This window comes from Equus caballus, chromosome 10 (genome assembly GCF_041296265.1).
Source record: "Equus caballus isolate H_3958 breed thoroughbred chromosome 10, TB-T2T, whole genome shotgun sequence".
Taxonomy (NCBI): Eukaryota; Metazoa; Chordata; class Mammalia; order Perissodactyla; family Equidae; genus Equus; species Equus caballus.
The window spans coordinates 85021233-85235776 of NC_091693.1; the positions used below are offsets into that span (position 1 = coordinate 85021233).

At 39.3% G+C, this 214544-nt stretch overlaps 3 protein-coding genes and 1 pseudogene across 23 annotated transcripts; 2 read left to right on the forward strand and 2 right to left on the reverse strand.

The window, feature by feature from the left end:
- Positions 1-9108: 9108 nt before the first annotated feature.
- LOC106782507 (small ribosomal subunit protein uS2 pseudogene) lies at positions 9109-10065 on the reverse strand (annotated as a pseudogene).
- Positions 10066-71614: 61549 nt separating this feature from the next.
- ARG1 (arginase 1) lies at positions 71615-84100 on the forward strand. Of its 6 annotated transcripts, none has more exons than XM_001503285.4 (9): positions 71615-71720; positions 71994-72194; positions 75694-75766; positions 78159-78333; positions 80184-80343; positions 81568-81662; positions 82803-82907; positions 83118-83254; positions 83496-84100. In XM_001503285.4, exons 2-9 carry the CDS (start codon positions 72060-72062, stop codon positions 83660-83662), a joined length of 1047 nt encoding a protein of 348 aa, XP_001503335.2. In that variant the 5' UTR covers positions 71615-71720; positions 71994-72059; the 3' UTR covers positions 83663-84100. The 6 variants fall into 6 exon arrangements, with proteins under 6 accessions (XP_001503335.2, XP_070079971.1, XP_070079970.1 ...); XM_070223870.1 differs by having other exon boundaries at positions 71625-71720; positions 78159-78240; XM_070223869.1 differs by having other exon boundaries at positions 71627-71720; positions 71997-72194.
- Positions 84101-85771: 1671 nt separating this feature from the next.
- On the reverse strand, positions 85772-125213 carry MED23 (mediator complex subunit 23). 10 transcript variants are annotated; one of them, XM_005596930.4, is made up of 30 exons: positions 124890-125213; positions 124497-124528; positions 124250-124337; positions 122017-122141; positions 120801-120912; positions 119083-119181; positions 118139-118240; positions 117633-117702; positions 116226-116338; positions 115136-115231; positions 114577-114594; positions 109434-109634; positions 107242-107385; positions 106002-106147; positions 104794-105039; positions 103161-103303; positions 101958-102132; positions 101136-101299; positions 98345-98469; positions 97104-97309; positions 96834-97014; positions 95640-95810; positions 94990-95206; positions 93061-93297; positions 91932-92097; positions 91295-91367; positions 90105-90319; positions 89327-89447; positions 88503-88634; positions 85772-86897 (listed from the first exon to the last, which is right to left on the reverse strand). In XM_005596930.4, exons 1-30 carry the CDS (start codon positions 124935-124937, stop codon positions 86730-86732), a joined length of 4134 nt encoding a protein of 1377 aa, XP_005596987.1. In that variant the 5' UTR covers positions 124938-125213; the 3' UTR covers positions 85772-86729. The 10 variants fall into 10 exon arrangements, with proteins under 10 accessions (XP_005596987.1, XP_001504341.4, XP_070079958.1 ...); XM_001504291.7 differs by lacking the exon at positions 114577-114594; XM_070223857.1 differs by lacking the exon at positions 124250-124337 and having other exon boundaries at positions 124890-125090.
- A 4-nt stretch (positions 125214-125217) lies between these two features.
- Positions 125218-213193, forward strand: ENPP3 (ectonucleotide pyrophosphatase/phosphodiesterase 3). Of its 7 annotated transcripts, XM_070223864.1 has the most exons (26): positions 125288-125482; positions 135676-135915; positions 144565-144640; positions 149271-149393; positions 151097-151222; positions 154296-154356; positions 157409-157506; positions 164096-164175; positions 166242-166361; positions 166905-167014; positions 168276-168341; positions 169077-169149; positions 173947-174055; positions 176498-176626; positions 176989-177020; positions 180094-180221; positions 185759-185825; positions 187965-188052; positions 189364-189542; positions 191743-191794; positions 192880-193034; positions 197684-197819; positions 200076-200153; positions 200761-200893; positions 206841-206997; positions 212927-213193. In XM_070223864.1, the coding sequence occupies exons 7-26, from the start codon at positions 157440-157442 to the stop codon at positions 213095-213097; spliced, it is 2130 nt and encodes a 709-aa protein (XP_070079965.1). In that variant the 5' UTR covers positions 125288-125482; positions 135676-135915; positions 144565-144640; positions 149271-149393; positions 151097-151222; positions 154296-154356; positions 157409-157439; the 3' UTR covers positions 213098-213193. The 7 variants fall into 7 exon arrangements, with proteins under 7 accessions (XP_070079968.1, XP_070079967.1, XP_070079965.1 ...); XM_070223867.1 differs by lacking the exon at positions 154296-154356 and having other exon boundaries at positions 125218-125482; XM_070223863.1 differs by lacking the exon at positions 144565-144640 and having other exon boundaries at positions 125350-125482.
- The last annotated feature ends 1351 nt before the right edge of the window (positions 213194-214544 follow it).

Here is a 214544-nt window from a genome sequence, read left to right on the forward strand (position 1 = left end):
ACCTGTCTATTGTGGACATTTGGTCATCTAAGATACGCACGTCTTCTTATTTCCACTCTATATGAAAGTAAGATATTAACTCAAATTCTTAGAAAAGGGATCACCTTCCCAGAAAATATGTGCATTTTACCAGGGTTCTTTATCCAAACACATTAATACCTGTATCTCCTATACTCTGTAAAGTTGATGAGGGTGGATGTTTCTGGTACGGGACTTGCCTAATGTTTCTCAAAGCGCACAGCAGGATGGCTGCCCACTCTGTCTTTACATAAAGTCCGTCCTGAAAGCTTGGCAGAATGAAAGTTCAGCACTGTGTGCAAACTCTGATGGTCAAGCAGTAGGTGGTATCCCAGCTCACACGAGAACAAAAGGGTCATGCAAAGTTCCCGAACGGAGTTCATGTCAAACTTTCCTTATGCAGGACGGGGGACCATCATCGCCTGTTGCCAGTGAGACCAGTGTCCCACCAGACTCCTCACAGATGACGTTTCCATGAGCTTCCTTAAGTCACCATCAAGTAGTGTTGGGTAAGTGTCACCATTTGGTGACTAGTGCTGCGAACCGTCTAACCTGGAAGGTGTTCACAAGCTTCTTGAGCACATTAGACCTAACGAAACCCACCTCCTAATAGTCTGCTTTTCCTCAAGAGCCCGAACTCACAAAAAAGAAAATCAAAATCTCACTCCAACTTCCCCCTCTTTTATTTAATTACCATGTTTAGCTAATGTTTAATTACCATGTAATAATATTTTCCATTGTAAATATCTAACATTTTAGATTAAGTGATTTTAATTTTAAATTAAATTAAATCTTTGAGGGCCAGTCTGGTGATCTACTTTCCATGCATAACCGCTTCAATGGAGAAATGTGTTCATAGTTCCAAACTATTGAGTTATTATTAGACTTGGACTTTTGGTTTGCAATCTCCTGATAATTTGGAAGAAAAAAAATATATATACACACGTATATATCACCAGATACATATTTTACTTCGATATCAGCATGCAAAATGTGTCATTTTTTTCCACCCTTTAAATAAAATGCAAGATTTTCGAGATCTCCATCTTGCTGTAACAGCGGGAAACTCAATCTCACTCATGATTAGATCCCCTCTCGCCAGTCCCAGCATGGTTATTCAAAGGTCCAAGAGTCTCATCCAGGCAGGTCTTACGTGAAGGGCCCTCTGGTCTTCAGTCTTCATGGTCACTGCAGATGGTGGTGGCAGCACAGAGGAGGCAGATGGGTCTGCTGGTCTCATTAGCGAAGGGGCAGAGAGATCTTTGCTGAGCATCGAGTCCCCTTCCCAGGCTCTAGCTTGTCTAGGGGCACCAGATAGGTATTCCTTCCCCAGGGCTCCTGCCATCTGCTCTCTCTCTGTCCTCCCACTGCCCAGTGCCACCTGCCCAGGTGGGGAGGGGCCCTGCTCCTCCTTCAGGCCCCCGTCTGCTGTCGGAGCAAGCTGTTTCAGTTCAGGCCACTCTGCACCCCACCCCAACCCCATAGCTCTCCATTCCTCACCCACAGCCCCCATAAGGCAGAGATTTTAAAAATCTTTTGAGGCGAGCCGGGTGGTGCAGTGGTCAAGTGCCCACGTCCTGCTTTGGCGGCCCGGGGTTCGCCGGCCTGGATCCCGGGTGCAGACATGGCACTGTGTGGCAAGCCATGCTGTGTTAGGCGTCCCACGTGTAGGGTAGAGGAGGATGGGCAAGAATGTTGGCTCAGGGCTAATCTTCCTTGGGAAAAAAAAAAATCTCTTAATGCTGCACTGGGAGTAAAGGCAGTCACAAATCTTCTGGATTTGAGTCCTTGCTTGTCACCAAGCTTGGGGCTGTGGGGAAAGAATGCTCCTCATTCTTTCTGATTCTTCTGTAGGCAAACAAATGAAATAGAAAGCAAGCAAAAGTAGCAAAAAACAAAAAAAAAACAAAAAGCCCCACAAAATTAATATCTTAAGAAACTGCCCTTCGATGCATGCATACTTGTGATTGAACTCTGACTTTCTTAATCTTGTAAGGTGCTTTCCATAGCTGAGCAGTTAAATGTCATACTTCATGAAATTGTCATCGAGTCTTTGCAAAGGCTGATAGAAGATACTGTTTGCGTTGCATTTTGTGTGACTCTAAAGAGATCGATCATTCTAGTTTTTTAAATTGCACTTATTCCAGAAAGGTTCCCACCTTTGTGTAACATACACGCTCAACCCCAAAACATTTAAAAATAGTTGTTGAGATGAGAGGCACGGTTTACCGGCAGGGTGCAGCTGCTCCCGCGTGATGCTTGCTGAAGAAAGGGGGGAGACTCAGCCCTGAGTTAGCTTCTTCCTTGCTCCCCTCTCCGTGCGAGCCTCTCTCTAGAGTCAGTAGCAGAGTCAGAAAGAGTTACACACCCATGAGGCACAAATCTATTATTTATCATCCTCCAAAGAGAATCATTTCAGAAGAAAGATATAAGGTTGGGTAATACTTGTAAGAATTGAGTGGATTTTTTGAAAAGGTCTTTTTTCTTTGAAAACCAGCTTCCTTCAGTTTTCTTGGAAAAATTTGAAAACCCTGCAAAGCCGATGACGATAAATACAGCCCTTGGCCGGCTTTCCCTGTGTTGGAGGTGCTGATGTAGTTTCCTTTCTTTAGTTATTTCAGGGAATTGAGCTCATTTAAATTTCACCATTAAAAAAAAAAATTCCACCCCCAAACAGTGCTGTTCCGTGTTGGTTGAATAATTCACGAACGGGCAGATGGAAATGCACAGAGAGCCACAAGCTCAGTGTCCCTTCATATTTGCACCCTCTGTTAAATCTGCCCTATTCGCTCCACAGCGGTTAAAGCAGCACATGGGATGAAGCAACAAAATCAACTTCCCCACTAAAATTCCACATTTATGAGGGTTTATTAAAAGCCCTCCTGGCTAAGCAATGTGTCTCCAGAATCGTAGAGAACAGGACAGAGTAACTAGAACCCAGGCATTGTACTACACAATAAGCAGCCTTCCAAAGAATTATTCTCCCGGTTCTGAGTTTCTCTATTCCTTAAAAAATTTTTTTGGGGAAAAATGCAGTTATTGTTTTACCCATTCAAAGCACAAACAGAAAAGTAGAACTAAAGCCACCGCCGTGTTTTCCTGCGACTCTCAGCCCAGGCCTCCTGCCGGGCAGCAGTGGGGGCCGAGTGACTCAGGGAATTAAGCATCCGGCTCGCCACCCGGGACCTCCATCGAATTTTCAGTGACCTTGTGAAAATTGCTTCAAGCGTCTGTGCCTCTGCTTTTAAAAGGTGAGGAGAATAATATCAGCCTCTTACCAAGGGAGTAGGGTGCAAAGCAAATGACTGTAATTGAAAATGCATTGCTAGTGGTTTGTGATGAGCTGTGTTCAACCCTACCCGGCGCAGGATGACTAGAAGGTGAGTGATGACAAGGAGCCTGCTGTGTTTCTAGAGCTGCAGTTCAGCCAGGTGGCAGCTGGAAGTCATTTGAAGGCTTTGCCAAGGTAGGAGGGCATGAATAACTCGTTTTAGTCCTAAAGAAATGAAACATTAACACCTGCATAATCAGGCATTTCAATAAGAATAAAGAAATATGTCTACTTCTAGGTTAGCCTGAGACCCTAGAGGCCTCAGAAGTCATTCAGCTCACCACTACCCAGGCCTCGTAGTATAGGATCCACATTCCCAAGTGGGGCCATTTCCCATGGAAGACTCTCTCCATCTCCTGGTGAATGTGTTAGGCGGCAGTTATTCCTGATCATGAGCTGAATTCTGATTCCCTGCAACGTCTCTCTATTGGCTCTGGTCCTACTATCTGAAGCAATAGAACCAGTCTATTCCTTCTTCCACGTGACAGGCTTTCAAATTATTGAAGTCAGAACTCCCACTTTTCTGTCTTTAGCTAAAATATTTCCTATTGCATTGCTTATATGGAATAGTGCCCATAGCTTCTCATCATCATTGCCATCTTCATTATTGTTTCTCTTAAAATGTATTTTTCAAAACAGGTCACTACCTCAGGAGGTGGGTCTAACAGTTCAAAGCATAGTGAGGCCTCTTGTGCTTAAATTTTCATCACAAATATTTATCGGGTGTCCTCTGTGTGTTTGGTACTATGGATATAGTGATGAACAAAACAGACATAATTCCTTTCCTCATGAAGCTCACGTTTGGGATGGTAGAGGTGAAAGAAGGAGACCCCATCTCCCAAAAGAAAGTTACAAAAAAGTCAACAAAGTAATTCCAAGTCTTGAGATGTGTTGTGGTGGAAATGGCTGATTGATACTTGGCATCCATTCCCATCTCCTTCCAGTTTGTCTTCCTTCGCTGTGTAGCCTGAAAAGCCAACACTACACTTTCCAGACTGCTTTGTAGGTAGGATTCCGGATGAGAATTCAGTTCTCAAATAAATGCAACCCAGCTAGGCCCTTGTTAAGGAGTTTTATTCTAAACGCAATGAAAAGCCATTGAAGGATTTTAAGCACTGTTCCAACATTTATAGCTTTAATAGTTTTAAATATCCGATAAGGCTGATCTCCCCTTACTTCTTTTTATTTTTGAAAATTTTAAGCTTTTTTTGCTCAGTTATTCTTCTAGATGAAGTTTAGAATAATTTTTTCAATTTAAAAAATTCTACTGTGGATGATTGCATGCGGTTAAGCTTAAAAATTAATTTGAGAACACACAATTTAATTTTTTCATCCTCAACATATTATATCTATCCACTTAAATTTTCTCTCTCTCAGTAAATTGAATAGTAGACTAAACATACTAAATATTGCTACAATAGGGAGTTATTGGAGTACTGTGAGAGCTTCTAATAGTGGAAGCTAAGCCATACTCAGGATTACAGGCAAGTCTTTCCAAAAGTGACATTGCAGTCGAGTCTTAGAGAATGAATAAGAGTTCACTGGGCAGAGAGAGAGAGGGGAGGGAGGAGAGTTCCAGACAATTTGATCAAATTATTGAAAGGTCCAGAGGCAAAAGAGAGTCTGAGACGGTGCTTCAAGGCACTGGAAAAGTTTGATATGGCTAGCACATAAAGTCCAAAAGGAGATGGGGACAAAAATTGACTAATCTAGGTAAGCAATGACCAAAATATGAAGAGCTGTGTAAGCTGTATTTCGGTATTTAGATGTGTATTTGGAGTTTAGATGGAAGAACCAACTTGATGTGGCAATAGAAGGGCAGGGATGGTATGGAAAGGAAGCTGTCAAGGAGAATGCCCAGGTTTCTGGCTTGGGAACTGGGAAAATAGCAGTGCCTTTTACAGAGATAAGGAGAACAAGAGATGGTTCATATCTGGGAGGGAAAGATCATAAATGCACTTTTGTGTCTGTTGAATTTGAGGTGCCTGGGGACACCCAAGTGGAAATGTCCAGCAGACATTTGAATCATAACCAAAGAAGATGAAAACCACAGAGGAGTGGTGCAGGTGGAGAGACTGATTTTTGAATCATCGTGGTAACTGAAGTCATGGAAGTGGACAACATCAGCCAAGGACGGTGTCAGGATCAAGTACAAGAAAAACCACACGTAACTTCTGCTTTGAAGCCCAAGGATGACGTCAGTGAAGTTAGAAGTCCCATTACACTGGTGTCTCTGCTGCACTCATGTAAACCTTCTGGTCTGTTTCACACAAACTCTAGCGAGACCATCTGGCTGCAAGTGGCAGATACTCAACTCAAACTAGTTTAGGGAAAAACAAAAGGAGCATGGGCTCAAAGAACCAGGAGATCCAAGTTAGATTTCAGACACAACTGCATCCAGGGTGCTCCAAGGCTTATTTCTGATTTGCAACCTTCTCTAAGGAAGCTCCTTCTACAAGGTAGACAAGATGAGCCCCAGCCAACCCAGCTCACAGCCTCAAAGCTTAGCACTATCAGTGGAAAGAATACTGCTTTTTCCAAGTGTACGTACATTAATCCTAGAGAAGACATCGATTGGCCCTGCCTAGGACTTATGACCAACCATAATTCAATTGCAGTGGCCAGGATAATGGAAACCCAGATCGGCAGCTCTCAGAAAACTTAAAATTCTTGAGATCCACTCTAGACCTGAATCAGAATATCTAAGGAAGAATCCCAGGTGTTAATACTTTTTACAAGCTGCTAGAGTGACTCTTATTGAAGGGGTTCACAGATCGTGTTTTGAGAAACACTGCAAGCTCCCCAACTGGCTGGGACAGGATGTTGCCTGAGAAGACCTCAGGTCTGCACCCTGTCAGTCTCGGTGAAGCTGGAAAACGTTCAGGCTTTTGAGTGGACTTGGGCTCAAATCTGGTGTGGATCACTTTATTAAACGTATGACCATGCAATTCATTTAACTCTCCTGACATTTAGTTTCTTCCTCTCAGTACACAGGGAAAATAGTTACCTAGAATGGCTCTGCAAGGTTAAACAAAACATCTGTGAGGTCTGACTGCCAGTCGCTCTCCCCACTGCTCAGGCCCCTCCGGTCCAGGACTAGCATCTAGGCCTTCCGCTGCTCTGGGGATGGGTCCTGCCTCCTGTATCATCTGCCATTCGTTGCCTAAGGCTCTTCCCAATGTTCAGTCCTTCCATAGCCATTCAGGTCCCTGCCTCTGCATTTCCAGGATGCTAAATTCTGCCCTCCCACCTAGACCATCACTGTCATTCTGCCCCACCTTTTACCTGTCATACCTTCTACCTGCCCCCACCTCCCCTCCTCACCCAGCCTGCTCACTGATCTCCACATTCCATACTTCTGACCCGGCTCTAGGCCTGGAATATATTTTCATGTGCAAAGTGGTAGCATTGTCTTCAGATGAAAGCTAATCTTGGCTTTTAGAGAGTGCTAGATTGCAAAAGAAATAGCAATTATCACTCTTTTTCAGGAGAAAACATCTCATTTAAAGGACTTGATAATAGTCAGACTCATGAGACTCTTCCTTGAAGAGCTGCACTTAGAGAAAAACAGACAAGAACCCACAAATGCCATGTTGCATTCTCCATATATTTGGTCCTTCACCATTTTTAATTTTTTTTTTTTTTTTTTTTTAGTGAGGAAGATTGGCCCTGACCTAACATCTGTTGCCAATGTTCCTCTTTTTGCTTGAGGAAGATTTTCACTGAACTAACATCTGGGTCAATCTTCCTCTATTTTGTAGGTGAGTTGCCACCACAGCATGGCTTGATGAGTGGTGTAGGCCCATGCCTGGGATCTGAACTCACAAACCCAGGCTGCTGAAGTGGAGCATGCTGAACCTAACCATTAGGCCACTGGGCCAGCCCCTTTCATTGTTTTTTAATATTCCTTTTTTCCAGCTGCCATCTTAGGAGAGAGAAAAGCAAAGAGGACACAGAAAATTAACCTTAATTGAAAAAGAAAATGACTCTACTTATGAAAGCCCTGATGGGATCGACATAGCACATATTAGAAATGGGACAATGAATGAATTGATGTCAGAACTCCATGAACTTACACCAACAGACAGTGTTTCACCAGGTGAATAGGCAGGCTATCAGACTGCTACAAAATATGTACTGAAAAGAGGTTTGTACAATTGCATTTCTGTGAAGATGCTGTGAAAGCCCAGCCTTTTCAGCTTCAAGCTTTCTTGGATGTTAATGCACTGAGTTGTGTTTTGCATATTCTGCCCTTCTCTGTGGTTGTTGGGTTGGTGCCAGAAAATGTTAGTGGAGCTTTCACTCACATCATCCAATGACCTTTATTCTAAACTTTATTCCTTACATTTAAGAGGCATTTTTCTTCTAAGGAACTCAAAGGGGCAAGATACTATTTTGGTATTATCTTGTCCTATATTATCCTATTTTTTTCCTCCCCATATTTTCTTTGTTGAAATGCTCATAAGCCTGGCCCTCCTCACCTCCAGAGAGGAGGGGGCAGGATGGACTTGGAAATCCTGGCTTTTCCTGTCCAAATCCAAAGCCCTGGAGGGAGGGGAAAATTTGTGGGCCCACGGAAAGTGACCTAAACAAGCATAGTGGGGAAAGGATTCCACAAGGTGAGAAATATTCCCCAGGGCTCAGGGCTGTGGAGAAAGAGATGGGAGAGCTCATGCTCTGCTTTCTGGCAGTGCTATCAGAGGGGCAGCAAGACCTCTGAGGTCTTAGACGCCAAGAGTAGGAGGGGCTAAGAGCAAGACCATGGAGGCCAAGGCTTTGTGGGTTCTCCAACCAGTGTCATAAACCCAATGTGTCCAGGTTCCTGGTGGGCCGCATAAATGGGCTGGTGCAAAACTCTGGAGTATGTGCCCTGCCCAAAGGCTGTGAGGGCAAGACAAAGGTGACCTATTGTTCTTGACAAGTTTTGGCCCATGGTCCAGGGGCCACATTTCATGGGACAATGGCTGTCTTAGTAGCATCTAGTGTGGGCAGATTACTAAGGTCCAGGGTGTACCCAATGCCTTGGTGCACATCAGCTCCCAAATATTGTCTTTAACTCAGAGGGGAACGGGAGGGGTAAAATCTTGAAATGACCCTGGTTAACTACTCATAGAAGTTTTAGGGTGAGGCTTAAAATAGAGATTAAGCTGAGTTATAGAGATTTTCACAAGTTTCTTATACACCTGACTTTGTGGGCTGATACTCCTGTCATCAGAGAGGGGTCTAGGATAGTTTTGGCTTCACCAGTGTGAATCTTGATGCTACTAATAACCAGCTGTGTGATCCTAGGAAAGTTGTTTTGCATTTCAAGCCTCAGTTTCTTCATCCGTTAAAGGGGACCAGTAGTAATATCTCTAGAAAGGTTGCTGTGTTAAATGAGACAATATCGGTCAAGGACCTGGAATGATGCTTGACTCCTAAGAAGCAGGCACTCACATTGTAACTCTTGGTACCAATGATGCTGATACCTTGTGCTCTTTGCCTCATAGAGAATTTGGTGAAATGATAATTGATGAACTTTCCTTGGATCAACATGGAGGATGTCAGTATGTTGATTCTCTTGTTTCTTAAGATGTGTTTCCCATCTGACCTCTCTCACCCTCATATAAAGAAATTCCTAGAGTCTCCGCTATGGGTCCTCCAGACATCTTCAGACTCACTTCAGTCTTAGGTTTAACACAGCTTAGGACCAAGCTAGGATGTTTACTATAAAATCCAATGAGTTTGTGTTTTAATCTATATGCTAGAAGAAATCTGATGTTTTTCTTCTTTTAGAAACTGTTCATTTTCTTTCAAGCTTATTTCCATTTTCTGTTTAAGTGTCTGTGGAAGAACAGCTTAAGCCCATTCCGTGGTTGTTCCCATGCATTCAGTGGCCTGAGCAGCGGGAACTGCACACCAGTCTCCAGTGGCGGCTGAGCACTCCAGTCTGCAGCAGGGAACTGCTGAATAGGCACAGAGGACACCTGCACGCCTTCAGACCAGTCTGCAACCTTGAGCTGAAAAGCAGTAAATCTGGGAGCTGGAGCAGTCCATTGACGCTGAAATTCCTCCTTGGTGAAGGCCTTTGTCAGCAGTGGTCTGCTCTTCTATTTCAATCTCTTCAGGATTCTGCAGAAGCAGAGATCAGGCAAGACCTCCCATGGGTCGCCATCACAAAGGCTGGTGCCACACCCGTGCAGAACTTCCTGGGCCAGCATCCACCACATCAGAGCTAGTGAGTGAGCTCCCTTATTGTTGGACAGGATGGCCATGTCCACATAGCACAGGGGAGAGTCTGTGTTACACACAGTGATGGCAGGCAGGTTAACATAAGGGCCTCTGAGTGAGGCTGGTGGTCAGCTGTGGGATCAGTAACCACTGGAAGCTTTGGCTCCTGGAAGGCTGCCAGGATCCGGTTAGTGAAGGTTCCAGCAGTGAAGCAGCCAGCAATAGGAGTGGCTCCAGTGGCAGCAGCAACCTTTAGCACAGCCTGCTGGCCAGTATTCCTGGAGGATATGACACTGACATCCGCCGGCTTTTCAATGGGCATAATGGCATGAGAAGCTTCTCCCAGGTTCTCTTGACATTTATGAGGTAATGCCATCATTTTTCCTTTTGTAGATGTATTGTTCCATTTGGAAGTCAAGGTTGGTGCCACCTAAGTGGGTACCTGCTGCAAGGAATTTAAGGACATCCTCCTCCTTCATTTTCAGGACATCAAGGGCTCTGGACATCGTGAAAGCTTCCCTTTAAGTTACAATAGGAACCCAGAACAATGCCGTGTGGAGCCGGCTCGGGGTAGCTCAGAAAGGCCAGAAATTTTCATCGAAACTTGATGAAGGCACTTCTACGAGGGGCTAAGTTGCTGTGGTCCGCATGTATGGGCTTTTGGAACTCTAATTTGATTCAAGGCCAGAAGTTAGATATTCACAGAAGTGGAAGAATAGATGCGCCTTATGCTAAAACTTTAGATACCATTTCTTTCAGCTGGATTCTGAGTCATTGCAACTCCTTACTCCTGAAATTTTGTGTTTAGTTTTCTACTCAAACCCTTCCCCTTGGTGGAGAACATCACAACTCACAGCTCTTCAGCTGGACCTGTAGTTTTGCCTGGCAATTCTGGATTTCCCCAGTTATCTTCCTCTTTTCCATTATCTCTGACTATTCAAACCACCCATCCTGAGGCATCCTCTCTCCCTCTCAATAGATGATCTTATTTGGTACTTGCTCTAGATTATTCTTCCCTCTGGCCTCCTGGGAAGCCACCCTTCATGGCTTAGCCCCTGCATCTTCAGCTTCTCCCTTTACTGGCTTCTCTTCATTATTTAAGTGTGCTTACAGAGTTCCTTTATTAATAAACAAGCAAAGAAGAAAAAATGAAACCGTTGCTCAATCTCAGGTCGCCCTACAGCCATCTTGCTATCCCTTCCTTTCCCCTCAGGATCAAGCATTTTGAAAGCATTGTGTCTGCATCTCTCCCCACGTCCTCACCTCTCCATCCTTCCTCTGTTCACCAGGGTCCGGTGTATGCCCCTTGCCTTTCCACAGAAATTGCTCCTTCTTGACAAATCCAATGGCAAGTTTGGAGTCCTCACCTCCATCCGGCGGCACCTTTGACACTACTGCCTCTTGCTTGTCCTCCTCCCTGACTGGCAGCTCCTTCTAAATCTTCTCTGAGCACTTTTCTCTGTTTGCCCAGCCTTTATACATCTACGTTCTTTGAGGTTCTGCCTGAGGCCTCTTCTCTCACTCTTCATTCTCTCCCTGAGTGAAGCATCTAATCCTGTGCCTTCAATTACCGTCTTAAAAATATGTCTAATATTGTAATTGGAATCATTCTTATCTTTCCACCTTCTCAACTCACATATCCGGCCTCCAACTCTTTTCAAATCTTCACCTCAGCATCTTTTAAATCATTGCCATTGCCCCAAACCAACTTCAGACTCCCGTCCTTTCTCATTACGAATTTTGAGGTAGACTTCTGGCTGGGCTTACTGCCTCTCGTCTTGGTTCCCTCTAACCAACATCATAGCCGGAGAGATCTTTCTAAAACAGAGGCCAGCAAACTTTTTCTGTAATGGGCCAGGTAGTTTATTATTTGAGGCCTTGCAAGCCCTACGGTCTCTGTTGCAGCTATTCAATTCTGCCACAGTAGCGTGAAATCAGCCACAGACAATGCGTAAATAAATGGGCATGGATGCGACTCAATAAAATGAGTTACAAAATAGGCCGCGGACCAGATTTGGCCTATGAACCATGATTTGCTGATTCCCGTTTTAAAACATGAACATAGTCTTCCCATCGCCTTTAGAATAAATTATAAATTCTTGAAAGCAGCTTATAAACCAAGCCAGACCTCCTACCATCCACCTCCACTGCTAACTCAGCTCCAGCCCCTGAGAGACTTGCATCATTGCGTTGCGTTTTGATCCACAGCTGATTAAGTAGGTCTATTTGGGGTTGATATTCTAAACAACAGAAGCTTGAGAAGCGTGAAGTGATAGAGGTTTGAGTTACAGCTCTATCCTTACCAGGACTATGATCTCAAGCAAGCCTCAATTTCTTCATTTATTAAAATACATGGGGTTAATTATATTATCTGAGGATAATACTATTTTCTGCCTCTTCCATGATTCATTTGCTTAAAAGTGAATGGCATAGTGAAGACAAAAATCTCTCATGAACTGTAAGGTGTTGTGTAAATATCTGTGTTGCCTACACAGGCTGGGCCAGTCTGCCCTCTGCCCTTCCATCAGACCCTCTCAGCAGGTCCTCTCTCTGCTCTCGCTCTCTACAGCCATCTGGTTTTTGGCAGTGCAGGTCAGTTGCAGCTCAGCAGAGCCCCAGAGGAAGAATTCACACCACCTGTGCCCTCCTCAGATCAGCTCGTGCATTCCTTTGCCAGAGCAGTCCACTCCCACTTCCCTGCCCAGCCCCAAATCTGGTGACGGGAGACCTGGCCCCAGGCCCAGCCCCATAGCTGGAGCAATTAATCACTCCCACGAGGGCTAATTAGAAGTGACCTCTATGTCTGTGTGTGGGGAGAGGTGGTGATAGACAGGGAAGAATTAGGCTACTCACTGTATCTGGCCTCTTTCCCTCACTGTTCCAGAAGGGAACATTGCATTTCCAAATGGAGGAATTGTGGACTGAGCAGATGTAGTAAGTAAAAGCAAGTCAAACTGACGTGGATTTATGGATCACCTATTCCTTTTGTGAGCCTGGAATGATTTCCATCGATTTGCAGCACCAGCATGCAGTCCCTACTTAAACGTTAAACAGGACCTTTTATTTTTATATTTGCCTTTTTTTTAAGCTGCTTTATACCTTCTAACTTTGGTTGTCTTATTATTTAAAGATTCTCTGACTCATTCAGGCTTCTTAACTCACCTATTGAAATTTTCTGACAGGCGTCAGAAGCACAGGGAACTAACCTTCCATATTCTTTAAAGTTTCGATGAAGCAGCAGCTCTCACATCTGGGTGCTGGATCGGTCACACAGGAGCAGCAGAGGAAGAGAGCACAGCTGTCTTTTATTTGCCGCCTGGAACTAGATTAAATTACTTTTTCATGATAGAGAACTAGAAAATGCACTGCTTTATACTTTATAGAAGATTCACTCTTTGGATTACAGAATTACTAAGAGCATCATGACAGGCATTTACATAAATAAAGTTCATTTACTGTGAGTGGTGCCTTTTGCCAAAAATCTGTTGTGTATATATATATATATAAATTGCATATTGTAACATTTTCACAAGAAAGGAAGTTCTGCAGGGGTTTCTGTAATTGATTTTCCTTTCAAATTTCGTTAGAAATCTATTTCATTGTCTTAATCATTCTTTTTCCCTGTTTTAAAAAATTCTGTTTAAATTAATAATTGATTAACTATACGAAAGCTTCTAGATCCTGCATTATGGCAACTACTGTATATATCCCAAATATTATGTTAAATATTAAACTGTAAAACATAAGGCACCCCAATCTAGTATTAGATTACCTGGGCATCTTGGAAAAATGCTATGGTCCCTTTACGTTTCCAAATGGATACACAGAGGCTTCATTATTAAGCAGATATAACAATTATAAACATATACAGAACCGGCAATAGAGGCCCAAAAACATTTGAAGCAAAAATGGACATAATTAAAGGGAGAAATAGACTGTTCCACAGTAATAGTTGGATACTTCCATACTCTACTATCTATGGTGGACAGGATAACTAACCAGAAGATCAATAAGGGAATTGAGGATTTGAACCACACTGTAAACAAGCTAGTCCTAAGAGACGTATACAAAACACTCCACCCCAAACCAGCAGAATGCACGTTTTTCTCAAGTGCTCATGGAACATTCTCTGGGATAGATCATATGCTACAATACAAAACAAGTCTCAATAAATTTTTAAAGTTTGAAATCATCTAAGGCGTCTTTTCCGACCACAGTGAAATAAAACTAGATATCAATAACAGAAGGAAAACTGGAAAATTCACAAATGTGAGGAAATAAGACAATATACTCTTAAACAACACAATTTAACCCATCACAAGAAGGATTATTGTTTTGTTTTTTCTCAACCCCAGTTAGATAGCAAACTGGAGAATGACTCTAATGGACCATCTGGAAGGTGCTGCCTGTGGGCCAGTCAACTGCCGCCAAGGTAGTGGATTGGGGTAAGAAGATGCTCTAGGGCAGACAGTGGTGTCTGGGTGATTTCCCAGGAGCAGGAAGGGGATCTGGTCAGACACATTCCAGGTCCATCACATTGATGGTGGTATGTAGAAAGTCAAAAGAATTCTAAGGAAACTAATAATTTGAGGCTCACATGGAGAAAAGAGGCTGATGAGATAAGGTGTCAGCTACTGTTCTGCTGGGTGAGGGGAAGCTTTGAACCCGGTTGCCTGGGCAACCGAGTCTCTGCCTCTGGATGTAGCAGTGGTCAGTGAACCTGTGAGTGGGTGTCTTTGGCTTTCTAAGCCACAGAGAATAGAAGCATATCCAAATGTATCATTAGAACGATACGGCCTGAAGTAAACAAGGAGAGCTGAGGTACAGAAGGAAATGGGTTGAAGAACCTAGGAAAGATATAAGGACAGAAGCATAGCTTAGATAAATACACAGATTGGGCTGTCACCCACAAGAGTGTAGGTGCACATTACTAGAAGAATCTGGGAAGGGTGCGCTAGGTCCGATAGTGAAACCTAATGATTTTAAGAATATCTTTATCTCCTTATTCTTATTCTTTCATGTGTATTTCATTTCTTTCCTTTTTTATCTCTGCAGGTGGAATGGAAAACACTTCTGCATTCTGGGAGCAAGCGTTTCTATTGTTACTGTCAATTAAAGGAGAAGACCTGGTCTAGGTAACAGGTCCTGTTCTCACTTCAGAGAGTCTCCTGAGCGTTGGTTGCAGTGTTCCTCATGTAAAGGTGCCCATCCACTTTTCTGGATGCAGTGGAGTGGCAGAGAAAGCACCATGAGCAGCTCGGAGCACGGACGGGTCATGGGTTTTCAAGGCAGAGTTATCTTTTGTGCAGAAGCTGCTGAGCTCGTCTCTGTTGCTGACAGTTCACAGACTCTTCTTCACCCTTGCTCAGGAAGAATTTCCTTTCCTTCTTGCCTCTGGCAGTGACCAGCCATACTTCTTAGACAGCTCAGTTAAATCCCCAGGAGAGAAAGAATAAGAATAGCTCTTAGCAAATGTATGGCAGGAGGAAATTCTTTTGTAAGGCATTTAAATTAGGAAATATATTGGCTTTAAACAATGTTCATCCCATTTTGGGAACTTAGTAAAATGTCTTCAAATATTTTAAATTCATTTGGTACACAAACTATGTGACTTAACTAAAAGAAACCTTTCCAAGTAATATCTAAAAATATTAAAAAATCTAGCAAAATATTTGAGAAACTTGAATTCCCTTAAATGTGCTCAAACTGTTCATAAACTTAATAAGATTTCATTGTGAAATTACAAGTCTAAATTAATTACTCAATTATACATTTTAAATTAGAATTACAAGGCTGATCTGTTACTCTAATTGACCAAATTCTTATGAACATCATAAGTACATAAAATATTAAAAATGCCCAGATTCATTAAAACAAATAGTAATACTGTGGTTTTTATTACTTAGGCATTTCTATTTTTAATTCTAAATCTTTAGAGTTGAAAGATGTTTAACCATCAAGGAAATAATTATGCCATTTCAAGCAATTTTGTAGCATATCTTCTTTGCTAGTTGAAATTCCGTAAGAGTGGAGAACTTCAGCTGGAACAATGATTGGATTCTTGTTGAGGACATTGATGGGACAGGTTTTTGATCTATTATATTATGACCCTCCATGTAGGGTGGTCTGATGGCTCTCATGGTCCATATTCCTGTGTTTAGGTTATATAAGGCCCAATTCTTTCTTCTACTCACAGAATATGAGACCCCCATTCAGCAGCTATATGAATTTTTTATTCTCTTATGTCTCTCTGTTCTTTCAGGGGGTGCAGGCAGAGGGGTCTTGTTCCATGTTGCTACATAGCAAACTACTCCAAAACTTACTGGCTTAAAACTTTTTTTAATTGCATCTCACAGTTTTGCGGGTCAGGAATTTGGGCAAGAATCAGCTAGTCCATTCCTCCAGCTAGTTCATTCTCCAGTTCCACCAAGTGACTTCCATTAACACCATGTAGAAGAGAAGGATCACCCAGCTGAACCCCAAATGGTCACTCCTATGGCTCATACTTTGGGGGAATGGCCGGAAGGCTGGGCTTAGCTGGGACTGTCATCCAGAATGCCTACATATGGTCTCTCTGGCAATGTGACCTCAGGGTAGTCAGACTTCTTACATGACCTCCCAGCACTAAGAGCAAGTGTTCCTGTAGCAAGGTGGAAGCTGTGTGGCCTTTTGTGATCTAACCTCGGAAGTCACATAGGGTTCACTGCCACTTGATTGGTCAAAGAATCACAAGCCCCGTCTATATTCAAGAGGAGGGGATAAAGACCCCTCGTTTCAACGGCTGGAGTGTCAACGAATATGTGACCTTGTTTTAAAACTGCCATAAAGCTCTTAAGATATTTAAAAATCTTTTCCATTTAACTCAAAAGTTCTTTGAATTTGATATGCATTCTTCTCATAGACTCCCTGTATTTTACAAACACCTAACTCTTAGAGATATTAAAACAACCTCTCATTAAATTCTAGGTATATTGCATGACATGGTCTGATAATCTGGTCATGACTTTGAAAGGTTGTTCTACTTGATAACAGACCTTGAAAGGTCATTCTACTTGATGAAATCATTTGTAAGAAAATCTCTGTATTTTATTCACTGAGCCATGGATGCTATCTCTTGAAATGTACTCAGAAGGTGAAAAGTCCTGATTTTACATTAATAATTTCTTGAATTTTCTTAATTGATAAACGAAAAGTGTTTTACGTTCTCATATACTCAATTCAACAGATATAAAATGAGTATCTTCTTTAGTGAAGTGTGTATTAAAGGAAAGTTTGAATTGTATCAGGTATTGATGGTTAGGATGTCATTCAAGTTGAATGGGACAAGACGAGCAATCAAGGAAGAAATCACTCAACATGCTTGAGGATGAGTCTGCTAAGAAAAGAAGCAAGTCTGCAACTTCACTTGGTCAGGCTCAGGGTCCGAGCCCCTTTTGTGTATTTCTACCTGGCTGGCTCCGATAGGGATCTTAATCTTGACTCTACTTTTTGGGTGATTTTGCCCATTGCCTCTCTTTGAAACAAGAATTGTTAGATGTCGAATAAATGTTTGTTGACTAAATAAATGAATGACCAATTTTAAAATAATTTGAATGTAATAAATCAGCTCTTTGCACTAAAATCAAGCTGCTCACTATTTTTCAGAGATCAGGAGGCATCTTAGGTCCTCTAGGTGTGCCTGTGGTCATCATTCTAAATAATGTTATCATTGTTTTTCCCAGTCAACTTTATTTTGCTTTTCTGAGTATTTTGATTCCAGATAAAGAGCCGCATACTGGGTTTCTCTCCACCTGGATTTTCTATCTAAATAAGGTAATAGAAAATCAGGACTCCGAGAATTCAGGGTGAGCTCAGTGATAACGCAGACCGTCAGCAGCTCTTGTCAGTGGCTACTGCAGTCAAATAGAAACAAAATATCCTCAGGAATAAAGTCTCATTTGCTTCCAGCAAAATGCACTGAAGAGAGTACGATGTTTGAAGTGTGCTAAAGGCAAGATAATGTTACAAAATCACCACTGCCTAAATTCACCTGGTTTTGATCTCACTCAGTTGTGACCTACAATGTGGGTGTGGAGAGAGATTTGCTTGATCTACCCCTGATTTGTATAAAGTTTCGGGATCACTCTACCTTTTACATTTCATTGGCGGGTTCTGCCTCCACATTAACCTCCTCTTTCCCCTCCAAATACTGCGTTCTCTTTGCTTTGTCTTACATGCCTCATGCAGCTACCTACTATAGTTAAGGGGGCCCAAGAGGAAAAGCTCTACCCATGATTTAGGATGATGATTTTCAGTTCTCAAATGCCCTCTAAATACAGAATCTACTTGCCTGCAAAATGTTTAGAATGGGGTGAGCTCTGGCAGGTTTCTTGCTTTGAGGAATCCAAAGGGAGTGCTGATCAGAGGGGAGGAGAGAAATGTGGAATGAGTCTCATAGTTCTGAACATTGGCAGGCTGAGCTGTGCCATGTGGGAAACAACTCAAGGGGCTTGGCGTCGAGCGGTGGATGTGACTGCCCCTCCTGCTATTGCAGCTAAGTGACTGGAGTACCAATGTTTCACTCTCATTTAAAAACAAAAAGCTTCCTGGTAGGAGGGCCTCTAGCTATTTTTGATTTATTATCTAATTTTCAGACACTAGAAATTAACAGCAATGAGAAGTGAAAATGGACAGAGAATAGCAGGAACTCTACAGTGATGATTCATTCATATGAATAAACAGGATCATTTTCAGCAATAAGACAAACTAGGTGTGGCCATTTGAGAAATTTTGAGGTCTCTACTATCTTCTGTTTCCTAGAATTTCATCATTGTACATTGCATACTGATGAAATTCTACAAACACCCGATCATGAACATTAGCTTTTTTTCCAAGCTGGTTTGTAGGACTTTAGTAAGCAGTTTTTGGATGAAAAAAGATTTTTTTCCCCTTGAGAAATTAAGTTTGAGAAAAGAGGATTGCTGATCTAGTGAGCCCAAAATTGTAAAAAAAAAAAATTAGTAAAGTAAGTTTGCATGTGCAGAGAATCTAATGCTGATTTGGCTTCCTTTTCTACTGAATATGAATTTGTCTGATTCAGTTAATTTTGCCATGTGTTTTTTACTTAGGTAATATAGCAATAAATTTTTTTAAAATTTAAGTTTATTTCATTATGTTGCATTAGCTAAACTTGCTGCTTTACCATGCTGTACTAGCTAAAATTGGTTATATTAATGATCACAGTCTTATTTCTGATTTTAGTGAAAATGGATTTAGTGTGTTTTTATTTAAATTTTATTTAAATTGATGTTTCCTTTGGTTTGGGGTAGTGGATTGGATAACTGTTCCCAGTTCTTCCCTCAACCAGTTACCCCTCCCCACTATGTCCTGGTAGGTAGAGTGTCTTTCTCTGCCCATTTGTCGTTGGGCTTGGCCATGTGACCTGATTTGCCCATCAGAATATGAACGTACATGACTCAAGAGAAGTCTTCACAAGTGTTCCGTTGATCTGCCCCACGTAGCTGGTACCTCCTGGTAAAGGTCTGAGAATGAAGATACTTGTAAGGAAAAAAAAAATCTGGACCTCAAGACTGGAGTTCAGGTTGGCATCGCAAAGCCCAGCCTCAATCAGCCAAAATGCTGCACCGTGCAGACCCATGAGGATGCAAATAAATGTCCACTGTTGTAAGCCACTGAATTCTGAGTGTGTCTATTCTGTGGCAAAAATGGACTAACACAGACATTGGTGCTCGAAGTGAGTTGTTGCCTTTACAATAACCTAAAATATGTGGTATTGTCTTTGGGACTAGGAGGCAGGTGGTATGGAAACCAGTATAGGAAATGGAAAACTTGAAATCTGTGTTATATACTGGGAAAACAATTGGCTAAACTATTATCTGCTATACCCTGAAAGGCAGAAAATGTACCTAATAAACTTGTGGAATTGGAAAGATATTTTGAATGGTGTCAAGATGGTGGTGTAGGCGAACTCTGAACTCACCTCCTCCCACAGGCACAAGAAATTTACAACTATCCTTGGAACAATTACCCCTCAGAGAGAAGTGAAAACTGGTTAAAAAGAACCCCTGCAACAAGGAATAGTGCTGACTGAGGGGGAAGAGGCAGAAATTCCTTTCTGTAGACAAAAAGTCACCTCTATAAGCTGTGGCACTTCAGAGCCAGCCGGGAGCAACCCTAAGGTATGAAGCCTTCCCTGGAGGAGCGGGGCATTCAGCCGGGGAGGGTTACCACTATAAGCAACTTTTGGGCTCAGCAAAACCGAGATAAACGTCATAATATCTGGTTTTATGGGGAATACCCCAGAAAAGCTATCAAACATAAGGGGAAAAAAGCCTGCTCTTAAAGGGCCCATACACAAATTCACTCATTTTGGAAAGCAACCTAAAAGCACCATAAAGAAAGGTACACAGTCCTTTGGTGAAAATGACTGTGCACCTTTTCACTGAGCATCACTGAGATGCTCCCAGAGCCTATCAAGAGAAGTGAGACCTCTCCAGGGACTGAGACATTGGCAGCAGCCATTATTGTGACTTAGTACAAGTGTGCTGACACAGATGCTGGCAGATGTCATTGGAGTTCTTCCCCAGGCCTGTTAGCCTAGAGTCTTCTCCACCCCCTAGAGCACTGATTTAATCTTTCTCAGCTAAGGCAGGCAGCCTGCCCTAGGGACTGGCCCCACCCAACAGTAAGCCCTCAGGCAACCTGTGGGCCATCATAGATGGGGTGCCTGGAACCTCTGCAACCAGGCAAGTGGGCCGCCCTCTATGTGGCAGGGCATGCATGAAGAGCAGGTGGAGTATGTGGAGCCTCTGCAGTGGGGTGACTGGGTCCACTTCCGTGGGTTGGGGTGCATGCACAGGGCAGGACTATGTTGATGGGCTATGTGGCCCTGTGGGAATGGGGCTTGTCAGCTGCATTAGATTTGTGCTTCTCAAACAGCCACATAGGGGATTGACCTCATCTTCCAAAGCCTGAAAAATTTGGGTGCCTGTATGCCTGGGGCCAGCATCAATCTCTCAGCTGCTATCCCGAGAGAGCTAACAAGAGCCTTGCAAGCTGGAGGCCTACAGCAGTTATAAGTCCATCAGCCTAGCAACCAGCCACGCTGGGGACCTACTCACTTAACAGAAAAACTGCAACAGGAATGTGCTATCAGACTTTGCAACCAACTGTGTTGGGGCTCTCCAAACAAAATAAAGTGACTGAAGGGTCCACAGCAGCCACATGCAGCTGAGCATTACAACCAGCCAGCCAGGGCTACAGCCTAACCTCCCTGGGCACCTGCAGCAAGTGAAACCCTGCCACAAAAGAAGGACACATATAGCCTATATGGGGGACACTCCTGGAAGATTTGGAACTGGTGATGAGAGGGAAGCACACTCCTGGGCCTCATAAGGCATCTCTTACATAACGCCAATGCCACCTCTCCAAGATCTGGAGACATAGATGACCTACCTAGTACATGGATATAAGCACAAAGAGGCAAAATGAGAAGACAAAGAAATACATTCCAAGTAAGGGAACAGGACAAAAACCCCATAAACAGAACTAAACAAAACAGAAATAAACAATCTACCTAAGAAAGAGTTCAAACAAAAAAGTGAAAAGGGTGCTCACTGATCTTGGGAGAAGAGTAGATGAACTCAGTGAAAACTTCAACGAAGAATTTGAAAATACAAAAAAGAAACAATCAGGAATGAAGAATACAATAATGGTAGTGAAAAATTCACTAGAGGGACTAAAAAGTGGAGTAGATGATACAGAAGAATGGGTCAGTGAGCTGGTTGAAAGACTAAGGGAAATCGCCCAAGCTCAATAGATAAAAGAAAAAAGAATTAAAAAGAATGAAGACAGTCTAAGGGACCTCTGGGACAACATCAAATACACTAACATCCAAGTTATAGGTGTCCCAGAAGGAGAAGAGAAAAACAAAGGGGCAGAGAATCTATTTGAAGAAATAATAGCCAAAAACTTTCCTAATCTGAGGAAGGAAACAGACATCTAGGTATAGGAAGCACAGAGAGTACCAAACAAGATAAACCCAAAGAGGCCCACACCAAGACAGATTGTAATTAAAATGTCCAACATTAAAGATAAATAGAGAATCCTAAAAGCTGCAAGAGAAGGGGAACAAGTTATGTACAAAGGGAACCCCATAAGAAGAAGAAGTCAGCTGACTTCTCAGCAGAGACCTTCCATGCTAGAAGGGAGTGGCACAATATATTTATAGTACTGAAAGGAAAAAACTTCTAGCCAAGAATACTCTACATGGCAAGTTATTATTTAGAATGGAAGGAGAGATAAAGAGTTTCCCAGATAAGCAAAAACTAAAGGAGTTTATTGTCAAGAAACTAGCCTTACAAGAAATGCTAAAGGGACTTATTTAAGTGGGAAAGAGAAGACCACAAAGTAGAATAAGAAAATTATTTTTTTTTAAAGCAATAAAATCACTGGTAAAATCACAGCACTAAAGGACAAAAGTACTAAAATTATAAATTTCCATGACAAGAGGGTAATGGATACACACACCCAAAAAAAGAGTTTAGATGTGATATCAAAAACATAAAATATGGGAGGAGGGGTGTAAAAGAGTAGAGGTTTTAGCGAGAAATCAAACTAAAGAGACCATCAACTTAATGTAGATTGCTATGTATGTAGGTTATTATATGTGAACCTCATGGTAACCAGAAACCTATAATAAATTCACAAAAATTAAGAGAAAGGAACTCAAACATGATATTAAGGAAAGCCATCAAACCACAAGAGAAGAGAGCAGGAGAAGAAGAAAGGAACAGAGAAGAACTACCAAAACATCCAGAAAAAAAGTAACAAAATGACAATAAGTACATACTTATCAATAGCTACTTTAAATGTCAAGGGACTAAATGCTCCAAGCAAAAGCCATAGGGTGGCTGATTGGATAAAAAAACAAGACCCATATATATGCTGCATACAAGAGACATGCTTCAGACCTAAAGACACTCACAAACTGAAAGTGAAGGGGTGGAAAAAGATACTTCATGCAAATGGCAATGAAAATAAAACTGTGGTAGCAAAACTTACATAAGACAAAATAGACTTTAAAAACAGTAACAAGAGACAAAGAGGGGAGCTACATAATGATAAAGGGAACAACCCAACAAGAGGATATAATGTTTGTAAATATCTATGCACCCAATATAGGAGTACCCAAATATATAAAGCAATTATGAGTAGACATAAAAGGATAAATAGACAATAAAACAATAACAGTAGGAGACTTTAACACTCCAATGGATAGATCTTTTACACCAATGGATAGATCATCCAAATAGAAGAGCAATAAGGAAATGACACATCAGACCAGGTGGATTTAGTGGATATATACAGAACATTCCACCCCAAAACCCCAGAATACACATTCTTTTCCAATGCACAAGGAACATTATCGAGGATAGATCACATATTAAGCCACAAAATAGTCTCAATAAGTTTAGGATTGAAACAATAACAATCATCTTTTCTGACCACAATGGTATGAAACTAGAAATCAACTACAGGAAGAAATTCAGAAAAGCCACAAATATGTGCAGATTAAACACAATGCTACTGAACAAGATTGGATCAATGAAGAAATCAAAGGAGAAAACAAAAAATACCTGGAGACAGATGAAAATGAAAATACGATATGCCAAAATATGGGATATAGCAAAAGTGGTCCTAAGAAAGAAATTTATAGAAATACAGGCCTACCACAGCAAACAAGAAAAATTTCAAATAAATGATCTAACAGTGTACATAAAGGAACTGGAAAAAGAAGAACAAGCAAATTCCAAAGTCAGTAGAAGGCTAGAAATAAAAATCAGAGCAGAAATAAATGAAGTAGAGACTCAAAAAAAAAAAAAAAGAAAAAAATCAATGAAACTAACAGGTGGTCCTTTGAAAAGCTAAATAAAATTGGCAAGACTTTAGCTAGACTCACCAAGAAAAAACAAGAGAAGGCTCAAATAAATAAATCAGAAATGATAGAGGAGAAATTACAACAGACCCCTCAGAAATACAAAAGATTATAAGAGAATACTACAAAAAGCTATATGCCAACAAATTGGATAATCTAGAAGTAACGGATAATATCTTAGAATCATACAACCTTCCAAAACTGAATCAAGAAGAAATAGAGAATTTGAATAGACTAATCAGCAGTAAGGAGATCAAAACAGTAACGAAAAACATCCCGAAAAGTAAAAGTCCAGGACCAGAGGGCTTCCCTGATGAATTCTACCAAACATCCAAAGAAGACTTAATACCTATCCTTCTGAAACTCTTTCAAAAAATTGAAGAGGATGGGAAGCTTCCTAACTCATTCTATGAAGCCAGCATTACCCTGATACCAATACCAGACAAGGACAACATGAAAAAAGAAAATTACAGGCCAATATCACTGATGAACATTGATGCAAAAATCCCCTACAAAATACTAGCAAATCGAATACAATAATCCATTAAAAAGATCATACACCATGATCAAGTGAGATTTGTTCCAGGGATACAGTGATGGCTCAACAACCACAAATCAATCAATGTGATATGTCACATTAACAAAATGAAGAATAAAAGTCACATGAATAACCAAAGGAATCCTGAGAAAACAAAACTGGAGGTATCACACTCCCTGATTTCAAAATATACTACAAAGCTATGGTAACCAGAACAGCATGGTCCCGGCACAAAAACAGACACATAGATCAATGGAACAGCATCAAGAGCCCAGAAATAAACCCACACATCTATGGATAGCTAATTTTTGACAAGGGAGCCAAGAACATACAATGAAGAAAGGAAAGTCTCTTCAATAAATGGTGTTGTAAAAACTGGATAGCCACATGCAAAAGAATGAAAGTAGACCATTATCTTTCACCATACACAAAAATTAACCCAAAGTGGATTAAAGACTTATGGTAAGACATGAAACTATAAAACTCGTAGAAGAAAATATAGGCAGTACACTCATTTACGTTGGTCTTAGAAGGATATTTTTGAATACCATATCTACTCAGACAAGGGAAACAGAAGGAAAAAAAATGACTCTTCATCAGACTAAAGAGCTTCTGCAAGGCAAAGGAAATCAGAAACAAAACGAAAAGACAACCCACCAACTGGGAGAAAATATTTCCAAATGATATTTCCAACAAGGGGTTAATTTCCAAAATATATAAAGAACTTATACAACTCAACAACAAGAAAACAAACAACTTGATCAAAGAATGGAGAGAGGATATGAACAGACATATTCCCAAAGAAGATATATAGATAGCCAACAAGCCTATGAAAAGACGTGCAACATCACTAATCATTAGTGAAATGCAAATCAAAACTAAAATGAAATATCACCTTACACCTGTCAGAATGGCTATAATTACCAAGACAGAAAACAACAAATGTTGGAGAGGTTGTGGAGAAAAGGGAACCTTCATACACTGCTGGTGGTAATGCAAACTAGTGCAGCCACTATGAAAAACAATATGGAGATTTTTCTCAAAAAATTAAAAGTAGATGTCCCTTACAACCCAGCTATTCTACTACTGGTATTTATCCAAAGCACTTGAAATCAACAATTCAAAAAGACTTGTGCCCCTATATGTTCATTGCAGCATTATTCACAGTAGCCAAGATGGGGAAGCAAGCCAAGTGCCCATCAACTGATTAATGGATAAAGAAGATGAGGTATATATATACATAGTAAGGACAAAATAGTCCCATTTACAACAACATGGATGGACTCTGAGGGTATGATGTTAAGTGAAATAAGCCAGAGAAAGATGAACACTGCATGATTTCACTCATATGTGGAGGATAAACAAACACATGGACAAAAAGAACAGATTAGTGATTACCAGAGGGGAAGAGGGTTGGGCGGGGTGGCGAAAGGGGTAAAGGGGCACATATATATGGTGACTAATAAATAATAATGTACACCTGCAGTTTCACAATATTATAAACTATTATGACCTCAATAAAATAACAATAATAATAAAAGTTTTAAATAATTAAAAACCCCCTCTTTTTAGAAGGTATATTATAGTGGTTGCCAGGACATCCTCATCTGACTGACCAATTGTGTCTGTAATAAATGTCCACCACATTAGTGTCTGAATGGCATCAATGAGAAATCCTGTCACTCACAGTCAGCTCTCCTTGATTTTCTAGTGGGGAGATCTTTTTAATCTTAATCTTACCATAGAAATATCCTACCTTGACAACTGAAAATTAACTTTTCCATCCATATATTTTTTCTTTGGCTTTTTGACAGAGTAGTATACTTTCCCCAATTGATTCTCAAAAGAACTAACTGCCACGTACTGAAGGAAAGCAGAGGAAGATTGAATAGTGACAAGAGAAAGAGGAGGTTCAGATCATCATCACTTACAAAATATTTCTCCTACTGAAGGGCATACAGGTCCTTTATGAATTTTTTCTCTTCTAGGCTATGCTTTGTTTGATGCTGTAATGTATTTGTGTTGCCGTCTCCTCATTCACACATACATACATCTAGAAAAGTCATTCCAAACTAAAAACAGAGAAAAAACCAGCATCATATGAGAGACACATGTGACAATATAAAATGGTCTAATGTACAAATAATTAAACCTCCCAATGGAGTGGAGAATGTGGCGGAACAAATATTTTAAAATATAATGAGTGAGAACTTATAAAAATTGATGAAAGACATAAACCTACATATCCAAGAAGTTTAGCTAATCTCAAGCAGTTTAAATACAAAGAACCGCATTTAAGCAAAACATAGTCAAACTACTGAAAACCAAACACAAGCCTCAATAACAAAAGCTGAGAGAATTTGGAGCCAGCAAAAGTAGACAACCTGAGATGCTAATGGCCGTTCTTCAAATTGAAGGAAAATAATCACAGGTGGAAACATTGGTCTTTGGGAAGGAATTAAAAGCAAAGGAAAGAGAACTATGTGGGTAAATAAAGAAATACTATTTTTATTAATTGTTTTTTTTTGGTGAGGAAGATTGGCCCTGAGTTAACATCTATTGCCAATCTTCCTCTTTTTGCTTGAGGAAGATTGTCACTGAGCCAACATGTGTGCCATTCTTCCTCTATTTTGCATGTGGGATACTGCCACAGCAAGGCTTGATGAGTGGTATGTAGGTCTGCACCCAGGGTCTGAACCCGTGAGCTCTGGGTCATCAAAATAGAGACTACAAACTTAACCACTATGCCACTCAGATGGCCCCTATTAAAATTCTGAAGATGCTGTTTACCACCTAAAGCAAAAATAAGCAACATACTGTGGGATTTACAATATATGTACAAGTAAAATATGTGACAATAATAACACAAAGGGCTAGATGGTAGATAATGGAAAAATACTCTTGTAAGTTTCTTACATCATTTGTAAAGTGGTAGAATATGAACTCGAGGTAGACAGAAATGTTAGGGATACATATTTTAATCTGTAGAGCAGTGCTATCTGATAGAATTTTCTGGAATGGTGGAAATGTTCTATAATCTGCACTCTCAAATATGGTAGCCACTAATCACATGTGGCTATTGAGCACTTGAAATGTGGCCAGTGCAACTGAGAAACTGAATTTTTAATTTTATTTAATTTTAATTAATTTCAATTTAAATAGTAACGTATGGCTAGTGGCTACCATATTGAACAGAACAACTCTAGAGTAACCACTAAGAAAATACAAAAAGGTACAGCTAAGAAGCCAATAAAGGATATAAAAAGAACAATAAAAATAACTGGTTAATCCAAAAGAAGAGAAGAAAGAAGGAACAATGGAACAAAGAATAGGTGGAATAAACAGAAAACAAATGCAAGATGGTAGACTAACGCCCAACATATTAAGATTTATGTTAAATCTAAATGGACCAAAATCTCCAATTAAAGGATAGATTACTGATTTTTTAATGGAATTTATTAAAAAAGAACCAACCATATTCTGTTTACATGAGACACACGTTTTCTTTTTAACTAATTTCAAACACAGAGAAGTTGTATGAGTATACAAAGAACTCCTTTACTCAGAATCACCAATGTTTTACATTTCGGCACATTTGCTTTCTCTCTGATTCTTCTGAACTATTCAAGAGTAGGCTTCCTATATCATGTCCTATTACCCTTGACACTTCAGAGTGTATTTTCCAAGAACAAGGTTATTTTCTTACATAACCTCAGTATAGTTATCAACATTAATACATTTGCACTTAACATACAGCTGATATTCCAATGTTACTAATTGTACCAATAATGTCCTTTATAGAAATTTCCCCAGTGTAGGATCTAGTCCAGCATTACATATTGTGTCTAGTAGTCATGTTTCTTCAGACTTTTATAATTTGAAACAGTTCCTCATCCTTTCTTTTCTCTTTGATGGCATTTTGAAAGAATACAGGCCAATTATTTTATAGCATTTCCTTCAATTTGTTTTTTTCTGATGTGTCATTATTAAATTCAGGTTACGCATTTTTGGTAAAATACTACATCAATGACGTTGTGATCTTCTCTGCATATCACATCTGGAGGGACATGATGCCTGTTTTCCCTTATTAGTAATGTTAATTTGGAAAATTTGGATAACATGGAAAAGTTACCATTTTTCCTTTTTGTGATTAATAAAGAACTTCTTGGGAAATTGCTTAGATAATGTAAATATTATTTTCCTTATCAAATTGTCCCCCTATTATGTGAAATACTACCATTGGTAATTTTAATAACTATTACTGATGAATCTTGCTTGAATCCATTTTTAATATGGAGTTTTTAAAACTCCATCATTTTTTCTATATTTATCAGTTGGCATTCTAATATAAGGAAGAACCCATACATACAGCTTCTTTTCTTTTTCTTTCCTTCCTTCCTTCTTTATTTCTTTCATTCTTTCTTTCTTCCTTTCCTCCTTTCTTTCTTTCCTTTTTTTTCTCTCTCTCTTGCTTTCTTTCATTCTTATTCGTATGGACTCTGGGGTTCTTATTTTATTAACTGAATTATAACTCATTACGTCCTTACCTTTTCTGATGTTCAAACTGCCCCAGATTTGGCTAGTGGGAGACCCTTAAAGCTGGTTCCTGCATCCTTTTGGCATGCCCCAATTTTATTTTAAGGGCTTCCTTAGTTTCTGGTACAACAAAATATTCCAGGCTCATTTTTTTTTTGATCTTCTCTTTTCCGTCATGAGCTCAATCGTTCTCTAAGGGATGTCTGCTTCCTTTTAATGAGGAAAAAATTTAGAAACCAATATCTGGGCAAACAGAAACATTAATAATAAGAACACAGATACAATAAAAGAAAAAAGTGAAAAGGTTATGCCATCCAGATACTAATCATTAAAAAGCTGGCATAGTTATATTAATATCAGATAAAATAGATTTCAAGATAAAGGGCATCCCTAGAGCTAAGGTAGGATACATCATAATAATAAATGAGCCAATTCATGAGAAACACACAACAATCCTAATTATGCATGCATCTAATAATGTTACTAGAAAAGCAAAGAAACAAAAAAAAATTAAGCAGGAATAAAGAAGAAATTGAGAGATTTGCAGTCATCAGTGTTCTTCGTCACACATCTCTCAGTAATTAATAGGACAGGTAGGCAAAAATCACTGAGAATATAGAAGTTTTGAACAATGTTAAACAAATTAACTTAATTGCTGTTATAGAACACTACAACAAATGACTATAGAATACACACTCTTTTCAAGTTCACAAGGTACATATATCAATGCAGATCATATGTAGGGTCATAAAGGGGGATTAAAATTTTAAAAATATGTTTCCTGACCATAATAAAATAACCTGTAAATCAATAAGAAAAAGAAAATAGAAAAAATCTCTGAACAATCTCTTGTTTTTAAATAACTAAAGGATCAAAAACAAAATAATAATGGAATTTAGAAAATTTTTTGACCAAGTAATAATGAAAGTATACCATGTGAAATTTTGTGAGATGTAGCTAAAACAGTGCTTCAAGGGAAATTTATAGTTATAAATATATATAAATTAGAAAAAGGAAGAGTTAATACCAATCATTCACTCTTCCTTTTCCAGAATCTAGAAAAGGAAGCGTAAATTAAACCTAAAGAGAGTAGAAGAACTGAAATAGTAAAAAAGAAATTAATAAAGGAGATCTATAAGATGAAAAACAATAAAAAACCAACAAGGTCAAAGTTGGCTTTTTGAAAAGACAGATCAAAAAATAAGAGAAAACCCACAAATTACCAACATAAGGATGGAAAAAAGGGACACCATTACATAACCTACAGATATTAACACAATAAATATGGAATATTAAATGAACAACTTTATGGTAATATATTTAACAACTTAGATAAAATGGATAAATTTCTTGAAAAAAGCAAAGTACCAAAACTGACACAAGAATATGTAGAAAATCTGAAGAGTTGGACATTGTCTTTAAAAAGTGAATGTGCAACTGAAAACCTTCACACCAAGAAAAATCTAGGCTCAGATTCTCCTTTGGAGAATTTCACCAAACATTTATGGAAGAGATAATCTCAATCCTATACAAATACAGAAAATAGAGAAAGAGAATACTTCATAAAGCATTGATTTATGAAGTCAGCATAACTCTATGACTAAAACCTGAAGAAGATATTATTAGAAAAAGACATTAAATCTTTATCTCTCATAAACAAAGATGGAAAAAATCCCTAAAGTAAATAGTAGCAAATGGAATCCATGGATGTGTAAAAAGAGTATTATATCATTACCTAGTGGCAGCATTTCAAGGTTGGTTTAACTTTAGAAAATGCACCAGTGTAATTCACTACATTAACAAAATAAAGGGTATATGATCATCTCTGTAGAAGGGGAAAAAACTTTGATAAAACTCAACAGTTTTCATGGTAAAAAACAAACAAACAAACAAACAAAAAAACAACCTCTCAGCAATAGGAAGAGAAGGAAACTTTCTCAAGCTGATAAAAGATATCTACCAAAAAGAAATCTTTGCAGCTCATATATGCTGGATGCCTTTCTCCTAAGATCAAAAAGAGGACAAGGCTGTCCACTCTCACTACTTCTGTTTAACAATGTAATAAAAGTTCTAGCTCATGTAATTAGAAAAATAAGTTACAAAGATTGGAAAGGTACATGTAGAACCATCATTTGCAGATAACATGATTATATAAGTAGAAAAGCCAAAAGAATCTATACACTACTAGGACTAATCAGTGAATTTAGCAGTCATCTAATACAAGATTAATATTTTAAAATGTCAATAGCATTTCCATATACATGCAACGAAAACATTGAATACTTAAATTTAAAGAAACAATCCATTTACAATACCTTAGAAACAGTTGATACCCAGAAGTAAATTTAACAAAAGAAAATTCTTCTACACTGAAAACTACAAGAGAAAACTATAAGAAAACTACTGATGAGAAAAATTAAAGAAGATCTAAATAAATGAAAAGCTATACCATGCTCATGGATCAGACTCAATATTGTTAAGCTGTTAATTACAATACCAGACGAAATACCAGCCGTCTTTTTTTATTGAGGTCATAATAGTTTATAACAGTGAAATTTCAGTTGTACATTATTATTTGTCAGTCATCATATATATGTGCCCCTTTACCCTTTATGCACATCCCCCACCCCCCTTCTCCTCTGGTAACTACTAATCTGTTCTCTTTGTTCACGTATTTGTTTATCTTCCACATATGAGTGAAATCATAGGGTGGTTTTGTCTTTCAGTATTTTGAATATATGATTCCACTCTCTCCTAGCCTGTAAGGTTTCTGCTGAGAAATCTGCTGAAAGCCTGACAGGGGTGTCTTTGTAGGTTATTTTCTTCTGCCTTGCTGCCCTTAATATTTTTTCTTTGTCATTTACTTTTGCCAGTTTTACTAATATATGCCTTGGAGAAGGTATTCTTATGTTGATACAACAGGAGGTCTATTTGCTTATTTTACCTGTAATTCCAGCTCCTTCCCAAGGTTTGGGAAGTTCTCAGCTATTATTTCTTTGAACAAGTTCTCTGCTCCTCTCTCTCTCTTTTCTCCCTCTTGAATATCTATAATCTTCATGTTGCATTTCCTAATTGAGTTGGATATGTCTCAGGGAATTTCCTCATTTCTTTTTAGTCTTAGTTCTCTCTCCTCCTCCATCTGAAATATTTCTATATTTCTATCCTCTAAATGGCTAATTCTGTCCTCCCTAATGTCAGCTCTGTTTTTTTAAGGATTCTAGATTGTTTTTTATCTCATTCATTGTATGCTTCATATCCAGTATTTCTGTGTGGTTTTTTTTAGTGTTTCAATCTCTTTTGTGAAGAATTCCCTCTTCTCATTAATTTTATTCCTGAGTGCATTGAACTGTCTTTCTGAATTTTCTTGTAACTCATTGAGGTTCTTTAGGTTGTACGTTTCTGTGACTTTAGAACTGGTTTCTGGACATTTGTTATTTTCCTTCTGGTCTGGTGTGTTAACATATTTCTTCATGCTGTTTGATGGGGTGGACCTTTGCTGGTGCATAGCAGTAGTCTGGTGGCAGATTCCACCTGCCACCACCGAGGGGGCAGGAGCTGTGTTTTCTGAGCATGCTGCATCCACTGGCAGTCATGCCCATCTGTTGGAAGCTGTGCCAACAGGGCCCATCTTTGTTTGCCTGCTGGTCACTGCTGCATCACTCATGCAGGCCCAGGTGCTCTGGTGCAGAACCCCTGCCCTGGCTGACTGACCAATCTGGTGCACCAGGCAGGATTGGGGGAGGGGGTGCTTTCTTTCCCACCTGTGCTCCTGCTCTGCACTCACTGGTGGCCTGCTTGGGCTGCTCAGCTTGGTGGGGGCTCCCTTGTAGTCACTGAGCTGCCTTGGTGTGGAGTGTTCCCACAGGCTAGGAAGCAACTCCGAGAGTGAAAGTGTTCCCATGGAGGGCTGTCTTTTCCCCCATCTCCTCTCAGAGTTGTGCTGGCTGCTGCCTGAGATCCTGTAACCTGGATCACTGCTGCTGGGGATGGGGAGGAGATCTGCTCACCTCCTTCCACTGCTTCTGGGAGACCCAGTATCCCTACTTTCAGATGTATGGCTACGTGGTACTCTTAGATGTCTATTGTGCTGTGTGGATGTCCTCTGTTGGTTAATGAACATCCTTTTCATTGTATCTTAGTGGGGAGAGCTTAAGGGAATAGCTAACTCTGCCATGATGCTGACGTCACTCCTAAAAAGAGTTTTCAACTATTTTTCTCCCAAACTTTGCTTCTTAGATAGCTATTCAGTAATACTAATAATAACAAAAACAATAGTAATGCTAGGAAAGAGGAGAAGGTGAAGAGAAAGGGTCAAACATTTATTGGGCTTTTATTCAGTGCAAGACACTGCACAAAATCTTTCTGAATTAGATTTTCTTATTATTCCCATTGGATTGAGAAGGAAACATGTACAGTGAAGGTATGTTACTCGACCAATGCAGAAAGCTTCTATCCAGTTACCTCCCCAGTGAGTGGCAGTAATGATTTTGGGGGTATTGACTTTGGACCAAGTGGTAAATCTAGGAAACTATTATAGCCCTGATATTTTTTTTGCCTCCTATTATATCTGTGGAAAAAGTACCAGGAAAGAAACTTTCAGACTCCTGAAGAAAAGAGACTCTACACTCCCTTAGTGTGCTCAGTGTTGGGCACCTGATTCTTAAACTAGCATTTCTTTCTGGAATTTGACTTAGAATTCTTTATTCTGGGATATTCTTGCTCAAGGATTACCAATAGGGTGTTTTATATTTTTTGCTGAAACACAAGTAAAAATGACAAACTCTCAGTTGAGACTGGCAGAATTTGACCATTATGGCTCTGCTATTTCCACTGCCTGGACTGCAGGCTATATTGGCTCAGTGGTGACTCACCCAATCTTTGCCCTCCCCCATCCACCAAATGTCACTTCCACAGCTCTCCCTTATGACTGGGATATGGCACATTGTCCTTAGGCCCGTCTCTTCCCTGCATTCTAACTTACTTCATACAGTGTAGAACTGATTGTCCCTTAATAACCTTAGCTTTTGTTTTGTGGATTCATGGCAAGAACTGTGAAGGGTCTGAGACCTTACTCTGTGCTAACAAGTTATCACGCATGACAGCAGAAGACATGAGACTCCTGGGTCAGAAAAACAAAATATTATCACTCACAGCAAAAGCAGTAGACAAATCTTCATGTTCATTTGCATGTTTCCCATGACATCCAAGTCCCTCAGGGGCAATGCAAAGAGCCCACGATGGATGCCTGGAGACACAATGAGTTGCATTACAGGAGAGGATCACTGACCTTGGAAAGCTGCCACTTTTATAGTAGGCCCATTCTTTGTCTATTGGAGACGTACCTCATACTCCAGGGGGCTGGCCAAGTGGTTGAATGGTTAAAATTCCATGTGCTCTGCTTCGGTACCCTGGGGTCATGGGTTCAGATCCAGGGTGCAGACCTACCCCATTCATCAGCCATGCTGTGGAGGCATCCCATGTACAAAGTACAGGAAGATTGTCACAGATGTTAGCTCAGGGTAAGTCTTCCTCAACCCCCACCCCCCTCCAAAAAAAAAGAAAAAATTATACTCAATTATTAAAATGTTTTAAATTTCATCAATAAAATAATTTCTCTTTTTCTGTAAGTTCCCATGTAATATCCTCAATTTTATCTCCTGGCCTGCAAATCCTAAACTATCTGGCTCTTGCTAAAAAAACTTTGCTGGCTCCTGGTCTAGGTAACTGAGAGAAAGTTTATAAGGAGTCCTGCTTATTTGCCATTTTTATAGCTGCTAATTTCACAGCTAAGCTTAGAAGAAATGTGTGACTAAGCAAATTAATTCAGGTGTCTGCAGATTCTTTTTTAAATATAATTTTTGAGTAGGTAAACATGTACATTAATTCAAATTGGAATTTAAAAGGCTCCTTATCAGTCTTTCTCCACTAGTCAGGTTGATCTTTGAGTCTAACCATTGGCAAAGCTGAGGTTTATCACTTAAAAACACCTTTGCTTTATAATCAGTCTGATAATAAAAGAGGCTAGCATGCTTGACTCAGAGGGATAGAATACTGTTTATTTAAACTGTCTTTTTGTGTCATTTCCTCTTCTTTCTGGTAAGCCAGCTTGTCTGGATTTTTTTTATTTAGTGCATAGTACAAATGTCAAACTAGGTAAAGTGGATGTTTCAGTTATGTATTGATACTTAATAAACTACCCCAAAATTTAGTGGCTTAAAGCTTCATTATTTCCACTATTCTGTCGTTGACCAGGCAGTTGTCCATCATTCTGAGGTATCAGCCGGATGCAGAAATGTCTGGAAGGGCCAAAATGGCTTCACTCACATTGCTGGCAGTTGGTGCTGCCTGCTGGCAGGGAGCTCAGTTGGGGTTGTTGGCTGGGGGCCTTGATTCTTCTCTGAGTCTCTTCAACAGCTGCTTGGGCTTTTTACTGCATGGAAGCTGGGCTCTGAGAAAGAGCATCCCAAATGCAGTCTAAGAAGTACACACCACCATTGAATTCCATTGACCAAAATATGTCAGAGGAGTGTTCCTCCATCATGCAAAATGTTAACATATTGGGAAGCTGAGTGAAGGGTGCACAGGAACCCAGGATCTCATGTCTGCAACTGTTCTATAAATTAAAATTATTTTAAAATAAAAAGTTTACAAAAGTGTAGCTTTCAAGGTCAGCCCATATTTGCCCATATTTAAGGGGAGGGGAAACAGATTCCACCTTTTGCTGGGGGAATGACAAGGTTATATTAGAAGAGAGCACATGGGATGGGAGCAGCTGTTGCAGCAACCTAGTGGGCTTCTAAACTCTGTTCAGGAAGTCTTAGTCATGGCATGATTTGGAGTGTATGCATGTGAGTGTGTGTGTGTCTGATTTCTAATCCTTTCCCCTCTGAACTTGACAATCTTACTCTTTCACTTTTGAACCAGAAGTACTTCTGTGTTAATATTGCCTCCACTCTCCTTTGGATCACATTTCCTGAGCACGATCTGGAAAAAAATATGGTCTGTGATGTGCTTAACACTGAGACTGAGCAACAGACATAGAAATCCATCACTGGCAAACTGTGCACGAGTTAATGTAGAGAGAGTTTTTTCCTGAAAGACCTGGTTCTCTAGGCTACAACCTCAAGAATCTCGATGAACTGCCAACCATCAGTGTTTGCTTTGTGCGCTAAGAAATCATGAAACACCCTTAGATTTCAAAGCTTGGCTGCGATAATTTGCAAGTCATTTGTAAACACCTCAGCATTTCTTTACAACTCCATTTGAGGGTCTGCTTTGGCCTTTCCTGAAGTTCCAAATTCCACTTTCTGCTCCTCTAGCCTTCCTTCAGACCCCTGCACGGGAATAGAGGACTTACGAGGGAAGAGGAAGAAACCCGGGATTATTCGGCATGAAAATTCCCCCCCAAATTTCATTGTTTAAGAAAGCACCATATTCACAAATGAAGTTGACCTATGTTTTACTTGTTGTGCTGTCTGTATCAGCTCTGGCATTAGAGATATGCTAGTTTTCTGAAATGAACTGGAAAGGTTTCATCTTTGAATGTTCAGCAATAATTGAAATAACCCAGCAGCCATCTGTTCTTGGGGCAGGGCACATTTTTCAGACGTAGATCTTTAATAAGTTTTGCATTTTTTTCAGTGATTATTGGTCTATTCAGATTTTTTATTTATTCTTGAGTCAATTTTCAAATTTTATTTTTCTAGAAAATGAGCAATTTCATCTAGATCTTCAAATTTATTGGCAAAAAGCTACACGATACTTCATTACGATCTCCCAAATGTATTCTACCTGTGGTTTCACTGTCTTTCTCCTCAATGAAGTTGTATATTTTTGTCTTATCTCTTTTCTTTGATTGATCTTAGTTACCTTGTTTTCTTTTTTATTGTCTTTTTGGAAGAAAAAACTCTGATTTTATTAATTAATTCTACTTCTCTGTTTGTTTTCTGATTCATCAACTTTGTTAATTTCTTTGGTGGTGTGAGTACTCTCACTTTACTGAGAAGGTCCGGGAACTGAGACACCTGGGTGGTAAATTTTCAACCTGGATATCGAAGTTGCCCACTGATGCGGGCCACATGATGGAGAGGAGAGCTGTTAGATGTGGTAGGGGTTTCTGAAGGGTCGGTGGACGAAGTTGAGAAAGGTAGGGACCACTTTTGGTTCTTATGAGTGATATCCGAAGATAGCCCTTTCGAGTGATTTCCCTGCAGTACAATGAATAATTTAAAGATGTTCAGAATAAGTAGAGCATAAAGGACAGAAAGCAATAAAATGAGCACATTTAACCGTGCTTACCTGGATCTACCCTCCTCTTGCTGCTGTCAAATTGCTCTAAAGCAATTAAGAGTTTCATGACTTCGAGGAAAAAAATTACTTAGAAGGTTATATTTCGAAATTCAAGTTTATGAAATCCCTTGTTATTCAGTGATACTCATTCTTCCCTCCACAGCTGAGTACTTCCCACACCATGAGGTGGAATCTCGTCTTTCTCAAAATCAGCGCAGATTCCTGATGAGCAGAAAGAGATGTTTACACCGCTGGGAAAGCGAATGATCCTCCTGCCATTTTCATAACTTAGGGAGAATAGATGAGATGGAGTTAGGAATGTAGGGTTCTGTCTTAGGTTTCAACAATGAAGAGACTATTATAGACAGGTAATTCCTTGGCTTCAGATTCCTCTGGGATCACAATATCTGTCTTACCAACTTTAATGCAGAGCAAATAAAACTTTTCCCGATGGTTCATGCAAACTGAATAATGATGCATTTATATGTACTGCTGTTGGCCACGTCCAACAATTTTAATTACATCCACCATCTTTAATTCCCTGGCCCCAAGCACATGGATATACCACAAACCTCTCCAACTGAAATTGTTGAAATCATTCTTCCATCCTATTATTGTCTTCTCATGAGACTTGGAGCCTCCTCAGCCGCCCCTGTTTTGCCTGCTCTGAACTCAACCATCTTTGAGTTTTTGGCCACCCCTCACTTTCCCCTTACAACCAACCAACCATCAGCAATTCTACCTTCAATGCCTCTTTCATTCACCTGTGCTGATCTAGATCAGACCCTCTCTTGCTCTCAGGACAAAGGAACTGGGAGTCATCGAGCACCTGTCACGTGCTGGATACTGTGGCAGACGTTGGCTGCCTCCTGTTGCGTATTCTCCCCTTTCTTTTAGTAAGAAAATCCTGATTTTAGACTGGGCACGCAACTGCTCATCTAAAAGGAAGTCTCAGAAGAGGATGTGCAGCTTCTTTCTAGCCTTTCTTTGTCCAGCTGCCTAAAGGAGGGATCAGTAAAGTACAGCCTGCGAGCAAGAAGGAAGGGTTTTTATGTATTTTAATGATCGGAAAAAATTAAATGAATAATATTTCATGAAATGTGAAAATTACGTGAAATTCAAACTTGTGGCCATAAATTAAGTTGTACTGGAGCACAGCCACACCCACACTCATCTGTTTACATCCTGCCTGTGGCTGCTTTCAAGTGACCACGGCACATTGAATGGTCTCAAAAAAGACTGTGTATACAACCAGCAGAGCTGAAAATATTTACTATCTGGCCTTTTAGAGAAAAATTTGCCAACACCTCATCTAGACCATGAACGAGTCTAGAAGTCCAAGATCAAGGTGTCAGCACATGGAACCCTAATCTTCGATTTCCAGCTTCCAGAACTGTGAGCAATAAATTTCTGTTGTTTATAAGCCCCTCAGTCTGCAGCCCAAGTGGACCAAGACACCCCGCTTACCAGTACCATTAAGTCAGTCTATGTTAGTGGCAAATCCTAGCTATTTAGTCCCAAACCTAGACCGTGCCTGGCACACAGGGGCTCATCAAATGCTTTATGGTTCCATTGGAGTGCATAGTGCGCAGCCTCAAATTTAAATCCTTGGCTACTTCACTACGTTATCATCATCCTAGACGCTGGTTGTTAGGACCTCTGAATAAGAAAAGAATAACTGAATATTCCTTCAAATAATCTCCTTTTATACACTGACACTGTCTTTGTGCATAACAACCCCACATACTGTCACCATGACAACACACTGTCCTGAGTCCCATTCAGACCATCAGACATACTTTATAAATAGAATAGTCAGTTTCATTCCACCCAATTTTGCCTTAACTTTTTTTGTAAGAAAACCAGAAAGAACAACCATCATATTAAGTCTTTGCTTTAAAACTCAGGACATGGTGCTTTCCTGAGGTTTTTATTTAACAGTTCACATAGTCATGGGAGATCTGGCATGAGTATTTAACATTTAGAAATCATTTTGTTCCGTAACAAATAGCAGAGAACCTTCCATCTGGTAGGTGTAAAATTAGTTGCCGGAAACACAAAGAAAAGCAAAACCCCTTTCCTTCCCTCGGGACACTAACAGTACAGCACCTGCTCTATTCACGTGTACGATGCGCGAATCTCTAAGTTCAAAATGAGAGATCACACGTCAGAGTGTTACCTTCATTTCCTCTAACACAAGCGAAGCCAGTTATCAATGTCCTCTGTCGTTTGCAGTTTGCTCCAGATTTTACTCAGAGTCTCAGGTCATCATAACACTGAGGGGTTTATAACTTGTCAAAGGACAAGACGGCCACATTCGGAAAAAAAGAGACAACGCATTAACTCCAATTAGTGGGTTGTCTTCCTGTTATATTTTAAAATACTTTTTTAAAGAAGCATTTTTCTTTACCTCGGGCAATATAATGTGTTCCAAGAAAGTTTTCAGAGAATACAAAAATTCTACCTTATTTAATAATATTTTATATTCAGTCTTAACGATCATCTTTCAGATTTTCCTGGGGATAGAAAGGGTGTGCAGAATTGACTGGGATTGGTAATAATAAGAATGATGATAACAGTTGTTACTGAGAAGTCAGTATGTGTTAGGCATGGCGATCTGCCTGTTTACATTCATTACTTCAGTTAACCCTTACCGTAATCTAGTGAAGTATGTACTATCATCAACTCCATTTTAAAGATGAGAAATCTGAGGCTTAAAGAGATTAAGGAACTTGTTCAGCTCCTACATGGTGGAGGTGAAGTGGAGGAAATTCTGGATCTTATTGGTACTCATCTGCATGAGTAAAAGGTCCATTTTTCTCAAAGTAACTGTTACATGGAGCATTTGTAGCAGAATTTTTAGTACCGGTGAATATTTTATTAAGTGAAGACATTTCTAGTCCTTCGCCATATATCTTGAGTTAGTAACTTATCTCTTGTTGTGAGTAAAACCTACTTCCTGTCACTCTATAAAACCAAAATAATCTCCAGCCAGACTTTGGAACCCAGAGCACTGCCCCTGAGGTCGCTGTGACGTGGATGTTTCTATTGGGATCTTCCTCTTCTCCGGAGCCCTGTTCTGCATCCCTGACTCACAGCGCACGCATGTCTCTAGGTGGCAATGATGCAAGGGGCCTCGGTGAATAAGCCCATTAGCAGTCAGCACTGCTGTGGGTGGAAGAGAAAACGACTCAGCTTGGGGGAAAGTCAAAGTGCACACTGTTCACAGAAGCAACAGGAGGAATCGAGTGTTAACTGGAAAGGCACAGTTCTCATTCCTTAGAGACCTCACACTGTAAAAAGCTCATTATAATATTTCCTTCTCATCTTTCCATGACTGAGAAGTATTTCTTAATGTTGAAACAGAAGGAAAAAACATTGAAACTAAAACCTGAAAGTTAGTGGAAAGAATAATGTTTTACCCAGAGGCCTGTAAATGGGCCAAGAAGAAAAATTAGAGTCAAAAAAAGAGAGAAAAAGCAGAGCTCTTCAGGACTTCAGAGCTAATGGGTAAACCTCCAAAGTGCCCACCACTTGAAAGCAACTTATATGAACACTCAGCAGTCGGAGACTTCACCAGACAGGAGCCTAATTACTCAAATCTATGATGACTGTGGAAGAAGGAGGTTGCTCTGCAAGATTCTCGTCTTCCAGGAGTGATTCAAATATGGTCACGTATACACCAAGACACATAGCTGGACAGCCTCGACCAGAGTTTCTCAACCGCAGCACCAGTGACATTTGGAGTCAGGTTATGGAGGCTGTCTTGTACCTTGTGGGATGTTTAGCAGCATCCTTGACCTCTGCCCATGAGATGCCAGAAGCATACCCCCGTCCCTCAGTCATGACAATCAAAAATGTCTCCAAACATTGCCAAGAGTCCCGTGTGAGGCATAATCACCCCTAGTTGAGAACCAATGGCTTCGATATTTCTTTTTCAAGCTCCTATAATGTCTGGTGACCCAAGTGACCTTTCAGGAGACCTAGCTGCACAGTGTCAGCCCAGGGGTAAGGACTTTCACATGCCTTCAGATGGCTTCAAATCCCAACTTGTTCACTTGCCAGCTGTGTGGCCTTGGTCAAATTACAAAATTGAGCAAAAATAATACTGACTCTGATTCCATGGAACTTACAGCCTAGCAATGAGATGGATATTAATCAAACAACTGCTCATGTGAGTGTATAATAACCCAGTCGGATGAGTGCTGTGAAGTGAAGTACTTGGCAATAGTGCGTGCATAGGTCCTGTGGTTGGAGAAAGAATCAGACATTCTGAAACATCAGTGTGGTTGAACCCAGAAAACAAGTTTACCATAGGCCAGACACTCTGCTAAGCACTTTCCTTGTAGGATGGCATGGAGTGGGTACATGTGGCATGACATGGGTACGTTAATACCTTTATCTATCAGGTAAGGATCTGTGATGTTGTCACTTAGCCAATGTCACATGATTTGAGAGTGAGGAAGCTGAGGTTCAAGACCAGATCTGTTGACTTCAGAGCCCATGTTCTTTCACCATTCAATTATACCACCTCTTCATTACTGCCATCTTTTAGTTTTTTTGTTTGATTAATTGATTTTTAATAATGAAACACTTCAGATACATCACAAAGATGTAGAGAATAATAGAATAAATGTCCATATATCCATCATCCAGCATGAGAAATCCAATGTTACCAATGTAATTGGAGCCCTCTGTTAGCTACTCTCTGCTCCTCATCCCCACCCCAAAACCATGTTCCCCATAGGTAACTACCATCTTGAATCTGCTCTGTATCTTTCCCATGTATATTTTATACCTTTATTACATATATACGTAGTTAGCCTAAAAGAAATGAATAAGCTTTTAAGCTTCATAAAATGATATCAAATTATATACGTCCTTCAATTTGCTTTTATACTTTCTTTTGAAGTTTATCCGTTTTCTTTTGAGGAGCATCCACGCTGACACATGAAGCTCTAGTTTATTCATTTTCATTGCTCTATAGTGTTAAGTGTATAAATATACCACAATTTATTTATTTATTCCCCAATTGCTGAACTGGATTATTTATTTATATTTTTTGGTGAGGAAGATTGTCACTGAGCTAACATCTGTGCCAATCTTCCTCTATTTTGTATGTGGGTCACTGCCATAGCATGGCTTGATGAGTGGGGTGTAGGGCCATGCCCGGGATCCAAATCTGCAAACCCCGGGCCACCAAAGCAGAGTATGCGAACTTAACCACTATGCCACTAGGCTGGCCCCTGACTGGATTGTTTTAAAGTTTTTTTTCACTGTTATAAACAATGCTGCAATAATATTCTTGTACATATCCTCTTGTGCACAATTCTGGGAGTTTCTCTGAAGACTAGAAATTGCTGGGTTGAAGAGTATAAGCATCTTCACTTTTATTAGACATTGTCAAGTTGATCTTCAAAGTGAAACCAATTTGGAAATGCTCAGCAAGTAACAGAGAGCTCTCCTTGCTCCATACTGTCTCCAAACTCAGTACTCTGTCAGTTACGTATTATTATGTATCTCTCAGTTTGTAGCCTGTCATTTTGCTTTATTTATTGTGTCTGTTGATATGCAATAGTCAAATCTAATGTAATCAAATCTACCAATCCTTTTATTCATGGTTTGTGCTTTCTGTGTCTTGTTTGATGAAACCGTAGAAATGAATGATTTATAAAAGCTCTTTACATATTTTGAAAAGTGATGGTTTGTTAGCTATACATCATGGTTTCCTTTTAATGTCCTCTTCGTGTCTTTTGTTATCAGTTTGTGCTTTTTCTTATTGATTTGTCAGTTATACACATTGCAAATTTTCCCCTCCAGTTTGTAGCCTATGTTTTCACTTCGTTTAGTCTTTTGTCAAGCAGATGTCACTAATTTTGATGCTGACAAATTTATCATCCTTTCCTTTACGGTATGTACATTTTGCATCTTGGTTAAGAAAACCCTTATTACACAAAGACACTTTCTTATTAAATGTTTAAAGTTTTATTTTTAAATGCAGCTCTTTGATTCACCTAGAGATGATATCTGTATATGGCGTGATGTAAGGATCCAATTTCATGTTTTTCCATGTGGATAACCAATTGTCCTAGCACTCCTGAACCCGACTGATCACTATTGCCACCTCTGCCACAGAACCAATAACCAAATATGTACGGATCTGCTTCTGAGCTCTCTCTTCTCTTCCATTTGTCCTTTCTTGTCATATTGTCTTAATTATTATAGTTTTGTAATAGTTGATATCTGGTAAGGTATGTCTTGATCTTATCCAGCACTGTTTTTGGTATTTTTCACCCTTCGTTTCTCCATGTAGATTTTAGGGTGAACTTTCAAGTTCTACCAAATTTTGCTGGCATTTTTATTGGGATTATATTGAAGTTATAACCTGAGAGAAGCATTATATTTTGATTACCTAAACATAAACTTCTCTCTACTTATTTAGGTCTTCTTTAATATCCTTCAGCAAAGTTTATGATTTTCTTCACAAGACATGCACATATTTTATTGTTTATTTCTAAGTTCCATACATTTTAAAATTACATTTTCTCTCTGTTGCAGACATATAACAATGCAATTGAATTTTGTATATTGTTCTTATATCCAACAATCTTGCTGAACTCTGTGCCTAGATCTCATAAGTTTCATATAGGTTTTCTTTGGTTTTCTATGCAGAAAACCATAATGCCTGTACTCATACTGTTAATACTCATATTTATCATATGAGAGTCCATGATGTTGTCGCTTAGCCAAAGTCACATCTATTCATTGTTCTGATTTAAATATTTGGATTCATCATTATTATCTTGGGTGGTGTCAAAACTGTTTTTTCTAGACAGGCAGCCCTGATGGCCTAGTGGTTAAAGTTCCATGAGCTCTGTTTCCGTGGCTCGAGTTTGGCTCCTTGGCGTCGAACGGCTCCACTTGTCTGTCAGTAACCATGCTGCAGCAGAGGCTCACGTGGAAGAACCAGAAGAACTTACAACTTTACGCAACTGTGTACTGGGGCTTTGTGGGGTTGGGTGGCGGGAGAGAGGAAGAAAGAGGAGAAGAAGATTGGCAACAGATGTTTGGCTCAGGGCTAATCTTCCCCTGCAAAAACCAACCAAACAAACAAACTTGTTTGTTTTCTGTTGTCATTGATTTGGACTACTTACAGTGTCCAAATCAGAGTTAAATTGGCAATGTATATAAAGAGCCCAGCACAATGCTTTGAAGCATTATAAAGGCTCTAAAATATTTGCTTTGTTTAAAAGGAAGAAAGAAGGGGGATTAGAAAGGAGTTTCAGGAGCAGAAATTTGAGCCATTTTAATAATTTTCAAGCTCACTGTGCCCTGCAAACCCAATATTACCTCTGATCTGTGATATTATAATGGAAATTATGGAGCAGAAGTCAGATCTGTAAGGCCAAGATATGGGAAATTATTTAACATATCAAAAGGAACCCATATTTACTCTAGTTTTCCTCTTGGGCATGCTGACAATATTTCTCAATTGGGAATGTCTTCTGTAGCTTTCTCAAAGGTCACAGACTGACATAATGGGCCCAGTAGAGGTCAAGCAGGCACTGAGGAATTGTTCAATAGTCATCTCAGGGAGAGAATTGTAGCGATTCTCATTGGATGATGTTCCTGCTTATAGGGTATTTTGAATTATCCTAGGATAAAAAGAAATTTCAGGCAAATTTTAAAATTTGAGGTACTAGAGGCTATAGCTTTCCAGCTCTTTTTCAGAGGTTAAACAAATAACTCTGGAAAAAAAGGATAATTGAAAACATTAACCCACTGGCCAATCTCTTCCTCAGTGTTTGAACTTCTGTATTTAATCTACATAGGTATGACGTAGAGTCCTGTTTAGAGAAAGAGGTAATATGATAATACTGAACTTGGTTACTTGCAAAAATATTCAAGAGCCATAGTTTCAAAATAGGCAGACCTAAAAACAGTCACATTTTGAATCGCTGCGTATTCCATCTTCCTCAGCAGTAATGTTAGAAGAACACTGATGTGTGTTTAACAAAGTATATAGAAGCACTGATAATTATGTGAAAATAAACCAAATGGAAAGCAAAGAATGTAGAGATTCTCTGGATTGGCTCATTTAAAATCTTCCCCAACACCATTCCGTTGTGCTGCCTGTGCTGTAAAACTAACTACATTCTCCTAAAGAGAGCTCCAGGTGTAACTCAGGTTCCGCCCTTCAGAGAGGCTCTCATTCATAACTGAGGTGTGGAGAGGGAAAGGCAGCCTTTGGAGCATCCATTTTGCCAGTAGAGATCGTGGCAGAGGCGGCATGTGTGTGTCGGCAGCTGTAGCAGTGGCTTTCTGATCTGACAGCTTCCTATCGCGGAAGAGGCAGCAGCTCCTGGAGGCTCAGTCCGTTTCTGCAGTCACTCCAACAGTTCTGTGATCTGCCTCTATCCCATAAAAAGATCTCCAGCTTACACTAGTGGAGTGGATTCTATTGCCTACCGCTAAATACCCTACCTAAGGCAGTTCATGCTAGTCGACCATTTCACTCTCAGTGGAGCTGAAATTAACCACGATGGGAAAAGACTCTGACCTTTGAAACACACCTTGAAGCATGTTGGATTCACTTGGTCTGCACCAGACACTATGCACAGTGCTTGGAGTGTAGCCCCAAGGCACTCCCCATGTGAATGTGTAAACATGGGGGTGGGCAGTGCGGTGGCCAGGGAGGGGGCAAAGAGAGGTTGAAATAAAAACAAGCGAATATTAAACAGGGTTGTAAGAGAAAGATATAAAGCTTGCCATTCTTTGAAGCCTGACACCTTTTGAAATTAGGGAATTTAGGAAGGGAGAAAGGAGGAGAGAGGAGAGAAGAAGGAAAAAAGAGAAAAAAAGAAAGGAAAAGGGAAGACTATCTGACACTTTATAAATATTATTTGCCCTTCACAATGTATAAACATTATCTTATTTAAAAGGTCATCATATACCAAATATGTGGAGAATATTGATCCCATATTAGAGGTGAGAAAACCAAGCCTCAGAGTCTGGGATTTAGGCCCACATCCATCTATCCCCAGACCCCACACTGTTTTAAACTTAGTGTAGTGTAATGGGGTGGGGAGAGACTTAGGAACATTTCCCGTTATCTCTTCACAATTGTTAGTTGAATACCCAGTCTGTAGAATGAGATTTAGAAATGTGAGCACTTTTTTCCCTTGGAGTCTAATTAGAGCTGCCTGATTTTTTCCTCTATGTAAATTCAAATCTTTATACTTTGCACATTTACTGGGCAAATTTTAAATGAGGATATGAATGTTTCCGGCTATTTCTGCCCTCTCCTGAAAATTTTGCTGATTTGACCCGATAGTTGCTATAAATAACTCTTGTGGCGTAGGGAAGTGTAAAGTTAGGAGGAAGAAGCTGTCAGAATGAACCATGCTTTCAGGACAACACATAATTCCCTTATAGATTCAAATAAGCAACCGTGTAAGTGAATAAGATTTTTAAGGATGGGCTGCATCACCAATGGAGTGTGCTAATTTATTTTGACAACTGCTTCTAATTACTTAATATAACAATTACATGGGTAAGAAAAATGCTGGATGATATGCGACCTCATTGCTACTTCAGATCAAGAGAGAGCTGTGTGCATATATTTGCCAGGCACCTGTGTATGTGTGTCTGTGTGAGTGTGTGTGTGCGTGTGTGTGTGTTGGGAGGATTCAAAGAAACTTTTGGAGTCTCAGCTATAAAGAGAGATTAAATTCCATGTGGAATATGAAAGACTCTTCAAGTAGTAAATATTGCCAATTCTCAGCTCTGCAAAATCAATGGCTAAAATTTATTTTAGGTTAAATTATATACTAAAGCTAACTTAGATGTCAGGCTTTTTGTGGGGCATCCTATTACATGTTAATATAGCGCCCTCTTGTGTACTGTAATAAGTTTTAACAAGAAAGTTTAGGAGGCAGTATTTATATCCTATGTTTTGATTTCTAATTTCTAATGAAATACAGTCATTGAATCGTAGTATTATTTTATCTTCTTTGTATATCCAAAGGCATACATAACAACAATATATAGAAAGAAGCTAGACTGAAGTTTGCAGGTTTCAGGTTGTGCCTGTGACTGCAGAGAACAAAAAACCCTTTTATAAATCAAGACATTTCTTAAGAAAATCAGATTTACTCTCAGGAGGCAAAGAAAAAATAACTTTGTAAAACAGGACAATTAGTTCTCATAGGTTCTTGGAATTTTAGGGCCAGAAGAAAATGTGGAGATCTCCTGAGGGACAGGATGTGGTTGGGGCTTGCTTTTCCTGTGTCATTGTTGCCGTCACCGAGTACGGTTGGCACAGGCTGAAGGGCTTTATATGGAGCATGGTTTTTTGAAAAATGTCTCTTTTTAAAAAAATTGTGGTAAAAAGCACATAACATAAAATGTACCATCTGAACCATTTTTAAGTGTACAGTGGTGTTAACTATAGGCACACAGTTTTGCAACAGATCTCCAGAACTTTCTCATCTTGCAAAACTGAAACCCTGTACCCACTGAAAAACAATTCCCCCTTCCCCCTTCCTGACAATTTTTTCCTTTTCAGGAAATCTCACGTGAGCTTCGATACCTGAAGAGGTGGAAACAGCGCTGCTCTCATCAAGGGCAGTGGAGGTGGCGCCCTGTCCACTGGCCATCCTCCAGGTCACTGCTCTGGAGTGTGTTGTCTCTGAATCCCGAGGCTTCTCAGGACCGTAGTGTGATACCCCAATGACAGACTTTGCTCCTCCCCACTGTTAAGCGTTGAATTGGACCCTTTCCTCCTGAAATTCAAATGTTGAAGTCCCAACCCCTAGTACCTCAGAATGTGACCTTATTTGGAGATAGGATCTTTCCAGAGATAATCAAGATAAAATAAGGTCACTAGAGGGGGCTTGAATCCAACATGACTGGTGTCCTTTTAAAGAGGGGAAATTTGTGAAGATGAAGGCATAAATTGAGGTGTTGCTTCTGCAAATTAGGGAACACCAAAGATTGCTGGTAAGCCACCGGAAGCTAGGGGAGAGGCCAGGAACAGATTCTCTCTCACAGCCCTCAGAAAGAACCAACCCTGCCGACACCTTCCTCATTAATTCTAGCCTCCAGAGCTACGAAAGAATAAATTTCTGTTGTTTAAGCCCACTAGTTTATTACCCTAGCAAACTGATGCTCCCAGATTTTTCTGTCCGTGGCACTGTGGGCGGTTACTGCTGCCTGGGGTAGCACAGCCAACGCAGACTCAGGGTTTAGGCTGAGCAATTACAAATCCTCAGAGATATGACAACTTTGTAATATAATGCAATGAAATATTCTATTATAGAAAGTAATTCACTCAGTGGAAATGTGTTTTCTAATTGCCTGCAAAGGGGAGCAGAACATGCCAGCCCAAAATATGCTTTTCTTTGGCAAAAAGATTATCTTGAGCTGGTTATTTTAAAGAAACAACACACACAGGAGAAGCTCTGAAAACCGAGTAGAAGTTACCCTTTTGTAAGAGACATTGATATTTACAAGGGAAATCTTCATTTGCAAGGGTGTCTCCCTCTCCATACCTGCAGGAACGGGATGACAAATCTCTAGAAACCCTTATCAGTGGGGCAGGCAAGGACTTAAATTGACATAACTCCACGCTTTGCCTGAGAACCTCCCATAACTGGACAATTATTTTTCCTTCTCTACTCCCAGAAGATGTCTGGGCATTTATTTTTGTGTGGGATTGTTTTAAAGTAATTTCCTGGACATCAAGACATTCCACCCTGTCCATTAGTTGCATCTTTAAAAAATGAAAGCATTTTCCTACACGGGTTTCCCCCACTACCTGAAAGCAGAGCGTTCCTATGAAAACTTTATTGTAAGCTGAAATGGCATGAAGCGAAGGAGTAATTACCTCAGAACGTGTCTTGTTAACAGATGCACAAAATAAATCAGGGTAGAGCACAGATGCTCATAGACGGTTCACCGTGGTGGCGGCGGATGCTGAGGTGCTGAGATGCTGAGCGCAGCGCCCGGGGAGTCCGCCTCTGTTGGGCTCACGCGCGTGGCCAGACCAACAGGAATGCTGCTTTCACTCTTCGCGTTTTTACATAAAAGCCAAAATCCTCTTCGGATTTCTTTCAGTTAGCGAAAACAAGTACTAATGTAGGTCTTTTGTAAAAGCGAAGTGGCTTAAAGCGAACTTTCGAAAAGCGGGGGTTACTTGTATAGCTAAAATAAACTTTTCTCACTTAAAAACATTGTTTTAAAATCTTTAATATTATCTAATAATCAGTCCATATTTAAATGTCCCTGAAATCATATATAACTCCAAAACGTGATCCAGCCTGAGACCACGCAGTGTATGGGATTGCTAGTTCTTCTGCTCCCTTTTAATCTGGCAAGGCACATTTTAATGACACTGTCTTGCTCAAGAAAATGGCTCACAATGAAGAAAATACTCCAAATTCTGGACTTATCTGATCGTTTCCTTGTGGCCATTTACCTTTTCCCTGTAAAATGGAAATTAGATATAAAGGCTCAGTGAGATTTAAACTTTTTGGCTACATATTGCATCTCATCGAGGGCTCTCCATATCTAGTTGTCCACCAGCGGGATGCTGAGAGAGACCACTGGGATGGGGTAACCTCTTCCCTCCATGGCAACCAGGACCAATCTCTGTGGTGTGAGTGTGGCCCCATTCAGGTGTCCATTTCTCCATCAATCATTCTTCCAAGGGGGTCATCACCAGTTCCCTGCCTGAATCAATGATTGGATTAAGTGTTGCAAAATGATTATTTCCTACATATATCATTTCTTATATGTTGACTGGGGGCATTCCTCATCAACTGTGGATATCTGATTACCCTTGTAGAGGAGGAAAACAATTTTCCCTCTACCCTTCTAGATTTTTGGCTGAGACCCCCCTGTAATCAAAAGACAGATTAACAGAAGAAAAACAAACAGACGTTTAATAGCATGTATACCTCCTGTATGCATGGGAGACAATCCAGGAAAACTGAGTAACTTTCCAAAATAGTCCAAGTCATCACCTTAAATACCATCTCCAGCTAAAGACAGAGGAAGATGGGGCTGGGGGTGGGGGGCAGCTATGGGAGGTTATCAGGCAAAGCACAGGAAACAAGGGTGTGGTTGTTATGTCGATTTAGATCCTTGCCTTCTCCATTAATAAGAGTTTCCAGATAATTAGTCATCTTCCTCTTCCTGGTGCAGGAATCGACAGCAGAGTAACAGATGTTTGCCCTGCCATGTGGACAAGTCTTTCTGTTATAAAAAGTGATCTCTGGTAATAGCTCCCTTCCTGGCACAGGTCCCCTGTCTAAATTCTTTGAGGCAGTTAAGGGAGAGGCAAAAAAACTTTTCTTGAGTCTGCAGGGTCTTAACTGCATTCAGCTCAAAATAATCCATATGCCAAACTGGCACATTCTAGGGTGAGGGACTTCTGCTCCATCTTACATATCAGGAGCAGTATTGGGAGAACTCACTAATGTTTATGCCAAAACACAGAGCTGAGAAGAACGGAGGAGGTCATAAGGAGGGGTTTGGATTTTCTCTCACTCCTGAAGGCTGAGTGGGTCAGTGGACCAGGGGTCAGTGGACCAGGAGACACCTTGGGGTGATGCAGCGGGACAGGAGAGAGCTTTGCAGATCTGGCTGCCCAAGAGCTGAGGGGCACAGCAGGAGCAGCTGAGAAGGGACTAAAGGAGCAATTACCATAAGCAGCAAGTGTCCGCAAAGAGTTGACCACGTGACAGACCCTTGCCTCTCCCGATACCGCAGTCCTTGTCATGAATCACTCAGCCTACCGCCTGGAATATGGGAGCTAGGCAATAACGTTCCTCCTGTTGTTCTCACCATTATTATGAAGAGGCAGGGGTGCTCCCCGGTCACTGCTGGGATCAAGTACTTGCCCAATTACTAGAGGCCGCTGAAAAGTGGGACCAGCTGACTCCCAAGAGCACAACAATGCACAGCAGTCCCCTGGGCAGTCTCAGACCTCCTGGGAGGGTCAGAGTTGGGAATGAAGTGGAATTGGATTCTGGGAGGCAGGGAACCCTACACCTCGCTGGTGCCTCTGACAGTCTCTGACATTGAAGGAGCCACAGCTGGGTCACACAGATTCGGGAAGAGGAAGCAGGAAGAGGGGTCTGAGGGGCCTGGGCTGCAGAGAGGAGACATGGACATCCAGACGTGGTCGAACCCCCAGAGACAGATCTGGTTAAATGCAATGTGATCTGGGCAAGACCAGGAAAGTAACTTCCTCCTCCTTCTCTTGTGCTCCTCCCAGTGGAGGGGACCTTGGATACTTTCCAAGACTCCTCCCTTTATGCCTAATGTGAGTGAAACTGGGACCCCTCTCCCTGGTTTAACAGTGAATCTTGCAAGCAAGGTACATAGGCTAAAGTCGGTACAATAAAATCCACGCTGTACTTGAAGCAGCTGTGCAGGCCTCCTAAGCCTGTGCCAAAATGACCTTGCAACCCCACACCTCATGACTGAAGATGCCAGCTGGACAGACACACAACAGGAAGAGATAAAGGGGCCTCACTCCCACATTTTCCAGCACATTTCTTAGAGACTGAGGGGAACAGTAACAACCTTGGTCCTTGCCTCCCTCCACACATGGATGACACCAACCCTCCAAGCCTTGTTTGATGAATAACTGAAAAGGTCTTGTTCTTGATATCCTCGAAGTATACGAATGCTAGCTGTGTATGCCCTTTCCTGCACAGACACTGCTTTGTTAAAAGGGATATGAACTGTGCTCAGATCTGTAGACCTGGGACCAGTTCCTCAGAGCACTCTGTTGGACTGGGATTCGAATTGCTCACTTTGATTATCAAATAAACTTCTTTAATTAACCTTTACCCAGACTCTATTTCGGTCGACACTGGCCCTCCCCTTAGGCTGGAGCCCCTCGAAGGAGAGGACCTTCCAATGGGTTCCATGGGCCTCGTTCCCTTTGTTTTGCATCTCTTGATTCCTACTCCCACTCTGTAAGGCTCAGGCTGTCTTTTTTTTTAAAGATTTTATTTTTTTCCTTTTTCTTCCCAAAGCCCCCTGGTACATAGTTGTATATTCTTCGTTGTGGGTCCTTCTAGTTGTGGCATGCGGGACGCTGCCTCAGCGTGGTTTGATGAGCAGTGCCATGCCCGCGCCCAGGATTCGAACTGACGAAACACTGGGCCGCCAGCAGCGGAGTGCGCGAACTTAACCACTCGGCCATGGGGCCAGCCCCCTCAGGCTGCTTTTTATGGGTAACATACAAATCTATAAACAGAAATATGTGGGGATTTATACTCTCTCCTCCGTAATAAGCTGTTGGCTCCTTTGAGACAAGGAACCCATTTTCTGCAAGATACCTTATATTATCTATTATGCAAACGGGAGAATTTGCGAATGTTACTGATTGACATCTGTTCTCTACAGTTCTGATGGGAATGCTCGCAGGTCTGTTCTCAGCGTCACAGGTGAAAATATCAAATAGCACTAGATGTTCCAAACATGTTTGTTTTTCTTTCCCAAGAGGACTTCCTTGCACTTCCCTAAGTCATTTCACCAGGTGGCTCACCAAACTGTAACCTCGTCCAATAAATTTGTCGGGCAAATACGTCATAGACGCTGAAGCTAGTAACGTCGAGGACAAACCAGGATTTCTGGCTTCACTTGTTGGCTCCAAGCATCTGGAGAACTTGCTCATATTTTCTTAACTTTGTTCTACATTTAATTTTATTAAAAATTTTGTAATGATCAGCAAATTAATGAGATTTAATAAGACAATGTATGTAAAACGCTTAACACAGCCCTGACACCAAGCTTGCTCTCCCAATGTGAGCTCATTTTATTGCCCGCTCTTTGGAGAAATCATCTTATTCATCATTGTCTCACAGAACCATATGATACACTATGTAAGGAAGCAATGTCTAAATTGTTGAACTTTGCTTGGTATTTTTTTGCTTGATACATTTTCAGAGTCTGCCCCTTCCTATTTTCCCTGCATTTTCTACTTTCTAAAGTGGTCGTAGATACCAGCACAGGAAGACCTCCATGAAAAGAAAATGCCTTCTCTGTGCATTATTCATGGCCTCCATGACCCAGAAAGGGCTGGCCTAGTTTTCTATTTCCACAGGGACATTTTGCACAGCCGCATTCTGTGTGATTGTTAGCAGTCATGGCAGGTAGTATTTTATTCAGCCCAATCTGGACGTCCACACAACCCCAAACCAGGATAAGAAAACTGGAGCCCCTCTTGGGAAATTGATTTGCGAGAAATTTCCTGTCTGTTTGGGTGGTATGTCCACTCTGAGATGGGTCTCTAAGGACCCTGTGATGGGATTCAAGTCAGTAAAATGTAGAGGGGACATGTTCCTGTATGGAACGTGCTTCTCCTCTACCCAAGGAGGTGGAGTTTTAAATGAAGACTGACAATGCCAATGTCTGCCTAGTCCAGTGGTCCTCAGATTTTCATCTGCATCGAAATCACTTGGGGAAGTTTGAGAAAAGTCAGAATCCAGGGCCTCTCCACTCCCACCCTCTGCTTATACACAGATTCTAATTCACTAGGTCAGGGAGGGGGTTCTGGGAATCTGCCTTTTTAACTAGTGCCCCAGGTGACTTGTTGGCAGACGATGCACAGGCCACCATTTTAGAAATGCTGGTAGAGTCCATTCACGGTCTTTCATTCAACGAGCATTTACTGTATGCACAGGGTAAAACTGGGCAGCATGAACAAAAATTGTGCATGCGGTGTATCAGAAAGAATATACAAAACACTGACGAAATACAATTTGCAAAGCCTGTTCACGTCTGTTGTTTCCTCTCCATGTCAACTACGTGAGAGAGGCAGAGAAGTGATTGGTATTTCCATTTCACACAAAAAAGGGAGAATTTAAGTAATCATCCCAAGTTTCTAGGGCTGCTAGATGACAGACATGGATCAGAGCCAGGACTTTTGAGTGCTAGGGCTGGAGAGAGGAAAACCATGACGATAGGTACCCTCACCCCCAGAAAGACAAGGGCATAAAGCTGTACTTACACGGATGTTCATTGCCATGTGTATTGCAGGGGAAAATTAGAAACAACCTAAATGTTCATAAATAGGGACTTGGTTAAAAAAAAGCAAACAAGGGGCTGGCCCCGTGGCCGAGTGGTTAAGTTCGCGCGCTCCGCTGCAGGTGGCCCAGTGTTTCGTCAGTTCGAATCCTGGGTGCGGGCATGGCACTGCTCATCAAACCACGCTGAGGCAGCGTCCCGCATGCCACAACTAGAAGGTCCTACAACGAAGAATATACAACTATGTACTGGGGGGCTTTGGGGAGAAAAAGGAAAAAATAAAATCTTTACAAAAAAAAAGCAAACGAGTATTAGGTATCCATACAGCAGAATATTCTGCAGTCTTTCAAAAGGAAAAGGTATATCTTTGTTTACATAGAAAAATGTTTATGATGCAATGTAAAGTTTTAAAAGAAATCACCAAACTCTAGGTAGAGAATGTTCCCTTTTGTGGAAAAAATTGTGCATGAATTTAAGTCTGAAAGGCCGTTACCTTCCACACATCTATACAGAGAGAGAGAGAGGGAGAAAGAGAGTGAGCTGTCAGAGGCGCAGATTCCCGCTGTATTTCTCGGCATCCTGGTGAACAGTTGCTGTTGCATGAACACTAATCCATAGAGCTTTCCTCGGACCCTCTGTGGAACAGAGCGCTCAGGAGTCAATTTCTGTAAAGTAAGTTGTATATGAATTTGAGAAGTATTTGGCATAGAAAGAAATAACCTCATTCGAGGTGATGGCCATTGGCCAGGAGCTCCTCTCCCGAGAACCACTACACTGTTCTTAATTGTAATTATAATACTATTCTATTTCATATGAGGTAACAGTGTAACATTAATGTATGTATCCAACACAGTAATATAGTGAAGGTTTTAGTTTATAAGAGCCAAACATTACAAAAAATAAAATCTAAAATTTTAAAAATAATAGTAATTGTTACACAGTTGTTGGAGGGGAGTGCATTTAGCAAGAAGATTTTCTCTTGGAGAAGGTGAATCTTGGAGCCTTGAAAGACAAGAATTGGCTGGGAGGAAGGAAAAAATAAAACACATATCCAAAAGTAATCAAAAAAATTTTCCAACTCACAGCTACAGAGTACTGTGAGACATTTTATTAAAAATTTCTTGTAGGCTTTTTCAGAATTGAGTAATGTGTATTATCAATATAATTCCACTTTCAACCAATCATTGTTTGCCTCTCCTCAGCAGGATCTAGAGGGACAAAGATGGCAAGACAAGGTCCCTGTCCTGGAGAGGCAATAGTCTTACCCTCTATTTTTCAATCTGCAATAAATTCTACTCAAAGTGAAACAGGCATAGATGCATTCCTCAAATGATGGGCAAAAAGGCTCTTAGATGCAGAGGCTAGTGTCTTTAGTGGCTGGTTTACTATTTTTAACAAGATGAAATGTTTTTTGTACTTGTCAATACTGAAATTTATTTTTTGAGAAAACAAAATATTACTTTTTTTCCTTCACTCTAATCATGAAGACAAAAACCTAAAGAAAAACAACATTTAATTCCCATGAGAGTGACTTATGATATTTCTAGGTCAAGGGCTGCCCTCTGCCCCTTAAGAATCTGATGAAAGTGAGGACTTGTCCTCTGAATGCACATATGCACGTACTCACGAAATACTGCAGACAATTTCAGGAGGTCAAGGACCACCAAGCCCATCCATGGACACCAGTTAATCAACTCTGTTCTAGACGTTTGTTCTTTTCAAATGCGAATGTGACACTATTTATTCAGCAAATATTTTTAGAGCACCTGCACAGTACTACGCAGAAGCCCTGTTGGGAGTCGGGTAGCCACCTGTGTTTTAACAAGCCCTCAAGGTGATTCTGATGCATGCTATAGTTTGAAATCCACTGGCCTAAACCAAAATATGCCATACTTGGGTCCTGCCTCCCAAGAGGTTCTGATTTATTTGGTCTGGTACGGGAGTCCAATCGTTGGTGTTTTTAAAACCTCTCCAGGAAATTCTTAGATGCAGGTGTAGTAGAGACTCGTTGATTTAAACACTGGAAATGTGCTTTCTGGCTCCTGATAAACATTTATAGTCCCCAGAGAAGAAAATCTGTTGTCCACACCTATGTATCCACAGCTCCCAGTACACACTGTGGCATGAGGCTCAGAGCTTGAAAGGTGTCCAGCAGGACCAGACAGCCCTGCTTCAATCAGGAGGGCTCTTTGGAGGCTGTGTTCCTCCAAATGTCCCTCTGCGCCCCAACTAATTTACTGTTCAAGAGCAGAAGCCCCAAATCCTGCTTCCTAGTTAATTACTAAATAGTAATTTCTCTTTTAGAATTGGTTTAATGGAAAAGATAACATGCAATCTCTGAGTGGTCTACAAGAAACTAGAGGAGGGTAAATCCATCCTTGGGGTGAAGGCATGACACTTACAATTGCTGTCCTTAGTGACAAATAGATCAATTTTTGTTACTGATCAGCTGCTCTGCTAACAGCTTCTGTTTAAACATCTGTTTCACAACTAATGTAGAAATCTTTGCTTTGGAGAGTTTGCAGGCTTTCGATTCACATGAGACACAATTTTTGCAAGTCATTCCCCTCTGGAATATCTGCATGGAGTCACTAAAGCCAGGTAAAAGACACTGCCTTGACCAGTAGAGTGATTTTTATTAAATAATGCAATATATATACATATGTATATATATAGGCACACATATGTTATTAAAAAATAATAATAGACCTCATTTTATTGAGCATTTATTATAAATGGGTTCTGTATTGGATATATTGCATACATTAGTTCATATATTCTTCACAAGAATTATTCAAAGCTATTATTATCCCCATTTGATGTTGTTCAAGGTCAAATACTCAGAATTTAAACTCAGATCTTTCTGATTCCAGAATCTATGGACTTGTCACCATATTGCACTATCTTCCATCCTATTTGGACACCTAGCATTCTACTATTTATGTCTGCTTCATAAATTAGTATGGGGAAGACTCATACGATAGAACTCAAACTCCTCTTGCAATTGAACATTGAAAGTGTTTGAGAAAGTAGGAGCGCCATGCTCACCATCTGCCTGTTCTAGCTGCCTCTGTTTTAAGCTGGTAAGATACTCTCTCTCAATATTGGATTTATTTTGGCAGCTGTACGAGAGCCTGTAGAATGGATTAACTCATTCACACAATCATCTATTACTGTATTGAAGTAACAGCAAAATACTGCTCTAAGAACTATCTGCTTACTTTGGTAAGTTGAAGAAAAGCTAACCATGTTGTTTAAGCAAGAAACTATCCACTTAGGGCCTGACGAATGTGATATGCTTTTATACAAGTGAGAATAAACAGAATTTGCCAAATCTTCACTTGGCTCAGTTGTATGATCCTGACACGACAATGGCCTTTGGGAAGAGCGAATTTTAGGTAAAATAGAATTTGGCATGCACTTGCTATTACATCACGATTCTTCCAAGTATTAAAAATTATAATGATTTATTCTGTTTATAGCAAAATAGTCATACTGTGTTCCCTCAGTATAAGCAAAGTCTTTCTTTTAAAGTTTCCCCCTCGGTCCATCTATTCTCTTAGAAGCCAGAAGGACCACTTTACAAGCCCCTGAGGAAGACCTTAGAAGTCCTTTGGCCCCACAGGGTTGTGACTTATCCAGGTTCACACGTGGTAAACAACAATGATACAGTTCTGCTTCCTATCCATAAGCCTACTTTACCTCCTTATGTTGCAAATTTGTCTTCTGAACGATACTTTTTAATCTTAAGCTTTACCATGTTAAATTATAGGGGTGCATTTCATCATAAGAAAAATAGAAAATAAGGAAGTGACCAGCTTAGGGGAAAGGAAAAGCTTCAAGCAAAAATGATAAAAATAACTTAGGTCCACACTGCTGGTTTCTCGCCTCAATCACGATCTCTAAATGCTCATGCCTTGTGAGGCCTAGAAGTGCCAAATATTTAAGAGAGAGATGATGTTATGCTTGTTAGAAATACTGCTTTCTCCATTCACAAATGAATGTTGATTAATAAATTATATAATAATATCAAGGAAACTTTTCAGAAAATTAAGAGTTTTTAATCCACAAAATATTTATCCAGTCAGGAATCAAAGTTTTTGGTGTAGGTAAAAAGGAAGATGCCTGAATTCAACATTTATTATATCAAATGCCACTGCCATTCATTTACATATTGTTTACGGGAAATCAGATGTTGAAATAACTTTTAAAGTGTAATACAGTGTTTTTAACAGTAGTGAAGAATGAAGCAATCTAAATATTCATCACTCAAATTAATTATGGTACAATCATTTGATAGAATATTGATTCTGTAGGAGCATTAGAAGCATTCTTCAAGGAATTTTTAATAACATAGGAAATGTTCAGAAAATAATTCTCAGAGAAAAAAGCAAGACATAAAATTTCTCTCAATGAACAAAATATGTAAATACATAAAATATTAGAAAGTAACAGCAGAATATCAGCAACATTTATATAAGGGGAGGTAGGATTGTGGGTAATGTTCATTTTCTTCTTTATTTTTTCAATATTTTACAATGGGCACTTATCCGTCTTTTAATAAGAAAAAATATTATTTTGGTCTATCAGCAGGAAGAAAAACAAAAGTTACAAGGAATCTGACAAATCACCCAATGAATAACTAAGAGTTGCCTAATCCAATGCCCAGTCTCATTAGAGATATTCTCATTTGGATGTAAAACTTTTTTGAAAGTATATCTGTTTTGTAGAAAACCACAGGCTACTAACATCTTCCTTGGGAGTTTGGTCTTATAAGATATTGGTTTGTATATCCGTTGTTTTCATGCCTGGTATAAAGTATTTTCTCAATAAATATGTGTTGAATGAACGAATGAGTGAATGAATAGGAAATGATTCCTCAGGTTGTAACTAGTGAAGAGGTCACCCTTTGCCCACTTTCCTTTATCATTGCAATCTTGAATTTTTTTTAATCAACCAGCAAGTACGTCTGTGAGTATTTGTCCTATAAATATTTTAATCATAATTTTCTCTAAGCCTTCTCTAGGAGGATTAGGTTTAATATGCTTACAACAGCAATATGAATTTAACTAATACTAAAACCCTTAATGAGGGTGTGACTTTCCCCTGTCAATACGGGAAAGAAAGCATCAGACCTTGAACTTACATACAATTGTCTGAAAGCCTTGAAAACAGTAGAGGCTCCTTCCAATAGCACAAGACTTCCTGGGTGTTCACTTGTACTAGAGTTTGGCAACCAAATCCACTGGCATCACACAGTAAATACCACTCGTTGTCCTGCTTCCAAGTGTCTTGTTGCTAAAAATTTTGAAACTCTAGAAGTACTATGCTCAGAAGCTAGACTTCAATAGAAATGGAAATTAATTGGTATTCCTAAATCTGGGAAAAGAAGAGTAACTAGATCTACCCAATCGAGGAACCACTTGCCCTTAACAAAAGTTGTATTTTTACACTCTTGGGCTTTGTGGCTGTTCCTCAAGTCTATTTACCACTGACTCCACAAACAATTTAGGACCTCTTTTTCAACAGTTTAGCCTATGGCATTTCAAGAAAAAGGAGTATGTCGAAACATTTTAAATTTGCTATTTAATTACTCATTTACTTTTTCCCCATGCTTTGAGACTATGAAGAATTTGAGGGTGCTTTTAGGTAACACATAAAATATAGTAATAAAAAGTAAACTAAAAATTAGGATCAGATAAAATGAAAGTGAAGTACACACACACACATACACACACACATGCTCACTCTCAAGGATTACTGTCCTACATAATTCGCTACAGGTGGGACACAAATTTGGCTTTGAGCCTCCTGGAAAACATAGCCCCAAAGAAAAGTCAGTTGCAGAGTCTTCTTTGTCCAAAAGAAGAAAACTTAAGGGTTTCTCAGGCCAACCAAAGATTTTATAGCACTCAGTTCTGAAAGAAGTTACTCAGAGGACTATGTGTAGGGACCACTTGAAGATAAGGCACACGACGCCCTCGATAATATCCCCACAGCAGATAGAGGTAGAGATTTCATAAGGCTGCTTCTTGTTGTGTCTTTCCAACAAGATCAATTTCATGATGCTAAAGAGCAAACCAGGGAGATCAGTCTGCGGTGAGCAAAAACAGTGCCCAAGGACGTCACTTTCTTACATTTTGGTTCAAATGCTGAACAAAGCCTCCATTAAAAAAATCAGAATGGATGGATTGCTTCACCTGAGATCATTCATCTTCAATAGACGTAGGTCTAAAGTGTCATTGATTGAAGGAGGTTCCAGCCAAATACTTTAAGATCAACCAAATATATAGCCAGTGCTGAGATTCTTTAATAAAATCAAAGGCTAACCCAATCCATCTTGATGAGCCGTTCTACCTTGGCTGACAAAGGTACCCGCACAGAAAGTTAGTTTTGTTCAAACAACAACTTAGGGACTACTTTTGGACCAAATTGTCTTAAAATGCATTTTAAGAGTGTCAACTTGTAACATTTGATGTTTGGATAAGGTAAACCTATACCCAAACGAGACGAAACATTTTTAAGCTATTCAGCGAAATAATAACATCCGGATTAAAAGTAAGTCTGCTCAAGGTTAGCTTCACCAGCCCCAATGAGGCCTTGGGCCCGCTACCCACTCTCTCTGTTTGTATTTCCACTTGGAAAAGTGGGACTATGTGACCAAAGATCAAATGATATAAACAACTTGAAAGTGCATTGTACATTATAAAATGCCAAACCAATGCCTAAGATTATTATCACATCTGTGAAAGTTTTGTAAATGAACATTAGAACTTTATTTAGACTGAAGGTTCTGATTATAACCCTAATAATTTCCCCCGAAAATTCTTTACCCATTCAATTTAACAAGTATTTATCTGAGTACCTATCTAATGCTTTTGGTGGGACAAAATGATAACACGGCCCCTTAACACAGAGGGGCTAGAATGCAATTTCTAGAACATGTTATTAAATGATGCAATGAGTGCTCCTGACAATAACTTGCTGTGTAAGTTGAGAGCTGCTGGATCTGAGAGTGTCACGGCTTGATTGAGAAGCCTTCTCTAAGCAAGAAGACACCGTAGAGTGTTTCTCCTCCTCTTCTTTTTTTTTCTTTCCTGAGGAAGATTCACCCTGAGGTAACATCCTTTGCCAATCTTCCTCTTGCACCCTGAGCCAACATCTGTTGCCAATCTTCTTCTATTTTGTATGTGAGCTGCCATCACAGCACGGCCACTGATGGACGAGTGGTGTAGGTCTGTGCCCAGACAAGAGCCCAGGCTGCCAAAGCAGAGGACACCAAACTTAACCACTAGGCCACTGAGGCTGGCCCTCTCCTCCTCTTCTCAATCAAGCCCTCTGTGATCTTGTCATACAGTTTTTGTTAATAAGTATTTAACTGATAAAATGTTCAAAGAAGAATTTTTTAAAATTGCCCCAGGATTGAGAGCTGTATTCATTTCCATGGGAGATTAAATTTTCTTGCCTGAACTCAGATCTTAAAAGACAATGAGTTTTTGTGAGTTCAGATGTTACGTGCTACTCAAGAGTGATCTTTTCAAGTCTTTTCCAAAAGCAACCATGCACAGCACAGATCGTTTTAGGCCTCGCTTGGTCCTCTGCCCTCCTCAGCAGAACACTGGCCTCTACAGTCCGGCTAATGCACAGGGCTATTTGAACCAGTTTATAGTATAAATTGCTTAATGCTTATTTATGCATTTTGCAATCATCCCTTAATTGTTAACATCAAATAAAGAAGGTAGGAATGTGTCATAGCCTTACTTTAAAAAGATGCTTTTACATTACTCTTTCCACAACAAGCTCTCACCTAAGCAACATGGAGGGAACAAAACCCCTAACCAACGTGTGCAAAGACCAGATCATAATTATAATGAATGTTTATATCAGTCCATCACAACATTACGACAAGCTATTGATAATTAAAAGTAAAAAGTGATGTTCAGTAAGCTACTTTGAAAAGTCCAACTAGTACAACTAAATATAGAGATCACTAATCAGTGCATATAGTAAATACATATGTAGAAAAACATTAATTTATTTCACTTTGTGAAATATAAATGAAGTTATGTGAATATATATGAAATTCATATATTCATATATGAATATATGAAATATAAATGAATTAATTTAATTTGTTAATTAAAATATTTCACTGAATATTTGTAGTAATTTTCTGGCCTTGTTTACAATTGAACAACTGGTGGAAAAGAGAGCTGGCTAAATATGTCAATACCATAAATAACATGATGTTGATGAGAATGTTTAACCTAGTTAAGATCAATTAAAACACACAACATTGGGGCTGGCCTGGTGGCGTAGTGGTTAAGTTCACATGTTCTGCTTCACTGGCCTGGGGTTTGCAGGTTCTCATCCTGGGTGTGGACCTACACACTGCTCATCAAGCCGTGCTGTGGCAGTGTCCTGCATACAAAATAGAGGAAGATTGGCATAAACATTAGCTCAAGGACAATCTTCCTTAAGCAAAAAGAGGAAGATTGGAAACAGATGTTAGCTCAGGGCCAATCTTCCTCACTAAAAAAACAAAAACAAACCAAAAAACCCAGCACTTTAGCAGGATCATCTGGTTGTATTTGCTTGCATTTGATTTGTTAGTTATGTATTTATTACTTTGTAAATGTCAGCACTTTTAGTTCCTATTTTATTTGAAGGTAAAGCGACATTTTCTTGAATGGCTTCATAATTCAGCCTTTTCACTCAGATTGGCCCTCCTCCAGGTTAGTGTGGATTGGTGAGTTGTTACTGCACGTGGATTTTTCCATTTATAGGACAGTTGCTCTCTCTAAACCGAGGGAGGCATTGGGCTTACACGGAAATGAAGTCCTGCTCCCTTCAGCTACTCCCTGGCAGGAGACTGTAAAATAAGGCTGGGCAGTGCACAGTGCCTTCTTCCCTTCACTCAAGTTTATGCTTATTTGTCAGAAAATAAATACCAGTGGATGAATTTAATTTCTCAAAGAAAAATATTTCCAACTATTGTAAAGCAAGACCAAAAAAAGAAAAGAAAAATATATACATTTGCAACACATTTGAGCAACAAAGGACTAATAGCCCTAATATAAAAGGAGCTTTTAAAAATCGTTAAGGGGGAAAAGAACGAGAACAAAAGATGGACAAGGTAGCTGATGCGGAATTTAATGAAGAAATCTGTGTCCACAAGGTTTTTGCTTGTGGTGACTGTGAGCCTTGCATTTAACAGCCTAACTACATAAGAGTCGATTTTAAGTTGATAGCAAGTTAAGTTTGAACTCATTCTAAAACTACGTTTTTACTCCTCCCATAATGCTTTTTGTTTTTGATGTCACATTTTACATCTTTTTATTTTGTGTATCCCTTAACTGTTTATGGTAGTTACAGTTATTTTTACTGCTTTTGTCTTTTAACCTACACAACAGCTTCATAAGCGGTTTATCCACTATCTTTGCTATTTGTTTACTTTATCAGTGATATTTTTACTTTCACATAGATATGAAATGTAAAAATCAAAACAAACAAACCAAACCAAACCAAACCTAACAGATACAGAGGAAAGATTGGTGGATGCCAGAGGGCACGTGGGTTGGAGCGTGGCAAAGTAGGTGAAGGATCAAGAGGTACAGACTTCCAGATATAAAATGAATGGGTCTTGGGAAGTAATGTATAGCATGGTGACTGCCACCAATAACATTGTATTGCATGTTTGATGGTGAGAGATGGTAACTGGACTTATTGTGGTGATCATTTCTCAGTGTATACAAACATAAAATCATTGTCTTGTACATCTGAAACTAGTATAATGTTATATGTCAAGTACACCTCAACAACAAAAAAAAGAAGAAATACACACAGTAGATGAATAAGTGGCGGATAATGAGAGCTGGGTTTGTTGCTATCAGAAAAGGGCATCACAAATAAGGCAAAACAGAGGGTTAGAAGGAATTCTTGAATTCTATGGTGTTGAATTGGAGAATCAATATACCCCAGTGTACTCTAATTACTAAAAATTCGTGAATTTTATTATATTTTCAGATGGATAGATACAGGAATAGGGATATGGGCATGTGTGTGTGTGTGTGTCCGCGTGTGTATATGCACGTATCTATTAGCTCCGTCTGCTGAAAGAGCCCAGAGGCAATGATTTCTTAGTACCAGTGGGCACTCCTGGTACCCAGGCCTTATTTCCACAACCCATTCTCAAAGAAAAGGAACCAGGGTTCCTTGGACAAATGGCTAGGCCCAGGGTGGTGGCAGGGAAAGCAGAAGACGAGCCGTAAGGAAGTGCTCAATAAATGTGGGGATCATGTAAAAAAAGATGCAGGAGCCAACTTGAAACATTGGCCAAATCTGGGGTAATCTGAGCAGCAAAATAAGTGATGACAGTGTCTTAGCTTCGGCAGCTGTAACGAAATGCCACAGACTGAGTGGTTTAAATAACAGAAATTTATTTCTCACAGTTCTGAAGTCTAAGATCAAGGTGCCAGCGAGGTAGGTTTCATTCTTGGCTTGTACGTGGCCGCCATCTCACTGTGTGCTCACGTGACCTCTTGGTGTGTGCATGGAAAGAGAGAGGGAGAGCAAGCTTTCTGGTGTTTCTTCTTTTAGGGCAATAATTTCATCATGTGTGCCCTACCCTCATGACCTCATCTAACCTAATTACCTCCCAAAGGCCCCATCTTCACATTGAGTGTTAGGGGTTCAACATACGAATTTGAGGGTGGGGGATGCAAACATTCAGTCCACAACAGAAAATAATGCATTATAACTCATAGAGTAAAACAGGAATCCATAAGACTATGGTGATGTAAAAAAAAGAATAAATAAATAAATAGGGGTGAAATAAAAGCTGTTCATTAGAGTTGATTTCCAACTAATAACAGTAGACAATGATGGGAATAAATGATCACCATTTGGTAAATATCACAGTAATAACTATTTTTGTCAAGAATCATCAATGGATACTCAACTTACTGGGTTGAAATATAATGAGAAATAGGATAATTACATAATATTAAACTGTAATCCCACAAGATACTTGTTAGTTACAAAAAGAAAAATAGTAACTTAAGAGCAGAGAAACTTGGCAGATCTTACTTTAACCAAGTGATCAAAGTTAACAGCCATAGTAACGGGACAAATCGACGTCACACGCCTTCTAATGTGATACATTGAGAAGTCTACATCATTTCTTCTGTGGTATTTTTGCAAAAATGCAAAATTTGAATTTAATCAGAGGAAACCTCAGACAAACTTAAATTGAGAGACTCTTTAAAAATCTGAAGTTCATGAAAGACAAAGAAGAACTCAGGAACTGTACCAAATCAAAGGAGACTAAGGAGATATGACAATTCATGCAACCTGTGATCCTAGGTTGCCCCTGAGTTAAGGGTATTGTCCATTTATTATACTTCCAGCTTCCACATAACAAAAAGCATAGAAGCAAGCACTAAGCAAATGATTTTTAGTAAATATTTATTCATTGATTACTTACCAAGGAATCTAGATGAGTAGAGTCCTCTGCCCCCAGCAGCTCCCTCCTCTCTCAGTAGAAATAAGTGTTCTGAACTGCCCATAGAGTATAGGTATGCACTTAGGTATGTCAGAGGAGCTCTGTCATTCACCAGAGAATTTAGTACATAAGCTAAAAAAATCAAGCAGATGCCTTGAAAGTGCTGGACTCTGCCAAGTTAAGATGTTTCATGATCTCAGAGGGGACTCATTCATTTGCTTGTGACTCTGGAGAACTAGAGAACCAGGCCTCCTTGCTGATGTGTCCTCAGTCCACATCTTCAGAGTGTCTACCCAGAGAGTGCCTATGTTGTCTATTTCCCCTTTTGGGAAATGTCACTGGAAAGATCACAAATTAAACCTCCCACTGTATTATTTTGCCTGAGAACTCTCATAAGTCTACCTGCAAATTTGCAGTTTCTACGAATGGTGGGTTAAGTTACTGAGATCATCTCTTTGATGAAAACAACCAAAAATACTGAGCAAAACTCACTTAAAAGCAGTGATGGCCTAACACGACAGTAAAGAATTTTGAGGCTAAAATTAAAATGGAAAATGGGAACCCCAAGGAGTAAGCTAGAACAGAAGCTGATTTTGCTTTGGGGAATTTGACAATTCAGGTAAATTTTAACTTTCGTGTTGACAGCCTCGTGGAGTGAAGTGGACATAAATCAAAGTTCAGGTCATACACAAAGTTCAGAATTGAGAAGGAAATCCCCCCAAAAAAGCTGTGACCCTAAGGGGCTAGATCTTCAGAGTAAGGTGGACAAGAGTTAACGAGGTTTCACAAAGATTTGCATCCAAGTTTCCATTCACCTGGGTGGTACAGGGAACCTGAGCCTTCGAATCTGATTTAAGGTAGTCCTAAACTTGTTTTGTCCCCACGTCCCTGGAAACTACACAAATCTTCTCTGGAGGAAGGTACATTCCTCATACTCTCACATTACTCCTGAAAATACTTTCATTCACAGTGACCAACACAGACACAAAGATGACCTGGCATTAAAAAAACAAATCACCGTAAGAAAGAAACAATAAGAACAGAGATAGGCCTACAAAGATTTCAAATACTACCATTACCAGATACAGACTACAGTCTGACTATACTTACTATGTTTAAAGAAATAAAAGACAAACTTGGAAATAATTACGAGAGGAAGGAAATCAGACCAAAAAAGATGGAATACTATAACAGTGAAAACTGAGAATTCATGGAACAGATTTAGCTGAAGAAAGAATTATTGAACCAGGAAATAGGTCAGAAGATATTGTCCAGAAGGCAACATGGAAGGACAAAAAGACAAAGAGCAAGAGATAGGAGAATAGAGTTAGAAGGCCTAACATACTTTTAACTTTAATCCCAGAAGGAGAAGAGAGAGAATATGAGGCGCAGAATGGGAGACACTTGAACACATGAAAATGGCTAGGGATTTAAAAAAAATTGATAAACAATATTTATCCATAGATTCAAGAAGCCTAACAAATCCAAGAAAGATATATAGAAGTCCACAGCTAAATAGAGCACATCAAAACTACAGAAACGCCTAGACCAAACCCATTTTCCTCCAGAAATGCCTCAATGGATTCTTAAATAAATTAACCCCCAGAGCATGAACCAAGATATTTTATTTTACAAAAAAACTCTGCCATCCCTTAAGTTAATACACTTCTTGTTTCCTTTAATGATTACAAGAAATTGATATCCAGTGCCAACTAATAGACAGGCACACTAAAACTCCTTGGCAAAAGATAAAATTTTGCTTTTAGTTTCAGTTTAATTTTTCAAAGAAGTTAGACTTTGAGGGTATCCACCATTTAATAGAGTAAATCAAAGGAAAGAAAGCACTGGAACATGAAGTATAAAACTTGGTTTGACTCTCTAGGTTTGGCTAGAGAACATGACGAATTTTCTGGGATTCTCTGTAAATTTTTTCAGAGTGCATGGTTCACTGCTCACCAGGTTTCATCTCTGAAAGATTCTGAAAATCCTTTTAATCTTTTAAAAGGTAAAGCTTGACTGTCTCGTTTCCAAGAATGCAGAAGTCTTTGCAGGTGAAGAGAGGTGGCCTGAGGAACGGCGAACAGCATTGGAGGAATCCAAGACATGTGGATTCCATTCTCAGTTTTAGACTCAATTAGCTGTGTGACTTGGACAAGCCACTCTGCCTCAGGGGCCACAGTTAGTTCACACGCTTGTCACCGTATGTTTCTGACCACACTGACCTTCGAGTAAATCTCGATCCCAACAGTGGGCATACACGGTAGTTCTCCGGCTTCAGTCTTTGCCCATTAGTGCAAGAGAATCAAAGTCCCCGTACTACTTCTAGGTGTCACCTGCAGGTGACTCATATGTGCTCATGAGCTGAGTGATTTTAATTTCTTAAGATTTATACCTTCTTTTTCTCCCTGTTTTTTGACTCTCTTTGGGAGTCTGCAGCTGCAGCTTCCAAAATGAGACTTAAACGTCTTCCCCAGACACCAAGGCTGCAGTTCAGGGTTCTATTGAGCACTGCATGATACTCTGGGGACCTCAGGGCACTGAAGTGTGTGGAGCTCTCCCTTTGAGGTTACCGTCTGTCACCTGGTGCAGGGCTGCCTTGAGTTCCCTGTGCTCATAGAGAGGTCAGTGACATTGCTCTTCAAACTTCTGTTTCCTACAGCCTCCACACTCCCAGGGGTACGGCTTCAAGTCTGGCTGGATAAAGAGGGAGGAAGGCAAGGAAAGAAGAGAGGCTAGAAACACACAGTTGTGAAGCCCCGTGAGCCAGACAAGGAGAGTGCACCTTCTTTTGTGGCTGCCGAGTCTGCTCAGGCTTCTAGCATGGCTCAAAGGGTTAGGAGAGTTCCCACCCAGAGACAGGACCAGGTTACTTACCCATTTTGAACATTTCCATAAACTCAAAGTATTCTAGTAGCAGGCTATCCTTAGTGTGTTGGGTTTAAAGAGTCAGGACAATGCACCAAATGAGATGGTTTCCTGAAATCACTCCATTAAAGATTTAGTCTTTTGGATTTTGTGTATTTTCCAGCCCTCTATAAAAATACTAAGAATCCTGGGCTTCATCTGGAAAGAGTCTTGTTTTTTAGCTGGCTGATGAAAGACAATGCAGAAATGGGCCACAATTTGGAGCCTTAGAAAGAGAAAGAGGGAGAGAGTAAGAGCTATGCCACTGTCTGGTTCCTCTCAGCATGCAACTTACTTATTCATCCTTTCTTTATTATTGCAAAAACCTTAATTGAGGGCTTTTAGGGGTTTCATTGTGTCCCCTCAAAAGGTATGTTGAAGTCTTAATCTCCAGTACCTCAGAATGTGGCTCTATTCGGAAATAGTGTTGTTGCAGATACATTAGTTAAGTCAAGATGAGATCATACTGGAGCAGGGTGAGCCCTTAATCCAATATGAACTGTATCCTTACAAGAAGATGGTCATGTGAAAACACAGAGACCTGGGAAGAACGCCATGTGAAGACGGAGGATTGGAGCAATGCATCTGTGAGCCAAGGAACACCAAAGATTGCTAGAAAACCACCAGAAGCTAGAAAGAAGGAAGAAGGATTCCCACGTAGGTTTCAGAAGGAGCACAGCTCTGCGACACCTTGGTTTCAGACTTCCAGCCTCCAGAACTCTGAGACAGTAGATTTCCGATATTTCAAGTCATCCAGTTTCTGGTATTTTGTTACGGGAACTCCAGGAAACTAACACAAGGGCACGTGTGCGAAATCTCATTTTAGTGGCTTTGAGTCAAAGTCAAACAAGATATAGTCCCATACTCAGGGAATTGTTAGACAGGATTTTTTTAAAAAAGAAAGAGAGAGATTGGTTAAGAGGTTTGTATTGTTAGCAGAAGAGCTTTAAGAACTCAATATACATACTCCAAAGTAAATTAAAGAATTGAGCTGGAAAAAGTGGAGTCTGATAGGATGACATAGGTAAGATGCCCTCTGTCCTCTTCCTTTAGAAGTCCTGAGATGACAGCTTTGGAGATTGAAAAGATAGTTTATGTTTATAACAGAAAGGAAGCAGTGCTCACTAGAAGTCAGCATGAGGTTACCCAGAACAGGGTCTGTCAGGGTCAACTCATCGCCTTTGACAGAGAAGTCTGACTGGTAGATGACAACAGATCGCAGACAAAGTGTAGCGAGAATTGATGGACATGCCTGGTGATACCCCTCCTGATGTCCTTATGGACGAGAGGGGTGGTTGAGTTGGGAACTGAGTGAGCAGCTGTACCTAGGACTGATGATTCATTAATGGAGCTGTGCCCATCAGTGAAATGCCACGGAGCTCTTGCTGCCCTCTTCAACACTTTTGTTAGTGACCTGGAAAAGGCAGGCATCATCAAAGTTGTCTTTGATGGGCCAGATGACTCTGTCGACACCTGGATATATGCTCTCAGTTCCGGATGAAAGCACGTACTTAAGGAGGGCATAGGGAAACCAGAAAATGTTTTGAAGAGAATGATCAAGTTGGTGAGGTATTTGGGGATATTCAGGCTAAACAAGAGAAGAACAGGAAAGACAAGACAGGCAAGAGAGAGTGTTTTCCCTGGATTGAAGGGATATGATCAATGGGTCAAAGAACAGGAAGGCAATCTCAGCTTGATGGAGAAGGGACTTTCATATGTTTGAGCCTTTTTTTAAAAAATGCAGGCAACGAAACGTGAATGATAGCAAATCTCTAGAGATTTGTCTATAAATTTAGTAAAAATTCTAGCAGGAATTTTTTTTTAAGAATCTAACAACTTATTCTAAATATATGGAAGAATAGAGGCTTATAAACAGCTAAATCAATTTCAAAAAAGAAGAGCAAAAATGTTACTCTTGTCCAGTTTATAATAAGATATACCAGAATGTCATGATGATAAGACAACGTGGACCTGGTTCAGCCACAGGTAAATAAAACAACGGAACAGAACCAAGAGCTCAGCAATACACTCCTGTGTGTATGGGAACTTGCTGTATGATGGAGATACTATTCGAATCAATGAAGGAAGTGGATGGACTGCTCAATGGGTGTTGTTGAGGAAACTTATGGATTTTATAGGGAAAATTATAGTCAGAAAATTTATACTATACAAAGATGGGTGAAGATAGATTAAAGAACTGAATGTGAAAGATGAACTCTAAAGCAAATATAAGAACATGTAGAAATACATATTAGCAATTTTGGAGTAGAAAGAACTTCAACAAAATTTCCAAAGTACAAAGCATAAGGTAAAAATTATTCAATTGTCTATTTCAAAATTAAGGATTTTGAGTGCGTATACAAAGTTATCAGATTACTGACAGATTGGGACAAGTTATTTGCAGTGTAACACCATAAGAGATTAATACCTAGCTATACAAAATACCACAAGTAAATATTTGGGACATACAAGCAAATCCACGAGTAAACAATAGGAAGCCTATTTGGAAAACGGTCCTATTAAATTGGACCTTTGAGACCTTGGTTTCCTCATCCCTTATTCCCAAAATATTTATTGAGTGCCTGTCACATATCAGTACTGTTCGAGTACTGGGTATACAGCAGATAAAATTCCCTGCCCTTATGGAATTTAAATACCCCACAATGTTCTCTCCCACCAATAGGAAGAATAAATTAGTTTCTACTAAGTGAATTTTCGTTTTAAATCAATCATGTCATTTTAAAGTTGGCAGACTTTTTAGGGTGCATTTCTTCCTATTCCTTACTTTTGTATGACAATAAACGACTTACTGGACAACTCACACGGGTCTGACAAGCACACTAAGCTGATGCTAGTAGGGTTTAGAACGTAAAGCCCCAGGGTTAGGCGGATCCAGAAGGTCTAAGACCAAATCAAGGCTCTTCCTCTACAATCCATGTGTGACATTTGGCGAACTACCTGAGCTTCAATTCCTTCGTCAGTAAATTGGCACCAATGATGAGATGTCATAAAATTGGTATAAGGATTAAATGAGATCATATAAAACAGGTCAGCATCTGACACATGTTAAAAACTCAACGTTGGCTATTTTTACTTCTATACCTTGATTATGGTTTTATGATTCCCAAAATTGCTATTTTCCTGCATACTATATTTCAAAATTAGTATGGTAAAATCCCTGGGTTTAATCAGACAATTAATTTTTTCTTTAAGTAGTAATCAGAAAAGAAAGTCGTATGCTTTCCCTGAGACTGAACTCTAGTGGTGCATGAGGTGTGTCTCGTGGATTAACCATTAATCTTAGTGTGTGAAACCTAAATTCAGGGTTGTAGAGCTGGAAGGGATGTGAGAGACCATTTTGCCACTCCCAGCCCTTTTGCACACGGGGGGTTTCACGGGCCTGGAGGAGGTAAGTGCTGTGCCCTGAGTTTGCACAGCTAGAATGATGGCACTGCTTATGTGATTTCTATTAATTGATTATGATTAGAAAAGATAATTGTGATTCAGGAATCATGGTTCTGATGAGGAAAGATTAATGTTACCAGCAGGTTTTATCAAATGGGTATAAACTGGTGACATGAATAATCTCACTTAATTAGAGACATAGACTTAGAGGGCTCATGGTTATTTAACATAGGAAGAACTTGCCAGACTTCTAGTTGACTATCATTCTTTGGTTCAGTAGGTGGAGCCAATCTTCCTCATTAGAATAAGATAAAGAGTCAACCTAATTATAAATGCAAAAAAAATGTGCTCTCCGTCATTGAGGGTTGCAGAGTGGCAGCTGGCTGGAGACCTCGGGTGCAGTGACAAGAAGTGTCAGAGCATGAGTTCCAAGTCAAAATCCATAGGGGTCATCGGAGCTCCTTTCTCAAAGGGCCAGGTGAGTCAAAAGCCTGGCTTTGAATAACTGGAATTTAATAGAAAGTTTCAGAATTTAAAATTAGTAAGTTGTTAATATCTGGTTAGTTAAGTTTTCTGATGCAACCTGGCCCTTAAATATACATTTTCAAATCTTCTCACCATTTTGCAACATTGTATCATTATGGTCACCAGCCCACTTATTCTTGGGGCACCTAATCTAGCCACAACCAATTTTATTTGAATCTACTAAATTTTTCCTCATAATTTTTAGGAGAAAACATTTTTATTTGAATGGAAATGGATTATTGCTGCATTGTAGGAACTCATTGAGATTCTGTGCTCTAGTTTCTTTTGCTGTTACTGTGTATATGTAGAGGAAGAATTCTAAGAAAATGTTTTGCTTCTTATATAAAAATTCATAGATTGGTGGCAACTTTCAGACTTCTTTGAATTTGAATAACCTATATATTACTGCTTTATGCAACTCTGTGAGTGATTCATATTATCTGAGGGGTTGAATGATTCTATAAAAGTGCTAATTCACGGACTAGGTAGACTCCTTCCTGTACCTCTCTTGAAGGGGAAAAACGAAAAATGAAAGAAAATCTGGCTGCAAGTTGGCAACGTGGAAAGGACTAATGGATTTATGAAACTCAGATTGCCAAAACAAGACAGAAACATTTAAATATACACTCTTCTGCCCGGACACACTCATTCTGGTAAACATAATGAGATTATAGACACCTTAGACATCAGTATGTGTCTGTGCTTAAAGAGTTAAAAAAAAGAGAGCAAAAACAAAAACAGACAAGCCCAAGTTGAAATTGACATTCCTGAGGCAGATTTTTTGTCATCGTCGTTGTTTTAAATGGAGGCTTCTCCAGGTTTCTCAGAATTCTCTTTGCCCATCTGGGCAGCAGTTTACTCCTCTTCATTTTGAACTCTTGTTGTGCACTCTGGCTCTTTATTGCAAAACAAATTGAGAAAGGTCAGACGTAAATGCTGCCCACGTCCCCTGGAAATCCTTCAAAGGGCTTTCTCAGAGCACAAGGACATTTTGCTGACGTGGACACGTTTCTCTTAATGCCAGGGTTAATCGCAAAATCCGCAGCGGAATGCTCACCTGTTCTTGGGACAGCTTCTAACAAAGATGGAATTGAAATAGCTGACCAAAGAGAAGGAAAGGAGGGAGGGAAACAGAAACGAAGGCAGAAAGGAAGGAAAGGAGGAAGGAAGGAAGGAGGGAGGGAGGGAGGCAGGGAGGCAGGGAGGGTAGGAAGGAAGGAAGGAAGGAAGGAAGGAGTAGGGAGAGCAGTCTAAATATGCTGTGGCCCCTGGAGCTCGGCAGAAGTCCTGCTGATAACAGCAGCCCCTTCTAAGGGATAGTATTTTGAATTATAGTCTGATGCATTTTCTGTTCTCAGTAATTCTTTTTTTTACCTCTGTACAGCTCTTCCCCCATTTAAACATGGCCCTATGAGAATGAAGCTTATTGTCTCATCATAGTAAAGACTCAGAGAGATTTTTCTACACTAAGCCATAGCATAGAAGGAAAAAAATGGCAGAAGCTTCTGTCCTCAGCTAAAGGAGGTAAAAGTTTGACAAACAGGCAAGGGAGAGGATTAGAAGGCAGATGACTAGAAGGATGAGTCTGAGAAAGGACTCCATCTCCTGCCTCATCCCCTGGCAAGGCAGTTCGAGGCTGGGGAGAGGTGGTGGCAAAAAATGAAGTAGGTATATTTATTTTATAGTTGAGTTAACTAGGGCTCAGAGAGGTTTGGTAACTTGCTCAAGGTCACCCAGCCTTGACTGTGTGACTCCAGACAGGACTGTTTGACCCCAAAGCCTGTGCCCCTGACCCACATTGACGCAGCTCCGCAGTGGATCTTACACTTGTGGCCAGTTAGGGATTGAGACCCAGCTTCAAAGTCAGCAGAGCTAACAAAACGATTTCCAAAATGGGCAGATAAACCAAGCAATGAGGAAAGAGCAATCTTGAGAAGCAGTTAGAATCGAACAAAAAAGCTTGCTAGCAAGTGTCACTCCAGGAAACTGAACGACTCTGTTAGAGTAAATATAATGTCAACTAAGGGCTCTACTGCATTTGTTCTAACTTTTGAAAGGGAGAGAATAAAAGGCCAGGGAGTGTGATCAAATTGACAATTTTTGAGCAGCTACTAAGTGTCAGCCCTACAATACAAAATACGGTGTGGCAAGAGTAAAGAACGTTGGACTGAAAGCTAATAACGGAGAAAAGATAAAAACAAACACAAAACCAAAGGAAAACTTGTGCCAAGCAGCACTCTATTGGGGTTTAAAGAAGCAGAAATTGTATCTCCTTGATGAGAGAGCAGGGGTCATGCAGGAATAGAACGGAGCGAAGGAGTGAAGTGTGTCAGGCGGAGCATGTGGGGTCCCTCGTGGCCAGGGACAAGAATCTGACCTCAAAGACTTGTCTGGAAGCTAGGGCAAGTCATCTGGTAATTTCAACTGGGAAGAAATATTTGCTTAGTTCCAATCCCAGGGACAGACGCACCTGTCTTTGGGCACGTCTTCTTCTCTGACGATGAGAGAGAACTGTATCTAAAAGACTTGTTGGAAGTTAGCATCAGAGAGACACACAAAAGAACAATTTCTTTGGGTCGCTAATCTGCCAGGAGGCTGGAGAAGACTTTACTGCCAGTAGCAAGCATGTGAGCTTCCTGATGTAGGAACACCAAGGGTAGGATTCTGTCAACTGTCCTTCAGCAGGTCACACCTTGAAAAACCAGGCTGGTCTTTGTGGTTTCAGCTCCCACGGGATGATTTTCCCTGCTGCCTGCTTCCTCCCCAAGTGCCCTAACTGACTACCTTGGGGATCTGCACGTAGGTCTCGCTTATGCCACGCTCTTGTTTTTCTTATGCCTTTGCTGAAACTGCTCCCTCGGTTTGCAAAGTTTGTCACTCATCCTACTCATGTTGCAAGACTCAGCTGAAATGTTATCTGTTCCGTGAAGCCTGCCCTGATGCGCTCTGACCCCAGCAGAGCTAGGAGCCTCCCATTTTTGTTGTTTACATCTTGCATCTGCGATGAAGCAACTCTCCAGTACTCTAAATCCCTGATCAGCTTACGAGTTACTCAAAGAAAGAAGTGTCTCCTTTTAGTTATTATATCTCCACCGATCAGAGTGCTTTTGTACAATATGTGTGTTCACTATGCTGATAATGTGGCGCCATGGGAAGAGGAGACGCAGGTTTTGCAATCCAAAGTACTCGGATATGAGCTAAGTTTCTGCCACTTGTTAGCTGTGTGCCTGTAGGAAAATTATATAACCTTTCTGATTCTAGATCCTCATATTTGACATAGGAATCATTCAGTCTACCTGGCTAGGATAATTAAATCAGATGATGTAAATTCTTGGCTCTGTAGGAACTCAAAAAATGATAGTTACTATTCAACTGATTAAATAATAAAAAGGGTTCCTATTGTGGGTATCTGACAGTCATGTCTGATTTACCCTATTTTTTAAATTTTTCAGCCACGAGGAGGAGTGGAAGAAGGCCCTACAGTATTGAGAAAGGCTGGTCTGCTTGAGAAACTTAAGGAACTAGGTAATTTTTAAGTTGAAAGATATCATTCCGATTTCCATCTCACCCTGAAGGAAGGAGCTGGCTCCTGCTAAAATGGAGTCTGTCTGGAATGACACTGATACCATGAAATTGCAGCACTGGGTATAACTTGAGCGGTACATCCTATAACAAAAGCACCGTATGGGGAGAATGCTCAATAAATATTGTTGGATTAATACCCTCACTCAGTTGTTTTGTCTTTCCAGCCAGACTACTGTATAAGAGAATCTCTGTGTGCAAGAACTGGGCTTGGTGTGGGTGGTTGGGGCGTCGGGGGAACTAAAAATGGAAGGCAAGGGGAGCGGGAGTACCCTGCTAGCAAGAGGACCCCTACTGTAAAAGGAAATTAAATAAAACAGTAATACTAATACTTAGTGTTTGCATAGTGTATATGTGTCTGCATGCATATATATACATATATATATAATGAGCATGCAAATGAAAAATGATATATATTTTAAAAGAATAGGAAGTAAATGTCATCTTTATATATAAAACCCAATTGAAGTGTTGGCAAGGATATGGAGCAGCTGGAACCCTCATATATTTTGGGTGGGAATGCATAATGATACAGCCACTTTGGAAAGTAGTTTGGCAGTTTCTTAAATAAACATACATTTACCTTTTGACCCAGCAAATCTACTCCTAGGTATTTACCCAAGAGAAATGAAAACATATGTCCACACAGAGACACGTACTTGAATGTCTTTAGCAGCATTATTTATAATAGCCAAAAAGTGGACACAATAAAATACCATCAAAAGGTGAATGAATCAGTAAGAAGTGGTAAGTCCATACATGGGAGGTGTCAACAGTAAACAGGAGCAGACTACTGACACAAGCAAAACATGGGTGAATTTCGGAGACAATGCCCTGAGTGAAAGGCCAGGTACAGAGACTATACTGTATGACTGCACTACAGGAAATTCTTGAAAAGACGAAAGCGTGGCAGCAGAAAGCAGAGCAGCAGTTGTCTGGGAGTGGGGCAGGGAATGCCTGCCAAGGGGCAGGAGGGAATTTTGGGGGATAATGGAAGTGTTCTAAATCTTGATTATGGTGGCAGTTTCAAGACTGTAGATATTTCTAAAACTCATTGAGCTAAACTCCATTCCCAGGATTTCTGTATGCTTAAAATGAATGAATTTTAGTGAATAAGAATTATACCTCAGGGCCAGCCCCATGGCTGAGTGGGTAAGTTCACGCTGGTTTGGATCCTGGGCACGGACATGGCACCGCTCATCAGGCCATGCTGAGGCGGCGTCCCACATAGCACAGCCAGAAGGATCTACAACTAGAATATACAACTAGGTACCAGGGGACTTTGGGGAGAGGAATTAAAAAAAAAAAGAAAGAAAGAAGATTGGCAACAGATGTTAGCTCAGGTGCCAAAAAAATTTATACCCTGTAACGCTAACAAAAAATAAAGACCCCAGTAGAGGACAGAAGACTTGGGTAAATGGACTGGATTAGTCCCTCAGTTAACAGGCAAATCTGGTCACGTTTTATATCAAGATAAACCTCTTGAAGGTGTTACTGAATCATGGATACACACAGATGTGTAATAAATACAATGTGAATGACTGGTTTGTTAGGAGCACTGAACTGATCCCATGTCACAATTTTACATGAAGCGCTGTATCCTGAAGCCTAACGCAGGGCTTTTAGGAAGCACACCCAGGTCCTTAGGAACTTTGGGTTACCTGCAATTTCTCCTTATTAAAAAGGTGTAATAATAAAGCCTTTATTTCCTGAGTTCGCCGAAGTGTTAGGCTTGTTGCTAGTCACATACGCTTATTTAATTCTGACAATACCACCACGAGGCAGGGACGACAGACAGAAGACGGAGCAGAACTGCTTCAGCGGGTGACACATTGGGTTGAAACCAAGGACTGTTAATGTAGAGTCAGAGAATTTAGAAAACGCTGGTGTATTTTCTTCTGGAAGAATATATATGTATTCTTTTTAAAAACTATTTCTTTACTACAAATGCAAGACAGGCTTATTTTAGAAAAGTAAAAAGCACATAAGCAGAGAGAGACAGACAGAGAAAAAGATAGTGAGCCACCCATTCAGGGCAAACCAGAAAGACACGACTGCCATACTTTAGGGTCTAGCCTAACTGGATGGATTCAAGACGCGTTTCCTGACAACCCAGGACACAGCAGGCACCGGTGCGTGGCACAGGTGAGTGATGACGTCAGGCAAAAGCGGACATGGTTTCTGCCTTCGTGACTTTCAGGGTCCTTCCAGAACTTTTCTTTCTTTAGACCTTAGAAAATACATTTATTTTGTAAACTTGGAATCATCCTACACAGACTGTTTTGTAATCTCTTTTTTTACTTAACCAACCTGTAACGTTTAATTTTAATTATAGAGTGTGATGTGAAAGACTACGGGGACCTGCCTTTCGCCGATGTCCCTAACGACAGTCCCTTTGGAATTGTGAAGAATCCAAGGTCGGTGGGAAGAGCGAGTGAGCAGCTGGCCGGTGTGGTGGCGGAAGTCAAGAAGAGTGGCCGGACCAGCCTGGTGCTGGGTGGAGACCACAGGTTTCAGTTAATGCTTGTCTCTATGGGAGTCTGGCGCAGATGGCATAAAGGAAGTGTAACCAAAACCACAAGAAGAGCGAAGATATGGAAGGGAGAGCATTGATCTGGTATTTTATACCAGATTTTCTGCCTTTTTTCTTTTATTTTTATTGGTTACTACTTTATTTTGGAAACACAGGCTTAGCTCTATTTGAAGGCTTGCGCTATCCTTATCTATCACGGCAGAAAATACATATACAATACATATGAAATGATTTTGGCAAAATATTCAGCAGAGGCTTACATTTCTAAATAAATAAGGACTGAGGAAATTCATAGTCAGCTTACTATACTTCACCACTGATAATAGGAACAACTCTTTTAGGCCAACATTTAAAAGTACGTGTTTTCCACTATAAAAGTAATAATTACAAAATTTTTGAAACACACACAAATGTTAAAAAAAAAAAAAACAGCAGTAATTGTAGCTACCTAATAACCATTTCAACTGGAATTGAAAATCTGGCATATTTCCTTCACGTTGTATGTTTTCCCTTGTATATGATTTTGTTTTACAATTGCGTGTACGTGTTTATCTACAGTACAAATTTCCTTCCGTTACTTCACATATATAAGCATAATATTTTACTGTTGCATAATTTTTCATCAGGGTATTATATCACTATATGTATCCATACTGTCAGATACTCACGGTATTTTCAAATTTTCACCATTACAAATAATGTGGAAAAGATCATCTTTGCGCACAAGCCTTTCTAACGTTTACTCTTAAGGTCAAAGGATATGTTCTCAGAAGTACGATCTGATCAAAAAGTACAAACGTTTCAAAGGCTCTTGATGCTGGAGTCAATTCCTTCAGCTCCCTCAGCTTTCTCCTTTAAAGCTGAACTCCGTTCCCAGGCTTTCTGTGACAAAACTGCAATTGAGAAACTAAGGCTCATTTCCTTTTTTGAAGTGGAAACATTTGTAAGTGGAAATTTTAAGAGAGGAAAATGGCCCAAAGACAAGAAACCTGAAGGGAAAACAAACATCAAGCTGGATAATCAACACCCTAACATCAAGGCAGGATTGCTTCGTCTTTGAGAGTCTACAAACTTGGGGTTCTCTGAATGAAACTTGAACATCCACGAGTGGGAGAATAGGCATTGTACGGCAAATCCTCATCTCTCAACTTTTGTGTAAAATATTACCTAGCTTTTCCATTCTGGCAAATTTTCTGGAGCCTGCAGCATTTGAGATGAACCTTGAGGGTTGTGGTCCTGGCTAAGGATGGGTCTTTAAATGTGGGGCAGGTTAAGCAGAAAGCAGGGCGCTGAATAGAGCGAGTGAGCACCGGGATATGCTGGCTGAAGTGGGTGTAAAGACTTCTGAGTGATGCTCCCTAACTGTAAAAGAATTGGAATTTAGGAAAAACGGAAGGACTCTCATAATTCATTTGGTAGAATTAAGAATTTACCAAGAGTGAAGAGAGTGCAGAAAATGAGCCTGAATTAACCCTGAGAACTGAGTATGTCTCGTGCTAAGGAATTTCTTGTGTGTCTAGTGTTTTTACACATATTTGAATTTTGGTTAAACTGTAATTTGCAATTTTATTAGAAGGTGGTTTCGAAAAAAAATCGCAAATATTTTAGTAATGCCATCGATGTAAATAACTTGTTAGTAACTATTAAGTGTAAGCTGTATTTTCTCAATTGTTATAATTGTTTAATTGGCATCTCCAACTTAAAACCCATCAGAAATATCAGCCACTCTGACTTAAAGGAAAACCGAGAGAGAGCACTGAGTTAATACTATGATGTATGTAATGATACTGCAAGCTTGATGTTCACACCAACATTTTTCCTCTAAAGCTTGGCCATTGGCAGCATCTCCGGCCACGCCAGGGTCCACCCGGATCTCTGTGTCATTTGGGTGGATGCTCACAGCGATATCAACACTCCACTGACAACCACAAGTGGGAACTTGCACGGACAGCCTGTGTCTTTCCTCCTGCAGGAACTAAAGGGACAGGTAAAAGGCTGGGTGGTTTTCTACTACCAAAGAATAATCTTTAGAAGTTTAGGTGGTGGAAGGGGAGTGAGAGCCCCTGTGCCATCTTATTCTTGGTGTAATCTCAAACCATTTTCTCAGCAACCAATAAGCAAAGGATTGGTGGGTAAAGGTGGTGAGGCTCTGTACCTCTACTTTACTTGATGGTTTGCATACTGACTCCATATACATCTTCCCTTTTGATTCTTAAACTACCCTTTTTAGTAGGTGGAACAGAGAATAATCCTTTATAAGCAAGTTAGCAGAGGTTCAGAGGTTAACCAACTTGCCCAAGACCACATGACAAGCGTATAGCAAGGCGAGGGCCAGACTGGTCTCCCGACATCACCTCTTTCTACTACACCTCACAGCATCTCAGTCCCACCAGTGTCCCCCCTTATGGGGTCTTTTCAGACACGGAGTTTTTAAATGCACATTACAGTGGTTTATTATTTAACATCTTTCCTGGGAGAAGCACATATCGAGATCAGAAGATGAACTACCCCCTTGTTCCCTAGAAACTTCTTTTCTGAAAGATGTAAGATGAAATTCCAGATTAAGATTTAACGTTGTCGCTCACAATTTTTATTGATATATGCAGTATATCAATACAATTTTTTTTGATACAACTGTAGTATATTGGTCTTTATGATGATACTTGGGGATTCAAACCTCCTCATGTTAAATCGTCAGACATAACGTTTTCTAAACTGATGACCAAGTGATAGGTTTATACACTTGCAAAACCTGTGACTAGCACATGGGAACGGCCAAGCTTGGCTACAGGACATGGAAAAGCAACCGAGGTCTGGTCAAAATTTCCCTCAGCTACTCAAAGCCATCCTCTGGATTAAGTCCTGACTGAGAAAGAGAAGGAAGCGACGAAAGTAATGGAAGCACAGTGATTTCTTTACAGGAGTCTGGGAAGGTGGGGCCCAGTGGAAATGGGGTACAGAGCAGGCAAAGGCTGACAAGAGATTCAGGTTATGTCTGGGCCACAGGGTGAGGCTGGGTAAGGCCGAAGCACTTGAGCGTGCCACAAGAGGAGGCTGGCCTTCCCTTCTTAACTTTTATGATATTTTAATGATTTCCTCAAAAACTTATGTTTCGAATATAAGATACACGCAATCCAAAAGTCCATAACTTTCAATGTAAGATTTGCTCCATAGAGGCGTATATAACCAAATGGCAACACTGCGATTTTAGATCCCCGATGTGCCAGGATTCTCCTGGATGACTCCCTGCCTATCTGCCAAAGACATCGTGTACATCGGCCTGAGAGACGTGGACCCTGGGGAACAGTAAGTTTATTCCGTGATGCAATTTACTTTCATTTCTGTCCTTTTGCATGCTAGCTGTGCTGGTCAAACCTATGACAAAAAAGTATTTTAAGCCTCAAGTCTGTATGTCTAGATCCATATCTACATATGTTTACATATAGTCATGTGTCACTTAGGGATTCACTCTGAGAAGTGCATTATTAGGTGATTGGATCATTGTGCAAACATCAGAGTGTACTGAAGGAGAACAAAATGTGCCACCGCAAAATGTGTCTCTTTAACATGAGGATTATTTTAGGCTGATTATTTTCAAGAAACAAAAGACTCAGAAAGTTGTTCTTGTTGCCTCCACCTTAACTGCCTACAAGACTGCAGATAAATAAACCTGTCTCAGGAAGCAGCTATCACCTTAGCACAACAGGAACTAGGTGGTGGACAGGGAGGAACCTAGAAAAGCCCATTTCTTGGGCACCCTCTGTGTTTTTCTGCTTCTGTGTGGCCAAACACTTGTTTTCCAAATGTTTGCTCCTTGTCACCTACCTGTGAATTGCCTTCCTTGTCCTTGAAGTCCCTGAGTTTCCCCCCCAACACCTTCTTTTGTCTTTAGCTGGGTGGGGATGGTATTTAAGGTGAGGGCTTCTGTTATTTTGGAGAGCTACCTGGTTTTCCTGTGTTTCTCTCATGTATACATTTTATTCAACTTTTGTTTGTTTTCCTCCTGTTATTCTGTCTCATATCAATTTAATTCTTTGACCAGCCCAAAGAACCTAGAAGGGTAGAGGAAGATTTCCTCCTCCCCTACAGTACTCACACAAACCTAGATGGTATAGCCTATTACACACCTAGGCTCTAGAGTACTAATCTTATGGGACCACCATTGTATATGCAGTCTGTCCTTGACCGAAATGTCATTATGTGACACATATACACACACACATATATATATATGCAGGTGATTTTTATCTTAATGGACTTGCTATTAAAAATACATTGATACATACTTACAGTGTATTATATGTATTGATATACACATCACAGAACTTAAATATTTTAAGTTAAACATGTATCTTACCAAATTGAACTTTGCTTTAAAAGGAAAGAAGAGAACATAGTCAGCCTCCTTATTAATTGTAGATTATCTTAATATCTCCTCTTTCGCAGCTACATTTTGAAAACTCTGGGTATGAAATACTTTTCAATGACTGAAGTGGATAAACTGGGGATTGGCAAGGTGATGGAAGAAGCACTCAGCTATCTAGTAGGAAGGTATGATGCTTGGGTTCGTATGTGTAACATACATATTCTTAAAAGGACTTGACAGCAGTGCTAATCAACGTAAGTTATATAAAGTCTGTAAGTAAAATCACCTAACTTCACAGGGTTGTGACTTTTTATAAAGCAAGGTAAGAACTATATTTATCTACCAAGTATTAAACCACTGACTTTAAACTGAATTCTTTTCCCACCTCTTAAAAGAAAGAAAAGGCCAATTCATTTGAGCTTTGACGTTGATGGACTGGACCCATCTTTCACGCCAGCTACTGGCACACCAGTCGTGGGAGGTCTGTCTTACAGAGAAGGTGTCTACATCACAGAAGAAATTTACAAAACAGGTAGGTAAAAATCTGAGTGAATGATCAATACATACTTTGTCAATACATATCAATACCTCCCTGATCTGAAAATCAAGCCCCAGCCTGACACTTCCAGGATACCTGTGGCATGATGCAGTAACTATAGTGGTTTCCGGCGGTCACGCCCTCATCACCCTCCTGGATAGTATTTCAAGTCCAGGTACTGAATTTGAAATGTCAACTATTTAATAAATTGCATTACTTCCATTTGTCGTTGCAGGGCTACTCTCAGGATTAGATATAATGGAAGTAAACCCATCTCTGGGGAAGACACCAGAAGAAGTCACTTCCACGGTGAACACAGCGGTGGCAGTAACCTTGGCTTGTTTTGGAGCTGCTCGGGAGGGTAATCATAAGACTATTGACTACCTTAGCCCGCTGAAGTAAAGGTGGGACATCACATAAACATCTCAGCTAATGACGTAATTAGCAAATCTAATAATTTACTTAAGTTTACAGTTATCCTCTTAAAGATTTGGTCTTTCAGAAAAATGTTTTGCCTTAGTAAATATCAGTACAATTAGGATAAACTGTACCAATTTCTTCTTGGTGTAAAATTCAAGATCTGGAAATTCTAACTTTTGTGAAATTAAAAGGTTTACATTTCCCATTTTGGCAAAAGACTTATCCTTAGAAAGAGAACCATACATTAATTTTCAAAAAAAAATGTACTGGCAATAAAAATAAACACACACCTTCTTTAGGCCCCCACACATAGAGTGGGACTCCTGATGTCAGGAGGTAAAACCACCCCTCCTGAAAAGGGATCATATTTCCATGTTGTGCCAAACATGTAATTTTTATAATAAACTCTTTATAATAAGATTCTGTTGTATCTACATGTTTCTAAATACATGCAAAATACACACACACTCATCCTGCCTAAAACTATCAGGATTTAAAAAGCCACAGTGAAATCATCACCCCCCAAACATTGGAAGACCTTGGTGAAACTGAATCTCTGGCTCCGGTTTCTCCATCTGTGATGTGGGTAATCTTAAGGCCTGAGCAATCTCTAAGCTCATTAATGTTACATGACCATGTTTTACTTTTTCTAAACCTCAAACATGATATTAGTTTATTTAAGCATGTTTGCTATTCAAGCAAACTTTTGGGAGGAAAAAGAAAGAAATCTAGTGGCTCTTGCTTCTAAGATCTGCTAGTTCAGATGGGGGTTTCAATTAAAATTATCTGTGGCTTCCCAACACTCCAGCCTCACCCACTGCAATTAGAGTCTGTCTCTTTAGCTGAAATCCTTAAACCTCCTAAAAACTCACGTTGGCTCTGGAATACAGGGAGGAGAGTGGAAAAACAAATGAGAGTAAACTCTACTCAAAACCAGGGAAGTAAACTCGTGCCCTTCTCCCCAGCTTACATAGAGCTCAAGTGGACTCTGTAAGGAAGGAGCCCTGGGAAAGGATTTCTATTGCTGTAGCTGTTGTTTTGTTGTAACAGCTGTATGTTAAAGAACCTCTACCATCTGATTTTTCATACACAGCCCAGAATTTTAAACCTAACTACTGACACTATAGACTTTGTAAGATCAATATTTTACTGAATCCTTTTGGATAAGAGCAATTGAGATGATCTTGCTCTGGAGCAGATTCCCCAATGCAGTAGCCACATGTGGTTATCTAAATTAATTAAAGCTTAATAAAATTTAAAAAAATTCAGTTCCACATTTCAAGTGCTCAGTAGGCACACGTAGCTCCCCACTACTGTATCGGACAGCACAGACACAGACTATTTCCACCACCTATTAGATGGAGCCACTCTAAAGTTACTACCACTTTTCAAAAACAACAACTTTTAGAATGTAATGCATATAAAGGCATTTTGTTCCCCTTAGGTGCATTCTAAACCCAAATAAAGCTTTCGTCTTCTATTAATGTCTCTGCTTAATAACTCTTTTAAAAGCCTATTTGGAGAAAATCACATTCCCATTTTTTAAGCTAGAAGAGAAAAAAAGAATTTTTAATAAATTAATTGGAATGTATATGTCCTTGAGAATAGTGATATTGATTTTCACTTCCTATATTCTATTTGTATAATACCAGAGTCACAATTATTCCCATTGTAGGATCTCAAAGCAATATATTCCTCAAGGCAGCAAGAATATATTGAGACTATGTTAACAATAATACTTGAAATCAATTCTAGCATAAAGTTTCTGGAGAATTTTAAGAATTTATCATTAACCTAAAAATTACTTACACCATTATGTAAATTTTAAGCTGGACTTGCATGGCAAATAAAGATTTAATGATGATAATAATATGAACCTTGAAGAGGAGAAAGGTCTAGGAGGAATGTATTTGGAAATAAAAATTTGAAGTATAGTTGGTTAAACTTGACTAATTCTTTTTTAAAGAACTGAATTAATTCCTAGGTTACTGTCAGTCACCAGCTGTGGTGTACAACCCATGGAGGTGGCCCAGTTCCCTGTTAAAACCACGCCAGCACACTGCCTGGCACACAGCAGACACTCACTCAAACTGAGCAATTAACCAGACAGTTTATTCATTCAACAGATTTTACTAATTATTTTTCAAGTCTTTTACAATCTTAATGCCATTTCCCCCAAATTAACAATATGTTTCTCAAAATCTAATAAACCCTAAAGAACCAAAACTTACACTATATTTAAAAGTATAAATACTTAAAAATTTTAAGATTATAAAAATTCAAAGATTCACATCATCTGCCAGGTGAGTGTGCTAACCTGGAAAAGCAATGAATTTATTTTTAAAAACAGAGATTGAAGAATCATGATTTAAGCACATTTTATTAAGTTTATGCATTTCTAGCTGTGTTATTTTCTTACGTGGCTTCCAACTCATTTCATACAGTAAGTTCAAGACCACAGCAAAGGCAAAAACTTGTCAATCTACCTCAATAGAAATATTAGCCCATTTACTTGGAAATCTACGATAAAAATTTTAAATCCTTTTTAAAAGAATATGAAACTGTGTTTGCTCCTGCAATGCAATGAAATCTAGAGTCCTTTACTTGACAAAAATCTTTTACACAAGATATACTGCAAGAGATTTAGCTTTAAAAGGATTTACATGTGTGGTGCCTTTAAAACAATGTATTTGAAGACTGAATAAATCATGAATAAAAAATAAAAACAAAGCCAATGGCTAGAATACGAAGGACTGAGTGTCCAGTCAGTCATTTGATCACAGACACCTCCGTGCCCCTACCTAGCTCTAATAAACTGTTATGGATATGAACAGCACGTAGCTTATTTGATCTCTCAGAGACAAAAATATAGCCAGGGAGATGGGAATTATAAGGTGTCAACAGATTCACCACTGGAATCAAAATAAAGCAATCTGAACGCCACTGCTTCTTCTGTATCACTGTGTAGTCCGAGCACGTTCAGATTTAAGAGATTTGAGTCCACTTCCGCGGACAGATGTAGTTCCCTTTCCCACAACACCCCGCGACTTCACTGAGTTACTGGAAGGGACACTGGCCCCTGAGCAGACGGGGGCGCTGGAGAGCCACTACTGACGGCTTGCGGAGGTACTGCAGCTGGGTCCATCTTGCTAATGTGTGTGATGAATCGAAGACGAAGTTTTAAAGCTGGTTTTAAATTACAGATAATCTTCTCTACCTAAAAAATGAAAACATTAAACAACATTTTAACCAGAGAAGTTCAACTTCCCACCTTTAAAGCGGCGATTTATACACATGTCCTGAGACGATACACTCGGGAGTGGAGTCGGGGGATGAGAAGTCTCTCCACATTTTAAGAAAAGCAGATAAAATTATTTCTCTCTTACGTGAGGAAAAAAACACGTATTCTCCCTCACGTAGACATTAAACATATGTACGTATGCGTATGTGCATATACCTGCATATGCATATGCTTACAAAAACATACCAGTCACCCCACTGCCAAAAGCTACTATAGTTTACACCAGAAATTTTACATATTCACTGAGTTGATCATCCTTTCAAAATGCCATCTTCTCAGAAGCAAGAAGCACAATTATATTTTGAAGTTCTTTGAATAACTTATGTCAGTAACATTTATCTACAAAGCTAATTTTTTTTGGCTCTAATTTATACTTGGGATTCAAAGTAAATAATATTAGATCTACTCTTACTTCAAATACTTTAGAGAAGTAAATACATCAAGCAGTTCCACAGCTTTCTCAGCTTTACTCACATGATCTTTGACTTTACTAGGAAAGATTAGCCCATTAATAATTTTGCCTTTCTGTGTTCCCTTGTATCAAAGTTTCTTAGGCCCAAATATAAAGGATATACAAGTAAAACATTTCTGTTTTGGTTCCCACTCAACTTTCCATGACAATCTTGCTGAGGCATAAAGGAGTTAACGTTCTCCCCACCCACGTCCCCAGCTTCAAGGAAAGAATCCAGTAGACTAGGACTTACATGTTTATATACCAGTTTACCTTTCTTTTCCATTATAGAAAGAAGTAACATTAAAGCAGGGAGGGGAGGTCATTTAGCTTCACCCATCTGCCCTACCTCCACCCTTCTAAAAGGCTGAGATTCTGCTTCCTAAAGAGATGAAACAGTTACGATTTAGGAGGTCCTTTCCACTTCACACAGCTCTACTGGGAAGTGGCTCTTTATATACTGGGTCAGAATGCGCCTCCTGTTTACTTCACCAAAGTTTATATGTCCTTTGAAGTGACACAGAACAAATCTAATACTTACTCCAAATGGCAACCCTCCAAATAGTAAGGACACGAACAATTTCCTAGGGCTTTTAAAATTCAAGGTAAGCATGGCAGCTCCTTCAGATACCCTTCATGAATTACTCTCCTGACCCTCCTGGCTTCAGTCCTTTAGTCACTGCAATTTGTCCAGGGTCCCCACAGTGCACCCTAATGACTGTGGATAAAAGCAGGACCTCCTTCACTCACAACACAACACCTCTCTGGTCTTTTCAGTAGCCATCCTGGACTGTTTCTTCCTAATGAGATTACTATTAATCAGCCCCCTAGGTCTTTTTCAGATGTCCTGCTTCAAATATCATGGGGGGAAAGTGTGAGAAATTAAACCATGTATGTACTTTAATACTATATCCAGAATAACATGCTCATGTAGCCTAAAAAGGTATATCAATCTTTTCCCCTTAAAAGAAAAACATTAACAAAATCCTCACCCAAACAAAAAAGTCTATCAACACATGTTCATGTTTTCTAAACTAAACATCATTAAAAAATAACTAAAGTTAACTTACTTGCTCTTTTACGCTGTCACCAGTAAACATATACTTCATATGATATAGGAAGTCACAGATGGGATCCATGTAATTTAAGTGGGCGCTACACTGGTCTACATTCAGCAGCATGTCATAAAACGCAACACCAATCTATTTAACAAATAATATAAAATTACTTAAATAGTCAAAAATGGTTCAATAACTCAGCATGATGTAGCTGGACACTACCACAAGAGTAGCACAGAGAGATAACATGTTTGTTGAAGGAACTGTCACTGATTACACAAACTTCTATGCTCATGGGAGATATGACACGTCCTGCATTTATGACGGAATCCGTAGTGCTACAAAATGCCCCCTAGTAGGGCTTAAATATAATTTTTCTTCATAACTTAGTAATTTCTCTTAAAATTAAGAGACAGACAATCTCTTGTCTAGAAAGCATCTCTCAAGTTCTGGGATAACTGCGATCTCAGGGATCCTTTGGATTATACCTTCTAAGTTCCATTTGGTGGCTCCTACTTTAAGGTTCTATTCCTGGCTCATTTTCTTCTCTCTATACTCTTATCATAGGTGACTGATTTAATCCATTCCCAAGATTTTCATTAATTCTTCTGCACCATAGTGCAGGTGCTCAAATGCACTTCTCCATCCTTAACTTTCTTCTCAACCCTGAAGGTGTGGGTACTTTCCCTTGTATCTCCAGTTTAACACACCCCACAATAAACTCATTATAGGCATTCTAAGTTATGGGCTCACTAAGTCCTCTAACATGGGGGAAAAAGCCTAAGTAGATCTTTTAGAACTTAATCTTATCACAGAAAACCCAGATTATATTTTACCTCTATCATGCATCGAGTTCTCTCTTGCTGAAATCTTTGTAAAAATGGCCCCACAAGATGGTATACATAAAGCAACTGGAATTCAGTCTTCACTATAGGAAGCAGTACTTCAGTGAGAAACCTAAAATTTGAAGATAAAAATAAAAATCTCTTATGACTTGAAATCAGAATTGTTTGAATTTTGTCAACCCAAGTATTTGCAAAACTTGTAATGATTTTTTTTAAAGTTCTTCTTAATTTTGATAACATTTCTAATTAATTTCACCTCTCTTACTGGCTCTTATTTTCATCTGATTATTGAAATAAATTGCTTCATACTTAGGAGTCATTCTTAATAATAAAACTACTAAAAGACAGAGGTGAATTATCTGAAATAAAAAGAGAATAATCAATCAAATAGAAACCCCATTCCTGAGAAATTTGAATCTAATTAACGCCAATTTTATAGTCAAGAAAAATGATCAGAAAATAAGCTAATGTCAATTTTTCAGTTCAAAAGGCAACTTCTGGGATATATTTTGGAAAAAACATATCCTGAAACTGTAATGGAAAACTAGATACCAGATTATTACTTGCATATACAGATTAATTTTTTTCAAACAATTCTTAAATAAAAGAGGCTTTCCGATTATACAGAAACTCTTAATTATAACTCTTATTTCAAAAGTTGTCCTACTGAATGAGATATATACCCCATGTGTAAATGAGATTTAAAAAAACCAAAATACAAAAACAAAATGAAAAAAGTAAAATTTCTTTAAGAAACCATAACACTTACTTGGGAATGAGAGAAAGCTGCCCGATGCTAGAATGGTGCCACACAGCATGTGCCAGAGCTAAGGTATAGCTGCAGCTCATCTCAGAGTAGGACTGATGGCAAGCAGTGAAATCAAAGAGGCGGAACGGATAGCCGACCCACTCTGTCTCGGATGTCAAGCTGGGACTGCTGATGACACTCACGATTCGGTCATGGAGGACAATCCAGTACGGCTCCTTTAAACCCAGAGGAAAGCCTGATGAAAAACAGTATTCCACCTCATATCTAGTATTTCACTCCAAAGCCTAAGATAACAGTGCTTCCTCACTTAAAAAATTTTCCTACTTATCTACTGTGTGTCTTTGCATAGTGGAGATTTTGAAATCAAAATTGCATGGCTTCATTATGAGTCAAATTAAGTCAATAACAACCTGGGGAGAGGTATCTGTGAGGTAGAGGTCTCCATGCATGTGTCTCTATACTAAATATAGTACCTGGTATTTACTATACAGTAAATTGACTTAACCAACATTTACTATACAGACAACAGTGGTACACATATATAATTCACAAATAAATATAGAGGGGTGTGAGGAAAAGATGATTCACAGAGGTGCATAATCAAGTAAGTCTGGGTCGCACGGGGATAGACATTACTGAGATTCAAAGATATCACAAGAGATGATTGTGTGGTGCTGACTAGACATGTGGCGGTCACAGACTTCACATGAGTGGAGAAGTCAGGGAAGGGGTCACTGAAAAAGCAAGCCCCAAGCTGGCAAGGAATGAGCAGGCTTAAGAGAAGCTGGCGAAGGAAGAGGATTCTGTCATAACGCCTTGTTCACTAACATACCAGAAGTCCCTGAAACGTGTCTCAACAAGCACTACCTGCATGAGCAAAGGCTCTAGATATATAACAGGTTAAGTGATTAAGAGGAGATCAGATTTGGATGCAAAAGCTAAAGTTGGATAGCAAGACCAAAGGATGGAGGAACCTGTAAGTCAGGTAGGTTTATTCAGATCTAATGCAGAGGGCAAACAAAATAGTCACTGTAGATTTTTGAAGCAATAATATGAAAGACAAAAAATATGAAACAGTTCATTAGCTTCATGATGTTTTTGCACAAAAGCATCCTATACGATCTTATTCTTTCGGCTGACAGGAACAGCTGCATTCCAGCACCACATACAAATCACGATTATGAACTCACTGGTAGAGCAGTGATGATCAAGCCGATTGCATTCATCCACGCTGTAATGTTTTCTCTTGGCACTAAAGGCTGACTGAAAAAGAATACAAATGTGCAACTATAAAAACATTTTATATGGTTGACAAGGGATCTTATTTTGAGAACGTATATAATTTGGGGGCTGACAACTGACCTATGCCAATAAAACAACAGTGGATTCTTATCGACTAAAAATTTAATATACACAAAAACAAAATAAGGCTTTTTTTTTCTGGTTGCCTCCTTTAACAACGGTCACTGGGCTGAAGATGGTCTATTTCCACTTATTTATACTTCTCCAATCATTATCCCCTACTTTATGCTGAACTTTAAGAAAGGAATCTTGAAAGTCTGTCTTTAGTGACAAGTTAACGTTATTCCTAAATTAAATGTCAAAACGCTAACAAAGAGAAGAAATGGGTACAAACAGAGGTCTTCTGACCCTGTCCAGGCTTTATTCCATTATACATATATCCCAAAGACAAGATCTGGAACCAGACAACAGTTACTATCCAGTGTGCATGGTCTTGGGACAACAGGTGTGTCTAACAGCTACAAATAAATATCATTCTCTTCACAAATAAACGAGAACTCTTACTGCATGAAACAGGATACACACCTTTTCAGGACGACATTTAGAAGGGCATTTCCAACATCTTCACCTGAAACAGCCAAGGCCATGAGCTCCACACAAGTAACATGCAGAGCGTGGGCAGCTGGGTTGGGAAACTCATTGAATCTCCAGTCACAGTTTGGGAAGGGACCAGGAGATTTGCCAGCCATTGGTGCAGATGATTAAAGAAATAACTATTTATTTTGAGCGTAATGGCTCACATTTATATAGTGCTTTACAGTTTTCAAAATGTTTCACATGTAAATGTCTCATTTGATTATCAATTTATCTGATTATGAGCCCCCAAGAAATGATTTATCAGAAAGACTAAGAGGCAAATAATACAAACCAAATACAAATAAGTTTCACATAACTGAAATGTACTGACAGCAACCATGTGATCAACTACAAGCCATAAATGGTTGGTCCTACATAGGTGGCCTCTTATAACTATGACATTATGATAGCTACAGATGCAACTAAGGTATCCCTAGGTTTCATCAACTGATTTCTTTTAATAGTTACAGGACAGCTAGTAAGCAAATTACTCTATAATGAGTAATTCTTTTACCCCAGGAAAAGAATTCTTTTGTAGGAAAATAAATCATGCCCATTTACGTAAAATTGCCCTATCTAGTAAATAGTGGCATGGTATATAGACATTAAGTATAGTGTACTGATAACTTAAAACATGAAATCAAAATGAAGAAATAAAATACCAGAATAGCAGCTTTTTCACTAAAAAAGAGAGAAAAATGTTTTATCTATTAATATTAACATTTTAAAAAGTATTCAGGGAGTTATTTAAAGCAACAGATTCTATATTCTCTCGTAGTGAATAGATGCATCTAATACAATACACGGTACACTTATTTAGGACTAGGAGTTTTTTCTTTGAAACAAATCTCCATAAAGTCTGTTTTTAAAAACAAATTTTAATGGAGTGGATTTCAGCCCATCTGGCATGATGCTGCTAATTTAAGATTTCAAAACTTTTATAGAAGTAAAAATAAAAATGATGTTTAAAAAAATTGAAGTCTTAGAATATATAAACATATTATCTCAAAAAGAAAAAGACGTTCTCATAATCAACAGTTATTTCTGATGAGTTTGGAAAATTATATAAAAAGGATATTATCTACTAGTCTGCCAATCAACTTGCAATAGTAGGAGTCATCTGGGACCCAAGGATTCTCTTCTCGTGCATTCATAGCGCACTTCAGGTAAGTGTCACTTAGACACCAGCCCTGAGGTCGATTGTCCTTGAGAGAGCCAATGATTGCGTGGACAAGTTTTCGTTTGAGAAAGGCACGATCTCTCAGGTGCATTTCATAATAGTGCAGAGTGTTATACAAATAAGTCACTGGACGATCTGCCAAGAAGAAAAGGGATCACAACAATGTTTATCTGGTTACTGACATCTGTGAAATCCTGTTTTCAAAACTACTGAAAAACAGCTCAGAAGATTATTAAACTATTTCACATGCTGGGTAAATTGCACACAATGCCTATTTTTATTTAGGACAAGGCGGAAGTCTTCTACTAACACACACAGCATGTATTTCAGGATATTCATCACACTCTGACTTAGCAATTTCACTTCTGAAAACTTATCCTATAAAAATGACATATGTGCAAGGAACGTCATTATAGCCCTGTTTACACTAGCAAAATATTAGAAACAGCCTTAATGGTCAAAAACAAGGGACTGATTTAGTAAATTATGGCATGAGTGTGGCAGCTTTTTATGTGCTGCTATAAAATAACCAACCCTAATACATCATAAAGATAGAAAAAACAAGATGCAGAACAATGCGTATACTACATTTTATTTGTGTTAAAAGAAAACCAACAGAGAATATCTAAGGAAGGATACACAACAAGCCAGTAGCAGTGGTTGCCTCCACAGAAAGAAACTGCCCAGATGGAGGACAGGGATGGGACTAATTACTTTTCACTGCATATCCTTCTGTACTGGGTACATACATTACCTAATTCAAAAGAGAAATATTTTTGAAGGAATGCTCTGGACTTCCTAGCTATTCTGTAGTGCTAAAACGCAATTCAGGCTTCTGCTTGGAAGGAAGACATCTTTGACAAAGGACTCAGAAGAACTGCCCTACAGATAATACACTTGATCCCCAGAGTGGCTGCTCAGGGCTTCTGCACTTCTTTCACTGACCCCACCACTCTCCAGTGACCATGCTTAAAACGTTAGAGTTGTCTTGGATTTCTTTCTTTCAATATTCTTCCCTCCATAACCAGCTCATCAAGTTTTAGTTCTTCTTTCTTGCTATCTGTCCCTTCTTTCTCATTTCCAATGCCTTCACACTTGTTTAGATACTGATCACACTCCTGAACTTTCTGACAGTCTTTGAAATGGCTTTCTCCTTCCAAGACATGCTGCCAACTATAGCTGCATTTATCTTTCTAAAATAATGCTCTCCATACCATGGCCTTACTTAGTCACTTCTAGTTGACTCTCAATTATCTTCAGGTTATAAAATAAAAACTTCTCAGACTGGCATTTAAGGTGATCTATAGTCAAGTACAATATATAAATTCTCAATTAAGCCCAAGGAGGTAATTGCTTTTCAAATGCTTTGTTTTTTCTACTTCCATGATTTTCCCAAAGGATTCCTTCTGCCTAGTATGCTCTCATCTCCTTTCTGTTTATACAAATCACATGCATCACAGTTTCAATCCTATCCATCCAGGAAGCCTGCCAAGATCTGTCTAATTCAAGTAACATCACTCTGTTCTGAACCCATATTTTCCTCCTTCTACACTTATGTGGCAATTAATCACACACTGCATAAAATAAGGTGTTTCCTGCATATCACTTTTTTTTTGCTATTTAATACATTTGCAATGATCTACCAATTTATATTTTTATGTCATATTTTATACTTCATGGCATCATCCCACAGCACTTACCCTCAAAACACTTTTATTTAAAAAAAATTAAATAAAACCTTTACAACCACTATTGTCCCTATGGTCAAGTCCAGCCTACTTTTGTTTATAGAGCTATTAGATGGAATTAGAAGTTGAAAGAGCTCACCATGAAATTTATATAAGCCTCCTAGGTGATCCAGTAGAGTCTCCAGTGATTTGGATACTGGAAGCAACTCTAAAAATCTGTGGATTACTATATCAAACACTGGAAGGAATCGGAGACACACATTTCCAAAATAGATGGGCAGATAGGGCGACTGGATCTGCACGGGAGGGTCGACCTGTTCTGCCAAGCCCTCAAAATACAGCTTCTCTGGATATTTCTGTGCAAGAGAGGAGATGGTAAATGTTTAGGGCATCTTTCTTATTTTCTTAAAAAAACGAGCTAAATAAACTTGCCAATTTCAAAAGAATTATGAAACCATGTTTGCTCCTGCAATGCAATGAAATCTAGAGTCCTTTACTTGAAAAAAAGTCTATTACTCAAAGATACACCAAAAGAGACTCATGTATAAAAGGAGTTAGAGTAACTCTTTTCACTTTGTATTAAATACCCATGTCCACTAAAACTGCAGTTTCAATTTATTCTTCACATTAGAAGGATTACAGAACCTGGAGAAAATTTGGAGAGCTAATTTACTTCTATCCAGACCAGAGAGAAAACAGCAGAAACACAGCAAAACAGCCAAATCAATGAACCAAACAGCTAAGTATGGCTTAAAAAGGACGAACTTAAGCACGAATTAGAACCAGTACCTTGTGATAATTCATGTGCTTGGTGTGCCAGTCGTTCTGTAGCCAGTGCTCTGGGGAATTTTCCTTGACAAAGTCACTTACTCGATTTCTAAAATCATTTGGTTTCAGTAACAGCAACTGAATTATGAAATAACAAACCTGGGCTTCATTTCCTTCGTGACTACGCATGGCCTTTGGGGAACAACAGAAAAATTATATGAAAATGCTCATACTGTGCTAAGGTGTGGCTCTGCCACTCCTTTGGTCTAAATTGTCCAATGGTCTAAATTGTAACACAGTAAAAATCCCACTATTATTAGAATTTCTCTATATATCTAGTTTATTCCACACCAACTGTTCAGCCTTCCCCAAACATATCTGAGCCTTCCTTGCTATTGTGGCTCTCACCATGCCTTTTGTCTGGAACGTCCATCTCTATTTTTTGAAATTTAATCCATCCTTCAGGATCCATCATCTACGTGGATGTGATCTCTCACTGTTACCTGGCGATATTTTCCCTGCGCCCCTATCTTATCCTTTTATTTTAGTGACTTACAGACTTAGCGTATTTCCCCTACTAGATTATAACCAGCTTTATATCTATGTTTCACAGCTCAGAGGTTAATGTTAAACCAACTAAGCAAGCGCAAATATCACCACTAATAAAACTTTTTTAAATGCAGCATTTTCCATCCTGGTTCAGTGTGTCTTTTCTTAAAATTTTGCCTGAAACAGACATCAAAGTCAGGAGAAAAAACCATTTGGGGAATATTGGGTGGCAATGAGAATCACTGAGCTATGACTGTGGCTACCAAAGTATCAGAAACGGTTATATTAGCACTTCGCAAAGAAATGTAGTAACTTTTTACTACTTCCTGCCTCTAATGGGAGCCTTTGAGAATCAACTCGAAGTCTAACTGCTTGTACTTTTAGAACATCACAGGCCAGGACCATGTCTGTCTTACTTACCTCTATACCTCCTGTGCCTAGTACACAGTAGATATTCAATATATACTTATTGAATGAATGAATAGAGAAATTGGGAAATCTCTACTTCCTTAGGGAAGTGACAGCAATGCTTGATTATAGTATAAATTCATTAAATCTTTAGAAGCAATATAAAGTAGATCAGCATGAGATCTATCAGCTACAAACCTTGATCCAAAAGAGAATGAGACAGCTCAGAAACGTATTCTTATGTAAGCATATTCTTACCAGGCAGAGAATTAATCTGTCCAGTGTAACAATGTTGTACTTCCATACCATGTCATTAAGAATTTCAATGCACTTGTTGAGCTGCTGACCCCCAGCTGATGTTGAGAACTCATACACCAGGAAATCTGCAAATGTTCTCACGTGGGCTACCAAGGCCCTGGCTCCAATTCTCTCTAATACTCTGGAAGGCAGAGAGTAAAAAATAAACTGTATTGCTGCATGGGTATAACGGTTTGCCAAATGGAACACAGATCTAGGTTTCTGGCTTACCTGTAGCCAATCTGATTAATATGATCTGTTTCCAAGAGCATTTTCCAGAGAAGACAAAGGAAGAGAGGAGGAGAGCCTTGCATAGAAAAGTGGGTGATGATGTCATTTTCATTGGTCATTGATTTCCACTTCCTGTATTCCTCCTCCACGTTTTTCTTCAGATTGAAACGGCTTTCCTGAGGTACATTATTTTGTTTGAAGAATGCCTAAAAGGAAGGTCAGAAGTTTATTACAATGGTTGCAGTAAAAAGAGCACTGGATGTAGAGTCAAGGAACCAGTTCTAGGGTTGACTCTGACACTAATAAACTCTAGGTGACCTGAAACAACTCAGTAATCAAGGCCTGAAGTTCCATATCTGGAAAATACACAGGCTTGAAGAGATTATCTCTAAAATTCCTTTTCCTATATTTCCTAAACAGAAATTCCAAGCAAGCTTGAATTCAAAGCTTTTTCAATCATCTGTTGATACTTCTGCTCATCTCTGAGGGAAAAAGAAAGGAAAAGAAATTTATGTACCCTTCACTCGCTTCTTTTAGGATCTCTGTAAGGAAGATCCCTTATACCAGACCAGTGATTCTCAGAATGCGGTCCCTAGGCCAGCAGCAGCAGCATCCCTGGGGCCTGGGAGAAACGCACATTCTGAGGCCCCACCCGGACCTACTGAAGCAGCAGCTGTGCAGCGGGGGCCCAGCACGCTGCGTCTTCCCACGGCCCTCAGGGACTCGGAGAAGCTTGACAACTACTGCTCTAGACTATGAGAAGTTACAGAAAACACATGTTCATTTTGCCTAAAATTTTCTCTGAATAGCAGAGGACAGATGAGGTTTTCCTTTCTCCATGTTATAAAAGCCAAGTTCACGGTTCTTCTCCCTGTAACAAACTATTCAGTTAAGTGTAGCATATATGTACTCTGAAAAGCTCCATTAAATTATATTTCTCCCCATTTCAGTTCTATGAGAAGGAATTTTTCAGGTAGTGTGTTAATTCTCACAAGTTTCTAAAATTGTTAACTATTAAGATGAAACCATAATGATTAAATTTTTAGAAATGTATTCATTCCCAGAGTAGGACAAGAAATAACTCAAGAGATTTGAGTTTTCGGAAGTAATAGGAAAGATTAAAAAGAAAAAAAAAGCACTAATTTTCTTTGGATATCACCAAAGCTAACTCTCTAGATTAACACTGTAAATGGGAAGAAGGATTTCACACCTATTCAATAGGTAATTCAAGACCAGATTACCTGCAGTGGGCCTGGAAAGCAGCTAAGGGTGTGTGAAGCCCAATTATGAGGAGTAAAACTCATGATGGTCTGAAGTATGTCTTTACACCAAGTTCCCTGAATTGAATCAGAGCCTGTAAAAAAATCTAAACATAAACAAGCAAATGTAATCCAGATATAAGTGATCACAGGCAAAATTCATAAACGATTAGCACAGAGAAAGTCACAAACAGTTCTGCACACTCAGAGAATGTCAGTGAATGTCACCGCAGTGCATTCACTTGCCTAGCTAGTTAGAGTCAGCTTGGGACCTAAATTTTCTTAGTTTATCAATGATCTCAATTATTGCATTAGTAAAAAGGAACACAATCAGTGAAAAGAAGACAAAAGACATTTGGAATCGTTGTTTTAGGTTACAGAGCACCAAGGGTACAATGGTAGTACACCACTCTTGCTCATTGAGTTCACTATGACACTGAGGCATCAGCACCTTACCGGGCCAAGGGAATAATAGATTAAGAAAGTAGATATCTCTCCTGGCAGTTGAAAAGCTATTGACTATAAGTATAACTCTCTAAATCAAAGAGGTTTTATTATGTAAAACAAGATAGTTTACACAAATGGATTTGAGGTTGCTAAATTCAATAACCTAAATTTTTAAAGCACTTCTCAAAGTGTAGTCTGCAGACTCTGAGTTCCCAATATCCTTTCAAGTATTTGATGAAGTCAAAGCTATTAAGCAATAATACTACTAAATTGTGACTGGCTTTTTTACTGTGTGGATATGTGCACTGATGATGCAAAGGCACTGCAGCCCTCGGAACAAACCCATCAGTGGCACCACACTGTGCTAACAGCCCTTGCGATCTTCACCACCATACTCTCAGGGGAAAAAAGTGCCAGGTTCACTAAAATATATCCTTGATGAAGTAGTAAAAAGTATTATATTTCGACCCTTCAGTACACCTTTTTATAGCACTGTCTGTGATAAAATAGAAGTAGGTAGGCATAAAGTATTCCAGCTACACAGAGATAGGATGGAGATCTTGAGGAAAAGAACTTGTGCACTGGGTAGTGAGTTAAATTAGCTCTTTTTTTCATAGAATTCCAATTTTACTTGAAAGAACCTCTGACAGCAAACTATAGTTCTTCAGATGGGCATTTAATGGACATTTTCCTGAAAATTAACAAATGGAGTCTATAAACAAATTTAGAGAAAACAAAACAAAAAAAATAGACTTTAGAGAAAACAAATGACTGCACCTTTTCCCAACAATAAAATCTTACAAGTGAAAATCAGAATTTTGGAAAACTTGTATCCACCACCATGAGCCTGATAGTTTTCCAAAACTTAAAAATTGTCTAATGAAATTTGTAGTGATTTTAGCAACTGCAATTTTCTGATACTGTATAATGAAATGTGTCAACATTTGCAAGATCTGCATAATTCAGTGAACCAATATTTTCCAAACCACCAATTCATGAAGTTACAAAATATACATGGATTATAAAAAATCCATTAAATATACAAAATAGACCAATGGATTATAATGTAACAGAGTACAAAAAGTTCACTGATAAGATTTTGGATTCCACATTGCAACTAACCTTTAAGAAACTATCACCTGTCCAATTTTAGTGTGACAACAAACAATATTCATAATCAGCTGAAAACGCTATTAAAATACTCCTCCCTTTCCAACCTCATACCTATGTGAGGCCATATTTTCTTCACTTACTTTTACTAAAATAACATATTGTAACAGATTAAAGCAGAAGCAAATATGAGAATCCAGTTATCTTCCCGTCCATCAGACATTAAAGAGAGATACAAAAAAATATAAAACAATAGTGCCTCTGCCCTCACTTAAGTATTATTTTGGAAAATATAAGACTTTTTTTCATAAACAATGTTATTTAGGGGCTGGCCCCATGGCCGAGCTGTTAAGGTCGTGCGCTCCGCTTCAGTGGCCCAGGGTTTCACCAGTTCAGATCCCGGGCATGGACATAGCACCGCTCATCAAGCCATGCTGAGGTGGTGTCCCACATGCCACAACTAGAAGGACCCACAACTAAAATATACAACCGCATACTGGGGGGCTTTGAGGAGAAGAAAAAATAAAAAATAAATAAAATCTTAAAAAAAATGTTATTTATGTTAACACATAATAAATTTATTGTTATTTTTAACTGAATCAAATAAATATTTAAAAATCTCTATTTTAATATCCAATAAAGTAAAGATTGATAGATATAATCCATATAAATAGAAAATCTTTGGGAATTTCAACTACTTTTTTGAAGAGTGTAAAGTGGTCCTGAGACCAAAAAGCTCAAGATCCACTAACTTAAAAATGACGTTTAAGGGTTGGCCCCGTGGCCGAGTGGTTAAGTTCGCGCACTCTGCTGCAGGCGGCCCAGTGTTTCGTTGGTTCGAATCCTGGGCGCGGACATGGCACTGCTCATCAAACCACGCTGAGGCAGCGTCCCACATACCACAACTAGAAGGACCCACAACGAGAAATATACAACTATGTACCGGGGGGCTTTGGGGAGAAAAAGGAAAAAATAAAATCTTTAAAAAAAAATGACGTTTAAGATGGCTGAAAGCTGACGCTCAGCCTAGTTAAAATGATGGTACACAGAAGAACCCACACTAACAACTGAAATGGTGAAGCTATCAAAACACTTGTTTTTTTCCTGAACAAGTGAAAAGTGTCTTTTCTGCATGTGACTCCCTTAATCGTCAGCAGGAACACAGCACACTTAAATTCATCTGTGTTTGTCACTGTTGGTCGCATGTTCACCGTACCTGTCACGTGAGTTGCTCTAGCTAAGGTCAGTATCAAGGCTCGGTTCAGCTCCTCGGATTCCGCGGACAGCACCGTCTTGGGATCGCTAAGGAAGCGTGTGAACTGCGGCTGGACCTCCGAGCTACCTAAGGCTGTGATGAGCCTGAGCGCAGTGCTCTCCACACTGAAACGGGAGAGAACAAAAGGAAACATGAGGAAGCTGACTTGCCTATAAAATTTCAGAATTATAGAATTTAATCTAATTCTAGGTTAATTATAATGGAAAACCATACAAACTATGAATTTCTCTTCTTGATTAGAACTCTTCTGTGAGAATGAGCTTTCCTTACTTTGTTTAAAAAAATCTGAGGAGCCAAAATGTTACAGTGAAAACCATCTGACATTTTTACACATTTGAAAAAGATAGCTTGTAGCCGGTTGGACTAAAAAATTTCATCTGGATATACAGCATTTCAAAAACTACATTTTTCTATCTCAAATATATTTTCAATTAGAGCAAAATCAAAATGACATGCTACTTTAACCATAATCTGAAGTATATTTAAATCCAGTATTCTAAAGGGCTGAGTTAGAACACAATGTCAAAGGCCTCGGAAGTACTTATTCTCAGTTCCAAGACCCCACGGCAAGGACTCAACTATCTTAACAAGTTTCTGTTTAAAAAACTGGACTCGACTCCCTCTATACTGAAATTAAAATACTCTAGAAGGAGAGTTTTATGACAAACGAAGAAAAAAAATGACAAAGTACAGGATTAAGTTCCCCATCTCCAACAAAGTTTCTAATAAATCTTAAGGAAAGACAGTTTCCCATGAGCCCACCAGAGATGGAGCTGGTTCTGGTTTGTTTGTGCAACTGCAGCCAAAGTATGAAGATGGCTCAGGAGCTGAACTCGGTAATGAGGTTGAATATGGTGCATCCGGTAGCTGAACATCTCCAGGAGTGTGTGTAAGATCCCCCAGGCATGAGACTTGAAAACAGTGGGCAGAAGCTGACCTTGAGGAATAAGACAATTTAAAGTACCAATTATTAAAAGCTACTCATTAAAAGCTATTTGAAGAAAAGTCACATTGAGTAAAATCTATGTAAAGATTTGATCATGAACACACACACATATACACATATATTTTCTATTCTTTCTCCATAATTTATATTTTAATTGTAAGAAAAAAATGCAGATCCTAATTATAATGCCAAGTTTGCTTTTTCCTGCAATTTGACAAATGATACTCAAGTTCATCTGGAAATCTAAATTAAGAGACAAGATATGAAAAAAAATTACTCTACCTTCCTCACTTCTCAGTTCTCTTTTAAGCTATTTTTATAGTTAATTTTCCCATCCTTTTGAAGCATGAGAATCACTTTTTGATATACAAATTGCAGCATATCTGCTCTTATTCCCTCCTCTCTCCCAAGAAAGTTTGATTCAACTCTTAATTATCTGGGAGGAAGAGTAACTATGGTTAAAATTAAAGTTATACTGTATTGATGAAAAGTCAGGATTATCATGAATCACAAAAACACTTCCATATTAGAAAGTACCTATTTTTTAGAACTGCAGAGTAACTAACAGACATTATAATCTGTCTTCTGGACTGCAGGAAAACTGCTGCCCTGCTGCCACTCAGACTTAGTTCCCATTGCTGCCTCTGGGCCAACCAGCAAGACACACAGCAAAGGGGGCAAACAGGACCAAGGACTCCATGAGGACAGGGACCAGTCTGTCCTGCTCACTGTATCCCAAGCACCTAGTACTGAGCCGTTTTCTTACCACTTCATTAAAAATGCAACTCACTCCCCTGACGCTCACACTTCCTATCCTTTTTTGCTTTCCTTTTCTCTATAAGACATCACCTGATAAATTGTTTATTTCATTTATTTACTTTTTTTGTCTCCCTCATTAGCAGGTGACCTCTATGACGACAGTGGCTTCTGTGCACTGCTGAGTCCCCAGCACCCATAAGAGTACCTGTTGAATTAATGAATGGGTTAATGGTTACAAACACCAGAAAGTCCCATCTTACTGATAAATCCTTTGATGCCCAAAGACTCTATTTCCATATAGACCAGTAAACGACTGTAAGTTTCCACAAGGGCAGGAGCCAAGGCCACGCTGGACTTTGCATGAGCAAGTTTTATCACTCTGGTAGCAATGCTGTGAATAAGGCTGAGGAGAAACAAACGGAAAGAAAATAAAAATTCCCATTTTTGACACACATACAGGAGTTACTCTACTTATAGGGAACCCGGCATAAATCTGAACTTAACTATCTGAATTAGCTCCCTGTCAATCATTTTGGCTGTGTAGGACACTTGGCAGTGATGCCCTCAGAGCCTGAGCCTGGCCCTGGTCTCTGTGGCACTTTCAATGAGCGTCAGGAGCCCTCTGCTCACTGAGAAATAAGAACATGCTTGAATGGTTTTAGTCTGTTTTTCAAATATGTAACTAAAACCATTTGAGAAATTAAATAACTTTTGTTATAGAATTACTTAATAAGTCACTGCTAAGACCCAAATGTTAGGTTCTGACGGGGTTTTCTCTGTCACACATGCAGGTAAAGCACACGTACAATCCCATCACAGTGTCTACCATGTGAAAAAGAGCATGGCTTTTCTAGAACTGATGCCCCACCTGGAGGCCCACAGGTGCATTCTCTTTGACCTACAGTGTTTGAAGTTTGAGCCGATACTTAAGAGTTGAAAGACTAGAAATAAAAATCTGGATTTCTAGCCCTTCTCAAGAAAATTTAGAAGAGCTGGCTACACTAGTCTGCCTTCTTACACATTCCAGGAATTAGCTCAAGTGGCAGCACCATGGGATGAGCCCAGCACACTGCAGCCGGCCGCAATTCCCATCATATGCACATGCTTCCCTGAGCACTAGGATCCGGCTCGCCTTCCCTCAGCACCAGGTGTCTCTCACTTACATTATCGCCTTAGCTCCTAGGGGAACTTGAGGTGCTGGGATCATACCCAACAGAGCCTTTTCTGTCTTAGAAACCGTAATGTCGATTCTAAAAGCGCCCCTATTTGTAATCAATACAATAAAGGGCATTACAGTTTTTGCATCCCTGCACTCGGCAACTGTACTTCCAGCAAATTGTTTAATGAAAATGTCAGTTATGGACAGGTGCAAAGACAGCCATAAAGACCGTCTTCACAGCCATCTACACTAAGAAATTACAAACCACCTCAATGTCCAACAAGTGAGACTGGCTAAATAATCATATATAGCCACACAAAAAACTTCTTTGTAGCAATTAAAACAGCTGTTTTTGAAGAACATTGGCCCAAAAAGGTGTTTTACAGATTACTATGGGGAAAAAGGTGGTTAAATAGCATTAAAGTAAAAGCGCGTAAGGTAAAAACAAAACAAAAAACCTCCATAAATGCATATATTTATACATAGAAAAAAAAAAGACTCAAAAACTGTTTACAATGATTATTTCTCATGGAGGCATTACAACAATTATTTTCTTTGGGTTGACTTGTATATTCTAGAATTCCTATAATAAACACTATCATTTTTGTAATAAAATAAAACTGTTTTTTACAATGTACCCGACCATAAACACACATACATAATCATAAAATCAAGTCTGTACTGTACTGATACCAATTTCCTGACACAGGACCAAATAAATAAAAAGAACACACCTCATTTTGGCATGAACTGTCAGTGAATCCAGAAGGTTCATTGGTAAGGGAGTAATGGATCCTGAAGCCAAACAGCTCATTCCAGGAAGAGGGATCCTCATAATTCCATTTCCATAAATAGTTTCTACCAGAGCTCCCATGGGCAACGTAAAACATTCTGAATTTGTAGAGTATGCATTACACAGCAGGGCAATCTTATAGTCATTCATCTGTAAGCTTTTATTTCTAAGACTCTGCTGTAGGAACCTACAATTTTAAATTCCATTAAACAGAAAAAATGCAAATAATTTCCAGAAAGTTAACTTACGTTTTTAGAAAAGTTTAATTTCACCCAACTATTTACTAATACTATCTTCATTCCTACAGATATTATAGTTTCTGCCCAAAATGTAAAGTGGAAACACATCTAAAAGTTTGAATAGCATTTCAGATAGAAGTAATTATAAATTAACAATTAATGGATATTTGTTAAGTATGCACTATATACATAGCACTAAGATTCAGATAATGAAGAAATAACTCACAAATTGAGGAACTAGGTTTCTTTTTATTATCTATCTGCTTAAGCACAACAATATGCCTTCATTACAGAAGTCATTATGAGAAGACGGTTAAGGGGTTTCATAAAATGAAAGCCAAATGAAATGTGAATTGTGAGTACCCCCTCGTCTCCTATTTGGCAGTCCTTTTCAGAAGTTCCAGGGGGGAAGTCAGCTATTCCTAATGCCCCTGACTGAAGCCCAGTCCTATCTAAAAAGGGCATCTTTTTTGAGTAATCACAGCTTTGGAAATGAGGTAAGGGAGTACACCAGCCAGACCAGCTCAATCAATCCTCACAGCTCAGGGAGTGAAAGATATCTCAACCAGATCATGTTTAAATGCCAGTACTTAAGAAATTTTGAAACATTTTCACATACTTTTGGAAATTAAGAACTTTAAGGTAAACATGTAAAAGCAAAGATCAGACCTGAAAATTTAAAAAACATATATCCACATACATATAAACAGGATTAGCTAATCGTCTAGTTGTTTTCCGATGCAGGCATTGGTCAGTTTCTCCTGGTACGATATACACATTAAATATTCACCCTTACCTCCTGTGGGTGTGGGGAGATCTCCATACTTCACACAAATACCAAGACTAATATTAGTCTACAATATACTATTTATTAAGTAAAAAATTAACTGTCAAGCTACAAAAAACTTACTCATGGTGAAGCTTTAGGGAATGAGGTATTGGAATCTGTAGCTTGGAGTTGTCATTTTGGGCTTTTCTATTGAGATGAATCCAAATACAGGTCATTGCAAAGGCATGAGTTGACTGGGGTTTGTTAATATCAGGAACTGGAATATACTGAAAAATAGCAATTTGCACATTATAAGAAAGAGAAGAATTAACTAATTATATGTATTTTAGTAATCCACTTCTGATATATCTCTTTTTAAAATATCCTGTATAATTTAGATCCAGTTGTTCTTTGACTATTCCGTAATACAAATCAGAAGATCTAACAGCTATAGAATATTGAAACTATTACAAGATTGTTTTTACTTGCCAAAAAAATAACAGAAATTCACACGTGCTTACTCAAGCTTTTCCCTCTCTGCCACATAGCATTCACAATCATTTAAAAACTTTTATTCTTTAAAAATTAAACACATCATTATGAAGTCTTACTGAATGTGATAAATATACTGAAAACATAATTTCTAAAAGTCACATATATGCTTTTCAAGAACATAAAAATTACGAAATCCACAATCTAAATGAGTATCATCAAACACATTATATGCTGACGGGTGAAATGACATGGATTTACTTTAAAACTGTGCCTCTGGAATTTGCTTTACAATTGTCCAGCAGTAACAAAAAAGATGAGGAAAGATGAAACAAGAATATTTCTTGGTGACGGGTACACAGGAGTTTATTTTTCTATTCACTCCACTTTTTTGTGTGTGTTTAAAAATTTCCATAATAACATGTTTCTTAAAAAATGGCAATCATCAATATATACCATATTTTACTCAAAGCATCTTATATACTAAAACACTGGGGGATATATTCAATTGGCAAACAAACAAAAAAGATATTAACAGACACTGATGTTATTTGGTCATTCAATGTGTATAGGTTAAAACAGCTTAATGTTTTTTAAAATTGTAAACCTATTTACAATGTAGAGAAATAGCTTGACATAATAGACGTTCAACTGTGATTTAAGATAAACTTCAGAAATAACCTAGTTGAATTTCTTCATATTACCTGAGTAAACTAATGTCAAGAAAAACTGAATGTCCATCCCATGATCATGGTTAGTCACAGAATTGGGAAAAGAACTCAGGTTTCCAACTTCCAAATCCAGAGTCCTTTTCACAAAATCACACTAAAACCCTTAAACACAAATTAGACATAATTCACTCACCACATTAACTATGCAGTAAACTTACTTCTTTTTCTGGGTATAGAAGGTCAAAGAGCTTCATGACAGGGAGAAAATCAGCTAGCGCATTTTTCTGAATACTTCCGGAAATGAATTGCAGGAGAACCCACATCAGATGATCTCTGCCTTTAATCAGTCCTCGCCCCGCTAACTGTAAAAGACGTTTAAATACACATCTAGACAGCTAGTTGAAGAGATGGATGTCAAATTTAAAGAAAACAGAAAGGAGAAATCTGCTCTCAGAAAGTTAGCATCCAACTTTGGCATTTACTAATTACTTAGTCTCAACTCAAGACACACCAAGCAAGGTCTTTTAAATTATTTTAATATTAGCTTTCCTTCCTGATCCCTAAAACAACTATGCATATCAAAAATTTAATGTTTTACACAAAGGCATAAAGATACCTGCACCCCTATGTTCAGTGCGGCATTATACACAATAGCCAAGAATTGGAATCAACCTAGTTGCCCATCAAGGGACGAATGGATAAAGAAGATGTGGTATTTATACACAATGGAATACTACTCAGCCATAAGAAACGATAACATCTGGCTGTTTGTGACAACATGGAAGGACCTTGAGGGTATTATGCTTCGTGAAATAAGTCAGAGGGAGAAAGTCAAATACCGTATGATCTCACTCATAAGTAGAAGATAAAAACGACGACAAACAAACACATAGCAATGGAGACTGGATTGTTGGTTACCATAGGGGAAGGGGGGGAGGGCCAAAGGGGAGGTTAGGCTCACATACAAGGGGATGGACTATAATTAGCTTTTGGGGGGTGAACATGATGTAATCTACACAGAATTTGAAACACATTATGATGAACATCTAAAAAAAAAGTATGTTTCATAATAAAAAAAGAAAGATTAAAAAAATTTAATGTTTTAGAACATAATTAAGTTGATAATGTGTGCATGAGAATCAAGTTTAATATGGGATAATTACTAAAAATATCTCATCAAAACACAAAGAATACTTTAATATGCCAAAAGGATGTTTTTTCAAACTTAAAATCCTCAAGGACTGGTTATCAAAAAACACTTTTTCTGGTCTCCTATAGATTACAACAGAAATCAATGGGGGTGGGGGAGTAAGTGGTGATTGAAAGGATTCTAACAACTCTTATGAAAAATTTTCCCAAAAGTAATCCATGCTGTAGAGAGATGTTATAAATATAACAACACTTATTTTATTCCCATTCGGTGTGCCTAAAACCTTATGACTAAAACCAACTCTTCCCCAAAATTTACTCTCGTACTTCCATTCTCTGTTTTGGATTCCTTGTTCTAACTTTCCACTCACTGCCAAAGTCAAAACCAGTGAGAGATCCTGGACTCCTGACTCCCTCTGTTACCATTGTCACCAAGTCCTATTCACCCAGCAGCACACCTGGTCTCTGGCTCCTCCCCTCTGTCCTGGATCAGGCCTCCAGCATCTCTCACCCAGACTACTGCAGTAGCTCCCTTATGAATTTCCTTGCCATTGATTTTGGTCCCAGCCATCTCTACATCTCTGTCTTCCTCCATGTGGCCACCAGCAGTAATTTTTTCAATTTGTTTATGATGACGTCATCCCCTCCACTCCCATTTGCCTCCCAAAGAAAATCTAAACTCTTTAGAACAAACACATGGCCATATAAAGTTCTCCATGTCTGGTCTTCTTGCCTTCCTCATCTCACCAGCTTTCCCCTTTATATTTTTCTTTCCAGTTCTCAGACCCTTTTATCCCTTTCCAAACGATAATCTTATTGCTATAAACACTTTCCTATCTTTTCCTTTTGGTAAATTTCTATTCGTCCTTTAAGTAAGCCATTCCCGATTTCTTTAGCAGGAACTATTCTCCTTCATTCCCATTGCAGGGAAACATGCTTCTATCATGTGAACTCTTAAATTGTAACCAAATTGTTTATACCTATATTTTCCCACTAGTAAGGAGCTCTTTGAGGGTACTACAGTGCCTTTTCATCTTATCTCCTCTGGTCTTTGCACTGTGAATATGTGGAATGAATAACTGAATCCAGTTTTTATAGTGACAGGACAGTGAAAAGTTAAGAAACCATAAAAGCACTGAACAAATCAGAAATCAGGGCTCAGAACTTCTGCCACTGCTGAAGTCACTAGGCAAGGTCCACACCAGTCTAAAACATACTAATCAACAGGTGAAGTGGCTCTGACAAAAGACTCAGTACTGACCTTCTGATGAAGAGAAAGGACCATATGTGGAAAACTTGCAAACTGGAAAAGCACAAAGAAAATGAGCTGACTTGAGAGATGCTGCCACAGGAGTTGGCTTGTGCCCCCATCGTCAAACTTCTCCTCGGTCTCAGATCGCTCCATGGCATAAACCACCAGGTCCACCAACTGGTCCTCCAGCACAGGGCAGCGCTGCTTGTGCTGTAGGGTAGAGATTAAATACAGTATTCCAAAAGCCTCCCGGTTAGTTTCAGAAGTTACCAGTTAATGGGCATTAATCGTGACGAGAGGCTGAGAAGCATGGAATGAAGTTGAACTTAGAAAGTTAAGGTTAGATTTAGTCTATTAAAGCTGCATCATGTTACATTTATCATAGAGGATGAGTTTCATTAAAAAATTAGTTTGAGGTCTCATAGAAAACAGATTTCCCATTTACTTTTGACTTTCACTACAGACGTCATCCTTTCGATTTGACAAAGGGCACTGCACGGAAGAAAACTTTGTTATTTATCCTTTGGAAAAAGGTAATTTAAAAGGCATATGAAATGGGGACAGCAGTATTAATTTTGCAATCTAACTCAAAATATGAAAACCCGGGATTTCCCAGAATCAAATACTGGATAGGAGAGCAAACAAAACAGTGTGTGAATATATTTATTTTGTTTACCCTAACTTTACGTACAGATGTATACCTAAATAGCTGCCAGATTACTCAATGCCTGTTTTTCAATGTGTGGTATTGATCCTGATACTGAAATTGAAACTTCCTCTACAAAAAAACTGATCTCTGCTCCTCCCTCTCAGAAGCCAAACATAATGCAGCTTTAATTTTAAATTAGACTATTTTAAAATCTAAAACAAGAAAAAGAATTGAGTTTAAACACTAAAAATGAAAATGCAACTTCCCTTTCTAGAGGCAAAAAGATTTATGCTTTTAAAAGTGATTTTAAAAAATATACTTTTACCAAAAGAAATATGTTAAGCCATATTTTAAGCCATTTTCATATTTCCTTTATAAAATATGTTATATGACTTACTGGTCAGGCTGCTGGAAGCCTTTCTAGTGAATACAGTTACTAATATAGATGCTTCCCCTCTAAACTTTAGATGTGATTATTAGTCTTTTGCCATGAAAAAGGGATATGATTTCTTTAAATTTAGGGGAAAAATGCAAAATGGGGAGAAATTTGGAAAAAAAATAAAACGTAATGAATAGCATCCCCTCTTTTGCATGCTCTTTGCCAGCTCCAAACTTGTAAAGCTCCAATATAGCTGCACTTTCTTAAAGCATGCAAATAAAACAAACATCTATCCAAAACAGTAAGCATCAATGGTTGTTTCATATTGTTTCCAAAAACACAATGCCATGATCACAGTTCAACCACATTACAGGTTTACGAATAGCAATATTAACACCACCAGTTGAGACTACAGTATTTTTCCTCCAGATGTAATTGTCATTATGAAGCAGAGCAAAGTGCAACAGACAACACTACAAACTATTTCTTAAACCAGCATGCAAAACTACTGTGTACAGGGCTTGAAATTCACTAGTTCTGCCAACCACCAACAACCTAAGAAATGTGTCAGACAACACAAATGTAGAGTGAGATCATTCAAAGTAACAAGAGTCAGAAAAATTTGTGAAAAGAAGTAAAGCCAGGATTTCCAGTAGGAATTTTTCATTAGTGATGGGAATTTGCTTCTAGTTTGGAAACTAACCAATTTGTCATCTATTCCTCCATCCATGATGGTCTTCCATCAATCTGCTTCAGGAAAAAAGAGCAAACTAAATAAAATTGGTTTTTAGCACCTGAGTCATTTTGGAGTTTCCCTTTTTAATATTAGCTATTTGCTTTAGGAAACTGGATTTTTACCTACGTATTTTTAGGGGTGTTGTGATGGTCATACAGTTAATGATTTACAGAGGAAAACCAAAACTATTAAAATTTTGACAAAGTATGAACAACCAGGAAATTTATAGTTAAAGCTGATGATCTTTCAATACATACCATGACTTGGGATTACCACCAAATTTTCTATTAAGAATTAAATCAGTTAGGAATGTCTGTGGTGCCAAATGCCCTGATGTCTGAGGGTAGCAGAATATCTATCAGGATTAACTCTATATTTCCCAGGTGTCTTTGGTTAAAGCCAAGGATATTTCATAAACCAAGCTTAGCAATAGCTTAAACATGTTGCCAATTTTAATAATACCTAAAAGAAAGAAAAGTCTGAAATATAAAATTATCTATACTGCTAACTACTTTAGAATAATGTTTTGCTCTAGTTTTCGATTACTAAAAGATACGTACAAAGTGGAACAAATGAAAATTTATAAAGCAGTTTAATGATCTGTGAATAAATGTTAATTATCAGTCACAGCTACTATAATTCTGGAAGCTAGTGGATGCTATGTCTGTGGAAATTCACAACTTACTTTCTAAAAGCTTCTGTAAATTTAAGTGTTCAAGACATAGGCATATAAGTTAGTTTACATCATATCTCTACACATATTTAGTTAAAATTTGTTTGAGCAATAAGAATCTAAATTCAGTATTTTAGCAATTCAGTTTCTGCATAATAGCTCGAAGTGTATTGGAAACATACAGCTTTGGTAAAAGCTGAAAATCAGGCACAAGCCCTCAATAGAAATATTAACATTAACCTCCATCCATGCCCCTGATTCTTTCCCACCACTATTTCAAACGGCAAATGAGAATGCTTTTCAGTCATAGTAACCATATCCTATATTAAGTGGCCTCTGACACTTTTCATATAACAGTTGTGGCACTGCTTTTGTGGTGAAATTTTAACATATTGTACTTAGGTGGGTTTAATTTTTAAATCATTATTTCAGTGCTAGAAATCAATTTTAAAGCAATACCTATTCAGGACAAGTTGGAAAGACAAATCCCTTTGCATGTCATTTATCATATTCTCTGCCAATCAGAACTGGAGCCTTATGCCCGTTACTACTACTTTCAATGGTGCCTTTCAAAGACAAACTGAGGGATTAATCTAGTACGCCACTGTCTCAGGGTAGCCAGAGTTCACACGCCACCAAACAAGAGCTTGAGGAGTGTATCTATTTTGTAAGGCTCTTAATCAGTAGAAAGAACACAACCCCTTGCATAAAAACACAAAACAAGAGTCTTCCACTATGAACACTCCTCCTCACTGGTCACAGAGCTGGGCTATTTATGACCTTCTGAATGCAACCGATTTTAGGATTAAATATAGCCCAATTCCTACTGGAAAATGCAATATGGACAGCTCTTAAAAGGTTTCAAGCTTTAAGTAAATTATTGCATTGCTAGAGAAAGGACAAGAAAAGTATAGTGCAGGATATAGTTCTGTAATGGTAAAAGATGTGATAACTTGTCTATTTTTAATCATATGCTTCTTATACTGTGCATTCTCATTTTCTACTCTGCTTTTCAGGTGGTAAAAATATCAACTCAATTCAGCATATATCTTCCATCTCCAAGCCCACTCATTACAGAGTTTTCTACCAAAACAATTACTGATGAATTGTGAATTTTGACAATGTTTACACTGCAGTGGGACCAATACTAATAATGTTCTGTCAGCATTTCCATTATAAACTTTATTTTTTACGGATTTATGTCTTAGTCATAAACTTTAGGTTGAAACTTCTTATTAAAATGATCAGATCAGAAATACTCTTCTCTGAGTTTTGTCGACTTTTAGTTTGAGAAGAGCTGCTCCCCAAAAGAAAAATGCTACAGACGGCTCAGGATATTCTGGGGGAAGGTACTTGCAGCTCAGATGACCATGGGCACATTTATCCACCAAACTGTAAAAAAATGGAGTCAAGAATGACTTAAAAGTTCATTGCAAAAATTAGTTTTATGACATAGCATGGAGCATTCTTTCAAAGTGAACTGAATACTTACCTCTAACTCAAGTGAAGTTGATCAGAATTAATGACTTGGTATTAAGATGTTAAACTGACAGATTACAGGAGGTAGCTATCAATACTGTAGTGTGAGTAGTTTCAGTTTCACGTGTACAAAGGCTTGTCCAAACAAGGAAACTTGGTAAAGTTTTCAGAAGAAAAAACTTAAAATAAAAGAGATACTGCTACTAGGGTGAGGTTTGGCATGCAAAGTTTCAACACTGAGCAAGTTTTATGGCCAAGCTATATGTCCTTAAAAATAGGGCTTTATAAATGGAAGCACTGGCACAACCTTCACTATAGTATTGCAAACAGTAACGCTATTTTATGTAACCTAGACAAGAACGTCTTTTTAAAATCAAAAAGCTGGTCTATTTTAATATGTTGGGCTCAAAAAATTTTAAGAAAAATAATTGGAACCACTATTTTGCTTAAAATCTCAAAGGTGAAAAGTCCTGGAACAGACTTGGGACTGTACAAGAGTTCGGTTTATAAAGTTCGGCCAGTGTTTTTCTCCCGCTGTAGGTGAGCTTCAACTGAGAGGCTCGCTCTAGGAGGAAGACACTTCTGGCAAAGACTGACAAAGAAGGGTGTTTGTCAAGCAGGTGTGGGGTCACCTAAGAGTGTGACATTTCTTAGTCAATCCCCATGTTTCCAAAAAAACCTTTCCTGTATAAAGTTTACCACTCCAACTTTTAAAAGTAACATATCTCTATTAAAGTGCTTTTTTTCTCTTTTTTGTTTTGTTTTTAATTTGTTTTTGTTTTAAGGCAAAGCAACATAAGTACTTTTATTGATGTTGTTATTTATTTCTGTTTTAATAGTCTGGAAAGATGAAGGCCACCACAAATCTTTCCATTTCTCAAAAGTCCACCAGGCTAGCTTTAGCCTAAAGTATGAAAAACAGTAAAATGGAGTGGGAAGGAAAAACAACCCATCAAAAAATGACAGGCTTTCTTGGGTGCCAGGTGTTGTCTCTTTGTTGAAAAAAAAAAAAAAAAAGAATATTAAAAAAACAAACACCAAAAACCAAAACCAAAAACAATCCACCAAAAACAACTCTCACATCCCAAGAAGAAATGCATTTTAGTGGCCTTGGTCTCAGCATGGTCCTGCCAATTTCAAGCCCCGACCATACATGTATTCTCTAAATGGAATCAGTGGCTACAAAGCGGCCAGCGTATCGTTAGTCACAATACAACAGTAAGGTTGTGAACATACCTGAGCAATGTTCAAGGTCTAGAGCATTGGAGGATGGGCAGGACAAGACAGGACAGAACAAAAATAAAGGAAGAAAAAAAGAAAAGACAAAACAGTGACTATGAGGCCAGCTTCAAGGAACCCAGAGTCAGCACAAACCCTCCCACGTGTTCAACCACCAAAATCAAACATCCACCAAAAAGAAAAAGAAAAATCAGCAATGAGGCCACGCTGAAGACACCAAGGGTTACAAAAATAGACACCCAGACAAAAAAAAGTCAAAAATTACGGTTCAGTCATGTGTAGGTTTCTCTGGCAAAAGGTATACTTGAAACTGGCCTTATAGAAAAAAAAGCAATGCAAAACAAACCAACTTTTAAAATATCTCCTTTTTAATTTAAACATTCTTAAAGCAATATATAAATGATAGGAACAATACATTGTTTAATAAACCATATAGTAAAAAAAAATCACCAAATAGTTCTTTACTGTTTTGCTCTGTTAGCTATAGCAAAGAAAAGAGAAAAGAATAGTGCAGATTCTACGCAGAATTTACTAGGTTTGCAGCATAGTACAGTACCTGCTTATTTAAACCTAGCATATTGCAGACCATATCCCTGGAATAAGGCTGCTCCAATACATATCTCAACAAAGCAGTCTGCGGTTCAAACAGATCCTTTAAAGAAAATAAAGAAAATTATTGCTTCAAGATCAAAATAAATATTAATTCAAATAATTTGAAATTGGGATCAAAAAATCCTCTAAAGGCACTTGTTACCTTCACACAGTAGGCAGTATCTAGTGGGAAAAAAAATCATAGGATTTTAGTGCTTACAGTTCACCTGTTCCCGTCCCTCATTTGATAAGTGATGTAGCTGAGGCGAGGGACTTGCTCAAAGACATACAGAGGACACAGTTAGAAATGACTTCAGCTACAGGCACACGAAAGTCTTAGGCATCACTGGAAGGCAAGGGTTTTCTGCTCGGAAATCTAATCAGAGGAAAGGAGGTAGTTTCTAATCACTCTCACACATGAATAAACACAAACACTATTTTCAAATGTGGAGAGGACACAGAATCTGAGAGCACAGGGGTTAAGGGTGTAGATTCTGGAATCAGACTGTGTTGGTTCAAATCCTGACTTTGCTACTTCCTAAAGCTGGGGCCTTAGTCAAGTTACTACCCGACTCTGGGTCTCAGTTTGATCATCTGCATCATGGAGATGAATGAGGAATAAGGGTTATTGCAGAGGCAGCCCTCATGGCTTAGTGGTTAAAGGTCGGCACGTTCCGCTTCAGTGGCCCGGCTTCGGTTCCTGGGCGTGGAACCACACCACTCATCTGTCAGTGGCCATGCTGTGGCAGTACTCACATGGAAGAACTGGAAGGACCTACAACCAGAATGTGCAACTAAGTACTGGGGCTTTGAGGAGGGAAAAAACAGGAAGATTGGCAGCAGATGTTAGCTCAGGGCAACCAGTGGAGCATAAATACCTGCAATATCATGAACCACAAGTATACCTGGATACTGGAACCACATGATAAACCTTAAACTATCTTTCATTAAATATTTACTTCTTCAGTCTATGAAGAGACAATTTAGCATCACATCATATAATCCAGGATAAAGACTTAGATGGACCAAAAGTTCCGTTATATTTAGCAACATACCTTATCATATGGCAAAAGGCCTTTCAAAGGAAAACGAAGAGTCGCAGGATCCAATTTCCATGAATTACAAATGGCACCGGAGTTATTTACAACTGGCAGAAGGCTGCAGCGGCCTGTATGTATCACAAAAAATGTTTTGACGTAAATGTGAGCCCAGCAATGCCTGTCCTTCATTCACTCTACAAATACTTAACGAATATCTATGCTGAACCAGGTACTGGTTTAAAAGATGTTTTAATTAGTTAGATGTCTGCGAATTTTCTTTGATTATTTTTTGTACAGATGGTTGGAGACAAATTCATATAGGCCTTCCAAACTCAAAAATGTTGCATTTGTCCAAGTATCCAGGACAGAGGTCAACAAACTATAATCCACAGCCCAAATCCAGCTGGCGACTGCTTTTGTAAAGTTTTATTGGAACACTGCTGCTTTAGCACTACAATCGCAGAGTTGAGAAGTTACAACACATTGTGTAGCCCTCAGAGCCTAAAATACTGACTATATCACCATTTATGAAAAGTTTGCAGACCTCCAGTCTGGGGTCAACATGATTAACTTTAAGCATGACGCAGCCAGAGGCCTTAGAGGTAGCAGAGGGTCATCAGCTCAAATATCTGCCTGAGGAATATGCCACTTGGATGTCCCACAGGCACCTCAAGCTCAACACTGAACTCATCATCACCCTTCCCAAACCTGCACCACTTCCATAATTCATTAAAAGATACCAATATACACCCAGTCACAAAAGCTAGAAGCCTGAGATTTATCATCTAGTGTCTTTGTAGTTTTTCTACTTCCAATGTCTAGAACAGCACCAGGCTCAAAGGAAGTGCTCAAAATTTGGTCATTAACTAAATAATGGTCTACACTCCCAGACAGTTCTGAGGCCACCATGATTTCTAGAAATAATTCAGAAGTATACATGGGGAGTGCAAAAATTGCCAAATCACATGCTTATTTTTAAAAGAAAATTCTGAGAATCTAACAAAACATGAAAAAATGGAAAACAAAATAAATGAAGCACAAAGCAAAGCCGTGAACTGGAACAGGCTGGAAGAGCCTGATTGTCCTGTGTACTGAGGCTATAGGGGGACAGGTCTGTTTCACTTCCAGCTGCCTGGAGGTTCCACGGAGCTTTACTAGCTCTGTTAAAAGTTCCCTCTGATTGCCAGGAACTACAGCTTCCAGAACGGTTCTACCTGAGGCTTAGGTCCAGGCCAGGCAGTCGCTTTTCCCTCCCTCTACCTACTCACAAAGTGCCTGAAAACAAGGAAAAGGCTACTATGAGGCTCCAAGAGAGTCACTAAAATGACGAGACATGTATGAGACACCATCTGTCAACTTTGTTCAACAGTCAGATCACTAAAAATTAGGTACTATTCAGTATGTTTTAAATGTTAATCCTACCACAAATGGAGTTTATCCTTGCTGTGGGCCTGAACGTATCCACAAAGTCTGACACCAGGTTTCCTAGTAACTAAAAACAGAACAAGACAAACACCAAATAAATATGAAAATAAAATCAAGATTGCTCTGAATATAACAATCATTTACATAAAACGAGATAATAAGTAAAGATTTAGTACAATGCCTGGCACATAAAATATACTCAAGAGTTAGTTCTCTTTTGCTTCCTTTCAAACAATTACTTACCCATTCACCTGTCCCTGAACTCAGCCAAGTCACAGCACCATGTCCTTAGCTATCTGATGAAGCTGTGTATATTTTATCACTTGGTACACAAACTATCTCAACAGGACAGCAGATAAATGAAAGAAATACATCAGAATGATAAAAAAAAATTATCTAACAATAAAAGTGACCATTTTCAAAAATAAATACAGAAAAAATAAGATTAATTATTATTTTTGATAAAAATTTCTATTAAAACTTTTGGAAAATTTCAAATTTACCCAATGTGGAAGTTTTCCCTCAGGATACAGTTTCCTGATCTCTGTGACTGCAAAATAGGCTGGTAATAAACAGGCATTTCTTTCCAAGATATATGCTATAACCTAAGAAAAACAAAAGGACAGTGTTGTTATTCTTGGCTAGTCCCACAAATAAGCCCTTTAAATGCAAGAATGGCAACAACAACAAAGATAGTAAAAGCAGAGATATTATTTCATGGATTTATTGGGCTAAAACTGTAACATAAAGGAATTCACTTATATGTGAAGAATCTCTGAAAGTAAAGATTAATAAACAATGAATTGTTGATGGTTACTAAATAACATCGTAAATGCTTTAAACAGTGGTTGAGTCCAATAGGAGAGTAATGCACCAAAGTAACATCTTGCAATATTAGTTACACAGCACAAAGATATTTTAAGTGGTCCATAAGCTGATGTCTTGTAACGGTTGAAAGTACTTTAATATTTATATTGTTGTTTTTATAATTAAAAAACAAAGTAAAACTTGAAATATAATCAAGGTAAAATAGAATCTCTAAAACTAAAAGTGATTTTTGTAGAAGTAAACAAAAGGAATATTTCACAAACTACTATAAGCTTTAAAAGCACAAAACTATATAAAACTAGATATTTTTCTTTCTTTCCTTTTTGGTGAGGAAGACTGGCCCTGAGCTAACGTCTGTTGCCAATCTTCCTCTTTTCGCTTGAGGAAGGTCGTCCCTGAGTTAATATCTGTGCCGGTCTTCTTCTGTTTTACTTTGGTATGTGGGACACCACCAGAGCATGGCTTGACGAGTGATGTGTAGGTCTGTGCCCCAGATTCGAAGCTGTGAACCCCAGGCCACTGAAGTGGAGTGTACGAACCCAACCACCACACCACTGGCCAGCACCAAAACTAGACATTTTTTGGGTTATGATCAATGAATTAGAGACATCTAAATTACCTCTCTTGCTGCTAGAAGCTGCTGTACAACCGCGGAGCTCACTGTATTGGGAATCGTCAAGATTTTCTCCAAAATCACTTTTAAGAGATCTCGAACACCCTGATAATAAGAAAAAAGTCATAGGTTAAAACTCAGTAACGTCCCCTGTGCTAATTAAAACATCTAAAGGTTTCAAGATTATACACTCAGAAAAAACTGTTAGCTTCAAGGTCACACCTTTCATCTCCCTGAATCAGAGCTCACATTCAACTCCTTAACGTCAACTTAAGAGAAGAGTCATGTTCCAAAATAGAACTCTGAAGAATATCTTGCAATATGAAGAAACGTCACTTAGAAGTGAAAATTAAACCTTCCATACTCTGCTAAACTTTTTGACCCTCATAATACTGGAAGAGTTTCTATTGTTACAACGGTCAAAAAAGGTTAACTTGTGTATATAGACAGAAATACGCTTGAATGGAACTTGAAAATACTCTGAAAACATGGGCCATAATATTACACTTCCTGGCAGGTGACCCTTTCTGCCCACCCCCTTTGGCATTCTAACTTTACTCGCTTCTCATCCATCACACACCTTACTCCCTCAAACTTATCCAACAAGGCTATTACGTTAACTGGTCATTTCCTCATTCCTATTACCTGTTGTGTTATTTCAGAGCAGAATCTGATATATAGAGAAGAAATTTCATTCAACATGCATGTCTTGAGTATAAACTATATGATCAATCTTGTAAAAAAGAGACAAAACATACACATGACAGAAATTAGAAGCAATTATAAAGCACCAAACAAGGAAGAAGGTAAAAACTGCAATATTAATCTGCTAAGGAAACTGAAGTATAAGAGAAAATAATCAGAGATTCTTGGAATTAATTTTGTATTAAATAATGATCTAAATCAATAATGATCAGCTGTCATTTTAGACTTAAGGAAAAACAGACAAAAAGCAAAGGGGGAGGATTTGGCAATTCTTTCCGAAGGCACACTAGCAAAAGTGGCTAGAATGGAGTAGAATGGCTTCTGCAACTATGGAGAGCCTGAGCTGTGTTACGACACACAGTGGAGAGTGAGTCCTGTTGGTCTCGGTCAAGAACAGAGTGCTGAAGACACGAGCTAAGGAAGAACACATGTCCAAGGGCAGTCGAGGCAGAGGTGCAGCAGGACTTGCTCCCTTCATCAGCTGAGGCCTACATACCTTCTCCTTCCACACAGCACTGCTCTGTGCTCTTTCATCTGAAAGGGGCCCGACATGATAAGACCTCTGACATGAAGGACCCCGAGTCTGCTTGGTGACTTCCCTACTCATCATGAAAATACATTACCCACTTGCATTATATTTTTTCTGAGGAAGATTCGCCCTGAGCTAACAGCTGTTGCCAGTCTTCCTCTACTTTACGTGTGGGTCACTGCCACAGCATGATTGATGAGTGGTGTAGGTCCATGCCCAGGATCTGAACCCGAGAATCAGGGGTGCCAAAGTGGAGCACACCAAACTTAACCACTCGGTCATGGGGCTGACCCCTCACTTGCATTTTTAAGAATGTTAGGAGGGGGCAGAGAAGCTGTGGGGAACATTGAGCAATTTTAAATCCCATTAGGAAATACAACAAAAAATAGATAGCTTCCACTTCATTTCTTCCATTTGAAATTAAGATATATACCCTGAAAAATTAATCAACGCCTGAAAGTGATTACTTCTTATAATTAGGAAAAAGTACCTTGTAATCCACTCCTCCAATTATTTTCCGAACCAGTTTAAATGTTAAGGCCCAAAGCTGTGTTCTTTCCCATTCAAGAGTGTCAGAGTTTATCAGGGATTCACAAACCATCCTGGAAAATAGGAATACCCATTCCAGTTACAAGACAGAATTTTGCAATTTCTCTAATAACCAAGGTCTGCATACTCCAGACACTGTATTTGTCATAGTAAGCATTTTTGATAAAGGTACATTATTACTCAAGAACACTTTAAAAAAATTACATACAGTATTTTACATTTTTTACTTGTATGAAAGATTAAACACAGAGTAGAACTAAATGATATTAATTATGTTATACTTTTACTAGAAAGAAATCTAAAAAGCTATTGGTTGAATGTTTACCATCTATCAGTTTGTGGCAGATTGTATTTTTCCAAGATAGCCGCAACCAGATTTTTGATCCCACACACTTTTGAAATGTGACATTGATACTCTTCCCATGAAGAGGGGGGAGAAAGTCTACATTCGTTCGCCTTAAATTTGGGCAGGCCTAAGACTGGCAGAAGGGACACTGTATGACTTGCACGTGTGGGTTCCAGCTGAGGTCCCAGATGACAACCAGGTATTAACCACCAGACATATGAACAGGAGAGCCTTAGTCATGACTCCTGCCCTAGCCACCATCTGATAGCAATCATGAGACACCAAGAAAAAACTGCCTACTGAGCCTACCCAACTACCATAACCATGAGTGTTAATCACAAAATGATTACTACCGTTTTAAGCCACGGAGTGTCGAGGTAATTCATCACGCAGGAAAACATAACTGGAAAAAGTTCATCAAAGTGAGTCATCTTAGCTTCTCACAGCCTGCCTGGATTTGAGCCTTTAAGTATTCAATTCTAAGAATACTGCATCCTAGAAATCTAAAACCTGAGGTATTATGGAGGATTACTTGTTGGGCCTACTTTCCTTCTTCATTCCCTTATCCTTCTACAACCACCTTGATCAATTTCCAAATATTAATAAAAAGAAAACTCTTTGAGAACTGATCGGTGGTTGCCAGGGGAAAGGGGGGTGGGGGGAGGGCACTAGGGGTGAAGTGGTGTACCTACAACAAGACTAATAATGATGTACAACTGTAATTTCACAAGGATGTTAACTTCCATAACCTTAATTAAAAAAAAAAAAAAAGAAAACTCTTTGGATTGCTCATACCCACAAGTAAACATACCTGGGTGGAAGGAGGCCAGTCTCAACTGCCATTGCTAAGCAGTCATAAAGAAAAGAAATTCTTTTGGGACTATGCTGGCCATGAATGAATTTAACAATCCACTGGATACATTGTTCATGAGATTCCTGGAAAGTTAGAAAACCATTATATTTTAGGTCTAAAGTTATATTCTGTAGCTAACAAACAGCTAAGACTACACCTGAGAGTACATCAAGACTATGAATAAGATACTCCACCATAAATATTTGTGGATGAAAACAAGTAAAAAAAATGAAAAAATTCAGGTTTAGTATTTCAGTCATATTAAGCTTTAAATCTTATAATTATATAGATTAAACTCCCACTATTTTTATCACATGGGACCTCCAAAAAGAATAAGATTTTAACATATTCATGGTCGATAGATAACTTTAATAAAGATTGCATAAAGCATTGTAAGCAGTGTTCCTAAGGGCAGAAATAAATATTCCTGTCACTTGGGGGAAAAACTCATTATGAGTTAGTACATTGGCCTCATGAGAATTTAGTGTGAATCTAACCCCTAAGAGCCCAATTATGGACCCAATGACATATCAAATTTCTAGAACTGCACAACTAAATATGATACCAAACTATAGTGACCATATCAAAGTCTGTCGTCTAGGACACCCTCAAGAAGATTCCCTATGTCCTGCCCCTCTGCACTTCCACTGTCCTTCATACACACTTCTACTGCTGAATGTATAATGCTGACTTATAAATGTCTATTTTTTTCCTGGCTCACCTCTTAGAATATAAACTTCTTGAAGAGAAGAGCCATACCTTACCTCACATTTAATGTTTAATAAAATAACTCATGTTTAATGAATTATTAAAAAATTAAAATATGTTGTAAAGATATTCAACATCACTCACAGAAATGCAAAATATAAACCATACTGAGATAAAATTTCTCATGTTTTAGAAACTTTAGAAAAGTTCATTAACACCCTACTGTGAGACTATAGAGAACAGATACCCTTACACACTGCTGGGGGAGTATAAATTAGTATGACCCTTTTGAAAAGCTATTACACAAATTCTATAAAAATTACAAGTAGACATGGCCTCCGATCCAGCAATACCACTTCCAGGAATTTATTGTGTCCCATGTATATTATTAGTATTGTTTAAACTGGAGAAGGTAAGACGCAACCTAAACGTCAGTCAGTAGGTCCTGGTTAAATAAAGGAAGGTGCAGCCATATAAGAAAGCCTGCTATAAGAAAGCAAGAAACGGAGGAAGGCAGAAGTAACTCTTAAGGGATCGATGTAGAATTACTTTCAGAATTTAATACTAAGAGTAAAAAAGCAAGGTGCCAATGAACAGTGTCCACACTATGGGAACATTCCATAAAAAGGATTCTATATGCATAAAATACTTTTCAAAGGAAATAAACGGGGGATACTGGCTTCAGACAGGGAAAAAACAGGTGATTAAACTAAGAGAAATGAAAGGCAGACTTCACTGGGTCCACCTTTTAGCACCTTTTCCATTTTGAACCATATGAATATATTACCTATTAGAAAATAATGAAAACAAATGTAAAAAAATGAATGTACTGCCTCTATGTGATCCATGTCTGTGATCCATGCCAGTGGCTCAGCTGCCAACCGTCCTCATTTTCCTACCCATAACGCCCCCTGAGGAGATAATGCACTAGAGGAACATCAGCTCTTTAAAGACCACACATTTTGTCTTTTTCGTGGATATGTTTTCTGGTGACTGTTCTTTGCTACTAAGTTTTACTGCTCTATCCTCATCGTTATTATATTTTTGCATCCTTATTACAGAACCTTTATATCCTTATTGTGGCATCTATGTATCTTCCCTATGGCATCTTTATTATAGCATCTTTGTAGCAATGCTGTGTCAGTTCCTTTATTGAGTAAATGAATGAAATTTTTATCCTTCAGAATCCCTAACACAGCTGTTTTCAAGTGCACCAAAAAAATCAGAATCGGATCAAAACGACCTTACATAATCTAACATGAGGGAGACTTTAAAGAACATCTTACACTGCTTTGTCATCAACTTGACTTCTCAATACAGATTCTCCACTGGGAGAACACAAATGGAAACCAGAATAGACAAATAAAAGGTGATGACATTTATTTCTCCGCTTCCAGAAATATCTTAATAGCAACATCAAAGCAAACCTAAAAAAAAGGAGTCAAAAATTATCAGCTGAATGTATTGAAAACGCAGTGCTCACCTGAGAAAGACCACCCCAAAACTGTCTGAAGGCCCCCAAACAGCTAATTAGTTTTGTTTTTTCATCTTCAGGGGTGTCCATAAACATGCTAAAAAAACAGAAATCACATGATTTACCACTAGTCTTAAAAGAGGTAATTCCACATAACCAGAACAGTGGATCCTATAAACCTCCAAAATCAACCCAAGAAAATCCTACAAAGATATGCTCACGTAAAAACACGAAAATCTGCCATGCATATACTCACCCAGGGAAAGCCTCTTCTATAATTTCCGTTTTCTGTAAAAAAAGAAAAGTAAATGATGTGAATTACAAAAAAAAAAAAAGAAGAAGAAGAAAAAGAAGGCAGGGGGGTCCAGGAACAAAACATTACAATATAACACAGGGCGCGTCCCTCTCAGCAGCAGCACGCAGACACCACCACCACCTGCCCGGCCTGTCTCCGAGGGCGCTGGGGATGCAGCGGGGCCCTTGCATCTGTCCGCAAGGAGAACGGCTGACCCCTGCGCGCACACCGTGTCTTACAAAGGGGCGGTGGGGCGAGGCGGCCGGGCCTGCTACTCGCACCGCTCCCCGGTCTCCCCGTTCGTTCCCCCTCGGTGGCCCCGCCGTCGCCCCCGCTCCCCGGCCGTCCACTCACCACCACCTCCTCAAAAATGCTCTGTAGTTGCGTCTCCATCTGGACCATCGCCCCCGCCTTCCTCGGACGCCGGCGCGGCCCCGACCAGGAACAGGGGCCGAGGGGCGGAGACGCCGCGGGAAACACCCGCGCTCCTCGGCGCTCGGCCGAGCGTCCCTCCCAGGGCCCGGCCAACCACCGCAGCCCGCACGGAAGCCCGGAAGCGCCGGGTGCGCGCCGATTCCGAAACCCGCAGAAACCGGAGAGCCAGCCAGAGGGTTCCGCCTCGGGAGAAGGGCGGCCCGCGGGCCAGACGACAGCGCCCCCACGTGGAGCCTCGAGCCTACGTCCCCCCGAGGCGTCGTCGGCTGCAGGCCGCCACCTGCGGGCTGGAGCGGGAGCTGCGTCCTGCTCGGGCTACTGCTTTTGCATGTGGAGAAGGAATAAAGCTTGAAGCCCCGGGGCTGCCGCCTTGGGGGAACGCTCCTGCCGGAACCCGGGGTCAACCGGAAGTCTGTGAACTGCGACCCCGGGAGGGAGCTCCCTCAGCGGCCTGGGGCCAGGAGTTGAAATCACACTTTTCCTCGTGACAGGACCCTGTTTTCTCAGCAATGGTAATGTCAGAGTGTTGCAGGCTTTCAAGGAAGGTGGAGAAAAGACGAATGAACGCATCATGATTGATTTTTACTTAGAACAATCCGAAAATAATACCTACCGTTTTCAGTTATAGTCATCTAAAAGTAGCCATATTGATCACTTACTGAATAACTTAGGCTCTTTGGTGGGGTGGGGGCGGAGACGGGTGGCAGAGGAGAGGTCTGACCCACTGGTGTGGTCACAGCAGGAGCCAGGTGCGTGAGTGGTGGGTCCCCTCCGCTTCATTCTTTTGAGCCTCGCTTTGACATCTTCGTGGCAGCTGGCCCGCCTTCTTCAAGCTGATTTAGGCGTCTCTTCTGTATCCTCATATAACACCTTTGTGCCTAAGTAGCGGAGTACTTCCTTTACGGAGTGTTTAGTCACCGTTGGCTCAGTGCTAGGCGCGGATGTTGGCGATTTAGTGACCTGTGTTGCAGTTATGGGTGTTGCTGAAGGTCCAAGCTGGAAGGACACCAGAGCCAGAATTGTTGAAATCCAAGTCCCCTAACGATCTCCTGTTCTTTTTTGTGCGCTAACCAGATGCTCTTATTGCAGATCGTCTTTACTCAGATGCACTTCTGAGACAGTTTTCACTAACTCTCTGGACGATTTCCATACAGTGGCGCTGGAGACTGGTCTAGAAATGGATGGCCAGTTTTTATTCAATGAATGGAGCATCAGTAAGCATAATAGAGAAATCGATTTGTATTTGTTTCTGGCCAAAATATAACCTTTTTATTATACAAGTCCTGGCCAATATTAAGATTTGCTGGCGTTTGCTGAGAACACACTGATTTGCAAGGACAGAGCCCCAGTCATTGACCTGGCAGAAACTTAGTTCCCTCCTGTATCCACATGCAACCACCATATGCCATTGTTACCACGGGATAGCTTCTAAAAGCTGAGATGCAAGGTTTCAGATTTCCTGTGGGAGAATGGCTTCAAGAGTTAGGCTTAGGGTCTTAGTTTGCTTTGGCTGCGGTAACACAGTATCCAGTCTGGGTGGCTTAAACAACAGTTGCTTTTTTTCTCAGAGTTCTGGAAGTCTGAGATCAAGGTGCTAGACATCTGAGACCACAGTTTCCCATTTTAGTCAATGAGTCATGATCCATATTATCATTATTTATTTTGATAAATGTATCGATCATATATATTTATAAGTGATAGGGGTATCAGTGGGTTGGTTTCTTTTGAGGTCTTTCTCCTTGGCTTGCACATGCTCATCTTCTCCCTTTGTCTTCACATGGTCTTTCTTTTGTGCACGTCTGTGGCTAATTTCCTCTTCTTTTTTGCTTTTGTTTTTGTTTTTTTGAGGAAGATTAGCCCTCGGCTAACATCCGCTGCCAATCCTCCTCTTTTTTTGCTGAGGAAGACTGGCCCTGAGCGAACATCCACACCCATCTTCCTCTATTTTATATATGGGATGCCTACCACAGCATGGCTTTGCCAGGCTGGCCCCTAATTTCCTCTTCTTATAAGGACACCAGTCATGTTGGATGAGAGCCCACCATAATGACCGTATTTTAGCTTAATTACTTCTTTAAAAACCCTGTCTACAAATATAGTTACATCTTCAACATATGGATTTTGGGGGGCATAAAATTTAGCCCCAAAACTCCTCCCTGTGGTCCCCAAAATTCGTGTCCTTCTAGCATGCAAAATACCTTTACCCCATCACAACAGCCCCAAATCTTAACCCATTCCAGCATCAACTTTAAGTCCCAAATCTTATCTAAATATCTTCTAAATCAGGTATAGAAGACACTTGAGGTATGAGTCATTCTGAGGCAAAATGCCTCTGCAGCTGTGAACTTGTAAAACCTGATAAGTTATCTGCTTCCAAAGCACAATGATAGGACAGGCCTCAGCCAGGTATTCTCATTCCAAAAGGGAGAAATTGAAAAGATTAAAAGGGTCACAGGTTCCAACCAAGTCTGAAATGTAACAGGGCAAATTCCAGTAGATTTTAAGGGTTGAGAATAATCCTCTTTGGCTTCATGCTCTGTCCTCCAGGCCCCCTGGGATGGTGGCAAGAGTGAGGAGGGCTTCTATGGGAGGGTACCCCTGTGGAGATTGTAGGCACCTGAGTGGGATGAGGTGGGCATCCAAGCACGGGAGGGGGTGGTGGTGAGATTGAGAGGCTGGTTCCCTACAAGGGAGTTTATCAAAGAAGCAAAAATAGTAAGTTCAATGAGAGTCAGGTTTGACACTGTGGGAGATGGGGGATACATAAACAGAAAGGGGAAAAGTAGAATGAACCCCGTAGTGCTTGGTAGGAATTGGAATTTTGATATAAACTCATGGATTTCAATAGCTAGTTTTGGAAATAAGTAGAGATGATAGGTATAATGTGCACACACACGTAAACACACATGTGCACACACTCATACATACATTATTTAGCTCTAGGAATGGAGAGGGCCTGGGAGCAGCTGCTCCAGTGATCACACCTGCAGCTCAGATCTAACTACCGCTCTCGACTTAAAGGAGTCAGCATCTTGGCAGTAATGCTTGCTCACAAGGCTGGGCCAGGGAAAGTACAAGAGAAGCATGAAGCATCTTGTTTTACCAGAAAGCTAGAAAATTCTTAAAGAATAATGGGAGCTTGAAACTGTTCCCACTGGCCGAATTAGTCACAATAGGAGCATCAAAGTGAATAATGATAATAATGGATTATAACTCATTGAGTAGAATAGGAAACCGTGGGTGCATAAAGATGTAAATAAATAGATGGGTAAATGAAAATTTTGCTGAGAAATTGTATATTTTGTACAGTTTCAATGTAATTTCACATATAATACGTATTCATAATAATGAGTATTATCATAAGGGTAACTTCACAGTGGAGAAGCTGGAAGCCACCACTTTAATCAGGTGATCAAAGTCAACAGAATAAGGAAGGGGACAAATTGAAATCATGCACTGCCTTTTAGGATGTGTAAGAAGGACACAGCATCATTACACTTATTCTCCTGCCACCGTTTTATATCCTGAATCTTCATGGGGAAAGAGAAGACAATACTGCATTGAGGGACATTCTACAAAACCAGTGTGTGATATTCAAATGTGTCAAAGTCAAGGACGTCAAGGACTAACTGAAAAACTTCCAGGATGAAGGAATTGTTCCATGACAACTAAATGCAAATGTGATTTTGAATGGAATCTTTTCACTCTAAAGGACAACTGACAAAACCTGAATGGGATCTGAGGATTAGATGGTAGAAATGTATCAGTGTTAGTTGTCTGATTTTTATAGTTATGTAGGAAAGTGCCCTTAGGTAGAGGATATGTACACACTGAAGTGCTTGGAGAAGATGGGAGACCAGGTCGGCAACTCACTCTAAAATAGTTTAGGAAAATTTGTTCTTTGTGTTGGTACCTCCAACTTTTCTATTAGTTTGTAGTTATTTAAACATAAAAACATTTACTAAAGGTGAAATCACATTTGCGAGAAATAAAAATAACGCCAGCAGTTGCCTCCATGTATTTGAATACGAAAGATAGACTCTTCCAAACCAACGCTCAGTGACAAGAAAGAGATGGTCCTGTTAATTCTGTGTGCCATAAGCAATAGTCAGTCTGTTCTGTTAAAATAGTCCCCTGAGTCCTTATCTTGGAATTGCTATAAAATGGTATAATTTCCTGAGCAGAAAATGTCAAACCAAACTACAATGTTCACTAGAATGAGAAAAGAGCAGATAAGAAGAGGACTGGTTGGAGATGGCTTTCCTCAAAAATGACTAAGCTCTCAGTGGGAAGAAAAATTACCTGGAGCAGCTAAAAGCAGATGGAGCAAAAGGGGGAATTTTGCTCACTTAAGGAAGTGTGCTAAGGGTCAAAAAAGTGCAACTCAATTGGCTCAAGGTGGAGGCTTGGTGCTGGGAACTGGAACTAAGTCAGAAGTTCAGGAGACAAGGAAAGACAAGGAGATGGAGGTGCCCAGAAAGTCCACTACAAGGTGAGAGCATCCTGGAGGTCTCTGTGGAAAAGGCTGATTATATTTAGATCATGGTTAGAGCTGGTCTCATGACAAAGAGTTGGATCAGCCTGGAGAGGGAGGCAGGGTAGACGGCACTCAGAACTGGAGGACCCTGAAAGCCAGGATGGGAAGTCTGAGTCAGCAGCTAATGAGATGATTGCTTTGGGCTTGTAAATAATGGAGTGAGCTACAAGAAAGAAAAATAAGATAAAATAAACCACTTGGTTTAGAAGAAATATTGGACTAGATCTGAGGGTCAGAGGATGTACCTGCTTCCCTAAGGAATAAGGTATCACAACTCTAATGGGAAGCTGGAAACCCTGGATGCTGAGGATGGAGATGAAGCAGCTTGGGGGCTTTGGAAGATGGGAGTAGAGGATAGGGAATAACTCAGCAGATGCCATCAGCATGTGAGCGACTTAAGGACATCATCTCTGTCTTCATGTTTTCTATTCTAAATACTAATAAAATGTCATAAATAAATAAATGAATAAATACATGAAAGGACACTGAAATTGTAAAGGAAGCTGTGGAGAGTAAGCTGGGTTCCATGTAACAAGCAGATAAGAAGTTATCCTGTGTAATCAATGAAGTGAAAATCCCGTTGGCCAAGACCATAAAAAATCCCATTGGCCAGGTATCAGAGTCCAGCGGTTTTTGAGGACTTTGCCCTAGTCCTGGGGAGTGAGCCATTGCTTGGGGATGGCATGGTGGGGGTAGGGGATGGAGGTGGGGATATGGGTCCTTGCTTCACTGGAGACCAGGAATACTGGAAGCCAGCGCTTTCTGGATTTTAGAGTGAGGAGTAAAGTGAACTAACATGAGAACTGTCTCCCCAAGGTAAGGGCTAGAGATAGGGTCTGCAGATGGACTGGAGATGACACAAAGACTGGACGACTCTGATAAGCACCTGTGTCAAGCTTGCTGAGTGACCTGAATCTATGTATGTAGTTGTAATTACAGACACACACGAACAAATGGACTCTGGTATTAAATAGCCTAGGTTCCCATCCTGACGCTTCCCACTTAACTGTGTGCCAAGCCCTTTAACCTCTTGAAGCTTCAATTTTACCAACTGCAAAACTGTCAATTCCTGTGGGAAGGAAAGGGGAATGTGCTTAAAGAATTCAGTCCATACCAGGCATAGAGGAAGCGATCTATAATCGGTAGGTCTGGTTACCTTATGCACTTTAACTCCCTCTTTGAGACAGCTGGGCCCGTCAGCAGAGTTCAGGTGATGTGGAGAACTCCAAAATAAATTGAAAAGAGGGAGAAAGTCCTTGTCTCAGGGGTAAGACCTTTGGAGGGGACATTCACACTTTGTTTGTGCGTGGGTAGGTCAAAAGGAAAGTATCCTGATAGTTCTGAGGCTGGAAGGATGTTACTGGGGAGCTGTTCTGGGAACCCCTGTAAAGGAACATCATCTAACCATGTTAGCGTTTGTGTATGTGATGGAGGGCCAGGATGGGGACAGGAGTGGTTGCACAGTAATGAGTATTGTGTGATGCTGTATCGAAAGAACTTAACTTTGACCAAAAAGAGGTGTGGTCTTTGTCCTTGACTTCTGGAAGGTAATCTCTAAACTCTTGGGATGTGATGGCTGACAGAAGTGTTTTGGTTTGCCTGGGGTGATCTTAGATAGATTAACAATGTGATTGAGGTGGAGAAGGTCATGAAGTATCAGTTCAACTTCTGGAAGGACTGAACTTTGAGATGGACAGTCTTGTGCCTCATTATGTGGGCAGTCAACCATGCCAACATAACGGAGCCCCATAAAATCTCTGGGCACCAGGCTCAAGTGAGCTTCCCTGGTTGGCAATATTTCATATATGTTGTCATGTATTGATGCTAGGAAAGTAATGCTGTCCACTACTCCATGGGGAGAGGACAACCTGAAACTCTGCATTTGAAACTTCCCTGGACTCTGTCCTATGCGCCTTTTCCCCTTGGGTGATTCTAATCTGTATCTTTTAGCTATAATAAACCATAACCACGGGTATAATATGAGTCCTTCTAGAAAATTATCAAAGCTAAGAGTTATCTTAGAAACTCCCAAACTTGGAATTGGTGTCTGTAGTGAGGCTGATCTTGGGGACTGTTCCTTCTAACTACACATGTCACAATTCCATTTTTGTTGGTGGGAGGGAGGGAAGGAAGAAGAGGGGGAAGGAGGAAGAGAAAAAAGAAAATGTCACCCACTGTCTATCTGTGATAGGTATATGTTTGCAAGCACATGGAGAAAGCATGGAAGTATTTTTGCTAGTGGAAGGCAGAATAACTCCCCCTGCCCACCACCCACCACACACAGAAAGATGTTCAAATCCTAATGCCCGGAACCTGAAAGTATGTTGGATTACATGGCAAAGGGGAATTAAAGTTGCAGACGGAATTAAGATTGCTAATCAGCTGACCTCACAATAGAAAGGTTACCCTGGATTTTGTAGGTAGGCCCAAGGTAACCAAAAGGGCCCTTACATGTGGAAGAGGGAAGTGGAAGAGGAGAGTCAGAAGGACATGTGACTAAGGAAGAATGGTCAGAAAGATGCCAGATTTCTGGCCTAGAAGATGGAGTCAAGGGGCCATTAGGCAAGGAATGTGGTTAACTTGCAGAAGCTGGAAAGGGTAATGAAACAGATTCTTCCCCTAGAGGCTCCAGAAAAGAAACAAGCCCTGCTGATAGCTTGATTTTAGTGAGATCTGTATCAGACTTGTAACCAATAGAACTGTAAAATAATAAATTTGTATTGTGTTTTGAAGCCACTGGTTTGTGATAATTTGCTACAGCAGCCACAGAAAACTAATAGAAATGCCTGAGTATCAATATTGGCTCCCTGAGAGGGATGGGAGAGATTATTTGACTTGTTATTCTTAAGTAATACTTAAAATAGAGTGGCAACTTCTTTCTTAGAAGATATTCTCTTTACTTTTGATGCAGAAGAGTCCAACATGAATGTTCTACAAATAACTCAACCTCATTAGGTCCAAAACCTAACTTGTAATCTTTCCTGAAAACTTGACTCCCCTCCTGGTGCCCCTCTCTCTGCCAGTGATGCCACTCTTTTCTTAGCCACCTGAGTTCAGAATCAGTCTCTAAGCTCAGGGGTGCTGCCTTCATATTTCTCAAACCCAACAGTTATTTTCTATTTTCACTGCCTTCATCTGGCTTGTCCCCTGTCATAGAACTGTGACAGCTATGCCCACCTGGCCTCTCTGCCTTCCTCTCTCCCCACTCCCGTCCACTCATACTTTGGCTTTTCATTTCCTCCAGACTCACATTTTAATTTCTTCAATTTAGCCTTTTCCATTTCTTTTGTCTTTCTTTTGCTACAAAATGCCTTCTTATTCCAAATTTATTATTCTTTCAATCATACCTCATAGATTTTACAGACTGAAGAATTCTAATTTTTATATTCTATTCTGCCTTATAAAAACCTCATTGTCCTGGATCATTTTATTTATATATAGGAGTTTTGACTCAAATAGTACTTTAACTCATATTAGTAGTGTTCATTGTGTTGTCCAGAATTAAAAACTTTAGTTTTCCAGTTATACATTTTGAAATCAATTCCTAATATTATTAATATAATTAGTAACTCCTTTTTGCAGTTATAATTTTTCAAAGTATTATATGTAAATATTAAAAAGATGACTAATTCTCCAAAGGTCATATTAAAAAATAACAGTTCCTGACCAAACTTCTCCCCACCTTCAACTCTCACTCCCCAGACGTAACCATTTTCAATTCTTTTTCTTAATGACATACTCTTTTTTTTTTTTTAAAGATTTTATTTTTTTCCTTTTTCTCCCCAAAGCCCCTCAGTACGTAGTTGTATATTCTTCGTTGTGGGTCCTTCTAGTTGAGGCATGTGGGACGCTGCCTCAGCGTCGTTTGATGAGCAGTGCCATGTCCGCACCCAGGATTCGAACCAACGAAACACTGGGCCGCCTGCAGCGGAGCGCGCGAACTTAACCACTCGGGCACGGGGCCAGCCCCAACATACTCTTTTTTTTAAAGACTGGCACGTGAGCTAACATCTGTTGCCAATCTTTTTTTTTTTTTCTTCTCCCCAAAGCCCCCCAGGATGTAGTTGTATACTCTAGTTGTGCCTCTGGTTGCGCTATGTGGGACACCGCCTCAGCGTGGCCTGATGAGCGGTGCCCTGTCTGCTCCGAGGATGCAAACTGGTGAAACCCTGGGTCACCAAAGTGGAGCGTGTGAACTTCACCACTCAGCCACGGGGCTGGCCGCATGACATGCTTTATCCCACTATTTCTTGCTATTTCAGTTTTACGTATTAGGTATTGACTTCTTATTATGAAAGATGAGTATTTAGTGTTCCATTTCCTCCTTCTCCATCCTAATCATGTATCAGAATTTGTTGGTTAGATAATTATAGACTATTTACATTGTTCTGTCTCTATAGCTGTTATTTACACTTTAGCAACACAGTGCATTCTGGTTACACTTTCCTTTTCTGGGGTTTGTCTTCGGAGTTAATATTTGTCTCCTGTTTTTTTCTTTGCTTAGTTTTGAATGTGCCTATCACTACTTCATCCAGAAACCTCTGCCTGAGATATTAATCTCCTCTCTGGAAGTGTTTCGTCTTGCTCGAGGGGACATCCTTCCTGGAACCTCTGCCCTCCGCTGCCAGTCAGATTGGCTGCTCCCTGAGCCACCTCTTGGCCACTGTCCAGGGGTGGCATCCTGGTGGTTCTCTTTTGCTCTCTCCTATCTGCACCTCTGGTTGCTCGGTTTCATGTCTTCCTCTTCCTCAGTTTACTCCCTTGTTTTGGGATGGAGGAGAGCAAATCCTCCATTAACTTCCTCAGAGAGACTGTTTCTTTCCCCTCAAGTTTTCATTTTGAAAAGAAATTAAACCTTGAGAAAAATTGCAAGAATTTTACAATCAACACATATTTTAAACATTTTACCACATTTGCTATTTCCCTCTATCACTTCCTTTCTCTCCTCTCTGTCCTCCTGCTCTCTGCCAATCTAATTATCTCTATGTGAACTATTTGAGAATTATTTACAGATGTCATAACTTCACCCTTAAATACTTCATCATATTCCTTCAGAAAGTCAGGCATTTAGACCTAACTTGCATAACAACAGTACACTTATCACTCTCAGGAAAGTTAACATCCATACAATACTATTGTCTACAATACATCCATACTCACATTTCCTCTATGGTCCTGATCATGTCCTTTACTTACTGCTTTTTTCTTCCACCCAGGGTCCAGTCACGGGTCTTGCACTGATTTAGTTTTTAGGTTTCTGTAGTCTCCTTTAATCAGAACAGTTCATTAACCCTTTCTTTCCCCCACTTTTCATAAAATTGACATTTGAAGATTCCAAGTGAGTTGTTTTGCAGAATGTCCATCAATTTGGATTTGTCTCATTTCTCATGATTATATGCAGGTTAAACATATTTTATTTTCTGTAGGTGTGTTATTTAGGTCATGTTGTATATAACTTTCAAAGGGTTGTTTCTTAGAAGGTTTAACTCTTCGCCTTGGAGACTGATGTAAGCTATATAGGAAACAAATACATGCAGATATACACAAATAAAGTTTGTGCATAATTTCAAGTGGCTCACAGACCTTCTCTTGAAGCCTACCCATGCAAGTCCATGAGATTTTGGCAGACTCTGCTGTAAACACAAGCAGCATGGGTGATGGGACTCACGTTCCCACTACTCAGCAATAGAGCTTGAGTTACTTTTGTTCTTCTGGTGAGGAAGAGTTGCTCTGAGCTAACACCTGTTGCCAATCTTCCTTTTTTTTGCTTGAAGATTAGCTCTGAGTTAACATCTGTGCTAATCTTCCTCTATTTTGTATGTGGGTCACCACCACAGTATAGCTTGACGAGTGCATTAGGTCCACACCTAGGATCCAAACCTGCAAGCCTGGGCTGCCAAAGTGGAGGGCACTGGAGTTAACCATTATGCCATGCAGTCAGCCCCTTGAGTTACTTTTTAAGTCCATAATGTTTCTTAGAATATTACTTCTTAAGGTACTATTCTGTGCTTTTTTTCCCCGAAGTTCATTATGTTCAAGTTATAACCCCCAGTTAGGATTCCAACCTAAGAATGTGACTGTATTTGGAAATAGAGTCTTTAAAAAGATAATTAAGTTAAAATGAGGTCATTACAGTGAACCCTAATCCAATATGACTGGTTTCCTTAGGAGAAGAGAAGATTGTGACGCAGACAGAGACACAGACGTGTATGTACAGAGATGACTATGTGATGATGCAGGAGAAGATAGCCGTCTGCAAGTCAAGGAGAGAGGCTTTTGAAAAAACCCACCCTACTGACACCTTGATGTTGGACTCCCAGCCTCCAGAACCGTGAGAAAATAAGTCTCCGTTGTTTAAGCCCCCTAGTCTGGGGTACCTTGTTCTGGCAGCCCTACAATCTAACACAGGTACCTTTCTGAATTCCCTTAGAAAAGTTTATCACTTCCTCTATTCCCCTGGTGCTTCATTCATACCACTAGTATAGCACATTCACACTACGTTATGGTTGAAAATGTCTGTTTCTTCTACCATACTGAAGCTCTTTAGACTAGATACAGAAACTGAACATTCTTGCATCTCCTAACTCCTGGCGTAAACTCTGGGCCTTGGTGGTACTCAGTTATCATTTGTTACTCTGGATTGAATAACAGCATCCAAAGTACATTTATTTCATGGGTGAGGCTTCGTTTGATGTAATAGCTATTTCTGAAATGCTGGATGCAGAGAGAGATTTGGATCACATGCAAAGTTATATCTATAAACTTATCAGAATCTATACCAATTTGCTTCACTAGACATTTATGAGGTGGACTTAGACCTCTAAGGTTATTTCTGAAACCATTACATAAGTTATTCAGCAAGTGTTATTGAATGTCTTCTAGGTGGTGGCCATTGTGTTAGACACTGGAGGAAAATGGAAGCCTAAATTACCCAGTCCCTGCCCCCATGGAAATGACATGCCTGAGGGTTTGGGGAAATAACCCACTTCCTGCTAGAGTTCAGAGAAGTAGAATGAACCCACAGCCTGTACCTTCATGGACCGGCACTTGTGGGGCTGCCTCCCAGCCTTGGAGAGCCCAGGGAGCACGGTGGCCCTCTGCTTAGGACCTCTCTTCTGGTGATGTCTCTAGAATCTGAGTCGTGAGAGAGGCCCTCTTAAGAACACTGAACACAAGAAGAGCCTACTAAAGCTTAGAAAATTACAGGAAATAAAATGGTTTCTGAGTTTTGAAATGAACAAGAGAGGGCTGCTAGAATTCTAACACTAAGAAGTCAGATTTCTGCACTGGAGGCAAGGCTAGAGAAGCAGTCCTCCAGGCCCCAGGGACACCCTGAGAAATGACGGCTGTCCAGTAGAAAACAATTGCGACACCACAGAAGGTGTGAAATCAGGTTTCTGACTTTCTGAATCATCAGTTGTAGTAACCAATGGTTCAAGTGACAAGCTGGCACAGATTTCTCTGGTTCAGTACATCAGTGCCAGGCTTTGAGGCCTGGAAGAATTAGGGGGTAGATCGGGGATCAGCAATACTGCAAAGGGTCAGTTAGTAAATATTTGAGCTTTGTGGGCAGAGGGGCAAAACCAAAGATAATATGTAGGTTTGCATATGAAATCAAAGATGTGTGCACTTACAAGAGAGGAAAGAAATTTTCACACATTTTTAATGATAAAATTCAAAATGATATAGTAATAGAGTACATTTTTTCCTTTTTGGTAATATGGGTCTGCTAATAAGAAGAATGGAACTCTTGTTTTTCCCTCAGCGTTGAGGGAAAACATTTTGTGTAATTGAGGTTCAAAATTACTGTTCCCTATCTCCAGGTTGATTATAAATGTTTATCTGTGCTGACCAGTCATGAGATTGTGTGTGTTTCATTTTGGAAAATGTCTTTTCCCGCCATAGGTACTGCAAAATACTGATATTAGTTCATGAGCATTGATTCTACTTTATCATAGCCCTTGCGTGGATGTCTGGGAACTCAGCCACTTTACTGATGTTTCAGTTCCAAGGACTTGGGTCCCATAGTCAATGCTGACATTTGCCTTGTCCTCTCTTGTATCCCATTGCCTCTCAGCCTTGCTTTGGCGTTGCTAACACCAGTCCCACCTAGACAGCTGGTTCTAGATTCAGCTCCAGTGTTGGATCTCCCATTGCCAGGGACTAGCGTCTGTCCTTCCTATACCAACGGCCTACGTGGTTAGCTTTCTGCTCACGGCATGCTCACCCTCTCCCTGTGGGTTTTTCTGCCTTTTCCTCCTGGTGGGCCCTCCTTGAAGTTGGCCACCTGCCCACCTATCCCTGCTGTTATGTTATTTGAGGTCTCCCTGCCTTGATAGGCTCCTTCTTGCTGCTGGACCTGAGCCTGGTGTCTGCTTCCTCTCACCACCCCACTCCATGGATCAAGTTTCTGTGGACTTTCCCAGTCTGGCTTGTGCAAAAACCATCCAGGCTCTAGTGCCAGAACCAGAATGAACAGGTTTATGAGACTTAAGGAAGTTGATATCAACAGGCCTCTGGGGCTTTCCCGAGACTACAGCTAGTGGGTTTCCTGTGATTTTAGAAAACTTCTTAGAATGGGCTTAGAATGCTGTGGACACAGGGACTTGTAGAATGTGAAAAATGTTTATGATTGATGAGGGATGTGAGGGCAGCTGCCTTTCAGAGCACATTCTAGGCCATTAAGCATCAGAATATGCAGAGTGAGGCGTTCAGAACCCAGAACGTGCCAATTGTTCTGAAGCTGAAGGGAAAAGAAGAAGGAGGCTTCTAAGTTCAAGCAACTTAGGAAGTGTAGGTTCAGATCTGGATGACTCAGACAGTCTATTCCAAAGTCTAAGTTGCGTGGAAGGTGTGGATTTGGCTGGTGTCCACTGCCCAGGTGAACTGTTAGGAATAAGTTTCTAAGACTTGAGAGATCGAAAGAGGTTGAGGTTTAGGGTTCAGTTAGGGGAGTTGGTATAGCAGAAAATATAAGTAGAGACTGGTTATGACTAGATGTTGGGCAAGGCCAACCTCTCTGCTCTACCTACCTGTATATGCCCTGGGTAGATTCTCTGAGGTTTACTCACTTCAGGAGCCGAAGGACTAAGATATTTCCCCCTTATAATATTTAAAAGTTAGTAATTTAGAGATAATCTTAGATGACCTTAAAAATAAAAAAAGACTTTGATGTCAAGTCAATTAACTTGTAAGTCACAGAGACAAGACTTTATCAGAGGCCTCTTGACTTCCTTACCTAGTGTTTTATGTGCTCTCAGGGTTGAAAAGGGGTGCGAGATGAGGGTGGAAGAAGAAAGGAGGGAGATTCTGGCCATGTGGGAGATAATGAATCCCAGAGTGAAAATATAAAGCCAGAGTCAGTGGTACCCTAGTAAACAAAGCTGGTATCGGATCAAGTGACATCTTGGAGAGTACCAGGAAGCAGAGTCTGAAAGTGCAGCTAGGGTATCAAGTAAGCATTCTGGAGTCAAGGTGTACAAATTCACACAGGAAGTATCAAGGCAAGAAGTTAAAAATCAACAAGACAGTCAGAAACCTTGAGAACAGATCCTGGAGGTCCAAATACAGGAGAGAGGTCATAAGTGAGGCAAAGCCTTAAAAACAAGGAAAAATGTGAGAAGACGTTCAAAAGGTGTATCAGTCAGGGTTCTCCAGAAAACCTGAACAAGGATAGAGAGAGGGGAAGGGGAGGAGGAGGGGGTGGGAGGGGAATGAATTGGCTCACTTGATTGTGGTGGCTAGCAAGATGGAAATTTATAGGGCAGGGCTGGCTGGCAGGCTGTAAACACAGGTTAATGCCCTGGTCTTGAGGCGGATTTCTTCTTCTCTGGTTAAACTCATTTTGTTCTCAAGGCCTTCAACTGGTTGGATGAGGCCCACTCACATTAGTGAGGGTAATGTCTTTTACTTAATGTCAACTGATTGTGGATGTTACCCATCTACAAAATACCATCACAACACCACCCTAGATTAGTGTTTGATTAAATAACTGGTTGCTATGGCCTAGCCAAGTCAACACGCAAAGCTAACCACCACAGAGGGGAAGATAACAGCAGGAGTGCTGTGAACCAGTGTCCAGCAGATGAGATAGATTGTCCTAATGGCAGAGAGGCAATTAGAACCCTGAAGCCCAGAAAAATAGAAAGCAAATGTCAGATGTTGAGATAAAAGTCATAGATCCTAGGAATCTCCTAATTTTGAGGCAAATTGTGATGTAGGCTTGATCTTCCTTTACACATTCAGTATGAGTCAACAATGACAATAACAACAAAACACCCTGAAGAGGGAGTCTGAGGACCTGGTGGAATCTGACTTCTGCGCTGTCACTAACCAAGGTGATCTTGGGCAAGTGATCCGGCCCCTTGGGTCCTCTGGCCTTATCTGCAAAATGACCAAGTTTGATTAGAATCTGGAGTGAATGTTTGCAGAAGAGAATTCAAAAGTGTATTCACCGCTCAAAGCAAAGTGTTTACACTGACCTTGGATATGTATAAAACCCCTTGGCTGCATATAAAATCCCATATCAAAAGCACTGCTGTCTTAGCCCAAACTCCAGAAAATTCTAATTCAATTGAAGTGGAGCCCGGGCTTTAGAATTTAAAAAGTTAAAATTAAAAAAACTACTTTGGCTGCTTCTAAGTTTATCTTGTGCTGAGAACCACTTGCCAAATGTATTCAAATATGTTTTTGTTCATTTCTGAATTTTAAAGTCCTGGTAATCCATTGTGGTCCATGGAAAGAAGTCTGCAAGACCCTGGATTAGATGATCTTGGTGGCATTTTCTAGTTTGAAAACTAATTCCTTCTGTTATAGCAACAAATGCAGATGCTTCCACTAGTGAGGCCTATGGGTGGAAGTGGTGAAGTGGGGATGTCCTGGACCGAGGGAGTGATGGGGAAAGAGGGCTCAAACCCTCACAGCCATGAGAGGAAACGTGGCTCTTATGCTGAAGATGTTTCCTTACAGGAGTGGACTTCACAGAAAAAGGGGTTTGATGCGATTTTCAGAAATATCCTTAACACTTAGGAGTCATTGTATATTAGGATGGATTCTTATCCTCTTTCTTTCCTCTGCTTTTAGGGTTGGAATAGTTTACAAAAGTATTTTCCAAAGAGTGGACTGCAGCCTAGAGGGTTTTTACAATCTTTACGTTAGAAAAGAGTTCTTGAGCTTCATTTGACCAAAGAGGTTATCAAAGGACTGATGTTCCCTGGGATCACGCTTTGAGAATTTCTGCCTCAGGGTCATTTAAACTGGAAGAGCTTAATGCCCACGATTTACTGTAGCACTCTTTGACCACAGTGCTATTTATTTAGCTTCTTTCATCATAAAGCTGTAACCCCTTGGCTGCATGAAGGACATGCATCAGGATGCTGTGGTCAATATATATATATATAAAAGAGAGAGTTTAATTGGTTAGTGAAAGTTTCCTTGGGTTTGGGGAGTTAGAAGACTTGGGTTCTAGTTCCACCTCTGGCGTCTGGTAACTATGTGACTTGGGACAGGTGAATCCCATCACTTAATGTCAAATAATCAGAGCGTTACTTTACTCATTTACAAAATAGGGCTGAAATGTTTATAACGGATATTGTTAAGTTTGACATGACATAATGCATATAAAAACATATCAAATTATGAACAATGTAAAAAACAAGACATAATTATCACATAATTAAATACTTTATATACGTTCAACAGAGTTGGAATTCCTGCTATGGTTAAAGCACATTTTTAATATGTTGGTTTTCAACTGTGACATGAAGTTTATATAAATGTAGAAACTCCCTGGAATTTCTGTAACAAGGCCTTTTGTTTTGGGTTATTTTTAAAGAAAATAAATGGTCAGATTGTATTAAAATTTGATTATTGTAGCATTCTTTTTACATACATTTTGCTTAACATTTAGTATAAACTGTGAAGAGGACAAGATTGTCTACAGTGTACTGGAAATGAACTTTCATCTCTCAACACTATTGTCACTACAGTTTTTTTCCTCTCTCTCGATTGCCCAATCACTAAAGAGCTGTGACCTTCCTAAACATTTAAAAGTTAGCCCCAGCCATGTAACTCGTACAGTTTCTCTGCCAGAGTAGCAAAAGGAAGGAATACTGTAGTCTGCTAGTAAAACAGGTTTATGTAGTTAACAGAACAATGGATTCTATGCTGTCTTTATCAATGGAAGAACCTGTTAAGAAGAACTCTATTAAGAAACTTAAAATAATTTGTTTTGTAAGTATAGTTTTTAATTCTAGTCTTTCTAGCATTGTGAGAAATGTTAAGTGTATGACTCTCTATTTATAGTTGTGTTGCTATATTTAAATGTAATGTTTTAAGTGATTGTGTTCAGTTTTATCCCTTATGACAAGTTAATCATATTTTACAAATTTGAGTAACATCAAATTCATATTTGATCAAGCTAAAAAGTTGGGATCAGTGGCAGGACACTTTGCGGCATTGATTTTACTCTGATTATAATTGGTAACCTCCAAAGTTACCTTTTTATTGCATGAATATTTTAAGACCAGAGCGTGAGAAATTAAAACCCCAATCTTATATTCTTTATTGGACTGCTGATTTTATCCCATTTTACTTAACTCCTAGAGATCGTCTCTTTTTCCTGTTTTCACTTTGTTATTCATTTGTATGGTAAGATCTTCCCTGTCATGAAAAGAAATCTTTCTTTGATTGTATTACTCTTTCTTTTTCCTTTACCATCAAACTTTTGGGAAAGAGGGAGTTGTATCCACTGCCTGGGTTTTCTCACTACCCAACTTCTGTTCTCTGGCTTTGTGTTTACTGTCATCCCCTCGAAAGTTGGTCCTTCTCCCCTGTCCTTGTCCTGCTGAGTATCCATAACAACAATATATGGATGTTGTTGAGTATTTTCTCATTTTGAATTGTTCTCTCCCTTTGCTTGAATGATGGCTTTGAAATTTCCATTTTTATGATGTTTCTCCTTACCTGCATTCTTGGCTGATTTATCTTTCTTTTCATTGCATGTTGCACTTAAGTGTTCCACCAAATCCTATCTAAGGATCTTTGCTTCAGGCAATCTCATCTTCTTTCATGGTGCAGTTTTCTCCTGACTTCCCTACTCTAGTTAGTGTCACCACCGTTCCGTGACTCAAGCACAGTTTCGAGGAGTAAATGACACATGTGGAAGCATTGGGCCCAGTGACTATAACAAAGGAGACCGTGAAGACATTCTATTTATTCAGTATTCTTCTGGGAACTTTGAGTGGTCTTCTAGTTCTTAGGCCGTTTATTATATTTATCCTATCTCACAAAGTCAGGAAATTATAAGCTCCTTGGGAACAAAATTTGGACATCATTTATTTCCCTTCTTTGTATCTTTCTAGGGTTTATTAGTACATATAATATTTTAAAATCGTAGTTTGAAAGGTACCCTAATGTTCCCAAATTTTAACGAAAGTTTCAATTAACAAATTTAAAAGTATGTACTGTGTTTCTAGGATGTTAAATTCAGCTGAGCCAAAGCCAAATGCTGCGTTCTCAGTGACTGCTGGAGCCTAGAGTGCTCCTCTCTGCACTTTGTAGAGAGCTTGAGCTAGGTTAAGATACAGATGCACCTCGATATCAAGAAACTTATTCAGAAGTACCTATTTAGAGCAAATGAATATATGGGAGATTGAAAATGAAACTTCTTACTCTCAAGGAGCTTACAGAATAATGCAGCGAGACGCTAAGATTTAACACTACACAGTTTTAAAGCCTCCCAAGGACAGCAAGATGTTTATTTTTCCAGCAAGTTTGAATGGTGAAAGGACCAGCCCTAAGATGTCAACCAAACTATGCCAATTTGTAAATCTATGATGCATGAAATTTACCATGGGAAAGTTTCCCAGTGTTTTGTTGCCTGGTAGTATTCCTAGCCACACTCCCCTGTGGCTTTCGAGCGTCATAATAAGGAACTAAGTACAAATGCTGTTATTTAATAACTGTTTGTGATCCCCTTTTCCTCTCCATCCTCTCCACTGAATGCACACCTGCTGGAGGGTCATTGACCCTTGGGATAGCTTTGAAACTTCATATGATCATTGTTTTCATAGTTTTAACATATTTCCCCAATTGTTGAATTCTCCTGTATTGTAAGAGTTAGATATGTTAATTTTTCAGCTGATTTTCAGAATAAATGTAAACAAAAAATCTGTAGTTTATGTAGGTCTATATTATCTAAGCAAATTTTGATTTTGTGTTTTTTTCTTTCATAAAAGTGATACTTTTTAAAGCCACAACAAAGGTTACTGGTAGTGTAAAACGGTTTCCTAAGGAATCTGTGTGTTTGTTGCATTTATATTCTTTATGTCAATACACATTATTCAAGCTCTATCATCCAGCATGCTTATCATTGGACTTAATGGATGGAGAAAGAGGTCAGTGGGAAGAATTCTCCTGAATTATATCACAGTTTAATTCTAGTCAGAGCATAAAGTCCACTACACTGAAGAGCTTTGTCAGCAGTCGTGGTAATGAATGACACACACGATTTTTGGTCACACAGCTTCCAAGTTGCCCTAAATTATTGGTTTGAGCTGTAGAGTAAAGCAGGTTGTTTGCCAGTTAATTAATTGGACACTGTATTTTTACGTATGTTAAATATTCGCATTATCCTCTGATGGACTTGATGAGGAAGAAGAACCCTGCTCCCTAGGAATGAAGTAGTGAACATTTCACAGTTTTGGAGTGCTTTTAGAGAAATGATTTCCAAGCATCTGTCTAGTTAAGAAAGAAAACTGGGCAAAAAGTAAATGGCTCCATTGGTTTCGTTCACGCTTTAACTTAATCTGGGATTAAGCTCACTGGGAGTTATGTATTTGAATTTGAAGATCTGTAATAAATGGTATTTAAAAATTCTTCCCAAACCTTTCTTACTTCCAGGCATTAAATGAAATTATGTACCTCTATCATTGTTGGATCTGGTATCAGGCATAACTAGCACACTGTGTGCCCTTAATATTCACTGAGGGAGCCTGGTTGTCTGGATCTTTGTACATTTTAAAAATATTGTAAGGTCACTTTCCTTTTTTGTAATAGGTTCTTCTCGCTTTGTTGGTGATTGTGTCACTTGGATTAGGGCTGGGCCTTGGACTCAGGCAACCGGAAAAGCAAGGTATACCCCTCAGCAATGCCTCGGAACACGCTATGGTGCCGCTTGCCCCTCACCTTCACCTGTGAACACGTGTGCACTCCTCTCCCAAGCTCTTTCTCTCCTCCATGCGGCGCTCTCTTACGAGGCTTCTCCTTCTGCCAACCCCACTTACTGGGAGCCCGCATCCCTGGTTGGCACTGTCCACTGTCTTTTCTGGATTTTGCTTTTGCCCTCCTCCCCCTGCTCCTTTGCGATTCATATCACTCCAGAGTTTTCTCTGACTTTTCCTCACCTTCATCGAGGACTTTGATCCCTGATCAGAGCTTCCTTCTGTCCCCGCTCCTCCTCTAATCTTTACTGTCTGGTGATAAACTTGGCCTCGAAAGTCTTGGTTGCTCCATTCCCAGGACCTCCTGCCCCACTCCTGCCCCTTGATATCACGTTAGTGTTGCTCCATCCCTGAAATCTCCCTGTGTCTTGGTTGGGCAGTGTCACATTCCTGCAACATAGTGCAGAATAAAAGCTTCACATTTTTTCTCTCGTAAGAAGGAAAAAAAACAAAAAGGAGATGCATGCACCAAAATATCAATAGACCTCGTTTCTTTTGTCATATCCCATTAATATGCATAGTAAATAAACCACTTACAAGTGGCTCTATAAAAAGCACTTTCTATAGTCTTATCATGTGTTGTTTTCACACTTTTACTAAGGGGAAGTATGAGGTCAAACGTTAGATCATTTATTCCCCTTTTTAATTTGACTCCACTGGGGAAAGTCTTCTCAGTCCTTCATTAGGGAAGATGACTGATAATTTTCCAGTTATGTTTCCATTTAAGAATTAACCAACACTCAGTACCCCTAGTGTAACAGGGGAGCACAGTGGAACAGAAAATGTGGGCATTAGCTGGAAAATTACTGTCTTTTCTTGGTCCCTTGGCTCTTGTGTTTCTGAACTACAGTACCAGTCCTAGATCTAAGAGATGTCAGCAGGGCATTTTGGTAGTAGTATTCTGATGTTACTGTATATAGGTGAATGTCATTTCTTGCTTATTTTATCCCACAGATCACAAATTAATTGCAAGAGGCATATACTAATCTCCAAAAAAATCTCCTATTAGTCCAGCTCTTTCACTTCCGTCCTTCCTTTAGTACAACTGCTGGTTGGCTTCCCCGAGCCAGAGTCATTGTTCCTTATTCTCTCCCTTCGTCTCAGTCCATCAGCCCTCATGTGGCATCATGCCCTTCCCCCTCCCTCTCCGCCCTCCCAGAGCCTTGATATTTAACTCCAGTCCCTCTTTGCCAGCCTCCTTAACATATGCAGTCCCTCATTCTTCCATCACAACTGTTTCCTAATACCCCACCCTGGACTGTTTTCACCATTCTCCACTCCAATTAAACCACTTTTCATAGGCGATCTATTTTTTTTTTAGTTTGAATTTTTAAACTAGTTTTTCTAGTTTGAGTTTTTATGCATTCTTACAAATTTATTGTTATGTGTGCACGTACTTTTTACTTATTCTTTTACAGTTGAGAGCTGACTAGGTGCTAAGTACTATTCTAATTACTGAGGATACAGTGGTGAAGAAAACAGCCAAAAATCCTTCAAAGAGTTTACATTTTAGCAGGGAATATAGAGAATAAAAATGTAAATAAGCAAAATATATATTGTATGATAGGGAAAATGCTAAGGAATAAGTAAACCTAAAAAAGGGAAATATGAAATATTGAGTGAGGGTGGGGTGGGGTGTGTGTATGAAGTAACTTTTGTAAAGAGCTGAAGGAAGTGAGGGGGAAACAGGGATATTTTGGGGATGAACAGTCCAGGCGAGAGGAAACAGCAGGAGGGAAGGGCCGGGCAGGAGCTTGCCTGGGCTGTGAAGAATGCCATTTAGAGAATAACAGGAAGATCAGTGAGCTAGAGCTAAGAGGACCAGAGGGAGGGAGTCATCAAACAAGATCGACCAAGAGGAGCCAGATCAGAGAGGGGTTGGTGGGCCACAGTATGGCCTTTGGCTTCCCTTCTGAGTGTGATGGGAAGTGATTGGAGGTTTTGAGCAGAGGAAAGACATGCTGTGTTTTCCTTTTCAACACAATCACTCAGGCTGCTGTGTTATGAATAAATCGCAGAGTGAAACTAGGTTGAGAGAGACCAGTTAGGAAATTATTGCAATGACACAGACAAGCCTTATATCTTGGACCAGGGTGGGAGCATTGTAAGTGGTGAGAAGTATTTGGATTCTGGATATCTTTTGATGTGGTGGATAGATTTTATTGACAGATTGGCTGTGGAGTGTGAAAGAGAGGAGTCAAGATGACCTCAAGATTTTTGGTATGAACATCGGAAAATATGACATTTCCATAATTGAGATGGGGAAGACTGTAGAAGGAGCTGATTTCAGGAGAATAATCAGGAGTTTCTTTGGGATGTGTTAAATTTGAAATATCTACTAGACGTCCAAGTAGAAAAGACAAGATGATTGTCTTGTTAGATGGTAGTTGAGGCTGACTTTAGAGGGCAAGTCTTGGCTGGACATACAATGTAGTGGCTATCAGCATCCTAATTGGGGTTTAAAGCAATGTGACCAGGGTGTGCCAACCTTAAAGGAATGAGAAAATGAGAGGGGAAAAAAACAGAGAAGGAGACTAAGAAGGAGTGGCCAAGACCGTGGGAGGAAAGCCAGGTGATTGTTGTGTCCTGGAAGCCAAGTGTGGAAAATGTTTCAAAGGAGGAGAGTGAATGTAAAAATGTGAGTGTTTTATGTAAATGGAATATAAATATTTTTATCTTTCTTTTTCACTGAGTGATTTTTAAGATCCCTCTAAATTGCTATGCTTGCATCACTTCTTATGCATCTATCTACTTACTACATAGCACTCTTTGGCATGTATCCAACACACCCTTTGACTTATGCCCTCTCCCAGTGCTGGATACCCAGGTGACTTTAGTTCCCCAACACCACATAAATCCTGCAGGTTCTCTTATGGATCTGTGTTGGATTTGCTTTGTCACATACCCAGCAATGGCAGTCCTGGATCTTAGGGTTTACATTTTAACTTGGGTAAGTAGTCCCCGGTTGCTTTCTAGAATGGCTGCCACAGCCTACCCTGCCTTTACCATGCATCCCCACCAAACCTAGCATTATCTGGCTCCCTCATTTTTGACAGTGTAAACTTGGGTATAGAGTGAGATGTTTGATTTTAATATTTGTTTCTCTGTTCTGCTGCTCCAATCTGTGTTGCTTGCTCTCTCGGTTTGTTTGTTGTATGATTGGTGTTTCCTTAGCCTCTCCATTGTCCTGGATCTCATATTTTTTGGATCTCTTTTTTGGTTTTACTTCCTCATTTTGCTGAAGGACATTCTTCAGTAGCTTTCTAAAATAGGATGCATGAAAGATATAACTTGAGTTCTTACCTATCTAAACACATCTTCATCATTCTAACCTAACACTTGAGAGTTTGAATTCTAAGATGAAAATAATTTTCCTCTAGCAATTTCAGACATTGTTTTCCTGGCTTCTAGCTTCCAATGTCACTTTTAAGAAATTTTATACCATTCTGACTTGAGACCCTTTATAGGTTGCTCATGATCTTTCTCTGGGAGCTTTCAATATCTCTTTATCCCTGTTGATCCCTTGGTGTGAGTTTTGCCCTGGGAAAATGGGTGAGCAATTTTGTTGTAATAATTTACACTCTTCGGTTCTGGGAAATTTTCTGAATACGATTTCTTTGATAATATCATCTCCATTTTCTTGTTTTCACTTTTAGGTACTACCTCTCTGTTTTAAGGTCAACTAAATAGTAGCCTTAATTACATCTGTAAAGTCCCTTTGCCATGTAAGGCAACATATTCACAGTCTCAGAGATTAGGGCATGGAATCTTCTTGGGAACAATAATTCCCACTACCAAACCCCTCTATTGAATTTTTTATTACTGCTCTCATGTTTTTATTTCCAAGAGCACTCTGAATGTTATTTCTCTCTCTTTTAATTATGGCTTTCTTTCTTATTTCGTGGAAGCAATATCTTCTCTTTTCAGAGGACCTCAATATTAGTTGTGCACGTGTGTGTGTTTGTGTGCCTGTGTAACTCTTCTGCTCCCTGCGTTGTTTCCTTTTCCACCAAGTTTTTCTTTTTTCCTGTTTGTTTTGGTCTTTGTCTTTCATGCTGGATGCTCCCTGCCATGCTCAGATGTCTGGTAGCCATCTGTTCACATTTAAGAGTAAGGCTGATTCATCTTTTCTCATCATTGCTAATCCTCTATGTCTGCTGTCCCTGTGATGAGAGCCACTCCTCCTAATTTCCTCCAGATTATGAGCCTTCTATTCTCTAGTAGGAGGTGTGGTGGGTAGTCATTGCATATCCAAACTTTCAACCAATTCCACTATTTTTAGCCTCTGCCTGTCCCACCCACCCTCATCTAATGGTACTCGGTATCTCTGAGTCTGGGACGTCTTTGGGGTCCTGGGGGAAAATCACTCATTATTTGTCACTCTTTATTTATTACTTTGCACTGATGGATCATACAGCACCATAACAATTGCCTAGTTGTCTGTCATAGTCTGTGCTAGTACTTCTGTGTGCTTCTACCATCTAGCTATGAGATATTGGATACTCTCTAAGCATTGATTTCCTTATTTCCTTCACTCTACAGGCAGCTGCAGGAAAAGATGCTTTGATTCTTCATATAGAGGATTGGAGGGCTGCCGTTGTGATGTGGGATGTAAAGACCGAGGCGACTGCTGCTGGGATTTTGAAGACTCCTGTGTGGAATCAAGTATGAATTCCAAGCATAAGTTGTTTAGCACGTTGATTGTGCCATCATTGCTGCACGCGCAAATGCTCACCACACACCTTGTGATCAGTTTGCTAGGGCTGCTGTAACAAAGTGCCAAAGACTGGGTGGCTTACACCACAGAAATTCATTTTCTCACAGTTCTAGAAGCCAGAAGTCCAAGATCTTTGTTTCTTCTGAAGACTGAGAGACACTCTGTTCCGTGCCTCTCTCCTAGCCTCTGTTGGCGGGCTGGCGATCTTGGCGTTCTCTGCCTTGTGGCAGCCTAACTGCAAACTCTGCCTTCATCTTCATGCAGGTTCTCCCTGAGTCTTCACAGTCCTCCCTGTGTGTGTCCGTGTCCAAACTTCCCCTTTTTGTAAGAACCCCCACCACACTGGATTAGGGCCCGTCCTAATGTTCTCACTTTAACGTGATTATCTGCAAAGATCCTTTTCTAAAGTCAAGTCACATTCATGGCAGCGAGGGTTAGGACTTCCACATTTCTGAGGGGGTACAATTAAACCCATAACGTCTTGTATGCAGGAGCTAGGATTATGCTGTCTTCCTTTGCAGTGCTAAATGCAGAATCTACACTTCAGTTAGCTGAGGTTGAGGAATAACCTACAGCAGATGAAATGCCGCATAATTGCTTATGTTCAATGGAGTTTCACTATGGTGTACGTTAATGCTCTTATTTAGTTTCATTTTCAGTAGTTCTCAGATTTCAGGTGCATAAGGCTCACTAGGAAGGCTGGTGATTCTTGGTGATTCTGATGCCAGCGTCCTCAGAACACAACTTAAGAAACTTTGTTCTCTAAGTGGAAGACACAGTTTGCAATGTTTGATTTCTAAGAAATCAGGGAAGGTGGGGAGTCTAGAGGGTCAGGAGAGTGAAGGTTAGAACAGTAGAGCTCCTTACGTTATGCTCTCTGCGAAGGGCAGGAGGGAGGGGATGACCTAGTCTAGATAAAGTCTGTATTCCCTTTCCTTAATCTCCTGAAATCTTTTCTTTCTTAGTAAATACTAAACAGTGAGGAATGAAGAATGCTGTGCACAACTGAAGCACGCAGCAGCCGCCTCTCCCGTGGGTTTGTCTAAGCGCAGGACTGATAGTGATTGTAGTCACTGCTCATGAGCAGGTGCGCTGGGAAGCAGCCTCACTGCAGCCCCTGGTTGTTCTTAGCGTCGGGACTTGTTTAAACTGACCTCGTCCTAAGTCTATAGCCGGGGAGACACCAGAGGCCTGGTGGGGAGCTGCTGTACCACTGCTGTCACTCTCAGCTGGGAGGCCCCTGACCTGCCTACACTCTTACGGGCCTGACCATGTTCCTGTTCCTTCCTTGCTGCCTGTCTGTAGACAAGGCTGGGAAAAGCTGCTCTTGAGTGGGAACAATCGCTGAGGGTTAGTGGTTCTTCACCATCGGGAGCTCCTACCCTTGGGTGAGAATAGGATTGATGTTTAGAGTTTCTCCAAACTCAGAGGTGAACCTCTCTAGGTAGCCCAGCATCTCTCTCTGCGACTCGTGCCAAATGAAGAAAAGCAGTGGACTGTCCCTTATTTGTGTTATGTAATTTCATTTACTAATGCAGGTAAATCAAGAATTTGTACAATAAGACAGGGAGAAATGCATTAAATTTATATTTTTAGTATTGGATACTTAAAACAAGTTAAGTGCTCAGAACTGAATTTTGTAATTTTACAGCTCAAATATGGACCTGCAATGTGTTTCGTTGTGGGGAGACCAGACTAGAATCCAGCCTTTGCTCTTGTTCAGATGACTGTTTGCAGAGGAAAGACTGCTGTACTAACTATAAGAGTGTTTGCCAAGGTAAGCAGAGGATGTTGACCCATTTGCCTCTGAGAGTGCAGTGACCTGAAGCTGGCTTAGGCTGCAAAAATTTAAACAAGTCAGAGAATCTTTAGCTAGCCCATATAGAAGAAAAGACAAAAGTTCACTGCGGGAAGAAACGTGGTTTGTGCACCATAGAGGAAGGGAGGTCATAGCGTAGATACAGGAAAGAAGAGAAACCTTAAAGTCCTGTATTTCTCTGTAAGGCACGGTCTTTTTCAGTCCAATGACTCTTCTAGACCTGTGGTTTGGGACACCAGATGGCAGATCCTAAAGTTAGAACATCATAAAAGAAGTTATCTGGCTTAAACATCAGTCTGTTAAACCAAGGTTGTTGTTGAAACAACTGTGTACTGAGTTGTTAAATTACTGATTTAGGACCCCCAGGAAGTTAAGGCAAAGCCATAATTATCATCCAGGTTGTTCAACTGCTGCTTCCATCCACCTGCCACTTTACAGATGATGCAGATTTTTTTCTTAAATCACCACTCCCTCAGAACATCTGATGAGATTTATGAAAAATGCACATATGCAGCTAGCAACAAAATTCCTTCAAGCTATCAACTCCTTTTTCATAACACCATATCCAATAGAGCTAACTAACTTACAGGTTTAATATTTTTAGACAAAAAAAGGGATTAGGTTGAATTCTGACTTTTTAAATAGGAGGAAAATGTTATAATAGAAATATTATTAGCTATAATCTCATAGTAGAAAATAGATTTTGCACTAATAGAGGAATCCGTTCTTACACAAAATATAATTGAAAATCAGCTAAAAAAGGCAATCAGAAAGGAAAATAAAAGTCTGAAATGGTAACTCTGCTTTTAAATAATAACTGCTTGATATTTAATAGTGAATTGTGTATCATTAAGAATCCCTCTAAATTCACAAAGGCAAGTATTGTCTCTGGTTTGCTTATTTCTCTAATGAGTTCACTGATCATACTGCCTCTGACCTCTATATTCTCCTGCCTTCTATCCCATTGTTATAACTCTTGACTTTTATCTCAAGACTGATCCTCAGGTCATGTGGTAAATTTTTCCCACTGAATTCATCACACAATATTGTTTGAGTTTAACAGAAACAAAACTAATTGTTATAAGCGGTGTTGAAGTTTACCATTACCACTAATTTGTTACTTTGTTGGAGTTAATTTAATCATTTCAGCTTATTTTTTAAATTATTGAGAATGTTTTCTCACTCTAAAGATTCAACACTTTATATTTAAAGATATTAAATGATTTTTGCCAAAACTATATCTTCAGACAGTAGTATGAGGGAATTTGAATAATTTTTGTACAGGAAACCAGCTAGTTACTTTCGTATTTTAAGTTTAGAACTTTTAAAACCTTTATGGTAAATTTCTAACCCGTAAAAAGGAGAGAATAGTATGATGTCTTCCCCATATGTCCATGACCTAGCTTCAGCAAGGATCAACTGATGGCCAATCTTGTCTCATATTGACACAGTATAATTTTCAAAAAGATAAAAACACAACTCTCATATGATTGTAAAGTGAACATGTAGAAGATTTATTAACTCGTTAATGAGATAACCAACTGGAATATTAAGCTGACTCAAAGAGAAATCAAGAGACTGAGAATGTATAGGACTGAAAGAATGTTGGAATACAATCACTGAAACTCTAATTTTTGGTGGGACAGAAATGATTTGCATTTCTACAGGGCAATTTATTTGCTTTCAGACAAGAATCAGCCATATGGCTATTCATTTCCACCAATTACCCTTCTTGAGTTGTAGAATGAGTTGTAAAGAATAAGCTAGGTAAAGGTACAGACTCCTGGGTAATTAGATAATTCATAGGTGGGCTTTTTAGATAATTCCTACTTTGAAATGAAGTTGTGCTCAGCCCTCTTTTTGCTTATTTCCAAGTTTTGAATTTTTTCTTAATAAAATATACTCTTTATTACCCCCAACCTATCTCTCAAAATTTTAGATTATGTCAAAACAAAACCTAGAGTTATAATTCATTTGTAAATATTTTCAGTGTATCTAAAAAGCATAAGGATTTAACAAAATTATAATGCCATCAATATATGTAAAAATATCAATTATTTGTCATCAAATATCCAGTGTTCTAATTTTTCTATTTCATAATATTTTAAAAAATAGGATCCAAATAGATTCCATACATTGCAACTGGCTGATATATTTCAAGTCCTTTAAAAGTCGATCCTCTCTCCCTCTTTTTTTTTGCCTTGCAATTTACGTATTGGAGACATGAGGTCGTTTGTCCTGTAGAATTTTCCAGTCTGGGTTTTGCAGATAGCATGTCCTGTGACTTAAGCAGTGTATCATCTCCTGTATTTCCTGAAAATTGGTAGTTAGCACCAAAGGACTGTTTAGATTCAGGTTTTGTTTATTTATTTAGCATGTGTACTTCATACATCAGGATATTATTTCTATTAAGAAGCACATCTTGTCTGCTTGTCTCCTTTTGAGGGATGTTAGTTATTGATCGTTGCCTAGATCCACTGGTGTTGCAAATGATGACATTCAAATTCTATCATTTCAACTTTGCTAATTAGCTGGAGTGTTCTATTAACAGGAATGTCCATTTTCTGGTTAAGATCTTAAGTATTTGTTGTTTCAGTTTTGTCCATTTGATATCAATTATTGTCACTGGCTATGTTTCCTTTTATTCATGCCTTCTTTTTTCTTTAGATTGTATATCTATATTTATTAACCTAGGGTTTTTTTAGCAGTTGGGAAAACATTGTCCATGAAGAAAAAAACATTATCAAAAAAGGAAAGAAACTGTCCCTCTCTGGCTAAAGGCATCCCCTTTGTTTTTCTGGGTGAGGATGGGCTTCCTGGTATTCAGTTAGTGCAGATTTCTGTTCTGTGTGGGTCACGAGAGGCACTGACCTGCCATCGTGTGAAATGGCGCTAAACACGTTCTGGAAGAATTGAGCCACTGGAGGGACAGGAATTAAGTAGTTTTGAAAGGTCATGTCCATTGAACTTTTGCTTCTCTTTTCTTGTCCCTGGGGCAGTCATCTAAAGCTTTTGATCCGATGCTTTTCAGGAGAAAGCCCATGGGTGCAAGAGGAGTGTGGCACAGCCCAGCAGTCTCGGTGTCCAGAAGGGTGAGAACACCATGGGGATTTTCATCCTCCTTTCACAGAGGGCACCCGGGAGTGTAGCTGAGCGGCAAGGGGGAGTTTCCTCCACTCTGTTTACGTTTTAAAATGAAAAGGTTAACAAACGATGAGATTCCTTGTGGCTTCCAACTCATAACAGACTTTTGTTTGCTTTACTGTTTACAAAGCATATTTATATTTATTACATTCATGTCTTACCAGAATGGCTTGAAAAATTGGTTGAAGTCCTTATACTAACATTCCCATGGTTCCTATGGTCAGGAGTAGAATTTAGGTCTAAGTTACCCCGGGCAGAACTCTTTGCTATTAACATCCTGGCACCTCAAATTTGTTCTTCCTGAGGGAAGGGGAAGCGGTTTGTCCCTGGAAGGCCTCACAATGAAAGGTGGACCTTGAAGAATGAGTGAGGGGCACTCTGTCAGGTGGGCATGGGTGATGACCACGTGAGGTGACACCCGTCACCCCACCCCTCCATGCGTCTCCTCCTTCTTTCTTAATGAATTTTCTACACATTGTAGTTAAAACAGTCTCAATTTTCCAGTTTTATTTTTTGAGATATAGTTTATATATATTTAAATATTCACATTTATGTGTACGGTATAATGAGATTTGGAAATTCGGAAACCTGTGTAACTCACAGATATAGAATATTTCCAAGATATAAAATATTTCCACTGTTTCAGAAAGATGCCTCATGTTCCGATTTCTATCACCGTGGATTCCTGTTTTAGCATTTCATATAAATGGAATCATACCCTATGTTCTCTTTGGGTCTGGTATTTTTTTGCTTAACCCAATGTTTTTGACTCATCAATGTTATTGAATGCCTCATACCTCCCAAGGGTTTTTGCACAGCACATTTTCCCCAATTAAACATTGGTCCCATGCTCTTTTCATATTACTTTTATTTGTTCTTTAGGGCTTGGTTCACATGCCATACCCCCTGGAGAGCCAGCTCTCACCTTACAAAGATTGAATCTGACGTCCTCCTGTGTAATTGGATAGCACCCTGCTCAAATCTAGCCCTTAACCACGTCTGTTTATTTCTCAGTTTCATTGCTAGATAAGGGCTGGAATCCTTTCATGCCTTTATTCTCAGCACAATGTCTGACTCAAATATTTGTTAAATGAATTGCTCTAGAATAAATGCATCTTCTGGGAAACCAAACGGACTTGTCCTCCAGACTCTCCTCACAGCTTCTTTTACAATGTGGAATTAGATGGCTGCACTGATATTTTTTCCAGCTTTACTCAAGCACATTAAAAGAACGGAAATTATTCTTCTTATTTTTAGCTGGTGTGAGCATTCAAAGTTTTCTTCATAATAATATTGGGTGTTTGTCAGAATTTTTAAAGACTTTTTCTAACCAAACTTCTCGGAAAAGTATATTTTTGTTAAAAAATTTAGACGTGAAACTGCTTGAGCACAGAGTTGAAAATAATTTCTTTTGCATTCTCACATGCATGCACTTGTTTGGAATTTAAAACAAATTTACTGTCTTCATAGTTGCTATTTACAATAGCCCTAAATGGGAAAGTACGCAAATACCCAACAACACTAGAATGAATAAATTGTTGTTTAGTCATTCACTGGAATACTAGACAGCCATGACAATGAATGATCTACAACTATAGACAACAATGCGGATGAATCCCAAATGTAATGTTAAGTAAAAGAAGCCAGACACAGCAGAATACATACTATATGGTTCAGTTTGCATATAAAGATAAGTGCAAAAATAGACACCACTAATCTATGCCCTTAGAAGTCAAGATGGTGATCACCAGTGGTGGAAGTGTGGTTGACAGAAGTTGGTGATTAGAAGGAACCATGAGGGGAAGGTTCTAGGGTGCTGGTAATATTCTGTTTCTTGATCTGGATGATGGCCACACAGTGGAGTTCAGTTAGGAAAAATTTATGAAACTATACATCTCTGAAAAGTGTGTGTGTGTGTGTGTATGTATATAAAATACAAGTAAAATTTAAAAAACAAAAAAATATTGAATGAAAAAAAGACAGTCTCTGCTATAACCCAAAGGTTACCTTCCATCATTTTAACTTAAATACTCATCCAAAAAGAGACTGTAATGCTTTTAAGGTTAATATTAATATTCTGAGATGTTAGAATAAAGAGTCAAGAAATGTAGAACTTTAGAATAATAAAACACCTTGTAAGCTACAGAGTTGCTAAATTTCATATCATAATTACATCCAAAAGAAGGTAGAATAATTGTAACTTTTATGATATTTGAGTTTGAGCATTGAATTCAGTTGTCATGGCTTTTGGCTCAGTGCCAAAGCCAGGACCGTGAAAGGTCTGCAATATAGAACGTGATTTCTGGTGATGTTTTGTTAATCCCCTGCTTGCATGCCACTGACCTCTGTTGGAAAACCACAATTAATTAGCTCTGTGTATTCTTATCACTGTGAAAGGCTAAATATATCTGAGGTGAGGCAATGATAACAATGTGCTGTGTTGTGATGATTCCAAAGTATCTGCTAAGTGGGTTGGGATTGAATTTTGAGAGGTTGAGGAACTGTTTAGGATTAAATCGTTAGTGAAGAATGAAGCCAAGAAGTGAACCCAAGTCTTGCTGAGGGCGAAGCCCTTCCTTTTGCTCCACAGCACACTGCCTTTCATCGTAAACTCTCGGGGCTAGAGAAATTTCATATATGACATGCCTGGCTCTCACAGACAGCCAATGCCAAGGAGTACACGGGAATAAGGAAAGTTAGCCAAAGTTATTTAAACTCTGGCACTCAAAGCTTGGTAGATCGCAGAGTTGAAAGACAGATAATTTACGTAACACTTTTTCTTTTTATAATTGAACATTTATATTAAGGGTTACCATCATAAAGGAAGTATAGATTGTTAAGGGAAATAATTTTTAAAAAGAGAAAGGAACAGTTGACCTAGAACTATTTTCTTAGTGTACTTTCTAAGCATTTTCTAATTTGGAGAATTGTAAGTAGTATAGAAAAGAGTGTATTTATTTTTCATCAAAATAAAGGACTAATTTTTGTTTCCATTTTCAGATTTGACCTGCCACCGGTTATTCTGTTTTCCATGGATGGATTTAGAGCTGAGTATTTACAGACGTGGAGTCCTCTCATACCTAATGTTAATAAGCTGAGTAAGTCTTCTCCAGCTGGAGGCAGGCAATGAGAATGACGCATCATTAGTCAATCTCTGGGTGGTGCACTTTTCTCGCTGATCTCTGACGTCAGTGGTCTGTCTTAGCACAGGGCCTCTCAGGATCCTGATGACTTTACTACCTGGTGTCTATTTTCGTGCCTGTTGGCTGCTCCTTCCTTTTTTTGTAGCATGTTCATCTTTTTGTTTGTTATTTTGATTGTTCCATATTTGAATATAACTTCTACTCTATGGAAATCTGTTCATATCTACTGTCTCAAAAGTGGCATTTGTCAGACCTGGGTGCTGGGTCTTCACAGGGTGAATGTGAGCAGCCAGGACAAGGTCCTGAAGGATCCTGAGTAGACTGGACGGAGCCAGCACATACCAATGCTCCAGTAGGTAGAAAGTCCGGTATCTGTACCTGGTTCTGGAATCAAAGTGCCTGGAACCTGGCTCCACCGCTTAGTAGCTGTGAGACCTCGGGCCAGTTTACCTCACCTATTGGTGCCTCAGTCTCCTGGTCTGTGAAATGGTCACCTCCTACCTGATAGGAATTCTGTGAGAATATATATGTAGTATACATTGCATGATTTTAAGTGATTCCTATAATCACTCCTTTTTTTTTTATCATCTTTATCATGTTGTTATACATCCACATTACGGCAACTGGCCTTCATACAATTTTATAAAGTGAATAATAAAGAGAAATGGACTCCCCAGGGACACAGAGCTATGAAGTGTCAGAGGGTTGGCCCCAGAGTCCATACTCTTCTCTCCTGCAATTCCTCTCTTTCTGCCAACTTCTACCAGGCCCTCTTTTCCTTCCAAGGTCCTCAAAGTTTATAGCAATTTTACTGGTTTCCTATTTTTATGTTTCTGCCAATTATTGAAAAATAGCTATTTGGCCCTGAGTCAGTTGATTATGTGTTCTGGGTCTCCATTTCCTCATTTATAAATGAAAGGATTAGGTCTAAGGATTTCTACTGCTAGTTGCAACTCTAAAATGCCATGGTTGTAGAAAGGGAAACTCCTTCTGCCTACAACACAAGGTGCTTTGTCCCTTCAGCTTCTCCCTCACTCCTTGAGGCAGATGTTGGGGCTCTGCCAGAACTGGCTCCAAATTCAGGACCTGTCACTTACTGCTGATTTACTTTCCCCTGGAAAGTTAACTGACACCTCTCAGTTTCTGTTTCCTTGTCTGCATTTCCCTTGATCATCTGGATATCAAATCCTGTGTCCAAAAGGGAAGTTAACTAGCCAGGCTGTACTAAACGCCTTTTGAAGTAGAATTATTTGGTTCACTCATCCCTTTGAGAGTTGGAAATGACACGAATGAAATATTGGACCATTGAGAGCTTTCCTCTTTCTAAGGTTTAAACTACTTTCTGTAGTCACCCAAACAACATCTCAATCCTTTCACTTGTGAAGACATCACTAACCAGCTCTACCAGGGCAAAAGGGACTCTTAGTTACTAGGAGGCCCAATCAAGAGTGGATATGGTGGAAGAGCTGGGATTAGGGCTCCCAGGAATGGTAGGCTTGAGGGGAGGTATGTGACAGCAGACATCCCTTTAAGGAAGTCTGGGACCCCATCTCTGGTGTCCATCAAACTGCCTGGGTTGGGCTACAGAGATTCTGGAAACTGAGCCTGAGTGAGTCCTATCAGTGACTAAGGGGACTCTGGGACTCAACTCTAGTGGGGAGCTAAGGTCTTTGTCTTGTGTCAGTGTGTGTGCGGGCAGACAAAGAAGGGCCAGGCCCAAGATCAGGAAACTGTCAGGTGAGATGGAAGCGATTCTGTTGGAACTAGAAGTCAGGCTTCCTGGAAAGTCAGTGGGAAACTGAGGATAAAACAAGATTAGTAGTAACAGGTGGATCTACAAGCAGCATGTGCAGAGCTGTGAAGATTAGAGCAGTGAGGCTGACATTCATGGAAAATAGAACTCACATTCTCCACAGCAGATGCCGTTTGCCATCTGCCTTTTATTTATATTTTTTTGAATTTTACTGTGGCAAAAACACTTAACCTTAGATCTACCCTCTTAACAGATTTTTAAGTGTCTGATACAGTGTTGTTATCTACAGGCACAGTGTTGTACAGCAGATCTTTAGAATTTATTCACCCTGGGTAACTGAAATTTTATACCCATTGATTAGCAACTCTGCATTTTCCCCTCCCTGAAGCCCCTGGAAACCACCATTCTATTCTTTGCTTCTGTGAGTTGACTCTGTCAGATGCCTCATGCGAGTGGAATCATGCAGTATTTCTTTTTCTGTGATGGACTTATTTCACTTAATGTCTGCAAGGTTCTTCTGTGTGGTTGCATATTGTAGGATTTCCGTCTTTTTTAAGGCTGATTAAAGTTCCGTTGTACGTGTGTGTGTATATATATTCACACAAACAAACCACCTAAAAAAGTCCATTTATCTCTTCATGGACATTTAGTTTGTCTCCACATCTTGGCTACTGTGAATAGTGCTGCATTCAGCATGAGTGTTAATATCTTTTTGGGATCCTGATCTCAGTTCTTTTGAATAAATACCCAGAAGTGGGATTGCTGGATCATATGGTAGTTATATTTTTAATTATTTGAGGAACCTCCATGCTGTTTTTCATAGTGGCTGCACTATTTTGCATTCTCACCAACCATGTACAAGGGTTGTAATTTCTTCCGATCATTACCAACACTTGTCTTTTGGGTTTTTTTCATAACAGCCATCTAACAGGTGCAAGGTGATATCTCATGTAGTTTTGATTTGCATTTCCCTGATGTTTAGTGCCATTTATCATGTTTCCTTATACCTGTTGGCCATTTGTATGTCTTCTCTGGAAAAACATCTGTTCAAGTCCTTAGCCCATTTTTTAAATTAGGTTATAAGTTTTTTTTCTATTGAGCTGTAGGAGTTGATATATTTTAGAAATTAACTCTTTATCAGATATATGGTTTGCAAATATTTTCTCCCATTCCATATTTTGCTTTTTCACTCTCTTGATGGTTTCCTTTGCTGTGCAGAAGCTTTTTAGTTTGTTATAGTCCCACTAATCTAATTTGCTTTTGTTGCCTGTGCTTTTGAATCATATCTGTGAATCATTACTAAGACCAATGTCATGAAGCATTCCCCCTATGTTTTCTTCTAAGAGTTTTACAGTTTCAGGTCTTACATCTGAGTCTTTAATTCATTTTGAGTTGGTGTTTGTTTATGGTGTATGATAAGGGTCTGGTCTCACTCTTTTGCTTGTGGACGTCTGCTTTTCCCAGAACCGTTTGTTGAAGACATTATTCTTTCCTCATTTTGTATTCTTGACATCCTTGTTGAAGATCAGGTGACCATATATATGCTGGTTTATTTCTGGGCTCTCTATTCTGTTCTATTGGTGTATATGTCTATCTTTATGCTGGCACCATACTGTTTTAATTACTGTAGTTTTGTAATATATTTTGAAATCAGGAAATGCGATGCCTCTAGCTTTGTTCTTCTTTCTCAAGACTGTTTTGACTATTCAGGTACTTTTGTGGTTCCACAAGAAGTTTAGGATTGTTTTTTCTTTTTTTGTAAAAGACGCCATGGGGATTTTGATAGATATTGCATTGAATCTATAGATCTCTTTGGGTAGTAGGGACTTTTTAACAATATTAAGCCTTCTAATCCATGATGTCTTTCCATTTGTGTATGTCTTCTTTAATTTCTTTCATCAAAGTTTTATAGTGTTCAGAGTACAAAATCTTTCACTTCTTTAGTTAAGTTTATTCCTAAGTGTTTTATTCTTTTTGCTGTTATTGTAAATGGGATTGTTTTCCTAATTTCCTTTTCACAGTTCTTTGTTAGTTTATAGAAGCACAACTGATTTTTGTACGCTGATTTTGTACCCTGCAACTTTAATGAATTCCTCTATTAGTTCTAACAGTTTTGTGTGTGAAGTCTTTAAGTTTTCTATATATAATATCATATCATCTGCAAATAGGGACAATTTTGCTTCTTCCTTTGTGATTTGTATGAGTTTTTATTTTTCTTGCTAATTGTTCTGGCTAGGACATCCTATACTATATTAAAAAGATGTGGTGAGAGTGGGCATCCTTGCCTTCTTCTGAATATTAGTGGAAAAGCTCTCAGTTTTTCATTGTTGAGTATGCTGTTAGATGTGGGCTTTCCTCATATAGCTTTTATTATGTTGAGGTAATTTCCCCCTATTCCAAGTTTGTTGAGAGTTGTTATCATGAAACGGTTTTGTATTTTATCGAACAATTTTTCTACATCTATTGGGATGATCATGTGATTTTTATCCTGTATTCTGTTGATGTGGTGTATTGTATCAATTGATTTTCATATGTTGAATCATCCTTGCATCCCAGGTATAAATCCCAATTGGTCATGATGTAGGATTCTTTTAATGAGCTGGTGAATCCAGTTTGCTAGTATTTTGTTGAAGATTTTTGCATCTATGTTCATCAGGGGTATTGGCTTGTAGTTTTCTTTTCTTGTGCTGTCTTTGTCTGGCTTTGGTATCAGGGTAATGCTGATCTTGTAAAATGATTTTGGAAGTGTTCCCTTCTCTTCAATTTTCTGGAAGAGTTTAGAATGATTGACATTAATTCTTCTTTAAATGTTTGGTAGAATTCACGAGTGAAGCCGTCTGGATCTGGGCTTTTCTTTGTTGGAAGATTTTTGATTACTGATTCAACTTCCTTACTAGTTATAGGTCTGTTCAGACTTTCTGTTTCTTCATGATTCAGTTTTGGTAGGTTGTACATCTCTGGGAATTTATCCATTTCTTCTAGGTTATCCAGTTTGTTAGCTATAACTGTTCATAGTAGTCTCATAATGGTTTTTATTTCTGTGGAATTGGTTGCAATGTCTTCTCTTTCATTTCCGATTTTATTGATTTGAGTCTTCTCTCTTTTTTTCTCAGTTAGTCTAGCTAAAGCTTTGTCAATTTTGTTTATCTTTTTAAAACACCAACTTTAATTTTGTTGATTTTTAAAATTGTCTTTCTATTCTCTGTTTCATTTATTTCTGCTATAATCTTCATTGTTTCCTTTCTTCTGCTAACTTTGGGTTTCATTTGTTGTCTTTCTAGATGCTTGAGGTGTAAAGTTAGGTTGTCTGTTTGAAATTTCTTCTTTATCAGTGTAGATGTTGATCACTATAAACTTCTCTCCTAGTACTGCGCTTGCTGCGTCTGTGCGTTCTTCAGCTGTTTCACCTACTCATCCATTTAGTCTTCTGCATCTTCTTATAGTTCATAGTTACCTTAGAAATACATTTATTGGATTCATATTTTCATATCTTTTTAGTTGGTACTTTCTTTTCTAAAAACACGATTTTTTAAGGAGTAAAATATGTAAATGGTAAACATTTTAAAACAACATTAACGGGTATATAATAAAAAAAATCCTGATCTTTCTGGGTTTTTCTGCAGAAGCAGCTACCCTTATTGGTTTAAAGTGTCCTTCCAGAATTATTCCTTTCAGTCATAATTTAGATTACTAAAACCTGGAAGAAACAATGGTAGAAGATCTTGCTTTCGGGGAGCTGTTCTACTATGGCTCTGGTTCAGACGGTTGATCCGACATGGCAGCCTGAGTCCGTGGATAGGCAGCAGGTGTGTCCTGTGTAGGACATCCTTACTAGGGAGGTGTGATGTTTTCACAACACTGGGAGCTCAGTATTTTCTTTTATACCCTGTGCCTTTAGGCATTTAAGAATTTGCGTAAGCCATGTTTCAAGGAAATAAAAACAGAAACTGACTTTATATCTCTGTTTCTTGTATGATTTTTTCCCTACTTAAATTCCTTTAATTATATAAGTGGGACGGATGTCATTTTTATTATCTTATATAACTTCTTAACAATATTAAATGTGTCTTTCCCTGATTGAGGACATGGTTTAATTTTGGCGATATTGACTACAAAAGAAAAGAAAAAAGCTTATGTTAGTCTTTCATTTTACCTATGATTCAAGCCCTAGAGCAGTCCACAAACTGAAGGACGTCAGAACCACTTGGGGTGCTTGTTAGACATGTCGTTAGACATGAGCTCCCTTTCTTCCACCTTCCACCCACCTCCACCCCCAACCCCAGCAGAGTCCTGTTTAGTAGACTTGATATGGGGCCAAGAAGATTCTGAAGGAGGAAATTCCTGGATCATATTGGGAACACTGAAGTAGAGACTGGGAAGGAGACCAGCTCCAAGCCTGTTTGAGAAGACATTCGTTATGTCAAGCTGCACAGTGTGTCCTTTTCTGAACAACAATCACTTTCCGTTTTTTTTTTAAATGTGGATCTAATCTATAATGGTGAAGCTTCTTTCAGAATTAGAGTTAACATGATTTTGGAGTGGGAAATGTCTCGTATTTCACTGCTGCAGTGGAAATGTCAGTGTGTTCTTGTGATTTAGCTCACTCCGCCCCTAAAAACTCACATTCCTTGGAATGGAGGAGTTCTAGGTGCCAGAATTTCCACCTCTTTCCATCTTCAATCCATTCGGTAGATTTCTATTTCTCTGGGAAACTTTCCCGTTCAGATTTTTAGTTATCTGACAAACTTCTGAGGAAGTAACCCCTTAATTTCCCACTCTACTTTGTTGCAGAAACATGTGGAATTCATTCAAAATACCTGAGACCTGTCTATCCAACCAAAACCTTCCCTAATCACTACACTATTGTCACGGTAAGTGCTTGACCCAGCGGAAGACTGAGGCCCAGGCAGGCGACTGACCCCACCAGAGGTGCCCAGGCAGCCACGGCCATGCCCCAGGCTCACATTCACAAGCGCATGTGGTGACAGTTTGAGGCTTACTTCGGGCTGGGCAGGAGCGTGTAGGTGTGAGGCCGATCCAGGTCTGTGTGGAGTTAATGACAAGGGAGTGTCCCAGCGTTAGGCTAATGCACTGTGTGTGAGGCCAGGTGGCCTCTTGGATGTGACAAATACCATTTTCCTCTGATCTTTTGATTTGCCTCCACTCATTTGAAAGTCTGCTGGGAAGGGCAGGCTATGCATGAGGACAGCCTCTTTGATGTGGGGAATTTCTTCCTTTCTTAGTCTTTTTGTTCTATGTAACTTGATAAAGGATTCTGTTTCACCAATGAATTGATGCTGCTTATGTCTCTTTAGATAAAGCAAGTAAATTCTCCTTGATGTAGAAAAAGACAAAAGTGAAACAACTGAAATGAACTCAAAGGAAAATTTTGTTAACACATAGATTTAGAACACAACTTAAGGAAGCCTCTGCCAAGGCCTTTATTGAGTCTTTACCACTTTGCATTTAGTCTTTCATTACTGTCAAGCAGTAACTATAACTTATTGAAATTTTAACCGTAGTAAATATGTATGTATAGATGTATATATGTGTATGTATATTATATGTATGTATGTGTGTATGTATATGTGTGTATATATATATACACATATATATACACACAAATATATGTACATATTTGCAGATTATATATTTGCAGATTTACCAACTCATTAAAATTCATTTGTAACCCCAAAATCAATACTTACGACCTATTCATAGTCATTTGTGGACATTCACAGAGCGGCAAAAAATTCGAGTTGCCCAGCTTGTATGTTCCCAGCTGGGGTCTAACAAGGTGACACTCTGCCTTCTTGCTTTAGCTCTCACACTGTAAACAAATGTTGCTTTCATAGGGTGTTGTCTGTTTAGTGCCATGTTTCTCACATGTTCGTTTTATTGGTGGTTTTGCTCTTTAAAACGGCCCTCTAGCATAGCGCTGACGTGCTGTCCAGTGTTCCTGTGAGCAGGAGGCTGTGATGTGCGTACAGAGGAAACGCGTGCACTAGATAAGCTCCATTCAGGCCTGAGTCATTGTGAACCAACAATGTCTCCTAAATAAGGGACCTTTAAACAGAAATACTCGTAAAACAAGGTTGTGTATTGATCAGTACGCAGAAATGTGACCAGAGGCTCGCAGAAGCCCAGCCCTGTGTTCTCCCTTGGAGCAATGCTTCCATGTCCGCTGTTTAGCGTTGGCAGCAACCTTATAGAACATCACTGCAGCGGATAACAAGGATCGACTGTATACATACATCCGTATGACAATATGCATACATAATACATGTGCACATGTATGTATATATAAATAAGGGATTATGTGAGTGCTATTCATTTACTGTATGAGAGTAGATGTATTCGTATTAATATATATACTAATGTTCTGAAATAATAACCCTGAAATCCATCTAAAAGTAGTTACCACTGCATGAGATATCATAGGCATAGAGAATGTGTGGAATGATTGAGTGAATATTTGTGATTGGATTGAAGGAATGATTGGATTGAGGGATAAGTGGATGGGAGGGTGGAGATGGAGTCTTGGCAGCCTCCCTTTTAAAGTGCTGGAACACACTTGAACCCATTTAGCCAGGATATTTGATACTTAAGAGCTTCTATGTAGTAAATTTCTTGCTATTATTGCCAACATAACCAGTGGCTAATCATTATTGTAATATGGGTAATTTTAATTCACAAATAATTCTTAATCACACAAGAGGTATATTAACACCACCAACACAAACCGTCTGCCTAATATTGTTCATTTGCTGCTATAAACCATATATATATATGTATATTTGGGTTTAGATCCAGGAGTTTTATATTGAAAGATATATGACATCCTTCCAAGATATGAGTTATAGATCTTATGTTTCAATTTAAATAGGTGTTTTATTAATATTTTATCTTAAATCTTGTTTTGAAATGATCTTTTTAGGGCTTATATCCGGAATCACATGGCATCATTGACAATAATATGTATGATGTAAACCTCAATAAGAGTTTTTCACTTTCTTCAGTGGAGAAAAATGATCCAGCTTGGTGGCATGGACAACCAGTATGTAGCCTTCTACATGTGGCACCAAAGTAACTTCCATTTTCCAATGTGACAGCAGGTCACTCTTCTCTCTACAGTTTGAGTTTTACATTATCTTTCTAATTTCTAAGGGCTGTGGGTGGGAAAGCGTATCACTACTTATAGTAATAATTTGAATCTTGTAAACATTTATAGTTCATTTTAAACAGTTATTTTTTGAAACTTGTATGTTGTATTATAAACATATTAATCTGGAAGTTACTTGGAAAGATTATCTGTTAACTTTTTTCCTCATTCTTTACAAAGGAAAGAGAAACTATACAATTTTACCAATTTGAAAGAATGATTTTCCCTCTTACTACATTACTACATTTTTGATTTTGGGGTGGATTCCTGGATAGTTAACTGATACAAAGACAAATTTTCAATAATTTAAATAAATTTTAATAATTAAATAAATCTTGCAATTGTTAATATTGTTCAGTTTCTAATAAGTGGCACCATGTCTACCCAAACTGATTATTCTCTTGACTTCCATTTATCTTAAATTTTCTCTTCCTGTAGGTCTGGCTGACAGCAATGAATCAAGGTTTAAAAGCTGGCACCTACTTTTGGCCAGGATCAGACGTGGCTATAAATGGCTCCTTTCCTTCCTTATATATGGTTTACAACAGGTAGTGAAGCACTTGTAGATATTTCCCTGTCTATGCAGGAATGATTAGGATTTTTTCCGTCTTAATCTTGGTGGTAATTCTATTCTTCCGGTTTGGGGACCAAAAATCTTATAGTCATTATTGATTCCTCACTCTTGCATCCGTCATCCAGTCTGACAGTAAATGCTTGTGGCTCTAATTCAACATATGTGCAGCCTGAGAACTTTCTGTTACCTCCAGCATTAACACTCTGGTTTGGGGTGTCATCATCTTTTGCCTGTCTTCCTGGTGTCGCCTCTTTACACGACTCCCTGCTTCTGTTCTCATCCGCTATAAACAATTCTCAATCTACCAGCCAGATGGTTAATTAAAAAAACAACTCCAGCTATGACACTCTTTGGCACTAAAACTTCAATGGCCTCCTTTCACTCAGAGTAAAAGCCCACAAGGCCCTTCGTGGTCTGACCCTGACTGTGCCCCTGCCTGTCAGACCTCCTCTCCCACTCCTCCTCCCGGTGCTCACTCTGCTCCAGCCACGCTGACCTCCTTGGTGGCCTCCACACTCCAGGCTCGCTTCTGCTGTAGGGCCTTTGTGCGGGCTGCACCCTCTCACTCCAGGTATCCATCCACAGCCCACCGCCACCCCTCCTTCAGGCCATTGCTCAAAATTACCTTCTAAACGTTGTCTTAGCCTGATCACACTAAGATCTCAAATTCAAGGCCCCTTTCTCAGTGCCCCTTTCTCTGCTCTAGTCTCTCTCTTTTTTCTCACCTGTTAATGCTCTGTATAATTTATTTATGTGTTGGGTTTATTGTTTATTGTTTGTCTTCCTGCTAGTGAATGTAATCTCCAGAAAGGAAAATGCCTTGGGTTTGTTCCTGATAAATTCTGTTTAAAATGATCAAATAGTGACTGGCAATACATGCTCAACATACTTAAGTGCAAAAATGAATGAAATGAATAAAAATAAACAAATCGAAGGAATGGATAATAATTAATGGCCTCTTATTTTAGTTGGGGGAAAACTGAGGGAGGGAAGGATGAGAAGGAAAGAAAAAAACATAGATTAGTTTATGTGAAGCAAGTGGGTCTCTATATACTTTATATATTAAAGTAGGGAAAACAGGGACTCCTTTGAGTCATACTGAATCCATTTCAGTATTTTGTTCACATATGAACACAAAATGAATATCTGAAAATATCAACCTGCCTTCCTGAGCAGGAATATAATGGAATTATTCTTGACTTGATTGATTTTTTTAAATTATTTGCCATTTTCAGTAGTGTCCCATATGAAGAGAGGATCTCTACATTGCTAACCTGGCTGGACCTGCCCAAAGCTGAAAGGTAATATCTAGTGTCAGAGAAGTGCTGGCACAGTGGGATATTTGCAGGTGTAAAATAAAATTATTTCTTTACTTTAAATGACCATTTTTGAAAAAAACTTGGCATTTCTTTTTAATGGGCAATGCTCAAGAATTATTTCTGAGAGCAGTTGACTTTTTGCTCTTGAGAGTGTGGTTGACATGATGGGACAAGAGAGATAGAGCAAGTACCAGAGAGCAGAGGCAACTACCACCACAAGATATGGACTGGGAGCAGGACCGAGGTGGATCTGACAGTCAGTCATGAGGACTGACTCAAGGAGCCAGGGGTGCCAGGGCAAGGCCATGGCAACAGGCTGGGTCAGGGCATCCTGAAAGAGAGTGCCAGGTCAACAGTGCATCTGAAACCAAACATTTAAAGGAAATTTAAAGGAGGGGCAGAACAGAATCAGCAAAAAGTCAGAAACCCAGAAATATGAAGTGCTGAGGCACATCAAGAGAAGTCTTACCAGTAAGAACAAGACATATTTTCATTACTGAGTCAGACCAATGCTCACATCCCAGAATGTCGTATTTAATCCCCATCAGGAGGCAATCCCCACTGGGGCAAGTGGAACCACTGGACCCAGATGAAGAGATGGAGGCCAGAGAAAGAGAGAAGGAAACAGCCACAAAGCTCTAGATCTACAAAATCCCCAATCCAACCTGTACGTTTATTTCAAACTGATGTCTTTCTCTGTTTCAATTTCATCCCTAGACCCGATTTTTATACCCTGTATGTGGAACAGCCTGATTCCGCAGGACATGAAAAAGGACCAGTCAGTGCCGCAGTAAGTATTTTGAAAACAAGTGTTACATCATCTAGCCCTAACCCACAAAAGAAAATGATGTTCTATAATTCCCAATGAATACAAATGTATTTGATAAAGTAGTTAAGTCTAAAAAGGAATATCTGCCTTATTACCCACATTTTGACCCATTTTATAAACAATTATTGACTACGTACTTTGATGTAGTGCTGTTATTTATACAATGATCACATCAAGGCTAGATACTGCATGGGCCAAATTAACATGTTAGTGCAGCCCATTGCAAGCAGGGTCCCCTGCAAGTGCATGGTGGAATACCCAGCTGTCTGTTCGTACAGTTTCATTTATAAGCGCCTTGTAATTGAACTTAAGACATTATTGCCTCAGGCAGAGTTATTCCCCTCCTGGGCCACCATTATAACTGAAGTAGACTTTTTAATATTAGTTTCTTCACTATATAAGCCATTTTGTTACACTTTTACTACAGAAATATAGTCCTTAAATATTACTTAAGAGAAAAAATGTCGTCTCTGTTCTAAAATCCACTGAAGCCTATTTTGTCTTCGATATGACGCAATGCTGCAAAGGTCCCCATGAATATGGCATTTGCCTACCCCATGGAAACTCACTTCACCATCGTCCTCAATGGGAATGCAAGCATATTTATTCTGGGAGCACGACTTTGCAGTTTATCAGAAATGCCCTTCTTCTTCTTTCCCTTTAAGCCCAAATGCTTCTTAATGAAAGGCCCTGCTCAAGTCTGACCACTTTAACTCTTTAGACTCCTTTGTATTCCAACACCACGCACTGCATCACAGGATTCAACACTTAATCAGGTTATTCTAAAGGTGAACGGCTTAGGAAATATCTGAAGCATAGTCCCCATTTCTTGTTTTCTCTTTCGATTGTTATCTGTATTTGATATGATTAATTCCTTGAGAGGGGACTCTACAGTCTGCATTTGTCTGAACTGTACAGCTGACAGGATTAGGCACGATATCTTTTTCTTCTGTTCAGTGCTCCAGGTTAGCACCCAGATAAATTTTAAGTATAATTTTGAAAAGTGCTGCAAAGGAAAAAAGCAGGGTGCCCTGAGAGGTCTTGGAGGAGGTCCTAACCTAGTGTGGGGCTGGTTAGAAAGTTCTCCTCTGAATAACAAAAAGGAAGAAAGATCACCAATGACCCGATTGAGGGAGGAGTTGAGCACGTTAGAGGAACACAGAAAATGAACAAATGGACAGATGGCGAGATACATGGACAGCAAGATAGTGGTAAGAATAAGAATAGCAGCTAACCCTTGCTGCGTGCTACTCAGTGTCAGGTACTGTTCGAATTGCTAGATGAGTACTATCTCCCCCCAGTGTCTGGAGCATTGTGATCCCAGGGAGAGGGCTCAGAGGATGTCTAGAGAAGGAGGCAGGCACCAAATCATGCGGGTCCTTATGGGCCATACAAAGTGCAATGGGAAGCATTGAGGCATTTTGATCAGGGCAGTGACATGATCAGATCTGTGTGTATTTACAGATCACTTATATTGTGCAGAAGAATGGGTTGGAAGGAGCAAAAGAAAATGGGGATAGACAAGTTAGCTTTTGCAGCATTCCAGAAAAGAGATTGTAGTGACTTGGACTGGGGTAGTGGCAACCATCATGGATGGAAGAAGGTGCATTTGAGCTTCATTCAGGAGGTGGTCTTGCCATGATGTGGTGTGAGACGGGTGACCGGGTATGGATCATTCCAGGTTTCCACCAGAAGCAGGCAGGTGGTTCCACTTAGGTTAATAAGACCTCTGAAGGGAGATAAGCTTGGGGGAGAAGATCATGTGATTGATGTGCCTGTGACATGAAGATATCCAGAAGGCCATCGAATATGGATTGAAAGCTCAAAGTGGGTGAAGGTCAGACAGCTTGGCAGCATGTCGATGGTGCATGAAAGGGGAGATGAGCTGATGAGAGAGTGGATAGTGGAAACAGAAGAGGGCTTCAGACCAGCCTCATTTGAAAGTTAAGAAGAGGCAAAATGATGGAGAAACTGGCGGGCTTCATGCTTCATTGTTGTTGTTAACAACAGAGTTGTTATGACATAATTAGTTAATTATGTCAGAGTTAATATAACATAATTTAAAAGTAAAAAGGCTATTTTAGTTTATTTTGACTCATTTACTATGTTGAAAGCTTATTAACTTGTTCTAGAGTTTTCAGTTATCAACACTTTTCTTATTCTTGCTCTACAAGCCCCTTAAGGCCTACTGTTAACAGTTTCTGGTGCTTCTAATATTGTATTAGGCATTTCTAGGGGCAAAGAAGATGAGGCCTTTACTGCCAGAAAGTATGTTGAAAGGGCCAATAATGAGTTAATGTACAACTTTTTTTTAAAAGAAATCTTTGAAAATTTGATCGCTTAAACAGCGTTTAAACGGGAAGGTTATTATGGGCTGCTGTAGCCAGAGAAGGCTTTATGAAGTGGGGATTTAGAGGGTGGGAGGATATGGATGGGCAGGAGGGGATGGGAGAGGCGTTTGAAGTGGGGTGAAACCAGCAACTTCTCCATAGCAGATGTGTTCCACTGAGTCTCTAGTACTGAAGTTGAAGTAGGCACAGGATGTCCTGACTGGTCTTGAGTAACTTTAAATAATGGTCTAATACTTTAATAAGAGTCAGCTGTGATTGATTATTGAAAAACCAGTTATTACATCTCAGATGGAGTGAAAGGTTGGGAAGAAGAATTCACTTCTGAAAAGAAGATTGAAATTCAGAACAGACTGATTTAAGTGTTGGTGCTGCTCATGTCCGTGGTGGGAGGATTTCCCAGCCCTGAGGAACTCCACTTTTGGGGAAGCAAGAGGAGGTAAAACCAGAGAGGCAGGAGGTTGGGCCTTTTGAAAAGCAGATATGTCAGTGCTGCATAGAGCTTCTGGGTAGCAGGTTCCTCTGCAACCTTGAATTCCATTTTACAAAAAGGGGCTTCTGGATCGAAAGAACAAGTGTTCATTGAAGGTCTTCCCAGTTAATTCGTTATCCCAGGATTGATTTTACTGCTTCCACAGTGCCCACTGTGAAAGCGAATGATCATGATTCCAAGGGAAAGGGGCCACGTTTTCTACCCAAACTTGGTTTCCCCCACAGCTGCAAACATTTCTATCCCTGGTAATGAACTTATCCAAAAAACTGCTCACTCCTTGCCCATTAAGGGGATTTCTTGATCCTTTGCTTCATCTGGGCCAGAGTTGGGGGCTGGTGCCCAGTCACTTCACATTCCTAAATGTGCCATCTAGAGAGTGTGGGCTTTGTGTGCTTAGGAAGCGTGTGATGAGTTCGGTTGCGTGGTCTTTCCTTGCAGGAGCTCATGCTCTCCTGGGGAGGCGGACACCCACACAGACGGTTTCCAAAGTGGGGAGAGTCCAGTGGTAGCAGAACGCCAGGGTGCTGGGAGAGGCCAGAGGAGGGGCTCTTTGTGCAGTTGGGAGGAGTTATGTGACAGGGGACATAACTATGTCCTGATGACAGGTGGGAACTGTGACTCTCACTGGCATACCAGAGGGCATGGTCACCCTAAGGATGGGGGTCAGGAAAGCATGCTGGAGTTGACAGATTTGGCAGTAGATAGAGATGTTTGAGTTCAAGTCCTGCTCTGTCCTTTATTAACTGTGGGGCCGAGAACACGTTACCGAACTTAAACCTCAAGTTTCCTGCTCTCTACGACTAGAAGTCTGGCAGCACCGTCCACGAATGTTTGCTGTGAGGATTTTGTGAGAGAACAACCTAAAGCTCTTAACGGTAATTGGCTTGAGAAATTCTCGCTCAAAAAAAGGCAATCGTTATAACAGGACTACAGGACGTTAAAGTTTTTTTCCCAATCGTACTGCTATTAGACTTTCTTATTCACTGAAAATAATAATGAAAATTATGTCAGTAAAAGGTATTCACTTGAACCCTGTCAGTTCAATGTGCTATATTGATAAAGTGTAGAAAAATTTAAAAACACAAAAGAATGTAAACAATAAAAATGAATTCCAATTCACCATTCAGAGACAACCACTGTTAATATGTTTTTGACATATTTCCTGTTCATTTTCTGTGCATGTGCCTTTACTAAGAAATGGTAAATACCTTTTAAAACAAAGTAAGGCTTCTGCAATGTCTATGATTGCTTCTATAGTTTGGTTTTAATTTTTTATGTTTGGCATTGTATTGTGAGCATTTTCCTATGCCATGTTCTTTACAAAATATTTTTGAAGGGCTGTTGAGTATGCTTTCTTAAGAATGTGGAATAATTTATGCTTTTTTTGTATTTAAATGATGAATAAATATTGTGATGAACATCCTTGTTTGTAAATCTCCATTTGTATTCTAAGTGTTACTTAGGGCAAATGCCCAGAAGTAGAATTATTAGGTTCCAGGGTCTGCCCCTTTTTAACTCTCTGGTTACACATTGTCACATGAGCCTCCAGACCATGGGCAACCATTTAAGCTCCTATAGAACAGTCTGTGACCCCACTCCCCAACACTGGTCATTATCATGAAAACCTTTGCGGTTGAATAATGTTTGCTGACTATGAACATTTTTCTCAGATATTTATGGCCTAGTAGTCTATCTTCCTTTGTAGAGAACATGGTTTAATTTTTTCATTTGTAGAAATTTAGGGAATTGGTATTTGGTGAATGTAGTAGTGTGGGTGCTGGACTCTGATGTCTTATTTCAAAGCCCAACAATTCAGGGAAAGAAACGTGTTTAATTTTTACTCTATTAGATAATGATTTGCTTAATTAAACTGTAATTCATGGAGACAATCTGAACTCCAGTTTCTTTTTTCCTTAGGTAATTCAAGCATTGCAGTTGGTAGATAACGCTTTAGGAATGTTGATGGAAGGCCTGAAGCAGCGGAATTTAGACAATTGTGTCAATATAATCCTTGTGGCTGACCATGGTATGCCTTTTTTTACATCATATTTTAGCGTTGATTCCATCTTATCACTTCAGGGAGCAGACATTAATAATAATGCTATTTTAAATTCTGTACTTCTGCACCTAGAAGCTCTTGGATAAGCAAAGAATAAATTTAGTTGTGGGTTGTGATAAATAGAGGACTAAAATTAAAATTTCTAGTTCAATTATTCTAACATCCATTCATACACTTAATTTTCTGTAAAAATGGGCTTAGTAGTACTGAACAGGGATGTGATTGGGTTGTTATTCAATCATAACAAGGGCTTTTGGGCGATATTTTCAGCGGTGTTTCACTCACATGGATTGGCTGCAGTTTACTATATTCCGTGGTTTTACCATGTCCTGTGTATTATTTTTTAAATTTTTTTTCAAAAAGAATTTTTATCTTGTATCATGGTTTGAGATAAGAATGGGTTGTTTTTGTTTGTTTAATAAGTCATCCAAAAATAGTAATGGCCTAGGAATGCCAGTGAGAAGAATTTTTCCAAAATGTGAATCTTTCTCAGTATATTTTTCTCAGTTATAGTTACATAGAGTGTATTTTATTTTAATGTTTAATTGGTACTACTGTCTATGCCCTCCTCTTTGATTCTTCTTTTCTTTTCTTTTCTTTTTCTTTTTCTTTTTTTTGAGGAAGATTAGCCCTGAGCTAACTGCTGCCAATCCTCTTCTTTTTGCTGAGGAAGGCTGGCCCTGAGCTAACATCCATGCCCATCTTCCTCTACTTTATATTGGAGACACCTACCACAGCATGGCTTGCCAAGCGGTGCCATGTCCGCACCTGGGATCTGAACCGGCAGACCCTGGGCCACAGAAGCGCAGAATGTGCGCACTTAACCACGGCGCCACCGGACTGGCCCCATCTTTTCTTTTTCTCTTTTGGGGTCAATATTTTTTAACCTGCTACTGAGTAATTATCTAGAGTAATGATTTATCTTAAATTATTTTAGTCACAAATCAGTGTTGAACTATGTGCTTTTTTTCCAATTATTTCATTGAGGTCATATTGTTTTATAACATTGTGTAATTTCAGGTGTACATTATTATATATCAGTTTCTGTATAGACTACATCGTGCTCACCACCAATAGTCTAATTTTTATCCGTCAACATATATATGTGCCCCTTTGTCCCTTTCACCCACCTCCAGCCCCCTTGCCCTCTGGTAACCACTACTCTGTTCTCCTTATCCATGTGTTTGTTTATCTTCTATATATGAGTGAAATCATAAGGTGTTTATCTTTCTCTGTTTGGCTTATTTTGCTTAAGAAAATACCCTCAAGGTCTCAAGGTCCATGTTGTTGCAAATAGGATGATTTCCTCTTTTTTGTGGCTGAGTAGTATTCCATTGTATGTATATACCACATCTTCTTTATCTATTCATCAGTTCATGGGCGCTTTGGTTGCTTCCACATCTTGGCTATTGTGAATAATGCTGCAGTGAACATAGGGGTGCATAAGTCTCTTTGAATTGTTGATTTCAAGTTCTTAGATAAATACCTAGTAGTGGGATAGCTGGATCATATAGTATTTCTATTTTTAATTTTTTGAGAAATCTCCATGGTGTTTTCCACAGTGGCTGCATCAGTTTGCAATCCCACCAGCAGTGTAGAAGGGTTCCTGTCTCTACAACCTCTCCAAAATTTGTTATTTTTTTGTCTTGGTGATTATAGCCCTTCTAATAGATGTAAGGTAATATTTTAGTTTTTGTTTACATTTCCCTAATAATTAGTGATGTTGAACATGTTTTCATTTGCCTGTTGCTCATCTGTATATCTTCTTTGGAAAAATGTCTGTTGATCTCCTCTGCCCATTTTTTTGATCAGGTTATTTGTTTTTTTGTTGTTGCTGAGTTGTATGAGTTCTTTATATATTTTGGCTATTAACCCTTTGTCAGACATATGATTTGTAAATATTTTCTCCCAGTTGGTGGGTTGTTTTTTTTGTTTTGTTCATGGTTTCCTTTGCCTTGCAGAAGCTCTTTAGTCTGATCTAATCCCATTTGTTTATTTTTTCTTTTGTTTCCCGTGCCCAAGTAGACATGGCATTCAAAAAGATGCTGCTAAGACTGATGTCGAAGAGTGTACTACCTATATTTTCTTCAAGGAGTTTTATGGTTTCAGGTCTTACATTCAAGTCTTTATTCCATTTTGAGTTAATTTTTGTGTGTGGTGTAAGATAATTGTCTACTTTCGTCCTTTTGCATGTTGCTGTCCAGTTCTCCCAACACATTTATTGAAGAGACTTTCTTTTCTCTACTGTATGTTCTTGGCTCCTTTGTTGAAGATTAGATGTGTGGTTGTATTTCTGGGTTTTCAATTCTGTTTCATTGATCTGTGACATAAAGTGTCTTCAATTTGACATGATCAAAGACAACCAGTTGCTACCATCTATATACATTCAGGGAATAATTTCTTTTCCAGGAATGGATCAGACTTATTGTGACAAAGTGGAATATATGACTGATTATTTTCCCCAAATAAACTTCTACATGTATGAAGGGCCTGCCCCCCGCATCAGGGCTTATAATGTGCCTCAAGACTTTTATAGCTGTAAGTATGAAGATGCCCATATGGAACAAAAAGGTAAACCTTAAAGTAAGTAACCATGGCCCCCGATTCTGAGGAGGTGGGGATTACCAGGCCACTCTTCTGACTTCTTGGGAAGACCACACAGAAGCAAGTGAGAAATTCCCTTGTGTGAGGTTAGTCAGTCTGTAAAGTCTTCGGGAGGAGCTAATGTTGTTGGGTACAAATACATTCCTTCCATTCTTAAATGCTGAAATAATTTTTTATTTAATTTTACCAGATCATAATCATTAATAAATTAATGTGTCAGATTCCCCTGTGTGTTCACATTTGTTGCAGTTATCCAGTATCATTGTAATGTGATTTATTTTTTTCCTTTGAAACAGTTAATTCTGAAGAAATTGTTAGAAACCTCAGTGTAAGTATACAGCCTCCTAATGAATCTCTTTAAGTTAATGTAATGTCCTTAATCTGGTTTCAGGAAATTTGTATTCTATATTTCTGAGTCCAGGCCACTTGTAATTTATGTTTTAAACCCTCCCTCAACCTTGTCTTATGTGCGTATCAGTTACTTTCTTCTCAGTTGTTTCCCTTTGGCTTTGGCACCGTCACAGGAAATCGGTTTAGGGTAACAGTGGCGCTGACGCCTGGTTTTCCTTGAATGGGCTGATGTTTCCTTCAAGTCTCAGGCAGCATCGCTTTTCATGTTTTCTTGTGGGGAATGACAGACTCTACACATCTTTTTGGATAGGTCAGAAAAACCATCTGCTTTCCCCCTAAGGATAACTGCAGCTGCTTTTGATTGGTTCCCATGTCCCAGGTTGTAAGTGAATGAGCAGGACAAATTCCGGATAGTTTAAAACAATCTGGACTTTCCAAGGTGGAGTTCACCACTCCTGGAGAGACCTGAAATATTCTTGTGTGGTAGTTTGACTAGTTCTCTATTTAAGGTATATTTACAAATACATATCTATGATATAGAATTCATGAGTTCACCACTTCTTGGCATGGGGCTTGGCTTATTTAAGGACAGTTGCCATGCAAGTATAGTGAAAATGATTAGGATGAAATGTGAACGACTGAAGATAAGGAAACACCGGCTAAGGAATGGTTACCAAACCTGAGATCCACTGCGAGTTTGAAGTGGGAATGACAGCTAGAGCAGAAATCCCCCAGGGTGTCAGTCCCTCCTTTTTCCTCTTACCCCGCCTAAGAGTCTGATCTTGAGTAAGCAGATAGACAAATGCCACCCCCTACTGGTGAAGGGTGTACATGCAGTGCGTTCACGCTGGTTGGGTGAGTAGTGAGCATTTTCAACATGTGGACTCTCAGTCTGCACATTACTATCCCTTTTTTCCGTCACCTCATGGTCCATACAGCTGAAGTCCTCTTGGTGGGATGAGGAAGGGCAAATCCCCAATAATCCGACTGGTGCAAGGAGATTGGATACCGCAGGCTCTGGAAATCCATTACATGGCATCCCATACATGGAGAGGGCCCGGAGCTCCAGGACCCCCAGAATGGACTACCATTTCATGAAGTAGTCTATTATTCCCGGGAAGATATTCCATGTGGTAGTACAATATTCCCAGTAATGCTGTTCTCTGGACCTGTGTTGAGCTCGTATTAGACAAACGTAACCACACACGAACTGGCAACTCTAAGTCCCACAACATGCTGGCTGCATGACCGACGACAGCATCGACTTTGTTCTTAGATAAAATGACCCAACTTTTATCTCAGTTCTTCCGTCTTCATCTCAAATGCAAATAACCCAGTACTTCTTCAGAGGTTGGCAGTGTGCCCCCAATTTTCTCTGGATTTACTCTGGCTACACAGATAGCTAGGAAACCATGACTCATCAAATGATCTGTGGTCCTTAAGGGCACATTCTAGTCCCTTGTGTCTTTGAGGAAGCTGCATACTCAGCAGCTGCCATCATGCGCTTGCCTGGAAGTTACCAAAATACTGGCTTAAGAAGGAAGTAATGATAAATGAAAAAGTGGAAAAACAAGAAGCCTGGAAAAAATACCAAAATAGGCAAGAAAAAACTGGCAGAAATATCTGTGCAATAAATACTTTTCTCTTTCCCCTTTTCATTCCATAACTCTCTTTACTCCCCTGTTTTCTATATTTCTTTTTAAATGATTTTTTTGGTTCAATTTCAGTGTCTCATTTTTCTTATATAAATTGAGCATGAGATAATAGTGACACAGATTTGAAATATTTGATGTGGGTCAAGTCTGCCCCAGCTAGAGAAGCCCAAGGTGACCTGGCCTGCATGCTGATCTATATGATCCAATGGATTTTATGGTGTGGATTAAGGCTGTGCCAGGGAGAGAAGCCCAGGGCATCCTTGCCTACATGCGGATCTATATGACCAGATTCGTATCTAAAGTTATATGACCACACAATAACCAGACCCCATCTGCACTGAAATCATTTAATGACTTTTTACATCATGTTTTCTTTTTCCAGTAAAAATAAGTCACGTACCCATGCCTTATAAATTTAGCCCTAACCCTCAACACATGGCAGCAGTAGCAGCTCTGACTGCCCATGGGTCCTGTCCCCATGCTATTCCATACTATTCTCTAAATAAAAGAGCACTACTGCCAGACCTTGAGAGTCCAAGAAATCTTTCTTTTGACTCCTCGGCTCACCGTCCCCGCATCACTATTTATGAGATTATTGAGGCTTAACCTAAATGAGAAAATGAGGAAGTAGAAAAAATTCATTTCCTCATATTTTTATCCATTTTTTTTCTCCTGTTTTTCAAAAGGTCATGCAGGAGACAAAGTTCCTTTGTAGTTCTGTTTCTCATTTTGTCACTTTTTTTACATGAATAAATGATAATATGATTTGCATTTTTACATAGTTTTAAAATATGCCATCTATTACAACAGTAATTACTAAAGAAACAAAGTTTCACTCCAGTTTGTGAGAAATCTATGAACTTTTTACAAATAGGGAGACTGTACTAGATTTCAAAAACTGTTGACTTGGAAATTAAGCAAATGTAGATTATTTAAAGGGTAAATTAAGTCAATTGTAATGGGATTTTTTGGTTCAGTTAGACTGATTTAAAAATTTTTTCTCATAACTACTATGGATTATATACTTTTTATATATAATTTAGACTCAAATGTTGTATTTGCCACTCTAAATCTAGACATATCTATTCTCTGTCAAAAAGGAGGAGAGATTTATGGAGCTTTAAACTATATACACAGAAATAAAAACTTAGAACATCAGACAGTATAGTTTACCTCATATATTTAATTGCAACCTGAATTTTATTGCAACAATAAAAGCACTATAGTTAGGGAATGCGGTGGCATTGATAATAGGTTTAATCTCCCTGTTTTGTTAGCCAAGCTTAAATCCTCTTACTTCTAAAAGGTGCTTAATAGATTGTCTTAGGAGATGAAATTGTTGAACTAGCTTGCATATTTTATGTGTCATGAAGAAATAATTTACCTATTTTTCAGTGCCGAAAACCTGATCAGCATTTCAAACCGTATTTGACTCCTGATTTGCCAAAACGATTACACTTTGCCAAAAATATCAGAATCGACAAAGTTCATCTTTTGGTGGATGAACAGTGGCTGGCCGTGAGGTTTGTGTGTCTATTTGCTTATCTCACAATACTTTTAACAACCGTCTTTGGTTATAAATTTTCTTACCTTTACTCTTCTACTACTATGATCATGGAAGTTTCCTGAGCATGGACATTCTCTTGAAATTTAAATCTCTCTAGCACTCCTGTATTTGAAATGACTGTTATTAGGTTGCCGATCTTAGCATCCTCATCTTCACAATTATCGATAAGAGTGAGGAGGAAGGCTGGCACTGTTGATCGACTGTTCCAGAGACCGTCCATACCAGCACATTCTTAACCCCCACTGAGGTCTCCTTTAGGCGGCAGACAGGACATAAAGATGATAACAGCTGCCTTCCAGGCTGGTAGTGACTGATTACATGGCTTTTTAATTAAGATGTTTGTTGTCTGTGTGGTTTTATAAAAGAGCACATTTATGATTATAAGGCCAACCTAACCAACTAGTTGTAACATTTATTTCATTTTTCTAGTTATAATTCTAATTCATGTTGATCATTGAGCATTTGCAAAATATAAGCATGTTTCGAGAAAATAAAAGCTATTCTGAATCACTCCATCCCAACATAACCAAGTAATTCACGGCATAATGCAATTTTGTTGATGCGTGCTCCATGTGTGCTGAGCCTGTTCCAGGCACTGGGGATTCAGACATGATTCCTGCCCTCCTGCTCAAATGGAGAAGACTGATAACAAGCCAGTAAACAAATAAGTACACACTTTCAGGTAGTTTAACGAATGGTGCCTATTTCTGAATTTCATTCCAGCATTTTTCCGTGTGATAGTGGTTATAAATGGAGTCAGGATCATGCTGTGTTTTCTGGCCTATCTTGTGTGTGTGCTGCGTCATGCCAAGGGGCTATGAGGACAATGGGAATACAGTGGCCGAGAGAGATGTAACAAAGAGGAGACGGAAGACAAGAGAGCTGAGCTCTACCATCAGTGTGTGCAGGACGAGAAAGTAGAGATTTGACAGAGCCTGTTTTTTAAGACATGTAACCAGGAACCCACGCTGTTGCTCTAGGGCGGAGGGTGTGCAGCCCACACCGGTCACTAGATGGCGGTGATCTCTCGTCTCAGGATTGGATTTGCCCAGCCTTTCCTGCTATGGCCCAGGACAGGTTCTCTGAAAGAAGATGAAAGTGTGAACAAAATTAAGCTTTACTAATATTAGGTATATAAGATTGTAAGTAATGTGTACATGCAATATATAAGTAAATGTGGGTAAGTTCTCCAAATATTTACTGTTAAGTGTGTGAGATTAAAGAAGTTAGGAGGCCACTGGCGCAAAATGCGAATGTGCCCATCCATCCAACAGCATGACTGATGGGTTATAGAAGGCGAGTCCAGCCACCAGAGTACCTCTGGGTACCACTCATTCACACTCAGTCTCAAATGATGAGCTGTGCGTTGAACAGCAGGCAGTGAGCTGTAAAAAGAGCAGCAGCCCGAGAGGTCAGGGCCTGGTACCCGGCCTGCCTTGTGGTGGGAATTTGGATAAATCCATATCTTGGGCTTCGTCTTCCTCATCTGTAACCCAAGGTGAGCCTGGTTTCTTATTCTCTTGCGCTTAGCATACGAAGTAAACTAACTAACCTCAGAGGAACGTTGGCTGCAGCCCTCCCCAGATCAACCCAGGAGTCTCAGCTGACCTCATCCCGGATCCTCTCGATCTCCAGTACTTACACCTGAGGCTCACGAGACCTACTTTCTAAGGGAAAGTTTGTTGTCCTCAGTAATGATGTTCAATGTTCGGTAACTAGACTAGATTTGCATTTCAAGAGAATAGCAAATTTCATCATTTAGTGTAATTTCTTCATCATCATCATCCTTATTTTGCCTAAAATGTGTTGGATTTTACTAATTTGGGGAAACCCAATTATCTGAAACTACAGTTAAAGTATTGTTAAAGTGCTCTTTTAGAGAATGAGAATAATAGCTTTTGATCTTATGATTGGAAACTGACAAATATCTCCCAGGCACCTTTCTAAGAACTGGAGAGAAAGACACCTTCCCTGCCATAAGGGTCTCACCCAGGTGAGGAGGAGGACAACAATTATAATCAGGTGTAACAAGCTCTGCACTAAGATCAAGTACAATGTTCAGGAAAACAAAAAGAGTGATCACACCCCCAGGTGCGAATGTCAGAGAATGCTTCCTGGTGGGGCGATTCCTGCTCTGGGTTTTGAAGACTCAGGATGGGTTAGGCTAACTGCTGGCATCCGGCAGGTCTGCCGTGTGCAGTTTTGCAGTCTGTGCCTTGTACGAGGTACTCAGCCAAGAAGATGAGTGGGTGCTGAAATGTAGCCATTGCTCAGCTCATCAAGCCCTGATGGGGCTGTGTCTGCAGGAAGAAAGGGACCGCTTTTCTTCGCTGGAGGGCACTGGTCTGCTTCCCAGACCTTGAGAACTGCCAAGCTGTGCCTTCTCAAGGTGCTTCTTTTTCTAAAAGCATTGCCCAGAGCAGTGGGTGCCTTTTTAAAGTCAGCAGCAGCTCTGGGGCAAGAAGGGTAGAAAGAAAGAGTCAGACAGACGGACTAGATTCCAGAAATTGCAAGTAGTCTCGTATTGCTAGAGCACTGGGTGAATGAACCTGCCCTCTGCATGAAGGACTTTATCTGTCGTGACCAGGGAATGTGACTTTGACCATGAAGAAAGTAGGAGACCATTGGTAGCCACAAGGTGGCTGGAGGTGAATGTAGTGGGATGTGCATTTCAGAGAGCTCACTCCAGCTGCCGAATGGAGGAGGATGGTCAAGTGAGTGGCAGGGAGCCCAGTTAGAAGGTGTGCAGTGACCAGTTCTTCAGCCTTATGACAGCCCAAGGGATGCTGTGGAGCCGGTGGGATGGTAAGACTAATTAGGTAGCACATTGTCAGGAAGACATGTGTGGTGAACTTAAGACAGATTTCCCAGGATAGTACGGGCTCATCATGTTCTGTCCCACATTTGTACTCATTAAAACGTGTGTTTCCAACAGTGATAAATAGTCTTAAATACGACTAGGCATGTGGGTGTGCATGCATGAGCATGTGTCTGTGTGTGTGTCGGGGGGCAGATTCTGGATAACCAATTCAGAGTCAGGATAACCAATTAGGAAGTTGGTTCAGGTCAGAGGAAATGGGACTCGAGCTTAGAATGGTGACAGCAGAAGGGAAAGCAAGGGAAAGTGTGGAGGGTACCACAGAGAAAGATAGGACTTGGCAACTGATTGTGTACCAGGAACGAAGTCGTGCTCATCTCCCCTCTGTGTCATCGCCAGCTGTGGCAGAGAAACCTGGCCTTGATTTCAACTTTATTAATTAGCCTTGGAGAAGGTAAAAGAGAATTTGTTTCAAAAGAATTCATACAGTGCTTGGACGTTGAGCTAAATTTTGACAGATAAAATCAACTCGTCTTTTCCAAATGCCAGCTTCCATTTTTCCATATGTAATTTCCAGAGCCACTGGATGGTTGGAAAGCATGAACAGGAGCAGTTAGAGGAGCAAACTTCTCAAGTTCTCCTTTGGAAAGTAATAGAAAATAGCACGTTTTCTAGCAATATTTTTTATCTTTTACTTCCAAATAATGCTATGCAATGTTTACTAAAGTTTTCTAATAGAGTTGGGTTAGGAGTTGAAAATACAAAAAAGGTAGATTTTTCTGAAAGTCGAAAGATAAATAAAGGCCTAATTTTAGTAAATTTTACCAAGGACTTGGTTTAAAAGACTTTCTCTTTCTTTCATTAATGAGTACTCTAACCTCCCACACAGAATTTAAAACTTAATTGTCCCCCATGAAATACTTCCAGTAATCTCGGGGAACCAAATATCCATGCAATAAGGATAAAAATGTTTTTAAACAACTTTTACCTTACGCCAACCGTTTTATTGGAGTTAACTGAGAGGAGGACGCGCACTGGCCCCTTAGTGTGACTGAGTTTAAGCCCCTTGTAAACAGGACGCCTGTGCTCTCCCCATTCCAGGCAGTCCTCAGCCTCTCCTGCCTTCCCTCTGCCCGGCAGAGTGGAGTGTGGCCTGCTCAGTGTTGTGATTCATCTTTATTTAACCTGAGTAGGAGTCAGTTATGAATTTTTTAAAAGTTGATTTTTTAAGACACTAAAATAAAGTCCTGTTTTCAGTTAAGCCTACAATATAAAGACAAACAAAAACATTGTGTGTGTGTGTGTATTTGCCCTGGGGATTGGGAGGTGGGGAGTGGGGAAGCAAATGAGAGGAATCTTTCAAGGCCAACCATTGGAAGCAGGAGTCTTTTTCTCTCCTTAGAGACCTAATTTGAACCAATATAACATTGTTGCTTTAAAGAAAGTCTAGGCTGGGGGACTGGTCCAGTGGCGCAGAAGTTGAGTTCACGTGTTCCACTTCAGCGGCCTGAGGTTCCCCAGTTCGGATCCTGGGTGTGGACCTTCGCACTGCTTAGCAAGTCACGCTGTGGCAGGAGTCCCACATATAAAGTAGAGGAAGGTGGGCATGGAGGTTAGCTCAGGGCCAGTCTTCTTCAGCAAAAAGAGGAGGATTGGTGGCAGCTGTTAGCTCAGGGCTAGTCTTCCTCAACAACAAAAAAATCTAGGCTGGGACTGACCGCTGGCATAGTGGTTAACTTCACATGCTCCACTTCTGTGGCCCAGGGTTTACTGGTTTGGATCCCAGACGTGGACCTACTCACCACTTATCAAGCCATGCTGAGGCAGACGTCCCACATATAAAATAGAGGAATATGGGCACAGATATTAGCCCAGGGACAATCTTCCTCAGCAAAAAAAAGGAGAAGATGTTAGTACAGGGCTAATCTTCCTCAAAAAAAAAAAAAAAGTCTAGGTGCGTTTATTGCTATTTTGTTTTCAAGTATAAAACCTGACTATGTATAAAACTGCTAATACTGCTCAATTCAAAGATTAAAGTATAAAAAGTAGGCAAAGACAAATTAATTAAATTTGAAAAATTGTTCAAGTCATAGAGCAACAGCCTGTGGAAGACAATCTCAGAAGTTAAAAATAACCTCTGACTTTAGGGAATATGCTGGCTGCCCCTCACCAAGTGTTCTATTAACTCGCCCTGGGTGTTCTTTGTTCGTGCTTTGATATTCTTTCACTAGACTTCTCCACTGTAAAATAGGAGTCAATATTTTTCCTAGTTCCAAAGATTTATTTCTAAAGTCCTGAAATCCTTCAAGTGACATATTAATCAAACTGTTTGTAATCACGCAGACAGTTACGTGTAAAGGGGCAGGTGAGCTTGAAGCCAAATTCTTTCTTAAAATCTCTCCCTCCGCTGTCATCCTTTTGTTGCTGTCTATGAGTCAAAGGCTTTGAATTCTATGTACAGATCTTGGAATTCTCCTTCCGTCTCCCCTGCCATTCTGCTTGGTCCCTGTGGTTATGAATTTGAGCATGAAAATAACTATATTCATGCTGTTGTTCACAGAAAAATTTACTTATGTGAAAGCAGAAGCTACATAAAAATCCGTTAAAGCTCAGTCATATCATAAGGTGTCATATCAATATACTGATCACAGTGTAATACTATTATTTCTTTATAGGAGTAAAAGTTATTCATCCTGTGGAGGAGGCACCCATGGTTACGACAATGAGTTTAAGAGCATGGAGGTAACGTACTGCTTTTTTTTTTCTTTAACAAGTATTTATTGAGCACTTACTTTGTGATGGGCAGTGTTCAGGACTCTTGAATACATCTGTGAAGGGAACAGAAAAGATCCCTGCCGTCAAGTAGTGTTCATTCTAACAAGGGGATACAGGTAACTGGCATAATAAAGGAATATATTATTTGCTATGTTAGGGATAAGTGCTATGGGAAATAAAGAGAAAGTAAAGCAGAGTAGGTGGAGACTGGGGGTGTTATGGGTGCCATGAAGGCAGTATGAAACCTTAAATAAGGTGGAGACAGTGAGATTCATTGAGATGCCATTTGAGCAGAGACTTGAAGAAGGTGAAGGAAGAACTTTTCAAATACTCAGGGCAAATGTCTCAGGCAGAAGAAACAGCCAGTGCAAAGGCCCAGGAGTGAGTGTCTGCTGTGTCGGGAGAGCCCTTATAGCTATGGGAGGATGGTAGCTTGTGGCTGGCGCTGATGGAGGGGAAGGGTGAGATGCAGCTGGACATGTTGAGTTCCTAATATGTGTTAGACGTGCACGTCAGGATGTTACACAGGCAATTAAGAGAGAGTCTACCTGGAGATCCGAAATTGTGTTTGAGGTGTATAAAACATTTAAAAGATATGCACCTAAATAAGATGCTCAGGGACTGAATGTAAGGGAGAGGAGGACAAGTACAGAGCCCTAAGCATTTCTCTTAGAAGAGGTGGGGAGAAACAGAATTCCCAGCACAGAGACCTAGAAGTCGAGCCAGGGAGGCAGGAAGGAAACCAGCAGCCTCTGTGTTGGGGAAGCCCAGGAAGGCGCTCTCTGGAGGAGTCCAGGAGTGAAGGGCAGCCATGTCCTCCAGAGGTGGAGCTTCATGGCTCTATGGCCTGGTGGTCTTCTCTAGATCCGTCTGTAGCACACACACACTACATACATATACACACACAACACATACGCATACACTACGCACACAGCACATACACACACACCACACACACGCACTATACACATACATTCTAAAACAGCACACACACTACGCATACCACACATACACACATACTACACACACCACACATATGCACACAACACATACACACACACTTCACACATGACACATACACACAGACTCACACTACACACACTCATACCACACACATATACACACACTCCCACTCTACACATATACACACAACACACACCCCACACATATGCATACACTACACACACACCCCACATATACACACAGGCCTATCCCTTTCCAAATAGCAAAAAATGTTAGGCTCTTTTGAAGGTACTGCCTCCTAACATTGTCATGATGAGTTATACCTCTTTGTAAATATTTGAAAAATCTCTAGAAACAGAGCACTTCTCTGTTAGTTAGGGGGCTATTTGATAATTAAGTTAATTACTGCAAGAAAATCCTACACCTCCAATTCTTTGCTGACTATCTTGGGAAAAAAATATGTGTATAAAATATCCACGTATAAAATATACACATATAAAATAAAAAAATATATATGTATATATCCCTGTTACCAGAAAACAATCGCTTATTTATCTTTGATAGTTTTCTTCTAGTTATTTACAATCTAAAACAATTAGATCTGCTATAAACAAAATAATTGTTGACATTAATTAATGTAAATAAAAATATTTGGGTCTCTTCATCCTAAAAATAAAGGGGCGATACATTTGAGAAATCATAGAAGTAGTGCAAAAATTTAATGCTTAGAAACTTCCACATTTTTTGCCATGTGTTAACATATTTGAGCAATGATGTGAATGGAATATAAAAAGAATACGAGATGTTATGTGACGAATTGCTAACTTCTGTTGCCCAGCTGTGGTGGAACTGTGCTGACGTGGGTTGTCCACTGTTGCTTGTAGTCTCCTAGCCTGTTGACATCTGATGTGCTGTGGACGCAGGTAGAGAGAGAAGGGAACACAGTGTGGATTATATTTGATTGAGATTGTACAACACCACAGCTGGAAATGATGTAGAAATCATTTCAGATCGGAACAGAAATCCTTACAGAAGCCTAAGCTGCAAATGGGAGAGCTGGTATAGAAGGAAAATTGTGTCTCTTCCACCATCTGTTTCTGAGTTTAGATGGCATCTAGTAATAGTAGGACTGTTTCCACCTAGGCTATCTTTCTGGCACATGGACCCAGTTTTAAAGAGAAGACTGAAATTGAACCGTTCGAAAATATTGAACTCTATAACCTAATATGTGGTAAGTATGTCCATATAAACACAACGGCGAAATGTGGATAGAGTTTTAAAATATATATTTTGAAATTGGTGGTACATTGAAGCCCAAAGGTGGATGCTCTGCACTGAGAAGACGGAAAGTAGAAAAGATGAGGAAGAAATGTTTATTCTTCAGAATTATTCAGCTATAGGAATGAAGTCTTTTTGTCCTTCTAGGAACAGTGAACATTAGATCTCAGGAGACCAGCTTTTCTATTAGTTACTATATAAAAATTTAATAAAACAGCTAAAGAAAATTAGACTTCCAACTTTTCAAAGCAGGAAAAACACACTGAAAAACACAAGTATTTTCTTGTAATTACAGAGAGAAAGCTTCTGGAATAACAGGATGGTAAGAAAGTCCTATTTGGAGAGACACTTGTTACCACACTCAGTCTTAACAAATCTTAAAGAATTCGAGTTTTGGGGCATCTCACCTGCCCTTTCTGCCTCGTGCCTGCCTCAGACCGCTGTGTTAACAAGTTGTTGATGTCAGCAAGGCAGGGGGCGCGTTGCATTTTCACCTTTGGCCAAAGGACTCTGGACAAAGTATGCTCACAGTTGTCGCTCTTAATCCTGTCCTGGCCTGTGGTGATTGAATGTGACTTGGAGACCAAACAGCGTCATTTAAAAGTCACGTGTTGTCGCCTTAAGAGCTTCAGTTCTCGGTGCCCAAGGCTGAGTGTGTGGTCAGGCTGCTGGCCCTGTGGGAAGAGGCTTAGAAGGAACCAGATACGATTCCGGGTCTAGGAGAGACCTACTGGGCAGTGCTCAGCAGGAGCCACTAAACGCCCATGTCTGTGAAACATTTGCAAGTTTTGTTTTTATAGAAAAACATTAGAAAAAGTTCTCTACATATTAAGCAAAATTCACTAGTTTAATTTTTAAATAGTATCTGTCCTTAGAGAATTTTCATAGAATTAAGTAAAAGTACTGCAAGTAAGATTGTAAATTATTTAACTTCTTTCAGTTTGTTTTTACTAAAAGGATAGCTTTTATGCTAGAAAACCATGATATGTTTAAGGAACAAAGGGATGATTTAAACAATGATGTTTTTCTCTGGAGGAACAGAAACGCTTCCTAAAAGTTCCTGCAACTGGTCCTGTTCTCCAGAAAGGCTGGGTGATGGGAACCCGGGGGAAGAAAGTTAGTAAACTGAACGGCATGTGCGGGACGCGACTGCATTGCCGCAGAATTTATTGAAGGAAGTGAACAGGGGGCCTTGTTTTTTCTCCCGTCTTCCAGAGATGTTGTTGCCTTCCAACTTAAAACTACTCTGAATTTCTTAAAACAGATCTTCTACACATTGAACCAGCACCAAACAATGGTACCCATGGCAGTTTAAACCATCTTCTGAAGGTGCCTTTTTATGAGCCATCCCATGAAGAGGAAGTGTCAAAGTTCTCTGTTTGTGGCTTTACTGTTCCGTTGCCCACAGATGCTCTCGACTGTTCGTGCCCTGAGCTACAAAACGTAAGTAATAACTTCATGTATCCATACGAATGAAAAGGGGCAAACTACATCTGTAACCAGGGTAGCTGACAACCAGGTTTGTGTTCTAGCTCGGATATTTACTAAGTAATGTATGTGGTTTCTCTGAACCTTATCTGGAAATGAGAAATACAGTATAGGTTTAAGTATGTGAATGTGCTTTGTAAACCGGAAAGCACTATTTGGAAGTTGTTTATTCCCTTGTAAGCTAACTGTCCTTAACCATTCAAGACAGTAGAATGTTGGAGCCCTTTGGTTTCCCTCAGGAACCATCCCTCTTACAGCTCAAGAATCAGATGGTCAAGCTTGGTTGTTTGTAGCAAATACCCTTGGCTGCGTGGCTGCAGGATTGTGGTCTAGCTCAGACACACCCCCTAGGGTGTATGCCCTGGAGTCTACCCAGCGAGAAGCCCAGCCTCCAGAGCAGGAAGGCCTCCTTTGGGGAGCAGTGAAGTGTCCCGTCAGGCAAGTGGAGGCTGGCTGACAGGCAGTCAGCATTGGGAAAGCCTTTTTAGTGGGTCAGGTGCCTGGCTGAGTTCAGGGGCAGGACTTCAGATCCCAGGAGACTGAGCAAGGTGAGGTTCCAGCACTGCGAGGGCCCCCCCAAAGGCCTGGAGTCAGAACAGGAGCTATGAGAGCAAGGACCAAGCCACCCTGTGAGAACTGGAGCCCCTGGATGGGGCTGGAATTGCAGAAGGGACTTGAAGCCCTGTCGTCAGGAGTCCATCAAGCTAAAACCGATGTCAAGGTGCATTTGATGCCGAGTTCTAACTAAACAGAGCTAAATAAAACCTCTGCCTCAGGTGAGAATTATTCCTCAGAGCCAGGAGTCAGCAAAACTCCACATTCTCTGTCCTCAGAATACCACTGCACCTCATAAATAAATAAACGTGTAAAGAAATAACCAACCAAAGATGCTTTAAGGAACAAAAGTCCAGTCAAACACCCCAATGATAATCAAATCCACAGCAAAGATCAGAGTGGGGTGTGTGGGTTTTCTAGCTACTGCTTCGAATAACCTCAGTGGAACCCCTATTTAAAGCAACAATAATAAACATTAAAGGTGGATGTTGCATTCCCCATTTTAGAGATAAAGGGGGCTTAGAGAAGTTAGGTAAATTGTCCAAGGTCATAGAAGCTTGGTTTCCCTGACTGCAAACTGCAAGTTCTTCTCTGTGAAGAATGCCCTTTGCTCTTCAAGGTGTGGTCCCAGGATCAGCATCTGCACCACTTGCAAGCTGGCGGGAGATGCAGAATCTCAGCCCCGCTGAGCTCAGGCTCCCTGAGTCAGAATCTTCATTTCAACACGCTGCAAGGGAGTTGTGTGTGTGTTAGAGCTTGAGAAGCCCTGGGGTGTTGTTACCTCAAGTTAGTAGATTCCAGCTGTGGTCAGAGGCTCGGCCTCATTATCAATTTCATCTTTGCAAACTCTCACAACAGAAAGTATTCCAGGGAGTAGTCGTTCTCTATATTTCTGAGTAAGTGGCAGAATTGGAAGGTAAACTCAAGTGAGTCTGGTTTCTTTGTTCAGTAGTAAACATTCAAGTGACTACTGCAGAAATAAATTTGATCACTATCAACGCAAATAATCCATAACAAATCTGTAAATCAAAGTTGGGGTGAGTTTATTATGAGCCAACTCTCAGGACCATATAGCCCAGGGGAGTCCTTTCACAAAGGAAGGGAGCGTTCCAAAGAAGTAGTGTGTACAGAGTAGTTAAATACCATTGAAGAGCATACATCACATATGACAGGAATTTCCCTTTTACGATAGTCATGAGATTGCTTTGGTGGCACAGCAATTCAGTGAACAGAGCAAGTCGGTGGTTTCAAGGTAGATGGTCACAAGGTGAGTGCAGCAGGTCAGCAATTAATCCTTCGTTTAGGGAGAGGTGCTTATCCTTAAGGAAATGCTGATGTGGGCAAAGTTATATCCTTATCTTTAAAGGCATTCTTATTGTCTTTGGGACTTAGTAAATATTTAAAACAGATATACAATGCACGCTCAACAGGTCACGTCAGGCCCTTTTGGAAAAACAAGTTCAGGCCAAATTAGTTTTAACCCAAATGGCTTCCTCATATACTCCACTATAGCCTATTGTTTGTCATCTATTTATCATCACCTTTTAAAACATATGTCACATATGTTTTGCTTTCTCCCCTCTCCCACATTGTCTTGCAGGATACTTCGCTAGAATACGTGAATCAAATGCTAAATCTCACTCAAGATGAAAGTAAGTCAATAGAAAACATGTTAAGTCTTTGATGTTTAGACCTAACAAGACACAGCCTTTTTGGAATTCTTCAAAATAAGCTCACAGGGGCTTTGAACATAAAGATTTTATTGCTAATGTACAGGAGGACAAAAACCCCCAGATCTAATAACAATAGCAAGCATGGGGTAGTTGCAGTGGTTCCAAGAACATAACAAATTTCTTGAAATGGTCACGTCTCATCCTCAGTCCCCTACTCCCTTTCTGAGATGTGAAGAGATCAAACTGCCTGGGTTTGAAGCCTACTTCTACTGCTCTCTGGCTGGGTAAACTGGCCCAAATCACTTAACCTCTCTGTGCCTGTCTCGTCATCTATAATAATGGTACCCACCTCATGTAGTTGTAAAGATTAAAAGAGTTAATCCATGGAAAGAATTTAGAACAGGGCCTGTCCTGTAGCAATGTTATCATTACCTGTTATCTTTTAAGTATTCTTGTATTAGACTCACTAGGCCTGTTTCATCATTTATAAAATGGGGACACCTCCTTTATAGAGTTGTTATGAAGATTAGAGGAGTTAATGTGCGTGTGCACTTAGAGTAGCGCCTGGCTCCCAGTAGGAGTTCAGTAAATGTGTTGGTTGTTTGATACGCTTCTTATGATCTGCTGAGTGTTATTCCATGGCATGAATACACTGCAGGTTTTTAAACTATCAATAATTGGTGGATTTTTAGGTTATAGGAGCAGACAATTAAAAATACATAAATACATTGGGACATACTTTTTATAAAATTCCAGTTTCTTCCTTATGACAATTATTACTGTAGGTCATCTTTGTTATAATGTATGTACTTTTGATTTTGAGGTTTTCTCTCTTCAAATATGTCCTATAAATTGTTAGCTGCTTGGCTAAATTACTTATTGAAGCCTTAGTTTTGTAATTTGTAGAATGGAATAATAACACCTAGCTCATAGGGTTGTAAGAATTAAAAGAGATTAAGTATGTAAAATATTTATCAGAGTGCCTGGCACAAAATCAGCCATCAGAGTATGGTAGTCATTGTGCGTAGAAATGTTTGTTAATTTTACAAACATTTTTATTTTAGTAACAGCAACAGAGAAACTAAATTTGCCATTTGGGAGGCCCAGGGTTATGCAGAAGAACAAGGAACACTGTCTCCTTTATCATAGGGAATACATCAGTGGATTTGGAAAAGACATCAGGATGCCCCTTTGGAGCTCATATACAGTTCCCAATCCGGTAAGTTCTTGTCTCCATTGATCCATGCAGTCTAGGAAGAGTTCGTAGTTCTCTAATATTCTAAGAGTTGAATTTCGATTTTCAGTAGAGATCCCAAAGGGAGCTCACTGGCCTGTGGCTTGTACAACAATGTCCCCGGTATTGCTTAAAGGTATTTAAAGGTGGTCTGTGGGTGCAAAAGAGGAACACATTGTGTTTTGCCTGGAGGAGAAATTAGAAAGTGTTTGCAGGCCAACTGTCCAATTGGCAAGACAGATAGTAAAGAAGATTTCAAAGAGAAGCAACAGGAAGTACAGAGGCACACTATTCATTTGGTATATCCTAAGTATATGGTGGGTGCACCTAGAAAGTGATGGTAAATAGATTATAAAGGGCTTTGTATTTATTTGAATATTTAACAGATAACTTTCCCATCTGCTGTGTGCTGTAGTAGGCACAAAGGACACACCGTGAATGAGAGCTACCTCTTCCCTGAAGGCTCTAGCTCTCTAATAAGTCAGGCCAGACTTAGATGTACAGGTTTGCTACATCACAGATCTCTCCAGACTGAGGGTGGAACCCAGTTGTTTAAACCCTCTTCCCTCTTCACTATCTGGCAAACTTCTTTTCCATAAATGATGCTGGGACATTTGGCTACCATAAGAAAGAAAATATTAGACTCCTATCTCACACCATATACAAAATTAAATTGCTGGTGAATTTATAGATATAAATGTCAACAGCAAATGCATATTTTCTTTTGTATATATCTTTATGACCTTAGGATAGAGAAGGATTTCTTAGGACACAAGAGCAACAAGAAAAATACAGAGGAAATTGATTAATTTGACTATACTAGCATTAATGTGTGACAAAAAGACAAAAGTTATGGATGGGACAATATATTTGCATTGTACCTAAGAAACAAATTATCAGTATCCAGAATAGTAGTTAGGATCCAGAATAGCTAATAACATTCCTACCAATAAACAAGAGAATGATAAGCATCTTAGTTAATAAATGGGCAAAGGATATGAGCCAAGCAATTGAACTTCATTAGCAACCTGGGAAACATAAATTAAAGCAAAAATCCAAGTCTGCTCAATGTCACTCCAAATACTCCTTCAGGGCAGGAATAGTTTTGTTTAATGTGTCCCCAGCACAGTAGAGTCGCCCGGTAGATGCCTCCTCAATGACTGCATTGGATGAATAAATCTCCACCATTATTTTTAAAGACTTAAAGACAAAGCAGAACTTTCAACCAGAAGGGTAAATAAATAGTCAAGAAGCTGTTTTTGTAGAGAAAACCCTAGTATTTTAGATCCAAAGACTCTGACGACAAACCTCAACCTGTTACTGTTCTTCCTCAGGGTACAGATGTTCCTCTTTTTGTGGAAAGGAAGTGATTGGCTGTATCCAGATTATTTTCTCTTGTTCCAGTTCGAGATTTCTGGAGAAAAATAATCACATTTTCCCACTCCCAGTTAAAGCTTTGTGTTCTGAAAGCCGACTCTGCTGCTGACAATGGTTTAATCGTGCTCAGTGGCGGGGGAGCACTACTTTTGTTTCCCAACGTGGGCAAAAATTTTAGTTACCTGAGTTCATATGTATGGTTAATGGCAGCATCACTTAATGTGCACAATGTTCTGTTGTTTATGATTTTCTTCAACCTGCTATGAAACATACTATGAAACAACAATATGAAGTTATTTATTCTTTGAAATAATTTCTATTTGTTTTTGTTTTTGAGAGGGGCAGTCTATTCAAGGCCAGTCTTATTATTTAATTCTCTATTTTGAAAAGTCCAGGGACTAGGGCTTATGTAGAGCTCAAACTAAATTGTTTGAGCACAACTTCCACAACTGCAGTCTCATAAAAATTACAATAAACTTCCCTCCTTAACATTTTCCTAATTTTAACTATTGAATACAGGCATTTCTTTTTCCTTACATTATGGAAAATGCATCTATGACTACATTAATGTATTGGACATTTCTTCAAGTAAAATTCACTAAACATGTGAAGTTCTCGAGTAAAGTGATAAAGACGTGTGGTAGAGAACATCAACTCACATATTCTGGATGTCTGTGGGGGCTGACTCAGTCAGCAGTCGATATTCTTGGTTCTCCCATTTTGCAACATATGTATGTGCCCTTTATGCCAAGTGAAGAAACCTGGTCATTCAGAACTGTTGCTATGATGTGTTTTTGAAAGACTCTAAACCAATGTTTTTAGCTTTCCAACGTCTGCTGCCAGGAGAGTGAAATAAATGGTGAGATGTGCCTCTATCGCAAATATCTTCCTATTTCTTGGTTCACTTCTTATTTTGTTGGGCGGATACCACTCGGGAGCTTCCTGAGACAGGAAGAAGGGAAGATACATATTTGAGACTTTGTGTATCTCAAAAGATTCTTATTTAATATATGCTTAATCGATGGTTTAGCTTTAGAATTTTAGAAAGAATTTTTCTTCAGAATTAATGGTTATTAATAGGACATTAGACTACCTGGACTGATTGATACTCTAGTGTTTCATATGTTCCTTACTTTTTTCCATGTCTTGTCTTTAATTCCACTTTTTCAGAGATATTGGCAACTCGATGTTATACATCTTACTGATTGTTTTACCTCTCCTGTTATATTTTTAAATCCCAAGAGCTCTTTCTGTCTTCTCTCCCCTTTTCTATTGCTTTCTGTTCTTTACGGATGCCATGTGTACTCTTATCTCTCTGAGGAGCGAGTTTTCTTCTGCTCTCTGCATTGTCTCTCTTTCTTCTTGGTTCTCCCCCTGCCCTGAAAATGTCTGGTGGTCCTTGGCAGCTGGCTCATATTTTAAGGGTGAGGAACATGGCTGGGGCTTGCCAGCTGATAGGCTTCACTGTAGGTTGATCAGGATGAGAGCCAGCCATTTTGTTGGGGATTCCCAGTTGTAAGTATCTAATCTTCTTTTCAGGCTGATTTGTTTTCCAAAGAAAGGAAACTTCTAATCTGACCCAGCATATAAGATTGGCAGGCTACATGGGGGCAATGAGACTGGGGGAAATCTTACCATTCGGCATATAGATTTTTATTTAATCTCATTGCTTTCAATATGGCACACCTGCTCTCTGGGATGTCTTGTGTGCTTTAGTCTGATCATCCCTCTGGTTCAGCCTCTCCAGTGAGTAAACATTCTGTCTAGCTTCTTTTACAAATTTTCAACCTATCCTCTTTCCAGCCCTACATACATCCCCCGTCTTTAGGAAACTCCAATTTCTACCCTTGAGGTTCTGCAGTAGGAATTAGCTTCTTTGTGCTTTCCTTAACCATAGGCTCTTTGTTGTCAGTGTTTATTGGTCTGTTAAGTTGGATTACAGTAGTAAAATATCTTTATCTGATTTCCAGCTTTGGAAAAATTTTTATCATCCCTTACATATATGCCTTTAGAAGGGAACAGAGATAAATATTCCATCAAGTTGAGAAGTCTACTCAAATTCTCTATAGTGTTTTCCAGCTGAAGTGTTGCAGTGTGTTAGGGGTACCTTCTCTGGTTGGCTTTCCCCAGACTTCCCTCATCTTCATCTCCTGCCTGTTCTATACCTTCTCATGGTGCGCTCCTGCCTATGAATATAGCACATAGTGTACATTGCCTTTTCCCTTGTGAATTGACCTTCTACATTTTATTTATTTATTTATTTATTTTCCCCAGCTTTATTAAGATATGTGACATATAACATTGTGTAAGTTTAAGGTGTACAACATGATTTGATACATGCATATATTTTAAATGATCCCCACATACATTTTAGACTCCATAGCTGATTTTTGCTTTTAGTACAATGCAGTGAATAGAGGAAGGACGTCCTAATTTAATTTAATCTTCTTTTTTGTAAATTGTAAAAATATTTGTTAAGAAATATATACATTGTGGGCAGCAGAGGGCATAAAAATCAAAATCTCAGAAAAAATGAAATGAATAGCAAAATGTTTACTTATTTATGATTATATGCTAGTCAAAATGTGATAATTATGTAATAGTATACTACCTTTAATACTTGGGTTAGGCAGCACAATTATAGGATGCCTGCTAGTGAATAAATTATTGTGTTAGCCTTTAAATGGAGCTACAAAGAAAATTATTAAAACAAATATTACTCTATTTCATGATGAGTGAAGCATAGCTACAAGTTTATTTAAATCCCCAAATAAGTAAGTTTCGTCAACTAGAGCTTTTTGAATTAATCTTAGGTTGATTAGAAGTTCCTACCCAACCAAAGAATAACATCCTTAGTTCATTTGAGTATGTTAAAAATAAATTGTTTATATTTTATTTTCCATTTTATTGAAGTACAACATATAGCCCCACCTGAAAGTTCGATCCTGAAAAGGATTTTGGTTTTTAGCGGTAGCTCCCATTATTCTTTTGCTCTCAGTTGAGGTTTCATTCTGCAAATATTCCTTTCCAAGGTGTGTTTGATTTGCCCTCCCTGTGTCCCTAACCAGAAGGGAACCACAGAAGAAAACATTGCTGAAGATGTCCATTTCCATTGCTTGCATAGACCCGATTCATTAAGAAAATAGGAAAAGGTTAAATGAAAAACATTCTAGGGAAGTTACAAACCATATAAGGTGATGGGTGAGCCACGCTGTGGGCGTTATTTTCTCTTTTTTTTCTTTTCTCTCTTTCGACAGGGAGACACATCGCCTCTTCCTCCCACTGTCCCAGACTGTCTGCGGGCTGATGTCAGGGTTGCTCCTTCTGAGAGCCAAAAATGTTCCTTCTATTTAGCAGACAAGAATATCACCCACGGCTTCCTCTATCCTCCTGGTTGGTATAACTCTTTTTGAGAGCAGCAGCTTAGAAAGCCCTTATCAGCTGGCTGTGGGCATGTGCCTTAAACATCCGCTCCCCCCTCCCCCAAACTACCTGCTCTGGCTGAAGGAGCTGCCTGGAGGCCACCAGGGGTTGTGGGCGGACCCAAAGCAGAGTGACAGCTGTCGTGAGACTGATAGCACCTGCAGTGGGAACCACAGGGCAGCTCCAATCTGGCCCAGATGTTCAGAGGGTTTGGCAGGTTTAAGTTTAATTTTAAAACTGAAGATTCTTTGGGGAGGGACACAAACGTCTAACAAAACTGTTTTTCTACTGCCCAAGCTCAGGGCTGCGTGGAGAATGCAGCTGTGGAAGAGCTCAAAGAGCTCAGGCAAGAATTCAGGCCTCTTATGGCATAGGCTCAACAATTTTAAACTGTGGATTAAGTAGCTGAATGAACTTTAAGTTCATTTGAAAAAGCGTCTATCTCTCTTGGGAATATGCGAAAGCCAGTGTGATTTTTCTAAAGCTCAAATCTGTTCCCTGTTCAGCAGTCCATGTCATTTTCATTAACTCACCTGTGAGATTATCATCACTTTCAGCTTCTGGGAATGGGTTTACTCCTGAGAATTGACTTCATTTTCTGGAAGCCAGGTAGACATTTATAGCTTAGAGATTGTGAGATTTATAATGGGAAAAAAGAAAGGCTTAATAAAGACAAGTAGCACAGCAATTTAAGCCCCTAACATGGAATTAGGACAAATAAACTGATATATCTTATTAAAATATCTAGCGACAATTAGAACTACCAAACTTGTGCAAACCCTGGGATAAACGTAAATAGTTGCAACATTTTATTAATGAAATTGTTTAAACTGGCATATAAAATTGGTCTGTTAAGCCATAAGATATTGGTTGATAATTAAATGTTTGCCTGATCAAGGAAATGAAATTAATAACTAAGCAGCTTATCTCAAAAAATATTAAGGTGAAAATGAAACTCCCTTCTAGCTTTCCACTGTAAATTGTTGGTTAGAAATTCCATTATAAGCTGATGGTTAGTTTTCTCTGAAAGGAGGTACTGTTATGCTGATTGTGGTCCCAACTTTCCATTTAAAGAGTAGAAAAGGCTTGTAGGGGATCTGAGGACAGTGAACAGCATGTGAAACCTTAAGGGAAAAAACACCAGCAACTTGTTCGCCCTTGCCTTCTGGTGCCCACCCCTTGGCCTTTCACTTGTCTTCGCTAAGATACCCAAGTGCAGTTTAAATATAAAAGGTATTATAATATGCATTTCTAGGCTTGCAGCTTTTAAATCCTCACCCTGTTTCTGTGAGAGGGACGCCGTGAGACAGATGGAGCCCAAGTGACAGAGCACATTGCTCGGGGGTTCAGCTGGTAGGCAGGGGAGCTGGGGTTCCAATCTGGGCAGTCTGCGTCCAGAGCACGCGCCCAGCACTCACTCTGCTGGACGGCACCTCCACGACTCCTCAGAGCCAGTCATTTGCGGTGTCATCAGTCAGCAGTCTTCATTGGGTTACAACTCACTTTCTTAAGAAAATTGTATTTTGGAAGAGCGATTTGCAATTGCTTTATTATTTAGTGCACATTTAACAGCTGTGCATTCATGCTGGTGTTATATTTGTTTCCTTGGGCTGCTGTAACAAATTGCCACCAACTTGGTGGCTTGTACCAACAGAAATGTATTCTCTCAGAGTTCTGGAGGCCAGAAGGCTGAAATCCAGGTGTCGGCAGGGCCCCGCCCCTTTGACGGAGAGAATCCAGAGGAGAATCCTTCTTTGCCTCTTCCAGGTTCTGGGACTCCAGGCGTCTCTTGGCTTGTGGCTGCATCGTTCCAGTCTCTGCCTCCGTCTTCACATGCTTCTCCCTGGGTCTCTCCTCTTCTCAGCCCTCACTCTCCTTAGAAGGGCGCCAGTGCCTGGATTAGAGCCCACTCTAAATCCAGGATAACCTCATCTCGAGACCCTTACCTTAATCACATCTGCACAGACCCTATTTCCCACCTTCCCCCTCACGGGTACAGGGGTCAGGACTTGGACACATCTTTTTGAGGGTCTCCATTCAACCCACTGCAGGTATCAAATGTGTGAAACTGCCTGCATTACTGCTGACCTCGACTGACAGGAGAGTGCTTAGTATTTTGGTGTTTTGACTGCTAATAAATTGACAATAGTGTGCAGTAGTAATTTGCCCATTATGTAATATATTTTCTCTTATAGCTAGATTTGATAAATTTCACTTGTTTTGCAGCAAACAACAGAACTTCTGAGAGTCAATATGATGCTTTAATTACAAGTAATTCGGTTCCTATGTATGAAGAATTCAAAAGTAAGTATATATTTAGATTATTAATTTAAAAATACCTACATGGCTCTGTGAACTTACAAACTAAACAGATCTTTTATTGCAATTTGTTTCTGATATTGAGACATTTTGTTCTAATGTTTTAATTATAGAAACAGGAAGAATCTCTGACATCATTTCTTTTCAACTTACCTCAACTTTGGGTGACTTGCTAGAATTTTGACAATTTGTTTTTAACCCTAATTTAACTGTAAAGAGCTATTCACAAGACAAAATTTTATTGACACTCACTGTAAGTGAAGGATGTCTATCCCTAGAGTCGTAACTAATAAGGCAGTGTGTGTTTTCTGGCATGTTTAATACTCACCGTCCCCAAAGCAACTGAGCCCTAGGGAGGAATTTGGAGACATATTTAACTGTAATTTCAAGACTGTAACGACATCATCAACAAAACGCTATCATCAGTATGGCCATTTATCATCGCATGAACTATTTTGTAGAATTATCCAATCAGCACTGATAATTCCTGAAGCAGAGTTTGATGCTATTTAAATGTACCTGTCTATAGTAGAAGACACTTCTATGTTCAGTAGAGGTGGATATTTTCAACATCTTATTCTTTTGTTTTTAGAAATATGGGATTACTTCCACAGTGTTCTTCTTGTAAAACATGCCGTGGAAAGAAATGGAGTAAATGTGGTTAGTGGACCAGTATTTGATTATAATTATGATGGTCATTTTGATGCTCCAAGTGATATTACAGAGTGAGTAGTTTGAAACCAAACAATTTTTTTTGACAATTGGAAGAATTTTAAAATAGGCTCCAAATTAAATGATATTAAGGAATTATTGTTTGTTTTATTAGGTATGATGATATGGTGGTTGTATTTTCTTTTTTAATTTTATTGAGGTTGTATTGGTTTATAAGTGTGTAATTTCAGGTGTACTTTATTATGTATCAGTCTATGTGTAGACTGCATCGTGCTCACCACCAATAGTCTAGTTTTTATCCATCACCGTACATATGTGCCCCTTTACCCCTTTTGCCCACTCCTCTAACCTACTTCTCCTCTGATAACCACTAATCTGTTCTCTTTATCCATGTGTTTATCTTCCACATATGAGTGAAATCACATGGTGTTTGTCCTTCTCTGTCTGGCTTATTTCGCTCAACACGATAGCCTCAAGGTCCATCCATGTTGTTGCAAATGGAATGCTTTTGCCTTTTTTACGTCTAAGTAGTATTCCATGGAATATGTATACCACATCTTCTTCATCCACACATCAATTGATGGACACTTGGGTTGCTTCCTCATCTTGGCTATTGTGAACAATGCTGCAGTAAACATAGGGGTGCACAGATCTCTGTATTGTTGATGTCATGTTCTTTGGATAAATGCTAAGAAGTAGGATAGCTGGATCATATGGTATTTCTATTTTTAATTTTTTGAGAAATCTTCATACTGTTTTCCATATTGGCTGCACCAGTTTGCATTCCCACCAGCAGTGTGTGAGGGCTCCCTTTTCTCCACATCCTCTCCAACACTTGTTATTTCTTGTCTAGTTAATTGCAGCCATTCTGATGGATGTGAGTTGATACTTCATTGTAGTTATGGTTTACATTTCCCTAATAATTAGAGACATTGAACATCTTTTCACGTGCCTGTTGGCCATCTGTATATCTTCTTTGGAAAAATGTCTGTTCCTATGGTCTGAGGATTTTTTTGATCGGGTTGTTTGTTTTTTGTTGTTGAGTTGTATGAGTTCTTTATATACTTCGGAGATTAACCCCTTGTTGGATATATGATTTGCAAATATTTGCTCCCAGTTGGTGGGCTGTCTTTTTGTTTTGATCATAATTTCCTTTGCCTTTCAGAAGCTTTTAATCTGATGTAGTGCCATTTGTTACTTTTTTCGTTTGTTTCCCTTGCCTGAGTAGGCATGGTATTCAAAAGATGTTGCTAAGATCTATGTGAAAGAGTGTACTGCCTATATTTTCTTCTAGGAGTTTTATGATTTCATGTCTGACATTCAAGTCTTTAATCCATTTTGAGTTAATTTTTGTGTATGGTGTAAGATAAAGGTCTACTTTCAGTCTTTTGCATGTGACTGTCCAGTTTTCCCGACACCACTGATTGAAGAGACTTTCTTTTCTCCATTGTATGTTCTTGGCTCCTTTGTCAAACATTAGCTGTCCATAGATGTGTGGTTTTATTTCTGGGCTTTCAATTCTGTTCCATTGATCTGTGCATCTGTTTTTGTGCCAGTACCATGCTGTTTTGTAGTACATTTTGAATTCAGGGATTGTGATGCCTCCAGCTTTGTTCTTTTTTCTCAGGATTGCTTTGGCTATTCGGGGTCTTTTGTTGTTCCATATCAATTTTAAAATTCTTTGTTCTCTTTCTGTGAAGAATGTCATTGGTATTCTGATTGAGATTGCATTGAATCTGTAGATTGCCTTAGGTAATATGGATGTTTGAGCTATGTTTATTCTTCGAATCCCTGAACGTGGAACATCTTTCCATTTCTTCATGTCTTCTTCAATTTATTTCAATACTATCCTATAGTTTTCATTGTTTAGGTCTTCACCTCCTTGGTTAAATGTATTCCTAGCTATTTTATTCTCTTTGTTGTAATTGTAAATAGGATTATATTCTTGACTTTTTCTGCTAGTTTGTTGTTAGGGATAGCAATGCAACTGATTTTTGTAAGTTGATTTTGTACCCTGAAACTTTGCTGTAGTTCTTGATTATTTCTAATAGCTTTCTGGTGGATTCTTTAGGGTTGCCTATATATAGAATCATGTCATCCACACACAGTGAGTTTTACTTCTTTCTTTCCAATTTTGATAGCTTTTATTTCTTTTTCTTGCCTGATTGCTCTGGCCCAAACCTCCAGTACTATGTTGAATAGGAGTGGCAAGAGTGGGCACCCTTGTCTTGTTCTTATTCTCAGAGGGATGTCTTTCAGTTTTTCACCATTGAGTATGATGTTGGCTGTGGGTTTGTCATATATGGCCTTTTCATGTTGAAATACTTTCCTTCTGTACCATTTTATTGACAGTTTTTATTATAAGTGGATGCTGGATCTTGTCAAATGCTTTCTCTGCATCTGTTGAGATGGTCATGTGATTTTCATTCCTCATCTTGTTCGTGTGGTATGTCACATTGATTGATTTGCAGATGATGAACCATGCCTGTGTCTCTGGTATAAATCCCACTTGATCATGGTGTATGATCCTTTTAATGTATTGCCGCATTCAATTTGCCAATATTTTGTTGAGGGTTTTTGCAGCTATGTTTGTCAGCATTATTGGCTTGTAATTTTCCATGTTTGGGTTGTCCTTGTCTGCTTTTGTATCAGGGTGATGTTGGCCTCCTAGAATAAGGAAGCATTCCATCTTCTTCAAATTTTTGGAATAGTTTGAGAAGGATAGGTATTAAATCTTCTTTGAATGTTTGGTAGAATTCTCCAGGGAAGCCATGTAGTCCTGGACTTTTGTTCTTTGGGAAATTTTTGATTACTGTTTCAATCTCTGTATTTGTGATTGATCTATTCAGATTCTCTATTTCCTCTGGATTCAGTTTTGGGACATTGTTATGAATCTAAGAATTTATCCTTTTCTTCTAGGTTATCCAATTTGTTGGCATATAGTTTTTCATAGTATTCTCTTACAATCCTTTGTATTTCTCTGGTATCTGTGTAATTTCTCCTCTTTCATTTCTAATTTTATTTATTTGAGCCCTCTGTCTTTTTTCCTTAGTGAGTCTGGCTAAGGGCTTGTCAATTTGGTTTATCTTCTCAAAGAACCAGTTCTTACTTTCGTAGATCCTTCCTACTGTTTTTTTGGTCTCTATTTCATTTGTTTATGCTCTAATTTTTAATATTTCCCTCTTGCTGCTGACTTTGTTTTTGTTTATTCTTCCTTTTCTAGTTCTATTAGGTGTTGTTTAAGTTTACTTAGTTGAGATTTTCTTTGTTGAGTTATGCCTGTATTGCTAGAAATTTGCCTGTTGGGACTGCTTTTGCTGCATTCCATAACAGTTGATATCTTGTGTTTTCATTTTCATTCATCTCCAGGTATCTTTCTAACTTCTCCTTTGATTTCTTCATTGACCCAATGGTTGTTCAGTAGCATGTTGTTTAGTGTCCACGTATTTGTCACTTTCCTAGTCTTTTTCTTGTAGTTGATTTCTAGTTTCACAACACTGTGCTCAAAAAAGATGTTGATATGCTTTCAATCTTCTTAAATTTGTTGAGGCTTGCCCTGTTTCCCAACATATGATCTATGTTTGAAGATATTCCATGGGCACTTGAGATGAATGTGTATTCTCCTGTTTTTGGGTGGAATGTTGTCTCTCTCTATAGATCTAGTAAGTCCATCTTGTCTAGTATTTTGTTTAAGATCACTTTTTCCTGATTGTCTTTCTGTGTGGATGATCTATCCATAGGTGTAAGTGGGGTGTTGAGGTCCCCTACTACTATTGTGTTGCTGTCAACTTCTCCCTTTAGGTGTGTTAGTAGTTGCTTTGTATTCTTTGGTGCTACTGTGTTAGGTGCCTTTATATTCATAAGTGTTTCATCCTCTTGGTGGAATGTCCCTTTTCATCATTATATACTGCCCCTCTTTGTCTGTCATTGTCTTTTTTCTCTTGACGTCTGTTTTGTCTGATATAAGTATGATAACACCTTCTTTCTTTTTTTTGCCATTTACTTGGCATATCATCTTCCTTCCCTTCACTCTGAGTCTGTGTTTCTGTTTAGGGCTGAGATGTGTTTCCTGGAGGCAGCATAGTGTTGGGGCTTGTTTTTTAAATCCATCCAACCACTCTGTCCTTTGATTGGACACTTCAATCCAGTTACATTTAGAGTGATTATTGATATGTGTGGGCTTAGTATTGCCATTTTATCTCTTGTTTTCTTGTTCTATATTTCCATTGTTTCTTTTCCATTATATTTCTGATTACCATTTCAGTTTGGTGGTTTTCTGTGATGGATTTCTCAGTTTTCTCTTCTTTTATGATTTGTGGCTCTGCTCTGATTTTTGGTTTAGTGGTTACCATGAGGTTTGTATAAAAGATTTCATAGATGAGATAGTCGACCGAATGCACTTTTGATTTGGCAATAGTGTATTATGAGGGGAAATCTCAGTGTTTTAAATAAAAGCTCCGTATTTTAAACATTACAAAGTATATTTATATAGAGCTGTTATTGTTGATTCTTTTCTATTATACTATGTAAATAGTTAGCCAAAGCTTTATACAGCAAAAATTTAAACTACTGGGCAAAGAAAAATCGTCCAGGAAAAGTTTAGCAAAATTTTTATTTGGAAAATTTCTAAACCAGTGGGCAGAGGAAAAGTAATTCTATAAAGGTTAAGGAGATAGAGGAGGCTCACTGTACTATTGATAAATATAGAACCAGTCCTGCAATACAATAAATGTAAAAATCAAGTAGCGATGATTCATAATATTGTCTTATAGTGAATGATTCATAAAAGTATCTCCGAGGAGAGGGTGGCGGCTTCATGTAGAAAACTAGTTCTGCTAAACTGTACATCTTTCTGCTAAACTGTACATCTTTGTACTAAACCTGGTCCTAAAAGGTTTCTAAGAATTATCTTTGAATGCAGCACACAGGAATAGAGAGGTTTAGAAGTACCATCCATTATTTCTCTTTATTATAAAAATGTGGAAAGGGCCAAACTAAACAATTGTACTGTCTAAGCATAGATTATTTAAAGCAATGATTTCTACCTACACCTTCCCATAAAGTAACGTTTATGACTACTAAATGTGTGGCCCTTTCCTATTTTGTTTGCCATGTCCTTATTTCAGTATTTATTGATCTTATATGTGACCATTTAATAATTCTAGCAAACTCTTTGAGCAAACTTTACTGCTATCAAAGCACTTTCTAAGCACATTCATAGTCTTCACTTAATCCACAAAACATCCCTATTTTAGATTCCATTAGCCCCCATTTACAGATGAGGAAACTGAGGCACAGAGGGGTTAAGTAACTTGTCTATGTTTCACAACTAGTAAGTAGTGAAGCCTGAATACAAACCCAGACAGTCTACCTGTAGTCCACGTAGAAATTCTGAATCACAGTAATACCAGCTCATGTTCCTTTCAGTGGACTTATACTAATAACTTACCTTTATTTTGCACTTAAAACTTTTAAAAGTACTTTCATGTTCATTATCTGAAACTCAAGGATGTCATATCAGTTGTATGGATTTATCTCTGTGTCTACATTGTGAAGTTGGTAGCACAGGATGACCTCCCTGTTAAAGTAGAGGAAATTTAGTAAGTCATAGGATGTGAGAGGGTTAGTACACAGGCAAACATCTAGTGGAAGTACACAGCTGGAGTCGAAATCAGGGCTCTGCCCCAGCCCCTCTTCTATTAGAGAGCATCACATGAGTTATGGAGTCAACAGAACTAGGAAACCCAGGAGGCATGATATCACGCTCTGCTTTTCTTTGTATTCTAATATTTTCCCATAATATTAAAATGACCAAATTTGGACTTCTAGAAGTCACTGGCTCATTGAAGTCAAAAAATATGAGATAAGATTTTGTATTTTCTATTCATTTACTTTCTTTACTCTATTATTACCTTAGCATTTCTTTAAAAATATATAGACATTTTAAGTCTTTAGAAGCAAAAGTATAATAACATCAAATCTTTTCAATTATTTTTTCAGATACGTAGTCAACACCAGTGTTCCCATCCCAACACACTACTTTGTGGTGCTGACTAGCTGTAAAAATAAGAGCCGCACCCCTGACGCTTGCCCTGGGTGGTTGGACGTCCTGCCCTTTGTCATCCCTCACCGACCCACCAATGTGGAGAGCTGCCCTGTGAGTACACCCTGGGAGAGTCCCGGGCAGGAGAAATGATGAGTCAGAGCTCATCGGCCTTTCGTAAAAGTGGCTCTGACTACAGCAGTACATTTTTCAGGTGTTTTGTGGGTAGAGATGTACTAAAAATGACCTCATTTTTAAACTTTTCCTTTGACTGTTGATCTCTGTGTAATTAATATCAATTTAAACATCTATATGTCTACATGAATATGTGTTTATATATGAATATCTTATGTATTTTATTTATATGCATTTCATTCAAACTTACTAATAAGGGGAGGGGTGGCGTCTTATTAATATTTTGCTTCTGGTCATAAACTTTAAAGTTCTGTTCCAAAGTTGGCACGAAATTAATGTTTCCTGAATGACTATGTAAATATAAAAACTTCATCAACTTGAAACATGAGGTCTGAAATTAATTGCATATATATATATATACATAAAAAAATAAGTTGGTTCAAGGAACATTCATTTTTTAACATCATGTATTAGTCTACCTGAAAATCTTTTTGGCTCAAGGCAAATTATATGTAAATAGTTACTTCAACTTGCATCCATGTTCTTTACAGAAAAAAATATTTATCTTGGTGATTGGATTTTACAGAAGTTACTCAAAAAATGTATTGAGTACCTATTTAGCACCTAAATGCACAGTATCGTGATAGGAAGTGTTTATAATGAACCAAGGAGGCATACGTTGTCTCTGTCCTCAAGGAGTTCATGTATAATTTTGATATATAGATGAGGATGCATGAAATATAGACACATAAATGGGTCAATCAATAGTATAATAATTATTTTAAAAACTAAAAAGTATGGAATATCACAAAGATGGGATTAATTGCGAAATACTCTTATAAAGATTGAGTGTTTCAAACTCAAAACACATTTGGCTAGAATAATCACTAAAGGTTACATGAAATGAGGTGGGAGTAGGACTGGGCCCTGAAGGATGAGAAGAATTTGAATAGATTGCGCATCAGGAAGAATCGTCTACTGAGGGAGTGAAGAATGCAGAGGATTTGGTAAGTGACTGGATGCAAGAGGGAAAGCAAAAGGGAAACTCAAAGATAAATCAGAGATTTTAAATATGGGTAATTAGGTAAAGGAAAGAGGGAAATGAGAAATGAGACCTATTTTGGCAGATAGATAGGATAATTAAGTTTAGGCATGTCAAGTTTGTAGAAATGGGTGTTCACATGGAAAATTCCATAGGCTATTAAACAGTGGATATTAAAGCTTAGGTTCTAGGCCACATTGGGATTCGTCTCTGTTCTTTCAGGTGTTCAACACATAACTGCCTGCACCATACTATGTACTATGGGAGATCCACAGATAAACCAGACAGGAATTCTACTGAAAGGGGCTCATAGTCTAGATGCCCTTAGAAGCCTAGTAAAATAGAATAAGGAAGAGATAAGTGGCACAAAGAGGGACAGATAAAATTGCTGTAGGGTTTTGAAAGAGAAATGCTCTCTGGTAGGGAAGGTGACATTCTAGCTGGGTCTTGAAGATAGGATTTAAACGTGAGTGTTTGAAAGGTCTTTCAGTGACTAAAGATGGAGGACAAAGGTTAGAGACTAAACAGCGGGTCACACCTAGTCCTAGAGTGAGGAAGAGTTTTCAAACAAGAAGCTATCAGGAGCTGTTGTCTAGTTGAATCTCTTCCTACTTTTCTTGTCAGAATTTTATTTAGTTGAGACAAGGGTAAGCCATCATTCTTCACTTCCTCTTCCAGTGGCAGACATTGGTGACTGATAGAGTATGGTGGTGCTCTTTACCACTGATTTAAGATTGAAAGTTCTTGGGGGCTGGCCCCATGGCCTAGTGGTTAAGTTTGGTGCACCCTGCTTCAGTGGCCCATGTTTGCAGATTCATTTCTTGTGCATGGACCTACATCACTTGTCAGCCATGCTGTGACGGTGACCCATATAAAAGTAGGGGAAGATTTCCACAGATGTTAGCTCAGGGCAAATCTCCCTTAGCACAAAAACAAAACAAAACAGAAGAGTTCTTTATCACAGAGTTTCTGGGTATCCATTGTGGATTGTTTAGAATGGATGTGCCAAGAAGAAACTATTTGCTCTTCTTGGTCTAGCACTTATTACCTTGTATTAGGACTTTTTAAGATGAACCTTAAGTAGCTTCATTGTTTCCTGTCCTCCTTCTCTTCACCTCTGTACACCACTACCAATTTATTCCCCTTGAAATTTAGTTTTTCATTATGACATACTCTCTCATCCCCAAACTTTGATGTGAATAAGAAAACAAAAACAGACAAAAATCTCCCAGGCTGTGCTTAAGGCTCTTGACAATTTACCCTTAGTTGACCTTACAGACCTAAGTTCCAGGCCAACTGAAGTCCTTGAAATTTCTTGAACACATCTTGAGTTTCCCTACCTCAACATCATTGCTCATGCTCTTCTCTCCTCTAGAATGCTCTTTCTTTTCACATCTGCTAAAAATTCCTCCTACACATCAAGGTAAAGTATACACAGTACGAAGCCTTCTTTGATCATCCAAGTGGAGATGATCTCAAAATTAAAAGGCTATCATCTCTGTTGAGCGAGACATCATCTCAAATGAATTGGAGATTATCCAAGATTTTAAAGGAAATTGCAGTATAGTAATAAGGATATGACATCTTTAAAGATAATTACAAGACATAATATGATGAGTATAAAACAAACTTAAACAAAGCTATGATTATAAGAGATTGTGAACTTAATAAGATGTGGCTTTCAATTAGATATGTGGGAGGGGAGAGGCAGGATGAGAGAGAGTCAAAGGTGACTGAAAATTTAGGCATGACTGGGCAGGAAATATATAAGACAATCAGTTGTTTTGGGAAGGATGACCTTGCTCTTGGTGGTCTTTAGATTGAGAAACTAATTGAATATCTGGGAGGATATATGAGGAGCAGTATAGAATAGAACTTAAATACATGGCTTTTGGAGTTGGACATCCTGAGTTCAGTTATTGACTTGATGTGTTTGGGTAAATAACTGAAGATCACTTTGCTCAACTGTATAAAAAAAGTCACTTCCCCTCATGAAGTTGTCATGGGGATGAAATGAGATATTTCATGTAAAACCCTAAGAATTCCCAAAAAATAGTAAGCAAATTATGGCCATTATAAATAAATCACATTTTGTGATGGAGTTACATTCTAAAGTCAACATAAAGTGAAATCCCATGCAGAGAAAATCCTCTATAATCAGATCACCCAGAAAGGACAGTTATGTACACAAACTGTACCTTAATAAGCCAGTATTTCCACCAGCATTGGAACAGGGAATAGTGCTTTAAGTAATGAGGAAACACTTGGCTTGCTTTAAGGGTCATGTTGTATGCAAATTCTGCACTTTCAAATATTCTAATCACTGAGTGTGGGGAGGTGCTCCCACCAGAAGGGGTTTAGAGAACTGGCAGCAGTTGTAGAAATGAGAGCGTCACGATTCCACCTCACACATGGTCTGAGGAACGAGATTCATATTTCTTCACTTGCTTTCTTCTTTCTCTCATTCCTTCCATCTTTTCTTCCCTCCTTTCCTCTTTCTTTTTCCCTCAAGTTTGTATTGTTAAATTCCTATCAGATAAATGGGAATGTTGCCCTGAGTCCAAGTGACTATCATTATTGTAAATCACTCAGCAGATATTGGAAGACACACAGGTTTGGAACTTGGAAGAGAAATCAGAACTGTAGAGATAGATCTGGAATTAAATCATGGGAGTGAAATAAAATTGCCAAAGGGAAGAAAGCAGAGAGAAGAGGGAAATTTAGGAAATGCCTGTACTTCCAGGATGGAAAAAAACTAGTCAGTTAAGGAAACAGAAGTTGTCTTCAAAGAAGTAAGCAGAGCTATGGAAGACAAAGGGGGCACTTTCAGCAGCTTAGGGTGATCAACCAAGTGAATGGTCTAAAAAAAATCTGCTCAATTACGTCATCCTTGACAAGACAGTTTCATTAGTGTGGTGGCAGCAATAAGCAGACTGTAAGTGGTTAAGGAGAGAGAAGAAAGACGTCCTTAGGGGAAAGAAAACTGAAACTGATATTGCCTCACAACTCTAACAAAGTGAGTTGTATTTTAGGGGTAGAGAACACTTCTATTTATGTAACAGTTCTAATACATATATAATCAAATACGTATGTATAAATCAATTACATATACAGTCAAAAGCACTTATTTAAATATAGCTCATAAAAACTGTGTATATGCAAGGCTGCTGCTCCGTTGGCGTGCTCTGTTTGGATGCACTGGTCCAGCTAGAGCAGTTGTCTATAGCTGGCCTCTGTTCAGATTGGTTGGTGCTGGTGACCTACCTGGTACGAACTAGCTTGAGTATCACCCCTGCCTACATGTAATTATGTGTTCTACCTTAAGATCATTTAATTGCAGTTTAAAAGAGGGAAGACGGTCAGGTGTTCACTAAACATTCAGTTGGATGGATACCAAATAAGCCAGGAGAGACTAGAGTGATATAAACCAAGTGGGAGGAAACTTCAGGAAAAAAGTGATCAAAAATAGTAAATACTGCTGAAATGTGAATTAGGAAAGGCAGGAAAAAAAGACTGAATTAGAATCCCATTGGAAATATAAGCTAGAATTAGTATACTGCATATTTATTACTTAAAAAATTAACTCACATCATGAATATCACACAGAGAAATGCTTCAGTGGTTAGAAGCGAAAAGTAATTTCCCCGTATACTTCCTGTGGCTCCAACAAGAGCTGCTTATTTTAAGGCTGCATATTTAAAAAAACAAGCAAACCACTGTGCTGAAGTCAAATGAAAGTTATTAACACACACTCATCTAATTAAACAAACCTTTAAACTGTCTTACTTTAAAAAAATTTAACTGAAAATTAGCAATATCATAAGAATATCAGAAAATTAGTAAATAAAGAATAAGGAATTTCATGGAAATCCATGGCTCTAAATTATTGAACTTTTGTATAATAAAAAAACCTATAAAAATTCAAACGGCCAAGAAATATCTGAAAAGATACTCAACTATAAGATCTCTTGCGGCAATAAAATTTAAACAAGGATAAAGCTCTCTTTCACCCCGTGGTTTGGCAAGGATGCGGGGAGTTGGGGGTTATCGTCCTCTGCCAGTGGAAGTGTGAATTGGTGTGAACACTTTGAGCAGTGCTAGGTTTCATATCTGGCAGAGTCAAAGTTGCATCTACTCTCTGACCCAGCGATTCCGTTTACATGTCCTAGAAACTCAAGTTCTTGAACACAGGAGGCAGGTGCCAAGTTATTCATTACAGTATCATTTATAAGGCCAAAAATACTATCAACATGGCGACAAAAAAATAAACTGTGCTACCACAAACCACAGGTAAAAACAAATGACTTATCTAGATCTAGACACATCACTATGCATAGATTACAAACACAACACTAATGCAAAGTAATCCTAGAATACCACTCATAACATCGTTTATGGAAACTTGAAAACTCATAAATCAATACCATATATTGTATATTGACGTGCAGTAAAATTGTGTAAACAGTCTGGATTCACACTGACTCCTGATAATGATTAGCTCTGAGTAGAGGAACATTGGGGACTTAACTTCATCTCTAATATTTCATTTGTTAAAAAAATTTACGTCTGAAGTCAATATAAAAATGGCTAAAATGTGACTTTGTGATGCTCTGTATTTGCTATAGTATTCTTTATTTATTTTAATCAACAAAAGTTAGCCGTATCAATTAAAGTTTTAAGGCAAAACTACAGGAACAAATATCAAATCAGTCTGTCGTACACTTGAAACTAACATCATGTTGTAAGGCAATTATCCCTCAATTAAAGAAAACTCAGGACAAAGGAGGACTTCTAAGTAATGAAAGATCTTCCTGTTAATGAAAAATCACGGCCTATGGAAAACAGTCTTTTGTTTCTCTTTTACAGGAAGGTAAACAGGAAGCCAGCTGGGTTGAGGAAAGATTGAAAGAACACGTTGCCCGGGTCCGAGATGTGGAACTTCTTACTGGGCTTGACTTTTACCAGGAAAAAGTGCAGCCTGTCTCTGAAATTTTGCAACTAAAGACCTATTTACCCACATTTGAAACAATTATATAATCTAATCTGTAGGAGAATTTTGGCAAAATGTAAGTGACTTTTTGTGGTGAAGAATCATAAAATAAAGTTTTCTATTTTTCCTTAACTCCTCAAAAAGCTATGTTGCATAATTTTTGATATATATTTCCTTCCCTCTTTTTCATTTCTGTGAACATGCATTAGTTTAAAGTTACATTTTTCTTTTGCACAGAGATTATGCCATGTTATACCTTCCTTACTATATTTATTTTCTCACTTGTATCTGTGGCTGTATTTTTCTGCCCAGCATTATCTAAACAGAAGGGAGAATAAAAGAAGTCGGTCCCACTTTGGAATTGAATCCATTCTGCAATCACTTTTGTCATAAAACTTTTTATATTTGGCTATTAGGCAATATTTACTAACATAAAAAATGCGCGTTACCTTCATTTGGCAGTTTCAATTGTAAAAACTGTGCCAGCAGATATAATTTGCACCAGTGCATGAAAATATCATCTTTTACAGTAGCAAGGGCCAGAAAACAACCTAAAAGACTGGTCGAACAAATTGTGGAATTTGTTTAAATAAACAATGGAATGATATTCCAATATTATAAAGAAGTAGATCTATATATTGAATGTTTGGCTCTTGTTAAATGGGGAGCAAGTGATAGAATAGCATGGATAGTATGCGTGCTGTCATTTTCTAGAGATTGACAAACTTTTTCTGTAAAGGGCCAGATAATAAATATTTTTAGGCCATACAGTCTCTGTTGCAACTACTCAACTCTGCCATTACATCATGGAAGTATGGTCGATAATATGTGAAAGAAATTGGAGTGGCTGTGTTCCAATAGAACTTTATTTACAAAAACAGATAGAGGGCTAGATTTGGCTCACAGGCTATAGTTTGTCAACCCCTGATTTATATAATAAAGCCAAGGTGGGGAGAGGCAGGAATTACTAGTAAAAAGAGAGGGAGATAAAGCTTTTATTTTGTCACCTTTGGGATTGCCTAAAATTAAAAAAAGGAGATACATGTGTACATGTATCTCTCTAATTTTTCAAAATGTGGTTATTAATCACAGAGATTCCAGTACTTATTTGAGGGGCAATACCATTGGTCAGAGTTTCGGATTACCAGAGTGGAAATCTTCCACATTCATTTCTCATATACAGACCAGTTTGTCCAGGGGACAGAGGCTTTGCTGGTGATGAAAAATCTTGTGACCTGAGCTTCAAAAAAACCGCCAATTTCCATTAGAATTTCAATTGGATTATGGTCATTAATTCCAATTAATTTGAAATGTTAACTTACTGCCATTGGATTTTCTTTTTACATATTTTCTCCACTTGTAGGATTTAGTTTAAAATTTTATGCAGTGAAAAATGTACAGTACAGAGAGGCTGAAAGACAAGACACAAATTGGAAACTATTTGCAGCTATATGGTAAAAATGTTACTACCCTAAATATCGATGGAATTCCCGC

What these genes read in the sequence shown, in the direction of transcription:
- ARG1 (XM_001503285.4), top strand. Translation starts at nt 72,060, where the DNA reads ATGTGCTCTCCGTCATTGAGGGTTGCAGAGTGGCAGCTGGCTGGAGAC. An exon ending in TGCAGGAACTAAAGGGACAG is followed by an intron (nt 80,344 to 81,567) that starts GTAAAAGGCTGG and finishes CTGCGATTTTAG; the next exon opens with ATCCCCGATGTGCCAGGATT. An exon ending in AGAAGAAATTTACAAAACAG is followed by an intron (nt 83,255 to 83,495) that starts GTAGGTAAAAAT and finishes TTGTCGTTGCAG; the next exon opens with GGCTACTCTCAGGATTAGAT.
- MED23 (XM_005596930.4), bottom strand. Translation starts at nt 124,937, where the DNA reads ATGGTCCAGATGGAGACGCAACTACAGAGCATTTTTGAGGAGGTGGTG. An exon ending in AAGGATAAACTCCATTTGTG is followed by an intron (nt 116,339 to 117,632) that starts GTAGGATTAACA and finishes TGATACATACAG; the next exon opens with GCCGCTGCAGCCTTCTGCCA. An exon ending in AGGCTTATATAAATTTCATG is followed by an intron (nt 93,298 to 94,989) that starts GTGAGCTCTTTC and finishes TCTTCTTGGCAG; the next exon opens with ATCGTCCAGTGACTTATTTG.
- ENPP3 (XM_001504298.6), top strand. Translation starts at nt 141,661, where the DNA reads ATGGATTCTATGCTGTCTTTATCAATGGAAGAACCTGTTAAGAAGAAC. An exon ending in CTATAAGAGTGTTTGCCAAG is followed by an intron (nt 151,223 to 154,295) that starts GTAAGCAGAGGA and finishes GATGCTTTTCAG; the next exon opens with GAGAAAGCCCATGGGTGCAA. An exon ending in CGTGCCCTGAGCTACAAAAC is followed by an intron (nt 189,543 to 191,742) that starts GTAAGTAATAAC and finishes ATTGTCTTGCAG; the next exon opens with GATACTTCGCTAGAATACGT.